Source organism: Seriola aureovittata, chromosome 2 (assembly GCF_021018895.1).
Source record: "Seriola aureovittata isolate HTS-2021-v1 ecotype China chromosome 2, ASM2101889v1, whole genome shotgun sequence".
NCBI lineage: Eukaryota > Metazoa > Chordata > Actinopteri > Carangiformes > Carangidae > Seriola > Seriola aureovittata.
The window spans coordinates 6,429,022-6,691,674 of record NC_079365.1 but is presented as its reverse complement, the minus strand read 5'-3'; the positions used below and the strand labels follow the sequence as shown (position 1 = coordinate 6,691,674).

General features: G+C 40.3%; 9 protein-coding genes across 16 annotated transcripts; 3 read left to right on the top strand and 6 right to left on the bottom strand.

Annotated features, from left to right (window-relative positions):
* Positions 1-13,642: 13,642 nt before the first annotated feature.
* On the bottom strand, positions 13,643-27,139 carry lrrn1 (leucine rich repeat neuronal 1). The gene is made up of 2 exons (XM_056365060.1): positions 26,683-27,139; positions 13,643-16,796 (listed from the first exon to the last, which is right to left on the bottom strand). The coding sequence occupies exon 2, from the start codon at positions 16,643-16,645 to the stop codon at positions 14,492-14,494; it is 2,154 nt and encodes a 717-aa protein (XP_056221035.1). The 5' UTR covers positions 16,646-16,796; positions 26,683-27,139; the 3' UTR covers positions 13,643-14,491.
* A 92,217-nt stretch (positions 27,140-119,356) lies between these two features.
* avpr2b.1 (arginine vasopressin receptor 2b, tandem duplicate, 1) lies at positions 119,357-122,964 on the bottom strand. 2 transcript variants are annotated; one of them, XR_008826121.1, is made up of 3 exons: positions 121,798-122,964; positions 120,887-121,185; positions 119,357-120,650 (listed from the first exon to the last, which is right to left on the bottom strand). XR_008826121.1 is itself a non-coding variant. In XM_056364472.1 (2 exons), exons 1-2 carry the CDS (start codon positions 122,660-122,662, stop codon positions 120,977-120,979), a joined length of 1,074 nt encoding a protein of 357 aa, XP_056220447.1. In that variant the 5' UTR covers positions 122,663-122,964; the 3' UTR covers positions 119,357-120,976. The 2 variants fall into 2 exon arrangements, 1 of the variants encoding a protein (XP_056220447.1); XM_056364472.1 differs by having other exon boundaries at positions 119,357-121,185.
* Positions 122,965-123,102: 138 nt separating this feature from the next.
* On the bottom strand, positions 123,103-128,536 carry trnt1 (tRNA nucleotidyl transferase, CCA-adding, 1). Its single transcript, XM_056364460.1, has 8 exons — positions 128,390-128,536; positions 128,105-128,234; positions 127,548-127,741; positions 126,943-127,081; positions 126,698-126,824; positions 126,342-126,535; positions 125,175-125,428; positions 123,103-124,035 (listed from the first exon to the last, which is right to left on the bottom strand). Exons 2-8 carry the CDS (start codon positions 128,232-128,234, stop codon positions 123,793-123,795), a joined length of 1,281 nt encoding a protein of 426 aa, XP_056220435.1. The 5' UTR covers positions 128,390-128,536; the 3' UTR covers positions 123,103-123,792.
* Positions 128,537-128,611: 75 nt separating this feature from the next.
* Positions 128,612-132,863, top strand: arl6ip5a (ADP-ribosylation factor-like 6 interacting protein 5a). Its single transcript, XM_056364489.1, has 3 exons — positions 128,612-128,850; positions 131,717-131,934; positions 132,249-132,863. Exons 1-3 carry the CDS (start codon positions 128,672-128,674, stop codon positions 132,422-132,424), a joined length of 573 nt encoding a protein of 190 aa, XP_056220464.1. The 5' UTR covers positions 128,612-128,671; the 3' UTR covers positions 132,425-132,863.
* A 3,689-nt stretch (positions 132,864-136,552) lies between these two features.
* Positions 136,553-178,494, bottom strand: frmd4ba (FERM domain containing 4Ba). Of its 6 annotated transcripts, none has more exons than XM_056364446.1 (24): positions 178,352-178,494; positions 158,972-159,037; positions 158,772-158,866; positions 158,465-158,557; positions 158,094-158,178; positions 156,618-156,674; positions 156,233-156,255; positions 152,155-152,238; positions 151,307-151,372; positions 150,728-150,785; positions 149,977-150,063; positions 144,910-144,986; positions 144,212-144,350; positions 142,820-142,961; positions 142,582-142,715; positions 142,382-142,498; positions 141,652-141,880; positions 141,481-141,537; positions 141,242-141,377; positions 140,452-140,616; positions 139,578-140,338; positions 139,336-139,468; positions 138,713-138,961; positions 136,553-137,716 (listed from the first exon to the last, which is right to left on the bottom strand). In XM_056364446.1, coding segments are annotated over exons 2-24 (3,054 nt in total). In that variant the 5' UTR covers positions 178,352-178,494; the 3' UTR covers positions 136,553-137,715. The 6 variants fall into 6 exon arrangements, with proteins under 6 accessions (XP_056220421.1, XP_056220374.1, XP_056220392.1 ...); XM_056364399.1 differs by lacking the exon at positions 178,352-178,494 and adding an exon at positions 162,736-163,037; XM_056364417.1 differs by lacking the exon at positions 178,352-178,494 and adding an exon at positions 162,736-163,037 and having other exon boundaries at positions 144,212-144,347.
* Positions 178,495-190,235: 11,741 nt separating this feature from the next.
* On the top strand, positions 190,236-214,017 carry mitfa (melanocyte inducing transcription factor a). 2 transcript variants are annotated; one of them, XM_056387129.1, is made up of 10 exons: positions 190,236-190,287; positions 195,149-195,398; positions 208,575-208,787; positions 208,900-208,995; positions 209,127-209,235; positions 209,646-209,729; positions 210,084-210,140; positions 210,419-210,494; positions 210,739-210,886; positions 212,468-214,017. In XM_056387129.1, the coding sequence occupies exons 1-10, from the start codon at positions 190,274-190,276 to the stop codon at positions 212,870-212,872; spliced, it is 1,452 nt and encodes a 483-aa protein (XP_056243104.1). In that variant the 5' UTR covers positions 190,236-190,273; the 3' UTR covers positions 212,873-214,017. The 2 variants fall into 2 exon arrangements, with proteins under 2 accessions (XP_056243104.1, XP_056243112.1); XM_056387137.1 differs by lacking the exon at positions 209,646-209,729.
* Positions 214,018-217,435: 3,418 nt separating this feature from the next.
* On the bottom strand, positions 217,436-222,144 carry eevs (2-epi-5-epi-valiolone synthase). Its single transcript, XM_056388430.1, has 5 exons — positions 222,002-222,144; positions 219,045-219,678; positions 218,012-218,251; positions 217,645-217,897; positions 217,436-217,524 (listed from the first exon to the last, which is right to left on the bottom strand). Exons 1-5 carry the CDS (start codon positions 222,142-222,144, stop codon positions 217,436-217,438), a joined length of 1,359 nt encoding a protein of 452 aa, XP_056244405.1.
* A 5,075-nt stretch (positions 222,145-227,219) lies between these two features.
* Positions 227,220-241,314, top strand: zgc:113054 (uncharacterized protein LOC541322 homolog). The gene is made up of 11 exons (XM_056400401.1): positions 227,220-227,522; positions 231,087-231,276; positions 231,362-231,453; positions 231,542-231,774; positions 232,032-232,268; positions 232,352-232,426; positions 232,534-232,750; positions 234,888-235,096; positions 236,286-236,358; positions 238,793-238,910; positions 240,455-241,314. Exons 1-11 carry the CDS (start codon positions 227,507-227,509, stop codon positions 240,648-240,650), a joined length of 1,656 nt encoding a protein of 551 aa, XP_056256376.1. The 5' UTR covers positions 227,220-227,506; the 3' UTR covers positions 240,651-241,314.
* Positions 241,315-259,213: 17,899 nt separating this feature from the next.
* Positions 259,214-261,928, bottom strand: mdfic2 (MyoD family inhibitor domain containing 2). The gene is made up of 2 exons (XM_056388429.1): positions 261,716-261,928; positions 259,214-259,470 (listed from the first exon to the last, which is right to left on the bottom strand). Exons 1-2 carry the CDS (start codon positions 261,792-261,794, stop codon positions 259,214-259,216), a joined length of 336 nt encoding a protein of 111 aa, XP_056244404.1. The 5' UTR covers positions 261,795-261,928.
* Between the last annotated feature and the right edge of the window lie 725 nt (positions 261,929-262,653).

The window sequence follows — 262,653 nt, the reverse complement described above, 5'->3', positions numbered from 1 at the left end:
TATTTAGATCATATCCCATTTTAAACAGTGTTTTTTTCTTTGCTTTTCTCCTTTCTTTATCCAATACTTGTCCTCACATCTGTCTTTATTCATCATTATCATCCGTGTAATAGTATAGAATCCAGAGGTGTAGATTCATACATCTGCAGTAATGTCATATTGCCTGCAGATGGCAAACTAGGATAGTAGAAGTACTAGTATTTCTCTTTTGCATCCACAACAGATCTCCTGCAAAGTGAGCAAGACAAATGTCAAAAACAGAGACTTGATGATAACCGCAATATCCTCGAGGAAATTTGGGCTGGACTGGAAAAGGGTGATGAGACCCACAATACCCACATGACTGAACAACAGTGAAAACAAGGCCATGTGGGTATGCCTGTGGGTTCCTGTGAACTTATAGCAGCCCAGACAAACAGGCCCAGCAGTGGTTAGGGCCTTAGAGAGGAGTGATGATCATGATCATTGAAATGATACTGTCATCCACGGCTTCTGTGTGATTCCAGCCCAGTGTACATTAAATGGTTAACATATGACTTAATGGCATCTTAAATTAAAAAAAAAAAAAAAAAAAATTGTTGAATTGTGTTGTTGTTTGAATGTCAGTCTTTTTGTTTTTGGTTCACACAGTAAGTTGTGTAGTCTCCATGCCTAACTTCTGTGGTGCTACATTGTTCTCATGTGTAATTGATATGCAGTGATGTATTTTCTTGTGGCTATCTGAGGCAGATGGGGGGAGGTCACATTGTCATCTGGCATTTCCACGCTGCACACAAGTGACCATGGATTTTCCTTTGAGAATCAACCTTCATCTTTGTCCTTGGGCAAAATTAGTCCTGTCAGTTGGTAGTCCTTCGTCTATATTTCAGATTGCATACTCAATCACAAGATGAAATGTTGGAAATGAATTGGTATTGGTATAATTGAAGTATTTGACAATGAGCTGATTGACAGTTTGACTGATACGACAACAACAGAGGTTAATTCTTAAAAGAATGCAGGCTTCATGACTCAACTGCTTTGTTGGGCTCCACAATCAGTGCCTCTGAAATGAAATAGCTTTCAAAATACATGACAGGTCTCAAAGCACAATTTGTTATCAACAATTTTCTATTGATACATTTCACTTTTATGAAAGCATTTGTTTGTTTGTACAAACTGGCAAATTCAGTTTATTTGATCAGTTGGGAACTGTATCCTATGTGATGCCCCAAATGGATCCAAATTTTCAACATACAAATCGATACAAAGACGATTTGTAGACACAGGCAAACCTTTTGATCTGATATATGAAAAGTGAGTGAATCACCAAAGTATTTACAGTTTATCCTGAGGGGGACATGAACCAAATTTATTGCAATCCATTCAATAACTGTCAGAAGATTTCAGTGAAAACCACAACATGACCAAACATGTCTGTGCAAAACTTACATCTATCAGTTGCTGAGACCAAAGAAGTGGGCCGACCACCTTGTAGACCAATATTGCCATCACTTGAGCTGCCCTGCTAACATGGCTGAAAATAATTCCAAATTCAAGTGAAATGCCTGTGAAGATAAAAATAAATAGGTATCAGACTCTAGGCCATACATCCACAAACAAAGTGAGAACTGTTGGTAAATATTGAGAAATACATCTACGATCAGTATGAGTATTCAACACAGTTTTTGTAAAAGCTAATTTTAAAAAGTTAATCTGTAAATAACTTTTTTGAAATTTGAAATTAAAATAAAATTGCAATTTTTCATTTTCCATCATTATGAGATATGATCCCAAAGGGGCTAGTTACATGAAGCCATTTCTCCCACATATCCTTGTATTCATTGAAGTTTTTGAGGACATTTTAAGGATTTTATGAAAAGATTTTATATTAAAGGATTTTGAGCACTGCCCATCTAAGCATTCGATGTAATTTTTAACAACATTTTGAAGATTTCAGGTTAATGTTGTGTCTGTTCCTTAACTGAATAATTCAACATATGTTCATTTGTTTTCTTGTAGCCCTTAAAAGGCCCTTTCGTGGAGTACATAATATGACCTGACATTGTGATTCTCATTGTGTTGGCTGACAATGGAGTGAAACAGCTTCCCTTGCTGTAGATGAGGCAGGTTGTTGGGGGTCTTTGATGGGCACTGTTGTCAGGGATCTTTTGGCTTTAATGATAACTCACACACACCAACATAAAGGAGCTGAACTTTGAGGCTGGACTACAATTGGTTGGAGAATTAATGAACCAAAGGCATGATAGAGCACATTCTCTGGGGAGATTATCAACAACAGTCCAGCACTCCCTCTGTTACTGTGCTGATTGACTTGGCCTCAAATTGGCTCCGATGTTTCTCCCAGCTTGTGAGGAAAGCTGCGCTGTGGCCTACTGGATTCACTCTTGTCTGGCCTGACAGTGGAGAACAAAGGAAATTTCAAAGCTTTCCCTCATCTGCCTTTGTCAGCTTGAGTAGGCATGATTATGATGAGTTGACCCCTGAGATTTCAAAGGGGCTTTTTTTCTAACTGCTCCACCGAGTTCATCAAAGGCCATCAAAGGCAATGAAAGAAACAGGGAAGCAGACATGCATGGATTTTTAGCAGAGAGGACTGGAAAAATGGAGGGTTGTATTTTAAAACCAAGGTGAAAAATGAGCGAATGAAAGAGAGCAAGAAAGAAACTGAAGCACATTGACAAACAAACAAAATTTAACTGCATCCAAACTTTTGGGTAAAAATACATCTCACAGCAGGATGACTTCAGCCCGCGCTGTGCACCCCGGCAGCAGTCATCCCAAGAGACTCCTGGGTGCCTTCCTCTGCTGCCAGGCAACTGCAGTGACAGTGTGATTCACTCACATGACAAGATTTTGCAAAGCAATTAAGTGAGGAGTCAAGGGGGTTCATCGGCCTCCTGAGGCAAGCAACATCTTTAGCTCTTCACTCTAAGTTTGAAGAATGAATGAAGTTTGATAGAAATTTACAAAGAGATGATTTTCTCAAGACTGTACACAGCTAAACAAAATCTGTATTTCTTTATTAAAACATCTTCCTTTTCCAGCTACTGACAAAATGGTGTCATGTACAGTATCAAAACATTTCTACCAACAGCAAAAAACTATACTTTAAAGGTGTTTTCCAACTGCTGATTTGATGCCTAGAGTATTGTTAGCACTGTGTTTTGCCCAAAGACTATAAATAAAAATGGACGTAGCCTCCAGGATGTCACCCATATGGCTTCTGAAGAGTAGTTTTGAAGCTCCGAGTGGGCTGCTTTGCCGTCACCATCTTGGCAGTGCCTGACTCCGCCTCTCCTGGCACCGCCAGTTCCATCTAATTATCTAGTTAACGAGCTAAGCTAACAAGCCAGGTATGCAGAGTGCAAATACTGATATCTGCTAATTAGTGCTAACAAATAAATAAAATAATACTAGTATTGCACTCACTTCAAAAACAGGAGCTCAGACTTCCTCATATTGTGTTAGTCAATTAATCGCACAGCCAACCATATTATTTCTTCGGTATTTGCATGAAAAATCCTCCAAAAAGCACAAACATGCCAAGAGGACATATTCAGTAACTCAAATTAGATGAGGGGACTCCTAGTAGACAGCTAACAGACTGTGATGACACCCATCTGTCACTTAAAGTGGCCACGCCTCAATTACCTTTAAGCCTTGATAAAATTTAAACAGGTGAGTAATACAGTATAAAAATCGAACCCTGTACACTTGTCATGAAGGGGCGAAATTAGTTATAGAGACCCAAACTGTTTTTTTGTACCAGGCTGTAAACATGTCAATTTCTGCTGTAAAGTTGCTGCTTGAGATAGCAATTTCCATACGCCATCATCTTCTTTGAAAAATGTATAAATGAAATCTTAAATTATATAAAAGTATCAAGTTATTTCTATTGTTAACATCCACAGCATCCACAGAAGCTTATGCTTATCATCCACAAACACGATTCCAAATGTTCTGGTTCAGTGTAGGAATTCACATGTGTTACATCACATTTTGTGCAGTTTCAATTCCCTCCCACAAGAATAACATGCAGTAAGACAAGTCTTACAGTGTTTTGCAGAGTAAAAGGGACAGCAGTGCATAACCTCCCGAAGTCAATGCACAGCTTTCACAAATCAAGTCAGCCAGGCGTGCTCCCTGTAAAGATGTTGAATCTCTCAAGAGGCTCCATTGTTCCAATCCAATCGATACCCTTTGTCTGTTTCCACTTAGCCGACTATGGGTCAGTGTCTGTGTTTTAAATGGGGTGTAATAACCAATGGACAGTTTCTCAGCAGGGCCCCTGTGCTGTGGAGAGAGAAAAGAGTCTCACCTCAGACAATGTATTTGTATTTAGCTTTGTTTGAAAGATATGTTCACTGTGCCTTGTCAAACTCAAACTGGTACCTACATTAAATCAGTGTTAAACAGCATTTTCGTTTAGATCTGGCTGGTCAGTTCAGGTTGTTGCAGTACAACAACCTTTCAGTCATGGGTTATGAAAGATAGAAGATGCAATCAGATGAAGCATTAGCTGAGCCCTGGATCACAGAGGTACAAAGGCACAGATTTCACATAATGTTTTTATGTATATTTCCCATTTCTTCAGTGCAGTGTCTTGCAATTTCTATAACTGTCAGTAGTGGTAACAGGAAACAGTGTTGGTTCTCACTGTTTATTGTTAATTTTCAGCCCCTCATCAGAAATGATCATGCATCCACACTGGCTCCATATTTCTCCAAGGTGTTTCGATATCAAACCTTTGGCATGCAAACAGGCATGTAATGGGCTGTGAAGTCAACTTGCACCAATTACAGTGTTCAGCAATGAACACTTTTTAATGTTGTGTCATCATCACTGAAAATGGAAAAAGCTGATTGTTCAAAAGTAACTGCCTTTTGTCCCTCAGACAAAATGCAGCCTGGTTAATATGTATCCTTTGAACAAATATGTTCTATCAAGGCTGAGGCATGCTAGTGACATGAGGAAATACTTAAGCACACTGACATGCTAACATTTGCTTTAGGACTAAACACAAGCTGAAGTTGTTAGCATGGTGGTGATTTGAGCTAAAGTAAACATCATCATGCTAACATGTCTGCAAAGACACAGCTAAGATGATCATCCTTAGCGAGTAATATTTACCATGTTCACCATAGTTTAGCATGTTGGCATGATAGCATAAATGTCATTAGCTTTGAACTCATTTGGCCATTAGTCTCGCAAAGCCAGAACTATATCTCCAAAGAGAATGGTCTGGCTGCACACATTATCATTCTGCTATATGAGAAAAAAAAACGCTCTGGCTTGATTGCATTTCTTTAAACCATTCACAATCCTCTTTGGCGCCGCTGAGCCCAGGATGCAGCGATGGTGACATTACAAAATAGTGTCAGAGGGGAACTTGTTTTGGTGGAACATTTGCACATGGAAAGGGGGGGGGCACTGTCATTACAACAGTTAATTACTCGCAAAGAAAAAACAGCAAAGACATATGTCGACTGTGTGATTGCATGATTCAAATCTTCATTAAAACTTGCCATTTGCATTGTGTAGGTTGCTCACTCAGCTATTGTTTCTTGTAGCGAATGGGATTTTAAAAATGGTAACAGGCAGGGGAAGTTGATAAGGAGGAGAGTGCTGCCTGATATAGGCGCCCAATGGCAGACTTTACACCCACAACCTGCAGCTGGTGAGTCAGACTATATAGCCAAAAAGTACCGGACAAATCATAATTTTCGAGCTGATGATGGTGCTAGATGGCCTCATGCCAAGTCAAGGCATCACCAAAGTTATTTCCAGTAATCCTGAGTGGGCATTGAATGTGTATACAAAAATTTCATGGCAATCCATTCAATAGCTCTCAAAGCCACAATGACATGTCAACGTCATGGCACTAGAGGAAAGTCAGGGATTACCAAAGTGATTAGGATTCATCCTGTGGGGACCATGACTGTCTGTACAAATTTTTTTGCAAATCTGTTCATCAGATGTTTAGATTTTACATATTTTAGTTGGTGATGCACAATGGACTGACCAGCTGACAGAATGTCAGACAGTAATTACCATCCTCATGGCTTGAATGCTAACATGGCTAATAAAAAAATCCTGCAACCCTGAGGTGATAGTCACAACTCCAAGCTCAGAAATGCGTGATAGATAAAACCAGATCTTTTGTCTCAACTCTTGAGAAATTTGGAGATCATTGTCAGCATCATAACTGTTACACATCTTCCTAATAAAATAACAAAGCAGAGAAACTGCTCCACACTCATTGTCTCTCATGTTCATAAAAGCAAGACCCATTTGGATTTTGTAAGTCAACAGATGGTTGACCTTTTCTGACTTGCTTCTAATGTCACAATAATGTCACACACACACACACACACACACACACACACACACACACACACACACACACACCCACAAGCAATCAATGTTGGAGAACATGCCATATATACAGGTGATCAATAGAGTAATAGAGTGAAACCACCTTTGATTGTATTGTCCCATTATTGTTTCACCTCAATGACAGAGTGGAGTGTTGTCTGTAAAAAATGGTTTCCCACTGCAGCAGGAGTGTGTTTGCTTATTAAAATTGTCTTTTGTTTATTCTGTACACTTGTATATTCTGTTACTGAATTTAGACTATTGTTCTCATGGATTTTGACTTTCATTACTGCAGAGCACTTTGTACTCCTGTTTGAATAAAGACACAACCAACCGTAACAGTAGGAGCTACGTCTAAGAAGGAGGAAATGAGCTCTGTGTCAGTGCAGAGACTGAGCACACATTCACACTTACACTGTGCTGCAGGCAAAAAAGCTCTTTAATTGGGCCCTGGGAGAAAACACCAGAACAATCCGTCCAACAATTCATTATGCGTTTAACAGATGATTAACATTACTGAAATGCATTATGCCTCCACACGTCTATTGTGATTTTTTTACTCAGTACGCCTCCATTATTCAGATAATACAGAAGCAATAATCTCACCACAGTAAAGTCAAGTACAAGTAAAAGAGACAAACAACAACATGTGAAACCAACATTCTTCTCTGCTGCTGATATTCCACATGGTTCAAACTGAATTTCTCTGTCAATAAAGGCTAAAAATAAAATGTCACATTTATTAATGTGTTCCATCCAACCTGCTTCAACCCTGAAACAGATTCTACACACTGGAGAGAGATGTCATGCCACTCTTCAATGAGAGATTTCATGTTTGTTGACGCTCATTGCCTCATTGCCCCTATACTGCAGAGGCTGCATTTGTTTTACCATCATTTTCATACTCGTTTCCACTGTTCAGTGAACGTTCATGGAATAGGCCATTTGCATTTTGATAGAAAAAACTAATAACCAAAGATGAAAGTACGCTATGCCCACATCTTTGGATGATGTTTGGAGTTTACTTTGCCAGGAAAGGGTTTCAATGCCTCCAAATTGCACAAGGAAAATACACCTCTGAAAAACAGCAAACACCAGGAGATGCTGGCTCAATGGTTTATACCAATGCTGAAAGCACAGGTAAATATAATTAATGAAGATAAAGAGTCTACAGCTTTGAAAGACACGCTGGTGCTTTAAGCTAAAGGTTAACATCAACATGCTGATGGGAGTGTTATTAGTTTGTGGGTATGTGGTCATATTGGAGAAATTACATTTTTTACCTAATGATGATGCTAAATGAAATGCACAAAGATCAACAGTTCATCACGTGGGAAACATGAATGTGTGTGCCAAATTTCATGGCAGCCAGTCAAATAAGTGGGATTTATCAGTGTGGACCATGCTGGTGGACTGGAGTGGTGGAGTCACACCGCTAGCGTGGCTAAAAATGAAAACAGTGATGCCATGCCCCATACATTTCCCCATACCAATTAAATTTCTTTTTTTTTTACCATAATAATATAGAGTATGCCAACCTAAGAGCTTTAACTTTAACACCATCCTCTGTGCAGCATTATTCATCAAATGCTTTGTGGGTAACAAGCTCTGAGCTCATAGTTAAATTTATCTTTGTATGTGTGAAAGTGGGGGAATGATAAGGGAACAGGCTCACAGGTGCTGTCTCTGCAGTTGCTCTCAGGAAGAGGTGCGCAGTCACACCCACTCTCTCCTCCAGAACAATGAAAATAACTGAGGCTGGGCCAGCATGATCGCTGCATCCAACGTGGAGCCATGATAACTTTGGTTATGCGTGCCTTCTTATTTGCTTGGATAAAGAATCTATGTGAGACGACCTTCTGTTGAACCCCGTTGATGATCATCTCTTCTCTTAGAGTGGAGCTCATCACATTGTCCAAGTACAGGTACTGAGGGTACCGTGGAATCTGGGCCATCAAAAGCTGAGTGGTGTGTGGATCCCAAATGGCAGTGAAATGATTTCTGCTTTTCTCATTTCAGTTTCATGTACTTAGCTGCCTATGACTGCACTCAGCTTTGGAGGAGGCTCTTGTATTTAAAAAAAATAAAATAAAAGTGCAACTTCAACTTCACAGTTGAAATGGGAACTTTTAGAGCACAGGTGCATTGTGCTGAAGAAATACATATACAACAATGATGAATATATGCACAGTGAAAGTCTGTGACCCTCAGCAAGAAAACATTATTAAATGAAACAGAATAAAAAAGAGCAAATGGGCAAATGTATGGTGGCCCTGAGAGCTGAAAGCACTGCAACTTAGGAAAACTCATACAAATAGATAAAACACAAAGAAATTCAGAAAACATCTTCATCAATTTGACAAAACTCATAACACATCCAAATACACAAACACGCTGCAAATAGTCGCAACATATCGGAAGTGTTTCCAGGGGACACTAAAAGTGATGAATCTGGCTTATTTGCCAATGCTTTGTGACTTTTAAAGTTAAAAGCAACAACAAGTTCACATGGATGCATTATAATAGGCCTACATGTATTATAATACATCCTTGCTAGTGCGTCCACAGTCCACAGTCATCAACTTATATGAAATATAAAAGAAAGATTGTTATGGCACCATAGTCAACTCAGAAGAAGAAAATGTTACTGGTTTTACTGTCGAATGCGATCTTGAGTGGGGTGAAGCTGATGATGCATATTGTTGGTGTAATCAGGGGGGTGGGGGTGTTAACACACATTTCATTTGCTTCTCCACTGAGTAGGAGTAAAGCCAAATGGCTATTTCTGTTTCACTTACAGTTGCTGTTATTAGTTTAATAATTTTAGATATCAGGATTTAGTTGCAAGCACTAACTCCAGTGGAAGGTTTTCAGGCTTTGTGAGAGGCTACATGTAGGATATTATATGAAAGGTGATAGGCTTACTTATAACTTAATTGTTTTTTTACGAGAAAATAAAAATCCCTATTTCTATGAATCTAATAACATCGTTTTCCATATGAAAGGGTTTGTATTGATCTTAAATTTTGGATTAGTTCAGGCTTTTTTCTTATCTGCTGGGCAGTTTTAAATACAGTTCCAGCAGGTATCAGTTATCATGTGCTTGCTGTAACGGTGATATTTACTGCTATTGGACAAATGTCTGTGTTGTTTATGGATTGGTTGCTGTCAGGAAACTCTCACTCAAGAAACGCACTAGTTGGTTGTAAACAGCAGCCTTTAACATATAATTGTGTTGTAGTTCACTGGCTGTCAATATTCCCTGTAGCTAACTGCAGCGCTGGAAAATACATGTGTTTTTATGCTCATTTACATCACATGGAAAACACCTGATTGAGGCCTAAATCACAAAGTATTGCCCCATTTGTCAACTTATCTATTTAGAGATGAGACACAGACTTTGAAATCATCCATTGTGATGATAATGAATATCCAGGTCATATAATAGAGGCATTGGATAAAATCTTAAATCTTTTATTCTGAAACTGCCAACTATTACTTAGCACAATATTTAGAGAACCAGAGCCAATCAACCCCCAGACACCCACTTGATAAATGAACCCATGTCCCAAAATCTTGCTGTATTTCTTTAACACAGTAATCAAACTAGAACACAAAGAGTGTTGACTTGACTATACCTCTCCCCTTGACAGTGATTTTCCAATCATAGCTTAGCAATCATAACTAGGCACAGCAGGCCTGTTAAGCTTTGGATCTCTCAGCATGTTGAAGTGGTGTGCACGGCTCTGTAGTGAGAGCAGTTCTTGGCATTTACAGAATGGAGAAGGAGGGTTTTCTTTTTTAGCTGAAGTGTGAAGAACGTATGGCTAACTAGCTTACTTCCTACTGTAATAACTGAAGGCTGAGGAGCACAACATGGACTAACTGATGCGAGAGGGCACAGTGCAGTACGCAGCATTCAGGTGAAATCGACCTTCCTCCACTGAAGAAGCCATGTTTTTAGGCTAAAAAGGTCTGGATACGATGACTACAGGCAAAATTCCTGGTCAGCTGGTGGACCATCAAAATCCATAAAGTTTTTACCGGCTCCGTCTGTGTCCAGGGCTGAATTTCTCCCGCCAGAGGGAGGCCAGAGTTATGGCTGATGAAGCATTTGTTTTGGTCTGAGATGCATGTGGTTTAGTGTGACATCTCGTGGCTGTGACGATTGCTTACAGAATCTTTAACTTTCCACACTAACAGAATCAGAAAGGCTGAAGAGCTGTGGTGCTAGTACTGTAGGACTTCATTTCAGTTCCCTCAACTACTTCTTCACCTTCTTTTTGGTTGATCCACAGCCCCTAAAGCGGACGCTCAGTCTTTTGGGTTCAGGTTCTGGCTTAGATTTGCCTTTTACCTTCTCACTGGACTAAGATTAAATTTTGATTAATTTCTCCGAGCGACTGCAGCTGGTATGTTGAAAAAGATCTCAAAACACAGACAAGTAGAAAGCCCTTGCTGTGAGCCACTGGGTGCTCTACCACATTTCAAAGTAAAGAGAGTTGAGACCAGAAAGAGGCAGGCCACAACCCAAACACCCATCAGCGTAACACCAGCTTAGAAACTTACTTGACTGAAACTTGAAGTGGGTTTTGTCAGTGTTTGCATGTTTAAAAGCTGACCTCTGCTTGCTGCAGTATTTTTCAAATTTGTCTCATTTCTGTCAGTCGAAATAATTAAGAAAAAAATTAGACTACATTTAATCCTATAGAAATGCAAATGAAAGCGTGTGCAAATTAGCCCAATGCCATTTTGTTTGTCATACAGTACTCCTCCTGTCCTAAGCCACAGTTTTACATGATTCACCTAGAAGAAAAAAGAGCATGAAGCTCAGCAGAGGAGCGCGCTGTGCCATTCTGCTTCACCTTCGTTGCAGAGAAGGAGCTTTTCTCGCTCCACACCTTTGAAAGCGTACAAGATGTTTTAGCGGTTTCCCACCTGCAGGGTGTTGACCTTGTCAGTGGTATTTCAGGCTCCAGGGACTTCTCTCACTTGGCTGCCAGCACCCGCAGGTGGATGGAGGGAGGGGTTGTCATGGAAACAGGCCACTGGGATGGGACACAGTGCAGGCTCCAGCACACGCTTTGAAAAGCTTTCATTGATAGCTGTCCCAATGAGCTGATTTCCGGTCTGTTACTAGGCTACACACTGAGTCGGTATAAAGGCTCATTCGTTCAGTGCAGATAAAAGGACACAGAAGATTTTTCAAAGTAGCAGTTTCAGTTTGCAAGTTTAACAAATGCCAGACTACGGCTAGTTTGCCCTCCTCTGTCCATCATTCTCAGCACAGGACACAGGTCTCCCTAAAGGGTCGATGACATTCAGTGACATTTTCCTTGCAGCATCTCCTGACATCTCTATCCACGAGGAAAAGCAGCAGTCTGAGAGAGTTTAATCCATTTCATCATCAGCATTTCTTGATGCACAGTGCACACAGAGCCAAATCAGTTCCTGACAGTAGAATGACATTAGAATCAGGGGACTTTATCTGACATATATAATGTGCATCAGTGAAACTACTATTTACAAGCAATTTATGAGCATATATAAATAGTTTAAAACAGACTATAATGTAGCTTTAAGCAGATATTAAGACATTTAAATGTCTATTAGTGTATTTGTCAACAATCCTATGAAGCATGTGTAGTTGGTGTACAAACAGTTAATGAATGATTGATATATATATATATATATATATATATATATTACCATGCTTCATTTTTAAAACTTGTGTGGATGTTTGGCTTGAAAGTTCATTCTTGATCTCAATATGTAACAAAAAACTCTTCACTCAAGGTCCACTTCTTAGATTTTGTCTGGAGCTATCAGCTGCAGCTCATGACCTTCATTAGCAGATGGAGTTTGTTCAATTGTCATGTGAAGTGGAAATGTGTTTATAATAAATAAATATTAAACAAATAAATTATATTTGTGTCTTGTATTTATAACAATAAATATAAAATGTAATTCATATCCATATAAAAACACCAATTATGGATGCTATAACTATATAGTGTATTTATAGGGGTTGACAAATACGTTAATATTCGATATCTGCTTATATCTCAATTTGATTAGTGCTCACTGATAAGATTGAATGATGTTATTTAAACAGCTGCTACACAAAGACAAAGTTGCACATGCTTGATGAACTGTCCGATGCTTCCTTTTTTACTGAAGAATATTTGTCTCCATTCCTGCAATGATGGAGGAGAAGAGGGGCGGAGAGAGCATGCAGGAGAACGAGCATGTTGTCAGGGGAGACTAAACGGAGATCGTTTGATTGCACCACAAAGCTCAAAGCTGTCAGTCAACATCAGAAACAAACAGAGCTTCTGGGCTCCCACTGGAGATCCACTTTTGTAGACAGTGAGCCACTGAGATTGGGATCTGCATTGTGGTGGAGTTATGGACCTTGCAGAGACACTGATGGTAACTCGACATATTAGTGTTTCACTAGCTTTTACAGAGAAAGCAGATGGTTGCCTTTTATCATTTTACCGACAGAGATGAAGAAAAGCTACATAATAATGTTGTATCAAATAAAAATCCAACAAGGCACGATGACGAAATTTGCCGCCTTGAGACATGCTGTAAATTCCACACCACATACAGTACAAAATGCTGAGAATATGAAACATTTGGATGATTATGCAGATTTGCTTGGTGCTAAATAACGCTGCAGTCTGTACTTGCTATAACTGTCCATTATCCATAATCACCATCTCCTTCGATCTTGTGTCAGTTGGATTAACAATCCCCATGTTGCCTCCTCTCTAAAGCTTTGGAGATGCAGGGGTATGATTAGTATAATAAAACAGACACTGAACAAAAATGCAGGCAATATATCCACCGTCTTGGTTTTGAGTGACTAATTTCTTTGTTTTTGAAGTTACTGTATTTACTTCGAGGCATATTGTTCAGTAATTATATTCTACCGGGACTAGAATTTAAATTATTCTCTGATAATTGCTTTGCAGAGGCAAAACACACTGCAGTCTGCAGCTCTCTCTCTCGTTCTCTCTCTCTCAACACTGAGGTTGTAACCTAACACCTACAGCTACGCTCATCACACTGAAATGAACAAAATCATAATATAAAACATTAATAATGAGATGATTGTCCCTGCAATAACAATTTGAACTTTCAGACCTTTACTGTCAATCTGTAAATGTCTGTTTCTCCCAAGCACATTCATTAAATATACAGTACAACATAATGAACTACATGTAGTTTTCGAAAAAAATGACACTTGGTGTTGAAATCATGGTTTAAAAAATATGAGGAAAGAAGATTTTATTTAAGTTGCTCCTCAATAAACAACATGTTTGTGTGTGGAAACCACAACAAAACGAGTGATTGTAGACATATTCTAGCAAAATAAGAAAAGAAATATTTAAGAAATTTAAAAAGCCTTACATCTATTTACCTAGTTTATAACATTCATATTTCTATTGCTGGTTTACAGTAGTTGCTCTGCAAACTTAAAGTCTAAATCAAACATACTGTTATTTAATGTACAAAAAAGTAAATTAAATCATAGCTGATACAACATTACAGAAGAATTGCTAACATTATTCAATAGACGGTATATCAAGTCTAAATGTACTTTGTCAGCTTATATTTCAGTTGATAGACAAATTAGTATATATATTTCAGTGCACAACAGTCAACAGTGAAACTGTTTTACAAGAGAAAGAAAGATTGCAGTCTCTAACAGTTCTGCCAGAGAAAACATGTCAAAAACGGGTCGGATTTCAGCTTTTCCTTTGCTCACGCATCCTGAATCAGTGACAATGCTCATGCTGTGTTCATCAAAACAAGTACTAAAAATAAAGCACAGTGACTACTAAGTCCAGGAAGCTAAACAAAGCTGCCATATTGTGTGTCAAAATTAGCGAGAGGTAAAAAGGCAAAATGCTAAACTAAAGATCTGAAAATGTTGGTTCGTTGTTCGCTTCAAAGAGCAAGTCTGAGAGAACCGAAGAAAATAAAAACGAAACAGGAAAGAAAAGAATGACTCAGTCCACTTTTACACAAAGAAGCAAACATGTATATTTGTGCTCCTGAAAGAAACATGTCTCTATACCTCCCACTGGATAGTTAGTAGCTTTCACCACATGTAATAGCTGCGTGTGGTGTCCACCTGGCTAGGTTTGGTCTCGGATGAGCCCTCTTTTTCCTTCTCACTGTCTGCCTCCCACAAGTTGATAAGAGGAGGGTACAACTCGTTTAGCGGTATTGAGGAGGTTTTCTGCATGTACTTTTTCAGAGAATGGTGATAGTTTTTCCTTTTCCACCTCTTAGCAATGTACACACCCAGAGAGGCCAGACTGATGATTGCAAACATTGTTCCCATGACTGCTGCAAGAGCAGTGTTGGTCCCTTGGTCGGATATTTCCACAGCGAAGGTCGCTTGCTTCGTTGTCACATTCACACACGACTTCTGTGTTTGTTGATGGATGTTGGAGACGGTGAGGCACACTTCATACTCAGTTGCTGGTTGTAAATGCGTAAGGTTGTACTCATGGACATCCACAGGTACTCTGGCAGTGTAAGTAATATGTGGGTTGTCTATTTTCATGGTAGCAGATGACCACTTTAGGTTAGAGGTCATTATGTTTGAGTTTATTTTCCAGGAGACCAGGATTGAGTGGGATTCTGTCTGTTTGACATAGATCTTCATAAGCTGAGTGCTGTCTAACAGAGTGCCGTTTACCCGTAGAGCTATCACTCTTGTGTCAGCTCCCTCTGAGTTTTGAGCCACACAGGTGTATCTGCCTGAGTCTTCTACTTGGATATGAGAAATTCTCAATGTCCCTTCACTGCTGAGGCTGTACTTGTCTGATAGGGTGTCCATCATCACCTTGTTCCCCATAGGCGTCACCCAGTAGATTTCAGGCTCAGGCTTTGACATGGCTCTGCAGTCCAAGTCCACAGTCATACCAATGTCCAAATTGAGGTGGCTGGGGAAGGTGTCATGAGAAATCATGGGCAAGCACTGATTTGCTGCATTCTTCTGCAGCACCTCCCGCACACGCATACCCCTGAACTCTGTTGGCATGGCACACATCATGGACACAGGTTCCATAAAACGGACGGTGGTCTTGTTGGAGCTCATCCACTGGATGACGCAGTCACAGCGAAGAGGGTTGCTGTGGATGCTGATCTCACGTAGGTTTGGAAGGGTGTCTACTGTGGACTGATAGAGGGCGTTCAGGGCATTGTTGTTTAGCATTAGACTTTCCAAGGCTGGGACATCACGAAAGGCCTGACAGTTGATGTAGGAGAACTTGGGGTTGTTTGTAGCCTCCAGCTTTGTGAGCTCAGGAAGGTTGTCCAAAGCGTAACGATCAATAGAAACCAACTCTCCCATGTTGTTTATACCCAGCTCCTTCAGCCTCAGCATGTTCTTGAAATCTCCCTCCTGAATTTTGTGCACTGGGTTTTTGTTCAAATCCAAGAACTTGAGGTTAGGTAGCTTCTGAAGAGCTCTCTGAGGAACTCGGACCAGCTTATTGTCATAGAAAGAGAGGCTCTCAAGATTGTCAAGTCCCACAAAGGCATTTCCGGGGATGTCGGTCAAATCCATCCCAGCCAAAACCAGGCTTCTTAAGTTGCCCAGGGGTTTGAAATTAAAGTCCATTATTCCAACAACAGGGTTCTCCCCAATCATGAGGATCTCTAGATTGGGCGTAGATTCAAACCACTGGCTGTTGATGGTCTTAAGCTTGTTGGAGTTGAGGTGAAGCCTGAGCAGGTTGTGGAGCCCAGAGAAGGCATTGGCAGAGATGGTGTTGATCTGATTGTGGTTGATGTAGAGCTCCTGCAGGTTGCTGAGGTCCTGCAGACAGAAATCAGGCATTTCTGTAATCTGGTTCTCCTCCAGATGAAGCGTGGTGAGCTGGGACATATTGGTAAGGCCAACATCCCGAATGCTACTGAAGTTGTTCTGGGACAAGTCCAGCTCCGTCAGGTTGAAGAGCTGCTCCAGCTCCTCACTGGTCCTGGCAATATAGTTGCTCTGTAGGAGGAGAACCTGAGTGTCACTGGAGAGGTTTCCCGGGATGCGTGTTAAGCGAAGGTCATTGCAGTCCACAGTGATAGCTTCTCTGTAGGTGGACTGGGGAGTAAACCAAGGCCGGATTTCGCACACACATAGCTGGGGGCACTCATTGCTTTGGACGAAAGATAGTCCTACAGATACCAGGATCAGGCCAGCAAGGACCTGGCCTAGAAGAAAGCAGTCTAACCTCCGTCTAGCCATGCTGGGGAGGGACAGGAGGAGGGTCAGATGACTTTGGGAGAGGGTGCGTTACAGTCATCAACTAGACTTTGCGCTGATTAGGTCTTTTATTCCGGTGGACTTGAAGCCAACAGTAGGATTTTACAGCAAGATCTTGGAACTGCAGGATAATCTGTAAAGAAAGACAAATGATATATGTCATTATACAGAAAACAGCCCCATGTTTAGAATGAAAAGGGTTTATAGTTCATGATTATCTTTTTAGCAATGCTAGCAGCATACAAAATTGGTCCACCACTTTGGTCATGACTGAAATACTTTACAACTGTAAGTAAAAATACGATGGATCATCAAATTTTGTATAGACGTTCATGGATCATGGAGGATTAATCCTACTGGCTTTGGTGATCCTCTAGCTTTTGACATTAGGTTGTGGTTTTCAGAGAAATATCTCAAAACTTATTGGATGGATTGCCATGACATTTGGCACCATCATCAGTCAGTCAGGTCATACTTTGATTTATGAACAAATACCTGCAGAATTAATGACATTCCCATCAGCCTAAGTTGTATTTTATTTTTAGTGGTAATTAGCAAATGCTATGATGGTGATCATTACTTCTTTGAGAGTATACATTGTGCTTGTGCTTATGTACTACATCAGCATGTTACCAATGTCATTCTGAGCATAATTAACATGCTGATGTTAGCATTTTAGCTCGAAGCACCACTATGAATGTTTACAGCCTCACAGAGCCCAACATGGTTGTAGACACTTAAGTGTTGTTTTATGTAACAATTAATAAATTATCACAGAATCTTTAATGTGTCTTGTAAATGTAGGAATTACTTAAGACAACAGATTGACTAAGAATAACAAGTGCTTCTCCATTATCCTTGTGAGACTGTGGGTTATGTGCAGCATCAACAGTTTTGAGAAAATGCAAGTTCAGCTCATTACGATGCATGCACAAAACACTGCTCTGAACAACTTGGAAACAGATCAAATTCCATTGAGGGCTTTCATCTATCCAACAGGCCCATAAGGACTTGATCATTAGTTTCTCCGAACATCATTAAACACTATGAGATATTAGTATGTGCCATGCCTCAAAGAAAGCAAAAAAAGATGCACGTCTTAATTTTTAATGCAACGTCTTCAGCATTCTGAAATTAGGGCAAACATGAAAAAAAAAGTTTTCAGCAGGCCTAGTATTTTTCCAGGATGACTGGGTACAGAAGGAAGACTGTCAAAACTTTGAGCAGCATTCTTTAACACTTCAGAAGACTACAAATAAAGATTTCAGGAGAGGGTTGTGAGAGGATGAGAGACCCTGATCTACTGATCTAGCCCATGCAGAGCTCCTGAGAGGTACAAAGAGCATCTGCTAGCCCATAAGGTAGTAACACTTACTACAGTCACTTGGAGGATAAGTCCTTTATCGTTGCAAACAATAGGCTTCTTTTACTCAATGTCAGTGCTACATTTTAGTCCACCAATTTGGACGGAAAGATCTTAACATGTATTATGGTTTCTAATGCCTTTTTGTTCACTCTACAAAAAACAAAGTGTCCAAAGCTGAGTTGGTTGCTTGGACAAGTCCTGACCAAGAAATAGACACAAGACTCCTTGTAAAACAGCAAATGGTCAATTTACACTTCAGTTTTGAACAAAGTAAACAAACAAAATGTAATGTATTAATTTGTGACCTTTAGATGTGCTGGTAGATTTTGTCACGTTTTGTGAGTGGTAGGATAGCTTTTCCCCGTGTCCACTCTATGCTAAGCTAAGTTAGCCAGCTGCTGGCAGTAGCTTCATAATCAGCATATATACATGTGAGTGGTATCAAATGTCTTGTCTAACACTCAGCAAGACAGCAGTAATGCATATTTCAAACAACTATTCCCTCCTTAACTACACGTTTCATCATAGAGCCTATCAGCTTATTGGTACATATACAGGCATGGTGACTGCTTTTAAATGTTTTTACCTAACTAGGGTCTGACTGAGACTGAAACATTGTCAATTTTAAATAAATGTGTGGTTTGGAGTCAGTGTGTGTCAATATTTCACATTCAATGTCCCCAGTGGATAAAACCCACTGACCTTTACTCCTGCACCACCATAAGGTTGGCATTTGTGATTTTGAGTTAAATCTCTAAACAATCAACAGTTTGATACAGATAATCATGTTCCCCTCAGGATGACCTGTAATAATTTTAGTGACCTGTAACTGACTTATGACAAAACATCTGCAATGTTAAATACATTTCAAGCAGCTTCAGCTGAACTGTGTGTTTAGTGCTAATTATCAAATATTAGCATGCTAACCTGCTAAACTAAGATGGTGAACATGGTAACCATTACACTTGCTTAACGTAAGCATATGAGTAATGTCATTAGTGTGTTAGTGTCATTGTCAGTCACTGCTGTGCATGACTGTAGACTCTTAGTCATCTTAATCACAGTGTGAACCATGTCTTACATATCCCTGTTCCTTTTGTTTCATCTACTCTATCAGACATGAGGTCCACTCAATAAGTCTGTTCACATTCAAATACTACAGTTTTATCCTTCACCTTTTCTTATTAACAGGATTAGGATGCCAGCACTTCTTTAACAAGCCCGTGCACTTGCAGTATCTTACATCAACACTTAAAAGATCCCATTACCCAATTAGGTCTATTTACTGAAGGAGGCATCCTACCTAGTGCAGCACCATACGGCAGCACCACGGTACCGCAGCATTCTCCACCACACAGCTTTATGGTCAACACCAGCTTAAGAAGATAGCACTTAAGAGGCTTTCAAACAAGAGAGCTGACTAATTCAGCTGAATGCAAACTGCCTGGCAACAGCACCAGGGAGACAGGAACACATCTCTGCTCCTCCTATACTGGAGATTCCCTATGGGACAGGGCGGAGCATGGGTGAAACAGGGATAGTATGGTATCTTGTCTTTAAGCTACAGCACCGCATATTGTGACGATTGCTGTGCCAGTCAGGATTAGTGGATGGAGATACTGAGGTGGAGATTAGCTGGGGGTAGTGTACTACATTCAAACCCAGAGGAGAGAAACAGGTCACTTAGCACTTTAATTAAAAGAAACATATACAGCATAGACCTAAAAGAGTGTTAATGCATTGGTAATCTCATTAAAAAAATAATTGCTTAAGTGCCTGTTTGTAATTTTGTCAGTGACTAAATATTATGTCTCATTACAATATGTAAAATAATTTAATTACTGAACTGACAAAAATGTAGTTGTAATAGTTTGTGGGATAATTCTCTCAAAAATAAAAACAGTTTGTGAAGTTGCTGTAACTGGAGCATATCAACTTCATATTACCACAAAATGGCTTTAAAACACCCTGCAGCAAGATTCCAAGGCAGATTTAGTAATATGTATTTTCTCCTCCTCCTGTATTTACCACAAATGGGGTTAATCTTAGATTCTTCTCAGTAAATGCTGACAGCTTTGTCCATGCTTCCCTTTATGCAATGTAAGATTAAGAAGTTTCTGATCCTATTTAATACTGGATGTACAAAAACTGACACTGTTGTCAAAGTTAAAAAAAAGTGGGTTAGCTGAAGTTTTTTTGAAAATGTTGTTCTGATGTAACAGAGCACTTAAAAAGACAAAATCAGTGTCAACATCCTGTTGGTTGATTTTTCAACAACAACTAAAGGCTGTCTGGGACATCCTGACACGGGTCTATTGTGATCCTAAAGCCGCAGGAAAGCTTAAAAACACACAGCAGGTGGGAGAACACTCAACAACACCAAAGGCAGGAAGGCAGGAAGTGGACACCCCCAGAGGTTTTAACCACAGCCACCTCTCAACCGGTGAACGAGATACTTCAAACAAATACCAACAACTTCAGACATAAACTGTGTCATCTCAGACACCTTTTATCAACACCTGCTGGAGGATCCTAGATCGCCTTGTTTTACTTTGTCATATGGAGCGTAATCAAAGACATACAAGTGGGACAGGTGTTTACCACCAAAATAACATGGATCACTAATCTGAAATATAAAACATCTTTCAGATGAGGTTACTCATTTATTTCTTCATTCTATCTGGTCTCATTCCAAAATGATTCTGAAAATATTATTTGCAATAAGATCAATTTCACAAAGTTGCTCTCTAAGAAACTGAATCCCTTTCTGCAGTGGTCAATACATTGATGCTAATCAACAATAGAAAACTAATGGAAAAAAAAAACAAACAAAAAAAAAAAACACTGATTACCAAAGGTGGTCTTAGAGGTCCTCGGAGAAACGACAGGTGAACTTGCTACTGCTGGTTGTCACTTATTTCAGATCTTGGCAGTGCCCTTTACTGATTCATTTCCTGTGGTTTGATGAGAAGCTTCACGCTCCTCTCGTGGTGAAGCAGCACTTTCTTATGGTGTCAAAGGAAATTAACTGAATGAGCATTTTAATTTTCATGGGCGGGCCGTAACGGACGACTGTGAAGAACAGCTGCACATCCTCGAGGCCTATGTACCGAAGACTACTTAGACTATTTATTTATGCGATGCTCTGGTGATTTCCATTATATTTCCACAACGATATCACATTATTAAGATGAAATTTAGGCATAAATTGATTAATTAATTAACCCTTGTAAGGGACTCCTGCACCTGCTACGTTGTCTTTATGCTAAGCCAGCTACAGCATTCAATGGATGGACTCTTATCTGAGACTCTTACCACCTTATTGTGTTATTAAACAGGTTGATAATATGATCTTTAGGTCAACTAATCGGACCACTTTGTTTGTGGGTTTAAAACAAACAAGCTGATGTGACAAATCGCAACCTCGCAAAAGGCCCACATACAGTGTATTACCTATCATAGCTTGTGTAAAAGGGACTTTTATAACATAGGTAGGGGTATTGATTAAGTCTCTGCTTACAAACTGACTTCATGTGGATGGGCAAAGCAACTGAAAATCATGGTATTATTTGAACAACATGTAGAAGTAAAATTATCCAGTAATTCACAAGAAAACAAAATGAAAAAGACTGAAAAACAAACATTGTTTGGTGCGACGAAAAATGCTTTTTGTGTTGTTCTATTCTGTTAATTATCTAACACAGTCTTATCCCTCCAAGATAAATATGAATGGCGACAAGATAATGAAATGGATAAGGAGAAAAAAAAAAACAGATTTCTGTTACACAAAAGTTGATATTTTTCAGGAGTTTTTGGGGGATTTTTATTATGTCTTCAAATAAAACTGTCCATGAACCAAAAGTCAGGCTTTGGACTTTAACTGCTCACAGCTCAAACTGTACACTGAATCTGTACACTATATGTACTACACACAGAATGCTGTAAGACCTTGCTGTTCCTGAAATAAACTCAGTAATACTGCAGATATTCAGTCTCTAGACAGTAGCTCCCCCCACCCCTGCATTAAACATCATTGTTTTAGGCCTTCACTGTTTTGTGTTATTTTTTAACTGGTCATTATTACCAGGAACTACAGTGGATGCTAATTCAGTGGGCTTCTATGGCATGGATGTCTCCAGGTTACACAAGCCTAAACAATGACCTGCCGTCTCAGCTCTGACTGTGTTTGACAGCCATAAAAATGCCCAGTTTCATCTCATGCCATGAAAGTAGACCGCTGTCATTTCCATTTGACAGACTGTCACTTATAGAGTGATACTGAAACTTGTTAATTGGCATCCTGACGTACGGCGTTTACACACGTCATGAGATGGTACAGTAGGAATAGTTTTCTCATTAACTGAGGGCACCACAGTTGTCGAGCCCTATTAGGAGGATATTGTGCCAATACATGTATGATAATGATGCTTACCTCACTCATCCAGGTTACCCATGAACTTTTACTTGAAGGACATACATACAGACTGCTTATAAACAAGATCTGTAAAAACATGTCTGTGGTGAGTTCTGGTGAGAGGAGAAACTAGATAAGGTCTCACAAATTCGTGTCTGGGTCTGTGTGAGGACACTCAGTCTCATCCCCAAGGAACTTCTCCCTTGACTGCAGGAAGAATTGAGAGTGATATGAGAAAATGAGAATGTGATTTAAACTGGATAACATGAGTCTTGCATTAAGGCTCTCTCGGGAGATGCCTGTATGACCCCCGCTGGCCCGGGTTTGCCCTTGAGCTTTAGTTTATTCATGTGCACTCATAAAAAAAAGATGAAAGGAGAAATGAGGGAAAACAAATCACAGGTGGAGCAGGTGAGATAAACAACCACAGGGAGCCTATAAACACATCGTGTCATAAATGGAGCAAAACTGAGGTGACAAAAGCGCTCCTGAATTAGATGACAGAACTTGAGTGACAAGGAAACGTATTATATCCAGAAAAAAAACCCAGCTCCTGTGACAAGAGAGTTAAATGAAATGAAAAATACATATGGAGTGAAAACTCAACACTCTCTCCTGCTCTGTGTCCATCTGAACACCAGAATGCACAGAGAAAAAAATGTATATTACAGCCTCTTGGGAGACACCGATATCCAATCAGACTCCAGCACACACACATTTACAGTTACACCTCCCTGAGAGATTACAGTCATGTAAACCACTTTCCCCCCCCCCCTACGCTGACGAGGGAATCGGGACTTCTTCTCTTCACTGTACCCAGTATGTGTTGTCGTGATGCCTTCGCTCGCGCTCACTTCTGCCTCCGGGCTGCTCACCGCCCCCTCCCTCTAAGGATTTAATATAACACATTCCACTTCCCTGTGGGAGTTTCAAATAAGCAGAAGTAAAAAAATTAGACCATATTTTTTTTTAAACAATGCATGTAGCATATTTAATTGTTCCTGTAGAACTGTGGCCGCTCATCCAGAAGCACAACCGACAATGCCACATTTGTGTAATAGAAGTCTATGGATAATTTGGTAAATTTGGTAAATATGCTAAAGAGCGCTCAATATGACAAAAGACACATTTGAACAAGTTGTACTTGCACACTGTTGGATTTCTGACGGCATTTATGAGCATGTGTAAGTGTAGCGGTTTACAAACAGACACGTGTACGTGCTCTCTGGTTTCACACAGGTGACTCATGTGAGGTCTTCCCCTGTTGGAGGCGACTGGGCCACTTTGTGATCAGCAGCACTTGTGGTATTGATTGCACAGCAGCTTGATTGCTCTCAAACTGGTTCACCTTCAACCGGGATGGGCAAACTCTCAATGGACACTTGTTTGGAAATCCACGGCTCCTCTAAAAGCCCACTGATTAGATTTGTGGTAGATTGAGTGGCTGAATTATACAACAAATTCTTGGTAAGAACAGCTGCTCATACGGTAAGAACAGCAACCTGTAATCTCAATGTAAACAAAAGGGTCGCACCACTGTCAAAGCAAAACAAAGACTCACTAACACTTCAAAGTAACATAATCCATCTTCCATTATTTACTGATTAATTGATAAGTCGATTGAGATAATATAAATGGAAACTATGCTCATAATCGATTAATCATTTCAATCATTTTTTTCAATCAGAAAAGCCAAACATTCTTCAGCTTCTCTCATTTTAATTTTCTCTGTTTTTGAATTATTGTAGACTGAATATTTTGGGTGATGGACAAAACAAGATGTGAACAAAACAAATTCACCACGGTGACATTTTTTAGTCAATGAAAATAATCATCAAACTTTGAAAAAAATAACTGCACAGGTGTTCGCTATCAAATTGCATTATGGGAAATTTAGGATCCAGTGTTTTTGGGTCAGGATATGACATCTCTGCCAATTTTGACCATTCTTGTTTTGTAACTGTCTCTTGTAACTTTGCAAGGAGTGAAACGTCAATTATTATTGTGATTTGTGCACCTACATTATATTCACGTGGTGGAGCCTCTTTAACAAACCAGCTTGGGTTTGAAACTGAACTTCAGTTTCAGTGTCAGAGGAGCTGCGGACCAGGGACAGTCTCTTCCACCTGAGCCACAGCCAACTGCTTTCTACTATAGCTTCCATCCATAAGGTCGGCCAGTCTGCTGATCTGCTGAATAAATGTGATGCTTTAAGGGTTTTATTTTATACTAATCTTGTATATGTGAGGCAAATGTCCATTAGGGGGGTGATCGCCCAGCTGGGCCTGACCACTCTTTTAGAGAAGGGGTGATTAGACCATGGAAGGCCGCTCACCAGGGACTCCTGCGCACACACACACACATACACACACACACACGCACGCACGCACGCACGCACGCACGCACACACACACACACACACACACGCACACACACGCACGCACACACACTCCCATGTTCCCCAGAGCCAAATGGCAACACAGGTGTGCCAGCCTGAGCTAGGGCAGTACACCAAACACGGACGCCTCGGAGAAACGTCTGTCTCTGACACATCAACACATGCACACGCCATGAAAAACCTCAGGGCAGGGTGAGCTGAACTGTTACTGTGTCTGTTGTCTGCGACACCTGTAGCCCACTGAGGACAAAGGGTTAATGATGCCTCAGTCCTTCTTATAGGAATAAAGGCTTGAGCCACGCCACTCCCCCCACCCCCCTGCCTTATACCCTCGGGACCTAAATGTTGTTGGTCGATGGAGGTGGGGGGTGGGTGAAGCTCTTTACCCCCTCCCACAAACCCTGCTGTCTCCAAACAACCCCGCCCACACACACACACGCACACACACACACACACACGCACACACACACACAGACACCTGCAACACACACTCCCTTTAGTCACACTCTATTCTTGTGATTCTTATCATGTTAAAAAAGTAGACGTATTGTGTGTGTTTGTGTGCTTCTTTATGAATTGTGGTGTGTGTGTGTGTGTGTGTTGTGTGTGTGTGTGTGTGTGTGTGTGTGTGTGCGTGCCTGTTGTGTCTATGCTGGCCAGGATGCCTCCTTGGGGGGAAGCAGAAAAAAAGAAATAGCCTTCTGCTCGCTTAGAAATCTGTCCTTGGTGTAAAACAGTATCACAGCAGCAACCAAGACAAGACAGAGTTTGCATGAATGAAGCAGCTTTTCAGCAGAAATTCTTTATATATCATATATTAAAGAAACAATTAGGCCTACACATAATGAAAGTAAGCTGCTGTGTAACTGACTTGGTTTTGCTTCTTGTGTTGGTGTCATTATCCTGTAAAGTCGCTGAACCAACACTCACTTTTATTTGAGTCAGAGGAGAAAAGAGACTCTCAGCACTTTGTTTTTAAGAGAGGGGCAGTATATATGGAGTCCAGTGGCAAAGCAAAAAAAAAAAACCCTATCCAAAATGAACAAAGAAATCCTTTTATCATATTAACCTTTCTATAGTATGTCCCTTCCCCTAAAGTTGAGTGATGCAAGTCAGCAGTCTCCATCACAAAAGCGCAACAGCTGCAGCGACAGAAGCAGCGTTTGTGAATCACAATAGACCCCCTGCCAATACAACCCCATTCTCACCAGCACATCTCTTACACAGGGCCTTGTCTTTATCCCCGAGGAAGACTCCGCGACTTTTTTCTTTTTTTCTTGCTTCGAACGGAGGAATCGAGACATCTGCCGACATACTTTAACATTAATATGCAAATCACATTTAGCCTACACAACGCTGCGCATGCCGCTCGGCAGCTCCTGCTGGCACAGCAAGTACCGCAACGAGATCAAAGTTTGTTTTGTGTGGAATAGCCCATCATTTGACGCATTGGATGGGGTTGATTTATTACTTACAGGCTGTAAGGTAAACTGTTCTGTTATTGTTTCAAATCAAACTGCAAGTCTGAAGTGAGCTCGAGCCAGACTGTATTTATAGGAAATTTGATTATGCCCTTGAGTGTGTCTGCATCCTAAATATATCTCAACTCGTTGCATCGCCCTTGCAGGGAAATATGTCATGAATGGAAACATATTGACAAAGTAGGCCTGTGCATGATTTTACACAAAAACAACACTAATCTACTACCATGAGGTTTAGACGATGTGGCGGCCAACACATCAGTAAAAACACATTTCCCCAACAGAACATGCAGCTCAACAAGAAAACTAACAGGCTACAGCTGTGGACACCCTGCCTTCCCTTCTCTTGCGGGCTCTCACCTTGTTGGCATTCCAGTCCGGTGTTCCCAAGCGCACAGGTCCTTTATCCAAATACACGCGTCAATACACAGCAATGAGTAAGAGAAATGTTACTGTGCCAAGTGAACGGGCTCATCAGATAGCGTAATGGCACATATTCCCGGATCCTAGTGGTTTCAGCTGGCGGCTGTTTACTGCGATTTGTCGCTTGTGTACCCGATCAGTCCCAGGGCGCCTTGGAGAGAGCCATGGTGCGGTCTGCAGAGAGATCTCCAACCTGCTGCAACCCAACCACCGACCGGTTTGTGGCCCCGAAATTCCTCCGCTCTGTTACCGCCGCCGCTGCCTGCTGCTGCTCCTACGGATGGAGGAGAGAAATGATAAAAACACCTGGCGCTGTCCAGACCAGTCAGCTGATTCCCCGGCAGGCTATTGGCTGAGAGCGCCTGTCTGTCAATCTCGGCCAAGCAAAGCAGAGCACCATCTGCTCCGGGCTTGTGATGAGAACAAAGGCAGGAGAGGGCGGCGGGGCACGGGGCGAAGGGGGGAAGTGTGGGTGGGGGTGGGGGGGTGATGGGGGGTGGTGGTGGGTGGCACATGGCATTACCGCTGAAAAGAAAAATCTCCCCTGTGAGCCTCCTCCTCTACATACAAACCTTGAGGACATTGTAGCCTATCAGTGATTTATTTTGTGTGACTGAAACAGCAAAAAGGAAATTTTAAAGTCAACATGTGATCACTTATTACAGTATTACAGTACAGTGGTAGAAAGTTTACATTGGTGAAAGATAGTGAAAAAAGTGATAACTTCCATTTCTAGATTTTTAGGTTTTGTCCAAAGCAATAGGAATTTGCTGATCCAACACTTTTAGTTTGATTGTAGGACTAGGACCTGTTTCAAACACTCATTTCCTCTCATTTGAGTCTCTTCACATCATTCAGTCATGTTCGTTATAAACCCATATTTATAAGAGTGCCCTATTCTCAATTTGGGATTTTGTTTCCAATTTCCCCTTAGTGTCTCTTCATAATCAAAAGTGTAAGCCTTTACTGTAGGCTAGAGCTTTACCTACCTTCATTTTAAAGGGCTACTCCAGCAATTTAGTACTACACTGCTGTACAGTGGTGACGGGGGTGGTGGGGACTTACAAGAGACGGATAGAAAGTTGTTTTTTTTTTTAAAGGCCAAGACATTTTGACTTTTAGTCCTCAGTATGTGCCCAACTCCAGTAAATGCTGGTTCCTGAATTTCCTATTATCATCTGTCTCTACACCCCTTCCTGGTAAATTCCCACATATTTTAACCTCCTTACCTCTTTTTGTGTCAAGAACATGCTGAAATAAATAACTTTGATAATGTTCATGAGTAAAAATCAGTGGCACGACTCCTCAGGGAAAATTGTACAATATATCGAGGGACCACAGGGCCAGGGCAATCCCCAGCAGTAAACGCGCTGTAATGAGATATAATAAAACAATTGGAAGATATGATGTACATGTAAATGATAGAACTGATCACACATGACTTGAGAGGTATAAGGTGTCAGCACTAAAAGAAGCCGTAATGAAATATGATTACACAATTAAACATGAAGCGCACAATGGAGATTGGTGGAGTTCGTTCATTCAGCATTTCAGTATGCATCAGGCACGGACTCATACAGCTGGAAGTGCTCTACAGGCTTCATCTAACCACCAAAGTGAAAATATAGGAATAGATGACAGATGATGCAGCCACGATCCAAGCACATCAGTCTTATATTTTGAGCATGTGGGGGGGGGGGGTTTGAGACAGAAGTATTTAGCACCCACTCAAATGTAATCGAGACACAGTTATTGAGTCTAAACTAGCAATATTTGGGGTGCCCCAGCAGGACTTAAATAACATATCTTGGTTAGAGGAGGTAATAGGATATAAGGGCAATAAGAGGCAATAAGATTTAGCAGCTGTTATTGTGCTATATGGACAAACCTTCATCAGGGTCTACAGCATAAACATAATCTCTCTAATGATCTTTGTTTTATCTGTTTCCTTTACACTTTAATATACATTATTAGTTGTAGGTGAGTCTGTATGTTTGATGAAGGTTTTTATGAATTCCAATATGATTTGTTTGCTGATTTATATACTGAAAATCCAATGAAAATGTATGAATATTCAGTACATTAATTTGGCTTGTTTGCAGGAAAGAAAACTAGAGCTTGTATATTTAGGCCCACATTATCTGGCTTGCTTTATTTTGAAATATTTTGGGGCTGTTTGAGCTTTCTGTTAGGCTCTTTTTTTCACTTAATGTGATAGGTCTCTTGATGTGTTGTTACAAAATGTATTCACAAAATAAAGTCTGGACCTGCACAGGATTTTACTCTATAGGTTTCTGTGAAATATGTCATTTGCTTCCTGGTAGATGGTTGAAGTATTTTTTTACATAGCACACTCAATCACTTTTGTATGCCTTTTTTTGGCTAACAAAGCAGATGCTCATGAATAATGTAAATATATTAGGTAGTGTACGTTTTTCCATTTAGCAGTCCAAATAAATGGAAATAAAATCCCCAAATATCACCAAGTTGGAAACTTTTTTCCCCATTAAAAGCAACAGGTAACATGCATAATTAATTAATATTCAACAGTCATTAATTTTGCACATAACATAATGAGTCAACAGCAACAAGCACACACAAGAAAAATATGCAAAGGCCACCATTAGAGTAAGTGATATCATGCAGTGACCTTTAAATATAAATTCAGCTGAATGCAGGATCACATTAAACCGGCACTCAGGCTGAAAAACATCCTGGCTCCATTAGCATTTGTGCGCCCATGTCAGATGACATCAGTAAAGCATTACTGCGATTTGAGGAATCCATTTGCTCACAGTTGCGGTGAGAGGAGGAGATTATGAACCCACTGTAGCCACACATGCAGCAGCTGAATGTGTTGCGACTGCTCCTCAGGCCTGTTGCCATGTCCCCAAAGTGCATGGCAACTGCAGCAGAGCAAAACTGAGATGTGAAGAGACTGAAGTAAAGGCCCTGAATGTATAATTGCTCTTCGGTAAACAGCCTCCCTTCAAATCCAGCTCCCACTGAAAAATCCCATTTTATAACATTGTCTTCACTGTGTTGAAATTTCTTATAACCAGATGGTCAAACCCATCTTTTGTGGTCAATGCCAACTTTTTCTCAGTGCAGCCCTGCTGGAAAGCTGTATACACTGTCCTCTAGAATCAATTTGCTCCATGAGTGTCCTTGACTTTGAAGCATCACCGTCTTAATGCACTACTTCACACAAGAGAGCTGCGCGTTCTTGAAATCTTGGGAATCTTGGCAACTGCAAACACTTCTTACAGGCAATAATTTCACACATATTGTAGATCTGAGACATTTGAAAACAACTAGAAACATTTTTCATCCATGTGTCCATGTGCTTGTCATTCTTGTTCTACTTGCTTTCATGACACATTAGCCAAATACGCTTATAACTGTGCCAAGTGTGTAGACACCATCTAACAGCGTAGTGAAGGGAGCTACACAAGCACTTTGTTGGGTTGATTTTCAAACAGTCAAGGCTGTCTACCAGGAGGTATGTCTTGCAGGATGAGCATCTACCTTCAAAGCCACCCTTGGTGATGTGAAAGAAAATGTGGGTGGGTAAGAGGCAGGTGGGGAGAAAAGCTCTTATCTGTACACCTCCTCTCTGGTTCTCACCCATAGAGAGATAAAGACAGATGGCCCGCTCTGTCAGAGCAAGCAGGGTGTAGAAACAAACTGTGTGCAGCTGGACCTACACACACCGATTCATTCAGTAAAGGTAGATAGTACTTCTAGTATAAAATCTCAGTGCAGCGCCGTGGTGATTACTGTAGGCTCTAAAAACTGTCTGCAGCATTGTTAGAAAAACACTAATTATGACCCATGTTTTCCTCTTTTTTGCCATTTGATACCCTCGGTCAGCAGGTGTTACCATGGAAACATGGCTCATAGTTCAAAGTCTGCCTGGGGATAGGGTGGCCAAGTCTTTATCTTTCGGGACAAAATTAAGATTGGCCTAACTCTACAAACCAATCTAAAATATCTTTGTGAGACCGGCCCCAGGACCTCCTTGTGTGTTTTTTTCTGACCATGCCATTTTCACCAGCTAGTTCAGCACCATGGACAGCTCGCATGCGGTGGCTCACTAATGATAGTATTACAAAACTGGATATCAAATGAGTGAAAGTGCAAATGTATCATAATTTCCTTTTCCCTTTTGATCATGGCAAATAATTATCACATTGCCTCTGTTAATGCCTCTATCAAGCATTGTCTTATATATAGGTAGAACAAAATGTTTGGATTTGGAAGTTCTTAAAGGTCCCATATATTACCATTTCCTGTGGCTTATTTAAAGCGTTGATCCAGAAGAAGATAAATTTGTACCAGAACCAAAAATCATTTCAATGTAGTTTTACATCTCCTCTCTCAGGCTTGTCTCTGGAGCTCTAGTAACAACAGGTCCGTTAGCCAATCAGAAGAGTAGAGGCTCTGAGCCTCCTGATTGGCTGACTGTTTTCTGAGTGATTGAATTTCAGGTAAACATTCACAGAAACAAAATCCTGCAGGGTTGGATGATGGGTCCAGGTGGGCGGGGTTTGGGGAATAGCTGAGAATGGAGACTGCTTTGTTGTGACATTACAATGTTACAGAAGTCCTGATGGCTCATTTTAAGGCTCAGTGTCTGAATACAGGTTGTGTGCATTTCTCTGTGGACTGAGCGCTTTGACACTTTCAAAGTTTTAATATAGAACCTAGACCTGCTTTATAATCAAACAACACATGGACATCTACCTTTATACATGATTGAGACCTTTAAAGGTACGATGTGTAAGAATATGAAGCAATTAACGTATTGATTGTGTTTGCTTTATTACCAGTGTGTGAATGAATTGTTACGTAACTTAAAAAATTAGACCTTCCTCGACTTTCTTGGTTGCCTATAACAGCCTGGGAACTGATGTCTATGTAAAGGACACAGGACAAATTTTTCCTAGAAAATCCAAAGGATGTGACATTTATGCTCACTCCTGAGGACCTTACCTCAATGACTCTCTACCACTTCCCTGCAGTGCCAGCAGTGTGCAACACTAGCTAATGAAAGCTTACAAACGGAGTCTGCTAACATAAACAAAGGACCATCTCCCAGCACAAAACAAAATATCTTGTGTTCTGTCTTTTCTCATGTAAAATTTGTCACTGGATTTATTCACAATGTGATTATCAGGCCTAATGGTGTACAGGCCATGGGTGGACAATAATAAAACAATAACTGTGTCCTCATGTCCATCCTCTCCCCGTCTTCCTCATCTTTTTCCAGCTCCGCATCTACATTTAGGTGGTGGCCTGGATGATCTAGTACCCGACAGGATTACAGGATATGATGGAATTATTTTCTTATTTTGAAAACCCTGTATTTTTTCTTGTCAGTTTATTTTGGCACATTTTTAAATAAAGAGCTTTCCACCCTACCCTCCTTTCCATCATTGCAGGTGGTGCTTCAGCCATTCAGTATTCAGGGTATTGAGTGCCACTATTGATTGCCTCTGTTAACTTGTGCATTAAACACTGTGGTTTATCAGACATTGTCATCTCCTCACAGGATGAGACACTGTGTATGCTAAGCTTCAGATAACATAACCAGTTTCAAAAGAGTGTCAGCAACAGACACACTTTGTGCTCCATGTGTCTCAATTTCCTAAAAACTTTAATCTTTCATGAGCTGGATTCAACTAAAAGTTTTTGCTCTCATAACTGTCAGATGTAATGAAATAAAAGTTTTGTTTTATGGCAAGTAAGGAGAAATATCAATTAAATTTTTGTTGTTGTATTATTATTGTTTAAAGGTGGAGTAAGTGATTCTAAACCAATACACTTTTTGTCAAATTCAGTGAATATCTGCACGTGGTCTGCTAGCTGTCCGTTTTGTGTGTGTGATAAAAATAATTCCAGTGTTCCTACAGAGCCAGGGTCTGTAAATGGGAAATAAACATAGTGGCTTGGACAGAGTAAAACAACACAATTGCAGCCAATCAGCAACAGGAGGTGTTAGTGCTCGTGCGCAGGACAAGGGAAAGAAACAGAGAAGAGAGGAGATGGGAATAATTGCATGGGAAAATGCAATTTACAATTGCATTGTAAAGAAGGAGAGATGGCCAAGAAACAGCCAAAGAGGAAAAGGTTTTATATACCGAAAGAATAAAAATGGAAAAAGAAGCGCTATGATCAGGGAAGGGTGAAAAGTGCAGACCACACCCACAGAAACTCTGTTTGTAATTTTTGGGCTTTTTATGCCTTTATTTGATAGTATAGTGGACATGCAGCGAAAGGCCGTCTGATGCTGGATTTGAACCGGGGCCAACTGCAGCGAGGACTGTAGCCTCTACACATGCGGCGCCTGCTTAGACCACTACGCTACACGACGCCCCAACTATGTCATCTGTTTTAATAGTTTAAGGTTAATTTTGCTTCAGCTGTGAGAAAGAGTGTAGTAATGCTCTGGTTCCACCATTGTGCCGTTGCATGGGCGGAGCTCATGAAGGAGCACTGAAGAGACGAGTGTATTTGTTTAGATGTGGAGTTCAAATATCAACAGTCTTTCTCCAGAATCCCTTACTCCACCTTTAATGTTTCCATTCGCTGACACCACAGCACCAAGTCTTCCCAGCCTACACTACAGAAACAGGGAGCTATAAATAGAGAGAAACAAACAAATGGTTCTCATTTTCAGGTAGTGTCAAGCGCAAGGAGGGAGGGTGGTGTCAGAGGTGGATGTGGGTGTGAAAATGATTGAGGGCCAGACCCGGGCAAAGCCGAGCCCGATGTGACGTGGCATTTGGCTGGCGAGCCTCCGGGAGGTCAGGCTGTCAGGACAACTGACAGTCAGCTGAGCAGGAGCCAAGTGATGCTGCTGGGAGGAGGCAGGAGCAGACGGAGACACTGGCTGGCTGGCTGGTTGGCTGGCTGGCTGGCTGGCTGGAGCCTCGGTGTACCACACTCCCAGCTCTCATTTAGTGTGACTCATTGTGAGGCAGGACTGGAAGAAGAAAATGGACACACCAGCCAAATTTCTACCCAGTTGAAAAACTAAAAATGTGTGTGAAACTTTGTATTTGTAGCCCACAGCTCAGTGTTTGCATTTTTGCCCCGTAGGCTGTGAGTAGTTTCGCCAACCACGTTCCTGAGGCTCAATTCTTTTATAAAACATCTGTCTCAAGATCACGATCTCTTCATCTGCTGCCCAGCTCTGCCTCCCTCTCCCCCTCTCTCTGTTCTGTTTATCTCCAGTTAGTCTCAGAGCTCACGTTGCTATTTCCTCTGGCAAGGCAAACTATCCTCCCAGGGCTGATTCAAGTGTCTGTTTTTCTGCTTAGCATGGATTTCTCCTTCATAATGCACCAATGCAGAGGTTAAAATGCACCTCACTGAGTGATTTGATTTAATTTTCAGAGGTCAGATGAGTGGGTGAGAAGCCACTGAAGGATGCAGGAACCAATTTGTCCTTTAATCTGTTACCTGAGGCTGTGCTGGTGCAAATCTCAGATCTGCTACAGTTGAGTTTTGCTCTACAAAGCTTAAGATATTCTATTTTTGTCAACTATGTGTGACATTAGACGATAACATTAGACACACCTTACTGTATGAAGTTGCTCTTGAATCAACACCTCTCAGACACAACAAAAACTGAGCCACACTCTCAAGTAACTTCAGTTAGAAGCTAAATGTAAGTAAATTAATTTGTCTCATCACAGGAATGCTCTTGTTACTTTATGTATGAAAATACCAAAACAAACAAGCCAACAAACAAGCCAACAAACAAACAAACCTCGCACCAGTGTTGGAATCAGCCATCCAGTTAGCAAGCGAGCTGGTTGAACACAATGCTAATGCTAATGCTAATGTGTTGCATGACTGAAGGCTAGCTGTAGCTGTGTTAGCAAGATTTTGTGAGTCAAAATCAGTTAACATTCAGTGGCGTGGTGTGGGGAAAGTTATTGGGGAAGCCAAGACTCTATGTAAAGGGATGGGTTGCAGGACTAGCACACGCGTGTAATATACTTACCTACACTTCAGTTTACCTACACACGCTCTCTCTCGCTCTCACACACCCTAAAAAATCTTATTCACTTATGCAAACCCCCACCTAAATGCGTAACCAGCTGCTTAATGCGCAGTACAGGTTCGACAATGAATAAGAGACGCATTCATTCGACCAGGTGACGTTTAAAGTTTTACGTTCACGTCATAAAGTAACAGTAGGCTACATGTATCAAACACATGACTTACAAACTCTGTTTCATGTGCTTGGAATACACAAATACTTTGCATACTTCCTTATTGTTTAACTGAATCTTAAACTCCATGACAGCACTTACCAATGTTGCATGGGGAAGAGGGAGGATGGCAGCTACAGCACAGAACATTTACCAAGTCAGAGTGTCTTTATTAAAATGACAACCACAGTCTGTAAAACAGGATGCCTGGCTACCATTGGCCTCTGGGAGAAAACACCACTGGTAACATTAAACTTGATAGCATCCTTTAAGGGTCTTGCTACATTAGCAGGTGAGCTAAGTGTCAGTCACCCCCGTTTATCGACAATCACGCAACAGACAAGTTCTCTCTAAACATTGAAATCTTTTAAAGGAATCGATCATTTCCAAAATGACCGATATTTGACGCATGACTAATATTTTCTGAATAAATACCAGTTAAATCAGGTGTGTGTGAGTGTATGCGTATGTATTTTCTTCTCAGACACACTGGATGTCATTTAGTGATCTCTTTAATCTGCTTATGTTGCATCTCTTTGCAGTCAATAATCAACAACCAGGATGTGCATGCATGGGCATGTTGTGGAAATGAGCTACCACACTATCCTCTTTCCTCCCATCTTACATAATATATATAACTTACATATGATATACAATACAGTCTGTCCACATCCAGCCCCTGATGTAGCAACTCAGCTTTTTCCAGCAACATGGACCGTAACATTATAGGTTGAGGGTGAGAAGGTTAAAGGGAGGATCCAAGCTCACAGTTAGCTGATGGTTGCGAAACTAACAGCAGTTGCCGGGCAGATTTTGCAGCTTCAAAGTGGTTAGACAGCCTGATCACTTTCTCGCTTGTCCTGTTTTTTTTCCCACCTCCTTCCCTCACTGCAACCTTCTTCCCATGTTACAGATTTGAGAGGTGTTTCATTTCTCAGTCACGTCCCTCACTATCTTCAGTCACGCATCTCAGCAATAAGGCATGCATATGCACCCATGCAACCCTACCTGTAAATACTAACTCAGACTTCCAGCATACATAGGAAAAACACTGCAAACATATTCCTAAAAGCTGGAGAGTAGCTCAATGTATCTGCTTAAGGGTTCAGGGCTTTAGAATATGAATAAGCAAACACACAGTAAAAGGGTTTCTCTGTACTCTGTCAACTGAGTGTGACAATGGCAGAGGAACAATCTTGCATCCGGAGGAGTCTCCCCATCTTATTCCAAGAGAGAACACTGCCTTTGCACCACTGAAGAAGGGAATTTACACCACAACATGCACAAGAACACTGTCTTTAAATATTAATAACATCTGCCTAGTAACCAAACATGAGCTCTCCATGGGATGCTCCTCAGCTGTATCCCACAGAGCAGCGAAGACATGTCAAGCCTGAGAGAGAGAGGTCAGCTATTCACTCAAATGGATGGATTTATGGAGGGAAAATGTGGAAAAACCACCACCAATGAAATTCATATATTCCCACATGGAGTCCAGAAGATAGATCAAAAGCAGACTGATAATCTGCTCTTGCCTTCTCTGCTTTAGCCCCCCATCTCTTGATATGTACGGTGGGGGATATCCTCCTTTGAACACTGAGCACCTGGAGCGTAGAGCTGGGAGGGAAGCTGATGTGTGAATGGATGGTCCATTTCCTCTGAGCGCGGAGGTGTTTTCACCACCTTGGAGAGAGCTGCTGGTTTAAAGATGGGAATTTCCCACAATAAACTTTTCCCAGCTTGAGAAGTGTTTGCACTCAAAATGTCTTTTATTTTTGCCTGGATATTATGTTTTCTTTATGATGGATATGACATGGATCCTCCTTTGAATCTCCAGCAGCAGCACAGTCTTGGGTTGCTCATTAGGCATTAGACATCAAATGTATGTTCATACATATTTGCGTTATTGCATTTGTTAAAAAATGTTGACACTAAAAAAAAAGGCTTTTATGGGTATTTAAATCTGAATTTACTGAGCAGAAATCCTCTTTTGCAGCCAAATGTCGTGCAAACACGTCCTTAATCCATATAATCTGATCAGTGTGATATTATGTCTGCTGAGAGCACAGTTGTAAACATTTCTTTGTTTGATATTTTTGTGTCCTGTTACTTGTGGCTTTATCAGAATCATTTGTTGTTGTACTCATGTCGGAAATTTGGGCTCTTTTAAAGAAAATGAAGAATTTTTTACCAAGAACAGCAAATTAAATATATTTTGAATGTTGATTTCACGACTGATCGACATCAGGTGAAGCATAATGATCTATAGGCTATCTGCAATTTGAGTCATAGAGAGTCCACCAAGGTAAACAAAATGACTTTGAAAGTCAAATTAATTTTGTGTTTCCACATTATGTTCTTAGGAATCGAACCCTAACCCTTTAAGGACATAAGGAAGTTTCTTTTCATTGTACTTCCTACAACGGAATTCAGTTTGGCACTCTACTAAAAGCAGCAGGACACAAGATTAAAAATACAAACCAACAAAAGACAAAAACTAGTTAAAACAGCAGCATACTTGCTAAAACAACAGTAAAACCAATAAATAACAAGGCCAACTAAAGTGCAGTGATAAATAAAAGGCAGCAGCAGTATACACAGTGGACAGTGGATTAAAAAGTTCACAGTGCTTTTAAGAAGTACAAATATTGCACAAAAGTTGGTATTGCACATTTTTAGCCTTATCAATAATCGCCAGGTGTGTGTGTGTGGGGGGTTGTAATGGGGTGGCGGGGCAGTGATGGAGGCTACAGCTCTGGGGAAAAAGCTGTTCCTCAGCCTGGTAGTCTGGGTTTTTAGAGTGTGGTATGTTCTCCCTGATGGTAGGAGGACAAACAGAATTTCCCGGGTGAGTTGTGTCTGTGCTGATGGATCTTGCCTTCCTCTGCAGACGATCTGCATATACAGAGTTTAGGTCTGGGAGTGCAGCTCCCGCAATCCTCTGAGCAGTCTTAACCAGCGGGTCCCTCCTGTTTTCCACTGTGCAGCTTGCATAACAAACTGTGCAGCACTGGCAAAGGATGCTCTCTGTTGCGCTTCTGTAGAAGTTTATGAGAAGTTGTAATGGTAGACCAGCCTGCTTTAGTTTCCACAGAACGAAGAACCTCTGCTGGGCTCTCTTCACCCTGCTGGAGGTGTTCAGTGACCATGTTAGGTCCTCGGTTATGTGGATTCCCAGGAATTTGATGGAGCCCACCCTTTCCACCAGCTCCCCATTGATGGAAAGTCGGGACTGTGTGGCCCTCCTGGACCTCCTGAAGTCCACAATGACCTCCGTCGTTTTGGTGGTGTTTAGGACCAGGTTGTTGTCGAAACACCACTCAGCCAGATGTTGGATTTCCTGTCTGTAGTAGGTCTCGTTGTTGTCACAGATGAATCCCACCACAGTGTCATCTGCAAACTTTACTATGGTGTTGGAGGAGTGGATGGGGAAACAGTCCTGGGTGAAGATGTCGAAAACAGCCGTGATGAACACACAGCCCTGGCTGATGATGTCAGGTTCCCTATCCTGACATTCTGTGGTGTGTTGGTGAGAGTCCATAATCCGTGAACAGAGTGAGGCGGAAAGTCCAAGGTTGATGAGTTCATGAACCAGTTTATGGGGGATTATGGTAATGAAGGTAGAGCTAGTACACAAAGAGCATCCTGACATACAGTACATGTTTGGACGCTCCAGGTGAGACAGGGTCATGTGAAGTGCTATGGAGACAGCGTCCTCCATAGATCTGTTCCTTTGGTAAACAAACTGGTGGCTGTTCAGGTCTGCAGGGATGGTGTTCTTGACCGAACGACAAGCGGTCAAATTTAGCTACTAGCTCGACAGGCTAGGGCTAAAAGGAGAATGAATATCAGATAAACATTTGTCAGGTGACCAAAAACAAATTTCCAAATAAATGCTAATGTTGCAACCAGTTTTAATCACCTGGTCTGTTTGTTTTGGAGAATAACAAACCTCTGTAGATAATTCCAATAGTGCCAAAACAACCTGAACGATTGATGCTGAATTCTAACCAGGAAAAGCTGACGGAAAGACAGCTCCCACGATCCCCCAATACTTTAACATTACCAAATGCCATCTTTTTTTTACTGTTTTGATTGAGAGACCTCTAGTGGCAGAAGTTACATACTGTGCATTTAACGGTTTATACAGCAGTTTAAGATACTTCATAGGAGGAGAAGTTTTGATTGTACAAACAGATTGATAAACTATACACTTGCTTGTCAAGGCTAAATAGGGGGTGATGTATAAAGTGTTACCCTCATGGCATTGTCCTGCTTACAACCTGAGTCATGTAAATAGTCATTCTAATCGACTAAATTTGAAAATAGCTCTCAGCAGGTCAAAGTGAGGGAGTGACATTCAGAGTTAAACTTACAGTAAAGGTCTGATAAAGTAAAAGCAAAGGCCTTTATTTACCCTCACCCCTGGGGTTTTTGTCCTTTTCTGGGCCTGGATCTCACTGTCCTGAGCCCATTATCATCACCTGACAGCAGGCGACTTTCATTTAGAGTGAACATGTCACCTTTATTGTTGTTTTCTCCTCCACTGAATATTTCTTTTATTTCTCTGTTAGACATGGTCATCACAAAATCTCTGTTTTGATGAACACTTTTTTATTCTAAGAGACAAGTCAGAATGATTTAGTCCAAACTACACTGGACTACTCTATTCACTGGATCTGATATGAAAACAGCTAAGCATGTTCAGCACACTTTGGGTAAAAGGGAGCTGTTTAAAGAAGTCTCAGATTGCATATTGTATTAGATGAATAGCAAATGCTGGCTGCCATTAGGCAGGCTGTAAATGCTACACAAAAGTGGTGATTACACCTGCTGGTCCCCGGTGGGCAGAGCACAGTGCAGCTCTTTTAAACGTCAGGGTGACATTTGCAAAAGAGAATTGTGTATATGTGCAGCCACCCTCCCATGACTGGCACTTCAGACAGAAGGAGCTTAAAGGCCGACCTCATGGGGATCTAACATCCAAGGACCAAGTAGCAGCCTAGCTAACAGCATGAGATCTCACCAGGGTTGTAGTGATTGGCTTTCTCACCCAAATGGCTATTAAACAAATTCTTGATTTATGACAAAATCAAATCAAAATCAAAATCAAAAAGACATCATATCCCTTTCTTGTTCTTTTTTTTAATCCATGCATAAAATAGCATATAGGGTTTATTAGACAGAACCAAATGCAAAATGCTAACTTCAGCATACTAACATGTGTACAAGGAAAATGCTAACATGCTGATATTTTGTTTCACACTGATCTTAATTTAACATTACAGCAGGGGCTGTATGGCATGTCATTAGTTTTTCAGGTATTTGGTCATAAACCAAAAGTAATGGACAAATCCAAATTTTGATCTGATGATGACACCAGAAGAAATTTCATACCAGTCCTGTCTATGTAGTTTATGATATAGTTTATGTTTAAACTACGTTTCATAGCAATTCATCCATCCATTTTTTGAGCAATTTCACTCCGAACCACAAATGTAAAACTGAGGGTGGCACTAGAGGAAAAGTCAGGGGCTCACCATGTGATGTATGAAATTTCATGGCAATTTGTTCAATAGTTGTTGAATTGAATAACTGAGTAGAGATTTTACAATCTGTAAAATGGTAGACCAACTGACCAACATTGTACACACAAACCTCACCCAATAGAGTGCTCAAAAGTAAAGCTATGAAACTTTTTTATATTGCCAGACAATAAAAACAACCTGGCAACAAACAGGGATTCACTACAATTCCCCTCATTAGGTCACAATGTTTTACTCAGAATTAGAAGAGCAACAGAAGTGCTTTTGTGAAGCTCTTTTCCAGTGAGGACTTCCTTGAAATTCATGGGATGGTACTTGACAGTAGACTTACTTTTCACTGCTAAAGAAAAAGCTGAGGTGCCTCTGAGCATGGTACTTAACCTCCAACTCCAGTGTATCTACTCAGTGGTAAACAGATCAGACTGTGTTTGTACCTTGCAGCTTCCAAGTGTGAATGTGTTCAACTGTGAGTGTAGAGCAGAGTGTTCCTGGAAGAGAGCATTTGTGCTCATTGACTCTACACAGCTTAAATACAAAAAGCAAGAATTTGGCTTGAAGCACTTTTGTTAATCTTACTCAGTTTTGGATTATGTCAAGGTATAGAAAAAACTTTTTTGCTTTTTACTTTGTTTTTTTGCTGTGACTGAGGCATACTCTGACTGCACTTCAATATGAGATAGTCTTTATTCAGAATAGACGTAGCAATAGCATGTGATGGCATAAAAATGATGTAGTCCTGCTTTCATTTTCAGTAATGACTATATGTTTTCAGGCAGGAAAGCATGAGGGTTGTGGAGTGGGGGTTGGGTTGGGGAGTTTCTGCGGCAATGACTTGCATTTCTATTATGGTTTTGCATAAATCGTCACTCTGCGACCAACAAGTGGAACTGATGCCATGTAAGGTCTGGCAGGGTTGCCCTTTGAGGCAGAAAAAGAGAGCAGAGAAAGAGGCTTGTGTATTTGCATTCTGCAGTGGAGCAGATGGAGCATCTGTCATCAATATGCATGAGGCAGGCGGCTGCCAGCCTATCACCTTGACCCTTGTTATGGGACTGTGACCTTGGGCCTCAATAGAAAAGAATGGGACCAGTCAGAGCTGTGTTGTTCAGGCTTTACCCCATGGCTGGGAAAAATGGCTGTGCCTTGTGACGCCAGTATTCGAGGCTGTGATTGAGTCTGTGGAGGAATGCCGCTCTGCTCTCAAACACCTGCCTGGTCACATGCAATTCATGTTAGTAAATGATGGATGGAGGGGGAGGAGAAATGAGAAAATGTCACAAAGACACTTCTGTATCTGAGGCAGATGCCTTGGAAAGCAACACAGCTTTCAGCGAGCGATGGTGGGTACAAAACAACAACTACAATTTTCATGTCTGTTCTCATTACTGTGTTGGGAGGAGATAATAATTGTAGACCCGGCAAAGTTTATCCTACTGCAACAACAGAAACCTTCATATATTTGAAAATGTCTTTTGCGTTCATCTGTCACTGAGACGTCATCTAAATTTACTTGAAATTGAACAGAGCAATACTTTCCCATAATTTGGGTTGACATGCTGACAAAAGCAAAGGCAGTAACAGCCACTTAATTATACAATTAACCTTTACACTGTTCCAGGGACACTAAAAACAATCACTGTGAAAAATGCTACAAAAATGACTGCAATCCATAATTTAAATGAACTTTTCACGGAGCTGTCTTGGTCCCTTCTGCGGAAACAGATTTCTCTGAAGGCGATGGGAATTTAATTTCCAGTTTTGAAAGGCCCTTTTGCCTCAGAATACCGATGGAGATGACCTTTGCATATAAAACATGGAGGCACAATGACATGCCATTTCATAATGACACAGCAGAGGGATGAATGATATCTATCAAAACATGCCAGCTGATGTAATGTGTTGATGACAAAAACATTAGCATTAATCAAGCGCTACAGGATACCTAGCAGCAGTAACACAGCCCAGGATTGGGTCACGCGCCTAGTCATAAATTGGTGATTAAATTTGTGCACACAGCACTTTCTAAGTTCCTAGCTAGCTAGAAAGTAGCTAACTAGGATACTAGTGATTTACTAAATTGGGTTGGACCATCCAAACTTACTTCAATTAGCGTCACTTAGTAAAATGTAATTTGCTTGTAATTTAAAGTATGCTGTGTTATTTTTGCTCTACCCGTACCCGAACGTTCGCAGTAACTAGGTCAAGTTTCAACTTACAAAGAGCTGCAGTCTCTTAACTAAACCTGTGACAAGTTCAGACCTATCCAGAGCAATGTCTCTCAGTGAAATAGTGAAGTGAAATAAGGCTCATGTCCATGCAGGTTATTGTAAATATTCTTTATATAGTTCTCCAGAGATCTGTGGTGATTAATGAAGACCTATAGCTTACCTCAGAGACTCATATGGGATATAAGTTCCCCTTCTGATTCATACAGTTAACTTTATTTAACTGCTGCAGTATATCACTTTTTTGACTGCACCATATTTGTCAGTATTCCCTGTGTAGACACGACAACACATTACTCACTGTAACCGAGGGATTCCCATGTGGAAGGAGGGAGTGTTTCTGCTCAAACTGTGCACGTAGGCGCATCCTTGTGCGGAGGAAAACTGGCTGGAAAAAGGAGGGCATGGTGCCATTGTGATGCACAGAAAATACAAGAAGTTCGCCTCACAGTCAGTGTGGGGTAGAAGTTCTCAGTGGAGAGAGAGCCGGAGTGTGTCTCCTTGAAAAGTCGCTTTGCTGTGGCAAGCAGAACAAAGACACGGCTAACACAAGCTGGGAGATGACGCTGAGCATTATGTGTGTGTGTGTGTGTGTGTGTGTGTGTGTGTTTGTGCGTGCGTGTATTTTGGGCAAAGAAATGATAGCACTGTCTTTTAAACACCTGATAGGCTCCATCTTGCAGAGAGATCGTCCATTAGGAAAGTGCTTCTACTTATGTACATATTAGTTCACTCAACTCCCAATACTGAGTCTGGACAGGTTGACTGTTGCTATATCAAAACTGGCAACACACTGCTCTGCATTTTTCCACCATGAGTGGAGTCGGCAATATACTGGGAGCCCAAATACCATTTCATTCATGGAATTACTGCCACATTGTTTACTGTAATCATGCAATTCAATTTTCTACCAGCACATGCCTTATTAATTAAAGCCCCGACACAATTCTGTGACAAATAGGATTTTCAGTGTCTGCATGCAGCAGGAGGTCTGAATATCTGTATCTGTGTGTGTGTGCGTGCTTGTCTGTGTCAGCACAGTCAGGGGTGCTTCAGTCTCATCATGCTCTTGTCGTCACCACACCCCATAGGAGTCTGGCTCATGTAGCTCATCTCTCACCACTGTCTCTGGTGTCTCTGCATAATGAAAGTATTACTGTGTAAATAAGACAATCAAACGGCATATATTGATAGTTTTGCAGTTACTGGTATAGTTGAATCCTTTAAACATGATGCCTGTCAAAAATTGCATTAAAACACTGATCAAATTAAACCATTACTACAGTAACTTTGAGATAGTAACACAGCTGTTGTGACATAAGCATTAGGATTATTTTTACCAGCCTGGCAGAATATTTTAGATTGTGTACCATGTGACATGTCTTCCTATCTTTCCTCTGCAGTTCCTCTTTTCACTGACCAAAGTGTTTTTTTCAAGGCTTTCAACTATTCCATTCATCCATTTTTTAAAATTATGCAGATTGTGGTGGTATCCCAACATGCATATGTGGAAAGTTGATCAAAATGATAAAGTTTAACATATAAAATGTTCTGTTCTTTAGACTAAATACATAACAAAAGGTGTCCTGTAAAAACAAGCATTATCCAACATGCCCCCAGTGTTTCCCATTGGTTTGTTTTTTCAGTTTTTTTTATTTGCCAACAGAAAAATGCCCACAGAAAAAAAACAAGTTGAAGTGTACACTATATTTTAAATATTTTCACCGCTTTATCTTGCAATCAAACAGCTCTTTCCTTTGGAACTAAATTTTTTCAGCTGCTGAACTGCCCTATTCAATCATTCACAAATTGTAGTTCCAAAGTTTGACTGTAAGACAAAGCAGTGAAAATATTTCAGATATACTGATATTAACTTTTTTTATGGTTATTTTTCAAAAGTGGCTAAAACACGTTTTTGCAGATGGTCCAAATCTACTGAAGTTAATACACTGACTAAAGATAACTACCTCGCACAATCCCACATTAAATAACCAAAACTATCACTTTAACATATGTGGAGTATGGATCATATTAACCTCCCCCCAGATGAAACCTCAGACCACAGAAAGTTCAGGTTGGAGCCTGCTCAGTAAAGCAAAAGAGAAACAAGGAGTATTTGCAAATGTTTTCTGTGGGTTATCCAGAGTAACTGGGACTTTTTTGAAAAGGTTTGTGCAATCTAGCTGATGGAATGGATCTGTTTTGCTCTTGTGTGAAGTTCATTGCATGACCTTTTGTTCAAGTTAAGAGCATTATAAGTCTAACATTTAAGCAAGCAAGAAGACTTGGCATTGTCCATGACTGTAGAAAGTATTGATGTTGTATAACCCAGTTTTCGGGAAATGTGCTCCTGTGAAAAAGATCCAACTCGGCTTATTGGGTAACTGTCTGTTTTGATGACTTGTATCCTTGCCAAAAGGCGTTGACCAATGATATTAGAGAGGAGATCTTGCCTGTTTTAGTCAGAACACTTTACACATTTGACTTGAGAACTTGCGTGTAAACTGTTTCTCTGTACGTAAAAACTGATATTAAAGAGCACTTTCACCTGATTTCACCTGTTGGGCTAAGACTTCTTTCTTTGATAAGGTAGATAAGTGAAGAGAGGTTTTCCCCTCACACAGGTGCCTTATACAACCTGGCCCTGATCGGGGAGTTGGTTGGAGGAGGAGTCAGGCCTGAGGCTGCATTCACTAACAATACACATAATACTGTATTCACTTACACTGCTCATTTTTAACATTAGTTCTATGAGCAGAAATTGTTTGCACTCATCTTATCTGGGTCACAAAGTCATTCACTAAGCGTATATACAGTATATAATGACAGCAGTGTCCAAGGACACATACAACAGAACTTCATTAGCGCTGAGGATGGCTATCACTCCATCACAGAGAGAAAGTAGGTAAGCTCAATGATAATCAATACTATCACTGTCAGCTCCTCCTCACCTGTGGGAAGGACACACTGTAGCTGCTGCTCATCTGTTGACTGCCCTACTTTCCAGATCCAAAGTAATTTTCCACTCTAGGTAGAACTACTGTTTGGTGGTTTTTAAAGAGTGGATGAGCAAAGTGTGAACTGAAATGAGGATTGGAGCAGTTGATAATTAATTTGGTTTGTGATAATGTAACTAACTCCTTCCTTCCTTTAAGTTATGTATCAATCACTTCATTTTCGTTCACAGCGAGAGCGAGACTATTGACTGACAAGCCCCTTCAGCTCATCTCCTCTACCTCCTCTTCTCACACTGATTGGGCAACCAGAAGTGTCGAATAACTCCAGCTTACATGTCGCTAGAATCACACAATGGCCGTGATAAATGTAAATAGGATCCATCAAAACAGATGGCGTTGGAGAGATATAGCATGTGAGCGTGACCAAAGGAAACCAATGATGAGAGCGAAAATGCTCTGTAATTGGCCTCGCAGACCTGAGCAGATGTCCTTCATATTTTCTCTTTCAAGGAAGTTGAATGACCCGTTCTGTGAGCGAATCCACCCACTAGATCCACATTTCTCCACACAGACTATTCATGCAACTTGGTGTCCTTCAACTGCCATACTCACATTTTTTTTAGTATGACTCTATTTGAATGGAAAGTACACCACTGATAGTGACAGATGCATGTTCCTTTAAGTCTTTATTCTGCTTATTTCAGCACAGAAAAGTTTCATCTGGAAACTGTGTCAACAAAGGCCATCATTTTCTACAATTTCTTCTTTTCTTTTTCTTTTTTTTAACTCTTCGCTGAAAATGTTCTTACATTTCCTTTTGTATTAATCCTAAAGTAGCTGAACACATACTTTACTTACACAAAACAAGACTATCATTGTTAAAGCGTAGTTTCATCAGTCTATGACCTGAAGCCATGTATTTCCCTGGAGACTTGAATCCTACCAACCAGGGAGTCTTCTCTTTGCTTCTATACCATTCACATACTTTCCTCCAAGCAACTAGTGAAATGCTGATGTGGCGTTATCTGCCTTGAAAGAATACCACTATCTATTCACCACCCCAATAGCATAAATTAATAAATCTGCATACTACATGTAAGAGTACACCAGGCTTTTTAAATTTTAATATCAAAGACATTCTCATTTGCATATGAAGTGATAGTGTTTCTACTACTGAAACGCAATTCAAGATAAATGAAGCCCATTTTGCACCATATTAATCACAAACTGGGTTGTGACTGTATTTACAGTATAGACACCATAAGGGAGCAGATATCTTCATTGATTTTACATCTCATCTTGTGGCTGACCTTGAGTAATAGCTGCCCGACCTTGCCAATGTTTTTAATGCATAGCCTATGTGTCTTTTCTTTGTGTGGATACAATGTTAATTTTGATTCAGTGACATTTTAATCATGTGATTACAGTGCTAAGGTCCCACGTATGAATATGTTAGTTAAAAACAACCAAACATTAACTAAAATTATCAACAGAAGATGAAGAAATAACAGTTTTGATGACATAGACATGTATGTGTTGTGTTGCAGAACATCTACTGAAGTAAGCATGCTAACCAGCTAGCTCTACCCTATCCTGTCCTGTAATACCACTTTGTGTAGTTGGTTACTACTACAAAGTGGTGGTGATGGTCGCTTGCGAAGAGCTTTAGCCATTATTGCGTTTACAGGATGATAATACGCCCTCCTCACAGCAGACTGGACGCTACAGTTACTTGCTATCAGAAAGTGACAAGACGTGCTGGCTAGGCCGGGGCTATGGCTGGTTAGCATGCTAACTTATGTAGAGAAAGAGAAGTGATATAAATACTGTAGAAGCAAAACAAGATAACATTGGTGTTGCTTTCTAACGCTCAGACAGCTCTTGGTCAGTAAAGGAGTTAAGTTTCCATTTTATTTTTTTCATTACAATTGACAGACCTCTGTGTACAATGCAGCCTGACATCTTTTCAGCGCATTGCAATTTACATAACACAGAATTGAATCACGTGTTGATGGCACCTCAAACCTTGCTACTCTTTTATGAAGGCAACTTGGGTGCTGACAGTAAAGTTACTCATCACAAGGCAAGCACTTCTAGCATTAGCAGCTATAGCTTCTTCTCACTGGCCCTACAACTCCTCTATCAAAAACGCTAAATTCAGGAGGATGACTTTGCCCCACAAACAGAGGTGTATAACCAGCTGCCAGCATTTAGTGAAAACTTTGACCTCCTTTGCATTAAAATAGTAATGTTCATTTGTACATCTGACCACCTTCCACATTATTTTTTAGTTTTTGTGACAGTGTTACATTTAGTCTTTGCTTTCAAATGTTACTCTATTTTTAGTGTTTATTTAGTTTTTGTAATGGGAAAAAGAGGTAGACATTTTTTGTCACAGTGTTTGTTGTTTCGGAGTAGCTTTATTCAGGCATGTTAATCAGTGTTTCAACTCCATTTTTTGGCTTGGCATGCTCTGGCTGGCTCTTTTGATGTGTCTTTGATTCCTGTAAAGATGACTCTTTGTCCGGGCCAATAAACGATAGTGACCAAGCAGCAGCAGATTGCGACTAACATGGTCCCACTCTCTGCTGTCTGTGGGTGGATATAATGAAGAAAAATGGCAGTACAAGGGGACACACAGTGCTCTATACTGATAGTGCTGGATTTGGGATTCAAGTTACTGGCTCTGTGGATCTTTGTAGCCTGATAGAGCACAGCACAGCTGCTACTTGTGCTGCTTTCTGGCTTCTGGCCTGCCACCGCCTCTGATAAGCATTTAGTATTCAGCTAGGGCTCGTGGACTGCTGCCCATAAACAGAGGAGCACTCACAAGCAAAGACTGATCTCTGATTACTTGCGCCATATCAAAAGCAGGTTACTTCACATGAAATAGGATATTCATCATATTTTTGTAATCCACCTTCTCTCTTGATATAAAAAATATGCAGCTATTGAAGGACCCTTCCCTTGCTGACAGGTTTAGTATGACAAAAAAATCTTCTTAACAGCAGATATCAAGCTTTATATGTGAGCCCTGAACCATGCTTTAGTTTTGCTGCTGTAGGGCTAGACTGCTGTGGGTACTCCCATGATGCACTGAGCACTTCTTTCTCTCTCTCTCTCTCTCTCTCTCTCTCTCTCTCTCTCTCTCTCTCTCTCTCTCTCTCTCTGTGCATTTATATCATACCCCTGCATGTCATTAACTTAGTATTTTATCTCTCCCCTAGTTTGTGCCTCTCCTCTGTCTCTCTCTGTCCTCATTATGCAGGTATCTGTGACTCTGGAGCAGCAGGATCCAGATTTGCCATTACAACACTCATTATTATTATTATTATTATTATTATTATTAATTGGTGCTGCTGTTATTATTGATAACACCATTACAGCTATGACTATTGCTATTATTATTTTCACTATAACAATCAGCCTGAGTGCTTAAGTACAACAGTATATACATGAATATATGTTCCTGGTCTCTCTCTCTGCTCTGATTCATCTCGAGGGTGGAGATGTTGAGAGATGAAATGATGGCGCTTCGAAAGTGATTATCTGCTCTAACCCAGATGGCTACAGGACAGCACGCATGTTAGCTGAGTTACAGCCTTGAGAGAATGAAAAGTTCATTTGAATTAAACAGTAAATTAGATTTAGGATCAGATGATGAGGGCTGTAGTGAGGAGGAACTCTGTGCTTAATGCCAGGTTGTCTGAATTATCAGCAGCTGTTCATTCCTCCTTACCCCCCACCGAGAGATCTCACCAGGCAGTCTGGTTTTATCAGTGCTGAATGATTACCCCAATAACTGCTGTCTCATTAACATCAGGGGATAGATGTCTGCAGATGGAGAAAGAGAAAAAGAGGTGGAACTCCTTTTTGGCTATAAGCAGTTATTTTGCGAGGACATGATTTTACAAAGTTAGAAATTACAAGTTAGAAAAAAAAAGTGGTTGAGACGTGCTGACAGGGCCTTGGCTGTGATGGAGAGACCCCATCACTCCTCTTCCCCATCTTGTCACACACTCCTCCCATCATCACAGGGTTTACCATCAGGAGCAGAACGAGGCTGTGTGGGTGAGCGATGGGTGCTGTGTCATCCCTCCCCTCCCCAGGTCCTGTAGATTGATTCCCCTGACAGGAGCCCCCCCAAAAGTAGAAAGAGAGAATGATGAGAGGGATACAAAGAAAGTGTCTCAAGCTACTTTGGTTTCAGATGAGAGAACTGAAGTCAGTTCAGACTTTGATATTTGTAGAGATAGCTAGAAGGTAAACAAACAAGCAGTTGGAATATGGTCTCAAATATTAATAGACTGCAGTTCATTACGTCTGCATGTTTTGCACTTGTTGGGCTGAGTACCTAAAAAGTCTGAAGATCTCCATTTGACATTTAGAAAAACAGCAACACATGCCAGGAAAAAATTTTGTCCAACACACTTGAAAGGTAATGACAGTTGTTGATGTGAGCGAGCATGCTACACAACACGGTGCTGTAAATTAATTTCGAGGCTGTTACACACTGCTTATAAAAGTACACAGCAGAGAAACGAGCTCACTCTGTGTGCAGCTCATTAGGCTAAAAGCTGCTTTTCTGTTCCACAGGATGTTCTTTTTATTAAAATGTGATGAACATCACAACAGCAACAAGAACAGCTAACAAATTCACTGTTTCATCAGCCCAAACTGTGAGAAACAACTAATTAGAGTGGAGAAGAGAATTACACACTAATTATACAACTAAATAATGTGCAGAAAATCTAAGTTTTTGTCATTTCAACTCACCTCCCTGTTTCTAACTCTTCTGTATTCAGGGATACTTGTCATATAATCACTGTGTCACTTTATCACTCACAATGTTAAAACTGTTCTTACTTTGACAGCATTATAGATGTACAGGTAATTTCTAGCAACTATAAATGTAAACATTAACATAAAAACAAATGTAAAGGTGACTTACATAATGTCCTTCAGACTCTATATGCAAAAAAGTGCTCTAACCTGAATAAGTATATAGGTTTGTCCCTACCCTCTGACGCTGCTATAGCCTCTGTGACCCATGTTTCTGAAGAGCACTGTTGAAGCTCAGAGTGGGCTGCTCCGCCATCACCATCTTGGCAGTGCCCATTACCGTTTTTTGTACGAGGCTGTAAACATGTTTATTTCTGCTGTAAAGTTGGACATTTTAACATGGGAGTCCATGGGGATTGACTCGCTTTTTGAGCCAGACTCAAGTGGCCATTCGAGGAACTGCAGTTTTTGGCACTTACATGTTGGCTTCATTTTTCAGCCGAAGAGGTTGCCGCTTGGGTACAACATGTAGTTTCCAAAATAGCGCCCCTCTGGCAGCAGGCATGCCAAACCGTACAATAATAAACAACTAGGTCACAGTTCGGTTAGGTTTAGACACAAAAACTACTTTTTTTCTCTTTAGGGAAAAGTCATGGTCTGGGTTCAAATAAGTACTTCCTTAAGCTTAGATGATTTTCATTGTCATTACAATAACAAACATGTACTACAGGTTGCGGCACGGCCATTGTTAAAAGAAACAACAATTATTGGTTTCACACAGTACATGAACAGCGGTCTCCCAAGTGTTTTGTTAATCCACCCCAACCTCCTCCTTACACTGACTTTGTCATTGTATATACAGTACTATATCACCTGACTTCTTCCTTTGCCCCTGTCATAATTACTAGAGGTTTCCAACCCATAGTTAAGTTTCCAAAACTTAACTATGGGTCATAATCAGCTGCTTGCACAGACGACCTATGGGCTTGTTCTTTTACAGGAGGACAGTCTCCAGAAAACACAACTCTTAGAGGGAAATCAGGGAGGCAGGGGGATGCAGGAAGGAAGAGGTTATTGCAAGAGGCTTTTCACCCCACTGTTGAGTGCAGCCATTCAAAATCAATATAAATACTTTTGCCTTTACAAGTGGTCAGATGACACTTTATTGCAGTCAGGAATATTTCCGACAGCCACAAAATGAGAACAGCATTTATTTACCTTTGCATCGACCTCGCATTTGTCTTGTTTTGTTTCACTACTCAAATATTTTACTCAGGTCAACACACACACACACCCACCCACACACACATTGGGACAATCTTGTAGAAATAGCTCAGGCAGCTGCAGCATGATGTTAATGTTGTTAATATTGTGATGATGGCCCACTCCCTCACACATGATCGGGAAGTTTGTGGCTGCCAAAACAAAACATTTACCCATGTGCTCAACATCTGGACCAATGCCCAAACCCGCAGATGAGGACATCTGATCCCAACACCAGGCTCTCCTCCAAGAGGAACGGGTGATTCTAAGTGGCCATAAATGCTCTTTTATGGGATCATTTAGTGCGCAGAGCCCACAACAGTCCATAAAGACTGAATTGTCTCCATGGAGATGTAATGGGGACGGGCCCTGTAAATCAAAATGAGTAAAAATGGAAGCTGATTCACATTAGTGATGGCTAATTAGCTCATAGCACTGATGGCTTGAAGCTGTCTGCTGTTAGCTGGTGCCGTATGTCTCCCGTTCAGGAGCTCTGGAGGCTCAGGGGAAGCTCCAGCTTTTTGTTTTCATGGGTCATTTTACATCTCCCCAGGGTGCGCTGAAAATGACACAATTTAAGATGTGTTTTTGTAAAACACTGATATACACTGATGTGAGTGAAGAGCACAAATGAGAACAAGATGACCTCATGCTGCTTGTCCCATAAAATCACATGTTCGGTCCTTGCCAGAATGGCAGCTAGCAGGGTGGTGGTGGTGGTGGGGGGGTTTAGCTCTTTTATGAAGTCTGGCTACGACTTTCTGCTCTTTCCAACTACCTCCTTCACTTTGCCTGCAGAGGAAGCAGCATCCAGGAGGACTCTCAGCGTGGATGATTAATTCTGTGAAGACACTTTCTTGTCAAGAGGACCTTTACTCTGCTGATGGAGGCAATGTGTTTTGTCAGGCCTTTGAAATTCAAATGACGTCTTCCACTTTGTGTCCCACTGACGGCTTTGAAAGTTCTCATAAAAGCAGAGCAACAGAGCTGCGACCGACACGAGCTGATGGAGATCAGAAAGGCAAAATCAACTTCATCCCAAAAATAGATGTCAGTGGCAAACTGAAAAGACGCAAATAGATAATCAAAAAGCTACTTGACTAAAGCGTGTCCAAGGTTCTGAAATGTATAGGAACACAGCTATTTTTGTACTGGTACTGCCATTTTTAACATGTCTGCCACCTGCCTACTGCAGTAAAAAAAATGACATGAAATCATCCTGTAGCTTTTTCATTTTTTTTAAACTTAGGCAATTACTGTATATTTAGTTGTTACCTCATTGCACTGCATGTGCACCAGAAGGTGTGGATAAACAAGACTAAGAGTCCACTGCCGCACTAGTGGCTTTCTGAGGCTGTACTCAGAAAGAGCAGTGCTTTAAGCTAAATGCTAACATCACATAGAGATATCGCAAGATTATGGCATTGATATTGTGCCAGGCCTGTGCAGGTGATAACGAGTGCACAAATGCACCCCAACAATATATAAAACTTTTGGACATAGTTTCCCATCAAACTTTTGCCTGGTACTGTTTATATTTTGCAGACCTATGTTTTTTCCTCTGTCTAGCCTGTTATTCACTTTATGACCCTCTCAAAAAGGGTTTGGAACAACTCCCTACAGGACACATAAAAAAATACAACCAAGTATAAGAGGAATGTTATAATCTCACTACTTCTACCGCTATAATACAACTATAAATCCCTGTCATGTTATGTATAATGTCACTGAAGTATTACAAGACTTGTAATTGGAGAAAATCAGCAGATAAACAAGAATATGAACTCCTCATTTCATTGGAACATTAAAATCTGGGTTTAGATTGATATAGATTTTTCAATATAAAGAAAACAAGAGCAAGAGCTTGTAAAATTTCTTCTAATAATAATAACTTCAAAATTTTGTTGAGGAAACCATGCAGCTATAAAACAGAGGACACATTGATCTTGGCTTGTAAAATCTACTCAATAAACAAAAGACATGGCCCCCGACCTTCTCTAAAGCCTTTTCTATGGTGTAAACTGGCATTCGTCCCAGATACTGTAGGGCGTCTAAATAAAACACTTGTTTAATAAAGCCCTTGTTTAAAACCTGTGGGGCAGCAGTGACTCTGTGACAGTTTTCACCTGTCGTTACCCGTCATCCATGATTTAATTTCACTGGTTATTTCACTGGTTATTTGCTGCACAGTTTTACATCTTTGGTATTTAATATTGGTTCAAAATCAAAGCCAGTTCAAGTTTTTGTATTGATTTTTTTTCAATCAAATGGGAGCAAATTGTCTTCACCTTCAAAGAGGTGAACAAGAAGTTGCGTTTTTTTTAATGTTACACTTGTTTTCATTTAGTGCTGCATGTTGAAATGTAGGTGTCAAATAGAGAGGTCGCTCTAATGATGGATGAATCTGTGCAGATCACCATAAAGATTTAAAATTCCTCTCATAGTTTACATCTAAACTATGTAAAACAAAAATACTCTGCGATGATTAATATTTTGTTTAACATGATTGTCCCACATAAAAAGTGAAAAACATTTGAAATTGGGGCTATAAGCACATCTGCACTTACTTCCTCATTCAGAAATCTGGATCAAGCCTTATGCCCCGCCCACTTGTGCTAGTTTGACAGTGAAGGAGCAGAGAGTATGAAGATGGTTAGCCAAAGAAACAACGGAGAGACTCAACCACGTGTCTGAGCGTCAGTCAGACCCAAATCTGTAACTAGAAGAAGTATCAGAACGGTAAGTGAAGTTAATTGGTTATGTTGCTTGTTAGCTTGTAGCAGACAGTGGCTGAAACAGTGTTGGTGGTTGTGCTAATGCAAACTCTCTGTACTGACAAGGTTTCGGGTTTTGTTTTATATATTGTTTTTGTATTTAGTTATGGGCTATTGGGAAGCGTTGTACCTCTATAATCTACAAGTGATACTGGTGTCAGTGGACAGTGAATTAATTAATGTACTTAATAATTAATACTTAGTAATGATAGGCAGTATTTTCCCTACTTTTTTTGCAGCCACTCTGTGACTGGTGTGACCATGAAATGCACTAGATTACATTCTGTGTGGTATTACTGAAATTTTACATTTAACTTGAACACTGCTGAAACCCTGATATGCATCTGCCTGTAAGACTTTGTGCTATAGTGTAATCCCTGCCTCTGTTCAGGATGTTCTTTGGCGTCAGATATGAATGGCCGCCTTGATCTGTCTCCGGCCTTCCACTGACTCCTGGTCAGTGACTTTGACCCACTGGGATGTGCCTGTTCGCCCCTGTTGAGTTAGCACTGTCGGTCCTGGTCTTAAGTTGGAGTGAAAGTCTCATCTCCCCAGACCCACTGCACCACTTCTCTTTATCGTCCTCCTCACTGGAAATTTGTTCTGCTCTGTGTAGGAGAGTCCTCACCATTGATATCTTGTAAGTGCTGGTTAGAGCTAAAATTGAGATAGTGGTCTCTGCCGGTAGGCTTTCTGTGTACTCCCATCAGCCCTGACATGAACCCACGTCTCTAGGAATGAAAGCTTTCTAAATGCCAAGAATGAACTTCCATGTTCAAATGACATGGTGGCTTTATAGTTAATGAAGCTACGTATATGTGGTTTAGTATTTATTGGATAATTGTGAGTAACTCAGATCATCTTTGACAGATTTTGAAAACAAATCATAACATCCCAAAAGCATGATTCCTGTGTATTTAATTTCAAACTAAGACATAATGTATGAAGGTGGTATCTACTACAGAATGCTTTCCAAACCAAAACATGCAGTTTCATTCTAGTTCCTGTCCACAAATGAAATCATTTCACTGCCCAGTTACTAATTACTGCACATAGTTTGATTAATGAGCAGTGTAAGTAACATTATGCAATTATTTTTAATCTCCTCAGCTCGGTTGAAAAACTGACTGTCATTTTTCAAGTCCTAATAAAGTTGTTTAATATCACAAAGCCTTTGTAGTCAGCTGTTAATATATGCACAGCAGAAAAAAAGCAAAGGCAGCCGCTGAAGTGGAACATAAAGATACATATCCACAACAAGTGGAGTCGGTGAACTGCTAATGGCCTCACTTATCAGGAGTCGGCAGAGTTGTAACAAGGCTTCTGCTAAAAATGTATCAGACAGATGATCATCCGCTCATGGAGACATCAACTGTAAATGGAAAAAAAGGTGCATAGACAAGCAGGGAGAAACAGTCTAGTACTTGCCGCTGTGTTTTCTGACTTTCATTCCCTAACGAAGAAAAATCCCAGCTCTCATATACTCTGGTTCAGCTATGCAGCGACATGATGGCAGCTCGCTGCTGTAAGTGGAAGATGCTGATGAGCGCAGAGGGACAGATGCAGCATGTGTCTTAAAAGCTCCCTCATGGTGACTGGTGTTGGTGCGTAATTTGTCAAGCAGGACCACACGGCCGTGTTCCTGCAAAAGCTTACACATCCCTTTTAGAGTACGCTCAGGCAATTTGAGAAGCCATTAACATCAGAAAGAGGAAAACATTGCGGCTTTATGGATCCTAAATGACTAACAATTAGACTGAGCACAATTCATATGACTGTAGCAGAATACAGCCCCACTGAGCAATCAACACATACTGAAGAGGCCTTTTTCATATCAGTCAGCCTGAGAGAGAAAAGGAGGAAGAAGCCTCGGATCTGTGAAGAGGAACTCAATGATTCTCTCTGCAAACAGATTCCCCCAAGCAGTCCAGTGGATTTAAATACAAATCATATGTACTTCTCAAAAGCCACATGTAATTATTGACAACCTTTGCACACATCACAAAGTACACAAATATCCCTTTTGGTTTGTGTTTGCCCTGTGTGGATGCTACATCACTGATACAGTTAGCACAATAACTTTTCTCCTTCAGTTTGTTTCGTTGTAGAGAAGAACACAACTGCGACAGTGATCACATTTGGGTTGCACTTTATTTTACTGTACTCTCATAAAAAATGTTCTTTGTTAGACATTAAAAGTTATACCATAATTAGACAGACACCTAAATTATACTGTAATTAGAAAATTAATAATTCCCTATTAGATTCAAAATAAATGATATTTAGACACTATTCCACCAAATTATACTCTTATTAGAAACCAAATAGGAAATCTCAATACACTATTAGACACCATTTTACAGGATCATAGTCTAATTACAAATCAATACAATGCCATATCACATCCAAAATATACTGCAGGTAGAAGCTTTTCTGCAAATGATGCTGTAACAGACACCGCATTTAGTGCATCAAAACCTATGAAAGCTTCAACATTAGATTAGCCTTTATAATAGTGACACAAAACACTGAGAGCCGAGAGGACAATACATTTATTTGGCCTTTAATGATCTTAGTTTCACTTTCTTACCAGTTATATATGGTTTCTAAATACAGCATAATTGAGGTGTATGCTGTCTAATTAGGGCAAGAACATTATTTATAGTTTTTCTCTAATTTGATATGAAGTGAAACTTGTTATTTCTTATTAGTGCACCATAAACTAAAATGTGACCCCAGTTTGCAGTTATAGAAGCTTTAATGCAGTAAAAGAAGAAATGTTAGCAAAAATGTGTCGCAGCTACAGTCATCTAAGTATTCTTGCATTCCTGTGTCCCATGTTGTATAATATTGAATGTTTGACAAATTGATTAAAAAGATATTATGTCAACATGCAACATACACGAAATCCACTGAAACATGTTCTAACACAACAATGAATTTCTAAAATGTGAGTTAATAGAGTCGTATACAAATCTACCATTCTGCTGCATATTTGTCTTGACAGACTTGCAGTACAAGAGAAACAAATGAAATCTGACCAAGCAAAACAAAAGCCATTATTACTGGAATCTAAGGAAACACAAATATGACAGGATTAGGAGGATAAGAAAGGCCTTAACAAAGCAATTTGAAGAGGAGATAATTATTTACAGCAAAGGCCTGGGCGAGCAGCTGCAGAGGATAAAGTGTTAGATTTATACGCACATATCACACCTGGCAACAGTCCAGATTACACTCTATCACTGTCCGTCTCAGAACAGCTCAGACACAGCCACCGAGAACTGGAAGGTGGGCCTCATGGAACAATGAGGACCGCCCTCTTAGTGCGAATTTTACAGTCCATGTTTGACTGACAGCAGGTTAAACCCTGGCAGAGAACGGAGAGACAAAGAAACAAACTTGCATGGCAACGTGTGACTTAAGCCTTAGACCCAATTACAAGTGGACAGCTTTAAGTACAGTTGTGAACGCACCCCAGGCGCTTTATGAGATCCAATCACTCAGACCACCAGTGTGAATGCAAATGTGTCCCGGGCCACACTGAAGGACCACCTACTCAACTGACGTCCACTGCTACAGTCTAATTACTGAAAAGATTTTTACAGTGTTTCCATTGACTTATTGTTGACAACATCAACAAAAAAAGTAAACTGTATTTCACTGTAGAGCTGCATGTATGGCATTGACTCGCTCTGCCACTCTCACACAGTTGGGCAAAAAACAAGTATGTGTTAATTTGCATATAGAGCAGGGAAATGAGATCCAAACAAGTTGTGACTTAAGACGCATGTGGAGACACAGCTTAATGGCAGATGTGAGCTGACGTACTTAGAGATGTCCACTTGTGATCGGATCACCCAAGATGCATGTTAATGGAAGGTGTGAACAGGGCCTTACAAACACAGACAACATTTTGTTAGCTGTGGTACTGAGGAGTGATATTTAGCATTTAAACCAACTGCTATTTAGATTTTGTGTCAGTTTTTAAAAGGTTTAAATGTGCTACAGTACACTACGCGGTAAAAATACTCTCTTACAGGTGAAGTTCCTGCATTGAAAATTGTTTTTTAAGTAAAAGTACATAAGTTTTACCAACAAAATATATTTAAAGTATCATAAGTAAAAGTAATCAAATTATTTTTTATTAACTTTTTTATAAAGGTCCCATAGCTTACTGCAATTTCCTAGACAGTAACTGATAGCTATGTGACTGTAAATTCTTCTGAAGGTTCCTAGAAAGACCTCTGTAAATTATATATTTCAAATTAATCAACTTACCTAGATAGTATCACAGAAAGTCAGATTTTGGTCGTTCCTTTCTGAAAATTTCTCTGCAAATCAATGAATCGTATAAACCCCACACAGCACTGTCAATATTTTTCCTATAATTTGCACTAAATTATATCAAGCTTTCCAGGAAATTCCTATTTCTCTCTGTGTTGTAGTGGAGTAGAAATTTGAAGTTGCCCGCAATTAAAATACTCAAATACAAGTACGTCAAGACTCGTGTCTTTTTTAGTAGAAAAGAATGATACATTAGCAGCAAAGCTCATGTGGGTTTTGCTCGTCAAAACAGAGCTGCTTCTGTTGTGTTGTGTTGTGTGTCAGGCTGCTGACTTGGTTTTTAGTCAGTGTGACCATCTGCCTGTTATAGAACAGTGACATTAATGTTTTACACAGATATTCTGTATTATAAAGTTTTCTACAGGTAGGGGTAGAGAATATAAATGACTCTTTTTGGGGAGTAATGACTGTTTCTCAAAGGAGAACACAGGATATGTGATTTAGAGAGCTAACACAGTGTGTATGCTGGAGCAAGAAAAAACTGCAATTTAAATTCATTTGCGTATGATAGTTCTTTTGTGTGTGTGTGTGTGTGTGTGTGTGTGTGTGTGTGTGTGCATGAAAAACACATTTAGATTTACCGTATCTTTTCCACAGGCAGGGTCATCATAAACTGTCTGATTAAGGCAGCCGTGAAAACAGATCCCACCCTATTAGAAGTATTTTATTGTATCATAAACCATAGCACAAATCTTCCTCAATGCTTGGCAAGTGTCCAGTGTGATTAAGTAGATGTTGCATTTGTGAATCCTAAGGTGTTACTACGTGACTGGTGAGCCAACAAATTGTCCATACAGTGTCACTTGCTGAATCATCAAGATGATATTTAAGTGTAACACACACACACACACACACACACACACACACACACACACACACACACACACACACACACACACACAAAGAATCCCTTTTTAAATAGAAATGAAACTCAGAATAAAAGGCTTTTAGCATCTCACATTTGGAGATGAGCCAGACCAAATGCATCACATTATAGACAAGTATTGCCCTATAAAGCACTTTACTGCAGTGCCACAGCTGTTTCAGTGACTGATAGAGGAAACAGGCATACATATAGGTACTTGTAGAATAAGGGCTGATGGGTACCATAACACTGCAGTCATAACACCTCTGTAAACAAATTTCGTGGGTAAAACATCAAATTTCATCTCTAAATTAAAACTTTTCAACAGCTTTAACTGCTACTTTTGCCCTACTCAAATCTATAGTCTAGACATAGCATACTGCTTTATTTCATATCATTGACCTGCTTTAGTCGTAAGGTAAAAAGACAATCCAACATTATCATTCTAAAGGGAATGAACTGTGGAAAAACGTAGCTTCACTGCTGAATTGCATTCTGAATATCAGATGATCAATAATCACATATAATGATTGGAGTGAACATGCTGACAAATGAAATGGTGTTTTGGACTGAGAAAGCTGTCATTTAAACACTCATTAAACAATAATCTTAATTTCTACTTCTAAACAATCCTCTTATTCTAACTGCCTTTTATATTTCATATTGAACATAGCCTCATGAGTTGGGACAGTAAAACCCTCAATCATGAAAAATCTTCATAGCCACAAGTCAGTGAATTAAACTGCTTAATTGTAATGATTTACTATTGAAAATTGATATTTTTATCTACAAATGTAAAATAATTTGTAATATATGAATTAGCTGACAGGAAATGACAAGCACACTGCAAGAGAAAGTGGAGAAAAGAGAAGTCAAATAAAAATAAAATGTTAAGGAAATAAGAGTAAAGGTATAAGGGAAACATAATATATCCATGGATGAAATACAGTAATAAGATTATTATTATTAAGATAAGACCTTACATTTTTTAATTTGTTTTTAATCAAGCAATAATGTTCCAGCTTTTGATTGAATAAAATGTAATCACTTTTAAAGTTTAATACAAATGTTCATTTAACTACTAAATAGCCACAAAGGCTTTTTAGTGCTTCTCATTACCTTACAATGTCTCCTCATTCCCTTCACTTGCATCCTATCCTTGTGTCTCAGTCCCTTCCACTAAAGAAGAGATGCAACGTCCTTTTCTCCGAACCATCATCTGAAGCAACATGAGTTTCTAGTGATGACAGCACAGCTGGATCACAACTGGGTCACAGCTGGATCACAGATGGATCAGCTGTCAATCTGCAGGTGTTAAGAGCTTTTTATGCCTCCGAGTTTGTAATTGCACAGATAAAATGACACAAGTAGATCCAATGCAGCGTTGCAGTGACACACTCCGACGTGACAAAAGTGACTGTGAAATATTATAAATAAACAGTTTGACAGCAGCTGCACATTCATTTAAAACCTGTATTTTGTATTTATATTGTGAACAGATCCACCAAACCACAGTTTGTAAAGTTACTGCTTAAGCTAATAAAGCAACAAAGCTTTATTTATTTTTTATTAGTTCATTTGCTTTTATTCATGTTCTGTTTGTAAAGTCCTAATTACTCCCGTTATGACAACGATGTCTCCGAATGTGTAGAAATGACCAAACATGAAAAGAAAGCCTATAAGTTTTGCTTGAAATTTTCTACTTCAATAAAGGTGGGCATGTGTACTGCTTGATATGCTTGAATTAAACTGTTAAGGTAATTTAGGGCTAGAGTGTTTGAAAACAAAAAACTAAGCTGTGATGACTAAATGTAAAACCAGACCTGTAAAACAAGAGAACCTAAGAGTAAATGTAAATGAGAAAACCCGGCCTGTTGGAGCCATATTAAGAGTTTTTGAATTTGCCTTAAGCAGAATATGGTTGATACACTCCCCTTCTGCGAACAGTAGATTCTGATTCCTTCACTCCTGCCCTCTGGAGGTTGTTGCTGATGTCACTAACAGTTGTTTTAGGGTCTTTCTTTACAGCTCTAACAACGTTTCTGTCGTCAACTGCTGCTGTTTTCCTCTTCTACCCATTCGATGTCTGTTACTTAGTACACCAGTGGTTTCTTTCTTCTTCAGGACATTCAAAATGGTTGTACTGGCTGTGGCCAATGTTTGTGCATTGGCTCTAATTGATTTTCCATCTTCTCTCAGCTTCACCCATAGACAGCTCTCTGGTTTTCATGTTAGTTATACCTCTAACTATAAATGCTATATATAAAAACTATAAAATCCAAATCTGAAACTGAGCGTAGACATTCAGTGCTATTAATTGTTTGAATAATCAATGTAATAGGACACACCTGGGCAACAATACACACCTGTCAGTCACATGTTCCAATACTCTTGCTCACATGAAAAATGGGTGTGTTCAAAATAAAAGATGCTATCTTCTAAGTTGTGTATCAGATCCAGATGTAAATACCTGGAAATAAAAGCTGAAATGTTGATCTCTTGTCTCATATTCATCTTTTGATGTCAAACCCAAATGTTTTCAGTCTACAGCAAAAATAAAGGAATTGGCCTCACTGTTGCAATACTTTTGGAGGGGAGTGTAGATGTTATGATTACCTGATACTCACCTGTGCAGATGCTGGTTATGTAACATGATCCTGCTGTGTTCCTTCTGCTCTGGCAGTCTATAAGTAGGTCTTTGATTTGTTGGCTGTCAGGTTAGATGACGGAGAGCAACAGCTTTCCGACTGCGCATATGAATGAGTTTTAATCACGTCAAAATCCTGTGTTTGATCTTATCCTTTCACTTGAAAAGTAAACCAGAATATATTATTTAATAGATATAAGTTCAGTTATTCAAATTATTATATGTCTACTTTACGATTGTGTGTCAGTTACTCCGCTTAATCTGCGGTGGTTAAAATAATTTTGATTGATTAGCCATTACATAACTGTAACAAAAGTAAACATAAAAACTAAGAGAAGATTAAAATCTTAGGGAGAAACAAGGCGATTGAAATCAGTTGTCCTGTTTTGATTATGTAACACAATCAGGCTTTTTTAACTCTGGGATGTTTCTTTCTTTCGTGGTTCAGTTCTTTCATTCTCAGTTCTTGATTTGCATTAAGAGTTTAGTTTTTATGCCTCCACGCCAGTGACAGCCAGCACATTATCTTATTGGGTGATATCTCAGTAATGCCTTGGTCAAGATCACAGTGATCTCACAAAACATGGTTTTGACCTTGTGAACACAATACTATTGTTCTTGTTGTTGTTTCTATGAAATGTAAAAGTAGCAAGGCCTTCAGACAGGAAATAACCCAGCATACTGGTAATATGTAACCCAGTAATAGAGTTAATCTCACTCAGCAGTTAGGGTCAAATGAACAACATATGCATTCTGGATTTAATGGTAAAATCCAGACTTGGATCAAACCAACCCCCACCCCACCCGCCCAAAAAAAGCTCCTGTTAATCTCAAAACTCCCAGGCACCTTCCCACTGAGAAACTCTCACACTGACACAGAAACACAAACTCAAAAGACACCACATAATAATTTATTCATTCATTCAGGAGTGTGTACAAAAACAAACCAACAAACAAACAACTAACAGTGACAAGCAGCTGTGCCAGTGAGCTGTAAACCTCCTCAACTTTAACCCTGTAGTTGCCTCGTCCTGCAGCTGTGTCATGTCCCATCCACGCTACTGTCCTTAAACACAGAGGCCTTACAGAGAGAAAAGTCAAAGAGGGGAGAGGAGGAGAAAAATAGTCCATGTCTGATTAGGTCTATCTGACTGAAATGTTTATAATTTATTTTTCCTCATGAGAAATATCAGAGGGCATGTTTTGTTTCCAATTATGATCATAGTTTTTTACTCTGAGCTGCAGTGATGGAGTAAAAATGTAAAATCTTCAATGCTGATGGGAATGGAAGAATCTTTGTGCAGTACAAATGCAGTTGTAATTCTCATTATGTATTTAGTGGTTAAGTATCCCTTCATTTGTTTGTTAGAAGTTCTGTTTTGAACCCAGAGTGAGAAATGGAAAGCCTGGAACAGTTCGACTGATATATCTATTGCTCTTCATTATTTGTCATTTCATTTTAAACGCTTCGATCCATGTTGGGATCCTGTAGAATGATGACTCAATTTTTCCAGTCAACTGATTGGTCAGTAGTCAGGCAGGTTTTAACGTGATCCTCTGAACTTAACCTGCTCTGGGGCAGAGCATCATGTGTTACCGCGGTGATCTACCTTGGTTAAAAGTGAGCCAGCTTTGTAATACTGAAAAAGCTGAGTTAAGTCCAAAGATACCTGGATAACCCACTAATCTCGGTTTGTGGTACAGGCCTCAGGTCTTGTGAGTTGGAGCTGCTTTTAACTGCTGACATAACCATGATCAATGGATTTAAACAGTCACTTCACCTAAATTACTACAACTCACACCTAGCGAGTTCTCTATAGCCAGGAAGAAAGCTTTATTTGCAATGGGTTTGATGTGTAGGCTACACCACTGCAACACCAGTGTAGTGGAAGTGAATGGAGTTTATTCTGTCATGGTTCAAAGGATGGGAAGGAATAAAGTTTCCCTTGTTTTTGTGTCAACTAATACTAAAAAATATTAGTGTTGATTAGTAGTACTTAACCACAGTCCTTCCTTCACCTGTAAAATGTCAGGCTTGTACACAACATCAAAACAGTGGCAGCGAGCAGTTTCTAGACACACTTGATATGGGGATTCTCTCTCTCTTGCACTGAGGAAAAGCATGAGCTAGGTAAAATTTGTAAAATGCAGTAGGTGCATTCTGGAAATTTGAACTGAAGAAGATCAAAGTCACAACCCAGTCTCCTTAGAATTATACAACTAACTTGCAAGTGCATATAGAGTGGGTCCACTTTCCCACCATTTACACAGTTAGAAAGACAATGGGCCTCGTTCACCAACCATTCTGAAGACATTTCTTCTTAAAACATATGCACTCTTTACAAAGATTCTGACATTCGCCAATGTTTTCTTATTAGGGCATGTTTGACATGTTTGAGCAAAATAACTGGTTTTTGCGTTTTCTTCTGTTCTACAGTTATATAATTATGTAATCACTGTAAATAATATTATTCTTATATTAATAAATAATATATTATTTAAATTACAATAACATTTTTAATATTTAAAAAAAAAAAGCATTATGGTCCATTAAAATAAATGAACACTACATTAACACTAAACCGCTCACCTCCTGCAGCAGTACCTCCACTTCAGAACTACTGAAGCTCCTTTTGCATTTTGATTCCGGTGCTCCGTCTTTAGATTTTCATTTTGGCATTTTCTCAACCTTCCCTTACGGTATCTCTTTGTGACTTCTGTCTGTGTCTGCACACGACCCTTCAGTCTCATGACCTTTTAAGGGCATTTTCGGGCGCTTATCTATGCTAATTGGGTCAGCTGGCACACGCTTTCAATTTACGAGAAGCTTGGCATTCATCAATCTAAGAACACAGGTGCGCACAATTCTGTGGTTTAAGAACACATTCATGAATCTGACAGAGAGTTTCCTTTTGGACTTTCTTAAGAACAACTTAAGAAAGAATTTAAGAAAATATTTGAGAAGATATTGGTGAATGAGGCGCATTGAGCAGAGAGAGAGAGAGAGAGAGAGAGATGTGTACATTGACTTTGACTACTCCCGAATATTTCTAACATAAAAGAGATTTTGTATAGAAATCTGACAAGGTTTGAGACTGAATTATTGATGACTGTCTCAAAACACCAGCAAACCACGTGTCACAGTTCAGGTACGGGGCAACAGGAAAGAGGAACCGAAGAGAGAGCAGGTTGAATAAAAGGGACTTAATTTATGGGGAGGGGGAGTGGAATACCTGGACCACCATGACAAGAAAACACCATAGAACAATAGCAAGTGGAAAGTGGCCAGTATTTAGGTTGATGAGGGTCAGGTGTGGCCTGATGAGGGAGTGCGGGGCAGGTGTGCAGGGAGGAGCAGGTTGGGGAAACTCGCTAGGAAAATGTATTGGACAGGTGGAGGGGGGAGGAGGGAGCTGGGGGCTAAAGGAGACACAGGACAGATGTCACCATGATCCATGATGAACTCTTTTATGTATAAACCAGTACTAACAAACTTTCCTTCAAATACCCTTTGGTTGAAATGGTAAGAAGAATATACCTCATAACATAGGGGAACACAGTAAGTTCTTAACACATGGAGTGTCTTTTTCTCACGTCACAACAAAGAGACGGAAAAACACCTGAAAATTTATTTGAATGTGCTAATTACATCCAAATGTATCAGGATGTGCTAATTAATAAAGATGCAAAATGTTCAACAATAGAGATGCTCACAGTTCAGCTGGAAACTAATGAAGAAGATGCCGTTTCAGTATCGGAGGTTTATGTCATTTTTTAAATCTTGTTTTTCAATTGTTCATTTAATTGTTTATCAAATGTATTAATCAGTGACTTGATACAAGTGGTGACATTTGCAATGCATCCCATGTCTCATAATTGAAAAATGTTTATCACTATGCAGACTATGCCGTACGATACATCTGCATAATGACTTTGATCAGTGAGTAAATGATGTCCCCCGTGGGTTCAATATCTCATGTCACGTTACCTCGTTTGACCCGCTCTGACTCTCAGATCATGTCTCTGCTGCTGCTGCTGCTGCGGCTGCGGCTGCTGCTGCTGCTGCGGCTGCGGCTGCTGCTGCTGCTGCGGCTGCTGCTGCTGCTGCGGCTGCGGCTGCGGCTGCTGCTGCTGCTGCTGCTGCTGCTGCGGCTGCGGCTGCTGCTGCTGCTGCTGCTGCTGCGGCTGCGGCTGCGGCTGCGGCTGCTGCTGCTGCTGCTGCTGCTGCTGCTGCTGCTGCTGCTGCTGCTGCTGCTGCTGCTGCGGCTGCTGCTGCGGCTGCGGCGGTGATGTAACTCTGCCCGGCTGGGACGTGCCCTTTAATCCCAGAAAGCGGCTCCTTGTTGTAACTGGCACTTGGAAATGTAAAACATCTCTGCAGGGAAGCATGAACCCCGGGATACCCCAGAAGATAACAATTCCCACCTCAATTATTCAACACAGAGAAGAACTGAAAGTATATGAAGTGTGTGATCAATTATTTACCCAGCTCCATGCATTATTGACTTTGCAAGCTGGAACATTTATTGGGACTTTGTTTACCATGTTTGCCTGATGAAAACAAGAGAACCTGCAGATATCGAACTTGTATTTCTTTGAATGACCTTCATGTTTATGGAGATTATTTGGGGGGGGGTCAAGTGTGAGGGTTTGTGCATGAGAGTGTGAGTGTCTTCATGCTTTGATTGCCTAGAATTGCCACACATTTTGTCAAGCTAATTTGTTTTTCTCCCTGCATTGATCAGCACTTGCTCAGGGGCAGATCCAACACTATGATCTCCGTCGTCAATATGCATGTCTGACTCTTCTGACCTTGTGAGGGTAAAAAGACAAGACGAGAGCAAAACAACTTCCTGAGCACACTTCCTCATTTGTTTCCTCAGGGTGTATAATGAAAAATAGCTCTTCCCCTGCATACAGTAGGTGTACCCGTATAGCAACTGTGTGAGGTTGCATCACCAGGGATCCTGCCATGCTCAGCTAATGCGATTTGAGGCTGTGAGTTTAAAGAATTTCTAATGAGAGGAACGTCTTCACAGCAAATCAGTGTAAGCTTCAGGCACATCAAAAGGGGCGTCAGGTTTGAGGCAAACTGATGAATATTCTGCATGGCAACTGCGACTTTGACAAAGGCAAAAAATATTTTGTCTTTTCAAGTAAGTTGTGCCCGCTGCATGTCAACTTCACAGCAAAGCACATTCTGTATTTATTACCAAAGAAGACAGGAGTTTAAGCCTGCTGGAACGGCAACTCATACATTTTAGAGAAGCTTGGAGAGGATGTGCTGCTGAATTATTATATGCCAGGTTAAGACTGTCATTTCACAATAGTCTAACTCCTTATTTGTCTCCTTTAACTTTTTCCCAACTTCATTATAACTGTGAAGCAGTGATGCAGAGCAAAAGTACAAGGAGAGGAATTTAGGCCGCCCTGTTTTCACCTGCCAAGTTGATTATAAATGACACCTTTACAAACGCTATGCAAACACTATAACATTTAAACAAGCTTATTATATAACACAGGATGTCCAATTGTAGATTTGACATGCATCTTTATTAAATAACTGTTTTCAGATTTCAATCGTCCCTGCTTTAAGTCGAACTGAAATTAAAATGATCTTTTGCTTAGAAATAAAAATAAATGTACAGTACAACTTTGTTTTTTTTATATGTTGTTTTCGACTTGTATGCTCATCTGGTCAATTACCAAAAAGAAGAAATTATTCATTGATTATTTAATTTATTAATATATCAGTGCAGTGTTCCAAAGGAGGCATTCGTTTTTTCGTGTGTGTGAAACAGCACCAAAAACAGTTTTAAGGTTAGCTAGACCCCTACGTCACAATATTTAATACAGAGTTTTTAATTGCAAACAACTGCCATCCAGACGACTGTTTAAGCTCCTGAAAAACGCATATCACATGACCATTCACAAACGCTGGGCATTTGCTTGCTGGTGTAAATAGGAAGCAGATTCTGCAGATGGGTAGCTGCAGGAGATATTTCAAACAAGGAACAGCTTTATATATTTGCTTCATAACATACACAAATAAGAGGGGAAAAGAGACTGGAGGGACATAACAAAGAACAGGAGTTACTAGTGAGTTCTGGGTTCAGACTGGCCTCAACATAAGACACACTCCTCTACACATGGCTGATGCATCGGTTTTTAACTAGCTTAGAGATATTCTGCCTGAACACACCGTCAGATGCTTTTCACAAATACGTCCAAAAAAGTGAAATGGAAAATGAGCGTAACAGCTGCATCATTATATTTCCATACACAAAAGTGTTTAGTATCTTTAAATGAAGTGTGAAGACAAACATCCATTTGTGGTTTTGCCAACCACATTTAAGACTTAACATGCTGAACGCTTCGGTTTACGACCGTTTACAATTAAATAATGACATTCATAAAGATCACTTACTCTGCTTTTAAGGGCTTTTCCTGGAGATTTCTGCTGTAAAAGCAAACAACTCACAATCTTCACCTTCCTGGTCTGGCACACAGCCCAGGGTTCTGAAACAGCAGTATACTGTGGGAGGTAATCTCTGCTGGGAGCCCAGTCAGAAATCACACTGTCAATTTTGCACGTCGTATGGGCCACATTGAATCACACCAGGCAATTTCAGAGTTGACTCCCTTGTAACCAGTGTTTCTGCGGCCGTAATTGGATAAGCTGTCAGCTGGGGCTTCACAAAAAAAGAGCTGGGTTTTACTGTACCTGCTGGTGTGTGTGATGCATGTGTGTACAAGTGGTTCCACATACTCTGTATGCTTGTGTGTATGTACTGTGTGTGCTTTTGAGTGAAGGCGGGTGACAGTACACTAAATATTCACTACACAGTGGATCACTGTGCTGTATTCTATGTCATTTTTTTTCGGGGTGTATTCTCAAGGATTATAACAATTTTTAGTTGAATATTATTTCAATTAGGAGAGACGAATAAGAAGAATAAGAATTAAAGTAAAATGATATTTATTGTGAGCAGAAGGAATGGACTTTGGCGCTTAGACCCTGGCAGGAAGTGGATCACCATGGACAAGATCCATAAGTTTAAGGTCCTTCAAATAAGAGGAATCTTCCCCGGAGTATAGACACTGGTGGTGGTGATGAGGAATGGAGCTCGAGAATGGGAATGTCTTCATGAGGGAAACTTCTGATTGGATGGTTTGATTGGAAAGAGACTGGCGTCCATGGTTGAGGTGGAGAAGGGGTGGAGGTGGGTCGCAGATTCTTCACGATGTCGAAATGACAGCTGAATGACGACAGAGAGAGAGACAATTTTTAAAGTTTGACAGCCTACAGGTGATTTGCTGAAGGCCACCGTGTCAGGTTGTGATTGGGGGAAGATGTGAATGAGCGGGTGGAGCTTACAGATGCAAGCAGGAAATGCGGCTTGTGACTTAGAAGGCATGCGCAAGGAGATAGTCTTCCTGACTGAACTTTCGCTAAGCTACATTTCAATCAGAAGAGACTAATAAGAACAAGAGAGTATGAGAATTAAATTAAAATTAAATTTAATGTGAATATGGATAGACTAAGGCGCTTAGACCCCAGCAGGAAGTGGATCACCATGGACAAGATTCATAGGTTTTAGGTCCTTCCAATAAGAGGAATCTTCCCCCCAAAATAGAAGGTATAACATACCTGACTGTGCAGCACTAAACCAGCAGAGGGAGGAGAAGAGCAGAAGTGAGGACAACATTCATGTTATGTATTGCACAATGATCAGGGAATGATACCAATGCCAGGGAATAAGGCCATGGGCCTAGGGCCTAGTGATGATGTAAGGGACAAAGGACGAAATGTAGGAGATAGCAGAGTGTTGTAGTGTTGAGTGATGCAGGGGAAAATGGCAAATGTTGATGCAGGGGAGATAGCCGTATTTTGTAGTGGAAAACCCAGCAGTGCTGCGAGGCAGAGTGATGAGCGATGATGCAGAGGAAATAACGTATGTTCTTAATGCAGGGGAAATTGGCTAATGATGCAGGAGTATAGCCATTAGCAATCATGCAGGGGAAAAGGGCTAATGTTGATGAAGGGGAGATAGCCATTAATGCATGAGTACAGAGCTGGCAATGGAGCAGGGGGGAAACAATAGCTATGATGCAGGAACATGAATTCTTGATGCAGGGGAAATGCAATTAAATATGCGATGGTGAACAGAATGCATGATCATAGAAGAGGATGAGGACAGAAACACCACCACCAGGATATGCAGTACTTTCATGATGATCAGGGTTTAAGATATCTTTGAGCAGCTAGTACTGAGGCGGAGTCGGGTCGTATGTAGATGGAGTAGGCAGAAGAAGACCAGCGGCCCAGCTGCTGAAGAGAGGCTGAAGAAATTCTTTGCACTGCAGCGAGGTGGCGCCTCTTATTCTAAATGAATGACCCGAGTAATGCTGAGGTGATAAATGATAAGGAGAACTTTTTTTAAATGATGAGTAAACCAAAACTTTGACATGGGATTATTGCCTGGGGTTATAAAAAGAGGCAATGGTGAATTAGTGGAGGGTCTGACAAAAGGGGGGACTTGATGTGAGCTATGCTTATGGAATAAGCCATAGTGACTAGGGTGAAACACTAGGTCGGAAATCCTACATAGATATCTCTATCTCTATCTCGGGATTGAATAAATTAGATGGGGTAGTGTCATATTTTGTGGTAAAATGGACCCAAGTGCAACCACACAAGGGATTTGTGCAAAATATGTTTTGATAACAAAAAAAGTGACTTCTTACAAAACACTGGTGAACCAACTGAACTGAACTGAACAGAAGCCGAAGCACAGGGAAACACAGGGAACAACAAGCCAAAACACGAGGAACCACAGGGGATAACAACAGACATACTGACACAGACAAAGGGAAGCGCAGAGACTAAATAGACACAAGGGAGGCAAGGGTGATTGAACACAGGTGAAATACATTAGGGCGGGGCAAACAATCACCAAGGAGGGAAACAGGACAAAGACAGGAAGTAAAAATATCAAGAGACACAAGGAAACAACTACAAAATAAAACAGGAAGTGGCAAAAATCCAAACATAATCTTAAACATAAAATGTCTGCCATGGCAAACTATGGCAGGGTAGTGAATTCTTCAATTCTTAGAAACCCATAAAGTGCCAGTAAAAATGCAATAATCAGAAGGAAATCAATAGAAGGGGCAAACAGACACTTGCGAAGGACAGAAATCATGTTATGCAGAATAGGCAGTGTGGTGGGGGTCTAATGTCATGAACAGAAGGGAAGCATTTGGAAACACCTTTCAGTAACAACTTCATTGCTGGATTGGCAAAAAAGCTTGGACAAGAGGGTTCAAAACAACATTAAATCGGATCCCGGCAAGAAAGACATGAATGTATTGTGGCTTGAAATGGCGAACATCGGTGCAATAGCAGATGAAGGCACATATGGTGTCGATAAGTACAGGTTTCAGAGGAATGTTAATTGAACGATAACATAAAGCAAAAGAGACCTGAGCAAAATCGTATGATTTTAGAGTGGAAGCTGCTAGACCTTTTCTCACGTAGAACCTGGCTGAATCTATATACTTTTCATGTGGCTCCCTGCCTAATACAGAGCTAGACGGTTGAGAGGAGGGACAGGCACAGGATTTGGACTGGCAAGAGATGCTTTCATGTCCATGGTGTTGAGCGTGATGCCTAGAAACACGTGCTTTGTCGCTGGACCGAACGCCGAGATGACTAAACGAGTTTTAGTTTTGACAAGTAGGAGCCAGCGCTGTCATTTGGTGGGTTGATTAGCAGAAAATCATCGAGGAGATGAAGCATACTAACGTTGTTAAGCAGGATTCAACAGCGCCTCTGACATGGAATTAAAAATGCATGGACTACTTCTACAACCAAAAGTTAGTCAAAGTTAGTCAAGAAAAATAAAGCTTGGAGTTCCACTTTACACTGAAGAGGTGCCACTGTGATGGATGGATGGATGGGGATGATTTTGAATGCTGAATCTGTAGTGTCTGCTTTGGATAGCCATGCGCCCTGACCTGCTAGTTTGATTAGTTTTATCACATTCTCCACTGTTGTTTAATGAGGGAGAATGGGACAGGATTAATCATTTGATTAATCTGTTTTTTTATAAACTGGAAGAGCTGGATCCTGTTAAATTCCAGCAAAAATCCCTCTTTTATAAATGAGGTCTACAAGAGATCTGTTTTTCTTGCTGTTGTTGAAAATTCAGTGGTTTGCAATTATCTTTCCCTAAAAAATATGAACTACATCAATATTGAAATTTGTGTGTTATGTTGTGAATGTCTTTGGGACCCCAATACAGACAGAAGCTAAGGCAGGTAGGTGCAATAAGTGTTATTTAATAAACATGTGCAAAACTGAAGAACCAGCAAGAAAACAAAACTCAGAAAATCCAATAGGTTGGTAAAACACAAGGAAATGTGAAGGAGGACTGAACGGAGGCCTGTACTAAAAAGCAGGTTATCAGCTGGCTCAGTTAATCCTGGGTTTACCTGTGAGTGATCAGCTCCAGGGCGCATTACTCACACATTTACTGCCCTAATAAAGGAAACACCAGACTATTCTTTCAAGGAAAAAAAACATTAGTGGTTAAACCGTGGTAGTTATGACTCATAGGGAGCAAAAACAGAAATAAATGGGAAGTTTTTACAGATCCTCAAATTCAGCAGAGGAAAGAGGTCGGTGTGGTCAGATGGGTTAAAGAAATGTTGGACTTTGACCCAAACAACAACAGTCAAGGTTGGTTTCATTTACTCATGACCATTATCCCTACCCCTTATCAAGTAAATGAATTAAACCAAACCATGATTTTCCCTAAAGTTATTCTTTACTTTTTGCTGGACCCACACTGGAGGATCATTGGGCAGATTCTGTTTCCGATTAGCTCCCCCATTATTATCTTAATGTTACCGACTGGATTGGAGTCTCTCAGATTCCAAGTCACAAATATCAAACCTGTTTGATATTTGTGACTCAAAGTCCTGTAGTGTGAAGGAACAGCAAGGAGAAGCAAATGAGAGTGAGCTGACTGGGAAGCGTCACCAACCGGATGTTGTGTACTAACAAAAAATAAACTTTATTAACATCCAGCTCGTGCTGCTAAATGCTTTTCCATCTTCTCAGCTGTGACTTCATCCAGTTTTTTTCTCGTAGTTTGTTTTTTGGTGCATAATGTAACATACACAAGTGCAGCCAGCTGTTCAGTCATATTTGAGTTTCTGTGAGTCCCTGGAATTGTCACTCTGAAATTGTTTAGTGTAAACCCCAAGTGAAAATCCTCTAGTGTGCAGCAAGCCTTAACCTAACCCAACCATAACATTAAGGGGTCAGATCAGAAAACAATATGTGGAATCAACAAAAGAACATTTTTCCAAAGAGAAAGGATACAGCGAGGTAATGACGATCTAATGGAGACATTGAGACATGTACATTTTAAATGTGAGGTTTGTACGTAGGGTTTCTAACAGCTGTTCTTCACCAAGACAGTTAATGTTCTGTGTCTGATTCCATTATTCACATTCATCTCAGTGGAAGAATAGCGGGTTCATTCATAATCAGATGAATGATGATTAACAAATGCAGCAGATGTGATCCATGTTGGAAATTCTCATTTTCGTGGTCTGCTGGGCCGTCGAAGTGCGAGAACATCTCGTTAAATGATCTAATGAGATTCAGCTGCGTTGTTTTGAAATCTTTGTGGAAACCTTTGAAGCAATAAATACTATATTATTTCCACAGTCAGTCACCAGCAGCTGAAAAATACCCCTATAAAATGTTGTGGGTAGTTACTGAGATCTTATCCATGCCATTTAAAAAAAATAAAAAAAGGTCCTTGACATAGGTCTGGGTGTTTTTCTCTTCAGAGATGTGAAAATAAGTGTAAATGAAACACCAACCTTCCCATAATTAGAAGTGATATATACATGACGTTATGCTGTTCCTACCCTCTGTTACTCATTTAGCTGCAAAAAAACATTAAAAAGCTGCTCCTCAGACCCTTTAATGTCAATCCATGCATGGCTTTCTTATCCTTATTTTGTTCTAATACATGTTTGTTATCTTGGCTCAAAGCTCTCTGCACAATTTAGTGATCAAAAAGAGCATTTTACTTTCAACACAATGTGAGCCGTTGTCAAATAAAGGTTTGATTTCTGACAGCGAGTCAAAGTAAGTAGAACACACAAATAAAACCGTCAGCATCTTGAAAATGAAATCATGGTGGTGTTGCTTTGTTTTGTCTATTTTGTCACTTCTCCGGAGCCTTGCTGTGTTTGCAGAGGCAGGAAAATGTTGAAGCTGCTGGTTGACGATACGTTGTGAAATCTGACAGATTATCTCAAATATTTAAAAAGTTACCTGAAAAAATAAACTGATAATAAGATGTAAAGATCACAAGTAAGCACATATCCCCATGTCTCTGTCCTTGCTAACGCCTGGAAACACATATCGCATGACCATTCCATTTGACGCAGTTTATTTTCTTCTGTGAAAGGGTTACGTGACTCAACTCTGCCCGTTCAGACCAGAACACAACCCCAGAGTTTTCAAATTAAAATGGGGTCAATAGCATTTCCAAAAGTCTCTTTTTATGGCCTGAAAAACTGCAGAATATTGGGGACGCCAGGCGTAAACATACAAAAAGTGATGCTGGTGCAGGAAGTAGAGTGCACTTTATCTGGCATGGCAGAGAGGAAGGTTTATTTTAAAAAGCTTATTAATGGAAGTTGCACAACATTTTGTAGAATAGTCCAATATCAGCGTTCTGTCAATAGTACGGGGCGATAGGGTGGACATACAGTTGGGAGGGTTGGGAACGCTGTCTTAAAGCAACATTTTACACTGTTTATTGCCACCTGAACTTTACTGGACTTTTTCTCACATATACAGTAAACTGAATATTTTCTATTCTCTGTACATAAAAATATCAGGTCTTTTGTTGGCTTGATTAAGAGGCCTGATTGAGAAGTTTCCTTTAAGAAAGAAATAACATTGTGGGTCTTTTAATTCCTTGCAGCAAAATAAATTATTAGTCAAACCCCCTCGAAGCAAATCATACAGACATCAAAACACAGCCCTGAGCCTGAGTCACGTACATCTGGGCTCTGTTATTGCACCCAACTCAAATGACATCCCACAGTGCATGGAGACAGTAATCGGATTAGCCTTGGTTTTGAGAAGACAAACATAACATGTTGTGCTCTATCCCAAGACTTCCCCTTTAGCCATCATCTTCATCAGGTGCCATTGCCCCTTATCTCCTTCCCTCAGCGCCTGTCCTCCAGCTCTGCTCTGAGGCCACAACACTTGCAGCCAAACCAATTTACCCACATCCAACAATCCAATCACTTCTACAATGTATCTGTGTCAATGTCACAGAGAGGGGAAACTGTTGTCCAGTGATCTTTGAAATGCAATGGACTGCTTGGAGGAAATAATTAAATTGCACACTATAAATGGCTAATCTGACTGTTGGCGGTAAACAGCTGTGAAACGATTACTTCATCACCTGTTCTGAACAAAAAATAAAGATACAGCTTAGTAAAACAACCACTAAAATGTTTTACAGACATCTTTTTTACACAACTCATCCTCCCTGTATTGCTTTTGAAGTCCAGTAAAACCCTGCAGGGGATAGACCGTATCGATTGCTATGATGGCTGCCTGAGGAGTAGGTTGTAATAACAGCTTAAAGGCATGTCCTGGCCTGACTCCGCTACCCCTGCAATGCCATACCAAGATGAGCAGGGCACAGGGCAGGAAGCACATAAATAATTCACTGTGATTTCTGGCCCACATGTAATTTAGCTTGTATCCCAATGGCTCCACTAAAAGACAGAAAGTGTTCTGTTTTACTCATCCAGAAGGGACCCTCCGCAGTGATTTCAACAGGAAGCTGCACTACCTGTGTCCGGACTTGAGGCAGGTTAGAGCTGCAAAAAGGTGAGAAAACTGTTAGACTCATCAATATTCATGCAAAACATGAGGCAGTGTGACTGAACAATTAAAGCCTCCATGCAGGAAATTATGCCAGGAAACCAAATAATCTTTTCCTAAACTACTGCAGTGCTGACTACCTACTGTATACCTAGGTCTACTGCAAGTTAGATCTTGAAATTGTTATCATTTATTCATAATTTTTAAGGAGAGAAGCCAATGAGCATATTTGGTTGTTTTGAAAAAGTGTTTAAGGCTACATGTTGCACATGCTAACCTAGTTCTCTTTCTGCATTACCAACTGGTAATTGTGAGGATCAGAGGAATCAGATAATGGACTATGAAAATTAAGTCTACACTTTGCATGGCAAAGGTTAATAAATTTGTATATAACTGTAAGAGCTAGCATAATGCTTGCCCATGGTGGGAGCCAGTGCATACTGTCCTGCTGGAATCTGCTGAACAGCCAGATAATGAGGGAAAACCACAGGAAAAATTCATGAAGCCAAAAATCATTCCTAATGGTGATAATCATTCAGGTTTTAAGATAATCCCTAGTTGAGCCAATCTAGTTGGAAGAGAAAACAGTGAAATGATTATACTGTCTGTTGTAAATACCTGTCACAGTTTAAAAACTGGTGTCCTGGTTCAGGTTGGAGCTATGTACTTAATGCTAGTTGATGTAGTATGACTTATGTAGCTCTAGCTGACTCGTAGCATCTACTCATATTCTACAATAACCTCACAGTGGGCAAATGTGCTCATGGCGTTACTGTTTGCTGCCACATCCTCCATCCCAGCCTCCTGCGTCTGAGCTATGTCATTGGTATTGTTGGTTTAACTAAAATTCAGTGTTTACTGTCACTACTGACTTGTTTACGACCTGTCTGATCAGCTTACCACTCATTGAAGCTATGTTGCCATGTTACTAGATCTAAGCAATTACTTTGATCCTCGTCTCAGTACCCAGACAAGCCCGATCAGCTCAAGGCAACAACCCCTCCACCCATTTGTCATCATGGAGCTGTTACACAGCAGGAACCTCTGTGTGGTGCTGGTCTTTTTGTGTCTCAGTGAGACAGAGTGTGTTCTTCCCTGTCTTCAGATCCCTTTGCTTCAGTCACTGTACATCGTAACTCCACTGATCGCTGTCAAACTGATCCAGTTTGCTAATGTCTTCACCTTTGTACATCTAACCCTCCGAAAACCTTGATTGTAGAGACGAACAAGGCCGCTTCACAAATGTATCAATCCAAATGACACTGAGAGGTGAAACAAACTGCTCACGGTGAAAGTATCTAAAGTGTCAATAACTTACACCTGAACTTCATTAAGGTAAAACAGTCAAAGGTATTTATGAGGAATGGGGAAGGTGTGTTCAAGGCAGATAAGACACATTTTTAACACGTTCCTGGTGCTGCTTTTAATGCTCTCATGATGGGATGAGGGCGGACTTATGCAAGTACCCACAGTCAGTTTTCCGATGGCAATCAGCAGCTCTACTGGGAACATAGTAAAGTCATTTAGCAGCCATCCACAACAGCTACAAATCTAATCAGCAAAACCCGACAGAATTTTGTTCTTTCAACCTCAGCCGCTCAATTTGTCAGATCCAATCTTTATCACATTTACTCATCTTTCATTGAAAGTCAGGGGTGCTGCAAGGAAACTGCAACCCTGCCAGTGCTACTCACATCGAACAGTTACTCGGTTCTGAATATGGTGTGTACGGTACGTCTATTGTCACACATCTTAAGGACAGTCTCACTCTTGTACATGTATGACAAAGAAAATAATTAGAAATAAAAATGCTGGTGGTCATAGTTTTTTTTTTTTACAATGTTCAGGCTTGGATTAAGGCTTGTCATCCTTTGTCTTAAGATGTCTATTTCTCAAAGATTGCTCTTACAGTAAGTTGAAAAGTTTTTTGTTTTTGTGAAGTCATACAAAGAGTGATGAATCAATCAAGTTTTGCTGTGAGCATAAAATCAGCCTTTACATAATCTTAAAGTACAGTACAGATATGATTATGCAAAGGAGCTCATCTGCTGTGCTCTGAGCGCTGTGTGGGTCTTAAAGTATCTACATTTCCAGCTTTCCTCTCTAACAGATGCATGGTAGTATTGCAATAACAGTATACAGGATATTACTGAGTGCATAACTGAGTGCATATGTACTGTCAGTTTAATTCTATTGGATATCTTGATTATTCTATACACAGTGAATTATTTAAAGTTGCATTGATTGTTTTTTGTTTGGTTGGTTGTTTGTTTTTGTAGGCCACTTGAGACGTAGGCAGTGAAAGAAGCTGTGAACACAAAACTGTTGCAATGGCAAACATGCTAGCAAACAGTTGCCTAAAATAGATCTAGCCGACACCTAGCATCTATTTGAAGTAATTTTTCTGACAAATAAGTCCCATATTTACACCTTATCTTAACCACCTGAGCTCTATTGTGGCCTACATCAGGTGTTAAGAAAAATATCTTGTCCTCAAATAGCTACTAAGCGCACCTCAGCGTTCACAAGCTCAAAGACATTAAGAAAAAAATTAGTTATCATTTTAGCACTTCCGTTTCCCTCGTCCCGAAGTCTGTGGGTTTTTTGATCAGATGGCTGAAATGGCCTGTGGTTAACACAAGCACAAGACATTTTTAAGTTTTGTTCTATGGCATAAAATACGCCAGTTAATAACCCAGTCCTTTAAGCTTTTACGTCTCTTAAAAAAAAACAGTTGTGAACAAGTGGCTAAATGAGACTAAAGAGATTGTCCGGGATGTTAAATAAAATCATGCTGAACATGAAAACCGATCTACTCACCAGTTTCTGACAGATGCATTTTTGTATACAAGGAACAAACTGATATATGATTAAAACTGACAACATAATATCCAGCAGAGTTCACTGTTTTGACATGTACAATATATATTCCCCACTGATCTCATCTCTGCCAACTGGTCTGTGCACATCACATCACCCATCACCCATCACCAATGTAGAGTATATACAGGAACATGTTAATACAATATAACTTTACCCTGAGTAAGAATTGAATCATATTATCAGCTCATCAGGTAAATGACTGTAATAATGGCTCATCAATAATTAAGAATGATTGCACTGCTGGAGCTGATGTAATACATATAGCTAATGTTGGCGCAAATGTGAGCCTCTGTGTTTCTGTGAAGGAGGGGGGAATTGTAGCTTATGAATAAACAAGTCTAATCTGAGCTCTGCGGAAGATTGTTACACAACGACTTTGAAAATCCTGGAAATCAGTTTATTCATGCAGCTTCACAGCAGGGAGGGCGGCTTGACGTGTTCACTGGAGGAGAGCAAACTTCTGCAATATTTTCATCTGATCAGCTTTGTTGTGGTAAAATCTCCTGTAATTGATGACAGAGACATGTTCTGTCACTCGCAAATCAGTTTAAAAGGAGATGACAGATGGAGACAGAGGTTGCTGGGAAAAAGCGGCTCATCAGTCTTCCCTCTGCCAGGGTGACGGGGGCATGGAGCTGTCATTTTCATTCGCTACACTACTTGCTCTTTTCCTCCATTCACAACTCAATCCACAGCAGACTCCTCGGGTCCAATCTTATACTGATTTTGTGTCCTGATCTTCAGACAGTTTTTTGAAATTCATATTATATGTGATTCATGCACTGCAGTCTTGTCAATGGCTACTAGCCAGCAAGTTAGAAAGATTTCAGGAACAATATTTGAGTTAGCTAAACTGATTGTTTCTATCTGGATGGAGACACATGGGAAGGTTAAAGCCTTTTGGTGTCAAATTTTATTCTGTGAGACTGGCTCTTAAAGTGGTCGTTTGATATTTTAGGAAATACACTTATTCGCTTTCACTGTCAAGAATCAAGTAAGATGATGGATATCATTCTCATGTCTGTGCGGTCAATATGAAGTTGCAGCCAGTTAGCTTAGCTTAGCTAAGACTAGAAATGGGGGAAAAAACTAGCCTGGCTGTGTTCAAAGGCGACAAAAATCCACCTACAACTGCCTCTAAATGTCGTTATTTAACTAATTAATTTAACATGTCTAATCTGTACAAAAAAATTAAGTGTGGAGCAACAAGTTGTGATTGGAGAGACGCCAAGATTGAAAGTGGCTGATGATATGTCACCTTTGTTCCACCAGCACATACTGTTTCCCAGTGACAGATTGGCCACTGTCACTGTTCTGTTGTCAGGATGTGTGTGATGCTTCTGAAATGACACAACCTTTTTATTGTGATTCCGACTCTCAGCTATAATGGCCTTTGCTAGCCATACTGTTGTTAAATACCAACATTGGTGTGAATCTACAGACACAGGGTCCAATATCTGTCAGGAGGGGGCACTATAGGCTACTACACATTTGGTAACTTGTTCTCTTTCATAGCATTTAACAGCCTCTAAACCCAGAGCTGTCAACATTTCTCAACAGTCTGAATTTTTTTTCTTTTATCAAGAAACTGTTGAAAAATGTCTTCCTCCAATGAATCCTTACACTTCTGTTTCATCAAGGGCCCCAGTTATCCATTTTACACTGATCCATCGTCATAAGCTGTTTCATACGTACATACCACTCCTCATCCAACATTAGCCATTTTATAACGACATACAGATCCACTGGCATAAGCCACAATCAATAACTACTGGATGAAAGGCAATCTTCGTGACTGGATCACTTAACCGCAGGGTGGCTGCGCCCAGCTTTAGAGAGAGGGTGACATCTGCAGGGAGCTCGGAGTAGAGACGCTGCTCCTTCATGTCGATAGGAGCCAGTTGAGGTGGGCACCTGGTTAAGTTACCTCCTGTGATTGGAGGTCCTCCAGACACGTCCAACTGGTAGGAGGCCCCGGGGTAGATATCTGGTCTGAGAACGCCTCAGGATTGTCTGAACTACTTTGCTCGACCTGCTGCCACAGCCGCCCGACCCTGAGTAAGCATAAAATGGATGGATGAATGAAGTAATCATCTATCAACCTGCATTTGCCCCTGCAGTCTCTATAACCCCATGCTACTTAAGCCCCACTTTCATTTGCCTTCAAGGCTTTACAAGCTTTGTGTGGCTGGGGAATAGTATGGAAAGTCTAATATGTTGATATTAGGCAATTTAACTCGATAAGAACTCAATACTTCTGGACCCATGCGTGGGAGTTTAACAGAATCGAGCCCAGAAATCGAGTTTTCAGGTAGAAATGTGATGTTGGAAACCCAGCATTATCTGCCTCAATGCAGTTGTCTGTGTTCTCATTGTGTTACACCGGCATGTTAGTGGAGAGAGATTATCTGCCTTAAAGGAAATTGTTCATGAATCTGATCACTTCCAGGACAGTGGGAGCTTTACAGTCACTGTCAGCTGACAACACAGGGAAGATGACAACAGAGGCAGAAGATGCACATTTGTCAGTGTCAATGCATTTCACATGTTTAGTGTCTAAAGGTCAACCCCCTCAGCCTGCCACAGCACAGGTGTTACAGGATACAGACAATGGAGGGAAACATAAAGAGCAGAAATGTGTGACCACTGTATACGTCAGAACACACTCACACCTCACATCTTTATTTCACAGCTGCTGCCTGACTGCAGCGGCATTACAAGCATGTTCATCAGGCTCTTTTTTCGCTGTGCTGTGGCTGGGAGGACACCAGAGGAGGAAAACAGCTGTGAAACTCCCAGATAGCAAAGATTCAACACATCCTGCTGTACTTCTGCAAGTGCCAAGCCTGTGACTGTATGTCTGTATAAAGAACACAACATAAGTGTGAAATTCATGGCATAAATATATCAAACTCAGATGTATTAAACATTGGGTTTTGCAATGACTTGGTAAAAAAAAAAAAGAAAACAATCTCTGGCATATTTGCGATAAGAAATTATCAGCACCACATCCTCCAAACAGAATCACTTAATGAGCTGGATAAGAAGCTTTTCTTCACTGGTTTTGTTTGCGTGTATTGTGAATTTGGCTCGGTCAGCAAAGGATCATCACTAGTTTCCTTACTCACGTCTGCGGCTGGCTGAAAGCAGCCCTGTGAATAATCTGGATAAATAATGTACACTAAGTGGCAGCCTCTGCCTTCCAGCTGTAGCGGAGCCTCCTCTGCATCCTTCCAAGGAGCTGATTATTCTGGGCCTCTGTCCTCAGTCCACACACTGGCTTAGATAATTCTATGGTGTTGCTTATATCAGCTAGTTTTAAGTAAATGCACTTCTTTATCTGTCAACTACAGTATATCATTGCAGTTGGATAAATATGTGTCTGATAGAGACATACTGGGGGTGCTGCCTGTTGACAAAGTGCTGAATCATGTCTAGTATTGACAAGCTGGGCTGTGACCTTGGGAAGTGTCTACCACTGTCTGATTGATGGTAGATAGATGCCAAGCACAACAAAGATACAGTGATCGATCTGGCCAGGACTCACCAAGCCTTCATCCTGATCCCTGCTGAGTCCCAGACCAACTTAACTGTCAATGTAAAGACAAAGTCTTATAGCACATTATGTTGTCTTGTTACACTGCATTATGTTTGTGTTTTTTCTGTTTTATTAGGCTCCAACACGGGAAAACTATAGTTGATGATGTGTGATCACATTACATCACATGTAATAGACATTAAACGCCAGGTTACAACGTACAGCTTCCCACAAAGTCAGATGTGAAATATTGTTATTAAATTAAAGGTCTTCCGTTTTCTCTGTCTCCTTTGTTGTTTTCAAGATCATGACAAAAGCTCGGGGGGGGGGGGGGGGGGGGGGGATTATCATACTCACTGATCCATTTTCCAGACAATTATCCACAGCTCCTATCAAAATGATCATCACCCGTGATCATCATCCAATCCATAACAGCACGTTGCTTGTGTTTCCCTGTTCTGAATGACAGCACTGACACCTCCTGGACAGAGAGCGTGCCTGCAAGACTGAACATAACATACAGACTCAAGACCACAGTCAGAGACCTATGAAATGTGAGTTGTATTTATGCATTTAAGCTATATTTGATATGATTTGAGTTGATAGAAGCTCCATCATCAAGAAAATGTACCAGTATTTTAACCATCCTTTCATATATAGTGGCTCATTTTGCAGACTGTGAGTGGAGCTGTTCAAACTTACTGGTGTTGACGAGCAGTTTCCTCAAGAGGGCACTATATCTGTTCTTGTAGTACACCTGATATAGGCTTTAGTCACTTCCATCCATCCATCCTCTAGTAGGGTCCAGGGGGGCTGGAGCCTATCCCAGCATCTTTTCGGGCGAGAGGCGGGGTACACCCTGGACAGGTCGCCAGTCCATCGCAGGGCAAACACATAGAGACAGACAACCATTCACACTCACAGCCACACCTATGGTCAATTTAGAGTATCCAATTAGCCTAGTCCCCATTTACATGTCTTTGGACTGTGGGAGGAAGCCGGAGTACCCGGAGAGAACCCACACTTGCACGGGGAGAACATGCAAACTCCACACAGAAAGATCCCACGGCCGAGCCGAAACTCGAACCCGGAACCTTCTTGCTGTGCGGCGACAGCACTAACCACTGCACCACCGTGCAGCCTCTTTAGTCACTTCAACAGCATTAATTCTTTTTCCATCGAGGTGGGCAAAGATCCGCCCCTACCCTATCTCTGATTTGCTTTTCTTGATATTGATATATATCAAGGAAATATATGTTTGCCATAGCAACACTTTTGTGTTCACAGCTTCTTTCACTGCCCGCGTCTCAAGTGGCTTACAAAAAACAATCAATGCAACTTTAAATAATTCACTGTGTGCAGAATAATCAAGATATCCAATAGAATTAAACTGACAATACATGTTATGCACTCAGAAATATCCTGTGCATTGATATACTTAAAAAAACAAAGCACTTCAACAGACTTATGCTGGCTGATAATAAGTAATCAGGGGAACCAAGATGCTGAGGATGCTAAGTACAGCTGAAGCTAATCTAAAGAAAACTTTATGCATTAGAGTAACTTGTCTTTAAAAGGACCATACCACTGTTTTTGTGCACCCAACAATATCATAGCCTATATATTTTTATTTCATGACTCCAATACATACTGTATTGTTGCTGTATTGTTGTCTTTAATTATGTTTTTCCAACCATTAAGGCTGACCCTGGATTTTATTTATCTTTTTACAGCAGGAAGAATGTCCTCAAAGACTCAAAGCATCACTGAGTGGTAACACAGTTGTAAGAGCAGATTGATCAGAAACTGAAGTATAAGAGTAGTAATACAATAAACCAAGCTTAAGATTGCACTGCCCGAATTACATTCTTATCAGGGCAATTATACAGAATACAATTTGATCCGATCAAATCTCCTGTCCGTGTTCAGTGTTGTGTATCTTTTAAGTTTGTGAAAATTGGGGATGAAGAGGTCAGGTTGGTTGATAAGCTTGTAGCACGTTCAACTTTTCTCTGAGACACAATATTAATGCTTTTGCTTTCGAGCATCAGATGTGTTTTTGTCTCGGTGCAGTGTGTGTGTTTTGCCAAATATCGGTAAGCTAAATGTCAGTCTTCGTCATTTGTTGTCTTTCTTTTCTCAGTCCAGCTGGAATGTGTTTGACAGTCAGTGAATTATCAGCACAGACTGTTGCGGTTTTATTGCTCTAGTTGTCGGTGATATTTTCTGCATAATTTCCTTCGGTAAGGTTTGTAAACTAATTTCATTAACAGCTGTGATAAATGAAACGCAGTATGAACTTATGAGTTGATTTGTCTCGGTGTCTCGGTGTCTTGTCCTGAGCGTTGTTGCCATTGTTTTTTGGGACTATCTATCTATCGACTCAATAGGCTGAGTGACTTACTTGTCACATGAGAAGGAAAAAGCAGTGTGGTTTTCAGAATGATTTGAAGTAATAAAAAGGGTGACTCATAGTAAAAGGGGTAAAAACATATTACTCACTAGTATGATCCTTTAAGGCCTTCATCTTCAGATGGAAGTAAAGCTGTTGATCCCGACCTCGCTGTGTTTGATATTAAGACAGAAGTGGGTCGTTGTTTTTGTGGATTTTGACTCTTCAGAAGATTTCCACATTAATGATGAATATTTAATAATAAAACAATAAAATACCAGTAAATAAAGGGCAGAATCTGGACTTGTTCAATATGTTGGTGAACTTGTTGGTGGAGAACACATCACAACCTGCGTTTCATCTGTAAATGTCATGGAACAGACTGCGTTGCAGCTATGACCCATTGGTGCTCTGGGATTCATCAGCCACGCCTCGTCATTTTAATACAGCACGTACCTTTCATTTAAACCTATGCTAGAAAAAAAAAAGAAAGAAGAACAGATCACACTGAGAACTTCGCATTATGTGTCATACCCTCTCCTGTCAGATAAAAATCTTGATTATTTGATTCTTTCTCTCCCGGTCAGTAATGTGCTCAAAGAAATGACAGTGTAATTATACTAAATACTTCCACTTCAGTCACATCGATATAACAACTTATTAGTTTTTGCTGAACAGATGATTAAGAAAGATTGGACCATGGATAAGTCAGTCTTTCTTCAAGAAAAGTTCATTCGTTTCCTGTTCTGTTGTCAATAAAGCTAATTTGTAAGATAAGATGTACTAAACGTGAAAGTTTGTGAAAGAAAGAGATAGTGAAAGAAATTAGGAAATGAATTCTTTGTGTTCAACCAATGGTGGACCAGAACAAAGACAAATGCAGCGTGCGTGGTGGCGGTGAATGGGTGGAGGGTTTGGTGGGGGGGTTGGAAATAGCCATTAATGTATATACACGATGTACACCTCATGTGGTCTCACAACCACTGAGCCATTAGAGGCTAATTCAGAAATATTCTCCTCTTTTCCACCCAGGGCACCACACAGCGCCAAGGCATTTAAGTTCTTGCAGCGCTTTGAACATTAAAGTGCATATGGTATCCTGTGTGTCAGAGGCAGGGTGCACATTGTAGCAAGGCTGCTGTGGATCACTCATCATATCACAGAACAAAGTGGAAGTCCATGAGGTGGTGCTTGACATGAGAGGCCGGTAAATTAGCGCTACTTCTTGTGATTCTATTGGCTGTGTGTGCTGAGAATGAGACCAACAGGTTCAGACCTCAATCATTCCCATAATGATCAATGCCAAGATCTTCAAGGCCCAGTTCACCCAAATCAAAAGGTCTTCCCACTTGTCGTGCCATGCAGATATAATGAAGGTGAATATGAAGGTGCAGCTTAAAGCACTGAAAACGACATTTGAAAAAAGCAGTATCTGTCAAATCTGTCTTCTGAGAACTAATATCCCTGTAACAATAGCTCATTCAAAGACCTCACTGTCACATCACTGTCAGCAGCTCGGTGAAACACTCTAATCAAAGAACCCTGTCTCTAAACAGGACTAGAATACAGCCATACTAGCAGCTTTGTGACTTAAATGCTAACATCAGTATGCTAACGTGCTCACGGTGATAATGCTTGTATGCTGATGTGAGGTATAATGTTCACCATATTCACCATTTAAGTGTTGTATGTTAGTATGCAACAAAATGGCAAAAAGGTATGAGGATCAGGGTTATTACAATTCATCCTCTGAGCACGATGATTATCAGAACCAAATTTAATGTGTCAAGATATTAAATAATTTAACAAAAAAACAAAAACCTCAGACTGTATCACACAGCAGATAATCTTAAATAATGATTTCACTCACTTTTGCTAATAACCTATCCATTGCTAAACAGAAACGTACCACACAAAGTAGGCAATGCACAGACTCTTTGGCACCACTGGGATGCTGATCTGCCCCTTTAATGGCCAGGATCCATAATATTCTTCTGTTCTTAGCAAAGTCATGTGATCCCCTCGGAATATTGAACATTTTCCTTCTATCTTTTTGGCAGTTGGTGGAGTCTGCTGCACAACAACTCCTTGTCATCTCTCCTTTGGAGCTCGGCTCTGTTAGATATGCTGAGGAGAGTGCTTCTTTCTGTCCGTCCCCCCCCCCCCCCCCCCCCCCCCCCCCCCCGGTGCGCACACGTCTCTGTAATGATGTTGTAGGTATCACATTTTTGGTAGTTGGTCTGCACACACCGGGATTTTCAGTGTTCTGTGTGTGGTTAAATTTAGACTTCAAAAACACTTTGGTTGGAAAGGAAAAGATTGTTTTGGTTAAATATTGGAAAAAAAATCTAAACACATGATCTGGACAGCATCACATTTCATTCAAAATGTATTTGTAGTTGCAAATACAAAAAAAATAAAACATTTATGACATTTACTTATCATATGCAGTTGGTATATTATGCATTGATATTATATTTTCAGTTTCCCCACATCAACTTTCAAAGAAAAGTAACTGATCACAAGTGCCCATTCAGAAAATATTTTCTCTCTAAACTTACAAAAGGAATTTAACAGGGAGATTGTGCTCAAGAAAACTTATATTCCCCTTGCGATTCAAGGAAATGGCAAGAATTCTTGAATCGTGCAGTAGTGCTTGGCAAAGTCTGATCAAACACAGCTGAGGACCGGAGAAGTATCAGAAAGTGCCTTATATAACAAGAGCTAAGAGATTCTCAACATTGTATCCTACGTGAATCCTCAGAAACACTTTGAAAGAAGCAAATGGTTTCCATTTGAAATTTAGGCAAAGGGTGGTTAAGATAAGGTCCATATTTCATGTGCACTTGGTGGATTGTATGGGTTTGGAGCAGAATGTCTGCAGACACTAATGTTTAGCATGGCTCAGTGTTCACTCACAGCTATCAGACAGCTCATTAGAAATAACCAGAGGCTGCTTTCTTCAGTCTAGTGCTGCTTTTCAGACCCATTCATTCTGTCTTGTTGAGAGTGTCCGAGGCCACTTCAACCCTAATCAGCTTCATTAGAATAAATAGAATTGTGGTATTTTTTTGTTCCACTGCTCCTACCATCTGCAGTAATTGTGTCTTTTATTGACTTTCAGAGGGTATACTCCAAGACTGCTCACCAGCAGAGAATTGCAGGCTTGAAGGCAAACTGCTGGCGTGAAAAGCTGTCCATCGATTCGCTCAGCTGTGTTTGGTATGTTTCCACGCTTCCACGGTCTATCTGGACTAGGCAGACACAGGACTTGATGACAGCTTCATTAGTCATGCTGGATCCTTTCAAATTAATCTGTGGCTATGCATATCTGCAGCTGAAATATTTATACTGGGTTATTTACGGTTGCAGAGGTGAAAAATTGGGAATAGAAAACAGCTTTGAGATGATTGGGTAGCGTGAAAAGCTCATTCATCCTAATGCGCCAAATTAAGGGTTCTATGGCGAATGCCTTTAGATGTAAAGCAATAACTATTATAAGCTGAATTGTGTTTTGTCTACGAGTCACATGAGCCTGATGAACCAATTTGTTCTTCCCTAAACATGACCCTTAAAGAGATTGTCCTCATTGAAAGAGACAGGCGTTGTCCCCCAGTAAGACTAGCCCAGATTCTTGTCAATAAGAGATGTTGTTAGTGGTCAAGCATGAGCAACCTAAAGGTTACACAGTACTTTTTTATTACATTCTGGGTCACTGATTTTTTTGTGCTTACTTTAAGGTTAGTACCTATTGATGCCTCCTGTCATTGCTATAGCAACACTGTGCCAAAGGTATTAATGTCAGCGTATGTTCAGGTCTATCACATCACAAACATGGCCCAGAGCGAGAGATATATCACTGAACAGAACATGATTTAAAATGAAATAAAGTATAACTTACGCTAAGAGGTTAGTGTTAGGGTGTGTTAATCAACGTTATCGTCCTGACTGTGATGTCTGGATAACTATCCACTTTTTTTTACCTACAAAGTACAGTAGAAATTATGCACGATTCAGTGGTTGTTTAGTTATTATTTTCTCCCACACAGATGTGCAAATAATATTGAATACTGAATATTGCCCTTTACAAGTGGACAATCTGATGTGCAAAGAACCACACAGCCATAGATGCACAACAAACCGTTATAAGAGCAGGTGACAAAAAGGGGGTCACTATTGAACATGCGGTAAGGAGTACAAATAATGCGTAACCTGACAGACAAGGCCAAGGGTGTTGATACCCTTCAACTCAAAAGAGAAAATGCACAATTTTAGCAAAAATAATTTGAAACTGACAAAGTAAAGGGCATCTGCTATCCTGTATTCCATATACTATGGAACAGACATGTTGTTTTGCTTTTCAATTGTAACACATTATTTTGAAAAATACAACAGCTGAAAATGGTGGAAACTGATATGTTGTAGCACACTTTTCTGAGGCAATCTCGACAATCGAAACCTTTTTGTAGCAATTCAACAGCCCTGACTCACCAACTGTGGCTGATGGAAAAAACATAAATAAGGAAATGATTTACATTTCACAGACTGTGACACAACCAGAGAGAACAGATTCAAATGTAGCTGTGTAGAAGGTTTTTAGAAGCGCTGAGGAGATTTTGAATTTTCTAACATGGTAAAGGCGCTGCTGTGCTTTACTTATTAGTCAGATCCTCTGCGATGTACATGCCCAGATACCTACAACCAGCCCCTCCAACTCGCTCTGACAGGCCGCCTCGTTGTTAACATTCATCAGCCCTACCACCACAGTGTATTTCACTTCGGTGTTGGAGCGGTGGGTGGCTGTACAATCATGTAAAGGGAGAGGAGCAAAGGGCTAAGCACACAAACTTAAGGGGCACCGATGCTGAAAACTTTGTATCCAGGAGCAGAGTAAAGAGCTCAGCCCCAGCCGAGCTGTAATCAATAAACAGCAGGTGTACATGACCAGGTGAGAGAGGGTGGTGTGGAGTACATGGGTGATGGTGTCGTCTGTACTCCTGTTAGGACGATAAGCAAACTGGAAAGGATCCAGGGAGCCAAGTTTTTAATAAGTCATTATCTTGTTGGAGGAGCGAGGATCCGGTGCTGAGACACAGCTCTGTAACACTGGGCGGTTCGCTTCGCTTCACGGTGCTTTGATAATCTTGTGATTTCATTGTGCCACCCTGAGCCTCCTCCGTGTTTCAGTCTGGGGTTTGTGTGCTTTTTCTTTAAAATCTTCACTTTTTCTTCTGTGAACATGATGTGACTTACCAAAGAGCTCTAATTTTATTTAATCTGTCCAGAGGGCCTATCCCTAAAAGCATCAACAGGCATTTTAGCAAACTCTAGATGGGTTATTTATGCGTCTCTTTCAGGTATTCATGGTTCTTCTTCCTCTTTCCTCCCACTTTCTCTCAGAAAGCGATGTATTGTGCGACCACCCACTGTTGTACCTTGATCCTAGGGGTCAGCTTGTGTAGATATTCATTTGTTTTAAAGTTTTCCTTTGGTCTGTTCCCACCATTTGAACGATCCTTTTGTTTGATCTGGCGACAATTTTCCTCTAGCAACCACATCCAGGGAGGTTGGAACAGCAACATCAAGCTGGTTGTAGATGATCTCGTAAGCCTTCACCTTAACGAGGCTCAGAAGTTATTCTCTCTTTTATCTCTTCAGACTCCTTTCTTTCTCTTTGCCATGTTCAGTGTGATGCACAAGATGATACCAAACAGCGCAATGAGGGCTTCTGTCCATTTAAATTACTGTTTGATTGTAAGATTGAAGTCATCTGAGATACTGATTGAATACAAAGATCTGCTTGAAATAACATCACAGTCCACTTCTTTATCAGCTCCCTTTACAGCCCATTTGTTTTACTCTATAGCAAACCAAAGTCATGCAGGTATGCAGAACAAAAGACCTCTTACTTTCAACACTTTTCAGGGAGAACAGAGAATTGTTTCATTGAGGTGTGAGCATAAAAAATCAGTTAGCCTTTTAATTAAAATTTGAGCACAGTGTTACACAGAAGTGCCTGTTACTGTGATACTGCATGTTAAATAACGCTGTTATTTAAAAGTCAGGCATTTTAATGAATTAATGATTAATATTTACAGGCCTGCATGGAAATATGAGGTTAGAATACACATTTTACAAGTGTCTAGTGAATTATACTCATGCCTTGATGCACCAACGAGGATGTCCCATGACGTGTAGAATGTTTGAGATTATATTTAGTGATTATGGAATTGTTGTTTGTTTCTATATGTCCACCCTGTGATAGAGCTGTCCCCCACCATCGCCCAATGTCAGCTGGGATTGGCTCCAACCCCCTTCGACCCTAAAAGGATAAATGGTATAGATAATGAACGGATGTCACATACTTTACCTGAAGTTTGCTGGAGTATCACCACCAACCAAAATCTGTTTACTACTCAAAGAAAGAAACATACTTTAAAAAAAGGCTATAATATGCTCTAAATACATGTAATTGCTTTGTGAAAGGTACTCTAGATCAAGCTTAAAAAGCAATTATAATAATAATAGTCCAAACATAGAGTGCATAATAACAACCAACCAAGTGGCTGAGATATAATCCTATAAATAATCCTTGAAAGAGACAAAGTGCACTTGAGGAGGAGAGGAAAATATGTGAAAAAACAATATTGACAAGAAGAAGCCGTTTTGTATACATGTTGTCAATTTCCATTACGTGTGTAAATTACGTGTGTGTATTATATGAATACACACACGTAATTTAAAAAGAAAAATGTTATAGCTGCAGTTGTTCTTCACTGGTAGTCTGCCCTACCTACAGTGCCTTGACAGAGTAATATTAATGTTGCAGTAATTCTTCTGACTGTCTTTCATTTCCATCAGATCAGCCACTTTAACCAATAAGCTGATTTACATTGATGTGATTGTACTGTCCATTAAAGAAACACGGGATACAAGCTCTTCGCGAAGACTCCTCTTTCCTGGCCTCCCATGAGACGCATTTAAGAGATTAGGAAAAAAATGTCCTTGATCAAGGTGGTCTTTGATCAATCTCCAGGTTGTGCGCTGGTGGACGGAGAAGCAAGGACGCAAGGGTCGCATAAGGAGCTCAGTGAAAACCACCTGGTCTAACCTTGGGAAGGAACTTTAAATGCTCAGGAGAAAGAAATGAAATTGAAACATCTGACGTCATCTGGGGAAAATATTCTAACATCTCTGGCTTATTGAATAAAAGACTCAGAAAATTAACAGCATTTAAACATTTGATTTTAACTCAAACATAATCTACTGCTTTACATAGAACATTATTGATGAAAATAACATCACATTGACATTGACACATGAACAACAGTTAAAAGTGGAGCATTGGTTAGCGCAGAGGTGAGCAGCACCAATGCAACTGTTGTTCCTTAGGCCTGCTCATCATCAATCAATGCTAACTAATGAATAATAGAGATGTCCCAAGCTGAACCGGGCTAAAATAAAACTGTTCTCTTTAAGCTTACTGTGGTTTCACTGCATCTGTCAATCAAAATTAGCATGTGTGAATGTGAGAAATGACTTGGGCGCACCAGTGAATGACACTGAGGTTGCGAAAATACATTGATTTGCTAAGCTGTGACGCTAATTATCATTACCTGGATGTCAACCCCGCTCTCTGGTGTGACACCTCAACCACCTTCATGGGGCCATCACTGCTGTTAATAAATGTAGCACTTCTTTCATTACACCGTTTATGTAAGGTTTTGGTATAGATCTGAACCCACAAGGCACAACACGGAGTAGTGGTGAAAACATAAAGTCTTTTATTGTAGTTTTAGTGAATGGTGTGGAATGGGGCTGGTTACGGTGATGAGGGCAGGGGGCTGTAAACAGTCTGGCAGGATGATGGTAGAGATGGGCAGCCAAACAAAGTCCAAGCTGGCAAGACGAGACAGGGGGCTGAGCATGGCAGGCAGCAGGATAGCAGGGGTATGGATCTGAAGCACAGGAACAACAGGATTACAAAAAAAACACAAGTAGCAAACTGAGCTTGACCGTAGCATTAGTACCCAAAGAGCCGTAATGCTGAGTCAAATGGGTCCTTTATACTGCAGCTGGTTGTGGAGTTGATTGCTTAATGAGAAGCAGGTGTGTAAGGAGACTGGGAGGCAGCAGGAACCAGGAAGCCACGCCTAGCTGACACACTCACACTCACACACAAGTACAGGCACAGAGGACAAACCGGAGACAAACAAACACATGAGGGAGGGGAAAGTAGCGGAGTACAATAGGGTCAGAAAAGGTAAAAAGGTAAGAAAAGGACCAGTCCTTATCCTAAAAGTTAATCCTTGTAGGGTTGCAGGTGGGCTAGATCCAGTCCTAGGTGACATTGGGCTAGGGCTTGGTACATCCTGGACAGGTCGCCATTCCTGGCCTACATATAGAGACAAACAACCATTCACGTTCACACCTACAATTTAGAGTCACCATTTGACCTGCATGTCTTTGAGTGGTGGGAGGAAGCAGGGTAACACCCATGAAGGCACGGGGAGAACATGCAAAGTCAGTTGGTAGACCCAGAACCTTCTTTGCTGTGAGGCGACAGTGCTATCCACTGCACTGGTGTGCTGCTTCATTCATTCAAAGAAAAAGAAAGTTGCCACTGAAAATAATCCAGCCCGTGAGTATGTGTAGTTGTATAGAAATGTCATTTCTAGGAGACTGTTGTGTTGCAACTGTTTGATGCATACAGCATATACAGATATTCAATTGTTTGGGGTCGAATGCATCACATCTGCATCTAAAAAACCAGTGCAAAACATTTAAGAATCATTCTGAATCTAGTGCTGATTTGTTGCTACACACATACATGCAATCATTTTGTTGTTCATTGAAATTGAAGGGCTCAGAAATGTTGCCTCAAGACAAACACACATCAAACCTATTCCTCTTTAAATGGTAATTTGAGCAAGATAAAAAATTTAAAAAAAAAAGAGCAGGCTCCTGGGGAAACTGCTCACTCTTTTTCTTTGATAGATCAAGGCAACAATGATTTGAACAACATGATAACAGAGCTAAAGAGTGTTCTGTCTTCTGTAACTTGTCAAAGATGAGCCATTCACTCTTTATCTGAACCTAGCAAAGGACAACAAGTGAGATGACATAATCATGACTCACAGCGCAAAAACAATGCACAGTACTTTGTGTTAGAGTTGATCATTATTGACATACCAAACGAATATAGCAGTTTAAAATTCAAAAAATGATTACTTTAATGTGTCATCAGGGTTGCTTCTGCTCATTTCCTGCCTCTGGTTATTGCCTACATGTGGGAGTGATAAGTAATTGTGTTATAGAGCATCAACAAGATGCTCACATGCACTGATCTGTCCCTGTACTGAAAGAAACCCCCATATAGGCTACAAATACTCTAGTGGAGAAACCAAGCAATTGGTCGACTGGCTTCTGATAGTGAAGAAAGTGACAGTGAATGTTCACTGCATATGATCTGCTCAGCTGTAATAGAGTAATAGAGAAAGAGACTGACAGCCATTGTACAGGTACAACAATTTCAGCTCCCTAAATGAAAATCACTGAATAAAGCAGGTGTGTGAGAGCGGGAACGAAAGCTTCTGTGCTGGTTTGACGTATAGTAGATGGCAAGGCCAAAGGTGGTCCGGTCATAATGATCAAACTAATAATACTAATTGATTTGCTTCTTCTTTGTTTTTCCCTCTGTATTTCATGTCATTGTGATGGAGCTACTTCTAATTCAGTTTTTTTGTGGTTTGTTTCCAATTGCCAAGGATGGCCTGAGCTTTTTCAGAAGCCGCAAATGAGATTTTGCTTTGGGTGGATTTGTGCAGTGGTAGGGATGTGGAAGCCCACATCCGTGGGCCATTCTTGACACTGTTCAGCTGTAGGCAGAGACAGCCTTACCATAAAGAACGAGCCCATTGGTCGTCTGTGCAGCAGTTTATTATGACCCATAGTTACGTTTTTGTTGTTAAGCGACATCTAGTGGCTGTAATAATTATGACAAGAGCAAAGGGAAAAGTCCGGTGACATAGTATAAAGGGAGAGGAGGATTTGATGGATGGATGGGTCAACATAACACACAAATATGACACAGGAGAGTTGTGTTAGATTCCCAAGTGAAAGTAGCAGTTTATGTTTTTTTATTTCATCCATGACCGTTCAACAAAGTTCACCAGATTATTATAATTGTAACCATGACAACAAAGTTAAGGAAGCACTTAACTTCAAACCCAAACCACAATCTTTTCTTAAACCTAACCAAATAGTTTTTGTGCCTTACCAAACTATGACCGTTTATTGTTGTAACCACGGCGACTAAGGTCCAGTACGCCTGCATTATCTCAGGAGAAAACTTCTATGGGTCGTAAAAAAAGGGTTGTAAAAAACAACTTATACAGTTGTTCAGGTTGGAGGACTTCTTGTTGGCAACAGGGAAGATGATTCAGATGCATAGTTCAGCAGATCAGTTTGAATCAAAGGGACTAAAGGTCAGTTCTGAGAACTTTAAGTCAGTCCAAACAAACCCAGCCGGTCTGAGACAGCAAGGTACTGACTGGCAGCAGGTCAAAAACAGAAGTAACAGACAGGCGGGGTGGTAAAATAGGAAAAAGTTAGAAGTAGCAAACGAAAAACAGTTTGTGTTGTGTTGTGTTGTTGTGTATATATGCTGAGGGCTTGATGGTAAAAGGCATCAGATGACGAGATCAGCTTCTTGCATGTTTTTACCCCTTTTACCTGTAGCACCTTGATGCATCTTGCGCAGAAGAAGATGTCAATCCAATCTCAAAAAAGCTAGGTGTTGGAGCATTCGAGATGGATCTGACTGTGGTGGCGTGAGACACTTTACAGCCAAACACTGAATTGCTGCAAAATACATACATAATCTATCCCCTTACCAAGTGTAATTACATCAGAAAGCTATCTGTGAAAATAGCCTCTACTGGCTCTACTGTGATAATAGCGGCAAAAGGTACAGTGAAATTACACTGAAATTAGTGTATTGATCCATATAGGTGGGTGGGTGGGTGGGGGTGAATGGGAAGCATAGGACAACCTGAAAATGAGCCCCATGAAGATAAAACTTTTGTCTTGTTTGTTGCTCATGAATAAGATTTATCTGTCTTAGTTTATTGATAGTTATTAGCCAGCTAAAGCTAAACTCCTTTTCTTGTAAAATCAAACCTCTCGTGTGGAGTTTCTTTTTCTGGCATTCATCAGTTACGAGACAACATCAGTCTTCAGGTGCATTACCACCAGACTGAAGTACAGTAGACCTCCATTTATATGGAGCCCAGGACAAGCACAACACTTTGCAATCACATTTGTCATCTGACAAGTGGAAACACATATATGCGGCGTACAAGTGTGAATGAAAGTTCACTGATGAAATGTGGACATCACACACTCGAAATAACAAGACGAAACGGGACTCTTGCCGGCTTCAGTTGCAGGGTCCTGGTGCTGCCTCGCTGTCAGACTGTCATGGCTCACTGGAATACTTCAATAGATGTAGATAGATGTAAATATTATGAGTAGTGCAACCAACTGAGCAACTACCATCATAATTACTGCTGACAATTTACCATAGCAATAATTAAAGCTGTGAGCCGCGTCTGCATCAATTACAATTAGTTGTATTCACGTTCTTGGCTTTAACTTGAGGAACTTCCATCAACAACTTTACTGCTGCGTCTTTACTCTCTTATGTAATGTAAGTGTCAAATGGCAACTGCAAACAATTCAGCCACTCTGAGACTAACATCTGATTGGCTGTGTAGAAGAAAATAAGTGTCTGTCTTTCTGGCTCTATGTTGTGGCAAACTAATTCACATGGATCAACAGATATACGTGTGAAACTCTTTGATATTAGATCTGTCTCCACTGCGCAGTGAATAAAACTCATCTGAACCAGCCACTGAATTTGGACCTGAAGGAATGTTATTCCTCAACAGCTGATAGGGCAGGAACTATTGAGGTTCACGTTATGTACAAATTTGTCACTTACTGCCAGACACGGAGGAGGCAAGAGCAGCGAGAGTTATCACTGTCAGATACCTAAAGAATGGGGGCGAAAATGTAGTATTTCAGATGACTCCCGTTCCTCTGTTGCCTGAACCGCACAGCACAGCACAGCACAGCACAGCACAGCACAGCACACATAATTTAATGTTGTCCATGCCAGCACGTCTTATAAATTGTAGAGATCTTGCCACCACAGAAGAGACATCAGGAGTTGGTCAAGCCGGAGTCAGTTTTAAGTGTAAAATCAAGGGGAAAATGGGAACTGCAACACTGGTAGACCGACTGAATATAAACATGTTGATGTTGTGTTGTGTTACTATAGTTTTAACTAAATGTAAATACATGTTAATGAATCATTTGGTTGACAGCATCAAAAAGTCCCCTTTCTTTTAGAGGGGTGGTGGGGTTGTTGTGTCCCTATGTTGAGACCAATCCTACGACCTTGTGTCAAATTGACTGAGCTGGTCACATTTCTAATGTACATTCACACTCCATCAGCATTTCCAACTTTGAACATGACAGGGCTTACATTATAGTATTTCCTATATTCTTTAGGTGTTACATGTCAGTTATACAGTATATTAGTTAACCTGAAGTTAACCTGCTAGATAATTGGAGGTACCCTCCAAGCATTTACAAAGCCGGTAGCATCTGAAGGAGCTGGTGAGATTGAAGCTAAAATAAAAAACTAGGATTTAAATGAGGATTAGGGATGGGCAAATCAATCCCAAAATATTGATATGTCTTCTATGTTGGATTCATTTCAGAGTACAACTGTCCGTGCAAACAATTTTCCATTGTGAACACAAATAAGTGCGACGAACTCTTTGCCACTGCTGTTGTCATGTCATGCACACTCAAACATGAACCAACGCACACCAAACCATAACGTGTACTGCCGCCATTCTGAGACATAAAAGCGGTGATGGAGTGACTCAGTGGCTCACCTGGTAGAGCGCATACCATTTATGCTGAGTCATTACTTCAGTGGCCTTGGTTTGAATCTAGCATGTGCCGTTCGTTGCATGTCGTCCCCTCTCTCTCCCAGCTTTCCTGTCTCTCTCTCACTGTTCATATAGCATTAAAAAAAGGCAAAAATGTCCCAAAAAATAACTTAATAAATGAATGCAGTGATGCCTGCACAAAAGAGGAGTATTTTCATCTATTTAGCACTTTTTTGTCATGTTTTTCAATGGCAGACATTTTTGTTAGTTTTGTTTTGGACTTTTCGCACTTCCTGTTCTATTTTGTAATTTGGTTCCTTGTGTGTCTCAGTGTTTTTGCTTCTTGTCGTGGTCTTGTTTCTGTGTAGTGATTGTCTGCCCCGCCCTGATGTGTTTCACCTGTGTGCAATCACCTTGCCTCCTGTGTCTATATAGTCCTTGTGCTCCCCTTTGTCTGTGTTGGTTCGTCAGTTTTGTTCTGGGTTTGTTCATGTCACATTCACGTTTGCTAATAAACCTGTCTGAACCGTTCTCCCAAGAGTTGGCTGCATTTGGGTCCTACTTACCCCACTAACCCTTGACACTTTTTTACAAAGTGCTGCATGAATAAACAAAGCCACTTTTTGTTCTGCTTCCCTTACTACATACATGCTTCAGTTGGGAATCAAACCCAGGCTTCACAGGTAGCAGGTATAAATTCAAATCGCTCCCTCTGCCACTCAAGTTGCAGGAAATATGGTCACAATCTCTCCTTCTGTTCCTGTATGGATTTTGTGCCAGTTAATTAAGTCTGTAATCGCTCCACTGAAACTTTTGTCTGTTGAATTCAATATAATTTTAGCTCATCCCTTGACTGTCATCACTGGAGAGTGTCACCACTGTATCCACCTGCGTCATTATTCAGTTGCGCTGCGGCTCAGTCACAGTTTATCATGGCATCATTGTTCACAGGTTTCATCATAAGCACAGTCTGTTCTTCAGTCACACACATTTCTAATATAGTTCAGTTATTACACTGACATTTAGTGTTTCACTGCAGAGTGAAAACACATTTGCAGCTCATTTAAATGTGGGAACATGACTGTGCTCTGTTTAATTAATGCACTGGGCCACACTGTCTTGTACCTGTATTTTCTGAATAGTGTAATAGGTGCTGCATGTCCACATTAATCCGGTGAAATTTACAAAATTTTCATCTGCTTCATCCCTTTTAGACTATATATTAATATTAATGAAAATGAAAAGTCTTTTTTTGTGACTTAAATTTTATTACTTTTCGTAATTGCCCATTACAGAAACACAGCAGTAGTAGCAGTCCAACCAGCATCAGAGGAGAAAAGAAAGACAAGCAACAAATATATCATCTCCACACAAACAGACAAAAAAAAGATAAAAGAAAAATAATAATAATAATAATAAAAAGAAAAAAATAGAATAGAATGTCCAGTAAACCTGTTCAATGTCCACAGTACCACTGTCACATAAAGAATCATAATCCTTGTAGAATAGACATTAAAATAGTGTCCATATGTATACATGCATACTCGGAATTAGGGCTTCAGAGTGTGTATACGTACGGACAGAGTTTATACTCTATTCCCACTATTTCTGTGATACATTTGGGAATTCTGGTCCAAAAGGCTTTTATGTGTGTGTATGACCATAGTGCGTGGACCAAGTCCGCTACCACCTCATTACATCTTCAACAGTCTGGAGTTTCTTTCAAACCCAGTTTAAATAGCCTGCTGGGGTACTAGTAGTGTCGATGGAGAATTTGAAATTGTATTGACCTTATTCTGATGTCTCTAGAGACCTGTTTAGTAATACCAATAATTATATCCCAATCACGTTCTTCAAAAGAATTGCCCAAATCCTTTTCCCACATTGTTTTCAAGGTTGTAGTTGTCTTGTAGCCTGATTTGTTTATAAGCATAGAATAATAGTGGGAAGGCCCGTGTCCTGTCTCTGCAATACACGAAATCTCTTTCAAAAGGTCCGAGCCCTGGGGAGAAGCCGGTGGACACCCAAAGGTGCTGACTAGGAGGTGTCTTAATTGGAGATATCTCCAGAAATGATTATTAGCCAGATTAAACTGTTCAACAAAGTTGTCAAAAGATTTAAGTACTCCTCCTTTCAATGACCCTAGAGTAGGAATCCCTTTATTCACCCACTCTTTCCACATAACTGGAGATTTGAACAACAAGAAGTTTGGGGTTGCCTCTTATATTGGAGGACAGAAAATGAAATGTCTTTTTAGTATAATTTCTTCACAAATTCACTGTTTTCAATTTCCACAGAAAAGAGCATAACATTACATCAACCTGAAGACATTTTGTTTGTTGACTTTAATGCACCAATTCAACCTTGTACAAGCTGTACAATGAACAGTTTAATTACATCTGCAGTACAAGAGGCGAGCAAATGCAGTGAGGTTTCTCTAAGTGGTCATGAAGCAAATATAGAACTGCCATTGGAAATCTGCAACTTTAACGGCAAAGGACGGTTTCCATTGGCCAAAAAGTCAAAACTACCTGCATGCATTTTTGTTAGAATTTGCGTGAACGACAGCTCTCTCCTGCTGCCACTCCACGACTTGCTTTATATTCCCACAGTATTTCTGAGCTGCTGTAGACATTATGAGCATCATTAGCCAATATGGCTGTTTGGAGACAGACAAGAGCAACTGTGAGGAAGAATCTGCTACAGCAACCGCACTTGCTGTTTGACTGACAGGTGCTGTTTGGAAATTGCAGTAGAGAAGCGACACACTGACAGGTATTATCCCACATGACTTGTGATTCTTAAGCTTTTTACAAAAACACAAACTGCAGGGTGAACGTAAGCCTTCAGATTTTCAGATTTTCATTGTGTCTGCAGCAAACAAAAAATCTGGGTCACCTGCTCTTCTTTGAATTGATCTGCAAATTTACTCTTAGGCAATGGAAATAAAGAAATGAGAAGAGGCCAGAGGAGAGCATAGTGTGACAAAGATGGTGGTTAGACCTTTAGTTGTGATGGTTACGGAGTGTTACAGGCTAAGGAATGCATTATATAAATGAGGAGCCTCACAAGTACAGAAAGATTCATTGGCGTGTCTGTTGTATGGGCAAAGGGATGGAACGAGGAACCTGTTTTTCTGATTCAAAACCTTTGTCCTTCTTATCTGTCAATGCCGCTGCCGTCATTCCTGTGTGTTGTATGTATTGTGTTGCTGCTCACAGTGTGTCACTTTAACTGTGCAGTGTAAATAGCAGAGGATATTACACGTGAGTGGGAGGAAGTGAAATGTTCGCATTCATACAACATGACAGAAAGTCAGAGAGTCACACCAGCAGCTCTGTGAAGTCAAACTCATAATTTTTAAGATGGATAAATATGGATATATGGATATACTAAGTACTAATTTAATTTCCACATAACGAAACAATAATCAACCCTGATTATTGTAACTATACTGGATCAACCACACTATGTACCATATAGAAACGTAATATATGACATACTGTATGTCCTTATATCAAGAGTAATGTTGCCATATATGTCACCTATCAGGGGATATATTATTGTCACATACTGTATATACATCCTCTGGATATTTGAAGATATAAGTTAATAACATATAAAAAATACCCATAGTAAAATTTGTAAATATATTGAAAATATCTCTGATGATTTTTTTATATGTTACATGTTGCAAGCATATACTGTATGCTAAATGTATATACCTACAAACCTCTACAGATGTACAAACATCTACTACAGACAAGTGCAGGATCAAATCTATTGCTTCACGCCCCTGCAGCAACTTTGTTTCCCGGCGCCATGGAGGAAAAAACACTCACAAAAAAGGGGCAGACGCTGCCCCTCAGGGCCATCCGGAGACCAAAAGGTAAAATAGATCACAATGAGCTCTCTCTGTTCTGAGGAATGCCCTCAAGAATGCTCAACTGGAGAACAAGTGCCTGGAAAGGCGAGTATCCAGCGTGCTATTTGATAAAGTGAAAATAAACAAGCTGGAGGAGCGTCTAAAGGCCAGGGAGCAGGAGTTTGTTGACAAATATACAAAGTGCTTCGAGGCAACTGCAATGAGCGAGATGGAAGCCGGCCACCTTCAGCAATGTCTCCAACTGCAGGAGGAGCAGAGATAGCGGGAAATCAGCAGGGTGAAGGAGCAGCTCAACCAGAGCAGAGAAATCCTGCAGCTGAAGAAGGAGGAGGAGGAGGGGGAGGGGGAGGAGGGGGAGGAGGAGGAGGAGGAGGATCTCTCTGAGAGGCTCGCACAGGCTGAAAAGCAACTGAAAGGCCAAGAAGATCAAAACCTCCTGATTCAGGAAGCTTGGAAGTAGAACACTCTAGAGCAGAAATTCAGAGCTGAGTTCACTAAGAGAGAAGAGAGAAAAACAGATGGAGGAGAAGAAAAGTCTGAAGGACATGCAGAAGAGGACCAGATGTGACAGAAGCAGGAGAAGGCAGAACAGAAGAAAAAAAGAGGCACAGAAAAAGGAAAAAAGGAGGCACAGAAAAAGAAACATAAAGGGGAGAAGAAGAAGACGGAAAGCAAAGGGAGAAGATGGAGAAGAAGAGGGGTATTTGGAGCTGGAGGTACATGAATGTGTGTGTCCCTCACCCCATCCTTCTTTCTCTTCTACCTCCTTAATTTGCCCCTCAATCTTCCCTCCATCTGCCTAACCCTTCTATCCCTAACCCACCCCTCCATTTCTCTCCACCCCCCATCCATTCCCCTCTCTACTTTTCCTCTATTTCTCTCACTCAATCACCCCCTAGCCCCACCCATCCCCACACCTTAGGCTAATTAAAAACTTCATTAAAACTTTTTTTAAAAATCAAATAAAAAATTCAGTCATATTTCTGCAAGTCTCAGCCTCTCTGAAAATCAGTGTACAGTATAACTGCAACTGTATGACCTGGTCTGTTATAAAGTAGAAGCACTGGTGCAGTATCTGTTATCAAATACAATTATTTTAAGTTTGGATTCAAACAAAACTGAGGCCATATTTTGACATGTTGAATAGCGAAGGTTGTCAGTCCAAATGGTATTTTAGCCTGTGGTAAGTTACAGGAGCTGCTTCTGTAAGAGACAATGATATCCTGCAGGAAACCATGTCACCTTCATCACTGACAGGCTTCTGATTATTTTTAATATTATCATTAATTACTGGTAATTAATGATTACACTGTAACTTAATTATTAACAGATAATGAAAATGTCCTTTAAAATGTAGATCAAGACTGTTTTTGCAGTAAGAAAAAAAAAGTCTCACAATAAACTTGGTATTTAAACTACAGCTGTTGCTGGAGTTTTGACCTCTTCAGATTTTTTTCCTTCTTCACATATCTCAGCTGTCACAACTAATCTAGTGATTTTCAAAACCAGTTGAACATGTGTTTCCTCTCATCTTCCCACACCAATCAACTCTGCTGACCTGCCTGTTAAACACAAACAACACATCCCAGTGTCAGGCTCGGGACGCAAAGGTAGAACCCAAAAGCACGATCCGAGAGGCAGTAGAAAATCAGGCAGTTTATTGTACAAATCATAAAATACAGACGATAGCGTTCCAAAAAACAGACTGGCAAGCCCAATGGAGACAGGCGATGAATCCAGTGGGGAAAAAGCAGAAACGTGGTCAGGCGGGCAGGGTCAAAACACAGACAGGCAGGACAAGACAAAGGTACCGACAGGGAACAGGCAGATCTCAGGAAATGGGTCACAAAAAAACGTCTCTCTCAAAGTAGCAGACAGGAAAACGCTGGAAAGTGACTCACTAGGGAAGAAAACAAACTGGCAAAGTGAAAGGGGACACACAGGGCATAAATACTGTAGGGATAACGAGACACGGGTGAAACACATTAGGGAGAAGGCAGGTAATCACCCAGGAGGAAGTAAAGACACAAGAGGGAAACTATCAAAATAAAACAGGAAATGACAAGACAGACATAAAACACTAAGGCCTGGGGACCGTTGTGACACCCAGTGTGGTCTGAGTGATCGGATCTCAAATGCATCCTCAATAGGGACAGGAAACAAGAACCGGATCAGCTGAGAATCTGTTCCAAATTGTCCAAACCTGCCCCCAAGCTTGTCAATCACTTTTATCGATGCCTGCATGTGTTTCAGGGCCGGGCAGGCCAATACGATCACATCGCAAATTGAAAATTACATCCCTGAATCCCCCTTGCGTCAATGTTTACAACTTTGATGAGAAGTTGAAGTGGAACTATCCCTCTGGTCATGAAGAGCAAAAAACACCATGAGAGTGAATTGTGGGAACAGCAATCAGATGAACTTGTTCTCTTCTCTTTTTGTTTGACTTCAGCAAATAACAGTAGCCTATAACGTTAAGATGCTACCTTGCCGTTCATCTCTCTCTAGTCTCTAGTCTGCCTCACTTAACTAGCCTGGCAGTGTGTCTCTTGGTCTGTCTGTGTCTGTCTTACCTGCCACTTCCAGGCCTGTTCTGTGACTTTGTGCCTGGCAAAGGTTAGAGTCAAATACCACAATTTATTATGGGTTTTGGGTGTGTTCACACCTTTACTTAAATCTGTCCACTTGTGATCAGATTACTCAACAGGGATGTTAATGCCAGATCTGAACAGTGCCTCTGACTCAGTCTCCTCATTCTGTGATTTCTATGTTTTCAGTTAACAAAAGAAAATTGTTCAGTCTGCTGGTGTATAATCATTTTAAAGGGTTTTATGAAGCTAAATGAGAGCTGGGATTTAACAGAAAACTAGAATTACTGCCTCACGGTTTTAGGGCTCTGCCAACCCAAGAAATATGGTCACAATCTTTTTGCTGAACATTATGATGTCATAGTGAAGTTGACCTTTGACCATTTGGATGTAAAACATTCATCACTTCATCATTTTGTCCCTATAGACATTTGAATTAAATTGTGTCATAATTAGTGTATGACCTCACGAGATAAAGCCAAAAACATGTTTTGTGAGGTCACAGTGACCTTTGACCACCAAATTCTAATCATGTAATGAAAGTTCCTCTTGGTCTTCCTGATATATCACATTCACAAGAACGTGAAGTCACTGTGACCTTGACCTTTGACCACCAAAATCTAATCACTTCATCTTTGAGTCCAAGTGAATGTTTAATGTCTAATAACTATTAAAATCAGCCAAACGGCAACTACTATGTGAAGGCTTGGAATGATCTGGTGAAGAGTGGCGAGCAGGACCAGGCTTACGTACAGTAGACTTCAGGGTCGGCTGATAAACTGATGATTCTCAGGTGCACTGATGATTAGGTGGGTGGGGGAACTGGAACGTCAGGCCCAGGGAGAGAGACAAACATGATGCACAGGGGAGGGAAAAAACATTGGAAACACCAGGAGGGGGAGAGAGATACTAACAATATTATATCTCATGGCTCCAGTTCCGAACTATTCCCTTCTTTTATTGTCTTTATAGCTTCAGGGACCCTGACCATACTGGCCAAGAGCTCAATAGGCTGTTTGATGTGGGAGGTTAGTCTTGGACTGAAACATTTCTCTAATCCTTCCTGAGCACGAACTTGTGAGACTCATCAAACATGTATTCCACAGGAACACATCGGTAATAAGAAAATGATTTTATGTGAAAGTTTTTCAAGGCAGTCATGAATGAATAATGATAATCCCCCTCTGTTTCAGGATTGGCTATAATGGCTGAATCCACATTCCTATCTCAACTCCATCAGTGAATGGAGGAGTTAATGTGAATAGGAACTCTTTCCAAGGCTTTAACGTGCAAGTAAAGACAGAGTGGCCTTGGTCTATAATCAACTCATTTCTCTCCTTCACTGTCAAAATTATGAGGGATCCAGCTTACATCATGAATGTTCCAGTTTTTTTATGATGAAAGAAGAAACTGTACCTTCTCTGTCATTGCTGGGGAGTATTTATAGATCCATACAGACTGCATTACCCTGGTGAGTAATTTCAATCCCCTCCAAAGCTCATATACAGGGTTTTTTTTCACCCTCGCCCTGGTAATAATTACGGCCACAATTACCTGCTGTTTTTTTTTTTTTTGTCTTGAGCGATGTCCTTGTATAAGTGGGTCTCTGCAGGAAGTTTTTTATTTTTTTTATTTTTTAAATCAGCTTAGAGTGAAATTTGACTTTTGTTGTATTTTGTTTGTTGTTTTTGGTAATGTGATAGTATACGTTCTGAAGCATCCTTTTTCTGTGATTACTAAGCAGATTTATGGATATTTATTCACAGTGGTCATCAGAGATAATATTATCCTGGGGAAGGTATGACTGAATGACTTTTGACTCAGATTCCCCTTATGCAGTATCTATGCATCCCCTCTACTCTCACATGTTCCCCATGGGGGGGTTTTTGGCTTTCTGCTTTGGCTTTGTCCCATGGAATATCTATCTGTTACAGACCCTATCTTATATTTCCCAGTGGTTAAAATGCCTTCTGGAATGATGACTTAAATTATCAAGGAGCACAGTGAATATTTTATTTTCCACCTCCCCCTGCAAAGGTAATCCTGTCTGAATGGGCTTTACAGAGACAAGACTGGAGTGCCACAGCAAACAGGAACAAACGGGACGAGCTGACAAAGACAAAGGGGAGCGCAGAGACTAAACAGACACAAGGGAGGCGAGGGTAATAGAACACAGGTGAAACACATTAGGGCGGGGCAGGCAATCCACAAGGAGGGAAACAGGACAAAGACAGGAAGTAAAACAACCGTAAGACACACGAGGGAAGTAATACAAAATAAAACAGGAAATTAAACAAATGTCCAAGCATAAGAGAGTCTAACAAAATCCAAAAGTGTACAACCAAAAAGTGTCCATCACGGCAAACTGACCGAAACATTCTATGACATTCATGTATCTGTTGTTTTACAGAGAGTTTAACCTGAGCCATGCATACCACAATTATAGCAATCATATCACATGGGCACAGGGTTAGTAGTATACAGATGTTAAAATTATCTTTTTATATGCAATGGTATCAGATCTGTGTCGGCCGATACCCAAGTTCAGGTATTGGAGCTGGAATTGGGAAGAAAAATGGTATCGGAACATCTCCAGAAGAATGGCTTTATTTAAAGTTTAAGGCATTTCTACAGCCTTATACTTTATTGACTGTGTTATAGTCAAGTGCTGTGGAGCTACATATAACACATAAATAGGCCTATATATATAAAAGCCCTTCTCAGCACCAGGGAGAAAAGAGTATAAACACCAACATGAATTCATTCATTCATTTATGCAGTTCGTATAAAGTCACGCTGCAGCTGACCTCATATCTTCATGATCCTTTACATTCAGTTTCCACTGTGTAATGAGGCTGAAATAAATCTGGCAACTTCAAAATATCGCTCGAATCATAAACCCCTGCAAAAGTCTGATTCATAATTTACTCATTTGAATTTAATCGCAGCAGCTCACTCTGAACAAGAACATTTCAGTCTGCTGTTCATCAAACTGACTTTTGCATGACTGTCACTTGAATATAGCCTCCTTTTGACAGGAGAAAGGAGAGATCTATATTCTCCCTGTGGCCTCATCTCGCTGCCGTGCCTATCTCAGCAGTTCACAGGACGTTTGTGTGTGTGCCGGTGATACGTGAGAATGTCCTGAATCTGACAATTACATCCGGCAGTGAAGACAGCTGCCCGAGCCTGTGCACATCTCTGCTTACCATAGTAGAGTGTCCCCATCAGACGTCGCTGCACTGATGCAATGCTACGTATAGTGTCAGTCAAAGTCCCACAAATTTGCTCTGCTAAAGACACCTGTCATCAGCTCCATATTGTACTCACCAGCTCGATGGAAACAACAATCTTGTCAATAATGTAAGCTCTCTAAGATTGTTGTTTCCATCGAGCTGGGGAGTACAGTATGGAGCTGATGACAGTGTCCGTCAACACTGTCTCATCCCTTACTGCTGCATTATTTAGATGCTTGCCATGTGCTCTGAAATGGTATCACTTGTGGCATTTTTGTTGGAATACATCAAATTATTTCCACTGTGAATCTTTTTTTTCCCTCCATTTCCCCCATGAGGCTTCAGCATCCATCAGGGATCAGTCAAGGGATGAATCACCGCTGGTTGGAGCATATTGCAGAATATAGATATGTTCATAAAACATCATTTGAGTCAGTCAAGTTTGTCTCACAATGTAACCAAAAGGTACACAGCATGTTTGACATTGACGTTATCCTTGGTTTTGTGTTTAAATTTTTTAAAATCTGTTTTTTATCTTTTTTAACTTTTTATTGACAGAGCGACTGTAGCCTTAATTCAAGGAATATTTTATAATGCAGGGAGAAGCAGGAAACCCAGTTGAAGCCCCCACCTACTTAATTTTTAAATTTCACAGAATTTCGGAGAAAACCAAAATTAACAGGAATTACAGGAAATAATATGAGAACAGTATCGATATGAATAATAATATCAAAATAAAAGCAAAAAATGTGCATATGCGATGTGTATGAGTGTGTTAATGCATGTGCGTGTGTGTGTCTGTGTGTCTGAAAGGAGGATAATATTGGTTTATGCACCTGCATTGACTCATGAGCAATAGTATTAACACATGTCAATATGAGAGACAAAAAATGGATACATGGACAGTACACAGGGGGAAACAGTTATAAAACAACATACATTTTGTTGTTAAATAACACTGCAGTCTTGCAAAAAAGAATATCCCGCACACTGCTCTTGTCAAATAACAAAAATAAATAAATAATAACAATAAATAAAATAAAATAAAAATAACAAAAAATACATTCATTTTTGAGCCTTAATGGATTGTTCAGATTATTCACCATCCCCACACTGAAGGTAGGAAGATTTATGAATAAATGTATGAATAAATTTATGAGAGGAGTTGGATTTGAGACATTTTCTGTAGTTTATTCTTTTTTCGCCTGTAAACCAAGGCTTGTTGAAGTGCAATCCTTGATAGATAGAGCTGTCAAGTGGAAAACATTTATTAAAACTAAATAACTTTCATAAAATTTTGATCTGCAGAATCAGTATTATTTCCCTCATACAGATGTAGTGCTGGCAAGCATTTGGTACGTTTAGCTCTATTAACCTTGATTAAAGAGTGCTAGGATACGGGTCCAACAACAAGTCCAAATTTATGAGCCCAGATTTTATTCCTTCTCTCACAGTTAGTTAAGATGTTTTGAGTCAAAGTTGCTGAATTTTCCTGAACTCCTGTATTTTTATGAATAATAATGAAAATGCAACTAGAATAAAGAATATGAGAAAATCCCCAGTGAGGGCATGACATTTATTTTTAAAGAGTTTTGTTTAAAGAAGTTTATATTGAAATGTCAACATACAACAGAGTTTATGCTCATCAGCATAAGCATCGGGTCAAGAGAAGTGGACAAACCTTCATTAAGATAATTCATGCTAGAGTCAGGTGGGCGATCACCTGGACTGACTTGCAGCTCTTTCTATCAGCCGCAGTTTGGTGTGCGTGCAATGCAACCAAATGACACTTTCACAATGTCTGCCTGGTGTTTAACAAACACCTGCGGAACCATTACTTCTCTATACATAAAGCACTGGCATGTCGAGGAGGGGGTTTTATCTAGTAGCCATGCCAACCACATACATCCCCAGGTGTGAGTAATAGTAAGCAGCATAATCCCAAGAGACACATAATGATGGATGCACACATTCTGTATAGTGATGTGGGTTATGTGAAAAGAACGTGTGCAAAATGGAGAGATCCACAATTGAACGTGACTTTATTAAAACATTAGTCTGGATTTGGATTGATCTTTTGGATTGGATTGACTCTACAAGTGCTCAATCACACATGATGAACATGCTAATGAGTCTGTGGCAGCGGGTGTTTCAGTCCAGCCTCTGCTCATGTTTCACCTTCATGTGAGTGATGCTTCCTCTTCATGTGTGTGATGCTTCCCGGTTTGGTTGTGCATAACAGCATACAACAACAGGTCAAAGAGATTACCACCTATTACTAACCGACTGCCAAATAATGACTAATGGCGCTACTGCAAAAATAATGACTGAGACTACATCCACACTTTAAAACAGCGTTTTAAAACAAATATGAGCTCCGTCCAGATGAGCGTTACCCATGTTGCATTCACCACTGCTAGTCGTGACCAATAAGATCCCATCAGGGAGCAGACATAGCTGTCTTCAACATAATTTCCAAATGTCTCCACACTACAACTGCAACCCTGGAGTTTTCTAACTAAAACCGGGTCAGCAGCATTTCCAAAAGTCTCAGGTTTATGTGCACAAAAAACAAGTAAAAGGAGTAGTGTGGACGCCAGGCGAAAACATAGCAAAAGTAATGCATTTTAAAACTGACTGACTCAGAGAAGTGCCATTCATCAAGACATGAGGTGAAACGATTACAGTTAAGTGACTTACTGGGCAGCCAAAAATAAATTAAAGTGTTACTTACATGAGCTTATCACAATGTTTCAAAGTAGACGCAGACGCAGACGCAGACGCAGTTAATTCTAAATGTAGCAATCAGTGGCATAAAAGCTTTTTGGCCACAACTTTTGTGGGACTATTCATCAAAACGTAGCCCTTCACCTGTGTTTTGTACATTTTTATTTAAATCAGATCTGACATCTCAGTGTGAGAGACTCTTCAGTACATTATGAAGAGACTCCTCTCTCCCTTGTTGAAGACCTTCACTGCTTCACTTCTTCACTGGCTAATTAATCTTCCACAGAACGAGAACAGTCTATGTATAATTAACAAAGACAGGATGAAAAGGACCTCATATGTGAGTGACACTAAAATAGAGAGTGACTTCCATTCTTTTTTCATGACACAGATGGGTTCAGTGTAAGAAAAAGTCAGTTTTCACAGGTATAGGAAGGTAAAAATGATAAATGAAACTGACATTTGGATATAAATTTCATTTGGAATTCATCACGGCGTCTGTCTTATTGATATGCCAACCATAGCTCTCGTTTCTCACTACATCTACAACACTCAAATTGTGGTTCAAAATTCCCATGCTGTCCTTATATATATAATTATGGATTTTTTTCTCTGCATTGCCAAGATCAGCATCAACATTTTTTCACTGTAACACATCTGACAGTGGGTAACCTGGTCCATTTGAGAAGTTATCAAATAAATGAATCTAATGTTTGACTGCAGACCAGTGCATGGGATGGATTCCTCATCTCTTATATACACTGTTTTAATACCACTTTTATTTTAAACCTTTCATATCTTTTTTTCTAGGAATGTTTAATATCATGTCTGATTTACAAAGAATTTACTTCAATCCACCAAATGTCTGACAAGGTGGGAAAAATAATAAAATGCAGATAATAGTACTACTGTAAACAGCTCTTTTATATAGGCTAAGTCCTGAATTGCAGTCTTAAAGTAGAGGGTATTGAGCTTGATAATAGAAGATGCTTTTCATCACTGGCTCATGTGGCTCTCAGCTTGCCATCAATCGATAAAGCAAACAATCTACCATCTCTCCCAGTACAGCTGGTTCCTATCTGTATTCCTGCTGATATCCCGCATACAGCTGCTGAAGCTTTCATCCCTCCAAACATTGACTCTTACCTCTGACTTAACAACAGAGATCCATCCCAAACAAGTGAACCCAACAGGTGATGGAGCTGCTGATGTCTCCTGATCTGAGTTACAAGACGTAGCTCTCTGTGTGCCTGCACTTTGGTATTGCTTTGTAAGATACAAATGCCTGTGAAAAGTATTGACCCTGCTTTAAGGTTTTAACATTTTAGTCATTTAAAACAGTCAATCACGGTGGATGTAATTAGGATTTTTAACACTGATTAACAGAGAAAGACTTGAAAGCATGTTTGAAAAGTGTATCCAGGTTATGCAAAAAAAGAAGACAAAAAAATGAATGGTTGCAGAGGTATTCACATCAATCAAGTCAATAGAAAGAAGAAGCCACATTCAGCAGCAGCAGAGAGAACTTACAAATAGCCACTTCAAGGGTTTTGATTCTGCTTACATCTGCTTGTTTGTGTCTTTTTGCCTGGGACATTGTAGCTTAACCTCAGTCTCCTCATGTGTGTAGCCATCAAATGCATATTTAGCACCCCCTTTACAGCATCTTTACATTTAACAAAGTCAGTTGGAAACATTAAATGGACACATTTGCTTAATTAGTCTTCAACACTGACTGTGACTATTAAGAGATGAGAAGCCTGCTTTTGTCTACCTATGTCTGAAATCAAGAAGTCATTCAAAGTCACTGTGAATTTCATGTTGTAAATCTACCACCTGCTGTGCAGACATAGCAATAGTAACTGCATGGGACTTGACAAAAGGTCATTTAACTTGTCTTGGATTTGTCTGGAATTTTGCTTCGTCTTCAAGATGCAATTTTTGTCAAGCAATTAGACTAACCATCTGTTAGACCCTCCACATAAAGGTGTGCTTAACCTAAGAATCAGACCTTGATTGAACACAGGTGATTTAGTTCATGTGACTAATTAGCTTCACTACTGATGACTACTTGCACAATTATGTGTGGTGTTTTATATTTGTAGTTCAATCAATTTGTAAAGTATATTTTTTGGGGGGCTTTTATGCCTTTAATGGACAGCACAGTGGAGAGTGACAGGAAACAGGGAGGCAGAGAGAGGGGGAATGACATGCAGCGAAAGGCTGTCCGATGCGGGATTCGAACCGGGCCAACTGCAGCGAGGACTGTAGCCTCTACACATGGGGCGCCTGCTTAAAACACTACGCTACACGACGCCCCGTTCAATCAATTTGTAGAGACTTTATATTGATCAGTGTCATGAAATCACACAAATCTGTGGACTAATAAAACATGATATCACCTTTCACTGGCTCTGTATATGACATACAGTAAATGTCTACGGTGTAACTTCCTGACCTTGCCCTCCCTCAAACACACAAGTAGAAATGTCTCAGAGCCAGTACAAGTCTCATCAGAGCCTAATAGCTGGATAATAAATGGACACATCCCTCAGCCCTGAGAGATAATAAGGACTCAGACCTATTCCTGGAACTAGTCGCCTTTTTCATTTTAATTAATAAGAGGTCAGGCACATGAATTATACAGTCCTTTATTCATCTTTGCACTCTCTTTAAAAGTTTCATGAGAAACTCATGCTTGCTTGATATTAAAACCCTTCAGTGAAACATCTGGACCACAGCAGCTTTGGCAGCTTTTTTTCCTCACTTGTTAGATATGTGTCTGTTGGTATAAATTATCCAATCCAAATGATCCGATATGTAAAATATGCATTATCATAGGGAATCATGATTGAAACATGCCATGTTTCAAAGCATTGCAATATGCATTTGCTTTATTATTTATGGCATGCTAATGAATTCATCCTGGACATGGCATACACGGCTTACGCGTATACATTGATCAACATGTGATCTACATCTGTTTGTTCTGTTTATTGACTGAATGTGGAGCACAAAAAAAGAACAGAGGGACAAAGGTTTCAGTATAAATGGCAAGCAAAGTCATGCACCGTCACATTACAAGCTCTTGTTATTTGTACTAAGATGCATTTCAAGCACACAGAGGAAGCCTCTTATGTTTGACAATTCAGTCTTTTGAACAGTCTCCGAATTTGAGCAATCATGCATTTGCACACACACGCACACACACATGAAAAGATATAAACATGCGGAAGGTTTTGTGTACGTGAGTCATCTGAACGCCATCAAATACACGTGAGTATGGTGTTTTATAAAGGCAACAACCCTCTCTGATTCACAATTAATATTCTTCTCTTGGAGGTTTTTCCATTAAATGTGAGGAGCCAATAAGGGATCTTCTCAGTCATCAGAAAGGGAAACCGGTATAAACAAGTATGTGATAATTGCGAAATCTTCTGATGTATGTGAGTAATGACAAAGTGGTAGCCTGTTGTTTTGAAATGAAAAGCATATGCAATCTGTTTAAGTGGCTGCTTACGTAAAGAGCAATTTCAGACATTCAGGATGCTGAACCTCTCAAAAGATCCATATGGAATTTGAACACTAAAAGGCTCAATAAATTGCTTTTTGACCACAAGTGGGAGGTATGTTTGCATACATAATTGAAAGTTTGAAATGTACTTTTATCTGAGCGCATATAGTGTTTGTCCAAAAACCTGTAATTTAATATGAAAGCAATAGCCGGTTATATTTTGCTTTACTGGTTGATCACACTTTGAACCCTTGGGAGAAAACTTTTGCCAGGTTTGCCCATCTTTCCTCACAGTCACGACAATGTTTTACTCACACCTTAAAGAATCAGGCAGGTTATTTTTTCTTTTTATTCTTCCTAAAAAATTCCATTAAACAAAATAAACAAAAACAAAACCAACGACAACTCAATTTATCCAGCCCACTAAGTGTGTCTGTGCAGACACAGATTTATGTTGCATTACATGTATGCATGTTTGCCATAGAACAAATAATAAGCAATATATTGCATTTTGACATATAAATTAAGTGTCCCATAAGGTTTATGAGCACATTTTCCCAGAAAGAAACCACATTCAATGGCAGAGAAAACTTAAAAAAAAAAAACCCTTTAAACAAAAAAATTAAGTATCATTCGGTGGCTATATTCATTTACATATATATATATATATATATATATATATATACACGTGTTTTTCATGTCTATATATGTATGTATATACTAATGTATGTAAATAGACAGATTGATAGATAGATAGATAGATAGATAGATAGATAGATAGATAGATAGATAGATAGATAGATAGATAGATAGATAGCAGGGATCCACCCCCATCCCTTCCAGCTTGTCTTTAAGGATGGGGGGTTGAATGGTGTTAAATGCACTTGAAAAATCAAAGAACATAACCTTTATGTAACCACCTGGCATGTAAAGGACGGCATCATCTACTCCGATATGTTCTTTGTAGGCGAACTTTAGGGGGTCTAGTGCATGTTCAACCTGTGGCTTCAGAAGATGGAGAAGCAGCCGCTCCAGGGTCTTCATGATGTGTGGTGTGAGGACCACCGGTCTGTAGTCATTTATCTCAGCTGGTCGTCCTACTTTAGGTACCGGAACAAGACATGATGTTTTCCACAGGACCGGGATCCTTCCTATTTGTAGACTTAAGTCAAAGATCCTCTGGAGAGGCTCAGTCCTTTAACAGCCTCAGACACACACCATCCGGGCCTGCTGCCTTTCCAGGACGTAGCCTCTTGAGCTCCGCCCTCACCTCCTCCGCTGTAAAGGACAGGAGACTTGACCCCAGTGTGGAGGGAGTTGCAGCTGCAGTGTCAGGTTGTGGAGGAGATTCTGTAGGAGAAGCTGCAGCTGAAGCAGTGGGAGAGAGAACAGGTTAGGCTGTGTCACACCTGTTGTAGAACAGGTTGAACCTTGTCCACATCACCTGATGTTGTCTGGCTGTTCTTCTCTCTATAGCCAGTGATGGTCCTCATCCCCTTCCACACCTCTCTGGTGTTGTTGTGCTGCAGCTTCCTCTCTACTTTCTTTTTGTAGTCCTCCTTCACCTGCTTTAATCTCCTCTTCAGCTCATGTTGCACACACCTGAGCTTCTCCCTGTCTCCATCTCTGAAGGCCTCCTTTTTCTGGTTTAGGAGGGTCTTGATGTTACTGGTGATCCAGGGTTTGTTGTTTGGAAAGCAGTGTACAGTCCTTGCTGGTATTACAGTCTGTGGTACATTCAACCATTCTATCAAGGTCAGGGTCCTTTGCTGTTATCACTTCCCTGTGACTCCAACAGGACATTCCAATCTGTGCACAAACAGTCTTTTAGAGACTCACTGGCCTCCGGGGTCCAGTTCCTGAATGAGCGGGTGGTTGCAGCCTGCCTGAAGAAAAAACAGATTATGATCTGATCTGCCAAGTGGTGGTAGAGTTGAAGCAGTTTAGGCCTCCTTGACATTTGCATACAACAGATCCAGTGTCTTATTTTCCCTCGTGGGACATCAACATACTGAGTGAAGTCAGTCAGGTGAGAGGTGAGAGTGACATGGTTACAATCCCCCGATATTGCAATGAATGCATCAGGGTGCTGGGTCTGTACTCCCGCAACAGTCTCGTGAATGATGTCACACGACTGCAGGCTCTGCTCGTGGTTGAATGTAAACAACAATGGTGACGATGTGAGAGAACTCCCTCTGTATATAGTATGGTCTAAGACGAACTGCCAATTACAGAAGAATGATATTTGTACAAAGCTTTACTTACCATAAGGCGGCACGGCAGGACAGTGGTTAGCACTTGTTCTGGGTCTTTGCATGTCCTCCCTGTGTCTGTGTGGGTTTTCTCTGGGTACTCCGACTTCCTCCCACAGTCCAAAGACATGCAGTATAGGTTAATTGGTGACTCTAAAGTGCCCATAGGTGTGAATGTGTGTGCAAGTGGTTGCTTGTCTCTATATGTCAGCACTGTGATAGACTGGCGACCTGTCCAGGGTGTACCCCACACTTGCCCAGTGTCAGCAGGGATTGGCTCCAGCCCACCCCCCCACCCCCAGAGCCGGGGCCAGACAGAACATTCATAATAATGTGTGCTGCATTACATATGATCTTGACAGTGCAGAGAGTGAAAGATATTAGTTGCAGTGCATTGTGATGTGTAGTCTCTGTGATTGTGAGACAGCCTTGGGGAACCCTGCAAAATAAAAGCTAATTACTGATCCCAGTCTCAGGTGGCAGCAGGATGTCATTTCAAGTCATAAAGGAAAGAAGAAGAGCAATGCAAAGAATTAGCTGTGATCTGAGAGCACATCTGCAGAGTGTAATATTAAAGATGTAAGGCTAGGAAGTGTTGTTCAGATAAATAATAGACTGTGACAAAAAACAGTCATGTTTGATTAGGGAAGTCATCAGGGAATGATAGCACATCTAATCAGGGTCTCAAACTCGTCTCCTGATGTAAGGCTATGCAATTAAATCGGCTTCACCATCGATCAGATAATCGAGGAAAGGACACCCCAGGTCTGACAGCTGCTTCAGGCTCAGCAGGAAGGAGGAGGGAGGAGACAGGGACAAAGTTTGTTAAAGAAAATCTGCCGGCAAGTAAGTTTACAGAGTCACCTACCACTGTCACTCAAACTCTGGGTCATCCCCTAACCTGCAGAGTTTGAGTAACCTTTCTTTCTGGAACAGAAACTCAGAGTCTTCCTTAACCAACTCAGAGTTTTCACTAAACCTGCTTTCTGGTATTACTTCTGGATTGAAGCCCTGACCATGAACTACAGTTTGTTGCATGTTGTTAACCCTCTCTCTCACTCATTTCGCGTCTCTTTTCTCACTAATAAAGTCATAAAATGCCCCAAAAATGTTTTTTAATGTTTGTTTTTTATGTTTGTTGTTTCCTGCTTGTGATTCATTTGCTCTTAGGTCAAGTTTCCATCCAAATACTGTGCATATCTTCACTGAATTTCCAGAAAACAGACAAAAACGCATTTTCCCATGAATTATGCAGATATGAGCTTTGTGACATTAATTCTCCAGTTAAACCACTGCAGAAGGAGAGAGTGTAATGTAATGTAAAAGAGTGCCGGTCAAACCTCAAATAAATAGAAACCATGTACTGGAAAACGTTGCATTCATGATCATTTCATGCATTTGTTTTATCTCTACGTTTTATTACATTGTTCAATTTCTAAAAGGGCAGACAATGTATATTAAGTCTGTGAATCATTTTGGGTTTATCTTTGAGGGACTAAAAATCCCTGCTGGGGAAAATTGGTTGGATTGTCATTGGGTGCAGATAGAAAGTCAGTGCAAGATGCAGAAGATGGGCGAAGTGTGTTTTGTGTGTTTTGGCTGCAGCACAGAAACTACTTTGGAATCAGTGTATATGTAATCTCTTCGTAGTGGAGTGCAGAGTATTATGACATTTAAAATCACAGTACATTGCTTCATTTCTGTAATGTTTGAATGTTTGAAATTAATTTGAATCACATTAGGTGAAAAACTGAATTTGTCCCTTTGAACTTTTGAGTGCCTTTTTTTTGGTAAAGCTTTATACACCACACAAGTTGTATTTAGTGTAAGAGAGATTGATAGGATACTTATTGGATATCTATACTAAAACAAATTGAAGATACTCAATCCCTATTTTATAATTACTGGGTGCCATAATGTTGTAACCGTAATATTGTTACACAAAACAGTATGTGCCAATGTTTTTTCACAATGAAACTAGTTATGGTGTGGTAAGTTAAGTTAAGCAAGCTAAGTGTGGTAAGATATCCATTATTCACAACATGTGGTGCAACAACATGGCTAGCATCCACTGCGCAACACTCAAGGCTCTCCCTCACCTAAAACATATATCAAGTTAAGGAATATATACCACTGTTTTGTATTGAGACACTGAAAAAATTTCAGTAGCTATTATAGTTTTCACCCTTTCCAGTGTATATATATGAAATGAAGGTGAATTTAATTTCTAGATCAATTCTAAATGCTAATTTGTCAAGCTCTTTCTTTCTTCTGTACACTATATTTACTTAGTAAATTGCAGGCTGTGGTCTAAAGCATCTCTCTTGTTTTTCTTGAAAACAGTGTTACTCCCATGATTCCACTTATTAAATATGAATGGTTAATAAAATGCTAAGACTATGGGGTGTGTGTTGCATGGTTTGAATTAAGAATGCTGATCTGTCAGCTGCACCGTACCTCCTCCTCTCTGACTGTCTGGCAGCTGGGGATGCTGCAGTGGCGGTTGCTGGTCATTCTGTTGGCAGTAAAGGTCAGAGTTGAGTCCCAGCCAGCTGTCAGACAGTCACTGACGAGGGTCATGGCAGAAGACTCAGATTTCTGTGCAGCTTTGGAGAGAGCATGGAGCATAATATTGTTATAGCTTTTTCAAATGATGTGTTTGCAGACTGATTTCAAAGGAGTGTAATATTCAGATCCTCCGTGTAGTGAATTACATGGGAGTCAAGGGATATGTTTCTCACCTTGGTCACCTCGACTTATAATGACATGCTGCAGCTAATGACACATCTGTAAATCACTGAGACAAAAGCATAATTGCTGCTGTGTCTGTCACCTGATACTTCTTCAAGTTCTATCTTCCAAATGGAAGATGCAGAAACTATCAGGTGACATACAACAGAACAGACACAGGGGCCTGTGGGAAAACAAGATAAACTGCAGACAAACAGAAGTCTGTGTGGCTAAGCACCTCTTAAGAGTAGAAATAAACATTTCCACTTTAAATCCAAAGGGACATTTTTCTCAACAAGTGCTATTGGGAAGACAGAACACAGTCACATGAAAAGTCACAACAGTTTATTATTTGGTAACGCCTCAGAAATCATCACCCCTTAGAGGTTAAGATAAAAGTCTTTGAAAAATGTAAACATGTTGCAACATTTATCAGAGCATCTTATCTGAAGATACTTAATCTTTAACAAACACAGACCCACCTGTTGTCTCATAACAGACTGTTTTAACCAGCACCTAACCAATATCTGTCATTATCATAAATATGACCATACAGGTAAGATGTAAACTAGACTGAACAATCACATCCAAAGAATACATGATACATTACATATTTACAGGATAAAATGCATTTACATTTGACACTTTCACATTCTACATTCTAAGCTCCATAGATTAATTTTTGAAAAATTATGGATTATTCATCCATTTCGCAAGATCAGCTCTTATATAAACTCTTTGACGAACAAATTTACATGCAGTGAAATAGAAATAAAAATCTTTAATGCAAATGGTGCGTCCATTTCATGATTCTTATTTGTCTTTCTGGCAAAAATAACCTGATCCATATTGTACTGTTGATTCCATAGCTTGCTCCATTTGTCAACTTTAAAGAATCACATTGTGCGCCACAATTACACTAAGAATAACGGTGTATTCACAATGCAGTTGAAAAACAACGGTCTTGCACTGCACTTTCTGTATTGCTTGGCATTCACGGTAATGGGGAGGTGTGCACTTAAGCTGTTTGTTGGCAACAATGTGAATACATCTTTAGAGTAGACAGACACGCTAGCCACTCTCTGAGACATAAGCACACTGGTTCTTTGTGCTAAATGCTGACGTCAGCAAGCTAACACGCTCACAGATAGCAATGGTAAAATGCTGGTGTATCATATTTACCATGTTCAACATCTTAGTTTAGCTTGTTACCATGCTAACATTCGCTGATTAGCACTAAACACAAAGCACGGCTGAGGCTGATGTCATTAGTTCTGTGCGTACTGCACTGATTCAAATTCTGAACTGATGATGATGCTGGAGGTAAAGTTACCGGGACACCAACTGTTCATCCTCTGGGGATCATAAATGTCTAAGCCAGATTTCATGGCAGTCCATTCAGTAACCCTCTCAATCAATATTAATCAGTATCACAAATGTCAACCTCATGGTGACAATAGAGGAAAAGTCACGGGAATCACCATAGTCATAAGGATTCATCCTCTGGGGCCCATGAATGTCTGAATTCCATGGCAAGTCATCCAGTAGTTAGTCAAGATATTTCAGTCTGGACCAAAGTGGTGGAGCAATGGATCAACAAGCCACCATCTCTTGAGCCACACCACTAAAAAAGAATATAGAAATCCATTAGAAGTACTGTTCTGGTTATGTAATAGTGACTTAACGGCCATCATCTCATACCTCATCAGTGTAACATCCCTATAATGACCTGCAGTGTGTGTGGTACTCAGTAGTGAGTTTCAACATGAAAGCAATTGTTCATTTCTATAGTGTGCTCTCACTACAATATACTGCTACCACAGGGACTTGCAGTACTGTGATGCCTGTCTTCACACTTACTTCAGTCTTTCTCATAAGGGAGCAATATTTTTACACCGTGTTCAACAGGCTGGATTGAGGTGAGAGAAGTGTCTGTGAGACGTCAGGCTTTTATCTACTGTCTGACAGGCTCTTCAGGCTGATGTACAGGGAGCTGACCATGGTGGCCTCCTCCTGCATGGACTCCTTCAGATCAGGCTGACCCATGCACATCAGGGCCACCAGTCTGTTGGGCAGCTTCCCACTGAACAACAGGTAGATGCAGGGGTTCGCACAGCTGTTCAGACTGGCCAGCAGCATCAGGATGGTAAAGGTTGCCGCTGGAAACACAGAGGAGGAAATGAGAGAGATATTCATATGAGCCCTTTTCTCCTTTTGTTTTATCCATTTTAAATTGAGAGGACCTTCTCTTGGTTATAGATACATGTTGTCAATAATTAAACTCAGATTGTGCAGATTACAGAGTAAAATCATTTGCAGGGCTGACTTCTATCTATCTTATATTATTAAAGTTGCTATATGGAGATGGCACCCTCCTTCTATAATATTTTCTTTTTTTTTCTTTTTTTGAGTGAATACATATTATATGATAAATGCAGGGTCATAATTTTAAGGTTATGATGTAACCCTATTTAAAAGCACTTACAGAGAATCAGATCTGGATTCCAAACTTGATTAAAAATAATTTCACAGGATTATTTTTTACAGGAAATCTGTCAAGCTGTGACCAAGGATATTTAACTTATTTTTTGTGTTTGTTTTTTTTCATTGTTTGGCTCAGAGTTTATAGCCATTCTTTGAATTGAATACATCACAGCTGATAATTTGTCATACTGTTGCATGCTGTAATTCCTATGTTAGAATGTATTTTTGTATGTAAAAAAACATTTTCTATGTGATTTTTTCATGTTGTCAGATCCCTGTTGTCTTACTCTGAGTGGGCGCCTCAACGTCCCAGACAGACCAGAGCTGCACAGTGAAGAAAGGCGTCCAGCAGATGATGTAGGCGAGCACAATGACCACGGTCATCTTCACCGTTTTCACCCTCGCCTTGGACACTCCTGCCACGCTGCTGGCCCTGGAGGACAGCGGCTTACTGACCGCCTCTCCGACATGGTGCGTCTTCATGTGGAAGTTGTTGCGCACGGTGCGGCAGATGCGCACTTGGCACACGATAACCGTGATAATGGGCAGGATGAATATCACCAGAGTCGTCCAGGTCACGTAGGCTTTCGGTCCCCACGGCTTGATGAACTGCGCCCAACAGTCGTACACACCGGGAGCGACCTCGACCCGAGAGAAGATGAAAATCTGAGGGAGGCTGCCGATGAGAGAGACGCACCAGGCGGCGCACACCGGACCGTTCAAGCGCGCCCTGCGCCTCTGGAAAGTCACCATGGGGTTGCAGATGGCTTGATATCGGTCTACTGTCATCACTACTATCATGTAAGTGGAGGCAAACATCCCGACCACCTGCAGGTACTTCACAGCGCGGCACAGTATATCTGGTCCGACGAATCTGTCGGTGATGTCCCAAATGAGTTGCGGACAAACTTGGAAGAACGTGACCACCAGATCTGCGAGGCACAGGTGGAAAACGAAGACACGCATCCTGGAGAGCTGCTTCCTCCGCTTCCACAGCACCATGAGGAGCCCGAAGTTTAGGATCCCCGCAGTGATGAAGATGATGGACAAAAGAATTATTTCCACCTGAGCCAAGCTCTCATCTCGCGGCTCATCCCCAAAGAGCGCGCTCTCCAAAGTGCTGTTACTGATGTTCACTCGAAACCAAGCCATGCTTTCACACCAAATACAACACTACAGGGTAGCTGAACACAAAACCCATTCCAGGTGAAACCAGCTAAAGTAGAGGCATGCAAAATACAAAAACTTTAAACATTCACTTTTAATAATGTCATTAAAAGGTAATTCCTAAAAAAAAAAAAAAAATGTTGTGGGAGTTTAAAGGATGCATTCTGCAGGCAGAAACTGAGGTATTAGTAAAGGAGAGATGGGGGCTTTATATCTCCTCATCTCTGCAGGAGGGAGGAGCAACACCACTCCAGCACAGAAAATACACAGATCAACCACCACATTAAATCAGGTAACTGGCTTTAATGTGGTGCTGCTCGGGGCATATCCGTGGTCTGTTTTGAAAGACCTCATGCTGAACCATCAATAATGAGATTTAAAACGTATTTCAATTATTTTCCATCATGCATCATGGCAGCACCAAGTCAAACATACACCAGTCTTTATTTCTCACAGCTCCTGCCACAGGATTTACACGAGTGCAATGTACTTCAAGCAAACGAATCACCAAGTCTCTTTAATTAAAAAGAAAAAAAAATATTTTTCATAGAGGATATTTTCCTCACCAAAGAAATTATATATTACTGCAGTTAAATAACAAAACTTCTTACTGTTTCAACAAATAAAAATAACCATTTCTATGGTGTGGCGACCCCTGCTGCTAACTAACTCAAGATTTTATCTCACTATTCATCACAGATTCCTATATCCATGTTTCACCTTCCTTCATCACACCTCACCACATAAGTGACAAAGACGTTAATTGGCTGAGCATCAGTACAGTGTCGGCCATTTATCTGAGGACCTTAACATAAACAGCAGGGCTATGTAATAACACATGGTGAAATCAGCTGCCATTGTCCATTTCACATTCTGTCATAAGGTGATCTCTTTAAGTTTACATGGAGATGCAGATGAACAGAAGTGGCCTTGGGGTAATTTAGAATGAAATTACATTCAGCAATGGGTATGCACGTGTCAGTTCTTGTTGCGTCCTCCGTCAACAACACGCCTCAGTCTGCTCAATCGATACCTGTGAGCGGCACAGTTACGGTGTCAGTTGTCCGGACTGTTATTGTCTATTGTCATCTGACACAAAACACCTGCTTTTCTGTTCATTTCACATAACTGAGCAGTTCATCTTTGTCCATTTGGTAATGACTTTTCTTCCAGATGTCACGCAGCTTCTGTAAAGTAGCACCAATCTCCTTGCCTGACGTGACACCCAGCCTCCTCAGATCGTGCCCGCTGACAGGGAATCGAGGGATTGACCATCTGCTGAGCTCTGCAAGCAACTTCTTCTCACCTTGGTACTTCAGCAGCTCACATACTTTACTCTGAGAATCCAGCTCCCGACTCTGAAAAGATATGGCATGTGTGAGAATTAAAGCCCCTGAAAACTTTGTTTTAGATTTATCTTCTTTAACATTAAATATTCATCACAAAAAAAAAATATATTATTTATTTATGGGTCACTATTAAAACATTCAGCTGATCTGTTTTATCAGGACTACATGGGTGTGGTTTGACTTGATTTAATTGATGATTGTCTTGCAACATAACAAAACAAACCTGTAGCTGTCATCAGATTTTGATTAAAATATTCCTAAATCCTGATTAGTTCACAGAAATGTGTGACATCACTTTTTTCTCCCCACTTCAAACCAGTTAGAAAGACTACTTCTGTTACAATTAGTGAGTTTCAACAGAATTTTACTGAAGCTGAATCCAGTGTTTAACAAGATTATCACATCTGAATCCTTTCAATTCCCTTATTGAATCCACTTAAGTTGTTGCTTTGTTTTTGTTTTGTTAAAGTACTAAACTAAAAAGCTTAGTAATTGAAACTAAAAATAAATGTTAACCACATTTGACTATCAGTACCCAATCCTAGTTAGTGATTATAAACATTTTCTAGAACGCCTCCTGTTGTCAGTGTGTCAGTATGGGTGGGAACATGTTGCATTCAGATGTGGGTGATGGATGCAGGTGGACCACTGTCCAGCAAGAGCAGGGAAGTAAGATAAAGGCTACAATTTGTGTGTACAAAGTAACTCAAATCATTTTCATGGTTGGCTAATCTGCTCATTTAATGATTCATTTTTGTGGTCACATTTTTCTAAAGCCCAAGGTGATGTCTGCAAATTGCCTGTTGTCCAAAACCCACATATGGTAGTGAGTTATATATCACAGGACCTGGAACCAGTGATTTTTTTCTCCTTTGATATTTTTGCTGGAATATATTATGACTGAACTTCGTGTAGCAGCTGCTACATTGCAGGTGTCTGTCCAATTAGCTTCAAAATCAGCTGAATCAAGCTGGTATAAAATAATAATGCCTGCCTAGAACATGGTGTGTACACTCTGAATACTCATGGCTAAAATCAATGACCACATTGTCCCACTATAACTCTCTCAGGCTATTTTTGTTTAACACAAACATGACGAATTAACATATTATTGTATTGACGCACTAACTGAGGAGACTGAAACTTACGTCAATGATGAAGTCAGTGAAGGGTTTGAGGCTGTCCGGCTCGTCTTTGCTCTTGCGGAGCTCTCGTCTGTATTTGATCAGGAACAGAGCCAGAGTCTTCTCCTCCTTAGACACCTTCAGTCGGATGTCCATCTTTTCTACCTCCTCTGGGCAGCGGAAGAGAGCCGCCAGGATGGTCATGGGTTTGGGAGAGTGGTCTTTGGTGTTCTGCCACACTTCCTTCATCTCCTCAACATCGCCATCTGGAGGTAAACCTGAGCAGGAGCAGGGACAGAAGGGATGAGCAACAGAGCAGAACAGAAACAAGAAAAAAATGGATTTTATTGTAATTACGCTGATTACATGTCTGAAGCACCGGTGTCCTGTTAGAACAATTTTTACTGAATAACCTGTTACGAGGGTCATCCGTCTAGTGCTGACTAATACCAGGGTATCAAATCAAATCCCACTTCAATCTCAGGAAAGGAAATTGAGACATTCCTTTTTCAGAAGCGGCTCCAGTTTCTTGACAATTAATGAAACTATTGATCCTTTTAACTACTGCCTGCACTTTGCAAATAACGACTTGATAGCAGTCATTATAGCTGAGACCATTGTCAAGAGGGATCAGATCCATGACAAACATTATGTTCCAACAGTTGGGAACATTTTTACCAAACATAAAAACTAATGGTGACAATTGAGCCATACAGACATTTATTGCTTGAATAAGAATATAATATACATATTATCTTATGTAATCAATTCTAGAAGTTGTTGTTATAAAACTAGTTCAAGAGGATTGGCAAAGTTTAATTTTTGCTAAGAAGAAAGTAAACAATTGTGATTCATGTACGCATGTTTATCGCACACACTAATAGTCAGGATAGCTTGGCCTCTGCTGCTTCAAGTTGTGTGTAAAAGGCAGTTGTGTAAACACTGTACCATAAACTGCACCTCTTAAAGGGATAGTTCTGGTTATTTGATGTGGGTTGTGTGAGGTAGTCATATATAGTCGGTGTATTACCTACAGTAGCCGCAGTCAGTTCCAAACTGGGACCGCGCTGATTAAAATCTACTGTAGGCAATGTACTGACTATATATGACTAACTCACACAACCCCAGGTCAAAAAAACTGTACTATCCATTTAATAACCGTGTAAAATTGTTTCATTGCACCCCACTCACCTGTGTACTGGGCCAATTCCAGCCTGTACATCAACTCCAGCAGATGAGCAGCATGGTTACCAACCACCATCTTTTTTATCTCCACCCAAATCCGTTCTCCTGATACTGCTGCCAGTCCACGGCCATTTTCCCTGATGGCGGTCAGTGTCTCAGGCTCATGGTCATCAGGATCCAAGGCCACCCTGCCATAGAACCTGGGGTGAAATAACAAGATTAAGGTCAATACACTTTCACTTCAAACAAATACAGAAGATGATATTAGTCTTCACCTTCCATTTTTATTTTTTCTTGTTAAAATTTTTTTTTCATTTTTTCCTCATGAATTGGGTAAGATGAAATGAAACGAAACAGACCACCTGAAATATCGCAGTATTCTCAGGTAGTCCTCTTGGATTCTTTGCTCAGCGCTGCCAACAAACCGAACTTTTCGGTTCTGCAGGTCTTCATATCCTTTGAAATAGTCGTACAATGTGCCATCGAGCCCTATAAAGGGCAAAAGAAATCATGGTGAGGACTTCTGACACATGTATATACCACATGCATCTCCAAAACTCAAGCCAACACAATGATAAGTCATAATGATTTCTCAAGGCACAGTTACCTAGAAACATGGAATTGATGGTGAGGTCTCTCCGCTCAGCGTCTTTCAGCCAGTCAGTGGTGAATTCTACCTCTGCATGACGTCCATCCGTCTGAACATCCACTCGCAATGTGGTCACCTCAAAGTTCTCATTGTGTAGCTATATAAAAAAAAATTAAATAACAATAAAGAAAACACATATGACAAGAGGCACATTAAGACTGCCCTTGTGGTGCTGTGATAGGATACAGATGATGCAGGTCCTCATTTTGAGTCAGTGTCCATCTACTCACTCTTACTTGTGGGTGGCGTAGTAGTTCAGAGAGCACTAAAAAATATAGTTATTTCACAATCTGTACATGGTAAAAGGTATGTCATGTATGCAACCTTATGGAACCATTTGTTCCAGCCTGAGCCCACTGCCTCATTTGATGCAACATATTTACATATTCCAGGAATAAACAAATCAGAGACATAGCTTCCTGTTACTGGGCTACTTGTCTCCTTGGTGATCTTCCACAATCAATCATGATGGCTAGTCCATTAACATCTTTAAATCAAGATCTATGACCTATTTAACTGATCAATCAGATTAATTGCATGTGGAACAAGCAAGTGTCTTTTACCCGTGCAGTAATGGTCCCATGCTTCTCTCCTTTATTGTTGATCATTCTGATGCCAGCAGTCTGGAACATGTGCTTCATCTCCTCTGGAGTGGCTGTTGTGGCAAAGTCCACATCCTCAGGCCGCTTGCCAGACAGCAGATCCCTTACCGCACCTCCAGCTATCCTCAGCTCATGCTGGTGCTTCTCAAACACCTCTGCAAAAACCAAACACACACTTAAAAGAGTTGCGTTAAACCTGGAGGGGCAAATAACTTTTCAAAATGATGAATTCCAGTGTCATGAATCAACACAAACATTCAGTTTTGTTTTTCATTTATATTTTGAGTCTGGCTCTCTGCTCTCTTTTCACTCAAATGCTGAGATTATTTCTACCTCCAGAGCAGCTTTGGCAGTGTTTTTTTTTTTTTTTTTTTAACTGTCCTGCTCCCTCTCAAACTTGTATAAATGATTTTGCATGCTCTCTCATCATTTAAACTGACTTTAACTGCCCCTGCTGACATGTCTGTGGGAAATGAGTGACCACAGCAGCCAGGTGTCTGTCCACGGCTGCACCTCACCTGCTAATCCAGTCAGTCCATCAGTGAACAGAGACTGGAACTCACTGGTCTTCAGCTGCATAGTGTAGAGACTCCTCCAATAGAAACCTGTTCTACCGATCACACGAGGACTCAGTATCCTGCTCCACATCTGTACAAACAACAAAAACATAGTAATGTACTTATGTCTGGTACCGTCCATCAGCTTTTATTGAGCTAGCTAACGGTACGTGTCCGCGTGCACCTGTCAAGTTGTTTACACATACACAGCAAGTGAATAACACCGTCATGTCAACATTTACGTACCAGATATATCACACAGACGTGACTGCAACTCAAACGGAAGAGTTTATGAACATACAGCGCAGTTACCACTTCACAATGTCGCTGTGTCTTCAGTCGTGTAGGGCTACAGGAAGATCTCTCAGTAACATGCGGTTGCTAACCAATAGCGTAAGGCTTCGTCACTTCCACGAGGCGGAGCTTGTGCTACTAGTAGCTTTCTCGCGAGATTCTCGCGTAGCGGCGCTTCAGGTGATTTTCCGGCTGGTTCCGTGCTGTCACTTTAGAAAACGGAGCAGGAGACAAATGGCCAAAGTAGAGCTGACACCGCTCAGACCGTGGGATGACTTCTTCCCCAGCTCGGAAAGATTTGCTAAACCAGATGTGAAAGATTTGGCGAAATGGAACAACAGAGTTGTCAGCAACCTGCTTTATTATCAGACAAATTATCTGGCTTTAGCCGTCGTTGTTTTCCTAATTGTCGGGTAAGTGACGTTGCACACAGTAAGTTATGGTATCATTACAGCAGCTGTGAAGTGTTATATTCTGTAGTTTGCAGGTCACTTTATAAGTCGTTCGTCACCTTTCCTGGTATATTTATCCCTTGATGTTTCCCTGCTGGTGTAACCTGGGGTGTAGCCTACTTTAAAGGGATTTAAAATGCGGATACAGGCAGGATGTAGGCTGCTTAAGAATTGAAAGGTATTGTTCCAGCTTTCATATGATGCACTGTGACTGTTATGTTCTCAGTGGTAACTTTTCTCAACATGAAAACCAAACTTAAGAACATTTCCTCAGCTTGTGTCTCTCCTGTTGGAATTTTACTCAAAATATCAATATTTAATCAATAGAGTTGAAATTCAAATAGGCTCCCAGGATATTCTCACTTACACTGTTGGAAACACAGACTGAACTGGAGGGAGAAAAGATGAGTCAGCAACCACTTTTAGGCCTGACTCATACAGTACATGAATTGACATCAACATTTCTATAGGCATGAAGTACAAGCACAGCCCCAGACTCCTGCAGACTGCTCAGAGAACTAGTTTATTATCTGATAGCTCCATACAAGGCAGATTCAGGTCAGGGAACAAGAGGTTAAGCCTCTACTTTATGAAATATCTTGGCTTTAGTTGGTACTTTGTGTCAACTAAAGCCTGGCTTCCTAAAAATAGTGTTGCCCTGTCCACTGAGCTGTGTGATGACATATTGTTGCTATGGTTGTGAAGCCCACTTTAGCCTTTGTCTAGTCAGCTGTTGTATTGCAGCACAGTTGTGAGAAAACAGCAGCTTAATCAGCTGGCCCCTGTATCCTTGATTAGAGATAAAACCCAGTATCGGGTATTCTCTCATTGAGTCAATCCTGATTCATGACCCCAAACCAACCAACAAGGTTGAACTTTGACACGGTCTACACAATTAACTTTGTTGTTGCGTATTATGTTATTTTTATCCCGTTTGGAAACAGCTCAACCATGTCCCTGCTTTTGCATGGAGCTCATTTGCATTAGTAGATGTAACAGTCTCAGGAAACTCATTAAGCCATAGTACATTTTCATCAAGCCATGCACAGAATATAGCATAGGTTTGCCATTACCCAAATAACACAGCAATATTATTTTCTCGGTACTGAATGATAACTGTAGTCTAAAAACCAGAAAGCCTGCTAAATAAGCTGCTTTCATTGAACTTTCACTGATTCTGGGTCCTTATACAGTTCTTCTAACATAGAAAGCACATTTCCAGACCATGTAACAGGGCCTGTAGTTCACATCTCACGAGGTGAGGACTTGTAATAGTTTTCCAATAAAGAACAACAAGAATCAACATGAAATCACATGTAAAAGTAGGTGAGAAAGGCAACAGTTGCACACCTTTGTCACAGTAACATATTGGACAATGTGAGAGGTTCTGTAATGCAGCGGTCCAAGAGAGGTTTCAAGCCCATCCAAGAATGTCAGAGGTCTATCTTCCAACATGTTCACGACTTCACAATGCAAGTGAGGATTTTTTATTCAGCATGGATACAAGGCGCATACATCACATGGCAGGACTGATGGGTTAGGCAGCTAACTTGTCGTGTTGTTTTTAGTTTGTTTTTTTGGACTCACAAAGATAGCAGGCTTAGTTCACGGGTTGTCCATCAGAGGGCAATGGCAAGTTGACTTTTCAACTGTGAAGAATTTAAAGGAAATTAAGGATTTCAAGGGATAAGAATTTAAGGCCTCCTTATAAAAGATATTTGTGTATGTAATATGTTTATGTAAAAACAATAGTGGTCAGCCAGTCAGTATTGTTACTGCATTTGTATCGAAATTTTTTTTATAAACTCAATAAAATGATGCCAAACATAAAGGATCACTGTGTCCTAGTGGTAGGCAGTGATTAGCCTTTATATACCTGCACACTGTGACTTAGCACCCACTTTATTAATGCTATGTTTTGATCACAGACACCTTCATCAAGCATTGTTTTCTTTAAGTTTTTTTTTTCAACTTTGTGAGACGCAGTTATCAAAGATCACCACTGTTAGTGAAGCCATACACCTCAAAGAGAGCCTGAGTAAACCAAACTGTGAGACAGCCCCTTGGGTTCTCACTGAGGTCATGAACTTGACCTGGCGACATCACTGCAGTCGTGCGTGTGTGTGTGTGTGTGTGTGTGTGTGTGTGTGTGTGTGTGTGTGTGTGTGTGTGTGTGTGTGTGTGTGTGTGTGTGTGTGTGTGTGTGTGTGTGTGTGTGTGTGTGTGTGTGTGTGAAAACTAGCTCGTCTCAGGCATAAACTTGAAAAAGAAGGTTTTAAGGGCTGCAGTTAATTATCATTTTCATTATTTGATAAATATGCCAATTATTTCCTCAATTAATTGACTAATCATTTGATTTATAATATGGCAGAAAATGATGAAAAATTCCCATCATAATTTCCCAGAGCCCATGTGTTACTTTTGAATTCCTTGTTTTATTTGACTATTAGTCCAAAATCAGTTTACCACAACACGAGACATTAATTTTCTGCTTATTTTACTAATAAATTAATTCACTATTGTTTCAGTTTTAGTTTTTGCCTTTTTTTCTTTTTCTCTTTATTATGTTGATGAACACAGTGTAGAAAAACTGTAATAATTTCAAATCTACATGAAATATTACTCAACACAGACTTTTTTATTTGAATGAAAACAGCCTGTGATACTATTCAGTGTTGTTGCACAAACAGCATCTAAACACTTGGTGGAGCCAGTGACCACACACAAGAGCCCTGCCTGTGCTCCAGTTGTATGACAGCAGTTTTAAACTGACCCCCCCCCCCCCCCCCCCCCCCCCCCCCCAAACCTCTGGTGTCCTGCCCTGCAGGTTCCTGAACCCTCTGGGGATGTTCACAGCCATGGCCGTGGTGTCAGGCGTCTTCCTGGGTTCACTGTGGGCCGGAGAGAACAGAGCTGCGATCAACAACTTTAAGAGGCAGAATCCCACAGCGTTTGTGATCGCCATCATGGTCGCCAGCTACATCGTAATTTCTATGCTGGGGAGTGTCATGGTGTTCATGTCGGCAATCACTTTACCTCTGGCTTGTAAGTTCAAGATAATAACGTGGGAAGGTCACATTTTAAATTTGAATCCATGAACGACACATAATGTTCATATATACCTGTTACTGCAATATAACTAATGTTAAATTTCATATCTGATCCTTTTTATTACTCAATAATCTTTTTAGAGTATTTTGATCTATGCATTTGAATTAGAAAATTAGTTCTTCGGACTCGATGAAACATGTTTTTCAGATTCTCACACTGATGTTATCATAGTCTGACTTGAACAGAAGTTTATGGGTTTGTTTTTGCCAAACGTTGACAACTTTAACGTTTTCCCATCTGCCTTTCAGTGATATTTGCACATGCCTCATTTCGCCTCCGCAACATGAAGAATAAACTAGAGAACAAGATCGAAGGTGCTGGACTGAAGAGGTCACCGATGGGCATTTTGCTGGAGGCTCTGGGTCAGCAAGAAGAAAACTTTCAAAAGATCCAGAGCTTTCTGGAGGGAAAACTGAAGGAGTGATTGCACTTGGATTGAACACACATGTCCATCTTTTGGCCAAAGATCTTGACTTTTTTCTTAGACATAACGGTTTTCTGTATCTCTGAGTCTAAACCTCTTAACATTTGTTTCATATACAGTGTGTTTACCCGTATGTGTTTTGAAAAGGTTTGTTATCTGAAGGGGTTTATCTTTACCTCAGGGTTATCTGTCACTCCACCAAGAACTTGTTGGGGCACTTTTCTCAAACACCAATGAGGGCATCTCAAGAGCTGCCTCACATCTCTGCTATGCAATGTATCAGTGTTCCACACAGCTGCAGACTCCTTCAGTCTTTGGTACGAAATCTGTGTTTAATCAGTCTCAGAAACGACCGTCAGTCCTGCCAGTTTACGCTCAACTAAAATTGTGAAAGCAATGTGTTGCCTTTTAACAAAGAATAAAAAGTGCACACTCAACACATGCTGCTGCCAAGATACTCCAAAGGCTGGATTGTGTCCTCACATAAAATGTAACAGTCTACTGAAGTACACATTTGAATAGAAACCAACCAACCTTATGTTCATGCAAATAAATGGAGCCAGACAAAAGAGAAAACTTTGTCTCCAACTATGAAATACCTTTGATTCCAAACACTGAGTCAGATCAGTGTCAATATTTAAAGTGAGGACTTCAAAGGAGTGCGAGGTCTTGACCCGTGCCCATCAGTATTCCTCCTGCACCTCTGGCTGTTTAATCTTGACAATGCCCCCTGGGTGATGGATTGGTTAACTTTGCTCTCCTCTTCACTTACGCCAATGCTAATCAATGGGCTGCAGTAGATTATAGTGCGGAGAGCTGAGTGCTGCACAGCGCTGAAGTGGATTCATCTGCAGTCATTCACCTCCAAATCCGAGTTAGATGCTGTGTCAGCTACTTTGGATGTTTTTCTTTTTTCTTTTTTTTTTTTATTTGATTCCATTTGAAATTGACTGCAGATAGCAAGAATCAATCTGGAATGTAATGCTCTGTTATTTGGTTTTAAGTGGCAGTGTGTAAGTAGGGGGGGGGGCATGAAGATAAGAATGATGGCCATTAAAAAGGGCAATCACTTCAAGTATTCATGTTAACCCTTTGATTTCAGAATTACTAAAATCCATTCTTTAGCATTTGGTGAAGCATATTTCCTCTGTAAGGAATGTGTGTTATTTTTGAAACGGACCCTACTGCTGACCTCTGCACACTCAGGTGTAACACTATTCCAGTGGCTCTCCAGTTTAACTTTGACTCGAGCTGCAAGGCTTCACCTGCCTGTGCTGCAGTAGTGATTTATGTCCTCTCCCGCTGTGCCTCATCTTCATCTATATTGTGAAACTTGGGGAAGTGAACACAAGCACCGATAGCAATAAACTCAAGTACAGTCATGTCTGTGAGGCGAGGGCACAGGCGAGGTCCTTGTTCTTGCTTCTGCAGCTGCTGTAAGGAACCTCACCAACACGTGTGCTGCTGCTGCTCACCCAACAGGTGTGTGTCTTTGGTGTTTTCTCCTCAACAGACGTGTAATCCAGGAGAGGAAGCGCTGCTACACAAGTACAAAACAACACTTTTTGAATGAATCAGGAGCACTTGACTAACTTGTCATTTTGAAACAACCATAATTGTGTCCAAAGGTAGTCTTCAGTGAGGCAACAGAAGTCAGTGGATGCGACATGAAAACAAACCTGTGTATACTGTTTTGGCTGCAGATGCTGAGTCACAACACTGTCCTCCTTGTGCAAGCTTTTGACTTGCAACATCTGCCTGTTGTCTAGTTTCCACAACACAAAGTCATGTGACGGAATAATGTAGCATCATACAACACTTAATTCTGTTGGGACAGGCACACTTTGATAGCACGCTGCCTTCGGGTTGACCCTCCCATCGCCACCCCTTCCCCTCAGCTCGCATGAGAGGCTTTGGCTTTTGGCCGGCTAAGCTGGTTAGCCAGCCTCATAACTCAAACAGACTGTCATTCAGCAGATCCGGCTGCTAGGACCTACACTACAGCTGATCATGTGACACGTTAGTGATGACCCGCTGTGACCTTTGCAGTCTGCCGTATCCTCGTGAGCTTCCCATACACCCACACTGCTTTTTTCTGCCTCCTTGATGGAAGGTCATCCATACTAGCTGATGAAGGAGGCCTCAGTGTACGTGCCCGGTCAGCTAATCCAACTATTCACCCTTCATAACTCGTCAGAGCCATTACTCTCTGGATCAAGGTACAATGTGCTGATCCTGGGGAAGATTTACACTCACTTTAATCTGAGTTTGACTTAACTATATGGCCGGGTTTAGTTGGTCATTTGTCACACCTATTGTATGAGCTCAAAATATTTTCGACAAAAAAAGTATCTGTCTATCTACAAGCACCAATTTGATACCTATGATTCTGTACCAAGGCCCATGGTATACTTTTTTTCAATACCTTACTATGAGAAATGTTAAAATGCCTTTTTTTTAGCTACCAAGGCAAAACAAAATAAGCTGTGAACACAAAATAAACATCACCTTATAAAGTCAAGGTGGTTAGCCTACCATGTCTCTTTACACATCCTTTACACATCCAGCAGATACAGACCAACACACATCCAATATTCATGCTCATTTTCATGCTACACAGTGTACGAAGTGGTTGCTAACTTTGTCTGTCTTCTGTTTGGTGCTGGACACGCAGGCAGTATAGTCGGCCTGTCAGAGGCTTTTTTGCTGAAAACAGCTGGCCACACTAAAAATGGGGGTTCATCGTTTTGATCAGCGGAACCAAACATTAAAGTTGGTGGGTGTAATACCGAAACAATGAGCTGAAAATCCCTAAACTGCACAATGTTCATATGAAAATATTGAAGCTTTAAATTAGGAACCATCTGATCAAAGGACATAGTACCGCAATTCTGATAAAGACATTTGATGCCGGCTTTCGGTTCTTGATAGTTTTTGATATGTGCGTGTTCCAGACATTGATCTGTAACAGCAAATCTGCTTTCCGCATTAGAGGAGTTTCGTCTGTAGTTGGATGAGAGGAAAGTACATTGGAGCTCATTGTTTATGTAGTCGAGTGTCAGCTGGAACAGCCTCCCCTGATGTCTGGCTGCAGCTGGTGTGAGGCAGCAGAGGAACAGAGACAGAGGGAGACAGCTGGATGCAAAACACTCCCGCCCCTCTCACTGCCTCGGGTAAATCCGAGAAGCTGGAAGTGTCTGAGACCTCCTCTGAGCTCGCTCAAGAAGCATAACACTGAGCACTGCAAGCAAGTAGAGCTGCTCAACTGTGGCCTTCCTAAGGAGGCCACCAATGGCAGGATACACTTGTAGAGGTAGAAAATGTGGGGAAGGAAGGGAGGGAAATGAGGTGAAGGGTTATAGCGTAATCTGTGTAGGGGGGTGGGGAGGTGGAGGAAGAGGTGCAGTACATGTGTAGAGCAGACTTCTATTGCATGGATGCATGCAGGGAGGGTTTGGTGCTATAAACACTGGCTTGTCATTCACAGGGAGGACAGAAGACGAGGTTTTAGCCCATAGAGGGTGTGACAGCTTTTAAAGACTGGTTTGGTCGGTTTATGGCTTAAGGACACAAAAAAACCAGCCTGGCAGCACAGCAAGGCGGTGAGAAAATATTGCAGACTGACAGAGCTCTGCAGCAAGAGAGCTTTTCTAAAAACATCATTTATTCATAATTAGCTATCATCATGACTGATTGCAGCTCTGTGTTCATTCTTAAAGGCTCGAAAAAGAAAGAAAAAACTGCACTTCATCCAGCACTCCACTGTTATCTTTCTAACTCTAAGCTGCATCCTTGAATGTACACCAGATAAGCAGTTTCTAAACCGTTTATATGTGGAGAATGCATTTATGGGTTGCGGTTGTCCAAGACCACCATCCTAAGCCACAGTGGCACAGTGTGTTCTTCAATATGGCTACAGAACCTAAAGGAGACTTTAGGTAGAAAATGGGTTTCTTCAAACCCCATTTCATTAATTGAACTGGCTCAACAGACGTTCAGTTACTTAATTTAAGGGATTTGGATTTAAATCCTGTTTTCCTGCACTGAGAGGGATGAGATTTTCTTTCCTTTGGCTGTATTTATAAGTTTGAAAGTATATGTAGATGTCCTTAATAAACCACACTAATGTTTCAAATGCTGATTTTTTTTTTTAATTCAAACAAAAACGCAATTATATAAATGACTAAGAACCAGCTTAACAACAGTTGTTTACTATATATTACATGCTTTTCAAATACATAAAAATGCTCTAAAAAAAAAAAAAAAAAAGAAAGAAAAAAAGACAGAACCAGTGTATTTACAATAACATTTACATACAGCTTCATTCTCTGAGAGAAATTGGGAGCACCAGTCCATGATCTCCAGCATGGATGAAATACCCATGTTAAAATAAAAAAAATAAAAAATCAACAAAAACTTGATTTTCTGTCCTCCTGCAGTGACTGATCAGATGTGGCAGTAATATCAAAGATGGTGACTTGGGGTAATACTCAAATGGTGTGATGTAGAAGTATTTGGCTCAATTTTACTGTAAGTACTGACGGTGAGATAAACTGAATACTTTGTAAATGACAAGAGTTACAGGTAACAGTTTGACAAAACTGGATCTGGTGACTGGAACGTTCCAGGAAGTAGGCGTCTCTTTTTGACTCACTCTTAATGAGTTCAATCCTTCATTTCAATAAAGTCCTTATCCATCCTTATCTGATCCTTCATGTTTACAGTGTTCATACGTGTGTGTAAGTAGCAGAGCAGAATGAGTCATTCTTGTTGTTCGTTACGGCTCAGTATCCTCTTCCAGAGACAGTCCTAGTCCTAGGTTTGTGAAGTTGGCATCTCTACGGAGAAACACTGGAGCTGTTTAATCCACATTCCCTTTGGCTATACCACACAGTCCACAGCAGGTCCTGGTATAGTTTCAGTGCACAAGTGCCATCACCACAAACACTCCCAATCCACACACATAGACGCTCCCTTGGGGTTTTGTTATGATTTCAACAAAAACATGTGGGTCAGTCTGGCAATTGCGTTCATGACAACAGAAGATAAGTAGACTTCATTTCTTTTACAAACTGAATTCCACATTAAGTTCCTTCATTCTTTGGATCCCCTTTACAGAAAAACAGGGAAGTGCAGTCTAAGGCACAATGACAACTTGTCAAGGTGAAAAATTCGATTCAATGACAGATAGGCAACTACACTATTGTTCCCGGTTTTGAGTCTTCGTGCCAGCAAATCTGCTCTTCTGGGTCCATGTTAGTGTGCATTTGGTTGCTGACATCTATGTAGGATCTGTAATAAACACACAAGAGTAAAACACATTAGACAGGTGGCAAACTGAACGTAGCTTGTGACTGATTAACCAAGAGTTTAGAATGAATTAACCCTGGGCTGCGATAATCCAACTATGAGCCAAGATCAGGAGCTAAATTAAAAGTAAAATTGTAAAAAAAAAAAAATACATGAACAACAAACAGCATGTCTTTCAGGCATGTTAATGTTCAAACCCAGGGTCAAACATTCTCGCCCAACAAAACAGCAGATGCACACAGACAGATGCATAGCCTTCAAATGCAACAATGTTCAGGGGTCACATTTTCCCTCTGCCACACAAGTGCTCTCCCACCACCACAAGACACCCGAGAAATCAGCAAAAATCAGAAAGATTCAAATAAAATGATTTGGAGCTTTCTGTCAGTCCCTGCCACGAATATAAGAAGACACATCACCATCACCATGATAACCATGTGGGGTAGTTTTACATTCTGGTCTCACCCTTTCTTCTGTGCTGTGACTTTGATTATTGGGGGGAAGGGGTTAATTTTCCTGGTCAGTAGCATAGGCAACAGCACCAAACCTCTCTAAAGGCCCCGCAGGGCACGCCATCCTATCACAGCTCCGCCACTCAAACTCTGGGGGACATCTGCACATGAGAGGGGGCAAAGGTCAAGGGTGAATGACAGCACATGGGCAGGGAGCCTCTGCATGGGCCAGGAAGAAAGCAAACAGCATAGTAAAAATAAACTAAAAAAACTGAGCAGCAAAGGCACACTGCAGAGAAATGTGACCACTGGATGGCAATATGCTTGCCGGAAGAGGAAGTAGGGCAGGCATGTTTTTTAAAGAAGCCATGCAGTTACTGTATCATACATGACAACTGACAATCAGTAAAACATCTCAAAAATGCAAAGTTCAATTCAAAACATCAACAAGCAGACTATGGAGTCACACTGCGAACAAACTGCAAAAAAGCAAACGCACAGGCTCCAGCTGTCGCTGTTTACTTACTATGAGCTACCTTTAGCAAAGGACACCTTATTGAGCCTTTGCCCTCTGGAGGATTGTGGCTGCGCAGGGCTGGAGGCCACCTGTCTGACCCGACAGCCAGGGGAGTAGGAGGAGGAGGGAAAGGAGGAGGGGAGCAGGGAGGAGGTGGAGGAGGAAGCTGAGGAGGAAGAACTAGCAGGGAAAAAGGCACAACGCCTCTGGCCATCAGGGCTGTGCCAGGAGCCCTTTAAAAGCTGGGAGGCGCCATATCTATAAGAAAGCAGGGGCCGGTGGACAGTTAAGGAGGAGAGAACCATTCTTAAGCTCTGAGGAAGAAGTGACTGCTGGCTGCTCAGATCCTATAATCCTACTAGTAAACCAGGCTGTCACGTTAAATAGATACATATTTGTGGATTGTGGTTTCATAACTTAAAAGTGAAGTTAAAGAAAATGTAGAACTGGCTACACATTACTCCACAGAAGTGTTGTGCGTAAGGGATAACAAAACCAAAGAGCAGCTTATATTTTCTGTAGCCATCCATTCCAGGTAATTAAACACTAGCACTTAGCTCTAGGGATAAGGAGGATCAGGGAGTGGCTTATTGGATAAGGAGCTGAGTTGAGGCCAAGTTTTTTTTTCTCACCTGCTGTGGGCGGAGTGGCTATAGGGGGCTGTGCTGTAAGAGTAGGACGGCGGCGCATGCACAGGCATGTCATATTCCAACATACCACCACTCATGTGGTTGTGCCAGTTTCCAGTGGAGGACACTGAAGACACTGGAGAAAAAACAATGGTACAAGTTAGTCATGACCCACCAACATGTGAAACTAGGGTCAGCAATATAATAAACCAGAGATTGTGTTATACAGGGTGTAGTGGTCTGACCTGATGAGTAAGAGATGTTCCTGTTGTTGTGGCTGTAGGGTGTAGGCATGGTCTGATAACCCAGGCTCTGCTGGGAACCTCTGTCGTAGTCGTAGTTGTACGCAGCTTGTTTGTGTGGAGCGTTGCGATGGTACCATCCTCTCAAGTGTTCAGCCACCAAAGCCTTTTGGATGTTCTTGCTGACCTGTTCGTTGCTGCGGGGCACCTGGCGGTTCCTGGGTGGCCGCAACGTGGCGTATGGGTTCTGGGCCATGCAGTCCATTTCATCGTTACCGTAATGACTGTGCATGTCGTGGCTGTGATAAGATGCTGGAGCAGGTTGGTAGGAGGGATTGACGGTATAGTGTCCCTCCATCTCGTTGTCGTACATGTAGACTCCATTGGAGTAAGGCTCTGGGTCTGCGTAGCTGGGATAGCCTGTGACATAATAGGCTGTTGTGGTGGGCCGGGACCGAGGCTGGAAAGCGTAGCAGCGAGCGTCTGCCTGAGCCAGGTTGGGCATGCTGCCTGTGTTGGCGTACAAGTCTTTTCTGTGGCGACCGCGAGCTCTGCGCCTGTGGGTGTGGTTACCGGGAACACTGTACTCCACACTGGACTGACTTGTGTAGGAGGAACCGTCGTCGAGGACCTCAGTGCTGTTGCTACGTCGCGCTGGTGAAAAGGTGAACGCTTGTGCAGGAGGTTCGGCATCTGTCAGGAACTGAGATTGGGACTCCAGACTCCCACTGCGCTGACGGAAATGTTGTGGAGCATCTTCTGATCTACAATTAGAAAACACATGTTCTCACTCACACATACATCAAAAAAACAAGAGCTGTTGATGAAGGAAATATTCAAGAGAAAAAAAAAAAGAAGGGCATCTCTGAGGCCTTACCTGAGCTGGGTGCTGCTGTAGGCATTGCGAGTGAGGAGGGGGGTGGGGGGCATGCTGCGGGCATCACGTGGCTGTCTGGAAGCCGGTTTAAACGGGCTGCTGTGGCTTGATAAGGCATCACGGTGACTGTGGTGGAGCGATTCCTGGACTTGGCCGTAATTTAATCTGGAAAGCAGATAAGAACAATGTTTTCAGGGCATTTGCCTCTTCAGGCCAGAGCTTTTTAATCAAGATAAACACCTCTAACTTCGCTCAACTTGCTCTCAAAACTGAGGGAGAAAAAAAAAAAAAAAAAAAACACCTTGCGTGTGCTTGAATGCTGCACTTTAGTCATCACTCACACCTGAATGACTGTAATTTCATAGTCATTGATCTTTCTTTTCATGCAACAGCAAGCTTTGTTCAAAATGATCTTAAATCTCTGAAGCTGAGGGCAACACATCACCTGTATCATTCTGTAAACAGTTGTGTAGTAGCTGCCATTTAAACTAAGTTTCCAGAGCCACTTCCTGTTTCCCTTTTCCTCTCCCCTCTCAACTTGGAATTGTTGTTTGCTCCTTCACAGGCAGCGACATGTTCTTTTCCATCTATTTTTAAAGTCAGTGCATTTCGGCTGATAAGAAGGAGATTGTTGGAGAGGGAGAAGAAAGAGGGAGGAGGTGACTGGCAGGAATGTAGCTCTGGATCGGCTCTACAGGTCTGTACTAGCTCCATGCTTAGGGCTTCATACACACAGCAAAAGTTAAAAAAAAATGAACATGCTCCATTGGGTTCAGTGCTAGCTGTATACCTGCTGTCTGCATGCTGGTCATTGGCAGAGGCCCGTCTGTCTTTGCTGTAGTGGATGTCCAGAGTTTCTGCATGGTGGGGTCTTGGGGAATATTGCACCGATCTGGAACGCTGCCTCTGGGAACCAAGCTCATCATCTGAGAAATAAAAGCATAACTTGAGTAAAAACTATAATGGAAAATAGGGGAGAGGAGGGTGTAGACATGTGCACACTGAGCATTATTATGCCCGGACACTCACCATCATCCAGAGTGAGGCTGTCAGATAGAGAACTAAGGTCTGAAGGGTTAACATCATCTATAACAGAAGACAGAAATGGTGATGATGGTTCTTCTCATAGAAAGTGACAATATTTTGAATCAGTTACCACTTGTTAATGAATTTGTAGTTGTTTGTGATGACTGTGTGTACCTGCTAAGATAAGTGAAGCTCTCTGGGTGGGCTTCTTTCCCTTCCTGATCCTGTAGGCGTTGATCTCCCTCTCAATGTCCTCCAGCTTCCTCTTTGCGTCCAGAAAGTTGTTTCTCCTCTTCTTCTTAACTGTCTTGCAGAGGTCGCCCTCACCGGCTAACTTGATGGCTGCTTCCACAATTTTCTGCTGTAAGGCAAACATGCTCTCCAGATTCCTCAGATGTGGGTCCTGTTGGGGTGGACACGGACACACACAGACACACACAGGCACACACAGACACACACAGACACACACACACAGACACACACAGACACACACACACACAGACAGACACACACACACACACACAGAGCGTTAACAGGGAATTTCCCTAAAATACAGCAGAGACTGTCAATGGCAGTCCTCTGAACAAAGAAACAGACTTCAAACATTTGCATGTTAAAAGACACAATATTGAATTTATCTAAAAACATAATTTGTTTTCAATGTGCTCACATTTTCATATTCTCATTCATATTCATTTTCCACATCCACATTGACTCATAGATGGAAACCAGCTACAACTTAAAACAAAGATTTCATTCAGAACATGCAATGTAAGCCTGAAAACACATGTTATCCTCATTTCAAAAGTCAAATAATCTGAATGATCTCCAGGTAAACAAACATACAAATGCATCACAATGCAAAAAAAAACCCAACAACAATATAGTAGTTAGTATAGCTAACCTCATCATAGGGGAAAAGGTCATCCAACTTGAAGGCCGTCCCAACACGGCGACGAACTTGGGGAGCCTTCTCACCTGTGGCCAAGGGATACTCTTGAGGTAATCTGCCTGTAAGCTCCTGCAAATAAGAACAACTACCAGTCAGTTGAGAGTTTGGACACTTGACACGTCAATGTAAAACAACAGGAAAGAGACACTCACAGCTTCTCTCATGCAGATCTTTTTCAGTTCCTCAAGTTTCTGTGTCAGTGTGTCTTGAAGGTCCTTTTCTTTCTTTTTTAACTCGGTGATCTTCTCTTTCTTCTGCTCCTCGCTGACTTCAGACTCAGCAGAACCTGGAATAAGCACACGACTGATTAACTTCAAATCATAGCCATAAATCATCATTCATCAGTCTCATGTGGAACAGAAGCCATTAGCTGATTAACTCTCTGTTTACCGGCTGAGATGAGGCTTCCATTGCTGGCCATGATAAGCTGGTCTTTGCTCTCAATGCTGGAAAGTTTACTGATCCGCGGGGCGCAGATCACTGTAAGGTCCGTGGCGATGTCTCCTGAACTCCTGGTTGTGGTCATCTTCGACTACAGAGGAGGGAAAGAGACAGTTAGGAGAAGAAAAACGGGGAAGAGGAGGAGGGAGAAGAGTGGTGTAGGAAGGATGGTGAGTATTTCATTTTAATGATAGCGCACTGCGAAAGTGGCGGCTCCATTTGCATGCTTGGTACTCCAAGCGCACTGCTCTCTCATCAATCAGTGTGGGCTCTATTCCTGGATGAACACTGACACACCATCTGCCTTTGAGGAAGACAGAGGCTGAATAACCTCATTTGACTGCAGCCACACACTCATCCATCTCCACCACGAAACCCACATCACACACCACTAATACTTTATAACAGCTCCGGTGTTCAGCAAATATGCATCATAAACACAAATGCATTAAGCACTAAGCGTCTTCAGGGCATTGGAGCAAGTTTTAATACTCGCACAGGGACCTAGGCTGTGAACACACCGTGCCTTTTCCCATTTATTCTCAACTGCGCGGTCATAAAACAGATGTATCCTTTCCAAACTAAACACTTAAAATTTCATTTTATATGGCACATTATAGTTCACTGAGTTGAGAATATTTAATTATAAATCCCAGACAAGGCAAAAATAGGCAGAAAAATAGGCACTATTGTGACTATATCATTCTGAATACTTTATCGGTGATAAAAATCTTTCCCTCAGAGCAATTATAAGCTCTTTTGCATTTTCTGTTTTAACTACCTAACCTCCTCTACTCCCAACAGATAAAAACAATTCTATTTCTGTTAAACCAAGGACCTTATAACTCAACATGAAACTGACCTACACTGGACGCATTTATATTAAAGCTGTAAACCCGTCATATCGCTTTGTCAAGCTATTTACACAAGTCACAGGCATGGGACACGGATCAGGCAATGCATCACATGATGAACAGTCACTGTTACACCAGGCTGTGACACGAGCTCAGTGTGTTTCAATCTGTTGTTTTACAGCCTGGTGACAACAGGCCAACACCAAAGCTCACACTCAAGTTAATTTGATGATAATAAATGTTATCACCCCAAATTAACTTTGTAAAATGAAAAACTGATCAGTGGAGAACACAAAACACACTGCATGTACCAGCAAATCATTTGCTCTTCCACAAACTCACACACTTCCACACACTGACCCTGATCTGTAGGTGGGTCACTTGACACAAGGCGAGCTCTCTACAAAGGTCAAGCATCATTGTAAAAGGAGTATTAGACAGTAACAGAAAAATGTGAACAATATAAAACAAGAAAGCAGAGACTTACTTTGCTTTGCTTTCTGTCCAGGTAGAACTGGTGCTGACTGATGGCCATCGCCCAGATGGTTTTAATCAGAGAGTGGCTGGCATACCATGTGTGAATAACCAGGCCAGCCTGTCCAAAAGTTCGCTTGGTCACTATTCTACTGTCGGAGACAATAAGACAGACATTCAGTACGTCTGCTGATCTAAGAAGGAAATCTGTTTGCTCCATATGAAAAACTGCAGAGTTGATGGCAGATAAACAAGGTTTTCATTTAGATTAAATAAAATAGCAAGCAAAGATTAGAAAAGAATTCTAATAAGATCTTTTTCCACTTAAACTTGTGGCAGTTTGTGTAGTAATTTACTGAAGTGGAGAGAAGCAGCAAACTCATTTTGAGACAGACAGTGGGATTTAATAACAGCGTTGGGGGCTAAAAGAGCCACATTAAAGCTGTGAGAAGAGCAGAGGTCTTATAACAGCCATAGAATCATAAAGAGGCCCTTGAACAGTAGGAAAGCCCTCATTTAACAGACAGGTTACAGCCATTAACACGGTGTCCTAAATGGGCCACAGGCTGCAGATGCCCTTCACAGTGTGCAAGTTGCAGGATAAGGACATCAGTAGCAAGGGAGCAGCAGCTAAAATGGGAACACTTCAAAAACAGGAAAAGTACCTATGAAAATCAGTTAAGATAAATAAAGTGGTTTGCCTTCTCTGACCTGTGCGGGTCATTCACTTCCACTGCAAATTTCTTCTCGCGGAAATACAAGTTCTCCAACTGTTTCCACTGAAACAACTGCAGAGCAAAAGAGACAGTTTTGCAGAAAGGGAGGGAAGGGAGGGGGAGAGAGACATTACACACTGCTGAGTACACAAGCCAACACAGGACTATTGACTGAAATGTGGATTTACAGTGCATAAACAGACAAGTCATTTGATACACAAAAGCTGTAAAACACACATTTGTAACAATTTGCTTGGAAAAGCTAGAAGCCTCCCATACGAGGGAGATCAATCTCTCAAAAAGAATACAGAACAGGCAGGCAGGTATTAAAAACACTGACTTTGTTTTTGCCTTTAAGTACAGCTTTTTGTAGTCGACTTACAACATTAGCAGAAACAATATAACAGCTGGAGCAGTGAGCGGTGCTCAAAAGGCCGGCCAGTCAGGTGTAAGTTCAGGCTTACACAGGAGCAATTATAATGCTGCTGCAACTGCAGGGAGTGAAATCGTGCCAGGCAGAAAACCAGCTTCTCATTTCATTCTGCTGTGGAGGAAAACAGCGGCACAACTTCCCTGTGTCACAATGAAACATCTGCTCCAATGATACGAAACTCACTAAACAGATCTGGAGCCACTTGCCTGAGAACAACTCTTCCCTGCTCTCATTTCGGAAAAATCCAACGCTGCACATCACTCTGGCTAAGATTAATGTCATTTATGAAAACCGTTTTACCTAGTACTGCCCTAAATGGGAAGCCCAACAACCTAAATTAGTGAGAAACTGTACCTTGTCAAAGAAATCACAAAAAAACGGATATATCTCCACTCCCATGAACATAATTCATACTCTGAAAACCAACTATAGCACATTACATATCTTCCTTCACAACGTACCTGTACCTCTAACACAGAAAGCACAGCAGGTACAACACCACACCAGACAGTATTTAGAGGAGCACATAAGGAAAATAAAAACCTATTGAATATCTAAAACAGACATAATAAAAAGGCTTACCGTGGAGGTTTATTGTTTCCCTTCTGTATTCTCTTGGGTTTGTATCAAATCCTTTGACTGAGTTTCCCACAGGGCTAGAGCCTCCTCGAACAATACTCTCTCTTGTCTGATCTCAGGGAGCCAGATAGGTGTTGCAAGAGTTTCAGCTGAGCAGGCCACGCCCCTTTAGCCACACCCCCTCCTCTGACATCACAGACACCTCACACTGCCTTCAAGGCTTTGTATTGCTTTGCACTGCTCTCTCCCTCTTCCTCGCTCACACAGCTCACTTCCTTTTTAGCCAGACCAGATGAGCAGGTTGTACACAACTATTTGTTAGGCCAGGTTTTTCCTTGTTGAAAGACATTTCACCTCTGCTCTGCTTCCTGTCACCCACACATAACACACACTCAACTTCTGGCTGAGAAGTTCTCTGCTTTTCATGTTATAAAGAGCACACAAAGAACTGCTGTGTGACTGAATCCACTATAACCATCTCCCTCACCAGGAAAACATGTCAGGAATCTGTCACTATGGTCTAATCATTAATAGCACGGCCGCCTAACCAGGCAGAAAATACTCATGTACTATATTTGACTAAATAGCATGATACCCCTGAGTTTCTAGGTCATTTTGTATGGTTTTTTTTTTTTATTTAATACTATACCATACTACTATTGCCCCTTAAAACAATGCATCTGAATGTATAGTTTTGATTTTAAAAACCAGCCAATACTGCTCTCCCTATGAATTAGTCTGCCAGTGAAACAAAGATCGTGGTACTTAATGAACAAAGGGAACCAGCCAGCAGGACACATCCAAAAACCTCTTCCCATTGTGGAGGGAACCTCTTGCCAATTCACATCCCTTGGTCGCTATCACTTAGCATCATTTACATTGTAACACAAGATAACAAAGGTTGAGACAATAAACACACTTTCACTGAATCATGTCTCCTATTAGAGAAACTCCACACCGGTGTGCTGGATGAAACTAATAGAGGGAGCCACAGCCAAAATATGTCAAGGATGTGACACACCTCAAACTCTACAATCACAAGACTGCAAGTATGCCTCTTAAAGAGGAACCGGTCCAAGAAATCAGTCTGCAAACAAGCAACTTGTGAAACAGTGACTCAAAAATACAACTCCAAGATAGAGAAAATAAAAGTAACCATTTTCTTAAAACCACTAGCTTCGCGATTTGAGTGAATACACAAACTTTCTGTATCTTCAGTATTTACATCTCCCTTGTTTTTACTAAATGTCTCATTACAAGCATTTGGAAGTATGCCAGAAATGCCTGTGGTTCAGGCTGTTAATTTCCAGCTCACACCAACAACCAAAGGACCCCCCCCGAGACATGAGTCCACAAAAGCATCCATGTATGAAAATGTGTCAAATGCTCTGACTCACACGCCTGTACAGAAAAAGATCCACCCCACCCTTCACCAAAACGTCACATAGCAGCTCTGGCTGGTTGGCAACACTAAACGTTTCCACAAGATGACACATTGCTTAAAGTTGTGAACAGCTAACAGGAAGGCACCGGAAGGAAATGTGTTCCATTTTGATTCATAAAAGTCTGAATTTAATCAAAAGCAAAGTGACCAGGGAGAGGATTTTTTGACTTTTCTTTTAAACTCCCTTTTAACTTTCTTTTTTCACTAAGAACCTTCACAATCCTTTCAGGTCTTTCATGTCATTAAACCCCAACGCTGACACTGCCCCCCATAATAAACTGAACATTTATTTTGGTTCTGCTGGATCATCATATATGTGGACCAGCATGTGGCCTTACAGAGTGTCCCATTACCCACTGGGAGAGAGCCCAAGTGACACAGTGAGAGGGAGACAGAAGAGACTTCTGATTTAATTCAAGAAGAACCAAGTCTTGACTTGCCATCTGCTTCAGTCCCATCATATGACCTGGAAGCACACTGTTGCAGTGCTCTATTTCCTAAATAAAACATTGTTTTTCTCTTTTGGCATCTTATTTCCTTAGTCCCCTCTGGATCTTTGGAATACATAATCTATTCCTTTTATTTACAGACTGCAGACATACACTCCATTATAATAGTCATAATAGAAATGACAGGGTATTTACATTATTAAATATGGCACGTCTACACAGTAGGAAGTGCAAGCCTCTGAGTTTCAGGATATTCAATATGGAGTGATCAACCTGGCATGCATGCAGAGGAGATAATGTGAGGTTAAGCTATTGTAGCTACTTTAAAGGATATTAACAAACCTCCCACCAGTACTGACTTTGAATCCAGCCCCCTGCCCCCTACACAGATAACTATTTTGTATTGTTTGATCAATTGTGCTCCCTCCAAGACACACACACAAACACAAACACAAACACAAACACACACACACACACACACACACACACACACACACACACACACACACACACACACACACACACACACACACACACACACACACACACACACACACACACACACACACACACACACACACATTACCATAATGAATGCAGCATGCTGACAGGGGCTGGGCAGAGGGCAAGGAGGGATGGGCTGGGTTGAATACAAGGGCTGTGAACTAAGACAGGAAGCACTATCAATATTCACCAGATATACAGGACTCCCCTCAAGGCCAAAGGAAAGTAGCCCTACACTTCTAATTATCAGAGCAACAAAATAGGTCATTTAAAAAGGCAATGTTTTTTTGTTTTTTTTCCCACAACAAGAAACTCATGAGGCTCCCATGTAACAGTCCCCTCCTGGAGTGGAGGAGCTGGAGAAGGCAGAGTGTAGTTTTGATGAACCCTCCCAGGAACCCCAACACCCTCACTGCTGTCCCCCAACTCCAAACAAGCACCCTCCCACCCGGTTGGCAGAGTGCCAATCCAACTCCCAGAAGCCCACAGCTTCCCACAGAGCACCATAATTACACCTTCCACTGGGAGTGTTGGGGAGAGACAAACTTTGGCTGTGCCCATTAATGCCTCGGTATTCAGTGTAACAGCACACCCTGCTATGTCAACAGGCTCCTGCCATATAACAACAGCTATGACGAGTGTAATGAAAGAGGCTGGGGAGAAACACCCATTTCTGTACATGTAGAATATAATAACAGGTATATGATGGGTCCTCTACAGACCAGTTAAATTCCTTTACATCCACTATAAAGCTAAAAAGTAGCATCTGACTTTAATTATTTTTACTTTATTAATGCTAATTGTTTAAAGGCTTGGGCTACATAAAAAATTGACTTTCAGGAAAGGGTATTTTCATTTACTTGTATAGCATTCTGCCCCAATGATAAGCTTTTGTAATCAGTTCTACACTATACACTATTTTTTTCTGATCATGTAACTATTTTTATTAGCATTTTCCCCTTTAAACTTCATAAGTTGTACTGTTTTATAATCCTTATGACATTCATTCTACTGTTGGTAATACTGGTCCCTACTGTATTTGCTCTTACACCTTCAGCTTTAACTGCGTACAGCATACTCCGAAATATTTTCCCCATTTGTGTTCCTCTTCCTCCTGACCTGCATGGGAACCAGGGTCTTAATCACTGCTATTTACAGTTTGAATGGATCATTAACCAGCTAACAAGAGGCACTGGGGCTGAAAGCTGATTTAAGTTTCAATAGTGCTTAGTAACAAATACTTCTACAATAAAGTTAAAAACTAGTAACTTCAGAAAGAAACAGTTTTAGTTTGAGTATTAAATGTCACTTTGTAAGAAAACCAAGTCAAATTTATTTACAAAGCCCACGCCCTACGTTAGTCCCAGAGGGCTTTACAACATGTACAGTAAATAAACCCTGTATCCTCAGATCTTTGACATGGATGTGGAAAAACTACACACGAACACATAAACACATGCGCGCGCACACACACACACACACACACACACACACACACACACACACACACACACACACACACACACACACACACAACAAAACAACAGACAAGAAAATTTGTCTCAGGCAGTGAATTTGCTTTGAAATAACATTTCAAATAAAAACTAAGACAGTTGAGGTATACAGAGCAGCTGTAAAACAAGGTCAACCTACCTTTCGTGGTTTCAGCTTATCCTGCAAATCGTATTGGCCGATGCCTTTGTAGCTGACTCCCAACCACCATGGTATTCCTTGCTTGTCCTGCATGAAAGCACAAACACACCATTCCACCACTCATTAGAGGTAGCTTTATTGGTGGGAGTTTGAAAAAAACAAAAAAAACAAAAAAACAGAGGCCTGTTACCAAAGCAATTACCCCATTAGGCTCACAGCATTCGCAACACAAGAAGAGATCAAATACATTAAAGGCCTTCAAATCTCTGTAAGCCTGACTGAGTCATTTTACCGCCACTGTTTGATCTCCTTAGACACCTTGATTTAACAGGGTTTGGTAGAGAAAGTTAGCAGACGCAAGTAAAAGCCAGGAAAGTTGAAGGGATCGCTTGAATTGTGCTCAGCTAACCATGTGCAGCAATGATTGAGTGGATTCCTGATTCAATTCTTTTTAATTATTTAAGGTTTAATTTTACACTAAGCCAGTCATATTCACTTAGCCCAACCAAGCAGACCGAGTATAGGTGTGTGTGCTCCTAGCACAGATGTGTAGTTGCTTTAGCTACAGGACAGATACAGGAACAGGAAATAGTCTCATGATTCAAGCATCAAGCAAAATGTTATAACATTAAGTGAATAAAGATTTTGTGGTGTGTTTGACTACATGTAGAAAAAGAAATACAGACAGCATGCTGACATGCTGCATTCATCAAAGGTTAAGCTACTGTATGACTCAGGGCACCACTGTTACCTTCACTGGGTAATAATGGACTCCATATGTCGGCAAGGACTCCACCAGGGCCAGATACCTTCAGAGGAAGAGGAACAGGTTAACAGGAATTCAGCCACTTACACTTCATCACTGTCCACCGGTGGTTGTTGTACAACAGACAGAGTGCGATTTAAGCTACAGTCGTTGAGAAGCCACAGTCATTTGCAGTGGCAAGCTGATCGATTTGTTTCAGGGCCGTGACAGAGGGAGGGAGAGTCCATTGATCAGTTCAAGGGCACGAATCATCTGAGCGTAAATGACCCAGGGTTGCTCTGAGTTACAGTCCTGGGAAAAACACAGTGGAGGACTGACATCCTCCCAAGGCTGGCCAGCTGCCTACTCTAAGAGCACCTCCTCTAATTAATGACACACTCTGGCTTGGTGACAGCCACCTCTTAAAACAACAGCCACTACAGTGCAGGCACATGAGGTTAAAGAGGAAGACCTGACGTAGAAGAATTGTGAAATTAAAGGCAGTTGTGCAAAAGAGACAGTTCATTTAAAAAAAAAAAAAAAAAAAAACATACAGATGCATATAGATTTATTTTCATAACTTACCGCACAATGGCTTGTCCTCTGGTCAGTCCCTTCAGTTTCTTGTAATGTTCAGTCACTTTGTCCTCACTGCAAATGGAAAGATAAAACATTTAATGAATAATCCATCAAGTGCTAAACATTCAAGCCACAGAGGGATAGTTGTGAGAGGGCCCTTTCTTTGACACACATTTTGTCTGCTCATGCAGAAAATGCAGTCCGGCCTACTGGCCTGATGATGGCTCTCATCCTCCTCTCCTGCAAATGCATCCCATTTACTTCCCACTGTAATCATCCCTTTTAATAGCATAGTGAGACAGCAAACTCACTGCAGCTTAACAGTCAGAAAGAGACAGGCGTGCATATGTGCTCACCCATGCACCATAAGACTATAATTTTAATTTGGATATTAAACTCAATGTAGCCGCTTCAGAGGCTGCAGCAGCCTCAGATGATTATTAAACCAGAAGAGGAGGGTAAGGTGGAGGAGCAAAAACAGCAGTGTGGAGTGAAGAGACAGACAGCAATCTTTCAGACAGTGGCTGTCAGCACCTCCCTGTGCTCTCACTGGGCTAATGGGCAAACGTAATTAACACAACCCAGGCATGAATTAGTCACCTCATCAGAGGCAACACCGTCTGCCAAGTACAAGGCAGGTCAGCATGCACCTTACTGCCTAGAACTGCTCTTCTGGGGAAACTGCTATGTACAACCGGGTGTTACTGACCACTGAGGCGGTTTAATAGGTGAATTTGCAAGTGTATCTCGCAGAGGAAGGACTGTGTTGTTGTTTGAACCACGAATATCTGTAAGGTTGAGTTTTATCCCCAAAAACTGACCCACTCCCCAATGCATTTTGTCAGATATCTTACCAGTAATTGAGAGATGGGTGCTCCCTTAAAACTCTGGTGGGAAGAACTGGGAGCTCTTTCAGGTGTGATCTGGCAGTCTCAGCACTGAAAAGAAAATCATATACTTATACAAATGTAGTCATTCACAATAACAGTGTCCTTTCTAGAGCCATTTTGATTGGGGAACAGAGTTACTCATCTCTTCTTCAGAGCTGGGAAAGACACAGCAAAACACAAAAATTACACTGTTGATTGACATATCTAATTACCAGCTCTCCTGCATGTGAGAATCTCTGTATTCAGAACTCTGAAGTATCCTGTTAAGACCTTAAAATGAGGGTTTCATACCATAAAGAAACTGAAGGTAAATGTTTACACAAGAATCTCAACCCAAAGTCCAAAAATGTGTAGAGAGTTCTCCACGTGTTTGTGCTTTCACAGTGTGGTTTGAATTTCTATCTTGAAGCATGGCAGCAATAATTCATGTTAGCAAACCTTTAGAAAAGGTGCAGTGTCAGGATATTATTTTCAACTTTCTCAACTTTCTTATCTATATGAGTAGTACTGCTTGCCAAGACTAAACTTGAGCTTCACTCATGTCTTGCCAGACTTCATTTATAAAAGCATGTGCAGGGCCTTTAAGTAACAGGAAGTCTTTTAAGTAGCTTGACAAAAAATCTTTTCAAAAATATCAAAGCCATTTTATGCAGGTTCTCAACAGTGCTGTACTTCACAGTTATCCTATGTACTGTAGGTAAACTACAGTATTTTGACCTTCACAGTTCAGTCAGTGATCACATCATGGCACATCCAGCGGGTACAGTTCTCACCCACAAAGTCAAACTGCCAAAAATGTTAATCACAGGCTTCATGTGTCATAATAAACACAGCAACCGGCAATGATATCTGTACAGACAAATTGTGGTGTTCGTCACTGTCAAGGTCTATGATAGTGAAGTATGAGTCACTCCAACATCATGTAGGAGCGAGCACTGGGTCTACAGTTTCTGCTGGACAAAAAGGGCTCTGGGTTGGCGGGCCAGTCCACTGGAGACCTGAACAAAAGCCATTCACAAGCACTTGGCAGGCTCTGCCTGTGTTGAAAAGCATTGTATGAGCTCCGGCGCTGTTAGAAAACGGTCAGCAGGCTCTCAGACAGATTTTATATGTGTAAGTCAGACCAATGCGCAGACTAAACTATTACAATATTCTCAACTACTGTACAAGATAAATCTTTAACAATAACCTCAATCTGAGAAAATAAAGAGTTTAGGTCAAAACCCATTTGACCTTTTATGAACGTCAATTTAACTCTAATGGAATTTAACAGCTGCTAACGTAGTAGGACAAAACCAAAATGATCCAGTTATGTGAACCAGCTTACTAAACAAAAACAAAGGTGAGCCGCTACAAGGGCAGAGGCACTTGAATCACTCTTCCCTGTAGCTGACTCTCCTAGGTTGACTGGGTTTTGCTGCCACGGCACCTCGCTGTGTGTTTGATGGCATACATTTTATGGGGAGCTGGGGCCTGGTGTTGTCGGGGTGATCTACTCCACAGCCGTGCTGCCCTGTCAGCAATCTGGAATTCATTACTACGTCTGTTATCTCCCTGCAGCCTGCAGTGTGGAGGCAATTCCTACACCCAGTACAGCCCAGCCCAGTGCGGCCCACTCAGAGTGGGAGAGATAAAACTCATGTGTCAGCTATTCCACAGGGCTGAGACGTGGTGACTGTGAAGGGAGCACAATGAGAGAGCCTGTTGCTGTGAATGAACCACTAACTAGAGGCTACACCTGCAAATAGAACTGAGGACTGAAACTATCTACTAGTGTAATATTTGTTCATGTGGATACAATTAGAACACAAATGACATTTTGTTGATGATGCAAAACTAATTTATAATTACTCGCTCTTCAAATATAGAGGCCCAGACAACTGTCTTAAGTTCACTACTGGAGCTGATTACAATTGTACAAGGAAAAAGTTACTAATAAAACTGTTAGTGATAATAAAATACATCAATCAATTCAATGATTTCCTATGTTTTCCCTTCCCATCCCTTGTATAAGCCCCCAAAAGAACAGCTGTAACACTCAGCTGTGGATTACACCCGCAGCTACAGCAATAACGTGTGAATCATTATGGTAAGAACAAGATGCAACGCAATATTAACACAGCAAAGGGAATTCAGACACACTACAAGTATAATGTGAAACCTGATGGTACATTAATTCAATGCACAGCAGGAGGTTGGCCCACACCACAACAATAACATGACTGCAGTGAATCCTCCTGACGCCAAGTTGTCTACCATTGGACAGTGGGTCTGGCTCATCCCTCTTAAGGAGAAGGAGGTCTCCCTAACTCCTCTACAGCTAATCTCACTGCTCCAGGGCCCTTTACTGATACAGTGTAGACCAGACACATTTATATTGTATGCTTTATGAGGGGATTTCTCTCAAAGAAGTAGAGAGAGAGGACATTACTGACAGCAATGAGAAATACTGCCACAGGACAGCGGGGGATGCACCAGTTAAATAACCATGTTAGATATTGGAGCCAGTGCTATGCTAAAGTAAGAAAAGTTTGAGGATAACACCTTTCTTTTACCATTTTATATACATTCCTCCAAGGAAGAAAAACATATTCCTATAATTGTTGTAAATTGGCAAAAAAACAAATGCTCTAAGTCTCTTACAACTTAATAGAAAGCATAATCAGAATGAGCAGGGGAAAATAGTATCTGTGCAAATAAGAAAAACACAGCGTGAGTTGGACACACTCCCATTCTCCCTGATTCTACCAGATTTGTTGGCAAGTTGTCTTTTATTGTGCTTTCAGAGTCAGGACAAAGTACAGCCCATCCCCACACCTACACGAACTGAAAGTTCAAACTGCACACTACACTTCAGGGTAAAGTACTTTTAAATCAAAAGTCTAAGGTATAAATCTGGACTGAAGTTGTAATAAATAATAATTAACATTTATCAGATCAATCACAGTTCTTAATGGCAACTCAGTTATTAAGCACAAGCAGATGCTGCCAAGTTTTGTTTTTCTTTTTTGCAAGAGCACAAAGGCAGTGGCTGACAAGAGGTCAAACTGCATTTTCAGCATTGCATATATCACCATTCAAACCATACATGTGCAACTCCTTACAGAGCACAAATCTTTGTGTTCACATAATGGATAGAGAGGCCTTTAGAGGCAAAGCACAGGGTCAACACACAGGTTGTTCTGCTTCAACCTGCTCAGCCGCTCACAGAGCAGTGTTTATTAATGGCAGCCAATGCCCTTCACTCCTACGGCTGGCAAAAAAACAACATACCTTATCAGCAGGTCAAGCCTCTGAGAGCAAGGCCCACTGTGAAAACATTATCTCCACTAGCGAACAGATTATGGAGGTTTAGTACAGAATCTCCCACCAGTGTCATTGCCCAAATCGTGTACACTACGTGCATGTATTTGTACAAGTGTTACATGGGCTGTTTCGGTCAAGTGATGTGACATTTATAAAGGGAGATGATGCAATCACAACGTGTGAAAAAAAACTGCCTCTTGTAGACTTTTGTTTAACCTGTAAACACAGTTAATCTACCTGTCTGCCTTCACAGGCAACTCTATGACAAAAGACCAAGTGTTCTGATTTTAAAGGCAGCCTTTGGACCATGTGGATGGCAGCAAGCCAGCAGGGGTTCAGTTCAATATCACAGGAGCAAAATCAAGGGAATCATTAACTGAGGGAAGTCCGTTGTAAAATAAAATCTGAGCCTGTCAAGTTGAGCATTAACTGGCTCTACACTGAGCACTGGTTCCTTGTCGAGTACGGCAACAAACACTTTGTAGATTGTGCAGAGTGTGCATTCAACTGCAGACTCCAGTTACCAGTTGATAAAAATGTTTTTTTCTGTATACCTGACATGCTAGACAAAAACATTGTGTCTGTAGACTATTCAAAGCTAAAAGTTATCCTGTACAGCTCACTCAAAACGTGTTTAAACTGAAAAGACAACTTAATGTGACAAAGACCTTTGGGTAGACCTTTCTGTATTTCTTTCATTCAAGGCTTTTACGTTATAATATCGATAACTTCTTACCTGGTGTAATTTCCTTTGGCCTCCTTAAAAAGATAAAATAATGTAGTTAATTAAGCATGATTAAAAAAAACAAACACTAAATTGACCAGAATGCTAATGTTAGCTACCTGCACAATTGTACAGAGGTAGTAACGTTACACGAATGAACATATTTCATTTGACTACATTTACATTTTCTTAATAGTAAACACTGCATTGAAGCACAAGGCTCATTTCAAAGGGTAGTGTTAACATAAAAAGGTCAATTTCTTTAACAATGACTCCGACCGAAGCAACCTCAAGAGACAACTGTTTTCAAATGCTGCGTGTCCCGACCATCTTCATTCACATTTGGGGTGAGTGACAAAATCACAGTCTGGAAAGCCTGCGACAAACTCTTTCTTACCTGCAATGCGAATGCAGCTAACTTGAAAACATTTTCACTCTCGACTTCGATGGTCTCCTGTTGTAAAAATTGTCAAATTAGCATGTTTTTTTTCAAAAAAACATTCACACACAAAGTACAGCCTGCCCGAAACACTTGACTTGAGAGAAAATCTTCCCGTCCCGTACCTCGGTCCCACCGTTACCGACTAAACCACTGCCGCAGAGACAATACGGTGTTTAAAACTGTCCGAGAAGTGTTTCCAATACTGTTGTTCAGTTCCTGAGTTATCGTGCTATTTTCTATAACTGACAAAACACGCACTGGTACGTAGAAACCCTAGTTGAAAGTCCTGCTTGAGCTTAGAGCCCCCATCAGTAAAGTGGTATGGTCCGAAAGCAGGTTCAACAGTCTCCGTCTCCCATGGTGACCAGTCTGCTCTCCCCGCGAAAAAAAACTGCACTGCAACGTTTGATCACATGCTGCCTTCAGGCGCTCCTCGTACAGTTCCAAATCCTTGTTCAGGAACTACCTGGTTACTTTAACACCATTTTACTTGTAAGCTATTTAATTTTCCACTCAACTTAACACACATATAATACATTTCTGATCGCCGATATATTATTGATATTCTTAAGCAAATAATATTATTTAACACAAATATTATTACTAGAAAAAATTTCTGCAAGATTCATGTTTAATTTTTTTTTTTTTGGACAGTGGAAAATTAATATACTATACAACTACAGACAACAATATGTGTCCAAAATTTTCAAAATTTATATTGATCATGTGACCATCTGACCATGAACCCCAAGTGATTTAAATATACAATAAAACCTATACCTTATATGTTCATACGTCTAAAATAATGACAGTGTTGTGACTGTTGTGTACGCTCTCTGTCGAATGTGAATGGATGCTAAACAATAACATATGACGTACATGACACTGGCAAACGTTATAGAATTTCCGACAGCACATGAAAGCAGCATTCTGAATAACTGCTGGACAGTGTGTGGTCTTGAGTTGTATATGTGTTGGGTATGTATTGTTTAAACGAATTGCAGAAGCATTACAACAATATACAAATATAACCACAATAAACTGCCAATATAATGTTATAAATGTTGCTGGATGTATACACAACAACTCAGTCTAAAGACAAAAAAGGACATCATATGTGAAATCATAAAAATGAAGAACTGTACGCTTCACAGACAACACAACAATATACAGACAACAATATAAAGTTACAGACAAAATATTGATCATGTGACCATCTGACCATGAACCCCAAGCTGAATGAAATCTGTTTCTATGGTAATAACCAACAAGAATGGTAGCTGATCAATAGTTGGATTAGGCATCTTCTCATAAGGCAATCAATGATCGTGTGCAATGACCTGGAACTAAATGACATGCCAAATTTGGTTAGGAGATACAAAAAGAACTATGAGACATGCTTTCAGAAAATAAATGATTAAAAACACTTACATTAAACACTAAAGATTTTGCATTCAGGAAGAACAGCTCCACTGTTGTGTTCTCTTTCAAGAAGGTGATCTTCTCAATATAAAACCTGTGAAGAGTTTATAAGTAAGGTTCATGTCAATGCATTTTGCCAGTCATCATGTGAATTAGTAAGTAATGTGGCAGTCACACAGTAGGGATAAAACTGTGTCCCATCACTGCCACCTGCTGGCTAGGACACGCCTTTGGAGGCTGTGAAGCCCTCACTATACCAGCTGCTTCTATGATTCACATCTCAGTCTTATTTGTAAAACATTCAGATTTTCAATAGTATAGGCTGTTGTGCAGGAGAAAGGATTCCACATTTGGCAAGCTTTCACAGCGAGGGCACTCACCTCACAAGGAACTTGAGTTCCAAAGGCCCCGAAGTCTTGGAGAAGTCATGATCAAGGACTTTACGATCCAGCTGGAGCCAGTTATTCTGACCACTGAGCAGGAATAAAAGAATAAATCATATGTTGGAATACTGCCATCTTAATTTTCTTTCCTTTCTCTCTCCTTCTGTAAACAAGGATTGGGTCAGAATCAACTAATGACTTCAATCAAAAATACAATAAATTAACACACACACCCAAATTACCAGGGCATAGCAATTTTTTGGGCTGCAAAATAAATGTATCTTATATTAGGAAATGTACTTACGTGTCATCGATAAAGCACAATCCAAAATATTCTTTTTCCTTCAGATTAAAATGTGAGGCCACCAAATCTAACAGGTCGCGGGACAACAGCTTGGGCTGGAGAGTTTAGATAAAAACACAGGAGCTGAGTTTAGACCATAACCGTAACTAAAATGTGATGTGCTTGAAACACAAAAGAAAAATTACAGAAGGACAAACTACCTGCACAAGCAGCTCCAGATCCCTGCCATCGAGGAGGTGAACCTGGCAAAGACGGCCTTCAGTCATCTAGAGGAAAAAAGACCACATGAGACATGTCAGTTAAAGCAAGGGTCAAATCACACCGTCTCCACCTCTACCTGTGCCTCTCCACACACAGCCGTCCTTCCACTATTTTAGCCCAGGGATAAAATGGCTGCTCTTTTTTTTTTTTTGCGAGTGAAACAGTGACTCACCTCAATGTCATGTTTGTCTTTGTGCTGAATGAATAGGTAAGGAGAGCCACCAGGCAGATGTCCACATGGGAGCAACACGCCAAAAGATCAAAGTCATTGTAAGACCGTCTTCCTTATTTTGTGTTAAAAAAAAAAGTGCAGCAGAGATATTTCAGCCATAAATCAGCTCTTTACAAGCGCACTGTGAATTATAAACAAAGAGTCTTAGGTCCTTTTGTTATTAGCTCCTATGCACACTATTGTCTTTTTCACCCTCATATCCTTCCTCTGCATCAACACTGGTCCATTGAAAATCCCTGAGATGTCATCATCTCATGTTCTCCTCTCCTGCAAAGCAACCAAACTAAAAGACAATGAAGTCCTGCTGCAAAGTTTAATTGAATTTCCACTCTATTGTTTAGATGAATAATTTTAAGAATCAGTCTATTGCAGTCAGCAGAACTGCCTTTCATACAGGGCAAGTTTTACATGCAGCCTATAAGGACAAGACAGAGATATTAATGTGAGGTGATGAATAATATTCAAGTCATATTTCTGTGTTTTAAGCTGTTGCCAACGTAAAAAAAAATGTGTAATTCCTTGTACAAATTCTGATGACACTGTCTTCGCCTATTAATTAAAGCCACTGTGTGAATCTTAAAATTCCTGACTTTGCTGCCCACTACTGGCAGCATCAAAAAAGACACTGCAGCGCACGTCAATAGTGGGCTGAAAGAGAAACATAGACCACCGTCTATTAACAAGGTTGTTTCAGTTTTCTGCAAAGAGCAATAAAATTTTGTCAGAATAACTTGACAAATGCTGTAATTACATTAACATCTGATACAAATTGGCTGTAATTCATTAAAAGTGTGTCTTTTAGTAGTTGGGAGCTTAGTGCAATGTCAGAAAAATCTGCTTTCCTATTTCATCATTGTGTGGATCTACATTGCTCAGTAGAAACGTAGGTATCTTACTATTGCTTGATCTCAGAAACACTAGGGAGAGCCTCATTGCCAAGAGTGTGTGTGTTTGTGTTGCCTTGATGCTGTTTGCTGCCCAGGAATGTGTCCCAGACGTCTTTTTTATTTCTGTGACTTCAATGAAAAACATGTGGCATCCAACTGGTTGGCCTCTGTGGTGGAAAGTGAGGGTCATGTTGACGTCCAACGGGACTGCAGGGTGGGAAGACACTTTCTGGCATGGCGTTAAACTTCAGTCTACCAGGACATATTGTTCTCGGCACCACAACAGAGCTGTCATTTCACTTTCATACTGTACAAGTTACTTTTCCACTTTGCTGTTTTTCAACGCCCTGAACCTCAGTGAGATTTACGGCTCTGTGGGCAGAGCTTACTACTCAACAAAGGGTTTCTTCTGCAGTCACACTAAGTTGGTAATACGCTAACTTTTGCTCTGAAGCCACGTAGTTCAACGCCACGCCATACCCACTTTTTCTACTGTATGTCCAAGTATGAGCTGCATAGCAGGGACTTTTAAAAGATTTTTAAAGCTCAATATCTCCAGTGGTGGCAGAAGAGACAAGAATCTTCACTGACCAAAATAAGAAAAAAGTGAACTAACCTCAATGAAAACCAGACCTCTAAGTGATTTGCATTGATGGGAAAAATGGTAGAGCCTGTTAATTACATACAGTAAATTCCATAGTTAAATCAGGGATTAATCACTATAGTAACACTCTGACGAATTGTTGAGGCTGTTCAGGGAACAATCGTTCCAAGTGCCTATCTCTCAATGCTGCATTGTTGTTAGCCAGTGACATCAAAACACAGAGAAATGGACAAAGGCCTTTAGTCTGATTTCAAGCTCACATACAATGAATTTTAGATTCACTTTCTCAAAAGTGAAACTGACTCAAAATCCCTCATCTCCCGGTCTTTTCTCCCTATGTCAATGCATAACCAGTTTCAAAAGAGTTCGTAAAACATCAAATGTACTGTAAAAACACAGCGTAGCCTGATACAGTGCTGTAGTTTATTCACAGATGCATCACTTCCTCCACACCACTAAGAAAGTGGCGCTAAATGTTTTAAAGACAGTTTCATCCGGACAGAAGCTGCTCTCATCCTGCTGAAGTGAGGACCTGAGCTTCAGATTGAGGTCTTCCTTGATAAAAAAGAGAGGTCACAGCTGTGTCACGGAGGTCATCCCCCTGCAGCCCTGTCATTACAGGCAGGGGGCCTCATGGTGCTCTCTTCACACGACCTTCAGCCGCTGACCTGCTCAGGCTGAGCTGGGCCCACCCTGCAGCTTTGATCAGGTCTACAACCCACCACTTCACCCGCTTAACCCCAGGTGACCACAAGCTGGGCTGAGTAGTTATAGGATGCACAGTGGTGGAAATAAACTAATTACATTCACTTAAATGATGTACTTAAGTACATTTTTAGGTCTGCTACTCTATCCTTCAACTCTGCCACATTTCAGATGGAAATATTGCACTATTTTCTCCAACAAGTGTATGTAAAAGATATTGCCACTAGTCACTTTTCAGATCAAGATTTATTAAATAACATATCATCAGTTTGTACAATCAGCTCCACCCCAACCAACTACAACATTAAAACATTCCTTACATGATAAATAATAAAGTTCCACTAATATATTAATATACAGGGGCAATTTACCATAATGACTACTTTACTTTTACTTTTAAGTAAATGTTCTGAATACTTTTTCCACCCATGTAGACAGCTCATGTGATTCTGAATGGAAAAAACAGCTTTCTGGTAAATTGCCTAAAAAATAAAAGGGACCTGATACTTGTGTTATTCTGAGAACAAGAAACACACAAGGTTGTTTCAATAGTGTCAGGTGTTGTGTGCACTTTCAAAAGATGTCAAAGACCGAAATTTGTGTTGGCTGAGGTGAGTGAGAATATTGTAATCTGAATGGAACGGAGTACATTGGTTTACTCATTGCAGAATAGGTGAGGAAACTGTTATGTAAAAATTTCCTGAAACAGTGAGTGCTAAATTCCATCTAACTCAGAATATGTTTTCACATGGCAGTATGCTGGGAAAAAGAAAAAAAAAAAAAAAAAAAGACGACACAATCTATTTCAAGTTTACGCGGAGAACACGAGAGGAAGACTTGTTAACCATACAGCCCGCGCTCAGGTGTTCCAGCAACAATGCATTTCAAAGCCTACTTTGAAAGTTCTCCTCTTCAGCCAGACAGTGAGATCAAACAGCTGGTCATGCTGCTTTCTAATGACTGCCATATGTGCTGGGAGAGAGACCCTTGTTAAAAAACAGGCTTTATAACTCACCGAGAGGCAGCCTGCGCCTCCTCACAGTCATACAAATAAACACAAGCATACGCTAATGAGCCAAATGAGAAAAAGTACTGACTCACTTCACTCACAGGAAAACTGAAACAAGATCACAGGTAATATAAGGCATAAAAATTCAATCAAAGAAATCCTCCTGGCAACAAGTAATTTATCACATGTGCTGTTAAGAAAGCAATAAATAAAACTCCTTTATAAATAAATGATTTCTGCTCCCACTGGTCAAGGATCTGTCGTACCTGGTAGCATTTTCCAATCCTCAACCAGGCTTCTAAGAAGCGTCTGCATGGCATCAGCCCACGGTTGTACCACCTCCTCAGGGTCTGATGTGCCAGGCTCCAGACGAGCTGGCTGCCCGATGCCACCAGGTCTTCCATTCCTCGTATGATGCGCACAGCCATGGCTGAGAGCCTTTTCTATTTTTCTCCTGCTGACACCTCACAGATTCAGCAGCAGGAAAAGAGATGATCTGCAAACCACTTTGTTTTGCTACAGAGCAACAAGCTGAAAGGAGCATCTACACTCCAGCACACACACACACAGTCTACTATGTCTCCCCAGCTGATGTAATGTCAGTGAGAGTCGGCGCTCTGGAGAGGCTGGAGCAGAGCAGCGTGCCTCAGGCTTGGTCCTGGGCCCTGGTCCAAAACACTGCCTCATAGAGTGCAGGGGAGGGCAAGACAGATCCATGAGGCCCCTTGCTGCAGAGGCTCCAACTCCCCTCCACATAAACACACTTGTATACAAATCCAATGCACACAGAAACAAACTCCAGCTGGCCACTCAACCTCCGAATACTTTGAAGTATAATGGTGAAAATGTTTTGTTTAGCAGATTTTTTTTTTCTCCTCTGTAAAATAAATATCACAAAATAAAGTTGCACCAAAATATGCAGAGTTAAGCTAAGGCCAATGACTTCAAATTTTATTTTACTGTTTAATTTCAGCATGTATTTCTCTTTCATTGTCTGAAAAAGGGTGTGGGAATGGTCTGACACTTTGTCTGGGATGTGGGAGCAATTTCCTGAGGAGACCAGACATCCCCACCCATTATATTCTGCAGGAACACTAAAAATAATTGCTCCTGTTTGGATCAGCAGGGATGGTAGAACTGACAGGGCAAAAACTAAAAGTGAAACTGCTTGGAAAAAAAAAACATTCAGAAAGGCTTTGATGTTCCAATTGCGAGGTAAAGGCGCCTGTGACTCACTACCAGACGTCTTCCATTGCACAGCTGCAATTAATATGAACATGTCGCACACAGGCCTTACACCTGATTCAGATAAACAAGACAAAAAAACAAAAGCAAAGCAGAGGAACAGATGAGATGGAGCATCTCTCAGCAGCGACGTGCTGCAGTTCATCTGGAAACAATATCTGGCTGTTTGTTTACGTGACCCTAGTTTCCAAGAAAGCTTAAGTGTCCACAGTCAATATGGTGCTGTTTCATTGAACATGATCAGCGTAATTGCCTCAGAGCAGGCATACTGTGACCTCTACAACTGCAGTAATAACACACAGGAAGGGTTTGGACCAATATTACAAGACACATTACGGAAAATTTCCTACTAATAATTCCCAAAAACATAACAGGTAGAGTAAATGAATGATGCATCTACTGTTTTATTGATGACAGTGGCAAACAGATACAGTCAGCTCCCAGTTATAGATGTCCCAGTGTACTAAGTCACCCTGTATTACATGAACAAATAACAAACACAAGTGCTCATCTTATCAGTCGTGCATGTAATTGCCTGCAGCGGGTGCAGTTGCACTGCATGTTACTTCAAGTGTAAATCCTCTCCCAAGCGTAGCCTATATGTTGGAAATGAACGTATCAATTACTGGACCTATACAGGCAGTGAACTGGCTATACTAAGCAGTGGCAAGCAGACGTGACATTGGGCTTTTACAGAAACAAACAGATCTATGTTCTGTGCTTTTAAAGCAATAGCTCAGCATTTTAGGATTTCCACTTAGTATTCTTTTTTCCACCAGTCACATAAATAGATCAATACCACTTTCACGCCTGTAGCCTACAATAAATATAAAGCCTAGCCTGACTGTATGACTTTCCAGAGACTTTGTTGTTACCACAACTTGTAATTTCTGCATTTCAGTTTTTGTACAAACAAACAAGACATAACGTCATGATTAGTGAGCTTTAGAGGTGCTGGGAGGTGGATTTGGTTTGTTCGGACAGAACCAGGCTAGCTAGCTTTGCGTTTCCCCGCTGCTTCCAGGTTATAGGCCTATGCTAAACTAACTAATCAGCTGCTGGATGAAGCTTCATATTTACCATACAGACATCAGAGTTGTGTTAATCTTCTCAACTAAATCTTGGAAAACATGTAAGGAACACAATTGGAAATAAATACCAGGCTCCGTGGTCAGCAGTGAATTTCCCAATATGCTCTTTTTTCAACTAGAACCACAACTGGAACCACATCCAAACATAAGAACAATAATGTATAGACTGATAAAATAATGACACAGCAAATTCCTCTCCTGTCAGACTATTGATGCTAATCAAGCTTTGCCTGAATCTGATAGATCCATTTCTGGAGGGCAGGATTTCTGAAGATACACGCACTGCAACCAGCTAACCATGATAAACATGCACAGACGTGCAAGGCCACAGCTGTCTGAAGCGACAGCAGGCAAGACAGCCAAACATATGGTGGACACAAGCCGCTAGTGATCACACACATGATCGCCACGTGTGTAAAGGAGAGCAGCGTGTTCTGGTCCACATAATGTTAATATGTGGCCTACGGGGCTTCGGATGCATCTGCAGCACATATTTCAGATGACTTTTCTAGAAGCAGTTGCCAATATGTTAAACAAGTTGCAACAGGGCAGATCCCTGTGGTAGAATCAAGAAAAGGTTAGTCCATTTAGGAAGGAATAAGCAAATAACATTCTATATGCACAGAAAATGTACTTTTATTAAAAGATCACAAGACTACAAAATAAATCAAATGACTTAAAACAGTCTGTTCAGTGCAGCCAGTAGGCAGTAGTTGTTATTTTTCAGTGCAAGAACATGCAGGCATTGTGTCTACTGAGAGCACACACATATGTGTAAGGAATGCCTGCAGGCTACAGTTAATCCCAGTTGATTTCCACACTCCATACTGGGAGTTTGGTGGGGTGAAGATGCAGGAAGAGTCGACGACCTCAGCTATAATCAATCTGTGGGAGTCAGGGAGGGTGTCCTGGGGGGAAAGTGGGAATTAACTGTCTGCACTAACTTTGAGAGACATACATCAAGCAGCCTATCTGATCCTCAAGTTGTCCGTTTCACAAGTGCCCATATATCAGTATTCCACTGATATATTGTAGGCTATGTATAATATATGTGTATCATTAACATGTATACCTGCTCATCACCTGATTTTTTTGGCCACTTGGTGCCAGTGGAACAAGCTGCAAACAAATCTGACACATTAGCATCTCATGCAGCTGATATGCTTAACATGTTAGCAAACAATTGCTTATTTGCACATATAGCAGACACGTAGCAACGTTAGCATTGAGTGTCAAATAGTTAAACTTCCCATATTCAATTTTTTTTTTAGTCTTCTATTTCCACCAGCTCTTATTGGAAATATCTGGCTCTTTAGCAGCTAAATGCTACACTGTGTTCACTAGCTAGTCGCGAACTCTGGTTGTCCAGTGTTTGGCATGTATGACAGTGGGTTTTGGAAATGATGTCTGGAAATTATGCTGATGAGAGTGATGAGAGAGAAGATGCCATAATGCTCCATAAAGCTGAGGGGAACTTCAGACTCTGAAATGAAAGTGAAAATTCTCTGCTCATAACTACAAGTGACCCCGTTCACACCACACACAAGGTCATGTGATCCATTGTTAATATAAAAAATACTGATCATAACAGCTTTAAACTTTGTCTATTAAATAATCAAATCAATAACCTCACAATGAGGATTCTTTCTGGTTAACTCATGGTCTACATTACTGTTGTCTACTAATCTCCACCTCTCCCCGTCTCCAGCCTGGCACCAAACACCATGACCTCAGACCACGGTCCGTAACCCTCTCTGATGTCACTCTAGTGTCGCTCCATTTCTCTACACAAGTCATGTGCTGCACACAAGACTGTGCTCACTTACAGGCTCACTCTTTTCAAACTGTTATGCTTTCTCCCCTTAGGCAGAGTACAATCAATTGTTGTGGATTCGCAGCGGTGGCTGACATATTTAGTGTTCATGCTGCAATTCCTCTTTACAGCCAGCAGATGGGGAAATCGAGTAGCACACAACCCTGGGGGACCAAAAGATAAAATACGTTTAGTAGTGGAAATTGTGTGGTAAATTATGTTCTCTGGAGGGGTTTCCTATTACCTTTATGCCAATGTCATGCCCTTTTTCCTAATATAAGGGCCTCATTCACTTGTGATGCCTGGATTGAAAGTTTAATAAGAATACAGACTGACATGCTGCTCTGTTCAGTCCCAGAAGTTCAGCATTAATAGGCCTGAATCTGTTGAGAATACAAGACAGGGCATGAAGGGGGCAGCCGCGTAGCTAAGATCATCACAGTTCCCTGTCCCCGGGCTCATTTCAACATGGGATGGCAATTACCGTGTACAGTAAGTGGTAGATTAATTGTCTAAAAGGGGAAGGCCTCCGAGTGAATGTAACAGAGCCTGAGCAGGGCAGGCAAACAGCTGTCATCCGCACGGGCCTACAGCTGACGAACTATGCCACATACTGTGACTGCAGCTGACGCACTGAATGGAAGACTCTCTATGCAGAATGTCTAACACACTGCACAACACACACACACATATGCAGGACGGTTAACTTCCACTGATAATGTCCTTGCCTCACAGGACCCTGTCCGCACGCTTCCTGACCGTCACTTGTTGTTAGAAATGGAGCAGGTGGTCACAACTGTCAGAAATCATGACACTTCACAGGAGGAAGATTTGTAGTCATACATCATACATGAATAGATCAAGTTCATAAAACATGAAAGAGGGCCATTTCTGGTCATGCATAGACTATGATCCATCTTTTAATGGGTTTTGCAACTGCAAGTCTCACATATGAGTATCCTGAAAATGAAATATCATGTGTTCTAGCTTATCTTTGTGTTGTTTATTCTCCCCTAGACACACTGCTGGCTTGTCTTTTATTTCCAGCTGAAAATAACAACAAAGGGAACTCCATTTTTATAAAGATGTGTCTACCCTAAGGCCTTCAGATTTGAAAACCATGCCAGTAAGTGAGAGGTTGCCATTATCCGTCATGACTGAAATTGTCACTGCATCTATTTAAGAAACCACAAGACATCTTAATTACAGCCAATTAACACCATGTGATAAAGCTCCATCAGGCAAATGAATGGAGAGACAGAAAAGCTTTTTGTGTGTATTTAGGCGGTACAGTCAAACCCGGCTTTGTGTGGCCCGGCAGGGGGTAGAGAAAGAAAAGAAGGCAGGGAAAGAGGCGAGGGCCTCGGGCTTCATGCTGCCACCATCCACCCATCGGCTTGCCGTTTGTGTCTGGGGATTTGGGGCCAGCTTCTCTTGCTGTATGGGACGGGGCTTAGGGTCACACCAGAGGCCACAGGCCATGACAAACCATGCGTGTGTATAACCCAGATGCTATGAAGAGGAGGAGGTCAGACAGGGGGAAGCGTGTGGGAGGCAGAGGCCGCAGTGTCAGCCAGCAGCCTCACACTGTTTGCTGCAACAAAATATTCCCCCGAGGGACTGTGGGTTCCTAGATTTGCCTCAACATTTCGTACAAGGACCATAAAGCGCTTGTGTCATTAGTTTTCAATATCATAGCCAAGTGATGGAAAATATGAATGGTCACTGTGGACCATCGCCACAGGGGTCCAAATGAAACAAAGAGAAAGCAATGTAGATGACGCAAAGGAGGGGGAGGGGAGGAGACACTACAACTGAGGGGCTGTAATGAGCCTTGAGGCAAAGGAGGGGGAGCAATTATAGCAAGGAGAAAAAAAATTCAGAATCATTTTAAACGGTTTGGCTTCTGAGACATAGCCTATAAAACTTGATATAATTAATATAAATATGATATTAAAATTTCTGGAAAAAGAAGAATAAATATGAAGAGGGTTCCAGATCCAAAATTGAGAAGCCAGATATATTTTAAAAAGCATCCATATTATAATGTTTTATGACTTTAGATTATGACTTTAAATTATCTGTATGCAATAAACCCTCACAGTTCACCAACAGTTCACTGTGGATGTTGACAGCACAAAGCTGTTTTCATTCAGAGCCACGCTGGGAAATATTGACTGTCCTTGTTCTGTAAATGCACATGAATAACAGGCTGTGTTGGAAAAAAATAAATGAATTAAGACAATCATCTGTTCAGTTTCCATCCATAATTGCGAATGATGCTCAGGGGAGAGTGTGTGGAGAACCAGGAAAAGGTCGCAGTTCCTATGAACCATCTTAAAACAGTAGTTTAAGAGCCACGCAGCCAAAACCAAGCCTTAACTTTTAGCTAATACTAATGCTAAAAACAAAGGATATTCCTTGTTTTGCTTCACCATAAAGTTGTAACATCCAATTAGTGGATCTCCACTTTGATTTCTGACATGTTGGCATCTGAATTTACATCTGGCAGCTATAATCTATATTAACCTGATTTAATTTGATACATGAAATTGTGCCCTTAACACATTTAGAGCCATGAACTCTAAAAACCCCTGCCAGGGTTGTAGCTCCCTTCAGTTAAACCAATACATTTACATACTGTATAGACACACTGAAATGTCTAAATCCATTTTCGGCTACAGTCTGCAATTAGGTTTCCGGCAGCTGATATCTGCATTTAGATGATGTACAGTAATGAGACCCTCTGGCTTATCACTCTCATTCCAATTTACTAACTAGATAATCAGATCAGTTACATGGCCTTATCTGAGCAGACGACACATGCCTGAAAAAAATCACAACTGATTCATATGATGCTGTAAACTCTGCGAGCTAACATGCTGCACAGGCACACAGCAGAACCTGTGTGGCTCAAATAGACATCACAGAGCGAGTGGTCTCAGGGGAATATTGCCACTGTCCTGTCAGAAAGCAACCACCAACATGGCAGAAAACCTCTATTTTTGTCCTGCCGTATAAATACAAAAGCTCCCAATGGGCTGAAAGCTCTCAAAGGTTCCAGCTCTGTCAGAGCGATTTCAAGAGGTGCTGTGATTTGAAGGGAGGGTGAGTTCACTGAGAGTCAAATGGGGATTTATAAGTAGGTAGAGCTTGTAGAGCAAAGAGCCTCAAAACTGGGCATCTGTTCCTGCTTTACTGCTGCTGTGTCTAATTCATACTTTCACTGTTTAACCCATCGAATATTCTGAAACAGCTGCTGGAGAACACGTCTCGTCGCTTTGCAATATTTTATTGGTTAGAAAAGACATAACGGGAACAAATTAAGGTTTTAACTGTACAAATATTCTCAGAGTTGCTGTGGAAACAGAAGAAAGAAAAATCTCACCGACTGACCTCAAATAGCAAAACCAAAGTAAAGTAACAGACAAAGATCCAGCACAAGAGGAAAGGGAGGGAGATGAAGCAGCAACTGAAAAAATACTGGGTCAAATGAATATATGTAGAATGAAAGGTTTGACTTGCAAAGATGGACCAAAAGAGAATCAACACCTGATGCCGCAGATCCCCTCAGCTCTGCAGCATTTTAGAATTTCTCAGCTCATTGTTTTGGTTTTAAGGTCCACAACTTGAATGTTTTTGGTTCACTCTCACAGCTCTCATGAACTTCATTTCATTTCGCAGCAGGCTGCTGTTTTCAGCAACAACAAAAAAAAAAACCACTTTAGCAGCACCAAAAGCTGTGTCAGAAACCTCTACGTGTTTCAACACCAAAATGCAGAAAGAAAGTTGCAACTAGAGAGTTAAAAGTGGACAATCTATAGCAGCAAAAGAGCCAGACCATTTTGTCAGGGGTTGGTGGAGACCAAAACTGAGCTAAAAGGAAAGTGAATATTGAAACACAACTTGTGTCTGCTGAATGTGTAGGCAACTGCTTGCTAACATTGTTGTGTGTTCGCCATATCTGTAATAAACAAGTGTTTACAGTGTGTTCTACTACACAGCATTAGGCCACATCTGCTCTGTACAGTGTTTTCAGCTATCTCAACAGTTCAGATTTCAAGAATGTACAAATTAGTAGCATCAGCTAAAAACAAAAACTACTGAAAGTAAAATATTTCATTTAATTTTCTGTTATGTGTTATCTAATAACTGACCTACTACTATTCTGATATAAGTGACAGTTACGATAGTTTGAGGCTGTTTTAATCCAGATCAGTTTCCCACATGCACTGTAAAAGCTTTGTCTGGGTGGAGTTAGTATTACCAAGGGATGCATGACATTTAATTTTGGCCAACGACACAGATCATCAGTCATTTGGACAGTTAAATAAATTACAAGGGGTTCGATGGTAATCAAGGGACATGCCACATAATGTCAAACACAGCCCTGCGATAAAGGTTTAACAGCTTCATCTGGCCTCATCTCAGTTTGAGCTCAATCAAAACAAATTTACGTAGCAACTAAAATGAATATTACTGATTTCCGCAACACTCTAAACTCCTCTAAACTGTGATTATAATTTGTGACGTGACCTAAAGTGATAATCAACTGTATATTTCCAATATGAATGAATCTACTGATTACTCTTTTTGATTAAAAAGTAAGAAGTTTCCCATCGCCCAAAGTAACTACTGAAATCACTCATTTTGTCCTAAACCCAGATACATTCAATTTACAATTAAATAAAACTGAAAAAAGTAGCAAACATATGAGAAGATAGAACCATAACCATTTGGAAATTTGCTTGAGAAATGATTCAATTAATTTATCAGTTCATCAATTAATAAACTCATTCTTTTATTCATGTATTTGCACACTTGCTAACACCACCATTCGTTTCCCCCAGTCTAACACAACACTGCCTTCCCCAGGGGATACAGTATTATCCCTCCTCCCAGTGAGCTTGACACCTGTTACAGCCGTGCCCTGCACACCGTCTCCATATCAGCTTTCTGCCAGGCCACAGTATCACCACACACTGTCCTGACATCATTCATTTCTACCATCTGACTATAACTGAAGGAGCTAATGTTGCAGATGGACGCCACAACACGTCTTCGTCTTGAGCGAGCACGCTTTTGTACATGTGACAAATCCAGCTATTGTATCCTGCTGTTACAATAGAGTACAGTAGAGTAGGGGGATGGGTGTACACACACTCATACAGGACAACACATGTGTTTCAAAAAGGAGGTAGCCAAGCCTCTCAGCAACACAATGCAACTTTGAAAAGACCTCTAGATCAAAGACAGCTTTTTCAATAAAATTACAGGGTTTCCTCTAACGTGGTTTCCTCGCCATTGTATCACCGCACACCTACATCTTCCCTGCATGTTACTGCTAACATGCGGCTTCCCTCTCTCTCCACGGCTCGCTGTCCCTGTCACAGGGCTCAGCCTGGCCTGTCTGAGTGGACCAGCGGGGTGCTCGGTTTCGGTCCACGGGGCAGGTGATAATGACTTCCCTTGCCTCTCTCCTCCTCCTCCTCCACCCCCCCACCCCCACCCCCCCTCCTTATCCCAAGCTGCAGTGGTGAAGGTGACTGCAGCTGGATGATTTCTTTCTTTCTAAACTGAAGGGGATAGGAGTTGGAGGGCGAGTGGAATCTAGGATCTAGTGAATGTGTGTGTGTGTGTGTGTGTGTGTGTGTGTGAGTATCGGTCTAGGTGGGGGTGTTGGTTTCCAGTATTAACCCAGTAAAAGAGGAAGCTCACATAACACTCCATTAATGATGAATGCTAAGCTCTGTGTGAGCACCTCCATCTCCATTGTCTAACACACTGCACTGTAATGGCTCTGAAACTATAAAACCACTGACAATAAAAGCAAACTAAATTAACTCATTGACGCAAGGTTTGAAAAAAGAAATAATCTAGCACAGCAACTGAACAGGAAATTACTTTGAGGAGGGGGGTGAGACTCAGATCATCACATATTCTCAGAAGTCTCTAGCGTGTCTCTTTACCGAGCTTCCATCCCCTCTGGCACTGAATGTGTGAAACACTCACATGGGGTTTTAACCGTTGAGCACTATCGATCACAGCGGATCCAAGGCCGTGGGGTACGTCTGCTGTAGAAGCACGGTTGTTGTTTTTTTTTGTTTGTTTTTTTTTCAAACTCGACATCATGTATCTCTCTATTTGTGCCTGAGAGGGTAATAATAGCAGCTCAGGCGCTCCCCCCTCCTTTACCTTACACACACTCACAGTGCAGGGAGTCTCATTCTGGTCATTACCATTCAGGCTTTCAAACATCCCCTTTACATCATCACCTCACAGCTTTTCCTAGTGTGTGTGTGTATGTGAGAGAGAGAGAGGGAGAGAGTGTATGTGATCTGTGTATTTGAGAGGGAAATGGGAAGAAATGGAGAGTGATCACAAGAGAGGGATGGATGGATGGAGAGAGGCACATAAGCAGCATAATTAGGGAGGACCCCACCACCACCACCCCCAACAACTCATTCTCTCCAAAACCTATCAGGCAGGCCGACAGCACTACAGACAGAGGGAAAGGTGGTAGAGGGCTTTGCTTTGTTGTTATTTTCATTTTCTCAGCCTCACAGCAATTACATCCCAGTCTGAGAAACACATGAGGAGGGGGAGGAGGCAAACACTCTGTTCTAGAGTGTAACACTACATAGATCTGTTGGGTTCAAGGCCTCCTCTACTGCCGCAGGTTGTGGATGGTCCCACCAGGAGGAAGGTGCTCCCTGCTACATCTCACCTGCTCACCTGTGCAGTAGCATACCACGTTACGAGAGCTGGATAGACAAACAGATCTAGATACATTTCCAAAAACAAACAAACAACAAAAAAAAACACACAAAAAAAAGCATTTATGTTTTTGTTCCTTAAACACTCCTGTTATTCTAACCTCATAAACTGTAGCTGTGGCATTTCAAAACATGTAACAGGAGATTCAAGGGTTCAGTGTGCTTTAAACAAACACCTATAAAAGGCAAATGCCATTACAGCGAGGACTGAGATGTGATGAATGAGGATAAAACAAAGGCAGAAATTTGGTCAGTCTCTCCTTAAAGTCTTTCAAAGTGTCGCACTTGGTTATACACACAAAAAGTGGCAGAAGTAGTTGTATGAAAAAAGAAATAGGAAGTTTAAGAGTTCAGCTCCTGTATACCCTCTCACCTCTGCACACCCGGAGAATGGCCTGGGTAGGCATCTTGGGCAACTGTCAGTGTTGGAAAGTTATAAAACATGCATTCCAATATCTATGTTTGAAGAACTGAGGCCGTTACAATGAAGATGGCTGGTGTATAAAACATGAGAAAGTAGTGAATGTCACAATATCCGAGAGCTGAAGGGGACGACTTCAGATGTTTTGTTTCTTCTGATCAACGGTTAAAAATTGTTTTGTTTTTTTAATTACTATAATGTGAGGCAGCTAATGCTCGCATTGTAGAAGCTGGATCCATCAAATATTTTGCATTTGTGCTTGAAAATTGGCTTCGACTTGATTAATCAATTATCAAAATAGCAGATAGCAAATACATTTTCTGTCAATCAACTTATCACATCATCGACTAATTGTTGCAGCTCGAAATTGTCCATCTGCTGATTTCTGGGGCTTGTTATAACCTTGGTTTATTTTATTGTTTTTTCTGCAAACATTCTGTCCATAAGACAAATGAGTATCTCCTACATCACTTACTATTTGAATTTAAACAGTTAATTCATTAGTATCCAAAAAACTACAGCTCCCATAAAGGTTTCCCAGCACAAGAATATGTATTATACATCATATTAACTTTTTCTCACTTAACTCTGATATCCACCACCTTGCCAACTTTTTAGCTGTTATCTCTGCTGTTAAGCAACGTGACCTTTAACCCATAACAGTCTCGGGTTCATGGGAATTTGACGACTAGATGCATAACTTAATGCGTTACATTGTTTTGTTTTTTTTAAGATGTACCATCACTTTCTAGGCAGACTGAACCATATGACATACTGATGAGTAAGAATCAGAATATTTTGCAGGACTGGATTTGTAGTCTACAAATATCAGTGTGATTAAGTTTTCTTTCTCCTGGAACAACAACCGGAGGTTTTGGTTTTACTTTGGCTCTGTACTGAGGTGTCACAGGCTAAACTGCAATGCGCAATCCTCCTTCTTTATGAACAATGATTTTACCATATTTTGTTTGAAATAATGTTTATAAAATAATATACTGTATTTTTTGTTGAAAATTGTTTGAAAGACAGTATTTGAATTGTTACACTTGACTGAGATCACTGTTTGGCTTTAGTTGCTCTGTAATGTTATTGCAACAATTCATTTACTTAACTCAAATACATGCATCATGTTGTGTCACTATCAAAGCAAAACATGACTGCTACATATTAACATCAGCAGAACTGAAGATTACTACTGGAGAGCGTAACATAAGTTAACCCATAGTTTATTATTTGCTTTCTGTCCAGATTCTTATTTAAACAGTTATCTTCACGATGGGAAAATGATGATGTATCAGCGATTGACTGTGTCACCTAATTTGTATATGTTGTTGTACTGGTTTAAATCATGCACTGTTGGAATTGTGATTAATTTCCCACTAAAAATCCCCTGAGACCGGGGGCTTTTACTCTGAAGTGCGCGGGTCAATAGCCACTGAAACACATGGGTAACCTATGAATCCATACTTGTGTTCATTCTTTAAATAATTCATAAGGAGGTGAGTTTGAGCGCTGCATTTTGAGAGGAATTTGTCCATGAGCTGGCAAGTGTCTGTTATTAAACAGATTGGGGCTTTTTTTTTAATGCAGTCTCTTTTATCTAAATGACATGGAAACTTACTCCCAGAGGAGTTCCCAGCCAGCTGAGAGTCACTCTCTAGGGCTGATGTTAGTGTTTTCTGTTTTATTCTGAAGGGAAATAAACAAGAGAACATTATACATAAATACATTACAGGACCGAATCCCTCAGAAATCAAACAAAAGACAACCATGTTTCTTTCTCCCATCAAACTCTTTGCATGTGGTATTCTTTGTATACAAGAATCGTAAATTTGGAAACACACAATGAACGCGGGATGTTTCACAATGTCTATGGTTTGCATGTGAAACTAAGGTCTAGACTCTTTGTTTTACTAAGGATGTCCTGTTGGAGGGCACAAAGCAGACGTGAAACAAGGAAAAGAGATGTAGCGTCTGTACACTGCTGAGCTGGTTCACAGCCAACGAGGAACAGATTTCTGTTGACACAACTTTCAGTGTGAACCATGTGTTCAGTGATTGTGTTACCAAAGACAGTAGATGCACTCAGGACATCTACAGCAAACATAGCAGGACTATGTACATATATTTGTGGTAAACCTTTTTTTTTTCAAAATCATTTTCACTAAATAAGCACGCACCCTCTTCACTCTGCTGTGCCCTCTGGACCGGGGATCTGAATTGATTTCCACTGTAAAGCCTATAGATTACTGTTGACCCACAAACGCATCAACTAGAAAACACTCCAGTGTGTGTGACCCTGAATTAGGCCTCCAGCAGAAAGCCTGTTTACGTTTATCAAAGTGCTAATCCACAACATCCAAGTTTTTTTTTCCAATTGTGACAACAGCTAAGTGCACTCTGCTCTGCTGTTTGTTTTGCTTTGCACTTAGATATCACCTGCCCATCAAAGAGTGATGTGACATCTTTTTGCTTAGATAATATGTAAATTAAAGTGGAACTATCAAACTTTTGAGAGGATACATAACAAATTCTTCCTCTTAGATTTATCAGTGTTATACACTTAGCGTTTAGCTAAAACGCTAACAGTGGTTTAGCATTTAGCAGTGGCTGCTGTTCAGCTAAAGTTGCTTTAAAGGGACACTCAACCACACTCCAGAGCTATGTGAAAAATCATTCATTGATATTATATTGTAGAGTTTTTAGTGCTCATGCGGTCAGGACTTCTCCACCCCTGCTGCATTAGGGCCTGACTGTTAGAGGTTGTCTCTTGTGAGTTGCCCAACCTCATGGAGGTGCAATATTAAGCCACTGGATTTTGTGATGTCTGTCTCTCCTCCGCTTTGATTCTGAACAAACTGCAAACTTTCTTCCCATGAAATAACCAACTACACACCAAAAGGAAGAGCTTTCAGGTAGATCTTTTTTTTTTTTTTTAAATAAATGAATATTAACTCATAATGTTGACCATAAATCAAACCAGCATGTGAAAAACACATTGATTTAACTTCCAAGGATTTCTATTTACATTCTCCTCTGTCACACGCCAGACTTTGACCGAGACTTTGATCTGTCTGTTGTCAGGAACCAGTCTGGCAGGGAGCTTGTTTTCTAGCAGAAGTGTTGAATTATACGAACCTGCTCGACAACAGTATCACATAGCTTAACTGATAAATGCTTTCTTTCAAATCAGAGGGTGTTATTATGAAGATGTGGGAAAAAAAGAGAAAAATGCTGATGAGCAATTTTTTAACACAAAACAGGGGCTTGGATGAGAGGTGGTGGGAACGCATCATCAGCTAAGGTCGCACCCCTCAGGTGGAGTGGATGTGGTGTTTACCCTTTCAAAACTGCCTTGTGTATATGGATAAGGCTGTTAATGGGCCCGGATTGGCAAATGCCTCCTATCTGTGCCGAGCAGCGGCGTTGGAATATTCTGTGACGGTTAATAGCTTTATTGAATCAGAAACGCTGACCCCATTAAAAACAGCTGAACATCCTAGACTAGAGTCAACACAAAGCAGCGCTGCCTTTGCACTTTGTTTCTGTGTGTGTGTCAGAAAGAGAGAAAGAGAAAGAGGCAGCACATGTTGCTCTCATGAGGCACAAACTCAGTACAGTCGCCCATACAAACCAGTGCTGTGCCTTTGTTCTGTATCACTCGCACACCTCCTGTCACTGGGCTTCCTCATGCCAGGCCTGCTGCGTGTCACAACAAATGAATGACACTGAGGAAGAACGTGTCAGACCACATTACTTTTTTATTCAGCTTATATTTTGGAGCTCTGTTTATGCTGTTTTTGCTCCTGTTTCTCATGGTGTGTGGTGACACAAGACCCTTACAGGATATCACATGCCTGCCATGCCTGCCTCCCCATTGTTTGTTTGGTCCAGGAAACAGGATATTCACACACAGGATAGCAGGCCATCTGACCACAGAGCCAGAAGGAAAGAAGTCATTTTTACTTTTAAAAAGAAAGTACAAAAATACAGACTCTTATTTCTCCCATCCTCTCAGATCAAGGTGCGTTACAGGTAATCACTGAAGTACCCACTCATCCCTCTCCTGTCAGTGTGTTCCATCTGTCTAAAACACCATGAACGACTCCAGCAGGCTACACCTTTCTGACCAGCAGGACACTTATGTTGACATGTCAACGCCTCAACATCCAGCTGACATTCAGTCAGCAGAAATCAGGTCAAATATTATAGGCTGTAGGTGAGTTTAAGGAAGGGTGGGATTCATTTATCCTCAAATCAACACTGATGTAATGAATAATCACAGAGGACTTGTTTCTCCACAGGAGTTTTGTATAGACTAAATACAGAGCAAAAAGTCTACGATACGTGTTTTAAAGTGCCAAATAAGAGCAAAGTCTGCAAGTTATTGACAATGCAAGATAACAAAACGGAGCGTGAGACCGCCAGAAAACGCTGTTACAGGTGATCACACAACTACATGTTGTTTTACTGTTAAAAAGAAAAAGAAACCAGCTCTTATACGCTCTGTTTGTACACGGATGAAGCGATTCTCACCTTGTGTCTTTTGTTGTGGTCTGACTGCTCGCACTTATTGTCTGTCCGCAGCGCGCCTCAGCCGGCACCCGTCAGTCAAATACATCCACCTCTCTCCCAACGAGACGAGACTCTCAGAATGGAGATGTTCTGTCCGGATGAATGAAGAGCTGGTTCTGCAGGGTTCATCAGAGATGAGGAGTGAAGGAAGGGAAGCTGCAGCCTGTTCGGCATAATAACCTGGTCTCCCACACTCCGCACAGTCGGTCCCATCCAGCCACACTCCCCGCCTCCTCTCCGCTACCTTCCACACATTCAGGACGGGACAGATGAATTTCCCTCTGCTGCTGCCTGTTGGCCAATGAAGGAGCGCTCCCTGCTGCAGAAACACACCACTGCTCGGCAGAGATCACATCAAATAGGATATGGATTAGCTGGTGGGAAATTTGTTTACACAAATATTCAAATGCAAATATGTGTATGGTCTTGCCTGAGCCCTCTAATGTGCTCTTCACAGATGCATAATGTAATAGTATGTATAGGCTACTCAACTGCCCTGAGGTCCATAATATCAGAAGAGAAGGTGGTTAAGTGGCCTGGTTGGACAAATCAGCCACAAAACCTCTTATTTAACCAGTGATCAATATTTTCTGTGACGAACAGTGGAGTATGAGAATGAAAAAGTTAGTGAGAAACCCACAGAAAATGATCATCACACTGCAGTTCCCCTCAGCTCTCATTGTTTTGGGTTTCCAGGCAGCAGCTTTAATATTTTGGGTCACATTCATTGCTCTCATCAGTGTAGTTCCCAACAACAGTAGGTTACTGTTTTCATCAAAAAGCTCTGATAAGACCACTGCACCCCCTGGCATAGCACCAAAAAGCAGATAGACAAAATTAGCAACTAGCTTGTGAACACAGTGGAGCATTTAGCGGCTAAAAAAAAGCCAGTTACACAGCTAAAGGGAGACTGAATATTGGACTTGACTCATCAGTTGACCACAAACATGACTGCAAATTAATGCTAATGTTGGTCTGTGCATGGTGGATGTATACCCAGGCATCTATCTATCTATCTATCTATCTATCTATCTATCTATCTATCTATCTATCTATCTATCTATCTATCTATCTATCTATCTATCTAAGCTAGACTTTGAAAGTGGACATGGATGGGAGCACAGGTTTGTTGGAACATTACATGTAAGGTTTTGGACACGTTGTAGATTTTCCTGTGACTACACTGTGAGGGGAAGGAAAGGAGTGCCACACTGTTGTGGCTCCATGACAGGCCGAACAATGGAAAGACCCACTAATCCACAAAAAACTGCAGGCGCAAGGAAATGGGAGGGATGAAACTGTCCAGTTTATTATAAACCAGTGGAACCAAGTGTCATGGCAGGGCTGACGTTCTCTCGGCTATCTCAGCTGTGCACACACACACACACACAAACACACACACACAGAGGAGAGAATGAAAAAAAGAAAACAAAAGATGAGTGTTTATGTTTAGGCAAAGGCCGGTTGTGTTACGTGTGCAAAATGCTTTCTTCAAAGCCTAAATGAGTCACCCCAGAGACAGCCACCCCCCCTCCACCCCCCTCCCCATTTGTGAGGATTTCTGTGAGCCTGTGATTAGGCTCGCCCTGGTGCCATGTGTGCACCAAGTTCCCCCACTCCCCCCCATATGCACACCAAATCTCTGCTTTGCCTCAGCTCCCATTGAGATTAGCCCACTAGCTATTGTTCTGATGACACTTCATATAAGCTATAATCTACATTATGATAACAAACAAACAGCACTGCATTACTCTGTGAGGTAGAAGGATAAAATATGTGTAGTAACCTCTGGGATCTAATTTGTATGATGGAAAAATTAACAAGTACAGAAAAAAAAAAAAAAAAACTCCAGCCATGATCCTATTAAAGAAAACTTTATATCTTGCAATAGAGATTTATATTTTTTTCCTATCTCAGAAGTCATTTAGTGGCTTCATTTCATCAAAATTGACACAAAAGGTTAAACAGCTGAGAAAAGCAGTGAGTGCAGACAGTCTCAGGGAGGGGACCTTTGTTTATGCAGAAGGAAGAAACTATGAATTTTAAGTACAAGGGGATTATGTTGTGCTCGTGGAGCAGATGTTAACATGGAGAGGTCTACCCTCCTGAGAGCGGCCCCTGACTGACACACTGTCCCACACTCGCTGGCCCATTGTCAGTGTGCATCCTCTCTTCTGAGTCTTAAGTTGCATATTGCCCCCACCCCCTCCAAGAGAGATTAACTCGGCCCCCCTGCCATCAACCTTGACCTTGATGGACTGGTAATGTCATCTCCTTTTGTGCTTTGACAGACATTAACTCTTACCAACTTTCATGCTTCCTTCTAAAGCCAACTTTATGCATTCACGATAAGTTGAGATAAACAAAAGATGGATGACAATAAGTAACATCAACAATAAGTGAGCACTGACCCCTCCATCTCATCCCATCCTCTCATAGACCTCGAAGCAGGTCAGCTGCTGTGCTGTTGTCCTTGTGCCACCAGTCTTCATTCTTCTTGATAGCTTGGTCATTTCATTGCGTCTTTAGTATTTTCCAGGTCAGGGTGAATGAATTCAGTAATTCCTCACTGAGCATTATCCCTCCCCCACATTTTCTTATAAGAATGGGGGTCTTTTTCTTGAAAAATACCAGGAATCAGCGGTGCACCCGGGACAGATTATTAACCTATTAGTATTAACAGAATATTTTTTTACGATGTACAAAGAAATATTCTCTTCGTTTCTTTTCCTTTCCGTACACGAAATAGCTCGGTACTTGCCAACAGTGAATTGCAAGTAAGGAGTATCAGTTGAGCATCATCATCATGTCTCAGCTTCCTAAAGAAACTCCAGCGGCCTCCTCATTCAGGCTGCATTGCACCGATGATGTCACAGTGCCATGACTACACTGTCCCATTTCAAAGTTCCTTCAAATGCTGCCTTCTTTTCCTGGGCAACCAAGTGTTCAACGGGTGGATCCAATGGATGGTGTATTCTCTGTGGCCCAGCCTATCCCAAGATTCATTGCACGCCAGTAAGGAAATATGGCAGCAAACAGCACATTCAGGATTATACTTTTAAATGCAAGTAGTGGGTTTCAGCTCAGTTCAACAGCTAACAGTACAACTGTTAAAAGCAAAGGCCTTAAAACCTCAAGATTTTGTGAAAAAACAAAAAGAAGTTATGTGCTGTCAAGGTTGCTAGGCGACAGGCGTGTTGCTTTGCGGCAGCTGGTGACTGAAATCGAACATCCTCCATAGGCCAGACTGTGTCATTTCGGTTTGGCCTTCGCGGTCCACGATGGCTACAAAGGGCCACAACTTCGTAGACCACGTCTTTGCGAAGGATGAGGCCTCTGAATTGAGGTACAGCTCATGGCTTCCAAAAATTGAAGTGAAGAAAGGACAACAAAATGTCACCCAGTTTTTCACAAAAAAATGTAGGTGTAGTGGGAATTTCTTTTTTGAAAAGAAGAAAAAGGAGTAAGTCCTTTTCAATGATATGAACATTTAATCTAAAAAGGTGGCCTTTAGCGCATTTCTTATATAGCGTATCAGTGTTGCATCAGATAGTGAATTCCTGCATTCACTATCTATATATATATATACTATACAGAGTTATAATGCATTTTCAGGGTTGGCGTGGTCTGTGACATCTTTTCATGTGGCTCAAAATCCCTGGCAGTGCCCCTGTCAGGAAGATGTAAAATATTATTGATCACAACCCCCAATGCATGTGTAATGTAAATGTAGAATGTATAATAACTGCACAATATTGCTTAACCCTTCATGGTCCCAGCCATTTAAAAAAACAATGGATTTGCAAACAAATGAAAAAAAAAAGAAAAGAAAAATAGATTTTTGTTGTGCTTGTGGGGCTTTCTGCTCTTATATGGCACATGCACACTTTACAGTGATAAAACAGATTTACATGAAATTCACAATAAGTTTTGAAACAGTGGGGCTTTGAGTTCACACAGAAGTGAAAAAAGCGCACTTCTCATTTACTGACTACCAAGAACTGTGGCTTTTGTTGCCAACAATTTATCTGAAACATCAACATGTTTCAGGAAACACGCCAGGACAGTTAACGTTCATAATTTAGGTTGAGTTAAATACTTTTTCAAGAAGACATTTCAACTCAATATGAGCTCTATGAGTGTGATGCCTTGTTCGGAGACCTCGTAAACAATAAAAACTGTTCACATTTTCAATTCAAACTGAATAAAATTTGAACACATGTTTACCTAATATCAATTATTGTAATCTAAATCAGCATGTACACATTAAACTGAAATCAACTCCACACTTATTCAAGCATAACTTACAGTGTGTCATGCTAGACTTATGACATATGTTACGCTGTATATACATACACATACTGTGCTTTGTTTTCAGAACTGATGAAATATGTAGGTCAATGTGTATTGTCCCTGTTTGACATTGCCAGTAGCTGCTGAGAGGGGGTTGAGTCTGTGTCTTGAAGTGTCCCGACTGCTCCCGTTCTCTCGGTGTAATTACATTATCTTGCAGTGAGAGTTAAAGGGCAGACTACACGGGATGTGTAGGACCGCTCCACTGAGATGTGTAGTCTCAGGTCTCATGACTTACATGACTCTCCAGACAGTGTGTGACAATGTGAGTGTGACACTGTGACAGAATCGAAAGAGTTTGAAGGCTCCAGGATTATCAGCTGCAGGGGAACTATATGTCGCCAGGGAGTAAAGACACATCACTTGTAAAAAGTGAAACAAATTAGATCTGACAAAATATGAAATATACTGTACTCAAACTGTTTTCAACAGTTTCTACTGGTAGTCTTTTATAGTTTTTCACCATCTCTTTGGGACATTTCTCAAATCATCCTTAACATTTGCAAAAACGGAAGTGTATATGTCAAAACAATTATTACAAACAGCACCGCACAATGGATTTCCTGCAAAAGTCCAAATCCAGAGTTTAGCTCTCAAAAGTAGATATTTATGTCAATGAACATGTCTAGATTCATCAGAATGACACATCATCATGTGATCGTTTACAAGCAAGAGAGTCAAAATGTTTAGACATGCTGTCAATATAACAGTGTACTAAGGTTTTGACCACAAGGACTGACTTTTGTGGCAGATTGAAAGGATTGACATTTACGCTTGTACTGTTTGTATTTGTCGACAGGCCTTGTCTGCATGACATATACACAATCGCTGCGCACACACAGACACACACATTGTTCTCCCAGCATTCGACCAGCCTCGGCCATTGTTTAATTGAGAACATGGTTGAACATTGTGGCCCTTATTTCATTGGGGACGTGTCTATGTCCTTGGCCCTTCCACCACGCAGCCTTACTCATCGTCTTCCTCACGGCTGTTGGTGTTCCTTTCCTTGTTGTTCTTCCATTGTCAGAAATCGTAACACTGTCAACTGCCAACTGAGCTATTTTGCACCTCTGGGCTATTTTAGAAAACTGATCACCGGTTGATCTAATGCTTCTCACGTTCCCCCTCATTAGTGAAACTCAAGTCAGATTCACCTGAGGGTAATTTATCAACTCAGGACACATTTACAAAAAAAGAAATTTTATAGAAAATACACTCAACAGATGATGACAACTGCTTCAACCATTTTGCATGTAATGACTTATGCAATGAACTGATGCCTAAATATTTTGGGGGGTAAGACTATTCAGCAGAGAACATGACATTAGTAATTGCTGATGCAGGAAACATTAGACACAAGGCTGAACACATTTGCATGAATGTGTCAAAACATTTGTAAATCGTCCAAATGAATGGGAAATATTATATATTATTACTGTGATACCATAAGATTTATTTCACTCACAAGAGTATTGTGGCCACTTGTCAGTAGTGAGTGAAACGGCCTTCATGAGCTGTTACAGTGCCACCATGTGGAGCAAGTGGGTTGTGCACCCTTTAACTTCAGAGAGGAGAGTTTCACTTTCTCAGCTTCTGTTTATTTTTCCAACTTTTTTTTTCTAATTTCTACTTCTGCCTTGTATAATACTGTAGTTTTACGCCCTTAGCTCACTAAACATTATTCATAAGAATAATATGAACACATTGTGAGAAGGTAAAAGCAATCATGGAGATACGTCCTCATGTTAAGAGTTTTAATCTTTTTTTTTTAATCAGCAATAATTATTTAAAATCTATTAGTGTTTGGACCCTAAAAGAAGACAAATAACAATATTTACAGAAAATAATGAGAAAATGTGAAGGAATAATTACTTAATTGAGTTAAATAAACTACAGAGATTCAAAGTAAGGTTGACTCTAATAGTGATTTGGCTTCAGGCAAACATTTCCAGTTCCAACAATAATTACAGTAGCTGAGAAAGCCACGTAAAGTATGAGGGACGTTATAATGAAAGTTGAACCCAAAATTATTTGTGATTGTGTCCCTTTTAACAGCATTTACTTACTGTAGTAACAAACAACATTTTCTGTGGAATTAGTGGAGCTGCCAAGTAGCTACACACAGACTTTAACTCAGTCACCTGGCCCCCTATTGCGGAAATGAATGAAATCTAACAAAAAAATGTGAGTCAATATTATGATTTATGCTTGTTATCTGTGCTTGTCTGTGGACTTATGTTACTATCTTATGACATATTTGCCTTTCATCATGGTTACAAATATTTTCTAGATCTACTCAGATCCTGAAGTCATGTTTGACAAGTACAGATCAGATGAACTCTTCACTGCTCTTTACATATACTCTATGCAGAGTGTGTAGCACTAGTGGAGACACGTGCCTAATGCATATAAAATTACAAGAACATGGACTGTGTCAAAATATAACCCACATCTATCCTACAATTCCATGCTCATTCGAAAGACAAAGGAAACAGCAGAACTTTGTCTCTGTGACGCAACAAGGAAAATGAAACGAGGCAACATAAACCGCCTCACTGACGTCAAATACATTAATTATCACAATCAAACCTGACCTTAAACCTGAGCTGACCCATTATTGCCTTATGGTTGTTTTGCTCCGCCAACCAGTCAAGTTCCAGTTTACATCCATGTCTGTCCGGACTCGTATGTAGTGAAGACAGTGAAGGAATTTAATGGTATTAAGTGTACTTTTTAATTTGTGAAATTAAGGCTACATAAATAAAATTGATGTGAATTGACTTTGTTAAGCTTTGTTATTCTTGTTCAACTATGCGCTCACTGTATTAGTGTGCAATTTAATTGAGAGGAACAAAAAACAGATTTCTTGTGTGCATTCACATGCTTGGCCAATAAAACTGATATGGATGTTGCTGCGAAGAAACTGTAAATTCTAAAGCGCGGATGCTGCACACAGAAGATCTACACATTTCAAAGGTGGGCACCAAAGATTGACAGCACTGAATAATGGCCAGAGGTGTTTTTACAGAACATTATGATGTCACAGTGAAGCAGACCTTTGACCTTTTGGATGTAAAATTTCATCACCTCATCATTTTACCCTGTTTGTCATTTGTGTGAAATCATGAGTTATGGCCAAAATCATGTTCTGAGAAGTCACAGGGACCTTTGACCTTTGACCCCCAAAATCTATTTGGTTCATCCTTGAGTCAAAGTGAATGTTTGTCACAAATCTGAGGAAATTCCCTCACGGTCTGACTCAGATATTGCATTCATGAGAATGGGACGTATGTACGGACCATAGGTACGGACAGACAACCCAAAAACATATGCCTCTGGGCATGACTTCACAAACTTCTAGAGAGAGAAAGTCAGCGTTTCCCAAGTTGTTTTTGGGCTATGTTGTTTACACACTTACTTACTGTGTGTTTAGTACAGAGCTGGAGCTGGGAGGCCACTAGCCGAGTTAAGTGTTAAGTGGATTCTTGGGAAATCAACCAGCTTTACTCATGCCAAATTAAGAAATTATACTTACACCTCTGTTCACTAATCAATAAATTATACATCATGTGTTCATGTTCTGCACAAACATAAATGAAAAAATGGCAATTTGTAGTTTTATGTGCACATGCACATGTGCAAATTGAACAACAACAATAATAATAATGATGATGATGATGATGATGATGATGATGATGATGATGATGATGATGATGATGATAATAATAATAATAATAATAATACACAGAATGTATTTTGATTAAACAGGAGAAAATGGTCATTCAGGTCTAGGCTGTAGCGGCTGGTCATCTGTATGACTGTGGTATAACATGCATACAGTGTACAGAGGACAGTGAAGGATCAGTTGGACGAATATGAAGAAAACATTCTATTCTTTTCTATTCTACTCAAATATTTCTGGTGATAAACCTTCTGAGTTATAGCACAACATGCATAAACTTGTAGGCTCATAACAAACTGTTTTTAGTTGCACTTGAGATAAAAAAAAAAGAAAGATTTGATGCATAAAGTGCAGTAAATATATTTTTAGATCTCAGCTGGCAGTATTGTGCATTCCTACACCACACATTGACGGGTTAGATAATTAGGAAAAGGAAAATTATCTGTACTATTCTGCATTAGATCCTGTGAATAACTCATTATCCTGGGGAAAGAACACAAGATGCTGCTATGAATTGTCCTTTTGTGTGCAGACAACTGGCCTTGTAAGAAGTCGCATCCCCACACATCAACCAACAAAATTAATTTTTAAGGCTCATCCAGTCCAAGGACAGAGGGGGGAATCTCTTCCACTGGATCCTCCACGAAGCAAAACAAATCTGACAAGCCATATTTTCTTACTCCCCACAGTATGTGCCAGGCATTATTGTTATTTGACTTGCTAAATAGTGATTTTTGCTGGTAATTAGAGTGTCCCAAATTATATATTGCTATGTTTTAGGACTTCTGCAGACACAAAACAAAGCCAGTGCTGGTACAGTTCAAGGTTTTATTTAACAATGAAAACACAAAAGTCTTACTTTAAAGGTGAAACAAATCCAGCCTGGGTGGCAAGGGATCCAAAAAGGCAAGATATACAGGAACTAAGCTAAAATACACAGTAAAACACTAGAGAATAGTAACAGACGTGCAAGGAAACACAAGGGAAACTAAACAGACGTGATAAGGAGTGAGAGGAAGGGGAGGAAGGGGAGCAGGTAACAGCAGGTGCAATGAGGCGGGGCAGGTACAAAACAAAAGGCGGCAACCATGAATACAACAGGTGAGATATTTGAGGTGAGATAAGGGGCATTTCAAAATCCTTTAGTATTAGTGAAGCTGGAGTTTTATGTTGCACAGCAGGATTCCAGACTCCAGAAAACTTTTGCTCGACTATGTTGACCAACCAGGGGTTCCAAAACTTTGTGTGTGTGTGTGTGTTTGTGTGTGTGTGTTTCAGGGCCTGCTCAGGGATGGTAGCTTGCTGTGTGAATGTAGCTGACTGCCTGGCCAAATGCTCTACTTCACGTTTGAAAGAGTCAGCTCTGCCGGACGTTTTTGTGTCAAAGAACGCTGAAGTTTAGATGGTTTGAAACACTCATTTGAGAGGGTCTTGCAGCAGAGGACACATTTTCGGGCACTCATAGCCATTTTCATGGCATACTTAATGTATGCAGCCTCATACTCGAGTTTTAGTTTGCCAGGAGTTCATCGCATTTTTTGCAGCTGAGTTTTTGACAGCCGGGCTGTTCGTTGGGTCTTTTCCTTTTCAGAAACATTTCCATTTGTGTTGCACTAGTTAGCTACATGCTAGCAAGCAAGCAATTTCTGGAACAGAGCAGCTTGGTGGCAGGCGCAGACTGCCAGGTCAACACTAACAGTTTATGACGTGATGAAGGATGTTTTGAATGGCAGGCAATTAGAAAGATTAGAATGGCAAATAAGATTTGGATATGTTGTACTATTATAAATAATATTTTTTAATAATGCTCATAAAAATAATGACAATTCAATGTTATTTTTTTAAATTGCACTATTTCTCATTTTCCTTCCAATTTGGTGAGGACCCCCTAGTGCCCCCTGGTGGCCCCCCGGGGCCCCACTTTGAAAACCACTGTAATAGACTGTCAAACAGTAGGTTTAGGACTACTTCTGTGTTGTGAAATACTTTGTGAAGGTAAAGAACATTCTCACACAACTGGAGGAAGGTGACGAAACCGTCTAGAAAAGAAGGCACCAATTTTAGAGCTGAGTTTCAGCATGGAAATGGCTGAATCACATTCCATTCTTCCTGTTTCCAGTGGCTGCAATAGCTCTGCTACAGTCACAATCTCTGAATAATTTGAGCTTTTACAGGAAAACTGTCCTTTGTCATATTTGTCACATCAACAGGCATTCATCCACTTTGCGTCCTTGCAGTGGAGTCAGGGATCTTTGCTTTGCTGTGCAAGAAAAATACATGAATAATTCCCTTTATAAGAGGAGGTCACAAAGATTACATGCAAATAAACGCTCCATGATGACATGGTAAAACAACTTTGACAAGAAATAAATTAATTGAAATCCTCAAACGTTCTTATGAGTCTGGCATACTAATGTGAACAAGCCATTTTAACTGGAGATGAGACAAGGCCCTCTATTGAAAACGAGGTGAACGAGGAAAATGAGCCTGTGGAATAAATATCACGGTTTGCTTCATGAGTCATAGCTGGCATCACCACTGTGAAACAGACCTGAGTGTAAACATTCAGCATAAAAAAGCACATCCATTGATTATATTTATTGTGCTTTTCATTTGAGATTTCTCCAGAGTTACAGGTTCTCGCACTGATGTTATTTGGACATAATAAGATTCTGAGATTATCAACTATTATTATTTATGAGCAGTTTGTAAAGGAATAATAGAGGCTATAAATGTAATGCTGAAATTAATACTTGGCTTTTTTTATAAAAGTTGATTTAAAAGCAGTAATTCAAAGACTGTACTCACACAAATAGAGGAAACAATCCTAAAACATGCCATGATATAGATGAGATACTACTCTCATGTCTCTCCATTAAATATATGGCTGCAGCCAGGAGACATTATCTTATTAGAACAAAGACTGGAAGCAGGGGGAAACAGCTAGCTTGGCTCTGTGCAGAGGTAACATAAAACGTCAGCACCACTAAAACTCATTCAAATATCTTGTGTAAAAAAGTTATATCATGTTCTTAGTGTGCTTTTGAGGTACTATGGGGGTGGACTTTGTAACCTTCAGACAAGCTAGCTGCTTCCCCCTGCTTCTGGTCTTTATGCTAATCTAAGCCAACGGATCCTGGCTGTAGCCTTATATTTAATGCACAGATAACAGTTGTATGGGTTATCTCATCTACAGTTATTCTATGCAATAAAGTGAAACTAAGAGCAGAATAGCTTCAAAAGAATTACCAAAATTATTATTAGTATTTTTATTTTGTAGGCTTCTGGAGCTTGTTTTGTGTTTCAGAGTAAGAATGAGTTATGGGCTAATCTAGAATTTCAGCATAATTTGGTATCTTATTATTTATGGGTGTTTTTGTGCACTTCAAAGCAACTCAACTACAAAGTCATTTGATTTTCTTTAAAATCATTTTATCTTTCTGTCTTTCTTAGGACTGTTCACACTTTTTTTTCCCTAATACCCACTGGATATAGTCATGATTCTGCAGACACTGAGGTACTGTTTGAACCTTATAAAACCTCTTAGCTACAATATTCTGTAATCCACCACGCACCTCGCTCCACTCAACAGTTGCAGTAAATGGAGATTGTGTGCTAGATAACTGCTCATGTTGCAAAACTACAAAACTGCCTGGCCTCCTTCCTTAAACCAGTATGTCCAATTAAACCACAAATGTCAAGACATCTAGGATTTGTCACTTTGTCAACTTGCTAGTGAGACATTATTGTGTCACACCAGGAAGTCCTGCCATCCTACAGCACTTTAAAAGGACCTAATTCCTCAAACCGCAGCTACACTGCAGTGGGGACCCTTAGGGACAAACATGAAAATAAAAAGGTAAGAAACATGTTTTTATCCTTTTTAAGTTTTATTTTATTTTGGACATTCAAGTCTTTTTGATTCATTATAAAGGTGACAAATGCTGTATCCTGTGTTCCAGTGTGTCCTTTTCCATGTTTAACTGGTGGGTGTCTTTTAAAAGCAATTGCATAAGTGTGTTATACTTCAGCTTTTAACATTTTCACAACTGGCAACAGCTGGCATCAGTTGTGTGTCTGTGCTACATATGCACACTAATCATCTTCACCACGCTTTGTTAAATTCAGACTGTGAAGAAATGGCTTTCTGCGGTTTTCACAGAATTAACTGTCAACAAGTTTACAAACAAGTCAATGGGACTGATTTTGATGGCGACACAGTGAATTTACCCATTGAGGCGCAGCATTTCAACAGATGATTGACATTATTTGTGGGTGAAGGTGTTGCAGTGTGGTCGGGAAGTGTCACTGCCTTTTCTGCGAAAGCATGAGCAGTGAATGGTCAGCAGTAGTCAGCTGAGTCATGTGAGAGTCCAGCGTCACATCAGCTCATTGATCTATTTTGTTTAGATATTGTAGATATTGGATTCTGCAATTTAAGTGACTAACATATTTCCTGATGCATATTTAAGGAACAAACTACCATAAGTGGATCTGGGTAAGACATGGCTTATGCTGTTTCTCTATTTTTGGCCAGTTGTGCTGAGATGAGTGTATGTTTGTACATACTCATTAACTATTAACATAACTAATGGATATAAATAGTGTTTTTATCATCTTTAGGCTTCCAGGGATACATGTCATTAGACTGTTGATTGTTAGGTCAAGCTCGATGTATTCTCGCTTATGCTGACTGCTTACAGGCTGAAACATTGACATGAATATCATGGCCCCATCCAACAATTATGTACTGATTTAAGTTTTTATAACATTGGGAAAGGGACTAATAAAACAGATACTTTCATGCAATTCTGCTAATTGACGGTTGGTGGCAACAGTGTGCAAAGAAGCTAAGTCCCCACAAAAGCAGTGAAGAAGAAGACTGCCGGCTGGCAAACATGATGTGAACAAGGCAGGGTTTTAAATAAAACATGGCTTTGCAAATATTTAATGAGAAAGGACTACAGGGCATCAACTTAACTGAAGTGAAAAGATTCAAGTCAGTAAGGTAACTTTGTGTTTTGTTAATGGTCATAAATGAATGTAACTGTCGTTCCACTCCACAGTTACAGTGCAGTTTTCAGAACCCTTCAATTTTTTTTTCACATTTTGACTCTAATCAAACAAGAAACATCTCAAAAATTGAGGCACCTGAGCTAAATGTCAAGTGTCACAGCAAAGGGTCTGAATACTCCTGTCAATATGATATTTCAGTTTCTCCTTTTTATTAAATTTGCAAAAATATTCTAAAATTCAGTTTTCACTTTGTCCTTATGAGTTATTGAGTGTAGATTGATGAGGGAAAATTATATATTTTTAAATCTTAGTAAAAGGCTACAACATGACAAAATGTGAAAAAATGTAAGGGGTCTGAATACTTTCTGAATGCACTGTATGCTCTGGTCATCCAAGCCTGGTATAACAGTTGTTTGAAAACCTCTGGATCAAAGTATATACACTATCAACTCACACTAACAATTTCAGTTGTGCACTGCTTTGTGTGGTTACAGTGACTGTTAGCACCATGCTCACAAATACAACAATTTCAGTCCACATAGCCCATTAGGTTGTAGGTCAGTTAATTAAAGTCAAATGACATTTTGTTGATTTAACAGTTATTTTCACAGTTCTTCATTAAGGTCACTTGACTTACTGAGACTGACACTCACTTAGTACTGCTAAAAGTCATGCATCCAAAATTCAAGGTTCAAAATTTGGTTTTACTGACCTTGACATGGATTATGGCCATAACCAATGATGTGAGGTCATCTGGACATGCATCATAACATTTAATGTCCTCTTTAAAATGCAATTATTTATTGTTTACATACATTCACTTACATGCACAAGTCTAATTTAAAAAATGAAAATGCATTATTTTCTTATGGATATCAATGTATTTTGCAGTGCAGTAAATCAATAAATGTCATTTACATTAATCAAATTACTGTTTACTTTCTTGTAACTTACCAAACCCAGTGAACAACAATGTAAAATAAACATATAATTATAAATTGTTATTTTAATTTATTTGTTTCCCTAAATTTATGAGAACTGTGTATAAACCTTGAATTGATGACATGTTTCAGAAGTACAGAAAATGAAAGTATGAAAACCTCAGCTGTATAACATGGTTTAATACAGTGATGTTTGTATTTACTGACAGTTCTTTCTACAAAGCATTACATTATTAGAGTGGGTTGTTCATAAATCAGAAAGTCAGTTGCTCAGTTCCCAGGTCTTCCAGTCTTCATTTTGTAGTGTCCTAGGACAAGATACTGAACCCCAAATTGCCCCAGATGTATCATCAGTGTGTGTGTGTGTGTGTCTGATAGAGAAGCGCTGTGTGAATGTATAAATGGCTTGTAGTGTAAAACACTTTGAGTGGCCGATAAGACTAGAAAATGCAGTGCGGTCCATTTACCATTACCAAATAATAATGAGAAGTAAAGCCAATATCAACAAAACACAAGGGTTGACAAATAAATTTACTGCTCTCTATTGCTGTTAATCTTCATTTATTTATTCATTTAAAAATGTTTCTGTAAAGGTCTTGTCTTGGGAAATAATCTACTGGGAAAAAACATTCTTGGGAATATGAAAGAAATATGAATGAACAGTCACAGTCAGTACAATTAGACAAACACTGAAAATCACCAAACTCCTCAGAAAACTACTATTCATATCACTTTGAATTCAAACTTTTGCCCCAGGATCTGGGGTTAGGATTTACAATGGTTAGAAGTAGCACTAGTCACGAGCAACATCCAAAAGAATCGTCACAATTTTAAGAAAGAAGGTGCAGATTTTTGTGAATAACTGAGATATTCTTCAGAGAAAGAAAACTAAACAAAAAAGATCATTGAGCTTCTATCCCAGTCCTGAAGCACTGCCACTGGTGATGTTGAAGTGATAGCTGTAGACCGGGGCTAGATTTGGCATACCAGCCTAATTAGTGCGATTATCACACAGCTGCACAGGCTGAGAGGATTTGAAGTGGTTTTTATCAAAAGAATCATTTTCCCAGGGAATGCCTCATCCTGACAGCGTGTGCACTGCCAGATCCATTTCGGTTTGGGATGTGCAGGCGCTGTCCGCTCAGACATGCTGCACATTTGAGAGGGTGAACTCAGATCGGACAGACTGAGTTTTTGCTTTGTGTGCTATTGCATGAGTAAAGCTGTGAAGTGATTAAATGGTTTCCAAAGGGGTACAGGTATTGTGCTGCCTCAGACCTTTGGAGTCTGGTGGCACATAATCCACACCAGCTTACCACCAGCTTCATTCATTCTCTGAGCTGGCAGAGCATGGAGGGTGAACTAAATTTGGCTGCTGATGGTGGGCTAATTAACAGAATTAACAACTGCAGTAATGACTCAGTTCTTTGGACTTGGCTTTCGGTTCTGTTGAATTTGGGCTAATTTGGAATTATGACAAATTGTGACTTAAAGCTGCTCTAATCAATATTTCTACATGCAACAGTGGACGTGTATGTGGGAGGGACCATATGTTTTGATCAATCCACCATTATCACTGAACTTTAATGTTTTGGTTCAGTCTCAGCACTCTCATTAGTGTTGTTTTCAGACGCGGTGGCACCAGACCACCATACCCTTTTTACACCAAAATTAGCAGGTATAAGCGGGTTTTTTAACCCACTATTGACCCCTTTTCCACTGCCGCTTCTGTTTAGACTGAGGACACACACAACTCCAAGGAGTGATGTCATCACATGCAGTTATAGAGCACACACACAGATGAGGAAGAGAAAGAGTAACCTGCTATCCTGTAAACGTGTCGGAGCCTCTGTGTGAGACGCTTCGATCTGTGATTGTGTGTTCTTACAACTTATTTCAGGGCTGCAGCTCACTCTTTCAAAAAAAAAGGAAAAAAAACAAAGGTATGTAAATTAGCGGGTTCACCCGGATCTTGCGTTTACATCACTAACAATCAGGGCGAGAGCCAATAAATACCCGTGTCTACTGGGTCATTTGACCCAGGTGTAATTACCGATTGTACCATTTTCCATTGCCTGCAAAAGCATGACGTAAACTTTTGACCAGTGGAAAAGGGGCTCAAGTTAGCATCTAGCTGGACCTAGCTAGTGGTAGTAGTGGAGCACTGAGCTACTAAAGAGGCAGATGTTTCCCTCAGGAGTTAGTGGAGACCAAAGCAGAGCTAAAAGGAGAATCACTATTGGATTTATACTTCAGGTGGACACAAACATGACTATAAATGAAAGCTAACGAGCTGTTTCTCAGTGTCTACTGAGTGTGTGCAGTAAATGCTGTGTGTAAACTGTTTGCTGGTGTGCAGTGTTTACAGCTTGTTATAATCTAAATGCAGCTCAATGGGGCATGAAGTATGATTTTTACTGTAATTCAGGATACATTTACATTTATTCGCATATTCAGTCAGGGCAGTTTGAATTACTAACGTGTAGGAAGCACTGTGCTGATGTTTAACACCCCTTTCTCATATTGCTTCTTTCACTCTCATTCACAGAACAATAACTTACTCTCAGTAAAAGAATCTCTGGCTTCCCTCTCTCTCAATCATCATATTGTACTCCACTACAATACCACATATTGCTCACTCGCTCAGGATGGCCAGTGTAATGCAGAGTAATGCCAGTGACTGTGCACACCAGCATGTTGTTTAGCCTGGTCTGTTGAACTCCTCCCTCTTCTCTTTGCCCTTGGGTGGGCTGGGGTCTTCAGTGCTCCCCCGGACCTGCATGGCCTCTGCAAACGCTTCCAGAGTCCCCCCCCTCTACCGCCCGTGACGTCACAGGTCCGGCTCGGAGAGCAGCCAGTATTTGCCTGTCACCGGGGTCAAGAGCGCAGGGAGGACCGAGAAAGGAGGACCAGGGACCTTCAGCGCCACGGCAACCAGCACACCTTCACTGTCCATGTCACGCCTCCCTCTGGCTGGCCTGCTGTGAGCCAGTCGCCCATGGAAGTTCTCAAGGTAAGACCACCAGCAGTCTGGTACACCTGTGTGAGCGAGAGCCGTGATGTGAAAGGTGACATTGTTTTGTAAACAACATAGCAGTGGAAGCTCTCTTGTGTATCCTTGATTCCAGGTATTGCAAATTGAATTGCATGCAAAATTTCCATTTCTTTAAATTAGAAATTCAACAGGATTGTGCACTTTGGCTTCAGGAATTGCTCCATGTGTGTCAGTGCCTGAGAGACAAATACAGTCCTCTGAGAGTGGACTGTGTTAAATCCATAGGGGGGATTATCTCTTGACAGAATTCCTGTTTCCAGACATTTGGCATTCAACTCATTTAATCCTATTTGCTCCACTATACTGACATATTTTCAATCATTTGATTCCTGGTGTGACCAAATAGACCAAATAACACATGAGAATACAAAGATGTTTTTTTGGAAGACAGTATCTTTTAGATAGCTGAGATGAATGCATCTTTACTACATTTAATCATTGTATTTTTAGGCCATAAAGATCAGGACCAGTTATCAATTTTCAACTCCACAGGAATTACAAATGGCTGTGAAAAAAAATTCCAACTGTCAGACTGTTGATATATAGTTGTCTCTGTTCGGTTTAATGATTTTCTGTCCATATGAGAAATCTTCATTTCTGCCAATTAGCACAGATATATGCATGTGATATCATTAAGTCCAATAAGTTCTGCAAGATGAGTGTAACGTCTCTGCTGTTGTGTGATGGAAATAAGGTTATGAATGACATCACTTGCCAGCTTGTATGAAGTACCATTTTCATCTTTGACATTATCAGTGTATTTATTGATTGTACAATAACATAATCTTTTAGCACTATACCATTCCTGTGACACTATCACTTGGTACATGGCTCTCTATTTTCACATGGTTTTGTGTCCATGTGCAGAAAGGAAAATTACTATATTGTTTTTTTTTTCTTCATAATAACATTAGACTGCAGTGGGATGATGCTCTAAGGCTTATACTGGAATATAATTATACTGTTTTTCCTCTGTAAGAACGGTTGCACTAATACTCAAGCAGGAAAACTACTTGGGGAAACAGTTTGGAGGAACTTTTTCTCATACTGTAACCTTTTTCTAGACAACAATGCCAGTTTCCTGGACAAACCCTTTTTGACAGTTTGAACCTAACCTGTCTGTGGATTATCAGAGACCCCCCTAAAACCGTGCAGGCGAGGCAAAATTAGCTTAGAAGTACCAGGCAGAACTGCTGGACCATGAAAGTGAAAACATAAAGCTCAGATGAGGTTATCCAGAAGGGGAGGAGGGACCCTTAATTAGCCAGGTTACCTCTGACCCCTCTGAGAATCAAGTGATCAGGGATCAAGGCAAAGGAAGGCAGACGTTTATTAGACACTCACTTCATAAGTCAGCAACAAATATGTTCAAACATGAGCTCATTTAAGAAAGAAATTAATTGATACATTGCAAGATAATTAAATCATTAAAGTCTGTCAGAGTGAGCCTCCTCTCTCACTCTCACTTTCAATAACTTTGGGGGATGTAAACAGACAGTAAAGTAAAAATAGTTGCTTGCCGGCTACAACTTGAACTCAGATTTTAGCTTAAATTTACATTTTGGCAAGTTAGCAACATTAAAACTGTGCCGAATTGGCTATTAGCGGTTCCTGTTCGTCCATGTACCCATGAATATACAGACAAGCATCACTGGATTACTCTGATACTGAAGAAAAGTAAAAAATGTGATGATTCTCCAGCAGGTTCTGAGTCACAGTTATAAGGAGCGCCTGGACTTACGACTCCAAGAAGGAACAAGATTTTATATGCAAATTGTGGTAAAGAAATTCAGGTGTGGAAGTTTTTAAAGTGCCTCTGTGAGCTGTGTGTCACAGCCACTGCGGCAGCTGTTGATAAGCCATTCAACTAAAATAATTAACTTTTTTTTTTTTTAACATTGTTTTAGGAACACCAACCATGCACCTGCCCCTTTCACCTCATGTAGTGTCTTTGCCAACAACTCTCCCTCCACAGCCCCCCTTCAGTTCTCCAAATACAATAAAAAAAATCAGCCTTAACAGTAAAAATATTGTAAGAAAAAGAGTTTAAACTAAAGCCAGTCACTATCACAGCAGCCATCCTCACCCTTTTTGCATCTCCAAGTTCCAAGCAGAAAGAAACAATTCAGAGAGATAATCTGCGTAACTTTGTTTCCATACAATAGAGTCATTTATTTCTATGTCTTTACCCTTAAGCTTTTTAAAAAAGTATTTACAGTTTAGATTTTTTTTTTATCTGTGTTGTAGACCTGGACAGGATATAACAAAGCATTTATCTTAGTTTAAGATACTTGATTGATTTATTTCTTGATCCAGAATAATCTACAAGCAATATGTTTGTCATCTAACATCAACAAAAGTGTGACAGCAAGTACAATTAACAGCAGTTGTGAATTTTTACTGTTGCAACAATATACAGCTGCTGTGTTAAGTTATCACATAGCACTGTAAAGATCCCCTGCAGACATGTTTTACTGTGAATAATGCACTATTTTGTCCAAAATCTATTTCCTGTATTGCTTTACTGGGGGAAAGATCCTTTAAAACTCATCTCCTCTAACCCTCACAAACTCCACAGATAAAGTGCAGTACAGTCAAAGTCAAATCTCCACAGAAACTAACAAAAGAAAAACATTACATTTAAAATAATCAATTATAAAGTTATAGCTTTATCCATGATCCACAGTTCTCCACAGACACATCACAACGAGAACTATCAAACAAAAAACTTAAAAACTAAATTATTGGTCGGGGTTAAGTCAGAGTTGACCTCACACAATGGGACCTTTCTTTTGCTTCCACGGTACACTACAGCTAGGAAAGTTTTCTTGTCTGTGTATTGCAACTGTTCTCCTCGGAGCTGAGTTGTGCGTACATCCGTGTCGTCTTAGATGTTATCAGGGTTGTTATAGAACAATGACTGTGGAGGAGCTTCACCAGTGGCAGTTTAGAAAAAAATCCTAAATTTGTGTTATGGACCAAAACAGTCAAAAAACTGTGTCATAAAAATGTTGAATTGCCATTAGAAAAATCAATGATGAATAGACTTTTTTTCACAGCAGGCATTTTGACTTGTCATAGCATGAAAAAAAGTGCGCCTCACTGAGTGAGTGAGCATGTGCAACATAGCAGGGCCCTGGGCCTGGCTCACCTACATGGAATGCATGTAATGATATACTTGTGCTTTTCCTTCTCTGACATGTCAGAGTGGCAGCTGTGAGAAAGGTCTAAGGTTTAAATTTCTTTTCACATCAATAATCAGTTTACTGCTCTTGGAACTTGACTAACTTGACTGTGGTATTTTACTTACAAACCTATCCTGGTGTTCTCACGCTTGGATCAACTCTTAAATAAATCAATCTTAATATAAATCTATGCCATTTAGAATTTTACTGTTTCCAAACACTTTAAGCTGCATGAATCAATATTTACTACATGAAATGTGAAGGGAACAAATTCATGGTGAATTATCACCTGACTGCACTCTCCCTGAGCTCTAATAATCGTTTCAGCTGCAACTTTAATTCTTTGGTTCACTCTCACCAGTCTCGCTGTTCTAATTTTTAAATGTCCATGCATAACAACAGCTTTTGCATTCAGCCATTCCAGTCATACTAAAACTATTGTCCAGTATATGAACATATTAAAGATGCTAAAGGGCACAAAGAGCATAAAATTGATATATCCCAAAGACATCATGATTGACTTTGGATATAATCACTAATGGGATCAAATACAATCATATATTTATTGATGGCCCTGAAAAACCCCGACTTTTAAAAATCATCAGATTCAGCTCCACGTGCAGGCGTTAGTGGTTTACACTGACCTTTTCCTCAAACTCCAGGCACATTGAGCTGAATAATGCTACATGTTTGTGCTCTTTGATATTCAGGGGGAAAACTCTGAGGTCTCAGACTGAGCCGAAGCTGAGCTAAGAGAGCCTTTTGTTTGTCTGACTCATCAGAGTATACCTAAAGCTCTGTTCTAAATTTCCAGTTGATTCTTCAAGATAATGTTTTCAAAAAGAAAGACATGTCTGTACAAGTTTCAAAATCCACTCCATGAGTTCTCTAGCAGTTTGTTGTTTTACACTGACAAACTTGTGCTTTCTGTTTTTTAGAACAGCATGTTATGTGTAAAGTACGATAGTGCTGCACTCTGTGACCTGACCCTTGCTGCTCGTGGGGAACATATTCAATTCAACTCGGTTTTGAATATATCGCAGAATCATAACATGCATTATCTCAAGGTACTTTACTTAGTAAGGTCACATATTACGGAGAGAAGCCCAACAGTTCCCACCATGAGCACTCATGCGACAGTGGAGAAGAGAAACTCTTTTAACAGGAAGAAACCTCGGACAGAACCGGACTCGGGGTGGACGGCCATCTGCCTTGATCGGTTTGGTTGAGAGGAGAGAGTTAGGAAACTAGGAGCAGCTGTATTCAAGCACTGTCAGTCTGGTTGTAATGGTAACAGTGATATTTTGGGGTGTAATAGTGTTACAGCAGCACCAATTAAAAATAATAAAAATAATAACAGTACAGTACAAATGTACAGTATGTTGTTTGAATGGCTTCACTCTTTAATTCTGTTGCAGCGAGCATCACTGGCAGAGTGCATCGCCCTGCACCAGGCATTATAACCAGGCATTATAACCAGGCTTTGTGTATTTATGTAGCTGCTAAATTAAGGTTTATTGTTTGTCACTTAAGCAAGTGCATGTTCTTAATCCCACACGGCTCGGACAATGTGCCTCATTCTTGGAAGAGGATGTTACATTCTTGCTAATGTTACCCTTTAGCCACAGGCTAAGGAGCACAGAAGACATCTCTTTGTCCCAGGCTCCTCCTCTAGATGAAGAGGTCTGTTGCTACAGTAGCTGTTATTTGCTGTAGAGAACTGTTACTAAGGGCATTAGGCAAGAAAGCAAAATCTACTTCCTTGAGGCGATGGCGGAAATCAGCACATGTAGTACTCATTCATCTTAAAATCCAGCTCCTATTATCACTTTGGACCTATGAGAGTGTCTTTGTTGGTATCAGTCAGTTAAACTTTCTGGAAAATGAACATTTGGCCTAAATGTTGGCTCCTTAGTTGCATTAATGTTTTGTATCTGTTTTATAATATGCACAAATGTACTTTTCTCTATAGGCTTCATCAATTGGGCAAAGATCGTAAGAAGAGCACTACTCTAGCGTCTAGCTACCTTGAATACACATGCTGGTCACTACTGGCTAACGTAGATCTGAGATCTGAACTGATGACACAGACTTTACACTTAAATTAGTGCATTGAAATTTCTCATGAAACCAGAGCAGAAAACAAAGCTATACAACATTATCCTGCTAAATATACATTTTTAAAATAATGTTTTACTGCTTGTGCTGTAAAACTTGACTGGTGTTTATACCGGACTTACTAGGAGCTGTAGTGGGAGCTCTGCTCCTCCTGTTATCTGCAGTTATTGCTGCTTGATGCACAACTATTGGAAGCATTTGGATTTTTCTGGATTTTAACTTCCTCAGCTCTGTATCTTTTTAAGCTGAACCATGTAAAACGACTCAGTCACAGTCCACTGCCGCCTCAGTGTTTAAATGATGATAAAGATACAAACATATGAATAGTGAGAGTGTGGGTGAAGCTGGGTGACTGAACAGAACGTAGTTAGCTGGAGAGGGAGACACGTGAGGAAGATGGCGGTCACATAGAACCAGAGTGGGCTCCGCTGGGCCGATCAGCTCATCAAAGCCTCACAGCCTCATCTATCTTTCTCCCTCTTGCTTGCTGTCTAACTCTCTTTGATATTTCATCTTTTTTTTTTTCACATTGAGCCACCGGCCCTGTTTGTGTTGCAGCCCATCAGGAAAAGCTCTGGTTCAGCACTTTGCTGCCACACCACTGTTGACCACAGCTTGAACGGACAAAAAAACTTTTCTTGTGTTTCAGAATTTTCCAAACTTTACAATAACAAATTACCCTCAATTTGAGACCAGGGGTCTCACCACGGGTAAAAAAAACAAAAACATCATGTATGCAGATTTGCATTCCTCCATGCCAACCTCATGTCCATCGTACGCAGGTTTCTAATGGTTTTGGTCTATTGGTCCGACTTTAGAGGCGATACAGTGACACTGCTACGAATTGGTGAAAGTCCATCACGTGCTAAGATGCTAATATCCTTGGAGAGGCCCCCGGAGATCCAGTAGCACCGAAAGTCCAAGATGTCCAAAAGTTTTTTGACATTTTGCAGAAACCTTATTCACAATTGTTTCCAACAAGGGAGGTTCAGTCTATAGTTTTATGCAACAGCGAACTCCATACAAACTCCACTAATGATAGGTCTCGTGTTCTTTATCTGACGTGTGGGCTGAAGTGGGGGATCAGAGATGAGAGTAGAAAACATGCTGCTGTTGTTTGCTATAGAACAAACACTGTGTCTCCTCTTCATAGATCTAAATCTGTAACAGTGGAAAAAAGTTCACCAGTGATCTTGATCTTGCAACTTTTTAGTTTGTCATTTCCCTCAAAGCAGATTTGCTCTGCTGTAATAAAACACTAGCTTGCCGTAAATATCACCATTCAGTGCTATGAAGTCTAAATGAACACATGCTGATACCAGATTACTTCTGTCTACTAGCACCTACAGATGCTAATGAGTGAACAGTAGAAACCAGAATCACCAAAGATACAGGTCTTACAGTCTGTTTTACATGTGGTTCAGTGAGACTGACTCTACTCTGAAAAAACTTTTACCAACCACATTTATTATATTTATTTAAAAACTTTATTTAATAGTAGGTTATTCTATATTAGTCATGTTGTCTAAGCATTCCTCCAGCTAACACTAAGTAGATCCACCACAACAGGTTGCTTGATGTGACATTTGTGCAGTTTTGGTGTTGGCCACTCCAAATGTCTTAGTGAGTAAACATTACATTGCATTATTCACTGTGATTCAGATCAGCTGAAAACAACCCAGGAATCTGGAAGCAACAAGTTGGTGGCAGTTAAAAGAACTTAATCTTAACCTCTCTGCCATGTGAATCACTGTTTTGGATTGTAATGGAGCTGGACTTTTAAATATGCAATTTAAAGGCCACATATTGTAGAAAGTGAGATTTGCACTGTGCAATGTGTTATTTTGATTATAAAGCAGGTCTAGGTTTTACATGAATACCTGTAACAAAAGAAACGCTCAATCCACAGAGAAATGCCCGCAGCCTGTATTGAGAAAAAAACATATAAAGATGGAAATAATGTCTGTGATGTCATCCATAGGTTTAGGAGTTTTGATGGTCAGAGTGGGCTGCTCTGCGGGTGCCATCTTGGCAGTGTCTGACTCTGCTTAACTCCAAGCTAATCTAAAAATGGGCAAAGAGGTGGGGTGTGCGGAAGCTGAGACTTCGGTCAATGCTGGGTCAATAACTGTGGCAAACATGTGGTCCCATTTGCATCGTTAGCACAACTCTCTTGCTTGAAGGCTAACCTAAGGCTACTTAATTTCCTCTATAATTAGCTTGTTAGCGAGCTAAGCTAAGAAGCCAGGTATAATGAGTGCTGATGCAGAAACCTAATTAGTGATAACATATAAATAGAATTATAGAATTTCCTTCACCTCAAAAAGCTCATGTTCTGTTAGTCAATTAACTGCACAAGTGAAGTTATTTATCTGATATTTGCATAAAAAAATCCTCCTAAAGGCATCGACACCACAAACACACATGAAAGAGCACGTTCTTTTACTTGAATTAACTGAGGTAATTCCCAGCAGACAGCTAGAGGGTAGACACCTAGCGGCAAGTCAGCTGTGATGGCACCCACCTGTCACTCAAAGCAAGGCCATAACCTCAATTATACAACTTTTAAGTCTTAATAAAATGTAAACAGGTGAATTATATAATTATGTATTGTATAATTATATATAATTATATAATAATTCACACCATGTACAGTTATCATGAAGGGGGAAATTAGCTATAGACACCAAAACCGTTTTTTCTACCAGGCTGTTTATTTCTGCTGTAAAGTTGGACAGTTTAACATGTGAGTCTATGGGGATTGAGCCAGACTCTAGTAGCCATTGGAGGAAATGACTGGACTTTGGACTTTTGGTCGGACAGAAAATATAACCTGAGGATATCACATCATTAGGATTTTATCGATACTCTTATCAGTTATTTTTTTTTATTACTGTGTAATAATAATCCATAATAAAAATTTGTTATATTCCTGAAATTTAAACAGACTGAAGTTTAAAAACAGTAAATGATGTGAATCCATTGCTGGACTGGTAAGACTGGTGGAGGGGGGAGGAGCTGGTTCTCAGCCAGAAAATCAAAGCAGTTCAAAATAATGTTTGTGAACAGGTGCTTTGATAAATTACTGCTACCAGCTTTTTACTCACTCAGGTTTTATTGCATCCAGTGTAATGAGTGTAGATGTTGTGTGCGTGTGTGTGTGTGTGTGTGTGTGTGTGTGTGTGTGTGCGTGTGCGTGTGTGTGTGTGTTATCAAAGAACTGATGGTCTGGGTCCTTAATAAAATGAGGTTTGTGCCTTGTTCCTGAAACATGAGTCATATGGTGACTTCTGTTATATATCCTCTAGCTCCACCATAATCCCAAAATTTATATTTTTACACAAGAAATATCAACACGTCATGTGCCAACCTAATGGTGGACAACATGACGTACTTCTTTTTGAGTACATATTGGCCTCAATAAACGTTGCTTTAGATTTGTGGTTTATTTTGTTTGTAAATCTATGAAGATGTAATATTTTCTAAAGCTGAATCTCTGCAGCACCATCAAATCAGCTGTAGCTGTATTAATGCATTTAAGAATTCAATTGCTCCCAAGAATAAGAGCATATGGCGACACTGAAAGGTAATATTTTACTCCAGAAATTTCTCTCTTTATGAATCATGTGGCTGTTAAATCATTCGCTGTGCACTTGCGTTATTGACAAGTGGTTGCCTTTGATGTGATTTGAAAGCAAACGTCTCAGTAGCTAGTAGCTCTAATGTAGCCATCCTATTAACTTTTAGCAGACAGTAAATGTTTAGCGTCCTCCTTTGACGAAATGCCCTCAAGTGTGGCTGACTGCCAAGGGTGTAAGAAACCTAGTGGAGCTGGCTGAGAGATATGAATGGATCTGTTTCTTTTCAGGGGTCAAGGAGTGACGACTATCTTTCGAAATGTTATTGGTCCTCAGGGCAGAAGTCTAAAACATGGACCCATGTGCTCTTCTTGAGAAGGTAATAAACCTCTGTCTCACAAAGAGTCTATGAATAAAGTGAGAGCTCGGCTTGCTGTAGGGATAAATGAAATACATCCCTTGTTAATAGTTCTCCTTCAACCCAAAGGTTTGGCTGAGGGAAAAGGCCACACTGTCAAGGGGGAGACAAAGAAACGCTCTACTATGAGTTTACAAAGAATGTCCTCTCTGTTTGATTCTGTCCAGCCAGGAGGCACATCCCCTGAGTTTGTGCTCACCTCTCCAGCTCCTAGTGAGTTTCCAATAATCCAGACAAAGACGCGATGCTGTGTGTCCCAGCAGCGTTACACGAGATGCAGCGGCAGACGTTTGCATTAATTACCCGCACGGCCGATAACGCTTCATCACACGTGAGGAAGGTGATACGCAGCTTAAATCCTTGGGTAAATGTTGGATTCTGGTGGGGAGTTTACAATTCAACATTGTGAATAAAGAAGCATAAAATCGGCTTTCAATGCAGTATATCAACCCTTGCTTCTTTGTGTGCTCTGCTTATGAAAGCAGATTCATATCTTCATGGACGGTGACAAAATGTAAGTTGCAACACTGTAAATAATCGATGCTTCAGTTGAGCAAAGCATTTTTTGTACTTGCATTAATAAATGTGGCAAAGTACTCAACGGTTAAATTAGGGAGCCCAAATTGGAAAAGACTCTGGTGTGACATTGATGTTATCCCTCTGTGGAGTATTAATTACAGCCTAAAAAGCTACAGTGATAGTATTGCTGGCACACACAGCTCATCCAGTGTTGCTGTAAGCTTGGAACAAACAAGTCATTATGAATAAAATGTCCTAAATAAACATTTCAAATAAAAACAAAAGACAGTTGTCTATGGACATTGTTACTTTTATCCTTGAATGCAACTTCAGTTTATACATCATATAAAATTGGCTTAAAAATATTGACTGTAGACTAAATAATACTGGAAAAAAAGACTTTTCTCTTTTATATTAACAATTTCAGATGGTTGTGTGCTTAAACATTTGTAGAGCATGATTTCAAGTTAAATGGACTGACTGTTTGTACTCTATGGACAAAGAGCCTTTTGCGTCACCAGAAGTTCACTCATGTAAAAGCAGATGTATTTGCCAAAGCCTTGTCTTGTGCACTCAGTTTTTCTGCAGACGGCTACAAACTCAATGTTTGGTTTCCATGCTTTTGTTAATGTATTACTCCTGAACATGATTCATTTATTTTCATTTCACCAAATGAACCCACACTTACTGAGATTCAGAATTTCTTATTCAAGTGACAAGAGAAAAGAGAAAGCATTTGCTTTTTTATTTACTACAACGCAATATTTACAACAACAGTAGGTGCGTTTCCATTAAGCTGCTTAATGCACAATTTGAAACTGAGTAAAGAAAAACAAAAGAGATATGCTCACGTGAGGTGGTTTTTCAGACTATTCAACAAAGCAATGTTTCGCATAATTGAAATGGAAACACTTTTTTGGCGTTCAAGTTGTGGTGCCTGCCGTAACATGCCCCAGGGAGCCAGTACCAACTGAGAGGCAGATGCTGGAACTTCATCGTCACGTTTAATTGGAACAATATCGCAAGAAAAGAAAGCCCTGCTTTATTTATAGAACATCACTCAGTGGGAACACAAACCATTCACAATTGTGTTTTGCCGACTTTTCACTTCTATTTATGGAGACCTGGCTAGTGTTTTCTGGGCTCTTCTCCTCATGTGAGAAACCACTACAAGTCTGTAAGGATGTGATTCAAGCCAGAGTTGGGAAACAAGTCAGGGCTTTTTTTTTTTTTTTTGTAATATTAGAGCAAATGGAAGGTCCTTGGTAGGTCTAAATATTGATGTTTTGGCATGTCCCTTTCCTTCCTCATAATATCACAATTCTTGACGGCTGAACCCACTGCTCTCTCAAGCTGAATTGATTAACGGTTCCAGCCCTTCATCCTCCTCCTTCTAATTGCGCATCTTTCATCACTTTTTGAAGGGAACCGCATCATCGGATGTGTCGTGATTTCACTCTTGTCTCCACCAGCACTGGAGCTCCACCACGCACCCCTGACTGCAAAATTTTTTTAGAAGTCAATCACCACGCCCTCTGGGCCCCTCGCAGTGCACCACTGACTGTGCTTGGCGCCATGATCAACTGATTCACAAAAATAAAGCCTATAAAAAGCTTCTGGAGGATATAAACTCCCATTGACTGCTGCTCTGCTGTAACTATCAGGGTGGGTATCAAACGCTTTCTAGTACAAAGAGATGCGACCTAAGATGGACAAAACCATATCTGAAGAGTCAAATTCAATATGTTTCTCAGAACCACTGAGCCTGAAAATGCTGTCAGTATGAATGAGGCCATTCACCTTGTTTACTCTTCAAATGTGACTGCGTAACAATTCATGGTTAAATGTAGTTAACCTCTAAAAATCCAAAAAATGGGTGGGTTGGTAAACACACCATACATTTGGGTTTTAATATGGCTAGCCTGTTGAGAAACAGTGGTGTCAATTGTGTTCCTGGTGCTCAGAACAAATAATGTTTTATACTAGATGAGCAGAACTAAAGATTAAATGTTAGTTGGCCTTAAGCAAGCTTCAGTTCGCAGACTACTTGCCAACCAGTAGAAAGACTCCTTTGTGCGCTGGAGGTGGTGACGTCAAATGGGCTCTATAAAGACATAAATTCATAGTTAAGCTGGAACAACAAAGCAGTGGGAGGATGAGCCTTGGTGTCCTCCTCCATTTCCTAACTTGCATAACTAATGAGCCTTCAGCCCTGGATAAATTAAGCAGGACTAGTGACTGCTCTCATATTTGCACAAACTAGCTTGCCGTCCGCACTGTAGGCTAACAAGATAAAGGGATTATATACTGTATGTAGATTGTTTTTATTAATTACCACTCTAATAACATGTTGGAGATGCTTGAATACAGCCACTATCAGGTGAGATGGGTTGATTTTTTCTTTTAATTTCATATATGTTATTCCAAAAAAAAAAAAAAAGCCGCAACAGATTTTTGGACTAGGACAGAACCTGAAGATAAAGCTAATATTTCATCTCTATCTCATGCTTGAAATAGCAGTTACTTATGTGCCATTACATACTGTGACTTTGTTAGTCACACTCCCTCAACACAGTTTGCAGCTGTTGATGCTATCGGAGATACACAGTGACGCTAGTGGATGCAAAACTGTTTGTATTTTGCTGCATTAGTTGTCGAGTTGCTGCATGACTTTAACTGGTCATAGATCATGTGACACAGCTGAAATGCTTCACAGTGTCTCTTTTGTGGAGAGGAGAGTTTTACTCTCCCTTAAATAAAGTTAGCCAGTGTCAATGGGAGAATGACGCCATTAAAATATTCATTGTACGTTTGAGATCAGTCCGTAGTTTTCCTGTGCAGTTTAAAGATTTGAAATGTAATTTGAGAAGAAAGATCTGTTTGAATACAATTTCTACAACAAAATCTACAGCATAATTATACAAATTACATGACAGCAGTCAGGCTCGAAAGGTGGCTTTTAAAATGGTGTTTTCAGTTTCCAGTCATCATAATACAGCTTGATCCCTTCTGCAAAGCTCATGATTTGACATTTAACATGAAACTGAATCAAACACATCTTTAGTTTTACAGACATTACTTATTTGAATTGAACACATTCAAATGTTTATTTCAAATAAATATCCACACAGTTATTTTGTTTCCTTTAAATATGTTTCCACAGATTGCAAAAAAATGATTATTGATGTTTTTTAACCATTATTTGCGGTCTTTAATCCTTGTCTTCTAATCTACTAATAGAAAAACTTTCATATACTAGACTTGATAAAAGAATGAACTGAAAATCTCTACAAATGTCCACGTCTTGCTTTCGCAGGTTCAGTCCCACCTGGAGAATCCCACCAAGTACCACATCCAGCAGGCACAGAGGCAGCAGGTGAGGCAGTATCTGTCCACCACCCTGGGTGGTAAAGCCGGCAGCCAGTGCCCCAGCCAGCCCCCTGAGCACGGCATGCCGCCCGGGCACGGCAGCAGCGCCCCCAACAGTCCCATGGCCCTGCTCACCCTCAGCTCCAACTGTGAAAAAGAAGTACGCCTTGCTCACTGACTTCATCAAACTCAGAAACCCTGACCAACTGTAATCACAAATATGTTGTTTTTTTTTTAAATCATGAAATCAAATGTGATTTTATGTTACACAGATGGATGACGTCATTGATGATATCATTAGCTTGGAGTCAAGTTACAATGAAGATGTTCTTGGACTCATGGACCCAGGACTCCAAATTAACAACCCGGTAATTTTTCAAGGATAGATCTTGTAAATATGACTTCAAAGGGATGATGTCCATTTCTTAAGTAATATACAGTACTCAGCTCTTATAATTATTATAACAACACATTGGATATTTTGTTTTATGCTCTGCAGCTCCCTGTGTCTGGCAACCTTCTTGACGTGTATGGCAATCAAGGACTTCCACTCCCGGGCCTCGCCATCAGCAACTCCTGTCCGCCCAACATTAAAAGGGAATACACAGGTAAACCACAAACAGAAACACTTGATCATTCTTTTTTCCCTGTTGATTTACTGTTCTTAGGCATCATATGGGCTGAGTTGAAGTGAGAGCTATAAATTCAGACTGTATAATCACTTGATAGTCAATGTAGTACGCTTATCTGTGACTAGCAAGTGCAATAAACCTCACTTCATCTTGTAGTCAAATCACATTAAAACACACACTATGGAAAGTTTGTAATTTGTCTGAAGGTCTGATTCAGTATTTTTGCAGTTGCATTTTACATTATTGTCTAATCAAGGAGTAAGAAAACACGTTTCCATCATACTGTACAGATGAAAGCTTTACTGTAAGCCAGTGTCGATATTGTGTGCAATTTGGAAATGCACAAGATACCATTAAGTCAATTATTTGCCAAATAATTACTCCAGCTCCTGGCATGAAGCAAGTACTGGACAAGCCGGGATCCTGTGGCCAGTATGAAAACTATCAAAGGCCAGAGGGTTTTCCAGTAGGTAAGCAAAGCAAAATAAAGAGTGAAAAAGATGACTGATGTTTTGTAAACTGTTTTCAATCTATACCTGCAGTATTTTTTGTATGACTGAATCGCACACAATATGAATAAACTGTAATCGAGAAGCTAATTGTGATGATTGTAGCTTTGTTTTCTGCTGTAACCCTCAGAATGTGTAAATGATTTCATGTCGGCTGTGTTTATGCAGCATGAGAAAACGGTGACAGATTTACTGTACAGTACATCAAATGCTACGATGCGATCATTTTGTAGACCTGCTGCCTTATTACCCATTTAATCAAATTATGTCGTTTTCTCAAAAGCCCTGACATTCACATTTCTCTTTGCTTCACAGAGGCTGAAGTTCGTGCTCTCGCTAAAGAGAGACAGAAGAAGGACAACCACAACTTAAGTAAGTCCAACCAATCCAATATTTATAGCTCAGCTATTTTCATAGCTTTTATGCTTTTCCTTTTTGCATGTAGTATTTCTGTGGAAAAAAAACCCCACATTTCTAAAATCTGATTTAAATATTATAATTTAAAATAAGTTGTAAAATGTTAAAACATTTGTAAAATATATATATATTTTTATTATATTGAGTTATTCCGTGGCTTGCAAAGCTACGCATACTGCAAAGACTGGTTTACCAGGCTGCTGTACTAACTGCTTATTCTCCTGAACCTGTAGTTGAGCGAAGACGGAGATTCAATATCAACGACCGCATCAAAGAGCTGGGAACTTTAATACCCAAGTCAAATGACCCGTAAGTTTTTTTTTTCTCTGTATTTATGTGTATGAATGAGTGTGGCCATCCAGCTGTCTGTTTGTCTGTCTATTCATCAGCTTTGTTTTTGTTTTTCTTACATCCTCCTCTTCATGAGTCCAAGTGTCCTTAAAGTCTAAGTGTAGAGCTCATTTGCTCAGAGGGGTCGTAAAGAATCCTGTGCTGTTCTGGTCAGATGGTCAGCTGACTCTGACTGTAGATCTTTGTCTACTGTATACCCCAGAGACATGCGCTGGAATAAGGGCACCATTCTGAAAGCCTCAGTGGACTATATCAGGAAGCTGCAGCGGGAGCAGCAGAGAGCCAAGGAGCTCGAGTGCAGACAGAGGAAGCTGGAGCACGCAAACCGCCATCTGATGCTTCGCATACAGGTGGGTCAGTCTGACACGGCGAAAAAGATGAAGTAACAAAATGGTTCAATAAAGTAAAATTTTTTAAATCATGGAAAAAAGTGGAACAAACCACCAAAAGTGTTCAGTAAACGGAGCCCAGATAATGCTTCACTAATTCAAACAGTTTCAGGATATTTAATTAATCTGTGCAGCGACTAGAGGCTAAGGTTAGAATCATAACATCACAGGTAATTAGAAGCATATAATGACATGTTAATATTGTAGGGTCAAGGTCAAGTCAAGTCAACTTTTGTTTATATAGAATCAAATCAAACCAGAAGTGATCTCAAGGCGCTTTTCATATAGAGCAGGTTACTGATCAAAAGATTCCCACCATGAGCGAGCAAACGGTGACAGTGGCAAGGAAAAACTTCAGAAGCAGGCTCTATCTGCCTTGACCAAGAAGTTGTTATTTATATAATATAATATATTATTTAATATATTTTAACTGACATGAATTTTTTTTGCACTTACGGACTAGTCAATCAGTGCAATAAATGCACTAGTTTGCTTCCTTGTCAAGATTTAGATGAGAAGGTCATTACCACTCTCATATCTCATACGCTAACATGAGGCTACAGCTGGTTAGCTTACCATAGCATGAAGACTGGAAACAGAGGAAGCAGCTAGCCTGTCCAAAGGAAAGAAAAAAAATCCATCTACCAGCACCTCTAAAGCTCACTAGTTAATATAATTAATCTTGTTGGTTTAATCTGAACAAAAGAGCAAATGTTATATTTTATAATTAAATGACATGTTGTGGTTTTAGAAAACCTAAATCAAGACCTACCTTTTTCCTTCATACAATTTATGCTATTTTACTGGCATGTCCATTTATTCTGTTTTTATTTTCTGGATTGTTTTCATTTTAATATGCTACTTTTTATTTCTGGTTTTAACATCTCCTTGCTCTTTTTGCATTTTATTACTTTATGTTTGTTTTCTTGCCTTTCGTGTTTCACAATAGCGTTTCCTCACTTCCTGCATGTTATTATTGTTTTATTTTTTATTTATTGCTTTATTTATTGCTCTGTATTGTTTTTATTCTATAAAGCACTTTGTGTTACATTTTTTGTATGAGTGCTACACAAATAAAGTCTGATTTATTGAGTGATTGATTTGCCACACACAGTCAGAAAACATGAGTTTCAGCCAACTTTTGTCGGACTTGTACAAACCCACATTCCCCTTAGTGCCCTTTAAAACAACAAACTATCATCTCTGTGTAAAAACATGTAAACAAACAAAATCATAACATTTTAACAGATGAGTTTTAGAGGTGCTTTCAAGCAAGATTTTTTTTTTTTTTTTTTTACCTCTGAGTAAAAGTAGTTGTTTCCCTCTGTTCCCAGTCTTTATGTTAAGCTAAGCGAACTGCCTGCTGTCTGTAGCTTCATATTAATCGTACAGACATGGGCGTGGTATTATTTTTCCCATCTAACTCTTGGCGACAAAACAAATAAACACCTTTCCCAAAACTATATATGAAGATGTGCATATTTTTAATTTTTGGCATTGAATAAGACGGTTCATGTTTTGTTTATCTCTTTATTCATCAAGGAGTTGGAGATCCAGGCCCGGGCTCATGGTCTCACAGTGGTGTCATCTCCATCTGTCTGCACATCAGAGTTGATGGCACGGGCCATTAAACAGGAGCCCGTCCTCGGCGACTGTCCCTCAGATCTCTACCAGCACAGCTCGGCCCCCGACATGTCCCCTCCAACCACACTGGACCTCAACAACGGCACCATCACCTTTGACCAGATCCCTGAAGATGCTGGGGATGTTGGCCCTTATGGAAACTCCAGGACCTGTAAAATGAAGGAGTTGGTAAGGGACAACACCCTGTCGTCGATTTCCCCAACTGACCCCCTGCTGTCCTCCATGTCCCCAGATGTGTCCAACAACGTTAGCAGCCACCACAGTTCCACTTCTAGTATGGAGGAGAAGGAGCATGGCTGTTAGCATTATCCAGTGGACAACATGACCACCACTGAGACACTCTGTCTGTAGCATCCCATCAATGAGGCACCTACATTAAAGTGACTTACAGGTATACACATGACTAAGTGGATAAAGGAACTGAGAAGCAAATTTCCTCTTGATCTTCCATATTTTATCTCTATTTTTGTCCATTTATTGCTGAAATTTTATATGTTACTGTGACCTTTTTTTAATTTCTCTATTATACACAGTATTTATGCCGTCCTATAATCTTGATTACCTATAGATGGACAGTTAAGAACAACTACAAAGGACAAATTAATTCAATCTGATTGAGACATACTGTATGTCTACGATATGCTGTCATTGAACACTGGTCAACTTGATGATTTTACAGTTTTTACCCTTTTTTAATTCTTGTATTTTTTTTTTTTACTTTTGATATTTGTCCCAAATATAAAGCGTAACGACCTGTCCATGGCAACTGTGATAAAAACCATGTGAAAATGTGCAGGGAAGTGTAAAAACTTAAGCCTTGTGTTCAATTTGCCAGAAATAAAAAAGATTTAATTGTTGTGGACAAAATGTCATAATGATAATAATAATAATTGTTTCTTAACTCTTTATTTAAATTTAGATTATTTTTTATGCCGAGTCCTTGTATGTATTCTAAAGAAATAACAAATTAAACACTGACCAAATGAGAAGCATTATTATTGTCACCATGAAGTATTATATTATTAATATCATTTATTTATTTTGTATTGTTTTTCTTTTATTCACTGAGAGCTCATTATGTTCGTACCAGTACTTAGGATTTTTTTTCTGTGTAATTTCTAAATTTATAATGACCCAAAAACTAGTTATGGATCGTTTCTTATTCTGATCTCAGAACTTTAACATTTATTTATACTTTATGTCCCAGTTTAAAGGTAAATAAGACACATGGAAGGAAAAGTAGTCTATTACAATAAAAGGGTAAATTAACCTTATATTGATTTTATATTCCTGATGTGATACGACATCATACTTTGTTTATGATGAATGTAAAATAAAAATGAAGAACTGAATAAAAAATGTTGTTTTTATGCTAACAAGGGCTCACAGAAGCCTTTGCCACAGATGTATCAGTTGCTTTATAGACACGTGTAACCCCTTGGGTTATTTCATTAAATAACCCCAAGATATTTTTTGTGTTTTTTTATATTTATGGTTATTAAGTTGGTATTTCTGGTATTCAAACACCTATAAGCTTTAAAGGGGAAGTAATGCAAATTTTCTGGACGGAGAAGATGATGACGCTTGATAAACTCCCTGTTTAATGGACTTTCATTCTGTCAAAGTGCCTTTGTTAGTGTTACCAGAAAGCTATCCAGCTCCGTGGAGTACATTATGCTATTCTGAGTTAAAGTTTTAACCACAAAGTAAGTTTGAGTTTCCTGCTAAGCTAACAGCCAGCTATTGTGGAGCTAGCCGCAAGCTATTGGTGAGCTAACCAGTAACTCTCCATGGTAAAGGACTGGTGAGAAGAGCCGCCTTTCTTGCTGAAAGACTGAGGTAACCTGAACTTCTGGAGCGGTGAGTAACCCTGGTTAAAGTGCGGTCACATCCAGTGGCCGTCATTGCTTTGTGGCCCAACGCACATTAGCTACAGACAGGCCTGCACCGAGTCTGTGAGTTTGAAAAAGATACTTTTGTGCAAAGTTCATCTGCTAAAAAGGTACAAGAAGGTGTTAAAAAAACCTTAAAGGGTATGTAATGTATGTAATTTCAATGTTGAGTTGTATAAATGGTTAAAAAGACAAAGAGTGAAAATTGTGTAAAGGATATAGATGTAAGTTTAGGTTATTTTGTGGAATCTATTCATAAGAGGCATCTGGGTCTATATTTTATTTCTTGGGTCAAATATTTTAATTTTTACATTACATAGGCCACATTTTGGTTTAATAAATCCTTGAAAGAGTGTAGTGTGATTCAATTTGGTTTATGTGGTGTTAAAGTTAAAGGGAGGTACAAGTAAAATCACACACACGAAAAGTTTTTATTCCTTCTCCCAGTCACACACATCAAAGGTTCAGTACAGTTAAGGTTAAAATTGAGTGAAAGCAAACAAATCTAGGCGCTGTTAATGAAGCCAGTAGCGCAGAACAGTGTTACACACGTATAAACTGAATGTATAAAGAGAGAAATCTTTGTTTTTTGGTGTGTGTTTATTTCCTGCTAATATTGTAAAAGAAAACACTTGATGCCGATATATTGTATATAAGGCCTTTTGTAAAAAAAAAAAAAAGAAGAAAAAAACAAGAAGAAAAAAAAAAGTTTGGAGTTCATGTGTGAACACTACAGTGGAGCCATTGATCGCTCATATTTGTTGAACAGTGAACAAACGGTCATTATGGCAATATCTCCCAGATTCAACATCCATTTATAACCCTCAGTCAACTGAGCTCGTCCTTTCTTTTTGCAATAGCATTTGTATCTGTCTATGGCATCTATGGCATCTTTAGGAAGACAGCTAACATAACTTTGGTACGTATGATAAGGGGTTACGTACTGTAGCTGCAGCAGTGCACTTGAGAAACACTTCCTCCATCACATCCCTAAAAAAATTGTTATGAATGTCATCTTTTGTCAGATCTCTTAAAAAGAAAAGACACATTTCTAAAACGTTTTTTTGAAACGTCATTATGACCAGTTCACATTTTACATGAACCTGATGAGGAAATGTTGCTAAGCTACGTATTTGGCAAGTCACAAATATGTTGATACTGAACATATCAGTAAAATGTTCACAGACACCATATTTGTTTTCCGCCAGCATTATTAAACTTTTTCATGGTTGTGTTTAAACTCTCACAGCACTTGGTTTAGGTGAGGAAAGGTTCCCAGTGACTTTAGACACAACATTTTTCTTTACATTTAACCAAAACCACTAACCTTAACCAAAGTCGTTTTGTTGCCTAAAGCTAACCACAGACAAGAAGTCTCTGGTGTGACAGTCATGTGCTTTGTATGCCCACCATCCACCCGACCACTTCCACGGTGCCTCTGTGTATGCCTCTGTAATATAGCCTCTGAACATAATCATTATGTTTTGTACAAAGCATATTGCAGTTGAAGTTTAGTTGTATTCAAACATAATTTCCAGGGTTGTAGATGAAACACAGCTTCCATGGACAGGTGGTGTGTTACCTCTATATCTTGATTATTTTCCTAAAACCCTGTTATAGTGTAAGATCTATTCTTCTCTATTCTAACCCTTTTTTCTGAAGTGTTCCATCATCCTGTGACATTATGTTTTGGATTTGCTGTCACTGAACATAAATATGCAAACTACACAAAATTTGGTGACTTCTGTAATACATTGCACCGAGCCTTTTCTTATGAGCTACTGGTTTGTAAGTTATATAAATAAAATGAAATATTTCACATTGAACCAGCTATGCTAAGTTTGTAGTATTCTGTTTAAAGTAAGGAAAAGCTAACAGCTTAGATGTTTTCTGTTTGTTGTATGAAACTGTTGAACATTCCTTGCACTTTTCAGTTATGCCTGTCAGGTTTTTTTCAAGAGGTTATAAACTCGAGTTCAACAGCTAGCATGATTTATGGAGCTCCCCTCCATTTCAGGGGTTAAGTTCCTGGAATTACAAAGCAGTGGATCCTCAGCCCTCAGGCTTTACTAATCAGTATCACTATTTGTCATGTCATTTTCAGCAGCTGCAGAAAGCTCCTAACAAACTCACTATGTTACCTGCCAAATTCCAAACAGCAGGTAAGGTTAGCAAGTCACTGGTGAGTTAATTAGAAAAAATAGCAAAATAAAGACCCAGATATATTTTCTCAGGGGCTGTTGGAGCTAAAAGCAGACTGAATATTGGACTTAAATTTATCAGGAGCCCCGAAACACAACTCAAAATGATGCTAATGTTGTGCTGTCTGCTTAAGATTAGCTAGAGCAACTTCATAATTATGTTTGGATTGTCAGGGAATTCTTCTGACAAAGACTCAGATGACTCACATAAAATTTTTTTTACAATTACAGGCTGGATGTGAGTTGTTCTAAATGTATTATTATTTCAGTATTTCAGTGTTAACAGATTGGTCCAGTGACGCCATGTTTTTGTAGACAACCTGTTAGTGTTCCCACCAAAAAACATTTTGATGGATGATTAAAAAAAACTTTACTGGTATATTTGTCAGTCATAACAGGAGAGTAGTTAGTAAGTTGCTTGTTACATCACTTGCTAGCTTCGGCTATACATACATGATAATCAAAGTGTAACGGATAACAAAGCTTTTGTTTTGATCTGTTTTGACCGGTTGAAATTCATCGACAAGTCAGGCAGCATCTGGTGTCATCATTTGCAGAGAAAGTAAAAACACATGTTGGACCAAGGCCTGTGGAAGTAGCAAATGTAGTTATCCCACAATTGGCCTTTGTGTCCATATTCTGAAAATACAATACATAAATATCAACTATAGCGATTTGTTCCCAACAATATTAAGAATGAAAAATATTGGGTACATATTGTCATACACTTTAGATTGAACACATTGAACTGATGCAGTGGTGGTATGGTCAGGTTAACAGCTGTCAGAGGAGACGCTCAGCTCATCACTCCATTTTTCATAAGCTCTGTGCAGGATCTCATAAGATGTGTTGTTGAAAATTTCTGAAAGAAAAGAAAGTAGAAGAAAGAAAACATGCTTTAACAAAACTGTACATATATTAAATGAACTTTGAAGAACAAGCTCATTCAATAAATCTCATTGGAAAAAATTGCGTTTCTCACCTGCTTGTCCAAGACCAACGGGCAGAGGCATCCTGACCAGACCACCAGAATGCTTCAGCCTGTCCTGCAGAGACTTCTGTATCAGCTCCATGGTGCAGGCCTCATGCCAGACAGGCAGCTCCAGGCCCACCATGCAGCTGATGATCCTCTGCTTCTCCTCTTCTGTCAACAGGCCGCTCTCTCGAGACACGTAAACCATGTAAGACATATCAATGTTCACCGCCTCGCCATGCAGCAGAGATGGGAGAACTTTCTGTATGGAAGAGAAAAGTGTGACAATGTGAGGGTGTCTGTATATCTGTCTGTAAATATATGTATCAAAGCATGTGTCAGCAAAGGATTTAATTACAAGTGAGGGATCACCTACCATCTCTAATGCTGGACTGATAAGGTGTCCAAAGTCCACCAGTCTATTTAAATCATCCTCCCAGAGGTTTGGGGCGAGTTCCTCGAGCATGGTCGTGATGGCTATACCAGTTGCTTGTGATGCAGTCTGCACACGGTTGCGTCCGTCAACACTGTTATCAGCCTGGAATTTAGTGTCCAGCAGCATTCGGCCATGTTTCTCAAGGATCTCAAAGAGGCCGCTGTGCTTCATCAAGGCCATCTGCAAAAAACACAGAAAACTTCAAATACTGCAAATATATTGAAAGACTTCACCACTTCGTCTCTCAGAGTCAGTAAGCGTATCAAGTTATCAATATCAAGTGCCTAATCTATGACTTCTATGCCACCCACTTGTCTACAATAACTACAACCAGTCCTCCAACCTGAACAACCATACAGATCGTTTGTCACAACCTTCTTAACAACCCATAGGAGTGTCTCTTGAAATGGTTCTTATAGGACCTTCGTTGCCATGGCTACAATTATAAACGTTCATGCCTTCATTACATTTAATCACAAAAACCCCATGGTTAGATTTAGGAAAAGATCATGGTTTGGGTTGAAATAAGTACTCCTGAAGATTAGATGATCTTTGTTGTCATGGTTACGATAATAACAATGTGGGTAAGTTTGTCGAAAGGTCATAGAGAGAGCAGTGTTTGGTTCCCATGTGAACATGTGGTAATTTATATAGTTTCTTTTATCTGTTTTGTTGACCCATCCACCCATCCCAACCACCTGCTGATGCTGACTTTATCGCTCTATGTAGCCTACTATGTTTTCCCTTCGCTCCTGTCATAATAACTACGGCCACTAGGTGTCGTCCAACAACAAAATGCAACTATGAGTCATAATAACCTGCTGCACAGATGACCTATGGGCTCGTTTTTACAGGAGGACAGTCTTAATAACTTTTCTTTCTCATTAAATATTATATAATGATATCAGTCTATAACACACTGGCTTTGTCATTCCCTAGTGTGTATCAGCTTTAGGAAAAATATTTAACGTACCTTCAACATCTCTGCCAGGCCGTTGGAGATGTGCCGTCGAGGAACCGTTTTTATGAAGGACAGGTCGAGGAAGGCAGCAGCGGGGGGAATGTAGGCACCCAGCTTGTTCTTGCAGTTCGCAAAGTTAACCCCCGTCTTTGCCCCCACGCTGGCATCGATGTAGGAGAGCAGAGTGGTCGGGACCCTGATGTAAGGGGTGCGTCTCCTGTAGAGTGAGGCAGCCAGGCCCACTATGTCCAAGCACACCCCTCCACCAATGGCGATAATGGGCTCTCTGCGGCGGTCGATGGAGAAGTTGTTGACCTCGTCTATGATCTTTAAGGCCATCTCCATGGATTTGTTCTCCTCAGTGGTGGGTAGAGCCAAGATCTTGTACAGGACATTGTTGGCTTCTAAGTACTCGGTTATCTTGTCGCCGTAGATTTTGTAGACTTCCTGGTCAACGACCACAAAGCGTTTGAGTGGTTTGCTGGATTTTTTAATGTCCTCCACCTGCTGTGGGTCGGTGATGTGACCCAGCAGGAGTGTGTCGTTGCACGGGTCCAGCAAGTTCTGAGCCTCAGTTACCTTGTAAGTAAAGATGATGGGGCTGACCACTGTCCAACTGGTACCCTTCTCTGTGATGCTCTCGGAGCTGCAACACAAAACACATGAGAAAAACATTATAATCTCATGGATACTGCCAGTGCTTTCAGAGTAAGATGGGACTTAATATAGAAGTTGTTGTAAACTGGTTTTCTGTCAATACACTGCATTAAAGTGGGTAGACACAGGCATCATTTCTGAAGCCAAAATACTGACTTTAGTATGTGGAGTCAAACATAACTAGGAAAATGTAGAAGCAAAGTAGAGGTTTCTGGCAAAATCCCAACTACTTCCAAGATGCATGTGGAAAATCAGAAGAACTTATTATCAGACTGATGTGTTACGGCTTCTGGCTGGGTCTTATAATAAAGTTCTTCTGTTTACTGCGAGTGTTGCTGGAGTTTTGACCTCTTTAGGCATCAGGAAACAGGGTAGCCCAGCAATCAAACATGAATAGAGAAAAACTTGTTTTGCAAAAACTAACAAACAAAATGCATTTATCAAACTGCAGCTGAATCGAACAGCGATGTGCATATTCTTCATATCAGCTACCTACAAGCCTCACCAAGCTGTAAAAACAAGAGTTGATATCAACAGGCTCTTTGTCTCTTCCACATCAGTTTTTCAAATGGTTTCTCTGTCAGACAGAAGCCCTGTCTAAGTCTCAAGGACCATATTTAACTCTTAGAGATTAAACGTCAATGCCTTGTCCCTGTTTTGTCTAGCAGCTGAATAAACAAGTTATAAGAGTGCACTCTTCATAAAGAACAAACATGGCAAAGCACTAAACTGCTCCTCTCCGATGCTCACAGAATAATGCTCAGTATGGTTTAAGGTTTTTTTTGTTAGGAATCTGGACTTACACTTTCCTAAGTAATGCTGACAGGTTAGACAGATGGCTGTTTACCCTCGAGCAAATGTGTGCTCTTACAGCTTCAAAAAGGTGTTAGGTTGATTGACAGCAGAATTATATGTTATCTTCCCCTAAAAAAACAAGTTCTTTGCAGCAGCTGTCACATTGCCATAGTGCAGACTCTGATTAAAACCTATATAACTTAAGGCCAAACTCCAGCTGAAGTGTGATACCTGAGACACTGGTTTACCTTAATTTGACAAAAACTGTATGTCTTCTCTGCTACGTATAAATGACAGTAGACCTGGATTCCAGAAAAACATCTATTCTTGCACTTTATGACCTCTTGTTTAATCACATGATAATAGCCAGTACAGAAGTAGATATCCACTGAAGTCAAATAAATCCTCAGAAACCTGTTTGACAGTAGATCTTTCTAACAAAGTCACTGCTCTCTGCCTTTCTCTCTCATCCCCAGCTTGAGCTCCTCTACCTGTTAAAAAAGAGTTTTTTTCTAGACACTCTCACCAGCAGCCAGTTTATTTGATCCTCCAGGATTTCTCTTCATGTGAATTCTACTAACACCAGGTTAATAGTTTAAATTCAACATTATCCAAGTAGCTGCCTAAACTTGACCCTTGTGTAACTGCTTCTTTGCCCTTCCCCTCAAACTGCATACCAGAAGAATGAGAGAGGACTGTGACTGTGAAAAAAAAAAAAGTCACTGGAATAAAAAACACAAGGCTCTTAAAAGTGTTTTATTGTTGGAGAAATTGATATGATACATTAATCCACTACCAGTGTTTATACAGCATTTACATGCAGTTGCTTTAGGGTGAAAGGATTTACATGGATGAAGCTGAACAGCTTGGTTGTAATCTTAACAGTCATTTTCCAACAGATTTGACTGGGATTTAAATCATACTAAACAAACTAAATGACTCTGGTCAACATTAACCAGGTATTTGCCTAAACTTAACCCTTGTGTAACTGACTCTTAGCCCTTAACCCCCTAACCCCATCCTGCAACATCAAAAGAGTGAGAGAGGACTGTGACTGAGAAAAAATTCACTGAAAAAAAAAGATACTTTTGGAAAAACAAATTACAGAAAAGAGGGAAAAACACATAAAACACAGTTGCATTCATTTTCTTTTTTCTATATCAAAAATCTTTGCACCCACTATATGTCACACCTTGAACCATTTGTCTGTGCAAATAGCAAACAATAATTAAGTCTGGATGATAGAGCAGTCACATCTTGTAAATCTTAGATTCTGCAATCATGTGTCACCAGACATCATTTTTCAAAACTCAACTTAAATTCTGCATCGGAGAGGTAGAAGAAAACCTACCTCTTGAATGACAAATCTAAACAAATATAAAATAAAAGCCAACAAAAAAGGAAAAAAACAAACTCATATATTCCATTTTCTCTGCCACTGGTATTACACATTTTCTCTGTAATTCATTTTGTAAGTAATTCAGGTGAGTGTGAGTAGGAAGCAATGTTATACTCACATTTTTGCAGCAGAGACACAGTCCACTGTGTCCTTGTTGACTTTCTTTCCCAGTTTGCGCTTCCATGTACCTTTGACCCGCACTAAGCTAAACTCAGTTTTCTTTCCTTTGGTATTGTTGCCTTCAAAATGAACTTTCCCCATTTTTGCTGTGATGACTGTAGGCTACAGATGTGAACAGAGCTAGTAACTGTTAATGAGTCTCCCATTCGTGGAGTCTTTAAATAGAGTATAGAATTTAGAGGATGCCCCTGAGACAAGGGAGGAGCATTTGCTTACAGTATTCTTCACATGTCATCACGTGTTATTACCATTATACAATTTTTGTGTAACAGTGAGGCAACACCTGGGGAAGAAATGCTCAGCATTACCTAACTACCTAACATGTCAATCATTAAATGAAGATGTGGTTATGAGAGAGAAAGAGAGTGACATAACATCTTAACATCTTCTTATTTTAATAATTACATTAATAATTTGAGTAATTAGTAATTTTAGTAAAACATTAGGAAAAGGCCTTCAACTTGAATTTGGAGACTCCTTCAACCACAACTTTACAAAATCCTTACATGGTGACATTAGAAGAAATCAAGGATTGTAAAAGTGGAATTTCACAAAGTAATATGACATTAATCAACTATCAGCACCTGTACAACAGAATTTACATGTTGTTGCTTTTGGGTGAAAATATCTTTAAGCTTCAAAATTTCATATTCTGCACAGATCTCTTGCTGTTGTCTCTACAGGTATTTTCCAACAGGTTTGACATGGTTTTCATTGAGGTGTGGAAACATAATACCAAAACTGTACTTTGCAGTTAGCTTAGCTTAGCTGCAGCTTAAGGTTTGTGCAACAGTGTGGCTAATTTTTTAATGTCTCAATGTGGTTTTACATCTCGTCTCTCAGGCTTCTCTCTGGAGCTCTTCTAATCGTGAGCCAATCAGAGGAGAGGCTCTGAGCCTTGCTTCAGACCAATTCATGATCAGTGTCTCAGGTCATCGCATCTATTTGCCCAAACACAGTGGGGGCCCATCTGTAAGAGCACCGATCCATAGCTCTGCTAGTGGTCAAAAAACTCTGCAGTGTACCTCTTGAATCAAAGACTTCTTTATACAGACAGATTTCTAAAAGTCATTTCTACAAGTCAAGTCATATACAAGTCATTTTATTCATTTCTAAATTAAAAATGAATTAAAGCAATTAAGATTGAATCATTCATGTATGATCCTATGAAGGCAACACTATCATGTGTATGAGACTAATAAAAATGTATAGTTACATTTCAAAAGGTGCCGCAGGTGATTTCTGACTTCACACTGAAAACATCTATAAGAATCCATGGATGAAGATGTTAAGACAAGACAGGACAAGACAGGAACCCGCTGAACTGCTGCTATAACTTAAGGCTATAAGTCACACATAATAAAGCATACTGTTGACGTATAACCAATTGTCACTACACGTGTAATGTAAGCAAACACATTTTACATTTCATTGGTGGACTACGGTCTCATGCAGTCCACTGTAGGGTTTCCATTGTAGGGCCAAAAAAAAATATTAAAAGTATAGGATGGTAAAAAGATTAATAGTTTATGCATATATATTTGTGATAATCAAACGTACAACTACACTATATTGTATATTATTCCAGTGGCATTGCTAAACTCTTTCCTTGTTTCTCTAACTCACGTGTGAGCAATAACTTATGGTGCCACAACCAGTTTAACTGCAATTTTAATGTGCTTCAGCGAAATCACAAGTTAGTACACAGCCACGAGTTGAAGTGAGACATAAGTAACATTTGAAAGAAGAAATGACATGTGCTTTTTCTTACAAATGAAAAGTTTAGAAATAAAACACATCCCTGCTTAATTTAATACACCCAGTACCCATTAGTGATTGTTAATGTTTGCAAACTTTGCCATGTAACTGATAATTATGCCATTTTTTAGCATTTAGCATTATCCTGTAATTGTTACAGTGGTCACAAAACTGAGTCTTGCTTTAAACTCCTGACATTCCTGTTGTAGTTGAACTCATTCTAAACTAAATAACATAGAGACAGATACTGGTGTTGCAGGACAAACAAGCTGCTGAAGCTAACCAATCACTAATCTTGAGTTCCCCATGTGATGTCTCCCCAGCCCAACATGCATTTATAGTGTAAAAGTATAAATTCTGCTTATCACAAACAGACAGAGCACCACATTCACACCTATGTGCGATTTAAAGCTGCCAGTTGTGTAACTGTATTTCTGCTGTGGAAGAACACCATCCTCCCTGAACGGTGCCTTTGAACCCAAGTACATTCTTGCCAGGAGGCAAAAGTCAACCACAAAAACAAAAGGAAAAAAAACCAACAGTTTTTTTGTGTTCAGTCATCTCAAAAATATTCATCAGTTGAGGCTCAGTGTAAACACATGGCTGTCTTCTGAAGCAGACCGATCTTTGCTTGATTTTTTTTTTAGCACTTTTAACTATTACTTGACTCTTTTGTCAGCCTGCACTTCACAATCGTGTCTTTGGTTATTCTTTGTTTAAATCAGATGCTTCACATCATCCCGTTTCTGTTAAGGTTTCTAGGACTTAAGGTCGGGTTGTTTAAAGTCACTTTACTCTGTGCAAACATTTGGTGCAGGTTCCAGTTTAATTTTACATAACAATGCTGCTAACAAGGACCACGGGAATTGAAAACAGTTCTCTCACCCGGTTATTGAGACTGATAGGGGGAACAAGGTCATCAAATGTTTCATTTCATTATCTATTCCTATCCTCACCAGACATCCCTCATCCTTCTAGCCAATAAATATAACACGTATACAGACCTATAATTTTATGTATAACATGAATATATAACTTCATATATTTGAGGGTATGGTGAGCACAAAGAAGACAGTTATAATAATCTTGGAGGAGCTAGACATCACTTTAAATTACATTGTTTTTAGTTGGACATAACTGTTGGACCAGTGCTTGGTGCTAGCATAAAGTCTGACCTTCTAGCAAATGTCTCACTAACAAAGAGCTCTCTCTGACGCAGTACGGTGAGATTGTAGAACAAGGTCACCACCAAGTGTGATGCCACTGTTTATCCCCTATAACCCAGTTTCTCCTTACCTCCTCGGGAATGTAAATGATCCTAGATGTCACCTGGCTACAGCTGCAAAAATCTGTATTTTTTATAACAACAGACAAAATGATGTGCATAATGTGAAAGTAGTCACTACAAGAGAATTATCACCTGTCTGCAGTCCCCATCAGCTACTCTGGATTGTTGTTTTGGTTTTCAGTCCACTAGACTAGCACCAAACAACAGAAAGGCTAAAATCTTATTGACTAGCTGGTAAGTTGACACCAAAACAGAGCTAAAAAGACATTGAATGCTCAACTTTTATTTTCATACAGAGTAATGAAAAGATTACAGCTAACACAGCACATGTACACCGAAGAGGCTGACCTGGGTGTAATCAAAACTGTGGTGTATTTGTTTCCTGTGATAAAGAAAAAGAAAAGTTTTTGTCATAAAGAGAAAGTTCCTAATCTGATTTTATGAATTCTTATTGTGTCTTATTTACATGTTTTTCTTTGTTCAAATTTGGTTGTATTGTTTTTGTCATCTTAATGTTTTACTTTAATGTATTCCAATGTCTCTGCATAACATTTTGAATTGCTTTGTGTCTGAATGTTGCTATATAAATAAACTTGCCCAAACTGGATGTGCAAACAAGCAGCTGTTTGCTAATGTGTTTCATAGCTTTTAAGGTGTTAATTCAGATTTACAATACATGCTACACATCAGCTAACAATTAACTGCACTTGAGAAACAAAATTGTATGAGGCCAAATTTCTGCAATTAAGAAATGTTATCAGTGAAAGTGCTGTTCAGGTAATATTAAGAATTTAGTAAATTTCATATTTTACATTTCATAATATAGTTTAGTTTTTTTCACATTAGATGTTATCAGGAAATCACAAGTGGAGCTGATTAAATTAAGAATTTAGATGTCCCAGTAAGCCATTGAGATATTGTCCTGAAACCATACATATTCACTATACATCTACAGGACAGCTACATAGTGTACCATAGAGAAATACATCAGTACTAGTCAACCCAGTCCTCTGCTTTTTTGCCACAGGTTCACACCTTCTGTCCTCAAATGTAAGACACCTGGGAAATAATATTTCTGTGAATCATCCCTGGAAACCTTCTGCAGATACTATATGTCCACACATGAAGCACTGATCATGTGGCTGATGGTCAAACCTTTCCACCTCTATGAGGAGAAGAATTCTTCTTTGGGGATGAGGAATTGAAGAATAAGGTGGAAAGAGAAGTGACACCATGCTGGGATGGGCTGTAAACCCGTCTGTTACCTGGAGAGAACAGGGAAACACCATGTCATCCTATAGATTTTCAAAACAGTCAGCCTCGCCTGCTGCCTTTCCTCTCCTGGCACATGAAAACAGGCGCTCAAACTCATTTAGAAGTTAAGGTAATTTCTTTTATTATTCTATTTAATGTAGCCAATGTCAGTCTCATTTACAGTAATATGTTATTTTTTGGGGTTTCAACTAAATTTGTACAGTTTTACAACAGTGGGTAGACATGGGAAATGGAGTATATATACACAGTTTTGGTGGTGGTTTAGTTGTAGTGAGAAATAAAACAAAATATATTAATGTGTTCATTAATTGAAATTCATTTAGGAATTTTGAATGTAATCATTGGACACAGTGTGTCACAGCAATGAAAAGTGATCCACAGTTTGGTCCACAATGACTTCTGTTTTGCTGACTGGGTGAATAGTTTTGAAAAAGTGAGTTCGCAACTGTAAATAACTGTAATAGTAATCTTATGTATAAAAAATGTTAAATTTTAATTATTTTAATGGTCAAATTTATCTAGAGAAGTAAAATATTTGGCAAAGAAAAGGAGCAGCATGCACTTTTTTATATTTACAATATTATATAAAGTTGTCTATTTTACAAATTTGAAAGCTACACAAACAAAATTTTTCATTAGTAAAATATTAAAATCAAAAGTTATCCTCCTTCCCCTATTTTCAGTCTTCTCTTTCTGTGGGCACTGGGTCCCTGCTATAAATACCCATTATTTCCATCACTCCCCAGCAGCTGTGCCCCCTCCAGGCGCTACAGTATACTACAAAAATTCACTTTGATGCTCCCTGAATAGCTGCACATTTAACCGGGGGACCCCGTTTGCTATTAGCCCTGTGGTCATTCCACCTTATCTGCCGGTCTTTCTGCAGTGTATTGGAAATCGATGATTGGAGACGCCGTACATTTGCCACGTGCCGTTGGATAATATGTGATTCGACAGGTTGTCTCAGAGCCCTTGCTCTGGGTTGTGTAAGTCACCAGTTACTCCCCTCACTTAACAATTTGCATAGTTGCTGTGATATAACAGAAACTCCACCACCACGTTTAAAAGTGTGTCCACCGAGGTTGACAGCTGCCGGAGTTCGTCACGCCCATAAACGCCACCATGCCCGCCGAAAAAGGTAAGATTGTTGCTCAATTGTTGCGTTGTGGCGGGGTCAGAGAAAATATCGTAAGAGCTTAACTCCTGTTATAACTTTGGGAAACAAACTCCGCTGGAGTCCAGTTTGTATCTGTGCCCCATTTTTCAGACTAAATGTCGCGTGTCTGACTACAGGCAGCTTCCTATCGCCGCTCTGACGCCTGTTGTCTTGTGCGTGGTCTTAGGAAAACATTTGCATGCAGAATACTTATGTACTATTCTAAGTATTAATTGTGTTTATAAGGTAAGGTCCAAAAGTTTGAGACCACTGGTCTTAGACCTTCGGACCCCTCATTGAGTAACGACACCAAAATGTGCAAACGTAAAAGAATTAACAAGAAAATGCACTTACAGTATAGAAAGTATAAAAAAAATGGTCCTTCTGCAGAAAAAAAACGTCTGCATTAATGTGTAAAGACTATTTTACTGTTGTAGCTGGTTTAGGTGGAGCTAGTTTTAACTGCTAAATTTAAATTTAGATTGTTTAGTACAGTGGTTCCAATTTAGGGGTTGCACCCCTGAAAGAGTCAGAAGATAAGTCTGAGGGGCTATTCAACAAGAATATAAATACATTTGAGCGGTCATGAGATGATTAATGAGAGTGAAAATATAAAAAAACATTAAAAAAATTAAATTCTGCTTCACAATTGTGTATCTTTGGGCATCAAAAATGTATAGAAATGAACCTATGGGGACATGTTTGCTCACAGCTCACAACTGTAAATCATTCTGTGTCAATGAGACAGAATCCAGGAAAGTGAACAGCTCAGCTTTTGTTCAGAGTTTGTGTATAATGTTTGGACCCCAACAACAAGACCTGTAAAATATTTTTGTAATAGTATTATTGTATACTAATACAAATAATAGTTTGTATTATAATATTTTTTAGTATTGTATATATGTTTTTGGCTCTCTTATATGATGATATGATTTTATTTTTAATATACTCTCAAAAATGCCTTATAAGGGCAGCCATGTTTATAGATCTTGAAAAGTATTACAGTGGAAACCTCTTATAGTGATCACATCTGTCCAGGAAAAATTGATCACTGTAAGCGCATAATTATTATGTTTCTTTTTCTTTATTTCTCATGCAGATTTCCATCTAACTGGTATTTGTATATGTATTAAATTAATGTTAATTATGAAACTGACAGCTTTGCTATTTACTGATTTAAAGATAAAATAACCTAAACTGCACCTTGGTCCTCTCCTGGCCCAAGCCTGGTCTGGATGGTCAGGGTGAAAGCATCACCCTCCACTCATGTAACATACCTACTGCTGTCAGAGAGCAGGGACAATAACTACACAAAGTCTCAAAATGTGAGCATAGCAGGAATGGGAGGGAAAAATAACTCACTGTGTCATGGAGGTGAAGATGTCACATGGTGCATGAGTGCACACAGCAAGCACATGTACTTAAACACACACACTCACACATGTATAGGCTCATTTCACTATAGAAAATTAGATTGCTCATAGAAAGATTTCCATGTATCTTTTTTATTTTAATGCAAATATAGGTTACGTATAAATACTGTGAAAGTATCAGAAGCTCAGTCCACAGAAAAATGCACACAGCCTCTATTCAGAAACTGAGCCTTAAAAAGAGCCGTCAGGATTTACGCAATTTTGTGATGTCACAGTCACTACCCTCAGCCATGCTCCCAGCATGGGGGGCTAGCAAGCTACAAGACAGAAAAATTTTAGTGAAACGTTGCACATCCATTGGATGTCAGTAAGGCGATATTTCATTGTATTTTAGTAAGATTTTCACTGTCAGTTCATTTTTAGCTGACTGACCATCGCCATTTGCATTTACTGGTGAGTTTTACCAAGCTACAGCAGTAGGCTACAATCTCTCACTTATGCATGGTCTGGCTGTGCGCCACTCAGAAAACAGTCAGCCAATCAGAAGAGAAGCTCAGAAAAAGACCCAAAATGCTCTGGAGCAAAGCAATGAGAGAAGAAATGTAAAACTATGGTTAAGAGATGGTTTTGGGTGTGTAAAACCACAAATATATCTTCTCATCTCAAAACTTAAAATAAAAGACAGGCAAAGTGTAAAATATGGGAACTTGAATGCAAGCCATATTCTTTACTACCAGGGCCTCATTAGATCATACCTTGAGCAGTACATTTTGGGGACAAGACACTTATTTTTGATAATATTCAGGATCTTACCGAGACACAGTTTCTCAAATGCCCTATTCAGTTGGAACATACTGAAAACATGTTTATCCTCTCTTTTCTATCCTCTGTAATTCAATATCATGAAGGATGCCAAAAAAGGAAGTCCTGAAATGGACGCTTTTCTGCCACAGGCAAAATATCTAAAATCTATGTCTATTTTTATGTGAAGGAAAAACAGAAGGACACTTTGTACTCTTAATAACCATACATCAAGCAATCTCCATGTACATTTTTATGTTCCTATCAGCTACCACATACTACATTTGGTCCTATGAAACTGACCAAAATATGCAACTACACCTTGTTTTATTCTTCATATCTTCATGTTCATTGGTGGTAGAAGCCTCACATATTGGCACAAATTTAATGAAATATTGTGTAAGAAAAAATGATATGTTGACACAAAAATGTGGGTTTGTAATGCCCTCAATATCATTTTCGTTTAGGAATTTTGCACTTTTACCAGATCTAGGGCCTTAAAATAAAAATAAAATGGCTTCCAGCACAGACTTTAAAGGGTTTTGGCATACAGAAAACTATCTTCTGTCATACAATCATCCATGATATAGACAAGGCTTGAAGACACAACATTATCTGATTTGACATGGATGGACCATAAACATAATAAGGGGCCCCAGCTAGGCACTGCTTTTTTATAAGAGGTCGCAGGTCAAAAAGAAACTTTATAGACCAAACAATTAATGAAAAAAATAAGAAAATAATCTGCAGATCACCGGGTAATGAACATTCTTTATTAATTTATTATTGCAGCCCTGAACTCTTGCAAGCTGGATAACTTGTGATGGGAGAACTCCTAGATGTCTTGCACAGAAGTATTTGTTAAAAGCTTGGTTGACATTAGCAATGCAAGTTAACACTATGTAATCCCACCCAGTTCTGAATGTTATCTTTCTACCTCATCTACCTTGCAAGGGATATTTTAAATCCTGCAAAACCTACTCCATACATGGTGAAGTTTCCATTGGGAACCAGATTTTAAGCAATAATTCATATTCGCCTGAGTCACATTGTATATTCCATTCAATACCAATGTCGTCCCACTGGCAGACTGTGTATCTTGTGACCCTGAAGGGCTCCAGTATTATGACTGTTCACTCCTTCAACCAGACACTCTGTCCATCATATCTTTACAACCTTGGTTGCTATGGCAGCTGCTGTTGGGTTATAAGCCAGTTTGACTCTATCAGCGTCTCCAGGGCAGTCTTTGAGATAGACAGTTAACTATTGCTTTTAGGGCTTAGTGTAAAGTGACCTGTGGAAACAATCACCTAAAGAAGGAAAAATTCCTTCACAATTACCAAACTAAAATTACTCTCTGTTATTCCACTAGTTCCTGACACCCCAGTGGAGGTCCTTGTGGATCTCCTGACAAAAGCCAGAGAGATAGCTGCATCAAGTGGTAATGTCCCAGAAGAGTTGACCAGTCACCTGAAGAAGGCAGTGGACATCGCCAGTGGCCTGGATGACTACCTGGAGAAAATGACCACACAGGAAAGTGAACCTCTGGCAGAGCTATATGAGTATGTCCTAACTTTGGATACATTAATCATCCATAGCTCGAAATAAGAATCATGAAGTAACTCTTGCTAATATCATTATTTGTAGAAAAACAGTTTCTCATGACTGGGATCAAGTGCACAAGGACGGCAAAACTATGTTCCGGCTTCCCAAGGAGTGCATCACTGGACATGTTGAAGGTTGGACATTTATATATGTACTGCTTACTGTTGTTGTATTCACAGATTTATCATTTAATAACATGCTCTCTGGTGTATTTTTTGGCAGGCCAGACTCTGAAGATGCTGGTTCGCATGAGTCAAGCCAAGAAGATCCTAGAGATCGGGATGTTCACTGGCTACGGAGCTCTGTCCATGGCCGAGGGGCTTCCTGAGGACGGTTGCTTAGTTGCTTGCGAGTTAGAGCCATACCTCAAAGAGTTTGCTCAGCCCATTTTTGACAAGTCTCCGCATGGAAAGAAGATTACTGTCAAAACGGGATCTGCCATGGACACCTTAAAAGTGAGAGAAAAGAAACCAAACACTGCAGAAAGAGGGGATTTGACTATTTAGAAGATTAAGAGGACTGTTTCGCAAACTGATAACATGTTTATCTAGCGCTTTTCCCTTTTTAACATTTACAATTGTAGTTACGGTGTTATGCTAGGTGCTTTGCATAATCAGAGCAGGCAGCAACACAGGCTCTTCTTTTTGCATTCTTAATAATTTCAACTGTGGGGCCCATGACAGGTTTTCTGATAAGCATCTGTCCCTTCCAGGAACTGGCTGCTGCAGGTGAGCAGTTTGACATGGTCTTCATCGATGCTGACAAGAATAATTACATCAACTACTACAACTTCATTCTGGACAACAATCTGCTGAAGCTACGAGGGGTCATATGTGTAGATAACTCACTGTTCAAGGCCAAGGTTTATCTGAAAGACACCACAGATAGCAACGGACTGGCGCTTCGTGAATTCAACCAGTTTGTCTCCAGTGACCCTCGTGTGGAGCAGGTAGGTTTCAAACCTTTACATGCTCGTATTTGTTTTAACAAGTTTTCCTTTTTTCATGTAAACGATTTCCATCTTGTTTAAAGGTCATCATCCCCCTCAGAGATGGGCTCAGTGTTATCTGCCAGGTCTCTGTGGCCTCTGAGTGCACAAGGACACAGGTACTGTTTAGATAACCCCCAGTGTTCGTACTGACATGGACAAGTGTCTCTTTGTAATAGCATCATTGTCACTGATCATGTCTGCTTATCTTGTTTCTGTTTGTCAGAGTGAAGTAACAGATGATGAGGTTTTCCGTGGTGTCCAGGGGCGCCCCATCCTCGATCGGATGCGTCTTGATGGAAAGGTGGCTTACGTGACGGGTGCCGGTCAGGGTATAGGCCGAGCATTCGCTCATGCCCTGGGGGAGGCTGGTGCAAAGGTGGCTGTGGTGGACTTGGACAAAGTTAAAGCTGAGGCAGTGGCTAAAGAGCTCTCACTCAAAGGTATGACATGTAAATACAATAAGTATAGTAGTGAAGTGTGAATCGTAGCTATAAACACAGGACCTGCGGCTAATGTAAGTTTGGCCGAGTCATAAAAATGAACACTCTGATTAACAGTGGATGGGCTTCGGGTGGGTGAAATAATATTAAGTAACATATTTTGAGCCTCATTTTTCATCAGGCACAAATTCAACTCTGTGTTTGGACTGCTGAACTCATTATGATTTATTATTTATTTTGGGCAGCAGCCAGGCGTTATTATGAGCTTCTGAACTGTTCGTGTTCAGGAAGTAGCAGAGACATTCAGAGTTCAGGCTATTGTTGAAACACCTGTTGCCATTTCATTTTACCAAACCTGTAAAAAGTTTTACTTTAAATGTATTCATTGAAAACCTCCAAACTTCAGTGTAATATGTTAACATAACATCATGCGTAATATCCCACAGAGAAATAATGGTAATGTATGAAATAATTTGTTCAGGTGGATTATTTATGCAAACATGCAGATTTCAGATGACATCAGAGCCGATCAACGCATCACTAAAGACTTTATAGCATGAACTGCATATCTGAGTTTGAACTCCAAACTGCCAGTGGTATATTCCAAATGGAACTGACTTTGGTGTGTTCACAAAGGGAAAACGAAACTGTACTTGATTGCCATATTGTGTGCAGACTAGCTTCCACATGCTAGTTTTACTATGACTCTACATTCACTTCTTCATTTGAGAAACCAGTGCAGATGCAGCTAACCATTTTTTTCATGATCGCTTGATTTGCTTCATATTTTCTTGATTAATCATTATATCGACACCCTCTTAAAATAATGGCCTAAGTCATTTTTTCAGGTTTTTCAGGAAACACAAAAAACTCAACAAAAGAGTCACACTTTTGACATAGGCCATTATACAACCGGGGGTAGAATTGCATGTTCCCCTCAACTGAGGATTCAGGCGATTTTACCAGAGGTGGCCAGCATCATGAGGGGGTGATTTAGGCAAAAAAAACATTTTTGTCAAAACATGACTTAGGCCATTATTTTAGGAAGGTGACGATATGTAAAACATGAGAAAAGAGTGAAGAATGCCGATCACAATTTCCACCAACCGACCAAAAGTCTAAAACTCAAAGTTATTTAAGCAGGAAATTCTCACATTTCAGATGCTGGAAACAACAAATATTTGGCATGTTTGTTTGTCAAAATAATTGTTCCCCTCATAGTCACATCAGTCAACACATCCACTGACCACTGATTAGAAGAAAATATATGCTTTCTACTAACAGCTGTAGATCTAATTGATGCTGAAACAAAATCTGGGAGTGCCTCTCTAATCATCTAATTATTGAGAATGACAGTTGTTACAAGTGGCTATAATAATGATGATAATAATTACAATAAGCATGCATGTACCTATAGTAGCTCTATCCTTCTCCTGTAATGTACACACATCAGCCTGGATTGTGACATAGGTCCAAAGGAAATTGACACAGATGTATTAACCTGTCACAGATAAAATAGAGTTCATTCAACGGCTCTTTAGAAAGAGCAATAAATTCACAGAAACACATGACAGTCAGTAACCAAAGGAAGGATGCAAAAGGTAGAAAAAGATCTGTCACATCTCGAGAGTCCCAAGGCAAAATGAAATACCTGTGAAAAGAATTCAAGCATCATGACTGGTGAAACAGGTCAGTCTACAGTGTCAGTAGCATTAAATGTCACAGTGATGAAAGTACCTCTCGGCACAGAAGCTTTAATGGGGAGAACACTGGCACGTCTTGTACTTCTGCATGAATTCTTTAAATTTGTTCCAAACGTCATGAACTGTCACTGAGGTCAGTTTTTTGTTTGTGACCAGCAGATGGCAGCATAGTACAGGAGAAGATACACTCTGCCTGGTCAAACATGTTCCATCTAACTTCTGTATGTGTGATCTTTCCTCAGAATGAAAGGTCCTACACATTAAAAAAAGAGAAGCAAAATACAATTCATTAGTACTTTTAATTAAATTAGAATTTTTTAATTTTATATCATGTGCTTTATTTTTCACAATGATATAAGTTGCTTATATCATGCATTACTAAAGGTACAGTGTATACATAGTGATATAACATAGTGTTGTTTTTTTTTATGCAGGCATCAATGCTGTTTCAATCACAGCTGATATTAGCAAGTCAGATGATGTCCAGAAGATGATTGACAGCATTGTCTCCAAATGGGGAGCGATCCACATCGGCTGTAACAACGCCGGCGTCAACATGAACTCAGCCAGTGAAGACACCAGTCTAGAGGAGTGGGACCAAACCTTTAACGTCAACCTGAGGGGGACTTTCATGTGCTGCCAGGTGTGTGTCACTGGATGGAAAAGACATAGTGTTGGGACTGTGTGTGTGTGTGTGAGACTGTTGCTGACAGTTTATTCACCTTATTGCACTAGTGTGATGTGACAAAAATACACATATGAAATGTAGTAAATTAAGGTTTAAGTTAAATTTATGTTAATTGTTCAACTCATGAATAGAAGAGGAATTTCACTCTTCACCGTTACTGTGAAACACTGTAGAAAGAATTTTATTTTTTTTCCACCAGACCTATAGGTTTTTGGAATAAAACACAAAGGAACATAATTATGATATAGTACCAAAAAATCACCAGTGCTTGATGCCACAATTCACTAAACAATGAGATGCTCACTTAACAGAAATAAAACAACAACAGAGACAGAATCAGAATCAATTAAAATAAATGTATTTTTTTATAGATCGTATCAACTTTGTCATGGGAAAGTAGTTATATGCATACACACATGTTGGGGGGAAAAAAATCAAATTTCCTACTATGGCACTGTCCTGTGAAAAGCATGTATCTCCACAGCAGTAACTTTCAACACAAGAAAAAAGGGCCCTGTTTTCAGCTTTGTGACAATTCCTCATATATACCAATGGATTTTTAAACGGCTTTAGAGGGTGAATGTCCTCCTCACATAAAGGAACACTTACTCATAATTTTATCTGAAACATTTAAAAGCAACAAATAATGATTCCTCAGACACATTGTACAGCAGACACAGATGAATGAAAACCAGAATTCTCCTACTTATAAAATGATCTTTAGTGATGTAAACTTTAAAAATGATTCATTTTGGTCACCAATTACAAATATTTCTGTCATCAGTTTTCTAGTGAAAATATGCTGAAAGCACCAAACTGATTCTTGATAACATATTGCTTCAGCAGTCAATCTCTGTCAAGACTAGTTATAGAGTTTGACTTATTACTGATGGTCCAACCAGCTTTACCTACCTTCCTTACTATCTAGTGTGTGTGTCTGTGTATATACGCCCCACTGCCCCACCACCCCTTATGTGCAGCTTTAAAATCTGCTAACGTGCACCAAATGTTGTTTAACCACTATGTCTGTCTCCAAGGATAAACTACATGTTTTTGTGTTGATCTGTACTCATGCTTGTGGGTAGCATATCAGTGCCATAATAAGGTGTTTAATGTGGCTCTTTTCCCCGAATCCTCGCCTTAGGCAGCAGGTCGAGTGATGTTGAAGCAAGGATACGGCAAGATTATCAACACAGCCTCCATGGCCAGTCTAATAGGTGAGTGATGATTCTATTCCCCCACTCTCTCTCTCTGGAGCCCCTCCATGTCTGCTTTTAATCTCTCCATTTGGCGTGGAGAGTTGAGGCTGAGAGGAGGAGGGGGAGGAAGTAAGAGAGTTAAATACATTTGTGTTGTACAGCTATGTGTGGGAGTATACATCACATTAAATAGTTTTTATCATCAGACAGAAAGTCGGCATATCTGACTTTAGATTGTTACATTTGGGAAGCTGAAACAAGGAGGAGAATCAGCTTTAAGTGCGTCTTACAGTTTTCGTGTTTGCGAGAAAACTTAAAGTGAACCTGCGCATTTAAAACAGGATTAGGCAGCTTTTCTCTTTGCAACTTTTACCCCAGTTAAACTGTTCTGTAGCGATGCATCCACTCCTGCATACAGTAAGCACAGCAGGAAATACAAAGTGTTGTGATTGCGTCTCGCTGAGGCGGTTTTGCATCATAATAAACATCCCCTCTCTGCGGAGCTGTCTGGAGGATGTGGAAGGCAACCTGAGGTCCAACTTGGGAAGGGAGGGTTCCTGTGCAACGGCAAAACCTCAGCCTGTGCCAGCGGCCTTGTTTGAACAGCGGAAGACACTTTTAGAGTCTAGTGAGAGCCTAGTAAAAGCCTTGTAATTCGCAGCACTGGTGTAATATTCCTCCTCCAACAGGTTCCTCCAGAGGAACGGCAACACTTCATCAGCAGTATAGTCAAATCGCCAGTAAACCCGCTGTGCCATATGGGCCCCAGTCCCGACTGCGGGGGCAATCTGTAAAACAGGAGCATGCTGGTAAATAGAGGCCGGCATAAAAAAAAATGATCAATTACTCGCATTACATACAGTCCTTCAGGAATTTACTTTATTGGTCTGGACATCTGTTGTAATATTGTCATAATGTGTAATCAGATGGGACCTGTTCAAGCCAAGTGGAAGCCCAAAAAGCAGCAGTAAATGCCCAATTAAAATGCACAATGACAGCTTTTTGTCCATCTGCTGAATACAATGTGTGTGTGAGCCCACTAACACTACCTCCATACACATGCATGCACACACACATCAACCCAAATCTTTTTTTTTTTTTTTTTTCTGAATGACACCCAGACAGGAAATATCCAAGCTGATATGGTCACACCGCACGGTGACCTTACTGAGGGATTTGTGACTCTCTCTCTCTCTCACACACACACACACACACACACACATCTGCAGATCTCAGCTGCCTGGTAACGCACATTAGCATCTTTTATGGGAAAAGAGTGCATCATTTGAACTCCTTATCTGCTCGGAAGAATTCAAAACTTAAAGGCTCGTCTGATAAAGAGCATGTTTTCTTCCACTTGAAATGGGCAATAAGTAGCAGGGTGAATGTTAAAGAGGGCTTTGGAGAATGCTCTCCTTCTACCTCCTTTTTCCTTCTCTGGGGATTACTGCTCTTTAAGACGGCGAAAACATCAATGCAGGTTTATTTAAAGGATGAAGGCATTTTCTGAATGGTATTTGGGGGCCGTATCATCAGGTCTTGAGTGAGGATTAGTGCTGTTAGGCATTTTGAGCTGTGTTTCCTGTCCTGATAAGTCGGATTTCACCTTCAATCTGCGTGTAAGCCCTGGGCTCTGCTCCTCCTCGCCTGCTCCTCTGAGGTCCTAGCCTACCCTTATCCAGCCCTGCCCAACCTTACCTTCTGCTATCTCGCCACACTCTACAAAATCCCACTCAACCACACTCAGCTATGATGCTGTTGTCCTACCCTTTACATCTCATTTCTTCAGTACTTCTCCCCCTGTTGTGCTGCACAATTTCCTCCTTTTTTTTTTTTCATCCCAGCAATGTATGCAGGATGCTCCGGCCTCTTCTCCCCAGGACCGGTCCCTGCCTCTTTGCAGCTGGCCAGTATTTATCATCCCAGTCTCACACTGAAGCCATTTGGCAGTCAGATCGGCAGGTGATGAGGTTAACTACTAAAGTTGTATGTAACTTGGAGCCTTCCTTGTGATGATTAATCAACCAGCAGAAAATGAGCCCCTGTCCCGGCAAGCCCATGCAGTGTGCAGCATCTGTGATGGTCAAGGCAAACAAATGGCTCCCTGCCTTTGTTGCTGAGGACAGAGCATAACTGGACATTATAAGCAATTAATTTTACATGGCTTTATCCGCAGAGTCCCACCAGCAGCTAATGGAAGAGCTTTTATGTAGTGCCCACAAGAAACTGCACAGGCTGCAATATACAGTAAAATGTATAGGTTGATCGCCCCCTTGAGAGAAGAACTATTGTTGTTCTCGTTTTTTCCTGGGTAAAAAAATGAAACAGAACATTTCAATGATTACCTGCGAAAAGTACATACCGTTATTAATGATGCAGTGAATGTTATCTTTGTGAGTCGCTTTGCTTTTGTCCATTTAGGGTAACTGATTTTCTCCCCTCTACCCTGCAGTCCCACATCCCCAGAAGCAGCTTTCCTACAACACATCCAAGGCTGGAGTGGTCAAACTGACTCAGACCCTGGGCACCGAATGGATTGACAGAGGAGTGCGTGTCAACTGCATCTCACCGTAAGTGCTGTCTATTCCTGGCCGTCTTCTCTTTTGTGGTCCACCTTTTTGAGTGTGGTGAAGGGATTGAGCTGCAAAAGGAAGTGGTGATTAGTGTGTTTGCTTTCATATGAAGAGCCCCATTTGAGAATGATGCACTAATTTAAGTCCTCAAACAATGCATCAGTGCTTAATTAGATGACGTCTTGAGGGATGAATCAACCAAACACTTGCTCTAATTGTTCTATTCAATTAGGGAATCAAATTTGCAACCTCACTCCAAGTGTCGCTGCAACAATAGCGCCTTGTTTGTATCTATTTGTCTGTGAAGCTGAGCATGGGGAAGAAAAGAGGAGAACACAGGAAGGGCTGTATGTGTATGTGTCTGTGTGTGTAGGGGGGAGTGTGCGTTTGTGTGTGTGTGTGTGTGTGTGTGTGTGTGTGTTAAGTGGAGCATCCCTTAGCCCCAGCCATCCCTGAGCAAATCCGTCCGGTGGCACCGGGCGAGCCAGGCCCAGTCACAGCCCCAGAACAAAGCCCTCACACACGCGCCGCGCTCAGCCTTATTTATCGGCAGCTTGTTTGCTAATTTTAATTTGCAAAGAAGCAATTCTCTCTCCCCTCGCTAACTGGGTGTCTCAATGGGCTGCTGATTTCTTTGAAGTGACAGTCGGTAAATATGCATAAAAAAGGGACACAATTAGCGCTCACGAGGTTGACTGGAGCCTGATTCCATTGGCAACTTTAGCCGCAGCGGTGATAAGCTGCATTATCTAGAAAATTGGCTGAGGGAAAACAGTACCTCTGATTGCCAGGAAAGGTTCCAGATAACAGGGCAGCTGAAGAGAAATATAATTGAGGTGGAATATGTTAACCAAGGTGTCACACGCTCCTTGGAAGTGCTAATTTAGCCAAATGTTGGAATTCCATATCAAGGCGCCGGGATACATCGAACAATGATTCAGACCTTGCGGCTTTTAGTCACTGTCACGTCGATTATGTAGAAAGTCAGAAGTTGTCTCATTTTAGGAACAAGCGGGCATGTTGACATATTTATTCAAATGTAAGCTCTGTGATATTTTACTGGAGGAGGTGGAAGGAACTGCATTTGTTGTGACACGGAGATGTTGGACGACAATGCAGCCGCACACAAAACGAAAAGCAGCGCACCTGTTTTCTTTTGAATTCATCCGTCTCAACATCAGCTCCGCAAGGTAATTCAAGAACATTTCAATCAGGAATATGAGGGAGTTGCATATAATAAGTAGTTAACCAAAGGCTACGAGCAAATTATGCCAGACGTCCCCTCGTACCCGTGGGCTCTTCCTGAGATGTGCCAGTCATTAAAGTGCCACCAGTTCCACAGTAAATATCAGAGATGCCATGCCATGCCCTTTCTTCAAAGGATAATTGGGTTTATTTTTGTCACCAAAGTGGTGGCTCTGAAACAACGCTGTCACTCCTGGCTCTGAACTGTGATGCCTTCTGATTTCATTGTATGCATGTTTTTTGTTTTTTTTTTTTCTTTCCTCTTTCTCTCGCACTTTCTCTGTCTCTCTTTTCAGGGGGATTGTTGACACCCCTCTCATCCACTCGGAGAGTCTGAGGCCTCTGGTGCAGCGCTGGCTGTCAGATATCCCTGCTGGTAGACTGGCTCAAGTGACAGACCTGCAAGCTGCAGTGGTCTACTTGGCATCTGACGCCTCCGACTACATGACAGGGCATAACTTAGTCATAGAGGGTGGGCAAAGTCTGTGGTAGAGGGGGGTAGATGAAGAGATGAAAACTTTTTTTCCTCTTCACTCTCCTGGGATTAGTCTCAGAAATAGGTGGCATTCACATTATCTCCCTCTGACACATTCACGTCAGTGTTAACTTTTGGTCAGCAATCAAAAAAACTGTATCATAATAATAGCGGTACAACAGCCATCAGTCTTCTTATCACACAGTAGATATTTGCTGACTTGTTTGGGGAAAAGTCCAAGAGTGAAAAGGAAAACTGTAACTTTTCTTTAAAACCCGTCCCAATTGTTTTGTCACAACTTCTGCTGCATATTCTCTTGACATTTTTTATCCACTGAAGTCTGTTTAAACAGTTTTTTTTTAATGTGACTGTCAGTGTCTTAAATGCCACTGAGAGAAATTTATATTTTTCTGTTGTATCATGGAAAAGTTGAGTTTTTTTAATCTTATTTTTTATAACTACGTTTCATACAAATGCAGTTCAAAGTGCTTTAGAGGATAATAAAGGAATGACAGTTGCAATGAACGAAGGCTTCTGTGCATGAGTACAGTGCATGACTGACTATATGTGTGATTTTTACATAACCAAATAAACTGACACATCTAAGCTGCGGTATCTTCTGTATGTTACACAGTATATATTGGCACCAGGAGTAAAACCTTGTTTATTAGCTTTAAATGTCACAAACAGTGCCTATAATAGCGAGTGATCGGTTCAGGGGTGACCACCACCAGCACAGGATAGCAGTGAGTTGTATTGTGCACTGGCTCCAGCTTGACTTACCACTCCCCCTGGACTCTTGTGTACCATATGCAGGATTACAGCATCCCAGTCCACCTCTCTGCAGCTCTTTCTTGCCAAATGGTCCCCACAAGTGGTTCTTGTGAGTGCCATCTTAATTGCTCCATTAACTGTTTGTGTGCTGAAAAACAATACTTAAAGGAGAGGTGAGCTGAGGACGTAACCCCAGTCACTGCAATTATGTGAAAAGTAGTGGCCAATTAGCACTCTGTGCAATGTGACACTGTTGGTGTTTATGTGAGCAACTTCAATTTCTCATTGTTAGTGACCGTTCTCTGATTTACATAATTGGGGGATTGGTCATTAATGGGGGATGGCTTGTGAGAGGATCCCATTAAGATATGGAGTGAGATCTGATCATCTCCTCTGCTCTCTGCTATTTATCTCCAGCTGTATTGGCACATTAGGAATTATTGGGATTCTTATCCTCATATTTTATGGTGAAATATCGAACTTTGACACAACGTGTGCATGCAAGATTTTGCAGAATTGTTCAGAAGAAGGCAACTTGTCTTTTTTTGTAGGCATTTTCCCCCGACTTGCCACTGAGGGGCAGTATAAAGACAGGCAGCTTCAGCACTGACACAAAGTTACAACAAGAGGTTATCACATTATTTGCTATTATCTAAAGGTAATAACAGTGAACTCTGCCTTATGTGTATGTGAGGAGATTACGATAAAATAAGAACACCTCTCCAATTCTAGTATGCAAACAGCTCAACACGAGAGACAGAGAAATGCTAAATAAATACTAATATATTTTCAATTAAATGTGGTTTGATAGTGGACAGTTACATTTCAAATGCATTAAAAATATAATTAAATCCATCAGTTTTCAAGAGAAGATTGGAATAGTTCTTAAAGTTTAGAGAAAATGAAGTCCAAATATGAATCTGCTACACTGGTTGATAAAGTGCAATATACACCAGCATCAACAGACCAAATCTTTACTCCAGGCAAAGAGGATTTCAGTTAACCTCTGTGTTTTTCATTTATATTTTTCCATGATGGACAAAGGTGACATTTGAACACAATGTGGTTAGTTTTGACAGCCATTGCAAATAATGTGATTTTTGCATCCCCAATATCTATCAGCAGGAATGCAAAAAGTTGTCAAACACAAATAAACCAAAACCTTTTTTGCTCACAGTCTTTGTGTTGACAGCTATTCACTACCATCATTTAGCTGCAGTATCTAAACTGTTGTTTTGCCATCATGTTTTGCACCATATTAAACTCTTCCAAAGCCCTCTTGGAGAGGTCTTGTTTTTCTTTACAATTGCAGTCAAAAGAACCAAATGTATAATTTGAGCTGCAAAATGTGATATCTCCTCGAACGCCAAAGCCTGCTTCATGAGGTGTAAGTGATCTTGAATCCATTATTTATGACCTCCTTTTGCTACCATTACACTGAAGAGTGGGACTCTGTTGTACATAGCACTGTTGTGCTAAACAGTTCTCCAGCAGGAAAAGGCACTTGCACCTTCTTCAAATCAGCTTTGATTAATGCTTGACTCAGTCACGGCAGGCAACATTTTACAGCAGCAGCAGCTCAGAGGAAGACCTGGATCAATGCCGAACAACACCGTGAGGCAATGTGTGCTGCTGAGCGGGCTGTGTCCTGGTGACAAGAATGCCCAAGGGTTTATGGATGACATATTAACATTTGACAATATCAATACACTTTTATTGATGGATTACAGCGTCCTGTTACATACCCACTCAGAGAGGTGTTTGAAGATGAAATGTTATCCCTTATGAATTGAGTTGAGCCCCCCGATGCTATCATCAGAGGTAGGACTGTGCAACAGCAAAAGGAAAATGTCAGCATTTATCTTCTAATCAGGGCTGGTAGTGCTACGTGAACTTCAAACTTAATGACCCAAGACGATTTAATTTGACTAATTACCTGATGGGAAATTCTGATCTTCATTGCAGCCAAAATACTTGGCCATTTTAAAATATATGTGAAATTTTAAGTTAGCTGTCAGCCATTGCTTTAAAAGCTCATTAATGTATGTTAAGAAAATGTTTTTTGTCCATTTTTGAACGACAGTAGCTAGAAAAGATAATACATATGCAGTAGTTACGGTATCTTGCAGTAGTAGACTGATATTTCAGAGATCTTCACAAAGTTTCCTGTTTTATTATTTTAAACAAAGTGAATTAATTTTGACACTGAATGCTGTGTTGCGCTTATAGCAAGAGTTCCACATTCGAGTAAGCAGTCGTGTTAACTGAGAGTTAAATGAGAAGATCGGCATTCATGGCCGTACCGTAAGTATGTAGCTACTGCCGGCAGCAGTAACTTAAGCCGCATTTCAGTTTCTCCCAAAGTTCATGAACCTAACCCGGTCCAGGTATCTTTTTGGGGGTCGATCAATTAACCCGGAACTAAATTTAGACCCTGGTTCCTGTTGTGGAAACGTTCATAGTTCCTCAAGAGGTTCCTGGTTCTTGGAGAAAGTTCCTGCGGTGGAAACGCGGCTGTAGAGTCACTTAGCATGAAACCAAAACTTTATTCAAATTAAATTTTTATATGTATCAAACAATCAAGATATGACATTTTCATTAGGTTTGCTGGCAGGCATTCTGTTATTTCCAAACAGCCAGGCTATCTGTCTTAACCTGCTTCCATTTATGCAAAGGCTGCTAGAGCTAGATTCATATTTAGCATACAGGCGCAGGAGTCGTATCCATCTTCAAATGTAACTCCCAGCAAGAAAGCAAATAAGCATATATTTCCCAAATGTCATATTTTTTTCTTAATTTAGGACACAAATTACCAACACAATAAATAATTTTGAATTTCATGTCTGTTTATTTAAGTTAAATTCCTCTGACCAAAGCACACTGGCACCAGCTATTGACCTGTGTTTCATTTTGATCATGAGATATTGCATCAAGTTTGATGAGCCCTTTGTGTCCTCATGTGTTTCTGTGTTGCACTTGATTCGATGAAGGCACTGCATCATTGTCTACTGGTGTTTGATATCTCATGAGTTATTCATTGAAAAGCTGTTTTGCTGTTTGCTCTCCTTGTGCTACCTGCTGACTTTACATGGGGTCACTTTAACTGGCTGCTGTGTGTACTCAGAAGGACTGCCAATAATTAAAAGTGCAAGGGCTTTGTCAAGCTGCATTATTAAATTGTATTCTGTTTGAATGCTTGTGAGGTGACATGCACAATCAGGCTTTATTGAGAACTTTTTTTTTTCTTTGGATCAAAATCATGTTTCACATACTTTTTGTTGTTTTGTTCCAATTTAGATTTTTTTTGGCACTAAAACATAGGATTTTTCATAATCAAATCAAATACATCATAATCATACCATAACATACCTGATGTGTTTTTCTTTCATTGTTTGCCATGACTGCATAAACACAGATGTGTTCCTGTTGCTTTATCAATCACAGCACTATACTGATAAGCAGCATCGCTGTATTTAATTTTATTTTATTTATTTGCTCTACACGGCTTTGATACTAATGTATTTACCCAACATGATTATGATTGTTTTTGTCAAAGATACCTCCTATGGCATCTCAAGAGGTATCTAAAAAACAATTCAAATGTCCACATCCTGTATCCACATCGTAAATGTATCAGGCTTTTATTCAACATTAATACTGAGCTGGTGAAACATTGCACTCCGAGTTCTCTAATTACAATGCAGCTAATGTATTATTTCCTCCCCATGTGGGATTACTTTCATCTTTCCCATTAAGATGCACATTTTGTTTGGATACTCAAATTACAAACCCCATATTAAATCTGACTGTGCAAAAGGCATTGATCATAGCCCCGATAGCTGCACTCCAACTTTGATTTAATTTGCACTTCCATTAATATCTATGAGACGTCCGATTGTCGTCTTGGGCATATTGATGGTATTGTAAGCCCTGCCTTCATATAATGTTCCCCAGCGGCAATGAGGAAATGTTACAGAGAATTAGGCCGAGAAGCAGGCTCAGTGGAACTGGCACTGCAGTCGGAAATTCATTACCCTAATAAATAGAGGGGAAAAAAGCAAGAATCTTAAGAGAAATTTCTCTCTTCCCCCCTCTCGCTCTCTCTCACCACAAAAACACAAAAAAGCCCTCACTTTGGCCTGAGAGTGGATGACTGTAAAATAGGTGCTTCTTATTATTGCTGCCTGTGCACCTAAGGGTCTTCTTGGGACCTTGAGATGTCTTTAAAATGTGCCCAATGATTCAATAGAAAAGCAGTCACTTACTGCCTGCCCATCACGAGGCTTTATGTCTACATATACTGGGCTATTTGGATATATGTGGCTGCATCTCTTTGCTTATTACATTAATGAGAATGCAGCCTAAATCTCATTAAAACCTACAGAATAGAAGGAAGTGACATTATTAAAAGAAAACACAATACAACTCGCGTAGTGGATTCAGTCAGAGCTAGATAAGTGTCAAGCCATGCTGATTTCTTATGTTGATTAATGAAGTGCCAACTGAGTATATGTACTGTTCCCTTCCTTTGTTGAAACCTTGACATGCTGTTTTCTATGGGGAAAACACTGCTGGAGCCAAGAGACATGAGTTATGCTGTAATTAATGCAATCATGAGGATGAAAATAGCTGTTGTTGCAACCAGAAAACGACAATGAAGAGCGTGTGAACCAAGGAGGGAAAAGATTCATTGTTAGGTGACTGCATTCGGAGACTGCGGCGTCCTCCCGAGGCCCTCTCCAACAGCTCAACAGTGTATCTTTCAGTAAGGAGCATCTCTGAAACAAATATGTTTTACTGCATCCCTCATTTCCTGTAGCACGGCTTTTATTTCAGACAACTGCGAGCTTTTTCAGTGGATGGCACAATTTCCCTTTTTGTTTTCAAAAAGGGGGAGGGCTCCGCTTCTCTTACGATTCTGCCAGAGTGATTCATTTGCAGGTCATTAAAAAGCTCGTCTTTTGAAAGCGTTAGGCTGCTCAGGTGGCGAAGCCTGTGCAGGGGAGACATGTCGTAAATAAAGGCAGCTACATTTCAAATGCCATAAATAGGGGACACCTAAGGACCTTGCATGATTGCAGACATCTAATCATTTAATTTATGCGTGTCTAAAGGAGCCCTCATTAACATTCAAGTAGCACTCATCTGTCTAGCGGGATCATACCGAAGGCTGCATCACTCTCAGATGGAACGTATCTATTTGGGCAACACAGCATGGCTACACACTCAGCAAGCACCTTCTCGCTTTCTCCCTCAATGTCATGAGAGACACAGCATGTAACTCTCATAACTTACAGTGTGTGATTTGTGATCCAGTGATTGTGTTGCTGTTAATGTAGAGAACCTTTGACAAAGTTAAAGTCATATTCTCTAGGTCACAATACAATGTTGGGCCTAACACTTCTGGCTGTGTTGCAGGCAAATCATTTGACCTCATCTCAAAGCAGCCTGGACAAAAGGTGCATCTTGCAGAGTGTATTTGCAGACAATCAGCAACAGCCCTTTGATGAAGACAACTGAAGCCTGGGCTGTTTATTTTTGAAGACTGTCTGAAGTCTTTGTTAGCACTGCGATACTGTAACACACCTCAGCGTCTGCACAGCAGATGCATGCATGACAGGGACTCAATAATAATTGGCGTGGATTGCTTTTGACACATGCTTGTTGCTGACAGCTGCTTTGTTCTATGGTCAGATTTCATATTTAACACATCAAAGAGTTGGGATACTTCACACTCTGCTAAGGACTGATAGCAAGTCTGACACTTTGCTGTTGAGAAAGGAGAGAGTTGGTCTTCTCTGGTGGAGAGTAAAGTCAAGTTGCATTCAGTTTTCCTTTCTTCACTTTCCCGCCAAATAAATGAAGTTATACTCAAGCAGTCTTTTACAAGGAACACAGTAAACATCATAGGGGAAGTGTCACGTTTACAGTGACAATGAAAGAATCTTAAGGAGGAAATTCCTGCAACAAGGAACCATATTTAAAACTGTAACAAGGTTTAAAACCTTGCATGAGTAGTTCGTAAACATGGATTTCATAACTGTTGTGATGATGTGCTCCTGGGGTTTACACTGTGTGAGTGTCTGTACAGTAAGAATGACTTTGCAGCAGTGAGTCGGAGGAAAGGGAACTAACGGACTTTTTGCTACACCCCTCCCACAAACAGGACTCATAGCTTAAGAAAATCAAGCTGGACACAAAAGGCCTGTCAAACGTTTGCAACGTATGGGGCAAGAGTCTTAGTAAAACTTGGATTTCTAGGTTCAGTTCCAGAAGCAAGAAAATCTCAATGAAAAGTCCCACTGACATTTGTAAATTAAGCTAACATCAAATACCGCCTTGGAGCTCAATAATAGGCTACTGTATGTCATGTGACTCGCTTTGTAAGTTTAGATAAGGTCGGTAATTTAAAATCTAAATTCAATATTTCTGTTTTTTAATGGTCTCAAATGAACACCATTTCCCATGAGCCCACGGGCTATATGTGACAGCTCAATAAAAGGAGGGGAGTATATGGACGAGTGGTGTTAGCTCAAACGTGTCAGAGATTACAAGTACTACATTAAAAAATGACTTTAAAAGAGAGCTTTGGTGAATTATAATAAATTAATTAGATATGGATGATACCAGGTTACGATGATCTACCCATGCTGCCATGTTGGTACATTTTTATGGGAGCAAAGAAAAAAAACAAATAGAAGCTGTATAGTTTTATGTATGACAAAATCGTCATTAATAACAAACTCATGATATTTCAGTTTCTTATAGCAAGTGCTGTAGTTCATACTGATTTGTCTTAGGCCAAGTCGACATGTATAGGCTATATGGGTATTTATTAAAATGGGGGTTTTCCTCCTCCGATGTTAAAAAAATGCTGTCGAGAGCATGCTAAATCAACAGCCGGCACTATAACCCTAACTGTAAAGCCATGTTGGCCAATCAGAAGCCTGGAAAAAAAGATATCACTGGTTTCCGGGAGGAAAACAATAACCTTAAAAATTCACATTCAAAACGGAGTTTCTGAACATCTTCACCCAGGCCAGAGTTTACAAAAGGTCAATTTTCAGTTACCTAAAATGGGGTTTGCATGTGGCTGAAAGGCCAAATGCATAGGAAAAGCTATTTAAGAAAAACAAACAAAAAAAAAACGTGTGTACGTGTGGAGAATATGGAAAGGTCATATGAAAAATAGCCAAGTTCATGACTAGCATATACTTCTACAATATGTGGAAGCCAAAGAAACAACTATATCAGAGCGCAGGCTAACGTTAGCTCTGTCTTGCTCTTTTGGATCAACCTCAGCCAACGTTACCCAAACTGGTCATGTTTTCCAAATACATCAGTTAGTCTTCTTTCTAATCTTGAAATAGGCTTATCTTTGACTTTTCCTTCTCATATAATATTGGGACTATACACTGCAATACAAAAATAATGCTTAATTCTTTACATTCCCTATCAATTGGTGAAGGATCTGATTTTATAGCCTTAACTTTAGTCTTCTGGCACCAACGCACATTTAAACATTCTCGTTTTAATATGAGTAAAATGGAAACATTGAAGGAGCAACTTTTTTTTAAGTTTTGCTCTTGCTACATAATCAACATTAGCATTAGGTTGAGGGTTCAGCATCAAACTTCATTGTTTGTACTCACAAGAGCTGTCTCTTGTGAGTGGAAAGCAACCATTTTCTTTTGCTTCTAATTCTGTCACTATTTTTCTTCTACTGAAGTTTGCATGCTGACCAGCTAACCTCGGTCTGGCTGGCCTGTCACTTTCCAATACCAAGTCACTGTAGTGTCCAGTTGCCCTGAAGAAGTAGCGCTGCCCAGAGAGCGTATTATAACCTCTTGCATTGTAAACACAAAGATGGCTGAAGTTCTTGGCAAGACTGGTAAGTAAATAGCAACAGCAATAACATGTATAACATGTCTCAAAAAAGTCAGGATGTATCTCCACCAGCTCATAGAGCCAGTATTAGCTTAATTAGCTAGCGTGCTTGCTGACAATCTACAAATCAGAAGCCTGCTTTTTTATGCCTTTGTCTGAGATCAAGCTTAGACATCATCAGCTCATGACTTGAAAATAAGGAGAGACTGATCTTGAGTCAATGTAGCTCTCATTAGATTTTAGTACAAACTGCGAGGGCCTGGAGGAAAGTATTGTAGGGCAATGTGATAAGTCCCCTCATCAGCACAGAAGACCTGCAACACCCCCACTTTATAAGGTAAGGCAAAGCAAGGCGGGGGCCTGTTAATGGGTTGGCGTTAAACACCACATTTTAACCGATGCACAAGGAGTGAGAGAGGCACGCTCGTCTCCATAGGCAGTATCCAGCAGCATTTTGATGTCTCTAACAAGAACACAATAAATTGTTCCTCATTATTCAGTAATTAACTCCAATGCGCCGGGTCCCCATCCCCCTGCGCCACGCTCTAAATCACCACCCTCCTCCCCTCTTCTCCTCCTGCTACACAGCTCTTTAATTTCCTCTATGCTGTGGGGGGTGTGGGCAGGAGAGGGGGGGGGCACACACAGCTTGATGCACTCCATCATCCCCTTGCCACCCTCCTGTCACCCCTTCGCCCTGTCCTAGCCGCACCCTCCTCCTCCCTCCCTTCTTTCCATCCCCATGCCAGCTCCTTAACAGAGTGTGCTCTCCCTGCAGGATACCACCTGGTTAAAGCAGGGAGAGGTCACCTGAGCTGGGGCGACAGGCTTCAGTCACGTTCGACATAGTGAGACAGCTAGCGCCTTGTACTATCAAGGCATCAAATCTCGCCCCCGGCTCTGTTCGCTGTCTTTTCGCAGGGCTTTCCCCTTCCTCCTCTGCTCTTAATTGTTAAAATGAGGTCATTAATTGGAGGCTGAGTCAAATCACCTGTCATTTCAGCTGGGAATCATGCGCTGATTGAAAGGTATCATAAAAACCTGCCCAGGGCCTGGTTTTTGCAGTGCCTGCTGGGAGCTCCCTTTGTGCCTTGACGATCTCCGCCCATGGGCACACAACTCACTTTAGTTTCTGTGGCGGAGATTAGGCGGGTAGTCTTGGGTGACACACATCCACGCGCGTGGCCCAAATATAGATTCAAGAGAGTCAGTAGTGTCAGGCGCAATTCCTGGAGGATGTTGTGGGGAGTGTTCGTTCTCCACTGTACTATTAACGCCCCTGACCTAATTGAGGATGATGCTCACACACACCACTTCACTATATGAGAGTGAGGTCAGGTTCATTTGAGGGGGTAATTGTGAAATTGGCATGTAAACTAGGACAATAGAACAAATGACAAAAAATGAGGACAGATGACAAATTTCTTGACAGATTTTTTAATAAATTTAGAAATGTCCTGCTGCATTCAAAGATATAGTGTAGCGGTCCAGCATTAAAACTAAAGGAAATGAACTTATTAAATGATGTGTTTTATAACACTTACTTCTAAAACCATAGTTTGGTGGAGTTGAATGTTGTTTTCTTAGACGTCATACTATTTTGCTCTAACAATGCTCGGCATCATGGGTGTAACTGCAAAAGAGGTTTATGAGAAACACATGCATCAAATATTTGAAATGACGTCAACTTAAATGCACCCAAACATTTTTCACCTTGTGACAGCTACACTGCACAGCAAGGTACAGAAAGCGGTACTCTCAGGCACTTAAAAATGCTCCATTTACTTAAGAAAATCACATTGAATATGTGGGCAATATTAACACAGAAAGACCATTAGAAAAACAGGCTTAAATTATTCTGAAGGCACAAAGCTACATAAAGCTTCAGGACCCCCATTTTCCACATGGACTTAATCTTGAGGAACACTACATAAGATGCTGACAAACCCGCTGTTTGAAATAAAAACCCTCTAAACACATGGCATTAATATTTAATGGTGCTGCTTCCTCGGGAGGCCACTCTGGGCTGCAGTGCTGTGTCTGAAGGGAGACGGTATTAGTGCTGTGTGCTCTGGAGGAAGAGCAGCTTCACACTAATGAAGCGATCAGGGCCTGAACTCTGAAGAAACCTCATATCCGATTAGTGAGCAGAGATGCATGTAAACATGGGCGAAGCAGCAAGCGATTAGATCACTTTGTTAATGCAAGTCTTGTGTCACTAAACACAACAGCAGAGTGGCGTGCAGTGTTTAGAAGTATTCTACTAGCTAAAACGCATTTCACTTTTTAATCATTTCAATATTAGTGTTTCTTTTTGACCCTCGATGCAAGTGTTTTGAATTAAGATGTGAGCTAGAGGAGCAGTATGCAAGCTAATAGGCTAACACTATCCTCTGAGCAACCATTAAGGTGCACGCATGTGTTGCGCAGCAGTGAAAACCACCTGACCTTGTCCACATCCGCTCGGCCGGGATGGGACAGCATTTGAACCCAGCCAGTAAAGGACAGGCCATTTGGATGTTATTAAAAAACATTAGTTTCTGAAGCCCATGCTACTCCCAGAGCCATCAGGTAATTTGAAAGAGATCCAGCGAGTTTAAGATGTGCAGATGTTTTCGCTTTAAAACTGGCATCTGTTTATACAGACGCACTTTATGTTCGAAAAACCACAAAGGACCTCCAATAGGTTTTATGGAGCAGTATCAGCTAGAGCACTCAGCTTTGTAATTGTGCTACGCCAGGTAATGAGAAAATTGGTCACAAGCAGCATTCCCTGTAGATGTAACCTGCAACATTTTTGCACAGCATGTGCAGTAGCCACATTTATTTTTTGTAGTCTGTGCACTGCAGTCTGAGCTCCTGTGCAGCTTTCAGGAGGTCAAACATGGTCACAGTTTACAGCATAATTCATATCAAAGGACTAATTCCATCTAAAAATACATTTGCAGATAAAACAGTTTTCATTTAAAGGGGGGACATATACATTTTATCATGTACAGTGGCAAGACAAAGTAAGTGAACCCATTGAAAATATCTGTATTATGTATAAATTTGTCTTGAAATGTAGTCAAATCTAAGTTACAGTTATGAACAAATACAATCTATTTTAACTGATAACACACAAACCATTGTATTGTTCTTGTCCATGAAAATATCATTCAAACATTCACATTGTTGGTTGGAAAAAGGATATGAACCTCTAATCTAATGACATCTACAAAAGCTAAATGGTTTGAGGATTGATCAAACCTGGAGTCTAATCAATGAAACAAGATTGAAGACACTTTGACTTAAAAAAAACAAAAACATTTTGAGTTTGCTATTCAGAAGAACCATCTGCTGAATCATGTGGACAGTGCCTCACAAAATGATCTCATAAGACTTAAGATCATGAACTGTTGATTTGCCTAAAGATGAAAGGGTTACAGAGTCATCTCAAAGAGTTAGATATTCATCAGCCTACAGTCAGACAAATGTCTATAAATAGAGATGATGCTGTGGCTACTCTCCCAAGAAGTGGACGTCCAGCGAAGATGACTCCAAAGGTGCAACGCAGAATGATCAGTGGGGTGAAAATGAAGCCCAGAGTGACAGTTAAGAGAAATCTGTGTGAGCTGAAGCAGCTCTGTGGGAAGAATGGTCCGAACTTCCTCCTGAACATTGTGCAGGTCTGATCAGCAGCTACTGGAAGAGCTGGTTTGAGGTTGTTGGAGCCAAAGGAGGTTTGAGCAGTTATTTAATCCAAGGGTTCACTTACTTCTTCCACCAGCACTGTTAATGTTTAATGAGTGTGTTCACTAAAGACATGAAAGATTATAATTGTTTGTGTGTTATTAGCTTAAGCACATTGTGTTTGTCCGTACTTGTGACTCAGATCACATTTTTTGTACAACAGCTAACACAGAAAACCAGGTAAGTCCAAAGGGTTCACACACGTTTCCCTCTGTAAATCTGTGAGTAATATCTAAACCCTCTGTATTAAAACATTTTTCATAGCAGTTCATTCCAAGACAAGTTGGAACATTTTCAAAATATTCAGTCTGGTTTTCATAAAATAACAGAGCTGAAACAGCCTCTCAGCGTTCCTGATGATTTCCTGATGAACGCAGACTAATCTTTGTTTTTGCTGCATGACTAAAGTGCAACTTTCAACACAACTGATCAAAGTACTTTAATTAAAAGTTGGAGGATTTGGATTATTGTCTGCGTGGCTGCACCAGTTTTTAATATTACCTGTCAAACAACTTTCAGCCTGTTACTAAATACTGTGAATGCAAAATATGTCTTAAATATGACTAATCTCAAGGCTCAGGTCTCAGGCCAGTATAATAATATTGACCAATATGCTATGTCATACATACACATTTCAGGGCTACCACTTAGAAACTATAGAGAAATATTCTGCACCATTAATTAAAGTAACATTTATCCAAATGTAAATTCATGTAATGTAGAAATAGGGTGAGAAATACTGTATTGTCAAGGTTTCCAGGTTTTGTGTTCCCTAACACTGCTGTGTGTGTCCTTGTCCTCTGCCAGTGAATGTCAGCCCTGCTGTGAATAGCAGCTTTTTGATGTTCACAATATGTTGTTTTTATTTAGAGGATTCCTTTCAGTTTGTGGCCATTTTTGTCACTGTAGCTTTTATTTATTCATTTATTTATTTATTTATTTATTCTGTTGGGCATTCATCTGTCTTGTTTGGCACATGCTGTCATTATTTTTCAGGACAATTCATGATGCCATACTGAAAAATATGCCACTTTTTTGTGACTGATGCTTTTACAGAAAGAGTGCAGAGGAGTGTTTTGTTTCTTTTGAAGTGTGTTAGTCGTCAGAAAACACAAAAAAGTGGTGATTGTCGTGTGCACTTCTACCTGTTTTTTTGCCATACATGGCTACCTGGCTAATTTGCATGAGTAGCTGATGTGTAGCTGTTATTTTTGTTATATATGTTATTCATTATTCATTCACTCATTGAGTCCTTACCACAGCGGCCTGGGTTTGACTGCAGCCCAGGCCTTTTGCTGCATGCCGTTCCCTAAATTTCCCATCAATCTCTACTGTCGCTAATGAAATAAAGCAGAAATGCAGAAAAAATAATCTTTAAAAAAAGAAAAAAATGATTCATGAACAAACCAAACTTCTTCTCTCCTATGCTCAAGTTTGTCTGTAACCATGTGATCCAAGTGAGCTTTGTATACATGTCAACTTAAGTTTTTAATGAACACAATACGGTAACATATGCCTCTACCAATGAATTTTAATGTTACCTTTGGTCCATTTTAAATCTCCAACTGTCTATAACAAGAATATTGCAAATATATTCAATACTTTGCTCTGAATTACAAAGCCATACATGCCATGAGTTCACATAGTCTCTGCTGTGAATGCAAAGAAACAAACAAACAAAAGGCCCAAAACAAAAACAGAGAAATAAAAAAAATGCAACATATTTATTGTGATGGATGACCTACAATATCTCAAGCAACTCTTCAGTTTCTGCAGACTGAACTTTAATAACACACGAGCATAAAACTACTGTAAAAATGTATTTAAATGTGGCCATTGGCTTTGTTAATTGTGCACGACTGTGTAAAGTTTGTTTAAGGAAGAAATTAATAATTAGGTAAAAGACACAATTTAGACTTTAGACATTAAACCACAGTGAAGCAGCACTAATACAGTCTGAGGATTAATTAATTAACCTGATACAGTTCAACACTACTCCATCTCTTTCAGTGGTGTGAGGTTTCCCATTGGTGGGACAGTGTGGTAATTCAAAGGGAACCATTTCTGGGCTATGCAGTAGGAGCTCATGAAATACAGTGCCAGTGATGTACGCATTTACTTCCCATGCAGTTCAGATCCACACATGTGTCTCAGGACTGTACTGATACATAACAAGAGACGGCGGTGCTTCTGACAACTGCACAATAATAGTTTCCTTGTTTGCAGAGTGGGATTACTCTCATGGTCTTTATACATAATGGCAGAAAACAAATGTTTGGTAATTGAGAATGATCCAGTAACACAGTGTGTGTGTGTATGCCTCTACTCTCACATTGACCTCTGTGGGAAACAAATGATGCTTAAGAACAATGTTGTCTTGTATACTGTTCTCACACTGACATAGCAGCCGTGCTCCTGTGTCCATTTCCCATTATGTGACAAGGACATATTTCAGACTGAAGTGATCCAAACAGTGATCTACCACTTGAGAGAACTGTCTTTGAGAACAGAGGTCGAGGGGAGCGACAAGGACGAGTGTCCTACAAATGCCATATCCAACAGCTCCAGTGTTTCCAGTGGCACTTGAACTGAAATAGGCACGCTCAACAGGGGACAGGCTTCAAGATTTTTTTTTCTCCATACTTCAGAAAGACTATCATGTTGAAGCTGGAGTGCTTGTTGGTGTGTCAGTATGTGTATCACCAGAGCAGTGATGGAATTCGCAGGCTTCGAGGCCAGTGTATTGTTTGTGATGACACTGCTGCCTGGCTGCATAGTGGATTTGGTACAGAACAATTCAAATTCAGTGGTAAGGAATTCATCATTCAGTATCTACAGTAGATGGAGATAGTTACAGCAATGATGTGATTTTTGTAGCAACCAAGTAATATGTATTTACAATGACAGTTTGGGATGCAATCATCAATGAACTACCCTTCTTTGGTGCAGTAATATGAAATGTCTGTTCTCTGATTAGCTTAAAAGTAAATAAAATTACGGTTTACCCAAAATGTAATCACTTTTCCTGAGTCAGCCACAACATGTTAGGGCTTTATCACACCTAAAGTTTGTTTGTTCTGGTCCATTTCAGTTGATGAGTTTGTAAACTTGTAGCATTTTCCCCCTAGTTCGGTTTGCTTTCCCCCAGAGAAAAATTCAAGTGAACGAAAATTCATCATTACAAAACGTGTGAGAACGTTCACTCCTCTTATTGGTCAGATTGTCTGGCTGGAGCAGAAACATAAACACAGAAAGAGAGTTACGGAAACCGTCCAGCTCAAACTTTAACTGGAGAGCGCAGGTGTGAAAATACCATTCCATATTCAAAGCTTTAAAGCAAGATGATGTAACAATACATAAATGTTGCATTTCTTTCTCTTACAAAATTAAAAACCTGAATTCATGAATGATATAACACCTTTGATCAATTAAATATACTCCAAGGTTTTGCTGCTGCAGCCTGGATCAGTATCTTATGGTGGCTAACGTTAGCAAACTGTAGATAGATATTGCTTCCAAACCAGGGCTGTCGAGCCATCAAATTAATTTGTACGCCCACCTCCACGTAGCCTAGTGCTAAACCATATTGTAGAATTGATATTCCATTTGTCTGTGGTGCCTAATGCTGCATTCACATCATTTAATTTAAAACATAATTACGGGCAACTGAGTGGGAAAAACGTTCACCTACAAGTCGGAGTTATTGGGAATTTCCTACATCAATGATATGATCCACGTGGCCACTACTGACACTAATACAATCCATTCAGATCATTTTATAGGAGCTACACACTGTTTGTTTGTATCGGGTGTCACTTGGTAACAAACTGTTGCAAACTTGTAACCCAACACACAGACACAAGGGTAGCTAATTTAGAAAAATGGCTGCGGTCAAAAAGTAAAAATAATCTCCTTTCCTAACCACTTTTCCTTGACCTCGATGGAAAACGTCATGAGCCCAAGGAAGATGTGAAGGAGAATTAAGACAACCGCGGTGCGGAGAGAATCCGACTGCACATTTAAACCAACTTTATTTATAACACATGGATGACAGATAATCCTTTCCTAACCACGAACACAAAGCAAGTGGTACTAAAATGCTGAAATAAGATAACATGAAAAGAATACACAAGTAGAGAAAGTTGAGCCATTAAAATAATAATTAAATAAAAATAAGGAAATGAGCAAGGGGCCAAAATAAATTATATTCAGACATAGGCATATAGAGTTTCCTGGCATGGGTGCGTTTGGCCTTTTTTATGCATTTGTTAAGAAGAGAAAATTCATTTTTTAGTGCATTCCACAATGGGAGGGGTTTAGTGAAATGACATTTATGTATAGGCTATAGGCTATAATTTTTGTTGTGATGCTGATGATATTGTTAACCAGAAATTCAATATGCTTCTTCTTCATGATGACCCCTAAATGGATAGATTTGAAAGAGAGGAAATCTATATTTATGGACTTGGAGTTCAGTCAATCATATAAGGATTCCCATAAGTTTTGGATTGTGTCACAAGCATAAAATAGATGCTCTGTTGTTTCTACATTTATGTGTGTCTGCCGTGGTGAAACTGGAATGGTGTGTCGCATTAAATGTTGCTGCTGCAAGGATTTATCTGCTTTCCTTTTGTAAAGGGAGGTCCTGTGTATCCAATGCTCAAGGAGATGAGATAGGAAGCATTGAAGCTCCTTTACTTGATTTCAGCGTCATGCTCTGTCCCACTCATTATCATCTAACCCGATTTAAAAACATAAACAATGCACCATGAGTCTGAATTCAACACTGATTTATCTGTGTCAATCATTCAATGTGTCAGTGTCAGGGCTGCTGCTACCCTATGACTCATAGGCAAACACTATAGGCTATGATGCTGGCAGGTCTTTCTGACAGAACAGAATGGAGAGCTGTCATGGCGAAGAGACAGTCAGTCTTTTAAACAAAGCTCCAGGAAGTTTACTCTTTCCGTCTTAAGGTACCAGGCAATGAAAATACTGCGCTCATGGTGTTCATGGTGTTGTAAGGTGCGTGCGGTTGGTGTGGGCGTTGAAATAATTGTACCACATCCTGATGAAAACACTTATGGTGTGTGCACAAGCCCATACATGTGTGGGTGAACATGCAGCAAAAATAACACTTAACTGTCTCGGTTTGGGAATTTTAAAATATGGTCACCCTACTCACGAGTGACAAGACAGCAGGTTACTGGTCATATTTCTGTCTGTCGCCACTATAAGGTAGATGCATTTTTAAATGACAGCAAACAGCCTAATCTTCATCTGGAATGTTTTAATCTGTTGTGTTGCATCCAAAAAAAAAACCTTCCACACATTGATCTCAGATGGTTCTATGATTGCTAAGTTCCTCCATTTTATGTTAACAAAGAGAACAAGTACCTACTTTGCTTAAAGGAGCTATTTGGAAGTTTAGCTATCCAACATTAGAATTAACAGATGTTTATTTACCAGTCTACAAGAAATGTTCAGCATCAAACTTCACTTCGCCAAGAGCTGTCTCCAGAAGTGAAAAGCAACCCTTTTTTTTTGCATTTATTTCTACCTTCCGACCGTTATCCCCACCACCACCCGCTCCCGGCAAGAAACCACAGCAGCAAAGAAGACTTACATGAAGCACCTTTAAAGGGCCACAGTGCAATAGATCAGAGTGACTGTATTTACATGGTTTTGATGCGCTTATTGTAAATCGCTATGTGGACAAAAGCATCATCCAAATGAATGCAATATGTAATGTACTTACATTTTGTATTTATGTTAATTCATTTTTTAAATTACATGTGTAAAATTGAGGTCATGCTTATCTGCGTTGAAAAGGAATTTTCCAGTAAACAGCAGGAACATGCTAACCCACAGCTACCAACAGTTACATTCACATTTCTACTGCATACCTCAAATATTTCATGATGTTATTTTGACATGCCATGGCAAGAAACACAGGTGTGATTCGTACCTGCATTTTGTTTAATTTTGACAGTTCCCAGGACACATATAAACACAAGGTCACATGCATACACAAATGGATAATGTATATATTTATTTTCATTTTAATATCACAAACGTAACAGCTTCAATGTTATTTTCCTTGTATTTATTTGTGTTTTAACCCTTAGACAGTCGATCTTTGATTATCCATCCAGGTTGCTTGTGGTGATTGGTGATTAGTATGGGTTTAGTGGTAGCATAATTCAGAAACCTCCATAGCCAGCTCCAGGCAGTCACTTGCATCATGACATGAACTGAACAGACCAAAGTCCAAGTCAATGTGAGAGTCATCGTCACTGCTGGGTGTAGACTCCGCTGTTGTGAGGACCTGTTTGTAGTTTGGGCAGCAGTGACGGGCAACTCTCTCACAGGAGTCCGGCAGCATGCCGATCATATCGTAGAAGCGGCAGAAGAGACAGTTCAGGACCATTCCTGCACAGTCAACTGAGGAACACACGCAGTCAGGTAAATTCTTTGGCTTCATAAAAGCCTTCAATCCCTTCACACGTTTACAGTGACCTCTTTGAAATAATGTGGGATGTTTAAACCATATCTTGGGACATAAATCATTTGTGTTGCTGTAAGAGCAGCTTGTCTTCACTTATATCTTATAACATTTTAAAAGCCTCCTTTCCTTCCTTTATACATGCATAATTTAGGAAATCATGCCTCGCTCCCTCACAGAGAGACAAGCAAGAACGCTGTTTGTAGACATAATCAATTACTAGAAGTCTCCCTTGTATACCTTGCCAGGAGCATTTCCAACTTGCGATGTGATTGCAGTGAAACAATGCAATGTGTCTTCCCAGCAGCCTTTGCCAAATGGTGGCCCCATGGGTGCAATGAAGTGTGAGATCATCAAAAGGAGACTGACCATGAACAGACAGTTACTCACCAAAGACATGATGTAGGAGAGACCTTATGACTTGTGTTGCAAAGAATCTAGAGCAAGTACAGTGTATACCTCTGCCAGTGGTGCACAATCCTCTAAATCTGTCATTCAAATCTGAGAAAGTTCTGAATCGCATTGCATCTAAAGCCTAATCTGCATCAAAATACATTTTGAAATAGACGATCATTCTATTTTATATATTTTAGAATATCCTTTATGGGCCCTATCTTTTAAGGCTTTGTATAATTATGCACATTTTTAACTGAGTCATACAGATGACCACTGACTTATGGTCATGTAAATTCATTAGGCTGCTTCTATATGGGCAAGCCGCCATCAAATTTCACTTGTACTCGTTCAGTTGTACTTGTGATCAGCATATATCCTCTGAATGTGATTGCAATGACACAATGCTTTTAGAAATTATATCAGCTGCCATCAAATCGGCCAAGTCTTCTAGAATTTGTAAAAAAACTACTTTTTTCAGGGTCATTCATGCATATCTCGCAAATTTGATGAATATTAGATTAAATTTGTAAAATAAAAAAAAAAAAAGAGATGCACTAGGTTTATAAACAACGATGGCTTTACATTACAGGCCACATTCACATTTTTCCTTAAACATTCAGCACTTCACTACTATGTGTGCACACTCACTACTGGGGGTTCAGTATCTTCCCAAATGCGCTTCAACACATAAACTGGAGGAGCCACGAATCCAACCTGCAACCTTCCACTTATTGGACGACCCACTCTACTGCCTGAGACACAGCCGCCGTCCACATGTGCCCTCTCCTGCATGCTGTCCCTGCTCAGGTGTTTAACGTGCCTAAAAATAGTATGTATCTACATACAATCCCAACTTGACTGGTGACAACTGGATCTAGCAACCTTGTGAACAACAGTGCAACTTCCTAAAGTCCTGTCGTTGCAGTGAGGTTTCCATAGTGCCTGTGCGTACAAGTATACTAAAACCAGTGCTCACTGGTAATATCTGGCTACCACTGTAGTGGTAGTTCAAGCACTTGAATCCTTCTAAAACCACAGTCATTTTTACATGGATTAACCAAACATGACACAATGTGTTTATTAGTGAACTTTAGCAGTGTAGGTAAATGTATTTTTAAACTTTGGAAAGAAGCCAGGCTAGCTGTTTCCCCCTGCTTTCAGTCTTTATGCTAAGCTATGCTAACCACATCCTGACTCTAGCTCCTTACATGATACTATAACATCAATCTTCTCATCCCTTAGAAAGAAAGTGAATAAGATTATTTCCTAAAATGTTGAACTATCTCTTTAATTAAAATTAGTTATTTTAAAATGACTTATTTAATATTTAATTTAATACAAGTGCATAAGAATATAAACAGTCTGCACTGTAATCAGTTATGCTGCTGCATCTAGAGTCTACTTTGGTGGCCATTTTTTGCATTAGTCTTTCTCTTTTTTGCTGTAGTTTCAGTTTCTAAATTATTCACACATTTTCATAATTGATTATATGAACTGTATTTAAGCATTCTCACAGCATGGTGAGGCATAAAGCTTGCAATTTGTCAAATTTCGTATTCTGTCTGTGGCATTATTATTCTGCATATTAATAATCGTTTATTTCATCAGTGGAAAAGCTGTGTTTGGATGAAAAAGTTAATTTCATAACAGTTATACTGAGGACTCAACAAAAGCTTTTTTTTTTTGCCTGAAATGATTTCAATGTGTGTTTATCTGGACGGGTTTGGCATCTGTGTGTAGTTAGAGGGCATCACACGGGGGGATTGAAGAAATGCTGGTGTCACTAACCTCCCTTGTTGCTCTGCTGAGAAGACGACACAGGGTCTATGCTGGATGATGCTGCAGAGGAAGATCTCCTCAGGTACATTTTCAAAGAGAACAGAGGGGGAGAGAAGCTGTCACACACTCTGGGCCGCTGAGCATCTGTTTCTCTACTGCTGTCCCCAGGCTCAGTTTCTACAGCTGCATTGAGTCTCCAGTTGCTGACTTGATCCTCATGTTGGATCCTTTCTGTCCAGGAGACAAAATTTTAAATAAACTGTTAGCGACAGGTACAGTTTATAATTTTTACAAGTACAATTTGATTGAGGACTTAAAGACCATAACCTCAGCATGTGCCAGTGTGGGCACACAAAGTCTTACAGACCGACACAAGCAACACTGGTCCAACTGGCCTGATTTGCAGAAGTTTTAAAGCTGCTGATAAAATAGGAAACAACACAATATAATAATATAATAACACAATATGATATGAAACAATATTATACAATCTGATATTAAACAATATACTTTGATGACACATTAGAACATGGTATGACACAAATTGATAAGATATGATAGAATGACATGATACAATTTGAAACAGTACGATTTCATAGGGTACGTTACAACACATGCTATGACACAATACAATTTAAAACAATACAATTCAATATGAAAGAATGCTATTTAAATTATATGATACAAAATTATACAATTCTAGATAAAATACAAAACGATTGTATTCTATATGATACAATATACTGTCACACAATACGGCACAATACTATGCAATATGACATGATGATAATCCTGTGTACAGTTTTGAAAATCATCCAATATTTTTAGCTATCTCCACGTTCAACACAAAGTTGAGCATTTACATATCAACATAGTCCAGAGTTTCTTTCCATCAGCACATAAACACATTTAAACAGCTTTTTTACCCTCACAGGACACAACAGCTT

Bases quoted from the DNA above. Each gene is read 5' to 3' on its own strand.
- lrrn1 (XM_056365060.1), bottom strand. From the start codon at position 16,645: ATGGCTAGACGGAGGTTAGACTGCTTTCTTCTAGGCCAGGTCCTTGCT.
- avpr2b.1 (XM_056364472.1), bottom strand. From the start codon at position 122,662: ATGGCTTGGTTTCGAGTGAACATCAGTAACAGCACTTTGGAGAGCGCG. The intron at 121,186-121,797 runs GTAAGACAACAG...CTGTGTTTCCAG, and splicing joins CGTTGAGGCGCCCACTCAGA to CGGCAACCTTTACCATCCTG.
- trnt1 (XM_056364460.1), bottom strand. From the start codon at position 128,234: ATGTGGAGCAGGATACTGAGTCCTCGTGTGATCGGTAGAACAGGTTTC. The intron at 127,742-128,104 runs GTGAGGTGCAGC...TGGTTTTTGCAG, and splicing joins TGGACTGACTGGATTAGCAG to AGGTGTTTGAGAAGCACCAG. The intron at 124,036-125,174 runs GTAAGTTTCAGT...ATATCTTTTCAG, and splicing joins TCACTGACTTCATCATTGAC to AGTCGGGAGCTGGATTCTCA.
- arl6ip5a (XM_056364489.1), top strand. From the start codon at position 128,672: ATGGCCAAAGTAGAGCTGACACCGCTCAGACCGTGGGATGACTTCTTC. The intron at 128,851-131,716 runs GTAAGTGACGTT...CCTGCCCTGCAG, and splicing joins GTTGTTTTCCTAATTGTCGG to GTTCCTGAACCCTCTGGGGA. The intron at 131,935-132,248 runs GTAAGTTCAAGA...TCTGCCTTTCAG, and splicing joins AATCACTTTACCTCTGGCTT to TGATATTTGCACATGCCTCA.
- frmd4ba (XM_056364399.1), bottom strand. From the start codon at position 162,897: ATGGCTGTGCGCATCATACGAGGAATGGAAGACCTGGTGGCATCGGGC. The intron at 141,881-142,381 runs GTTAGCTATACT...CCACCCCAACAG, and splicing joins ACCTTTTCCCCTATGATGAG to GACCCACATCTGAGGAATCT. The intron at 138,962-139,335 runs GTGAGAAAAAAA...GCTTTCTTATAG, and splicing joins AGCCACTCCGCCCACAGCAG to ATATGGCGCCTCCCAGCTTT.
- mitfa (XM_056387129.1), top strand. The intron at 208,788-208,899 runs GTACGCCTTGCT...TATGTTACACAG, and splicing joins GCTCCAACTGTGAAAAAGAA to ATGGATGACGTCATTGATGA. The intron at 209,236-209,645 runs GTAAACCACAAA...TAATTACTCCAG, and splicing joins CATTAAAAGGGAATACACAG to CTCCTGGCATGAAGCAAGTA.
- eevs (XM_056388430.1), bottom strand. From the start codon at position 222,144: ATGGGGAAAGTTCATTTTGAAGGCAACAATACCAAAGGAAAGAAAACT. The intron at 217,898-218,011 runs GTAGGTGATCCC...TCTTCCATACAG, and splicing joins TCAGTCCAGCATTAGAGATG to AAAGTTCTCCCATCTCTGCT. The intron at 217,525-217,644 runs GTGAGAAACGCA...CTTTTCTTTCAG, and splicing joins CGTTGGTCTTGGACAAGCAG to AAATTTTCAACAACACATCT.
- zgc:113054 (XM_056400401.1), top strand. The intron at 232,751-234,887 runs GTATGACATGTA...TTTTTTATGCAG, and splicing joins TAAAGAGCTCTCACTCAAAG to GCATCAATGCTGTTTCAATC. The intron at 238,911-240,454 runs GTAAGTGCTGTC...CTCTCTTTTCAG, and splicing joins CGTGTCAACTGCATCTCACC to GGGGATTGTTGACACCCCTC.
- mdfic2 (XM_056388429.1), bottom strand. From the start codon at position 261,794: ATGTACCTGAGGAGATCTTCCTCTGCAGCATCATCCAGCATAGACCCT. The intron at 259,471-261,715 runs GTTAGTGACACC...TGTGTTCCTCAG, and splicing joins TCAGCAGAGCAACAAGGGAG to TTGACTGTGCAGGAATGGTC.